The 243,793-nt window shown below is 40.5% G+C and overlaps 10 protein-coding genes across 65 annotated transcripts in view; 7 read left to right on the top strand and 3 right to left on the bottom strand.

Annotated features, from left to right (window-relative positions):
* Positions 1 to 1,620: 1,620 nt before the first annotated feature.
* On the top strand, positions 1,621 to 21,236 carry LOC126386290 (SPRY domain-containing protein 3-like). Its single transcript, XM_050038532.1, has 11 exons — positions 1,621 to 1,733; positions 3,178 to 3,324; positions 3,509 to 3,584; positions 9,823 to 9,947; positions 10,345 to 10,477; positions 10,612 to 10,800; positions 16,039 to 16,188; positions 19,257 to 19,314; positions 19,899 to 20,018; positions 20,114 to 20,235; positions 20,794 to 21,236. Exons 2-11 carry the CDS (start codon positions 3,197 to 3,199, stop codon positions 20,926 to 20,928), a joined length of 1,236 nt encoding a protein of 411 aa, XP_049894489.1. The 5' UTR covers positions 1,621 to 1,733; positions 3,178 to 3,196; the 3' UTR covers positions 20,929 to 21,236.
* A 2,396-nt stretch (positions 21,237 to 23,632) lies between these two features.
* LOC126386008 (LIM domain and actin-binding protein 1-like) lies at positions 23,633 to 39,593 on the bottom strand. 3 transcript variants are annotated; one of them, XM_050038080.1, is made up of 10 exons: positions 39,472 to 39,593; positions 36,405 to 36,544; positions 35,033 to 35,078; positions 30,898 to 31,302; positions 27,520 to 27,574; positions 27,127 to 27,224; positions 26,526 to 26,604; positions 26,309 to 26,340; positions 26,062 to 26,195; positions 23,633 to 25,913 (listed from the first exon to the last, which is right to left on the bottom strand). In XM_050038080.1, exons 2-10 carry the CDS (start codon positions 36,521 to 36,523, stop codon positions 24,830 to 24,832), a joined length of 2,052 nt encoding a protein of 683 aa, XP_049894037.1. In that variant the 5' UTR covers positions 36,524 to 36,544; positions 39,472 to 39,593; the 3' UTR covers positions 23,633 to 24,829. The 3 variants fall into 3 exon arrangements, with proteins under 3 accessions (XP_049894037.1, XP_049894038.1, XP_049894039.1); XM_050038081.1 differs by having other exon boundaries at positions 26,062 to 26,192; XM_050038082.1 differs by lacking the exons at positions 35,033 to 35,078; positions 36,405 to 36,544; positions 39,472 to 39,593 and adding an exon at positions 34,491 to 34,626.
* Positions 39,594 to 41,218: 1,625 nt separating this feature from the next.
* znf740a (zinc finger protein 740a) lies at positions 41,219 to 66,821 on the top strand. Of its 50 annotated transcripts, none has more exons than XM_050036970.1 (21): positions 41,223 to 41,672; positions 44,550 to 44,712; positions 44,917 to 45,099; positions 45,593 to 45,739; positions 46,382 to 46,502; positions 46,761 to 46,844; positions 48,816 to 48,899; positions 51,236 to 51,319; positions 51,830 to 51,913; positions 52,380 to 52,463; positions 52,847 to 52,930; positions 53,660 to 53,743; positions 55,662 to 55,745; positions 56,114 to 56,197; positions 56,613 to 56,696; positions 57,120 to 57,203; positions 57,985 to 58,068; positions 58,534 to 58,617; positions 61,050 to 61,133; positions 61,556 to 61,674; positions 63,370 to 66,821. In XM_050036970.1, the coding sequence occupies exons 2-21, from the start codon at positions 44,668 to 44,670 to the stop codon at positions 63,541 to 63,543; spliced, it is 1,965 nt and encodes a 654-aa protein (XP_049892927.1). In that variant the 5' UTR covers positions 41,223 to 41,672; positions 44,550 to 44,667; the 3' UTR covers positions 63,544 to 66,821. The 50 variants fall into 50 exon arrangements, with proteins under 50 accessions (XP_049892938.1, XP_049892953.1, XP_049892967.1 ...); XM_050036973.1 differs by having other exon boundaries at positions 41,225 to 41,672; positions 45,593 to 45,709; XM_050036971.1 differs by lacking the exon at positions 41,223 to 41,672 and adding an exon at positions 41,801 to 42,016.
* Positions 66,822 to 70,629: 3,808 nt separating this feature from the next.
* On the top strand, positions 70,630 to 75,510 carry smug1 (single-strand-selective monofunctional uracil-DNA glycosylase 1). Its single transcript, XM_050038918.1, has 2 exons — positions 70,630 to 71,155; positions 73,573 to 75,510. Exons 1-2 carry the CDS (start codon positions 70,829 to 70,831, stop codon positions 74,101 to 74,103), a joined length of 858 nt encoding a protein of 285 aa, XP_049894875.1. The 5' UTR covers positions 70,630 to 70,828; the 3' UTR covers positions 74,104 to 75,510.
* A 1,674-nt stretch (positions 75,511 to 77,184) lies between these two features.
* Positions 77,185 to 87,500, top strand: LOC126385903 (calcium-binding and coiled-coil domain-containing protein 1-like). The gene is made up of 13 exons (XM_050037940.1): positions 77,185 to 77,333; positions 77,472 to 77,574; positions 78,441 to 78,643; positions 78,741 to 78,953; positions 79,082 to 79,230; positions 79,321 to 79,390; positions 79,761 to 80,015; positions 80,095 to 80,220; positions 80,524 to 80,619; positions 81,882 to 81,969; positions 82,061 to 82,230; positions 84,424 to 84,506; positions 84,865 to 87,500. The coding sequence occupies exons 1-13, from the start codon at positions 77,202 to 77,204 to the stop codon at positions 84,890 to 84,892; spliced, it is 1,716 nt and encodes a 571-aa protein (XP_049893897.1). The 5' UTR covers positions 77,185 to 77,201; the 3' UTR covers positions 84,893 to 87,500.
* rargb (retinoic acid receptor, gamma b) lies at positions 86,982 to 127,895 on the bottom strand. 2 transcript variants are annotated; one of them, XM_050037942.1, is made up of 9 exons: positions 127,628 to 127,895; positions 112,826 to 113,228; positions 92,053 to 92,201; positions 90,889 to 91,030; positions 90,614 to 90,777; positions 90,289 to 90,465; positions 89,862 to 90,066; positions 89,588 to 89,746; positions 86,982 to 88,982 (listed from the first exon to the last, which is right to left on the bottom strand). In XM_050037942.1, the coding sequence occupies exons 2-9, from the start codon at positions 112,995 to 112,997 to the stop codon at positions 88,663 to 88,665; spliced, it is 1,488 nt and encodes a 495-aa protein (XP_049893899.1). In that variant the 5' UTR covers positions 112,998 to 113,228; positions 127,628 to 127,895; the 3' UTR covers positions 86,982 to 88,662. The 2 variants fall into 2 exon arrangements, with proteins under 2 accessions (XP_049893899.1, XP_049893900.1); XM_050037943.1 differs by lacking the exons at positions 112,826 to 113,228; positions 127,628 to 127,895 and adding an exon at positions 102,303 to 102,844.
* An 18,851-nt stretch (positions 127,896 to 146,746) lies between these two features.
* nr1d4b (nuclear receptor subfamily 1, group D, member 4b) lies at positions 146,747 to 156,965 on the top strand. The gene is made up of 8 exons (XM_050038478.1): positions 146,747 to 147,415; positions 152,883 to 153,194; positions 153,299 to 153,387; positions 153,506 to 153,650; positions 155,155 to 155,717; positions 155,822 to 156,007; positions 156,100 to 156,310; positions 156,403 to 156,965. Exons 1-8 carry the CDS (start codon positions 147,397 to 147,399, stop codon positions 156,597 to 156,599), a joined length of 1,722 nt encoding a protein of 573 aa, XP_049894435.1. The 5' UTR covers positions 146,747 to 147,396; the 3' UTR covers positions 156,600 to 156,965.
* A 4,700-nt stretch (positions 156,966 to 161,665) lies between these two features.
* faim2b (Fas apoptotic inhibitory molecule 2b) lies at positions 161,666 to 170,139 on the top strand. 2 transcript variants are annotated; one of them, XM_050039219.1, is made up of 12 exons: positions 161,666 to 161,927; positions 162,532 to 162,577; positions 162,876 to 162,943; positions 163,385 to 163,449; positions 163,539 to 163,592; positions 163,687 to 163,737; positions 163,862 to 163,901; positions 164,003 to 164,040; positions 164,126 to 164,213; positions 164,308 to 164,403; positions 164,635 to 164,688; positions 168,540 to 170,139. In XM_050039219.1, the coding sequence occupies exons 1-12, from the start codon at positions 161,913 to 161,915 to the stop codon at positions 168,687 to 168,689; spliced, it is 765 nt and encodes a 254-aa protein (XP_049895176.1). In that variant the 5' UTR covers positions 161,666 to 161,912; the 3' UTR covers positions 168,690 to 170,139. The 2 variants fall into 2 exon arrangements, with proteins under 2 accessions (XP_049895176.1, XP_049895175.1); XM_050039218.1 differs by having other exon boundaries at positions 161,667 to 161,927; positions 162,529 to 162,577.
* Positions 170,140 to 172,176: 2,037 nt separating this feature from the next.
* On the bottom strand, positions 172,177 to 209,736 carry rbms2a (RNA binding motif, single stranded interacting protein 2a). 3 transcript variants are annotated; one of them, XM_050037880.1, is made up of 14 exons: positions 209,542 to 209,736; positions 193,886 to 194,046; positions 185,526 to 185,584; positions 183,443 to 183,534; positions 180,425 to 180,582; positions 180,201 to 180,280; positions 179,964 to 180,073; positions 179,733 to 179,776; positions 179,436 to 179,529; positions 179,119 to 179,169; positions 178,557 to 178,667; positions 178,313 to 178,393; positions 176,768 to 176,855; positions 172,177 to 176,080 (listed from the first exon to the last, which is right to left on the bottom strand). In XM_050037880.1, exons 1-13 carry the CDS (start codon positions 209,611 to 209,613, stop codon positions 176,775 to 176,777), a joined length of 1,194 nt encoding a protein of 397 aa, XP_049893837.1. In that variant the 5' UTR covers positions 209,614 to 209,736; the 3' UTR covers positions 172,177 to 176,080; positions 176,768 to 176,774. The 3 variants fall into 3 exon arrangements, with proteins under 3 accessions (XP_049893837.1, XP_049893836.1, XP_049893838.1); XM_050037879.1 differs by having other exon boundaries at positions 193,886 to 194,049; positions 209,542 to 209,734; XM_050037881.1 differs by lacking the exon at positions 178,313 to 178,393 and having other exon boundaries at positions 193,886 to 194,049; positions 209,542 to 209,734.
* A 19,510-nt stretch (positions 209,737 to 229,246) lies between these two features.
* Positions 229,247 to 243,793, top strand: part of LOC126385512 (low-density lipoprotein receptor-related protein 1-like) — a 79,461-nt gene continuing 64,914 nt past the window's right edge. Inside the window, exon 1 of the mRNA XM_050037264.1 lies at positions 229,247 to 229,853. Coding sequence (XP_049893221.1) covers positions 229,757 to 229,853 — 97 coding nt within the window. The 5' untranslated portion in view covers positions 229,247 to 229,756. The remainder of the gene's footprint in view (positions 229,854 to 243,793) is intronic.

Genomic DNA, 243,793 nt, shown 5'->3' with positions numbered 1-243,793 from the left:
AATGTTATTTAGACAGTAAATAGCTCCATGATCCATTGTTATTGCTCTGGGCAGTTTATGGTGATTACTGTGACCCTGAGACATAGAGGGCCCCTAACTCTGGGGATGATTTAAAATGCACATAAATTCAGTAAAAAAAAACTTGAAAAACAGTATAAATGAACTTATTGCTCTTTCAAAAGTCTCAAAACAATACAAGTAGGCTATAAATCCAATTATGACAAAATGTGTGTAATTACTTCCAACCTTTTCATCCTTGTTTTTGACATTGTTATGACTTCTTTAAATAGCAACCACTAAACAAACACTTTGCTCACAGAGCGTGTTTACAAAGTGTTTAACTGCAGGGCTAAAGATTCTGAGGAAATGGCCGACGCAGAGCGGCTGAAGGAGTGCCACTCAAGGTTGGATGACTAAGACATTAATAGCCACGAGCAAAAAAAGTCCCACCCTGCAAATTCCACTGTCTGTGAGTCACAAACACATTCAATTAGAAGACACGATCTCAAAACATGTTTTCTAACTTAATGCATTAATACCAGGATCACTTAATCTCAGATACAAATACACTGTAAATGAAGGCCAATATAGAGGGATAGAAAGATTATGAACATACCCTATTGAATCAGGTTTTAAAAATATTGTTTTTTCTTTATTTTTGTTATTGTGATAAGGTATCTGCCAATTCTGTTTTGAGTGCAGGGCAGTGAAGAGTCATACTAGTACTGAGGCTACTCTTTTGGCTGGTTGTTACTCTTGGTGTGATCATGTGATGAGTGATGGTGATGGTGTTGTTGATGATGACGATGTTGTTGATGTTGATATTGATGGTTGTTGACCACTGTTGTTTCAGATCACTGTATTTGGTTCCCCACATAGGCCTACTTGTTGAGTATTTATATTCTGATGTGTTCTCTCATGTTTTGCCCTCTAGTGACATTAAGTTGAAGTTGATTTTTGATTAAAAAACAGTCCAATATGTATTATGTATTTTATGTGACAGTCTCTTAACTTGATTTCCAAAAAATGTACCAGCTAATACAATGATGTACACCAATAATACAACATAAGACACAACCCTGTGATACGCCTATAAGAAAAATTAAATAGAAATGAAAGGGCCACATTGCTTTCATTGCTGACAGGAGGATTTTTGGTTAAGTACCAAAAAATCCCTGTCTTTCTTTGTGCGTCTTACAGATTTTTACTGCAAGGAAAAGATGTTCAAAGCAAACTTCAATAGAATATCCACCTTACTGTGACTAAAAAGCACAACTTCAGCTACTGTGTGATTCTTGCCTAAAAGTAAAACCATACTTCATTAAATATGACTGTAAATACTTAGAATATAACCAAGTTATGAGAAGGCTTCTCCCACATTGTTCAACTTTCAATGATTATTTTGTAAAACATTTTTACTTCCCATCTCACACAAAACATTGAGGTGACAATGCTTCTTTTGTTGTAAGGTCTTAGTTTCAGGTTTTATCTGTTCTCCTCACGTAAAACACATGTAACACCAACTGTAAAACCACAGACAGGCAATTTATTAAAAAGACTACATATACACACTGGCAGTGCACAGGTTAAGGACTACACTGAATGTATCCTGTGATTTGATTGGTTGAGGGGGCGGGACTTCCGGCAGCGCAGGTTGGACATAAAGTGACAGACTTCACCTCCTTAAAATTGGAAGAAAAACCGAAGGACGACGCAATACAAGTTTTAAAACAGTAAGGAACCAACATGAGACAGACGGGCTTTGAGTCGTTTGTGTGTAACCTGAGACATTGTGATGTTTACAGCTCATTATTAGCCATAATGTTGTAACGCTGAAAGCAGCTAGCCGGCCAACCGACTCCTGTCTGTAGTTTTCAGAAATACGACGCTGCGTTTAGGGTAGACTCGTAAAACGGCCAATCGGAGAAGTTTACACGCAACACATAATAATATGAAGCGATAGCTCGCATAATTGTTTACTTTATTAAAGTCAGATCCTCAGCTATTTTATTCAGTCGTATTTGGGCTGTTAACTTGGTTTTATCATCACTTTGGAAAAAATAGCCCATCACTTCCAGGAACAGAGTCATTTCAGGCAACGAAACTATTTTAGCCCTACGTCAGTCGGTGTAATTCTATGCTGGGGTTCCGTATTGTCGTGTAATGACTCACTACTGAGCCAGCAATTAAAATAACCCACTTACTAAAATACTTTTGTTTTAAAATACAACGTAATGAATTTAAAACGACCGTCAAAACCTAACCGGGAAAAGATGCGTTCACTTGATTCATCCTGGCTTTGATTTCACAATCTGACAGAGGAAAACAACAGTTTGAATGCATCAGTGTTGAGCTGATCGATTAATTGATTACTTGATGAAGAGGGGGAAAAAAGCAAACATTTATATATTTAATAACTTCATTTTCTTCAGGTTTTAATTGTGATAGGCATTTTCCTTGGATTTACTAAGAAAATATTAGGCAGATTGATGGATAATGAGTATTATCATTACTTATCATTACAGCCCTACACCAATGAGACAGTTAAGGTGTTGGCATTTAGGTTTGCAGTATTTCAGGTAGAGAAAGACCAGAAGCACATCACTGAGTCACAGTGTCTCATATACACAGGCATTAACAGAAGAGCCAGTCCATACTTGAGTCATCTGGAGTTCACATGGAGTGTAAGACACCCAGTGCAGACACCTGACCATCACAAGGCTAACATTAATAAGGGACTCACGTTCATGCCTGTTGGCAGTGTACAATCACTGTCCAGGCCTTTGCATGTCTCTGGAATGTGGGATTAAACGTAAATGGAAAAACACAAACGCACAAACTCCTCGCAGGGAGGGTTTGGCCTGAGGATCAAAGCCAGGTCCTTCTCGTTGTCAGGCAACAGTGGTAATCATGTTGTGGTCAAAGACGTTTGTGGTTTAGAGGAGGACCTGCGCTGTTCTTTTGAAAGTGTCCCTTTTCCCCAACAGCTTTTATGGCTATAATGATTGCCTTAACAGTGCTGGAACATTTGTTTGAATATTTCAGTCAAAACTATATTCACACAAATTTCATACATAAATTGATTTTAGATAAAGATTGAATCTTCCTTTGCCTGTTCTTTATGATAACGTGCTAAAGCAGTAATGAATCTTTTTGATTTGTTTCCCTGTGTTCCAGGTTGTAATGATTTTCAGACATGGACGACATAAACCTTCATTATCGCTTTCTGAACTGGAGGAGGCGAATTCGAGAAATTCGTGAAGTGCGAGCTGTGCGATACCGGGAGCGGCTGAAAAGGATGCTGAGAGATGGTGACATACTCAGGTAATAGTGATGAGCAAAGCCACCATGAGACTGGAGACACAGACATGTCATGTGGTTTAGTCCTTCATTTTAAGCTAGAGCTCTTCCTCTGCTTGCTGAATCAGCACCCCACTTTGCTTGCATTTGGTGAAAATGATCGTTATAGCAGTATTTATTTATTTTTTTCTTTTGCATCTCTTTGTAGGTATCATGGGAATTCAGATGAAGTTGGCTGTTTTGTGGCGGCACGGCCATTGTCGAGAAGAAACCGCTATTTTGAAGTAAGAGTTGAACATTTCCTTTTAACACATGACTATTAGTGTGACCCAGGAGTGAAAAATTATCATTTTATCAGGGGACTGTAACAGCCACACTCAACTGAGTAAAATGTATTTATTTAGAACATTTATCACAAGAGGTGTTGCTTCAAATAAAGAGCAAAAACAGAAGACCAAAGATAATACATGACAAAAACATACATGTTAAGAATATGTTCAGTAACAAGGTATTACATACATGAAACATGTAAGATAAGATGGTATTACAGTGAAACATAAATAAGATAAAGCATTATTTAAATAATAATAATAGCAATAATGATTATTAAAAAAGGCTATAGTGATTTGATTCTACATGTAAATCTTTATATTGATAACACTGATTCTTTACTTTGTGTCCTCCTTACTAATCTCAGTATGATGATGAGCTCAGTTTATTTTTTTGTAGTATTGATGAACACTTATTGTCACACAATGCAGTACACAACAGAAATGAAGGAGCTCCTCAGAGCAGAGAATAACTAAAAAAAAAAAAATGACCACAAGACATTGGCTTCTAGTACCAGAGGTGTACGCTCAGATACATTTCAGACAACAACAAACAAAGTATTAGTATTTGGTAAAAGCAACCTGCAGTATATTTCAAACGGTCAGCAGTGATCCACATCTTGTTTAATTTCCTGTGAGTAGAAAGTGATAAAGTACATGTATTTTTTGTACACCAGTGGTCAAAACACTGTAAAACAGTAGACATTTATAGTGTTAACTTTATAGCATTAGTATTTATTATGGATTTAGGACACAGCTCTTGTTCTGTGTTGGTGAGAGGAGCATTGGCAGGCTGTTGTGTCTGACTGCTTGCCTTCATCTTGCTGAGCCATACTGTAAAAGAAATCATGACACTTCCTGGGTACAGCACTTTTACGAGAAACAAAGCTCTTTCAGCTTGGAAATACATTTGTTGAATCTCTTGGCAGCTCTCTCTACATTGTGCGTTGGGACAGGGAGTGCAGTGATTACTGAGGCTAATGCTGATTCTTCAAGTCATAGATGCCAAAATCATTTACACAAAGACAGAAGCAGTGTCAGCAATTAAGTCTCGGCCCCCGCACAGAAAATAGCAACCGTCATTTTTCAGATTCAAACAGATTCACCTCTGCATGCTCTGCATCTCGTCTTGGACGACTTTGATATTGACACACTCCTCAAACAACTTACCAAGTTCAGCTAAGGTTAAGAAAATATGTCCTTGTCTCTTTTGATGGTGTTGTTAATCCTTTGTGATTAAGAAGAGATGATGTATTTTTGGATCAGAGGAGAAACCAGGTAGGAAGAGCTTTAGTCTTCCAGTAACTCAGTAAATGTCGTCACTAGGGTCGCACACTTTTCCTGCAAAAAACCTATGCTATTACCATTTATTCACTTCATACAGAAGGTGTTGTAAGCCTTAGCTGTAAAAGGAGAAAATATGCTCTGGCCCATGGGCAGTGTTTTGTTTGGGCTTGACCATTTCCAACATGGCAGTCAGGTCACAAACATTCTCATTTTACAGCTAGACAGTCACTAAAATATGTTTCTGAAAACACTGAGGTGAGAAATAGGCAATGCAGTAACAGAATCCTGATTCATATTTGATCAGTGCTGCTTAGTTTGACAGTTTGGTCCCAGTTTAGGAGCATTCTGCTGGCAGCAACATGGATTCTGCTAAGCACTTCCGTCACTCTTTATTTGATGCTGTGGCTGTGAGTTGTGTAAGAAGTGGCACGGAAGACACTTTGAAATCCAATTTTAACATCTAGAGCGTCAATACTGAAACACATCTCTAGAAATCTGATTGAAATCACATTTCAAACCATCTCCAAATGTGTATGTAGATCCGATTAGTAAAAATCACATTTAATTTGCTTATTTGTTGTCGAGACTTTCTGAAATCAGTCTGGATACAATCTGGTTATGCCAAAAAATGAATGTGGGCTTGCTGTCCGAACAAGGCGTTGGTTGCACGTCAGATTCTTTATTTGTGAAAAGCCACAGCTAGCAGCCAGGAAATAGGTTTGATGCTGTACTACACTGTAACCCTGCATCTACTGCTGCTGCATACACATACAGTGAAGTTTCAGTGGTGCTTTTGACTTGAATGGTGTTCTGTATCCAGGGGACTTTCTCATCTCAGCTCTGACACACTGCTTTCGCAAAGCCAAATAAGTCTCAGCTCACTACAGATCATGTGCTGGTTTGTTTATTTCATGCTTCTTGGTAGTCTAGACACTGAAGTGCACAAACATCCCAGGACAATGACTGTTCCTCAGAATAAACCATGTTGAAACTTGCCTCACACACACACACACACACACACACACATCCTGCCCCAGTCTGACGTGGAGTGAAACAGTAACTAACCTTCTCAACCTTCATACTCGCATGAGCTTCATCCCTGTGACTCACTTTGTGGAAGTCACGTAGGAGGAGGGAGGAAACCATTTGCGCAAATGGGAGTATGAGCTAATAACTGATAGTAAGTGGATGCTGGTTGTAGATCTGATGGTAGATTTTAGGGTTCATCTGCATGTTTTACAGTAACACAGAAAAGAGCGACATATTGCCTCTCACTCTCTGGAGGCCAGTGAGGTCATGGGAAAGAACTTAAAAGTTTCCTCTGCTCCTTGCCCTGGATTTGCCAGCAGTGCTCCGATTGCAGTGCGTCCATGTAGGCCTCCCTGGGGATGATGTCATAATGTCAGTATTCAGTTATGATAACAATGGTTAAGGCCAGCTCTTTACTTTAGGGGTTTTCGCTTTGAACCAACATGCACTTTTGTACAAAGAAATGCTATATAGTTTCAGGTTGGTTTGGAAATTTGATGAAGTGAAAAGAGAAACAGTGCCAACCCAAAAGCAAAATGTAGTGGCATGTAGAAAGCCTGCGGGAGCAGGAACAGAAAGCTTTTCTGGCAAATAAACCAGCGGCACCCAAGTGGGTATTTTGAAACTTTTATGTCACCTTGTGTGATTTTCCTACCATAAAATCTGTTAACCTAGGAAGTCTGACTATCCACCACTTTGACCGAAATGTTGAATCGATTGCCATGAAATTTTAAACAGACATTCATGGTCTGCAGAGAATTAATCCCTCTGACTTAAGTGATCCTCTGACAGCAGTAGCAGCACTACTAAAACTGTTTGTGATAAAATGGCTGCATACTCAATATGTGTACTATCGCTCAACACACTTTGTTGCCAATAAACAGCAGTATGTATCTTATCGGACGCACTAAGCTTAAATTACCACGTCTCTTCCTGAGAGCTTCCTGACTGGTTGGAGACGCTTAACCATGGTAACCCGTGCCAACCTCAGATCTACTGGTTATTAAAAATAAATTTAAAACTATATTACAAGTAGCAAAGTGAAATCTTACACATCCTACATACTTAAATGGAAGTGGAATTGATGTTACAGGGCTGTTTTGGTCTCCGTCCATTATGAACGTTGTCTTGTACTGCATTTGGGATATTTATGCTGTCGTAGTGTCCAGTGTTTGCATACTGTCATTCTCACCAGAAATAGTACGCAGTTCATTTACTATTGGTTTCATACCAACCATTTAGACTTCACCCAGTCTTGATAATTGGGAGAAACCCTTACATTTTGGGGTTTTGATTTTTACACCTCAGTTAGGCTGGAAATATGTATTTTGAAAGATCAAAGTCTTAACTGTTAAACCTTGTAAGGGCCAACCTCCCAGTGATTACATTTTTGTCTTGAATAGCGCAAGCTTTGACAGAGTTGATGTCTTATGGAGTTGACGGGAAGTTATATATTTATTAATTTCACAGCAGTTGTAGTGACTAGCCATTTTGTTTTTCAAAATTGGTAAGAGTTCTCATAATACTAATCAAAATACTAATTTTTAAACCATAATTGTTATTTAGCCTTGATTTAGAGGAGCTACAGAGTTGGCCTCTTATGGTTGAAACACACTGATTTTGCAATATTATTTAATGAATTTATCAAAAAGTTGAAAGCTTACCAGTACTTAAACAGCATTGCTGCCATTTTGGAAACCAGGAAGTGAGACAGGAGTCCCTGTGATATAGCTAACCCCTTTTATGCCTGATTTAATGTTGTTATTTTAGAAACTGACAAAAATCAGGGACACATCCGTAAAAGGGCAACCTTTTTACAAATAATATACTTGAAAAACAAAGATGATTATCACAATACATTTTTACACTGATGTTATCAGTACCTACTGTGTGTTTTAGATTTTGAGGACTCTTAACACATTTTTAAATGGTTTGAAGTTGTGAATTTTTGTCTGGGACAGAGGTGTTTTCTGGCACAGGGCAGGTTTTATAAATCATATTTATAAATCCTTTAAAAAATAATGTTTCACCTCAGCAACAAATTTAGTGTGTCGACAAGTTAATATTTGAAGTTTTTTTTTTTTTGGTAGGACATGAGTTGTACTGATTCTTAAGTGTGGATGACTCAGAAAAAAAAAATCTCCTACTGTTTTAGCCTTCTTCATAGCATGTCAGTATGGAATCGCCAATGTCTGCTAAACTAATGACATTCCCACCAGCCTCTGCCTTACTTTGGGTTTAGTGCTAATTTCAAAATATTAGCATGTTAACATGCTAATCTAAGATGGTGAACAAACTTTATACTTATCTTAGCAAATCATCAGCATGGTAACGTTGTCATTGTTAGCATGTTGGTAAGCCAGCCTTAGCATTTAGCTCAAAACTTTGTACAGCATTACAGAGTAGCTAGCATGGCTGTACACTAGTGTTGCACGGTATACCAGTACTAAAATAGTACCGCGGTACTAGAGTATTCCAAACGGTACTATACTGCATTTGGAAAATATAGGTACTTTTTAAATTGATTCAATTCATTAATTTATTTAATTCATTTATGCACACAAATGCCTTCCTTGTTCCTATTGGAGCACATATTGTGCAAGTGGTGTGTATGACAACACCTGTATCAACATTCGCAGCTGGCGCACGTGAAAAAAGACAAGACAAAGTCTGCCTCGCAAAGGGAGACAACACAAACTTGGTGAAACATTTGAGCAACCAAACCATGACTTCCGTATCGAGATACTTACCGAACCATAATTTTTTGGTACCGTTACACCTCTACTATTTATTGTTCTAAAGGTTTGTATCCAAAAGGACTTTTCCTTAGGAAAAGTACCGAAAAGTACCGAAAAGTATCGAAATTCATGGTACCGAAACAAAGATTTTGGTATCGTGACAACACTACTGTACACTCTTACTCTTGTTCATTGAAGTATAAAGTAGTGTCAGCTGTATAAACAGAATTACGTTGCTCGCTTAAGCCTGTTTAACTGTGTACATAACATACTAGTACTGTGCGTGCTATGTGATATATTTCAGTGGCACCCACTCATCATCCATGTGTGACAACATCCACCAAAACAAAAGAAAATCTGATTAAAAAAAGACATCTGTGTCCTCCACCCTCACCTCACCTCCCCTCCCCCTTCATCTCCTCCTCTCTTCCTCTGCCTCAACAAAATTTGTTCTGCGTATGCACAATACGAAAGCCTCCCACACATGATGTGTAATGAGTTGTTCATGACACGTTGCTCTGGATGTTGAAGCAGCTTCTTTTGAATTCAAGGTTGAAATCCTGAAATGTATCTGAGCAAGAATTAAATTACCTCTCACATCATTTAGAAGAAAGTAGGTGTTAACGCTCACATCTCTGAATGTCAGCTTGTTTGCAGAATGTCATGACACTCTCTTCATTAAAACAAGGTAGATATGGTGAGATTACTGTTTTAAGGTCTAGTGTGTAGGATGTGGTGGGCTACACATCACCTGAAAGTAAGAATAATTGTGTTTTTGTTACCTTAGAATGAGCTGTTTATATGTACAGAGTGGGTCCTCTTCCATGAAGTTGGTTATGCTTCTCTATAGTAGCTCAGAACAGACAAACCAAACACTGGCTCTAGATAGGGCCATTTATTTATGTTATTGCGTCAGCCACTAAGAGCAACTATTATTTAGTTGGTTGCAATTCGCAACCTCACCACTAGATGCTGCTTAATTCTGTACACTAGACGCTTAACACATCCCAAAGATGACCCATTTTTTGTATTTGGGGTTGCCAAAAAAGAATAAAATAATCAAAGGCAAGCAAATTTTTATCTGCAGTACTACTTCCTGTCTTGTTTCTCTGTGATGATTCAATCTGTGGTGTTCGCAGGTGACCATCATCGATACAGGAGTGAGAGGAATGATTGCTGTTGGTTTGGTACCTCAGCTCTACAAGCTGGACCATCAGCCGGGCTGGCTCCCGAACTCTGTGGCTTTTCATGCCGATGATGGCAAGTATGTGACAATGATGACTGCTTTTCCATATACTGCACACTGAACATGTTCTCAATGATATGATACGTGCAGATGTGGCATAAATAAGTACTTCTGACACAGTATAATGTTATACATACACAAGCCAAAAGAACACTTAACCAGCTACCCACATTCAAAGTGTTTTGCTTGCTGTAATAATTCCTGCTGTCCACACTGGCCATTAAGAGCTGTATTTATTTTTTTTATAAGCTAGAGAGAGATAACACAAATGAGTTGTTGATTATGTACCAATTTCCCTTTATTTTCTGTTACTGGAAGCATTTTCTGAGTGTTTTTTTTGTGAACCTCTGCAAAATCTAAAAATGATGAGCCTTAATGATTAGCCATTCAACCTCCCCTACTTGTCTTTCCCCAGGCTGTATAATGGCAACACTGTGGGACAGCAGTTTGGTCCAAAATGCTGCAGAGGTGACAGAATCGGCTGTGGAGTATCTCTGGACGCTGAGGAGGGACAGCTAACTGTGTTTTTTACCAAGAATGGCAAAGACGTAAGTGCTCCGTCACCTTCATGCTACGTCACCTTCGACAAACTTTATTCAACCGTTACAATTTAATACATGAATGTATTCAGAGTTCCCAGCTGCCTTTCTTTCAACAGTACTGCATGTGAATGTGTGCCTAGGTCGGCAGTGTGGAAATCCCAGCGTCTCCTGATGCTCTCTACCCCGCTGTGGGAATGCACTCCTTGGGGGAAGAAGTGCTGCTGGACCTGAACGCTGAATGGGGGATGGAGGAGGATGATGGACAGATGATTGTGGATAGTCATGAAGAGGACTGGAGCCGTCTCCATGACGTCAAGGTGACCGGCACGGTAAGTCCTGTTGCTGGGAGAAAGACGAATGAAAAAATCAATCTAAAAAATGGACATCGTTTTTACCAATTCTACTGTGTGAGCAGCTCTGCCAGCTAGAAAGATTAAATATAACACTTAAAAGTGACAGGTTGTCTCCTTTATAAAGGTTCATGCTGTGTAATGAATGGCTGGTATCAATTGGAGGATGAAGGACAATCTGCGTACACCAGATTATTGGTCTGGAATACATTAAAAAGATTTAATTAAGGTTGGCTGCTAACTGCTGTTTGAAACTTGACTCCTTAACCCCATATCAAAGGCCATACATCACTTGTTTGTCGCTCCATCACTCCTGTGCCTCAGTTTTTTACCCATTAGTTCTTAAAAGTTGTGATCATGCTGTTTAACATGAAATATGTATATCATTTAAAGTTCCCTTCCAGCCCATTTTACTCTGCTATGATTCATACTTTGTTTAATGTGGTTTTCCAACATACAAGGTAAAAAATAAAACTCTAAAAAAGGAGCTGGAAGCACATTTACTTTTTCTCCCTCATTGAGAAATTCTGGATCCGGCCTCCTCCTTGCCCACCAGAGCTACTAGCGCTTAGTTGACTGGTGAAAGAGAAGTGTGCGTTAAGATGACTAGCATTAGCGAAGAGGTTCAGCCATACATGTTGGAGCCTCAGTCAGACCCAGACTCAGATGGGGATTCTGCTGTGCGCCAAAATGGCTGACTAGCAGATGTATCAAAGTGATAAGTGTAGTTAGCAGCTTTAATATATGTTGTTTGTTAGCGTGTTAGCTTGTGGGTTAACTGGCAGTGGCTGGTTGTGAAATGATATTAAAGTGTGTTCACATTGTCATTACATAATTATATACCAGAGATCTAATCAAGGTTTGCAGAAAGATACATATATTCCACTTGGATAAGTCAGCTCTGCACTGAAGGTTTCACGTTTCTTTCTGCATATTAGAGAGCAAGTGGCTTTCGTATTAGTGATGTAGCTGATCTATCTTGCCTAGTGTACGTTTGAATCTCAGATTTCAGGAAAGTGGACAGACATTTCCCCTTTCAGTAGAAAAATATAAAAACACCTCCCTAGTGACAAACTTAACGCAGATACAGATCAATATGGTCAAGGTCAGACATTTTAGGGGACATAAACGAGGAGGACTTTAAGTATCCCAAACTCAACAGATTTTGCACATAAAAGTTTACAGCTACTGGGGAGTAAAAAGTTGTATAAGGCATTTTGAGGCTCTATAGGGAGCTGCATGAAGTCTGATAAATTACCTCAAGTGTCGGTTGGGGGTGAAAATTACTAATTTTAAAAATCTGGAGGTGTAGAGTTAGAAAGAATTGAGCTTGCCAGATCTCTATAGCCTGCTCCTCATCTCTGCTGGAGACTACGTTAGCTGCTGTTAGTATAACGCACCAGAATCTCCAGCCTAGCTGTCAGCAGCTAGAGTTGCATTATAATGTAGGTGACAAGTTTTGACAGTGAAGAAGAATGAATGGGGTAAAAATGACTATTGTGATTCTGCTGCATTGATTTTGATTTTTTTAGTTTGGCCATTTTGAGTCCAACAGTGTCAAATCTGTGGAGGACTCTGTTATCAAATAGTTTGTGAGGAGTGATTTCCCTAACCCCAGCAGTGTATACGCTGCCTACAAACATAGTATCAGTGACCTTAAATGGAAGTGGTGGAAGTGGTGGATCTGTGTCAACTCCAAAATCAGAACAATCCATATTGGAGATCAATAAGGCAAAGTGCAAATGTTTAGATTGCTTACCCTAACCCAAAACTCAGATAGTCAATACAGAAATTCAGACGTAAATATTAGCTTTTACTGAAAACCTGATAAGAAGAGACCAGCATTTTCTCTAAAGCACTCCTTGACCTCCTCTCTCCCTTTGTTTGGGACTCCACCCCTCCCTGTGACGGCAGGGCTGCAGTGTTTGTGTCTGACTCAGGCGTTGATACGCACAAAATGTGAACAGAAAGATGGGAGGGGATTGCAGCAAAACAGCCTTTAGGCAGTACCTTCATGCCACCCGCACATTTAATTATCCTTTATTTCTACAAATTTGGCCCTGTTCTCTATGAATGCAGGGCCCACAAACCGCTGTCTGAACTCCCTGCAGCTCATCAATTACACATGTGCACGTCTTAACACTACATGAAAGCTGTCAGGGCACAAAAAAAACAAAACATGTTATTAACAAAGCAAGAGTGGTGCTTTTCTATGGGATTTCAAGGTTCACGAGGGAGAACGTAGTGTGCTTTGACGTTTTTATTGTGATATTTAAGTTTTTTGGATTACAGGTTTGAGCTTTCCAATTATTAGGCATCCTGGTTTCTAGGCTTCTTCATCTACTTGCATAAACACCAGAGCGGTTGTTTACCTCTTGAGGTTGTGCTTACATACTGCCAGAAAGGGAAGAGAAGGAGGTGTATAAGAAAACACAAGTTCTCTGAAAATGAATCAGAGCTGAAGTGACAGAGGGGGTCGGGTTTTATGAGATCAAACATTTGATACACTGTTGGTTTATTTCTTGAAATCTCATGCAACCTTTTGTTTGTTATTGATAGAAAATTGAGTTTTGTTGCTGGCAACAATGTTAGTAATGAGATGTTGGGCTGAGACACTCATGTACGCATCATGTGTAATAGTCTTTTATCTGATTGGACCGTTTCATAGTCATCCTCTGTGTTCTTCAACTGCTCTGATGACATTTGGGGAGGTCAGTCTGGCAATGGATTCAGCGTTGGTGGTGTTGATGTCCTCTGCTGCGTGTAGTAAACATTTATGTTATCTCTGTTGCCGTAGCTTTGCTTTTAGTGCCCAGTTCGATGCAGAGATGACGAATCCGAATCCTGCCCCATTTTCCCAGGAAAGAAAGAACTGCATGACGATGCGACCTAGTTTCTCACCTCATCATCTAACATCTCTAATAGGATAATGTGTGAATAAATCATGCTCTCGTCTCATCTTATTCAACTCCTGTCTCTACCAACCTGAGAGGGAAGCAGGAGCCATGCCATTGCAAAATCAGACGTGCTATCATTAGCAGTGAAATGTAGCGTACGGTGCAGGCTGAACCCAGGAGTTTTTGAGTTATTATAATAATTTGAATAAACTTCTCCTCTGGGTTTGTTGACATGCCTAAATGTACAGTAGGTTTAACGACCCGACCGCCTAAAGCTTTGTTGTTTTTCCATTTACTTATGCAAATATTACTTTAAAAAAAACTTAAGAGGCGACAGAGCCTTTGGGGCGGCTGCCCCTAGGCTCTGGAATAGCCTGCCCCTGCACATTAGGTCTGCCCAGACCCTAGAGGTTTTTAAGTCTTTTCTTAAAACCCACTTCTTCTCTCAGGCTTTTAACTCAGGTTGAGCTGGACACCCAAACATTTTAGCTTATTTTGATCTTATTTTATAACTCTTGTATTTTATTTTATTGTATTGTATTTTATGTATCTTATGGTTATTATTGTGGTGTACTATTAGGTACCTAATTGTATTTGCTTGTTTATTTCTATTGACCTGTTCAGCACTTTGGTCAACCTTGGTTGTTTAAATGTGCTTTATAAATAAAGTTTGAGTTGAGTTGAGTTGAGTTGAGTTAAATGATTGTGAAGTTTAGATGTGAAAGCATGCTTATAAATTTGCATGGAGTAGAAAATACAGAAAGTAATTCTTGTCACGAGGTTTGAGCTGTTTCAAAAAAAACAAAAGTATTGCATAATAGACTATGGAGGCTAGTGGAACAGATGCTACCTTGGAACTAGGGCAGAACTTTGACTCTTTATATGGGGCAGATGTGCTGCTGACAGGAACCGTTCACCCCTTAGTTAGTCTTACCTGTAGTGCTTTTATCAATCTACACTGTTATGATGTGAGTTGCTGAGTGTTGGAGACATCGCCTGTAGAGATGTCTGCCTTCTCTTTAATGGAACTAGATGGCACTCAGCTTGTGGTGCTCAAAGCGCCAAAAAATATAATTTAAAAACTCAACAGCAATGTCTCTTTCCAGAAATCATGACCCGGTTACTCGATATAATCCATAGACCTTGTTGTGAGCAGTTTCATGTAGGAACTATTTGCTTTCTACTGAACTACACCTGACAACTGTATCATAGTGCAGAAGGAAGCGTGCATCTACTCATGGATGAGAGGCTCATTACAGTGCGAGATGTAAATATTAATGGCGTCCTCCTCCAAGCGGCAACCTCCAAGGCTGAAAAATGAAGCCAATGTGGAAGTACCAAAAATTTTAGTTCATTGAATGACTATGTGAGGCTGGCTCTAAAACCGAGTAAATCCCCATAGACACCCATGTTAAAATGCCCAGCTTAACATAAGAGTTAAACATGTTTACAGCCTGGTACGAAAAATGGTTTTGGTCTTTATAGTCAATTTCAACATTGATGGCAACTGTACTGTAGTGAATTTTTTTAATAACTCACCCGATTACATTTTAATAAGGCTTAAAGTTACACATATTTAAGGGCTAGCCACTTGAGTGACAGGCTGTCTGTCAAGCGTCACTACACCATAAAATCAAGATGGCCACAGCCGAAATGCCAGACTTGAGGCTTCAAAACGCCAGTCCACAAACCAATGGGTGACATCACACTAGCTACGTCCACTGTTATATACACAGTCTATTGCTGTAACATTAGTTAGCTCAGTGGTGCTAGGTGAGCTAGCAGTAAATGCATGCTTCCCTCTGCACGGTGTTATGTTTGGCAGGTGTAGTTCGGTTGAAAGAAAATGTTAGTTATATAAACCCTATCTAAAATACAACTGGTCATATCAGACTAGATGGGCTGTAAAACCAAAACAACTCAGTATAGAGAATTGAGCAAGGGTGTGTTTTATTGCTTATCAATTCAACTTTTATTTTCTGAGACTAAAAACACTGACATCGTCTTATAAAGTTAATGTGGCTAACATGGAGTGTATGCAGTCACAATAGCTTCAGGGAGAAAGCATCTAATTACACATTCAGCAGCACCTGAAGTGTTCGCATTTATGTGGAGTCGTGTTTTTGGCCACTACATACATCTGAATTCAATATTCACGCTCCTTTTAGCTTTCTTGGTCTAGATCAACTTATGAGAGAAATATCTGTCTCTACCTGCTAGATGCTCCACTGTGTTCACCAACTAACTTGTTGCTAACTTTCTCTTTCTGCTGTTTCTGATGCTGGGCAGGTAACGTAATGTCTCTGTGTTATTTCCACAGCTGCTGGAGTATGTGGGCAAAGGGAAGAGCATCGTGGACGTGGGCTTGGCTCAAGCCCGTCGGCCTCTCAACACACGCTTCCACTACTATGAACTGGAGATCACAGATGCTGGAGAAAAGTGCTACATCGCCCTGGGTCTGGCACGCAGGGTAAGAGGCTCCGTGTTTTTGTCATCACAATAATGATCACATTATCGACACACTGTGTTACTTACTGTACACACTCTGCGGTTATCTGACGGTAAAGAAAACTTCTCTTTCTCCACCCTCACTCACCCCTCGTCATCGCTCTCCCTCACATGCACCACTGCTCTCACTGTTTCCAGTCTGAGTGATGGATGACCGAAAGAGGAAAAGCTAACAACAGAATAAATATTGTCTCATTTTACCCCCACATCTGGTGTTCCATAGAAAGCAGGTTGTTCCATTTACATGCTAATCTACCATGTCAACTACAACACTGGAATTAAGTATGTGAAAGGTTAGTTGTGAGATAAGATGAGAGCATCTGATTGTTTTGTCTTGGATTCTTTCAGCTCCTGCTTAATTTTACTTCCTCTTTCCACACAGTCAGTCAGCGAACACAAGATGGGACAAATAGAAAAGAATTAAAAGCATGCAGGAGTTCCTCAGGCTAAGCAATTTATGGTTGATACTCTAATTAATTAGGCAGTATTAAATCACAAACGATGACAGCGAGCGATGATCCATATTTTGGAAATAAGTTGGGTCTGAGAGAAGACTTGTTGAGTGTTTACACATCAGAGATGCAATTAGCTACCTTTGGCCTCACGTGAAACTCTCATGAACTCATTCACATCCTTATGAATGTAAATAAAACAGCGTGATGACGGCTGAGGATGCAGTCATTGTGACACTTAAACGACAGTTATGAAACGAAGTGTGGCTCAGATATTGCTGCTCTCCGCTGGGACACTCAGTTATTGAATGCTAATTGATTGAGTATCACTCGTGCTAATCACACTGCTGTTTTGCCAGCTGTGATAGTGCTCACAGCCTGGGAGGTGGTGGATCACTGTTGCACTCACCCTCGACATTAAGCTCCCCCTGACTCCGCCGCCGTTAGTTACTGTGTGTGGGCACGTCGTGCCCTCGGGTCGGCCGGCGTGGAGAATAGAGCTCTGTCATTTCGCTGATTGTTTTCCAGGAATTGTTTTTCTGGATGTGTGTGCGGTTTGGTGAAGCATTATAAATCCATCAAACGGTCATTCCTGAGGTTTTGTTCCTTCCCCGACGTCATCTCCCGCAAGATGTACCAGTCTGCTGATGGGAAGTATTACCTCTACAGAAATCAAAACAAAGGTGTTTGAGAGTACCACATGCTTAACAGTTGCAAGTTGCTCAATGATTGCTTACGTTGGATAAAAAAGAAATTGCTGTGGTGCATTCCTTTTCTCTTTTGTTGCTTGGAGGCAAAAGTCTTATTGGCTCTGTTTTCTGCGCACCTTATCTGTTGATTCTGTTGTTTACTTCAGTCTTATCGTCACCTGCTTTATGTGCATATCTCACCTGATGCTGTGCCCATCTTGACATCAGCAATCTGCTTACAGGGGCTTATAAAGTTACTCAGACTGAACACTTCACTGTAAAATCGATCTGTTTTATTACAAGAAATCAAATTCAAGAATCCCTCCCTGTGCAGAAAGTCGCCTTAGTCAAGAGGTGATTTAGCTGATCAGTGTCATACTGCTTGGTGAAAGATCATGTCAGAGAAATAATGTCGTAGAAATGACGCTTTAAGATACCCAAAGCTGGATACAAAATTAGCCGCTTCATTTGAAGAAGCAAATACTTCTAAATCTAAAAGGTTAGGTTGTGGGTTTTACATATCACTTGGAAATTATTTTCTCCACTTACTGACATATTGGGAATAAACAAGTACCGTGAGATGACTTCTTAACTAAAGGTCCAGATCATCCAGAGACCGTGCTAACATTTTCTGTGGACTGAATGTACAACCCAAAATGTAATAAGGGGAAACTTCTCAAAGGGATACTTTGATGATTTTCAACCAGCTTTGTATCATAACAGTGCGGATAGTAGGTAAAAAATGACCGTTGTTAAAATTACCTCCGTCTTCCCAGTGCTCAGATCTCCCCACTCATGTCTCATCTTAGGGGCTGTTGCTTGAACTACAGATTGTACTCCCGCATTTTGATAAGCCTGCCACCACGGACAAAAAGAGTATAGAGGCGAATCAAGAAAGAGACCTGCCCTTATCTCTTTCTTTCTCTCTTAAACTCAGACCACACTCAGATTAAACAGTAAACCTAGGCAGTGCTGATCAAATATAAAACCAAGATTCTGTTACTGTATTGCCTATTTCTCAACTAAATTGTCCTCAAAAACATATTTTAGTGCACTGTTTGTCTGTAATGTGAGAATTTGTGAACTGAAAGTGGGCACCATACGGTTTCCTGTACTGTAAAAACGGAGGCGAAATGAACTGAGAATAAATGGTAAAACTAAGCAGTGCTGATATAAAATAAGAACCAGGTTTCTGTTATTGCCTAAAGTGTTTACAGAAAATTTTTGTTTAGCTTACTGTTTAACTGTAATTCGAGATCGTTACAAGCTGGTTGTCATATTGTTTCCTGTGAAAAAACGCCAAGCTCGCATTATGTCGTTATGTCACCCACCAGTGGGAGCATTAATGGGTCCAGTGTGGCACAGTGCAGTCTGGTTGCATTTTTCCTTCTACTTGAGTAGTTTTTTGAAAAGTCTTTCCAGCAGGGAAATACTTCTTGAAGATAAGGCACAGAAATGCTTCTACTTGTCTTTGTTGAGATATCCCAGTAGAAACATATACTGATCATATATATTGTGTTATCTCCCTTTTGTGTGAAATAACACCTGGTTTGGCGGTATCTCTGGGTAGAGTTTTCATGTCTTTTCAGCACCTGTCTGAAATCATCCATCAGCTTGGATTCCTAGCTTTCTAACCTGTCAGTCTAAAAACTGACATTTCTGGATGCCAAAACCTTCAAGCAGTGTTTGTATTGCTAAGCATGAGGCAAAAATCTTTGCTTTTGTTTTTTGAAATCTGAGTCAGCTTACTTCATTCAAGGCAGAAAGGAAAGGAAATTCCCCAAACTTCCATCAATAAAGGAGAAAAAAAAAGAAAAGGAAGAGGACATTGCTCAGACTAGTGATGTGATAATGAATCATAAGATGTCTTTTTCTCTTGTGTCTCACAGGACTACCCCAAAAACAGACATCCAGGCTGGAGCAGAGGGTCTATAGCCTATCATGCAGGTGAGCATTCGCTGATTCACCAGTGCATGATGATCTGTTGATGTGTTTCTCTTCAGTCATTGGAAATGGCACCAAATTGTGTTTCTGGCACAGGTAGAAAGAACAGATTTGTTATTATTTTATTATTATTAATCATTATGTCAATAATAATGAAATATTTATAAGGTTATGTAATGATTTCTTAGATTTCTCAGATGCTTTCTTTGGCTGCCACCAGCTGGAAACAGCCACAACTGCTGAAAATAGTTCACAATACACTCATTAGTATCACTGCATATGTTCTTCTCTGTGTCTGCGTGGGTTCACTCTGGTTGCTCTGGTTTCCTCCCACAGTCCAAATCATGCAGGTCAGGCGAACTGGAAACTCTAAATTGCTCGTAGGAGTGAGTGGGAATGAGTTTGTCTGTCTATACAGTGGTCCAAAAAATAAATGGATGGATGTTCCTTCACATTGCTCAGCCAAACAAAAAGATGTGTGTAAATGTTAGTGATGGTAGATGATGTCTTGTGTCTTCTTGATTGTATCACACTCTCTCATGCATGTGACTCAAAGCACTAATCAGCATCCTGGTCATTCTTTGTAGATGATGGCAAGTTGTTCCAAGGCAGCGGGGTCGGGGACGCGTTTGGACCACGCTGCTTTGAAGGGGACATTATGGGCTGTGGGATCATGTTTCCACGCGACTACAGCCTTGATGGTGGAGGTGAACATCTTGATTGTGTTTTTTTCAAAGCACTTTGCTTCATGATGTGCAACCTCTAATCATCTCTTTCTGTTTATGTGTCTGGGCTCTTTCAGATGACGTAGACGACTGGGACTTCGAAGTGATTCCCAAACCCAGCGAGGTTCAGAATGACTTGTATGCGAACAATGAAGATGAGGAGGATGAGGGAGAAGACATGGAGGGGAGGAAGGTCACGGTGAGATGCTGTCAAAATCTGGAAATATAAAATCAGGCACTCTTAAAGGAGCTTATTATGATATTCAGAGTGTATCTGTGATTCAGAGGTTGTCTGCACACAATTCTCAGCGTGGGGGTGGCTGAGCTGGGGAGTAGCATCAGCTAAAGGTGCTAACAGTGTTAACAGTGCTTACAACTGCAACAATGCTGACAGAGCTAACGGTGTTAACCAGGGGGAAGCAGAGGGTGGGTGCTACACCTCAACGACAACACTGTCCCAATATCAGCAATTACTGCTGCATAAGTGCAGTGCAAAGCGGAGGTGATGAGCTAGCCAGCGGGATTCACACACAGGGACTCGCATGCACTAACATGCACAGGTGGGCAGCTTGGATTACAACACACAGAGGGAGCAAGACTTCATTCTTTGCTCAGGATGCCATTACTCCACTATATCTTTACAAAACAAATAGTGGTTTGCTGCTTCATTAATGTTCTGAATATCATTTAGAGCTCCTTCAAACAGTCGGTTCAAACATTCATATTATCTCCTTGCTGTCCTCTTGGGTTTGAACAGGTGTTCTTCACCAGAAATGGAAAGGTGGTGGGCCGGAGGGAAGTGGCCTTACCCATAGGAGGGTTGTACCCCACGATTGGCATGATGAGCACCGGGGAGAAGGTCAGAGTGGACCTGCACCCTCTCAGCGGCTGAGCAGAGTGAAGGAAAACTGAGCGGAGAAATCAGAGCAGTGACAAATGATTGAGCACTCGATCAGATAATAAATAATACCGCCACAGCAACAGGCTCCAAAGGTGTTACTTGAAAAGTCACTCCAGTGTGGAAGGTGACTGTGGCTCCCTCATGCTGTCAGAATGATCAGAACAATGCATGTTAATATCACATGCGTGCTTTAAAGAAGTGCTTTATAATTAAATGGTTTCATAGGAAAAAATTAAACCAGAGGTTTGTTTAGGTGACACGCATCATCGCAGAGTAAAGTTCATAAAATAACATAAAAAGCCAAAAAAAATAAGGCCCTCGCCAGGACAATGAATGTAAAAAAAATCCAATCAAAGTCGACTCCAGCAAACAAGTGGACCCTCTTATCAGCAACAGAATGCAGTATGTCAGCAGTAATGTAGCTCCACTCTCACCGCCCGCAGCCACACTGTGCTCATTACCAGAGGTCTGCTGTGCTTCCTCCTATCGATGGTGTGTTACTGACACTCAGTGGTGAGAGTGATAGCTTGAAAAATAATGCTCAGAAAGTCTTCCAAAAAAAAGAAAAGAAAAAAAAAAAGCAGTATGCACAGACTGAACGGTGAGTTTACTCTGTGATGCAAAGTCAGCTGCTTTATGAGTGGTTCTGTACAAGTGTGAGTGCTTGTTGTATCGTAGAGTCATTACTGCATGTTTTGTGGCAGCTGTGCGGGCCACATGCATCAGGAATTATGGGATAATTGAATGTAAGTTGAAACCAGATTATTTTGGTTTTAATGCCAAGGTAATGCAAAATTCCAAATTTTATGATATCATGAGTAGCTGTCGTTTAATCAGGTATGATTTTGACCTAATTGAGAACATACAATAGAAGAGATGTACTATCATAACGTGCAGGTATAATCACTCCAAAGTCTTTGTGAGAAACATTTGTCATGTCAGCAGATGTTCATGAAGCCATACTGTAAAACTTGATGCTGTCAGGTATCCTTGAGAATCAAAATTACATACCTTGTCTTTTCTATGATTGTTTTTGTGATTTTGCTGTATGTTCAAGTCAACCAGCGATGGCCACAAACCTGTAATGCATTTTTTTGGGGGGTGGTTATTGTTATTTTCTTATTGAATCAATATCTTTGACATTGAAGCCTGTTAAAGTAGAAGACTTTTGACTGTTTCCCAGCTGACTCTTATATGTCAGTGGTAAAGGACTGTTTTTTGTGACACCAAATTTCCAAACACACCTACTTTTTTTTTTTACAAACAGAGGTAAAGGCTCTGCTGCTGGTATCAGTTCACACGTGTGCTACAACTTGTGAATCATTTAAAAAAAATATATAACAAGAAGCTGTTAATTGCAATATTTTTTAAAGTCTGACATTAACAGATACAATAATTTATGTTTTACAACCAGGCTGTTGTTGAACATTTGACCTGATGAGCAAAGTGCCTGTGTGAGTAGCTCCAGTCTGGACCCTTATCAGGTGATCCATGTATGTGTGTAGCATGTGTCAGTTCACACGTTTGTGGAGCTACATTCACACTGAAAAACTTCTTATACACCTCATAGTAAAAGTGCCAAAAACACATAAGGATTCATTGCGTCCATGAAGTGTCCTCCTGGTCAGCCAAAAATGTAAAAGTCAGGTGTTCATGTGATGCTCAACTGCTGCTAACTGTGTGCCGAGGAAACGTGCACATCATCATATCAGCCTGTACTGTAGACAGGGTGTACTCATGTTCCACTTTTCGCTGTCATTGTCCAATTTTGTGTTTATGATCATCTTAGTTCACAGGAGCTAAATTTGATGTTCTGCTGCTGTTGGCTGTCTGCCACACGCTTTTAATATTTAGCCCATTTATCGTCTGTGTATTTAATCGTGAATGAAGTTTAACATCAGTCTCTCCCAGTCCAGCCCTTATTGTGTACATCCTGTCTTATATGTTTGTATTTCATTTTGCCTTTTCTCTCCTTCGTCGTCTCTTTTCACTTAAATCAATCAGGTAAACATGCCAAAAATAGTTTTCATGAATAAATATTTACACCCTGCTTTTTGTGGTGTCGTGTTTAATATGAATAACATATGGGGCTGTCTGCTGACTTTAATGCTAATGAGATCATCTTGAAACGCAGACCAAACTTTCAGTGCCTAAATTATGTATGTGTGATGAATATTCTTCTCACATTTGTCTTCCTGTGGTTGTATTGTTGTACTGGACTGAAAATAAAATAAGTTTTTGCCTTTTCTAAAAGGGCTAACCCTTAATAATTCATATAGCTTGTTAACTGGATTTCAAAAGATGTAATGATCTCAAGAAGCTGTTTGGGCTTATTGATGTTACAGAGATTTTGTGTCAGTGTCTTTGATGTCTATAAACCATCAAAATTTAAGCACTTACAACAGTGGAACTTACAGCTCAACAGTAAGCACTGATAATATTAACAGGGCTTACAATCGTGATGCCTTCAGAGGAGAGTATGAATATTGGAAAACCTAAATAAAACAAAAAACATTAATTTCTCTAGAGGAGATCATATCAATCATTCAGTTAAATGTGAGCCTTTTCTTTGGCTCACTGTAGTTGTCTCCTCTCAAATTGATGGCACTCATAACAAGACATAAAAAGGGCACTCATCAGGAAGCTGTTCATTTGTTAAGTCAAGTAAAAATCCAGATGAACGGCAAACTCTGTGTTTCTTAATTGATACATTTTAATTGTTTTTTAACAACAGTTCAGACTGTAATGCCCAATGTGTCATTATACAAATTATTAAAATATATTCTGCAGTGCAAACATATATTCCACGGCACATATTAAAATACAAAGTGTTTACATACCATATAAAAAGGATCACATTTGTTAAACACAAATCCAGAAGGCCTGATGAGATTACACATATTGAGATGTTATACTGAAAGAATAGCTATCAGCAGAAACCTTGATTAGTTGTATTTGATTGATCATATTTTCTCCTTTTATTTTGGAGATTAGAGCAGTTCAGGAGCAGGCAAATTCTTTATCAAACCAGAGAGCCCCCTGCAGGATAGTGTTGTTACCGGCTCGTCTGTTTGTGTATTCAGATGCTGGGAGAAGATAAAGGCTCAATTAAGCAGCACACTGCATATTGTCTGGTCTATAGTAGTTCAACATTTCCAGTCATTTTAATTCCTCTGATAGTCCTGTGAGACGAGACACAACACAAAGGCAGCACTGACACAGAGAAAAGACAAAACCAATGTTGGTTTACCTAAACCTTCTGCAGAGCATTGTCATTTGGTTTGTTTTTCTTCAATTTACAATTTAAATTGAGGCAATATGTAAAAATATAAACAACAAAAGGCCGAGACATTTACTCTGCAAAAACATCTTAAAAATGCAGTACTTGTGTGTGCTTTCTAAGTGGAAGATACGTCGCTGTTTCCTGCATTCAAAAATACACATAATGACTGCTTTGCTTGAAGCACAAGGGCACTGCCTGTCATTAAAAAGCACTTAAAGTGCCACATATAGTATAATGGTTTTCGGACACACCACCTGCAAATAAAACGCCACTGATGGTGCATATAATTATCAAGAGATGATTCAATTTAATAGAGGCCCACCTTCCAGTATAATCAGGAGACATAAAAGCTGCATTAATTTTTTTTTACAGTATATAATTAAAATGTAAAAAAAAAAAAAATCAAATATTTGTACTTTGACAATTAAAGGCAGTTATTGCAACATGAATGCACATACACATACCTATTCCACTATTGTTGCATCTCTCCTATAACACTATAAAATATGGCAAAACTACATTTATAATCTACCTATGAACTGACCAAACAAAACTGTACACCAAGTGTTACATGGTGGACGGACGTGACAATGAGACTGAAAGATGTTTCTATGAGTCAGAGTCCTCTTCGTCATAGTAGCGGTTCCTCTTGATTATATCCTCTGCGCTCAGCTCCTCAGCATCACTTCCTTCTTTGTCCTCTTCCCAGAAGCCCACATCCTGGGAGGCGCGGTTCTGTTTTGGCTGTAAAGGTGGAGAGGGTGATGGTGAGATATCTGGAGAGATGCTTCTATGAGAGCCTCCATCTACCGCCGTCTTGTCTGCTGCTGCCTCTCCTCTCTGTTCTTGTTTGACTCTTTCTTCCTGTTGCTCAGTCTCCACCTCCTCCTCTGAGATGGCCTCAGCTGCATTTGCTGCATCTTCGCTGGGTGTTTGAGGCATCGTCTTCTCCTTCTTTTCCTCTTGTTTTACTTGCTGAGGCTCTGGCTTATTTTCCTTGGGTGGCTCTTCAGATGGGTATTTTTCCTCAAATGACGCTCTCCATTCCAGCAAGGATTTGAGGGGGCGACGAGGTTCCCTGGGTCCCAGGCTGGTTGCGGGGTTGGGTCTAGCTGCGATTGTGAAAGGCCGACTGCGCTCCTTTAGAGAAGAGCTCCTCCTCAGGCTCTTCAGCTCAGCCCGCTCTGTGCTCTGGAAGGATGATGGCACCTCGTCCTCTGGGGGCCACTTGGCTCTCCAGGGTCGGCCCGAAGAAACTCCCTCCGTGACCGGACTGAGTGCTTCTGTCACAGAGTGGCGCTCACCAGCCGGGGGAGGCCAGGCGATCCTCAGCCTACGTTTCTCAGCTGGCTTCTCTGTAGACTCAAGCTTCTCCTCAGACCTGGCATGTGTCTGAGCACGTGTCTCCAGTAAGGCAGTCAGGTCTGTAACCTTAACCGGTGAGGATTCTTCCACAGCTGGAGTTGCCTCATTGTCTGAGATACTCTCAGCTGGACGTGTCACCAATGCTGGTACCTCTTTTTCCTTCGGCGTCACCACTTCCTCACCTTCTTCTCCATCAGCTCGAGGCTCCCAGCGCTCCTTGTGAGGCCGATGGCCAAAGCCCTCATCGTAGTTGCCTTTAGCTTTGAACAGCTGGTTGAAATGGGGCTTGCAGTAGACATTACCATGCAGAGAGGCATAGTTCAAAAGACTAGAAATAAAGAGTAGCAAAAGATATTATTTAGCAAATGTCCCTCTTTGTGGTTCTTCAGTCAGCCACTGAGGAGGCATTTCAAAATAGAAATCAGATCAAAAGACATGATGAAACTCCAGGAAATGTGCGACAGTGTAAGACTAACCTGAGCTTGGTGCTGCAGTGAACACAGCGGAAGCAACTTTTGTGGTAGACGTGCTGAAGGGCCACCAGCCTCTCCAGTGGGTACACCGTCTTTAGACAAGCGATGCATGTCTCCCTCACCGGTGGGCTGAACTTCTAAACACACAGCAGTCACATACATCCATAAATAACAATTAACAAAAGCTGAAATTAGACTTTTCTTTCTATGAGTCATGCATGTCTCCTGCTTGTTGTGATGACTGACTCACCCTGGATGCTTTGGGCTGCTCGCTGCTCTCCCCTGAAACAGATCAAACACACAAAACATCAGTCACTGCGCTGAAAAGGTCAATCCAACCAAACTGTATCTCATTCTGGGTGCCAGAGTAATCTGAATATATTAATATTGTGGTTAATGTTCTGTTTCACATTTTATATTACAGGCGATTCTTTATCAAGAACATGAACATATCCATGAAGACTCACCATTGCACTCAGGTGCAGGAGTGTGTTTCTGATTTACTGGTGCAGATGTTTTTGGAGCAGACACCTCTGGAGTCAAACCCTGGAGGAAACAAAGTAAAAGAAAAGAGGGAAACAAACACTCGTCAACTCGCAGTTACATAATGAACCGCTGTGTGTTTTTCCTTTTTCTGGTGTAGGAAGGAAGGAAGGCATTAAAGAAAAAGGAAGAAAACAAACAATGTACATGCAGTAATGTAAGTAGCTAGATCTGTGGAAAAAGACACGTACATTACCAGTAAACAATGTTGCCTCACTCACTACCGCTTTTAAACCTGGTGCATGAGAAGTGACTTATTTCAGATCATGTTGTCTTAAAAATGTCAAATGTATTATTTTTGTAATGTCGGGGCAAACTCCATTAATCTGGGAATACTATTATCAACCTATACATGATTTTTTTTTTTTCACAGCAATTATCCTTATGAATTATTGGGAAATTTCTTAATTTTCATTCATTTAGAAAAGACACACTTCTAAATATATATCACAAAGGTTTAGTATATTTTAGAGAGATTATATCTCTGTATATGTTCTGAATTCAGCTTCTATTGCATGAACTCACAGAGCGAGTGGTGCCTTGTTTGGAAACAGCAGCCTGGTACTTGGCCATCTTCTCCTTCATGGATGTGGACTCCAACACTCTGTCGGGCACAGGCAGACCTACAGCAGAGCAGATGATCACACTTAATGCTTTGACTGTGGCTGCATTTCACTTTAACAGCAAATGATTGTTCTTCAGATTAAGAATTACTATTCATGATCCAGTTGTGACACATACTACTGTGTTCCCGGAAAACAAAACTGCTGCGTAAATCAGTAGTTTTGTGATTGTAGGTTAGGGGTTAGGAGATGACAGTTAATTTAATTCTGTGTACTGCATCACACCCACTGATAAGTACAGAACCCCAGTTAATTATTCAAAGGGCTGAGTGTGTTTGCGCGTGTTTGTCTTTACCGCCATGTTGGTCCATGTCCTCTGATGAAGTGCTGCGACGTGTTGTCCTGCCGCCCTGTAAGAGTAAAATGATTGGTGGAATTAGAGGTCCTGTTTACAAAACTGGAGCTATAAATTGATTAGTTAATGGCATGTATCAATCATTATATTTGTCATTACATGTGCAACATTGTCAGATCTACAGAGCCTTACTCTCTTTCTTTCTTTCTTTCAGCCAAACAAACTTTACTTAAACTTTTTTATTTTCTTAAAAGGCTAACTCTTTGAATTTATGTTCCTATATCTGATAAGAGTTTTTTAGACCACCATACTGCTGCAACGAGAATTTTGATGCAATAAAGTGGACCTACATAGAAAATATCACTTTATTTGTCAGTATTGTTTACTTCTATCATTTGTAATTTTTCAGCAATGTACAGAACAGATTTTTTTAGAAACAGCATATTGTAAAGGTGGTTCAGTTTGTGTCTGATTACCTTTTTTCTGAGACAAAAACATTCAGGTATTCATGGTTAAGTACAGGTTTCACAGCCTGTATGTGAGGCCTGTCCTGTTTCGCACATGGACACGTTTCCCAAGTCATCAGGACTGGTATAAAAGCATCCCACACAGGTTCATACTGTGTTGAGTAACATGGGAAGAACCTGAGTCCTCGGTGTAAAACAGATACAAGATATGAGTTGGTTGTGTTCTCATAAAAGTATAAAAATATAGCCAAACCCACAGATTTCCAAATTAACTTGAAATATCTTATGTGTTCCTGGTATTGTCTAGATTTATTCTTGACAGATGTGCTGCCTCAGGGACACTATACCTCAAACTGACTCCCTATTTTATCTTAACTGATCACACGAAGGCCTCTGACATAGTGTCATAACAAAGTGTTTGGGAACATATGTCCCAAATACCAAACTGCAGGCTCCATCTCAGCTACACCTCACTGAAGACAAACCAGGTCTAGTATGAGAGTAACCAGTTATTACCACTGACCAGTCTGACCTCTGTTTTTCACAGAAAAATTACAGGTATCTGTGAGGACAGCCACCAACATGCCTCTGAACTGCAGTCCAAATAACCAAAACTATTCCATTGCACTTCACTAAAAGAATGAGCTTTGTGTGCGTGCGTGCGTGCGTGCGTGCGTGCGTGCATGCGTGAGTGTGTGCATGCGTGCGTGCACGCTCACATGTCACCAACAATAATGAGTAAACCAGACAGTTTCTCTCAGCAGTTATCCTGCACACATGAGTGGAAAAGAGTTTTGGCCAATTAAAATAGCCCATTCCTTCAGGCTGCCTCACTGGGACTGTGGAGTCCTGTTGTGCCACATATCTTCCTCAGCTACTTAAATCCACACACCAACTGCATTATAAAGCACTCAAAGCTTCAGCTGGACAGGGGCATGGGTTCCTACTTATTGAATAAATTCAGCCTTTTCAGCCAGTGTTACAACACTCCTTGTTTGTCCTGTAAATGTTCACCAGGGACTTTTACACTTCTTCTTTCCTCGTGGTGACACATCGGCGTTAGTCATACTGTTAAGCATTTTTTAAAGACAACAACTTCCATGGCTGGAGACACCAGCAAAAGTGACAGAGTGCAAGTTAAGTAAAATCTCAAGACACACAAGGGTTGTGGTCCTTTTCATTTGATTATAAATATTAACTCATGCAGTGGTGTGGTGACGGCTGCATGCAGACCAGACTGCACAATATGACATATACACCAAAACCTACAACTAAAGCCCAGGATACACACTGTGGCTAATGAAAATTGAAATAAAGCTCCACAGAGGTGATCCTCTGAAGAAAGAAGCAGCCCTGGGTCAGGAATGTTCCTGCATTCCTCTGTTATGGAAGGTGAGGAGTGGAGTGCTTGTTGTTTTGGGCCCAGAGCGAAAAAGACACTGTGACAGAGTGAAAGGGAGAGACAGAAACTGGTGGGGGAGAGTCGGGACCTGAATCAAGGTAAAACAAGACTACTTTAAAGAATATAGAGAACAGAGGACTTTAGAAAGAATACATGTGACAAGAAACTGAGTATAAAGGACATGACAATTTAAATCCAAAGCTATGCTTAGCACTGAGTATCACCAGTCAAAGACAGCTTGACTTAAACTGTTATTGCTAAATGGAAAAAAATATCATTATGGTCAGTCTCTTTTACACGAGTAAACTAATTACATAGTCCCAGATTCACAATAGAAATAAACTAATTACTGTGTTCTGTTCAGATTAGTATCAGTTACTTTTGATGTGCTGTAAGGCGGGATAATTAGGGCATAACAAACCCTGTAAATTAGGATCTAAGTGGTTGAGAGTTCCTTCAAAGGTGCTAATTAAATCAGCTTCAGGTTATGCAACATAAAAGTAACCACATGCAAAAGGCATTCCGACCTTTTTTCAGAGGAGTTCAGAAAATATGTTTTACAGGGCTGACCAACATCAGTACAGTAAATCTCAACCATCCACACTGTGGTTACAGTTAATGCCTGAGAAACAAGGCCAATAGATGCACAGCTGTCGAAGCTGGCGAAAAGAATAGGCCGAGAACCTCATTCACAAACTATTTGTGCAAATTAATATGGCCTCAGTTAATGCTGAACATATGCACAAACTGACAACGTCTGTGCCAGTTTTGTAGGGACCTAAACAGTATACTTACTATGTATTTAGGGGAAGTCCTAGTGCTTGTTAAAGTGTTTATGACACAGTGACTACATTTACATGCACAATAATATTCCACTGTTATTCCAAATCTGAATTTGATACAGGTCATGTAGGCAGCATATTCAATTTGTATATTATGAATAAGGCCTTTTTCTGAATGAAGCATTTCCTGATTAAGACATGTGGGATATGCCATTGTTATTCTGGTTTTAGGAGCATCCTTTGGACATGTATACAATATATTCAAAATATGCATCTCATTTGGGGGTTTTACCGCAGTTTGTGACACATAGCCTCTCGCCAGTTCACTGTCAGTTCTGTACAAACCAAATAGCCAAGAGATTCCAAGACTGTGGGGTAGAGATGCATGCCCAAAAGAAAGCCCACATTTCTATTCAGGAGCGACACATCTACTTTTAAACATTATGAAAGACTTGGATATTTGAGGTTTTTGGATAGGCACAAATATCACAATGCTGAACTTTTGGTCGGATGGTTGAAGGAATGTGACGGAGGCTAGCCACGGGTGGAAAACTTTGAAAAAATCCTGTTTTGAGGCAAAGAACAAAATGGCACAAGCGCCTCCAGCCACTTTTCCATGTGGACCAAAATAAAAAAGGGAATATTTTGTGCATGTAAATGTAGTGATTGTCTCAAATGTATCAGAAGAACGAGCTGCCAAAGCAGAAAATGATCTGTGTGTAAGTACCTTGCCCATAGTGTCCTCTCCCTTCTCAAACTTCATCTTCAGGTTGTTCAGTGGCACTCTGGCTTTTTCATACGAGGCACAGGGGCTGGTGGGGACTTGCTGCTCGAGCTTTTCAGGTCTTTCACGGTGCGTCAGCTCATCCCTGTCCATCCCTCTCTGCTCTTCACCTTTGGGTGCTTCTGGAGCTGCTGCGGGCTGCTGGACGCGACTGGCTGGGCCGGGGCTCTTTAATGGAGGACTCTGCTCAGTGATGGAAGTAGACCTGGACAGAGCAGGAGGCCTGTGGCGAGAGCTGGACTGGCTAGGTGGTGGGATGGAAGAGGACTTGTCCTGTTGCTGCTCCCAGCGCTTCTTCAGAGCACTCAGGTTGCCAGACCGCAAGGACACTGACACACTCTCAGAAGACTGTGAGGAAGACAAGAGAGATTAAAAGTTGAAAGTAAAAATGACTTCTCAAACACTGCCAATCAAAAGCAACAGCAGATTCTGGTCTTCTTCTTGTTCTATCTGTAGGCTAAAAGTATTTCTATCTGGCAACAAACATACAGTGCTACACATACAGCTTAAAGCCCAATCCAGCATGATGGAATAAAGGAAATGCCAGACTCTGAACTTGGCTTCACTGACAGATTAGGTGAACAGCTGTTCAAAGTTGGTCCAGGAAGGAGATGTTTTGCTGCGGCTGCTGAAGGCAACAATGAAGATAACAGGGCCGTGCAAGCAGGCTGCATTCCTTTTCACACGACAACTTTACCTTTCCCAAAAAACCACTGAGGAGTGCTCTGTTCACCACTCAGCCATTCATGACAATAAAACATGCTGAGCAGCGTGACCTCCAGGAACTTCCTTAATTATAAAAGAGGAATGATCCGTTGAAGAAAGAGGATGTGGACACGTGAATAAATCACTGTCATATAAGTAAACTAATCAACTAATAAATCTTCAAAAACATTGTGAGCTTTTGTAGGCAAGCCTCCAGCTGAGGTCAGCTCAGTGGGAAACATTGAAACAATATTATATTATGAAAATCACATTTTCCCCTACAAAATTATGTTCAACCTAATTTAAAGATGATGATTAGAGATGACAAACAAAAACACAAAATTAGTGAAAAGACTGAACAACTTTTGTGAATTAGAACATCAAACTAAATCTGGTACATCAACAAGGAAGTTAAATGACCATGCAGAAACACAGACAGACAAATAGTAATAAAGGAAAGAAGAAAGAAATCAGACCATAAGAATAAAGAACTGAACAAATGGGACAAAACCCCCAAAGTGCTGAAAAAACTGACACACAATTACTCTCTTTGTGAGGCAAGTCCAGGGTGAGCGGAGAGAACTGGACAGTGACAAGATTGTTCCCGTTTTTTAAGCAAAAAGACAAAAGGAGAAACCTCTTCAACTTCGTTGGAGTACCCAAATGTGCTGTAACCACAATTTAACAGCAGGGAAAAGTGAGTCCTTTGGTTGGTCCTTCTCTACAGGTCAGTGTGTTGAGAGACAGAGCTCTCCCAGATGTTAGCAGCTAGACAAAATCTGCTCGTGAGAGTCAGTCCAGCCCCTTTAACACCCGGAAAGTGAATGAGAGAGAGCTAGAGGGAGAGAGAGAGTCAGAATACCCAGGAAACCAGAGCAGGAAATGGTACATTCAGGGAAAAGTTAACTCTTTATTTGCTGTGACAGCGTGACAGCATTGACATTTTTCCACCCACAAATGATTTCGGATGATAACAGCACTAAAAAATGTGTCTACATAGCACAGAATTTCAAAACACTACTTGGAGGTCAGATTCTATGGGAAGTTGTTCCACAAAAAATGAGCTCCAATGACTGAAGTTAGTTTTTAAACTTGAGTCCAGGTCAGGGCAGCAAATGAAAAGACACACCACAATAGATTTCTCAGTTTTAAAAGTATTTCCTAACAATGTTACCTTAACTACAACTGACTAAAATTGGGAGTCTCTTTGTTTAACATAATTTAAAATTCATACAACTGCATCCTGTATATGCTGGAGATGAAACTGACTTGATTGCTGGAAGTCTTAAAGCGGGCATATTAGCATAAAGGAGACAATACATGCTGTTAACATCTGAATGCTCCTCTGCAAATTACTCGTTGATAAATATGCCTTGATTTTTCCAACATATATCTTACTGAACTAACCAGATCCTGAAAAGATGGGCCGCTGTGCCAAACCCATCTTGTTTTTTGATCACTGGTGCTGGGGTGTCAAACTCATTTTAGGTCAAGGGCCACATACAGTTCAATTTGATCTCAAGTGGGCCAAACCAGTAAAACAATTGCTTAATAAGTTAACCTCTTAATAACAACACCTCCATAGGTTTCTTTTTTGTTTAGTGTAAAGAGGTACAAGTACATTCTGAAAACATTCATCCATTTACAAAACAGCCGATGAAGAGCCTGAGATGTCTTAAGAAAAATGTGTTTAATTTCAACAGTATGTCTTAATTTTCCCACATTCAGTGAGTCTACTACTCACTGTCATTACATGTCCATTTTTCCAAACACCAATTAACCAGTTAAGTATATGAAATAAAAATAGGAGTGAATGGTGTAGATGAAACTAATTTCTCTGATTCTTTTCACAATTATTTTTTTATTTATCCCTAAATCTGATGATGAGTGTGAGTGCGGAGTCAGCATGTTCTCCCTGTGTCAGCATGGGTTTTCAGTCTAAAGACATGCAGGTCAGGTTAATGACTGACTTTAAATTGTGAGCATGAATGGTTGTGTGTCTAAATGTGCCAGCACTGTGATAGTCTGGCAACCTGTACAGGGCGTAGCCTGCCTCTTGCCCAATGTCAGCTGGGATAGGCTCCAGCAACCCCCCACTTCACGACCCTGTACCAGGATAAGCAGTTATGGATAATAAATGAACGAATTATATAATCACAGATGCAGCTCACAGGATACCAGAGTCTGAAGAGTTTCAAAGCCCCCATTATAATCAAGAGAAAAGCAACAAATCTTTTTGAGAAGCAATTTTGTTTTACTTTTCTTTTAATGTTGTATCTATGTAATCTATCTAATGAACTAATCATTCATTGATGTGTTTAAAAAGACCCCCTTCCCCCAACTCCCCCTCACACACACACACACACACCCTCACACACAGACAGACAGATGGTCTTTTGCGCTGTTCATTCAAACTTGTGTTACCCTAAAATATTTGAACTACACTTCCAAATTCCTTTTATAGTGGCATCAGCTCATATCCTCATATACTACTGGTTCCTGAAATGATAACAAACTATGATGACTCACACTGAAATGTTCATCAGTGATGACCTGTCAACAGAACATGGACAGAACTTTGCCTTCAGACCATCTTTCAAGTTTTGTTCTTTAAACACAGCATGAAAGTAAATAACGCAGGAAAGTTTCTTTCACAAACACTACATTCAAATCACGTTTCTGCTGAATAAAAAAAACCTTCTTGTCTTTTACATCACTAGCCAGATCATTAAACAAAGACTATAGAAGCAAACAAGCCTTTAAAGCAGCTGGCTCACACACACTGGTAAACAACGGCCACATTTCATACAGCACATCCACAGAAACATTACCTTATATTTCTTCATGGTGTTGGCTGATCAGTTACTCATCTAATCTCAGTCCTGTTTTGTTTATGAGTCTTTCACACTGACAAAGCAGCTAACCTACAGTTGGATCCACAAAGAGCATTGCAAGGGGATTACACTGAAGTGGGATTATGGGTTTGATAGCCGGCCCATCGCAACAAGTGGCCAATGAGAGGTCGGGCAAGACAAGACATTTGGCTCAGACAGTGTGTTGGCATGGTGAGTGTGTGTGTGTGCTCAATAATTAGTTTAGCACCACCAGCAGCTACTGAGCAAATGAAGCCAAACATGCAGCATACACACATTTCACGCACACACTTCATTTAACCATGTGGGTTGCCAGGAGAGGCCCATTAAAATGCTGCAAACAAAATGCATCACAGATTCAGATTTCATATGTGAAACATCAACTTACATTTGTTTTGTATCAAATTCAGGAGCAGCTGTACACACTACTATTCATACATCCCATGAAATGTCTTTAAACTGAATTAAATGTCTCAAGCATCCCCCAGAGAGATACTTACTCCTTTTTTTTTCTCTGCACTTGACTCCTCAGCTGCTCTCTGGTACCTGAGAGACACAGAAACAACACTGACCTCTGGTGACGCAAAACAAAAACATAGACTTTCTAAGGATCGTGGCATTTCCTCAGTCAAGAGCCTTGCAAGTCATTTAACAACTGTACACAGTGAAACAAAGATTTTTTTTTTTTTTTAATAATTTTCAGATTTTACTTTGTTAAAAGTTTATTTTAGATATAGTTTCACTTTCATTTTTGTTATAATTCTTACACTATTAGGGGGTAGTATTTTTTTAGATTAAATGACAAATTGAGAACAAGTATTCTTTATGTATTTTGAATAAGCACATTATTATTCACAACAATAAATCATAAAAATATTGAGAAGTCACTTTTAATATATCATCAGCTTTGTAAAAAAAGGGCAATCATTTGTTTTCTGGCTGCAGAAATGAAATGCACATGCAGACTCAGCAACAGTCTGAACTAACTCAGCCCTAAGTAGAATTCACACATTTTGTCCAAAGTCTTTTCAACATAATATCTAAACACTGATGGAGACTGGCAATGTCCTTAAAGGTCACATAATATGCTCATTTACAGGTTCATACTTGTGTTTTCGGTTTCTACTAGAACACATTTACATGATTTAATGGTCAAAAAACACTTTACTTTTCTCATACTGTCTGCCTGAGAACACCTGTATTTACTCTCTGTCTGAAACACTCTGTTTTAGCGACTGTCTCTTTAAGCTTCCTTCAAAAAAGCCCAGTCTGCACTGATTGGTGAATGTTTTTCTTTTTTCCTTCCACAACTGCGCTTTCGGCGTCTCTGCACCATCTGTGCAGCCAGTGGAATGACTATAACACACTGTAGCGGCACTTTCTATCTTTATAGACTGTTTCACTGGAATTGCATTACTAGGCAACAGCTTGGGTTCATGTTTACGTCCTGACAGCTGATGTCACTCACATACAATGCAAAACATTCCAACAAGAAATACAAAGGGCCCCATTCATAATGTTTATGTTTCAAGTTTGAAACGGTCTATGTAGTGTACTTGTGACATCACAACTTCACAGTAGTCCTGACAGCTTGTTTAAAGTCACAATTTCTGAATACAGACTGTGTGCATTTCTCTGTGGCTTCAGCGTTTTAATACTTTCACAGTATTTATATACATTGCCTGCTTCATATTAAAAAAGACATGGAAATGTGACTTTTTACAGTATGGGACCTCTCAGATCAAGAGGTAGTCATGTGGGCCAAACATGATCGCTCTATCTAGAAATGTATCTAGCATTAATTTCTTGCGTTACAGATAGTTTACAGGTGTAAATCAAGAACAAACTGAGTGAAAACCAGGTGTTACTCACTTGGAGAAGCGTTCAGCGAGGGCATTGTTTCTCCCTCGGCCACTGAGTGACATCTCCTTTGCAGTGACACGCAAGGACTGTGCTGCCCAGGCCCGCCGATTAAATGGACCACTTTCCATCTCTGGCAGCTAGCTGAATATCTGAAAGACAAACACAACCACCAATTAGCAATGTTCATTATTACTACACATACAGTGACTCTTCCCCTCTAATTTATATCCCAAACCTTTACCGGAGCAAACTGAACTTCAGTCATACCTTTAACCATCAGCTCAGCTCTTACCAGGTGAGTGAGACCACCATACTAACAGCATGGCATGACAAAACTATTTCAATGTGTACAGACTCTTCAGAGGGTCGGTGCCAGAGTCCAGGTTTATGCTTTTACGGGAACTATCTGCTGTCTGAGATCACTGATCTGCATGTTTGCACCATGCTCTCCATCAGTTTACCTCTTCACACCTCCCCTTCCTGACACACATACCAAAGAGTGGTAACCTATATATGCGATCATACAGTTATGCATGCAAACAAACACACCGACAGGTTCAAACTTGCACTCCGGCTCATGCTGCATGACTGCAAGATGGAGGCACAAGAGTGTGAGCACATTATCATTACGAGAGGACAACTCGCCATGGGCAACGCTCACAAAAGACCAGACAAAAGCAGTGTCCCACAACCACACTGCATAGCACACAGAGTCTTTCTCTAACTTCACTCGGACAAACCAACACTTAAATACGTGCTGCAGATGGATGATGAACGTCTGTTGCAGTTTCTGTTTGTGGAGAGACATCCTAATGTCAGACCATGAATCCCCCTGTTAGTGCTGAGACAGTATATCATAACCATGTGGTTAAATCACCACTGTGCACAGCTAATACACTCAATAATAATTTCTCTTACTATGTGGGCCTTTTCACTCAGGTGCACCTATTACATCACCACTTCATACGATATGGGTGACAAGCAGTGTGAGGACTTTGGACTGACTGAATTGCAACACAGCCCTGACACTCCTGACTGCATTACCTACAGTGTTACCCACTGAAATAAATACAATACGTAATTTTATATAATGATGTGTAATTATATATAATTAATTGCAATTACTTTCATTTACTGTCAGGCTAGTGTGTCTAGATGAGCAGAGGCAAAGTTCGGTTGGACACAACATACACAACACAACACTGCTGAAGCACTCCTCTTAGGTTTCCTACATCTGAAAAGCTTGGGGCTGTTTGCTGCTGCTACAGGTTTTGAAGCCTGATGGGCGAGTTAGTTTACCTTGCCTATAGATCAGTTGTATATTGTGCTGTGTATAGTCTCTGCTGAATCGGTATCTGGGTTTAAGCACACAAATGTTATGCTGAAATCATTCGTTAACTTCTCCTTTCTGCCCTGTGAGTCATTTTGCAGGATACCAAGCCAACACTGCCAAGTCTGCCACCAGTCTGTAACAAGGATAACACAGGTGCACTGCCTTTAGAGTCACAAATCTGCCTCTTTTGCATATCCTTAAACTGTTGAAAGAAGCCAGAGCAACAGAAGAAAACATATGAGAGAAGTCCATTCAAAAATGACATGGGTTGAGAGCCAAACTCAAGTTCTTCTCGCTGTACACAAGTGCACAAAGAGAACAGCCAAGCTAAACAGAGCTGTCATCTGAAAATCGATGCCGGTACTCAGCAGGAAATGTTTGTGATTTAAATAAATAATAGGGTGGGGTTATAGTGTGTTTTTCCTGTATGTGAAAACAATCTAATGATTTACATTCTGACTTTCTGTTGAATTATCTGGTTTAGAAGCCTGAGATTAAAGACACAAAATTGTCACTACAGCACTGAATAAGAAGCTAATGTTAACATTTTATCTGTGCAAACCATCCCTACTGATTATGAAATGTAGGTCACTGTTCAAATCCAAATAAAAAGTGCACAAACCATTATTTGTAAGTTAAACACACTTTAGTCCCTACATACCACGTGCAAAAACCTTTATAAGTCCAACAGGTAATAGTTTTTGTTTAGACTTTTTTTATTGGAACTTCTACCAGGTCAGACAAAGGATTTAGAGGTAAAGTTCGCAGTATTATTAATGACCATTTTAACATTCTTGTATGACAACAGGTGAATTTAATTTCTTTTTAATTGCTGTGCCAGCTTCACATTGCCCCAAGGATTCTTTGCTTTACCTCCGCACCTCCTTGCATGATGAATTAAACCTTTAGGAGCCAGGTCAGTAACTAAATCGTTATTAATTAGAGGTAACAAAGGTAACAAAAGTAAACAAAGGTGGCCAGGGGTGAGATACACTGCAAGCAGAGCCTTAGAACCATTACAGCTATCTGATATATGAGCTGTTGAAATCTGATCATCTAAACACCAGCGTTTACCTTTATCTCCATCACCTGTTATCAGTGAAAGGTGGACACTGACCTTTAACCCTTGCTTGAGGAAAGTTCTTCTTAACAACAAGTAACCACAACACTGTCAGATACAGTGGGGCCAATGACTCATGAGCAAGGAGGAGTCCGCATTGCTTGACGCATGATTGACCTAAGACGCAATTCTTATTAAAAAAAACACAATAAGCACTGAGGCGATACAATAGTCACACATCACTGATGTTGAAGATTGGCACTGTTCAGAGGCTAACATGGTATTTGAAGAACTTTAATTTCAGGTGTGTGACACTGGGCGCTTGGAGACTGTTGGTGGCACAAAAGGCCAAACTGTCGATACACTAAATATATTCTGTCATATTAGTTTGTTACATGTAAATTGTATTTAGACAAATGAAAATAAAGTGACAACCTAGGACGACAGTACAGACTCAGCAGCTGGACAAGATTAGCATCGACATCTCGACGGACAGAGAGTCCTTTGAGAGCCGGACAGACTACTATAAACGCACGTGCGTTAATATAAAAATCACCGCCTCAATCTAAACACAAACAGACTCGCTCGACTTGTCAAAATACAAACATTTGGTATTTCTAAAACACGCCTAGCTCGAGTTATTTACATCTATTTCCACGTCCTTGCTGTGAGTTTGGTCTTACCTGTCCGAACTTCCGTTGAGTCACTCTTTTTGTGAAACCTTGAGACACCTGACACTCGCTGCCGCCTCTGCGTCACCGCCCGGTGTGGACAGACAGAGGTGGAGTGTATAGAAAGGTGTCATGGGAGTGGAAGAGCTGGGTCACGTGATGTTTATGCACCAATGACCTTAGGTATTGCATTACCCCTACCTGGTGCGTTTGTGTGTGTGTGTGAGCGCGCGAGAGGGCGCGTGGTGCTCCTGCATACCACCCACCCAAATTCCTGAGAACAAGCAAACCTACTCTTTCATTTCTCATGCGAAGAGAAAACACGAGAAGGGAGACAAGAGAGAGCGAGAAGGCATACTGAACAACTCAGAGTTCTTCAACAGAGCAGAACTGGATCTGCAGGGACTATGCTAAATTTCATAATATAATAATACCAATAATAATAATAGTAAAGGCAACAATACTACTAATAACATTAAACATTATATAGCACCTTTTATTAACAAAATGGAGCTCAATGTGCTTTACACAAACATGAGAAGAAAGAAATGAGCAGACATACAATTAATACATTTAAAAGAGAGAGAGAGATCTGATTCAGACATGTTTATGCTCTTAAAGCAAAGGTGACAATGTAGGAACAAGTGTCATACAAGTCTCATGAAAGATTTATTCGAGGATGTATTGTCATACAATACAGGATGGCACACTGAAATGTAGTTGTAGTCCACTCCACTCTGCAAACAGAAAATGGTTGAACATATATTCAAAATGTTTAAATATAATAAATTATGATATGTAATCAATAATAAATTAGGCATTAAAATAGAACAAACTATATAAAGAAGTCAAAAGTATCATTGTGTCTCTTACAAAGACCCTGTTGAATGTATATTCTGCAGGAACTAGGACAGGAGGTGTTTGTGGACATGCCCACATTTTAATGTTACCTAACCCATACAAATATACAGTCCATAAGGAACCTATTACAACGTTAGAGCTCCAGTTGTTTCCATATAGAGACCCGACCAAGGACATTGTTTAAACCTTTGAACCCTGAGTAAATTGGTGTGATTTCTTTCAAAAACATAGGCAAAAAGGCAATGAGCAACTTGGTAGAAAATGCCCCACAAATAACAAAAAAAGTACAGATTTAGAAAATTATTTTAACAAAAAAGTAAAAAATGAAAAAAGCTAGGGGAAAATATATGTATAATTATTATTACCATATATTTAAAAAAAAATATGGTACAGAATTATTATAATTTAAACCACTTTTTCCCAGGTCATTGGTTTTTTTGTTTTTGTTTTTAGTTTTCTCTTTTCTCTACCTTCATGCAAATTTTGGGGGTCATTTCTTCTATCGTTGCTCATTGCCTTCCTCCCATTTTTTTGACAGAAATCCAGCCAATTTGCTCAGGTTTCAAAGGGTTAAGCAAACAGCAGTCCATTCACACAAATAAAGATTTCCCAAAATATTTTAAATATGTCCAGGGCCAACAATGGAAAAAAACAAAAACCCAACGCTTAATAGGCTACTTGATTAATGAACCAATTAAGGAAGATGCTGTGTATTTTTGGCTTTAGGTGAGTGTAAAACCAAAGCAAAACACACAAGATCAGAAAATTGCATAGGTAGAATAAACTAAACTAAATCACATAAATACTGACACAATTGATGGTGACGTCACCGCCCGTTAAACGGGAGCCTGGGAGGAGCTATCTCATAATAATAATTAGCCTTTAAGATTAAAAGATTGCGCGATAATGTCAGTCATATTTTAATAGTACTTATTATTAAATGGTCACTTCAGACAAACGGGGCGAAGGTGCAGAGGACTGAGCGTCTCAAACTATCACAATGTGTGTGGACGTCCCTGTTTTGTGCCGTTTTAGTGTCCACTCCTTCCTTTTCATCTGCGTCTTTTCAGTCGTCGTCTGAATCTGCTACAAACGGACACAGGCCAGCTACACCACCACAACACACATACGCGTACATTTCTTCACAGCAGTGTAAAAATGGACTAACAGACATATTTAGTCCGCACTTTGAACGCTCTCTGCTAACGGGGAGCTGGTAGAAGAAGATGACCCTTTTCTCTTCGCTTGAGGAGGCTTTGCTGCTGTGTGGGGGAGTGGGTTACATCCTGTGGCGTTTCCTGTGTTTGTAAACTAGACGGTCTTGGAAACGTCGGGCGAGTGAAGCTCAAAAGGTAGATAAATATCTCTTCGTTTTTCTTCGATGCTCGGTGAATTTTGACTGTGCATTCAACTGTCTGCTTTTTCATGTGTAAGCATTCACGCTCGGAGATGGCAGCAAAGGGATTTAGCTATATTTACAGCGTCAATGATGGCCATGGCTAGCTCGCTAACAAACGTTAGCTTAATCATCGGGAGGGGGAGGCACTCGCAACGACGGCCATCACGAATGTCTTTATCTCTCTATCTCGAGCCAGTTGAGCTTGTGTATTACAGTATTATCACGGTGAAGAGATTTATTGGTCCAATCTGCAAGATAGATACTCTCGTAAAGCTACCGTATTAACCCGGTGATCAGGTGGGCTGAGAAAATGTTCGATTACTGATATTTCAGTGGGCGAGGGCGCCAGCGAGCAGCTAGCTGCTGGCTAGCTGATGTTAGCCAGCTTGTTCAACATCAGCAAAACTAACGCTAGGTTTGGGTGGTGGTGCGAAGGCCAGCTCAGTCAGTGCTGTTTATTTCAAAAGCATAATTATGTTAAGACACTTCTTCTACTGGCCACCAACACAACAATACTCAATGAAATGCAGCTATACGAAGTGGCCTTGTAAGTCTTTTAATTAGCGTTAGCCACCGTTAGCGCTAAGCTAGCTGTCCATAGCGAAAGCACTGTAGCGTTAAACTGTGTGTTTGCCTCCGTCTGGCTATCATTAAACCACATAATGGTACATTAAGCCTAACAGTTAACTTGTGTCACAGTTGGAGAAAAGAACAAACGGAGCTAAAACGCAAGCTAATGTTACAGCATGAAAAGCCAACACAAGATACAGCAGTGTTTCTTTGAGAAAATAATGGCCTCCTCTTCACATACTTGCTAAGACCTAATGGCAAAATGTATGTTATACTGTATCAGGTTAGCACGGGTGCAGACCCACAGCTTTGCTTTATGTATAAATATATCTCATAAGTTATATTTTACATTAAGAATTACAGAATTACAACCACTGTCACTCATAGATAGATATTTTATGTAACGTTAGGCTTACACTCCCAAAATGTGTCCCCATTTAGCTAATCAGAATTAACTTAAAGAGATTGAACGTTTTCTTAAAGATTGTTGTACTGAACAAAGTTAAAGCTGAAATATATTCTTTTAATCAGGCATCAGGGCTCTTCTTTGACTTTAATGAAAATAACAGAAACAGTCTCAGAGCAGTTTGTAAATTACAACTGCCCCCTCCCATTATTTACTTTTTTACAATTAGTTCACTATTTTTTGCCATGTTATGTATACTTCCAAAGGTGGTTTTTGGACTTATAACTTAAATGTTACAACCATAACCCCATACACCTTCAATACAGAACACTAAAAATGGATAGACACGTTTAAATCACATAATTTTAAAAATCACTGGTGTGATTGGTTGTGTGTTATAGTGAGCAGAGATTGGGAGCTCTTTTTAAACACTAACATGTCTAGTAGTAAAAGCATTACAATATCAGTCTTTGACCATTTGAGTTTTTGTTGTGATTGGCACTGGTCAAACAGTTCTTTTTTTGTGCGTTTGAATTTTGTTATGTATTTTAGGAAGGTTTCGATTACAAATAGTTAGCCTAATACATATGTTTTAGAACTTTTCAGTGCATAGGTTTAATATCTTGACATGCTAGAAGATGTTAGATGTAAGAGTATTAGTCGTCTCATTTGTCAGTTAAAGAAAATGACGTTATTCTGTAGTTTGCCTGGCTGTAGATGTTATTTTCCCAGATTCTTCCCTTTCCCTAAATTTCGCTGCAGACCCCTCTTCATGTTTCAACTTGTTTCCCTCATGTCATACAAACAAGTGCAATTAACCTGCTACACTGCTTCATTTAGACCCAGAACATCCAGCTGTGCTTTGTGGTCGGATTGTAAGCAAGCAGTTTAGTGTTGTGGGGAGGCAGGGGAGATTATTGCCTTTTAATGATTATTCTTTGGCATCTATAATTGGTTCTGAATCTGAACTGGTTCCAGAGTTAAAACTAGAAATGTGCTTTTTGGTGTCACTTATTGATTTACAGAAAGCAAATTTTGATTGTGCTTCCATCTGCTATAGTGGTCATGTATTCAGCATGTTAAGTGTGTATTCTTTACAGTAGACCCACAGTAGGGATACAGCAAAATATTTTCATTGTGCAAAAGTAATTACATACAGCTCTGAGGTTTGTCTTAGATCAGGAAGTGTTCAGTGTAGCATAGTGTTGTTCCCAGTAGAAGTCATATTTTAAGAACATTAGGTGAAAATCACAGTTCAGGTTGACGTTGAACTACCCTAAATTTCAATGTGTCAGCTAGACAGGTGATTTTTCATACATGACAAGATAATTTTATTAGTGTTTATTGGAACAAAGTCCTTTGGGTTTTGTGTTTTTTATTAATACTACTAATAATAATAATGAATTCTTGTTTTCCCCCAGTAGAAAAATAGATAGGATGTTCAGCTGTTGTCCCAGCCACAACTTGGTTATGGTCAAATTATTTTACCATTCAGAAGCAAATAATTGTGGAAGTCCCTCTGGTGCTTGCTTACCATGGTCAACTAGGGTAGTTACGAGGTAAATATGCAGTACGTTTAATCACGTATTGGCCACAGCCAGTAAACGTTTATGGTTAGTTTTTTGTAATGGCGAGTATGATGACTTATTACTCTGAACAAAAACCAAGCTAAATCTACTAATATGGTTGTACAAATGACATATATTTATGTGTGTTATATTTGTAATGTTTAAATACCATTGGGGAAAATGGCCATCCTAACTGGAGTTAATGGATTATGTAACGATAAGACAGCGAGTGATGCTGTTGTCATTTAATGCTTGTCTGTTTCATCCACATCCTCCTCTTCCTCAGTTTTAATGCTAGATGAGTGAGGTGGGTGTGGCTTCCCACCAGCCCGACCATCCTGACTGACGGATCTCTGGATGACCTTGTCCCCACCCCTGTCCCTGCGCTCACATACACCACAGCAATGTCACATCTGCCCAGCAGCTCAGTCCGCGACCATATGAAATGGGTTTGTTTTGAGAACACCAAAGTGGTTACAAATAACTTTCCTTGCAGTCTTGTGTCACTCAGGATGTTGTCGTTGATGACTAGCTTGGCAAATGCCATGTGACTGGCTATATTGTCTTAGATGCAGATACTTTCAAATTGCAGACCGTTTTCAGATGTTTGATAGAATTGGTAAACTGTTACTCTTCCTTTTTTCTCTACGCAGGCGGGGCTGCTTGGCTGCGAGGCTGTCCTCTCCAGCATGGCCCTGATGCAGGCCAGCTCCATGGCTGCTCCGCCCAAAAAAATGATGGCTCCACTTGGCCATGGACCACCGCAGAGAGAGGGACCTGACCGTGCTCCCCAGAGCCATATGATCCTCCCGTCTGGAATGAGCTGTCCACCCCTGGTTAGCACCCACCTGAGAAATGTAGATTGGGAATAGGGCTGTTGAATGCAGTGCTTTTAATACTGTGAAGGGTGTAAACCTATTGCCCTCATGAAATTAAAAATTCGAGCGTGGGAGGACTTATCCCTAGAATGCAGTCATGATGATTTGTTCTACTTATTAGTGTGTTAACTTCAAACATCACTACCAGGTTACATAGGGGTAAATGTTGCAGTATTAGAGGCTCCACATATCCCATTGGCCTTTTTCCTCGCCAAAAAGGATAGTTCCTCCATCAGAAATTATTCAAATTGTTTTAAAATTGTGTGGTTTTACTAGAATCACAATGTACAAACCCACACTATTTAACACTGGCTTCTTCAGCTGGCGGTGGCAAAAATGTACATAATAGAGAGTCTATCATTTCATGTCATCATGTTCAGATATTCTGTTTTTAGTTTTAAAGGTTACAGATCTGATATCAGGAAATAATTGACCTTTTCTGGCTCTGTAGCTTATCCGGAAGGAAGGTGATTTCCAAGCTCCCCGCCTGCTGGATGAGAAGGACATGAGGGCCAACGAGGACATGCAGCAGAAAAAAAAGAACAGGAAATCAGTAACGCCCTGCAAAGTGAGAGAACAAGAAGGAAGGGGAGGGAAGGTCAGTGGCTGTGGTGGCTAAATAGGGAAGGGTCTCTGCAGTGAATTTTTATTTTTCCTCACTTAATGAGATGCGTAGTTAGCCTCTTGCACACATTTTTGTAAAAAGCAATCAACTTTATTCAAGTGCGCCTCACTTGGAGCTTTCATGTGTGCACATTTTGTTTGTGTGGGGGTGGGGGGAGGAGTTCAGGGAAGATGTGGAGGGGGTGGAGGATCTCGAGAGAGAGAGAGAGAGAGAGGAAAGAGGGGGAGGGGAGCAGAGTGAAGCGGAGCACAATAACTGCAGTTGTGTGCATAACAGGGGGAGCAGTAACATGAGGGCATTAGGCCACTGGAAGGGATTGTGGGGTATTTGTTAATTCAGATGTTAATTATATGTAGTTGGGGGAAAAAAACAACTTCTGTGTCTTGCTCGTTCATGCAAGAGATAATTTGGGTTTTAGAAAAAAATAAGCGTTCATGAAAAATTTGGATTTTGTAGGCCTCAGATTTACTTAAATCTCACAGCAGTTTTAGATATTCAGCAGGTTCTGACCAGTCGTGGGTGGGAATGTTTGACAAATTGTACCATTGTGTTTGTGCTACAGTGCACTGTATCTCAGTTTGTATGTTGACCCTTTGTTCTTGCTGTCCTCATTAGGGCACAGGTGGAGATGAGAATGGTCCCTCATCCAAAGTGCAGAAAAACTTTATTTGTGATCACTGTTATGGAGCATTTAGGAGCGGATACCACCTGAAGAGACATATCCTCATTCATACAGGTATGGGTCACGCTCGGAACAACTCCAGTTCACAGTTAAGCCAAAACAGCTTTTAATGCCTGATAACATGAATCATTTGTTGAAAGAGGCCCTGAAAGCTTGAGTTGGAATGAATCTAGGAGTGTGCAGCAACTGTAAGGTTTTGCAATGGCCTGCTTTAAAAAAACACAACAACCTTGTTTGGTAATAGTTTTTGCCTCACAGCTAATTGGTGGTATCTGTGGGGACTTTGACTAAAACTGGTGCTCTTCGGTTTAGGGGAGAAGCCGTATGCTTGTGCCGTATGTGACATGAGGTTTATTCAGCGTTACCACCTGGAGAGACACAGCCTCATTCACACGGGTATGCGTCCTTTAACCGTACCCATATTACATAAATCAGACTACATCTGTTGTCTGTCACTTGAATCAATGGACAGATGCTCAGGGTTCATTTTGTCTGTGGACAGTAACTTCCAACAAAGCCGCCCCTCAAAATCTGTTCTCCTTCAAGATATAAAGCACAGTATTTGTCTTACAAATATTGGTCCCCCAACACCTGGAAAAAATTACAGAAGGCAGTGTAATACAGTGCGGTCCAACAGTCCTGAGTCCACTATTAAAAAATGTTGTTTATGATAAAAAATTATGTTGTTTTTTTTTTGTCCTTTTGGGATGGCCATTATTCACTGTAATCATAGCTTATATGTTGACTGCCATCAGTTGTATAAATGTTTGCAGGATTTGTGAACCCATTGTTTGAAAGCTATTTCAGAGGATTCCAGAGATGTCGGAGGCACGTTCCTCCTTTTTCACCTGAATGCTAAGTGGGGTCGGGCTCTGGTGTCTGTGGAAACTGTCATTGCAAATTTTAAACTTTGATTTGTATGTAAAAACAACTTCCCTCCTGTTTTCACCTGTGATACTTTGACATTGTTTGGCTCGACTTGTTTTGTTGTTAAATTGTCCTAACGAGTCAAATGGGAGGTTCTTTGTTCATTTGAATTTGTGTTGTTCATGCAAATGCTGTTGGGTCCTTCAGAGACGTCAGCTTGATACACTGGTCTTTCACGTGGTGTGGTCACTTTAACAAGGAGCCACACCTAGGATAATATGTGTGTTCTGCCATCTAGCAGTTGCTGCATGCTCTGTAAACACCCTGTGCAGTACAACACTTCAGTGCACTATTGGGCAACGCTTGATTACAACCGGTTGTGGTCACAAGTACAGCAGACCACCTCTGACCACCCACGCTGTTCCACCATCCGACAAGCACTTCTGTTGAGGCATACGGCCTGCTTTATTCGTAAAGTCTGCCATGTCTTGGTTTGGATGATTTGTCTTAAGAAAATCTTTGCAGTGTTTAGTCCCATTCCGTTTAGAGGCAGACTGGTGCTGGGAAACTTTCCTTCTACCCAAGAGAACCACTTGGCTCCACAATATTGGTTTCAAAATAACATTCAAACCACGTTCACAGACAAGTTTAAAGTGTGTTGGATTTGAAACTCAATGTTAAAGCTACTAATTTTGTCATTGTGTGGTCTTCTCCATTGAAAGACCAAAATAATTTCATTTAGTAATAACTGTGCTGTTGTTTGAATGTTCAGATATTTGTGACTTTTCTTTGTGCATTTCTTAGATTAAAAATATTGATGTGCATCAGTGCTAAGATTTTCTTGAAACAACTGAGAAAAACAAGTTATGTATTTTAAAACAATGCAACAAACAGTTCTGTAAACAAGACTTTTTGATAGTGGACTTGAAAGTGGACTCAAACTTGTGGACCCCAGTGTATGTTTGTGAAAGCCTCAAAGCACAGGCCGAAAAAAACATGCAAGATTTATTTATATATTTTATTTATTTGTATGTAATTATTACTTTGTCAGTGAAAATAACTGCATGGACATCAAAGGACTATGTTCTTGATTGTTTATTTAAGTGAAAATTGAGGACTTTAGTTAAAAACATGTCAATATTTGCGTTGCACCCTTTCACACAAAATTCTTTGTTTTTCATTGTTTAAGAAGTATGCACTGTGGGTAAGTCAACTTCCAACCTAATTGTTTTTCCAAGTGAGTGACTACTGCCCCAGTATTCACTAGAAGAAATGCATCAGCAGTAAACTAAGTAGTAGTAAACTTGACATATACATATTTGTAGATAAATATAATTTTATTTAAATATCCCAGAAGCTTGAATACACAAGTGCTCTTTGTGGCAACACTGCATCTGTTCTTTCTGTTTTCCACATAATCAATTTTGTGATTTTTCTTTTCCACATTTTCCCTCATTCAATAGACTGAATAGCTAATAATGTTATGCTCTGTGTGTGTAGGGGTGAAGCCGTACGCTTGTTCCATGTGTGACATGCGGTTTTTCCAGCGTTACCACCTGGAGAGACACAGACTCACTCATACGGGTATGCGTCCATTTACCGTACCCAGTTCAAGTTAAGACACTTTACTTAATCAGATTTAGATCAGTATTTCTCATTCAAGAGAATTGTGACAACAAAAACAGTCACAGTCTAAACAACCATACAAACAACATATAAACAAACCAGACCCAAACCACATCTTTAAGAGTTAATCAGAAAAATAGTGACAGTATGTTTTTATATATTGGACTAAATGTTGACAAAATGTTTAAACAGGTCTGTAGTATTACATCTTGCATATTATAAGCAAAATAGTGACCGCAACAGTGAAATAGTAACACAGGACATTTACAGTATAATGCGATCTAATAGAAAGCCCTGCAATAAATCCATCTGTTAAGAAACAGAAATCTTTTGTTGTATTTGGTGGAAAAAATATAGACATGATTATTTTTCCAGTCCAATACAACAACAGAATCAACACCCTCCTTACACAGAACGGCTTGTTATTGATTATATCCAGTTATGGGTCAATATTGTAATGCACTGTATGAATAGATGTTAAGTGCTTTCAACAGCTGACATGAACTGAAATAGCTCCTGTGGACCCCTCAAAGTGTATTATCCCTCTTGTACCATTGCTGCTCAACAAAATTTACAAAATTATATTTTTTAGTTAATTTGTATTCTCTGAGGTTGTTGTTACTGATTCATCGCTTTATCGAGCTGAAGAGACAAAGCTAGCTTTCTGCTAGCCTACATTGTACTATATTAATTTTTAATGGCTGAATCCATCATGGTTAGGATTTTTGAAGGATCTGACATGGTGTTACAGCCACAGTATAAGAGAGGGGCGTGATTTGTCACAAAGTGTTAATGACAAAAGTGTAATTTTGAGATCGTGCTGTAGGGCCGCTACCAGTTCTCTTCTTCAAGCCACCTTTACATTTTTATTACAGAACCAAGTGATGGCGGCATCATTCTGCTCCGGTGTGTGATTTTAGACGGCATGCTAACATTGCGGAATTAAAAGAGGCGGCATGAGCGTGACGTGTAACACAACAGCGTCGGTCTCTAGTGTGACATATTCGCGTTGGCAGCACTTTATAAACAATTACATAACAATTTACACAATAACAATAATTTGCCATCTCTGATATATGGCGGCTGATCTCATCTTCGGCTTGGAGGCTAAGGAGCTCCCAGTCCTCATTGTTTTCCCAAATTGCAGACAGCAACTTTTTGGTGGGTTGCATGCATAACAACTAGTCAAAATGTCACACATGTGCCGCCCATGATCCCGTCCTGCTGACTGTATCGTTCATACAGATGTCGTTTTAGGCGCCGCTCCCATCTCCAATCCCACCTTAAAGGCGAGACCACTCCGTCCCCACATTTTGTAATCGTATCTTTTATATAGAACAGCAAGGCAGCATAATGGCGTGAAATCCCACCTTGAAGAGGCCGTGTAAAAGCAGTGACAGACACACAATTTTTCAGGGAACTGTCTCACTCAGGTGTTTGGATAATCTGTTTATGCATGGCTTTTATTACTTATTATTTTAAGTTAAAATTTTACAGTGTGTAGCAGTTTGTGTTAATGTCCTCCTACCTGATCCAGCCATGTTAAAGTAGCTGATTACCCTAGGCCATGGTATATTATGGGAATAGTCCTTTGATGTCCACACCTATTTTACGCACAGACTAATGGCTGCACAACTCATGTGTCTTAGCTGTAATTGTCTGGCTTTTTAAATTAATGTTGGTATTGTGTAGTTGCACAGCTGCCTATACAAATGCTTCTGCTGTAAGTTTATGGCGGGGATCAGATTGGAAGCTTTTCAAAGTTGAGGCAGATCATCACTTTGGAGTGGCAGAAAACGAGCACACTTGTAACACTTCAAAGCAACACACACTGTTACGCCACCACAAATTGAATTAATGTGCGCCATATAGATGCTAAACCAATTTCAGCTTGGATTAAGTTACAACAAATACCCTCACCACCATGTCAAAACATGTTGTCGACACTCGTAATACTGAACAGTGGAGAAGTGTGCTAACGTGTCTGCTTCAGCTGACCAGTGTGATCACCGTCGTAGACGTTGCTTTACTATCTTGCTGCTTGTTTTAAACTTGCTTGGCTTTTATCCTGTTGCTGCTTTTGTTTCATGATGTACTGCCGATTATTTGTAAATGCTGCCCACAACAGAAGACACTTTTACCAATTAGAAGTAAAACAAATCAGCCCTTGGCATGAAGCTTGATTGGAATGTCTAATGTCTGCCAGGTTCTGGTGATTTAATGCCTGTGAATGATGCTTCCCTTTGATGCTTAAGGAACGTCTTAGCTAATATGTTGATACTCTGTGTATGTAGGGGTGAAGCCGTACGCTTGCTCCATGTGTGACATGAGGTTCTTCCAACGTTACCATCTGGCAAGACACAGCCTCACTCATACTGGTATGCGTCCGCTTACCATAGCTCTTTAGGTTGTGGTGTTTCAGAAGTGCCTTAACTTTTCCACTTAAAGCAGTGTAAACAGAGATTAAGGGTGTAAAAATGACCACCAAACATTCACACATTCAGAAACATGAAGATGTATCCAGACATGTATTAGGATTGTAAAATATAAAACCTACTAATTTTAGCCCATGATATAAATACATGCAAACACAGTGGAGCGCCTGAATGTACACAACTTCAGCTTTTCCCCTACTGAATGCTCTACTTTGTTCTGCACAATAATTTCTTCATCACTTTTAATTTTGTAAGGTTTTTCGTTTAACTGAAATGACCCATGGTCACAATACACATAACCATGTACAGCAAAACAAGCACTTGTTTCCCTGACAGATGGTTTAACATTTAGAAACAAAAGAAGAGTCATTCTAAGGGAAAAGTTGATGGTTATGTGTTGAAACTTTTTTGTTCTGTTTCTAGCATATATTTACATACTTTTTATGTGTGTAGGGGTGAAGCCATACGCTTGCTCCATGTGTGACATGAGATTTTTCCAGAGATACCACTTGGCGAGACACAGCCTCACTCACACGGGTATGGGTTTGCCCTTCTTTGCTACATTAGAGCCCAAATACCCAGTTTACTGAAGTTTATCTGTCCTTTGTTTATAGAATGACTTTACCCTGGTTTTGATATTCACAATTATAAAGCTGTTTCACCTGTTGGGCCATGCTGGAGGAGTGCATTTTAGTTTTTGCCTTACCCCTTTTGGGCTCTATTTTGGATAGCATTTCTCAAGTTAACTCTAGTGGTACTTCATTGCAGTGCCTGTAAATTACATCTTGACTAGCATGTCGGCATTGAAAAGCTGCAATGAGTTAAGAAAGAAGAGAGTTTCATTGAGGTCCCTCTTTCATGACAGATTAGAAAATGTTTTTATTTACTGTTGCATCATGCTGGTGCCACTGCTTTTGGCATGTCTGGATACATAAAAGAAGCGAGTGTGTCCTGTTCAGTTTATTATGTTGTTTTTACAAAATATTTTGCTCTGTGTGTGCAGGGGTGAAGCCATATGCTTGCTCCATGTGTGACATGAGATTTTTCCAGAGATACCACCTGGCAAGACACACTCTCACCCATACGGGTATAAGTTTCATTTATCCCTCTCACTTGACAGTATCAGGGGTTGTACATATTTGCCCTTGTGAGTTGGCACCAGTGAGAGTACTTTGACTCAAAGAAAAATTGTAATTTGTACTACTCTGTCCATATTCTTGATTATGAAAGGTTTATGTTTAAGCACAAGTAGATTGTTTTTCTCATGTTTTCTGTTGTACTCATTGTGTTTGCTATCTGCTTTTAGTGTTGACATTTTTTGTATCTTTGTATGTAAAGAGACTAGTTGGCCATGAAAATACATGAGACTTTGTAATGACATAACACTGATAAGTGTGTGTAAAATGACATTTTTTTGTGTACATAGTTCATGAGAACACTTTTCTAAAGTTTGGTACTGTATGCGTTTAGGGGTGAAGCCATACGCTTGCTCCATGTGTGACATGAGGTTCTTCCAGCGTTACCATTTGGCAAGACACAGCCTCACTCATACTGGTATGCTTGAATTATTTGTTCCCCTTTCATTATGAAACCTTTCATAGAAACAACCTACACATGATTTTTTTAATTGATTAGTCCCTCTGTGTACAATACAATACTTATGCCATTGTTGGTAAATTAATTTCCCCTTCTAAAAAATGTTTCATAGAATTTTTAGGCTTTGTTGGAAAACTGTCCACTGAGAAAGTGACTCTCTCTGTCAGTTACCTTGTTTTGTTTTGTGCATGTGTATTGTTGAGTATTGTATGACATATCCATATGAAAGGCACATTACACTAAAAAGCAGTTAAAATGCAGGCATCAATAGTCTAAAATGAAAAAAAAAAAAAAGGCTGTTTCTCAAGATTTTATTAGGGAAATAAAAAAATGTTCAGCCTGACTAAATAGTGAAATGGTGCATCTTGAACATGGGTTAACTTAAAAGCTTCAAATGGGTTTCTTAGCACCATCAAGAGGTTGTTTGCAGGATGACTGAATATTACTCAAGCTGGTCCAAACTGCAGTGTGTACGCCCTGTTTCTCTGTAATTAACGATGCACCTTAACTCTTGATGTCTGCAGGATCTTATTCTCTTTTTTGTGTAATGTCTCTGACAGAATTTTGCAAATAAAGCATGCAATAGTGAACAACTTGAAAATATTTCCTTATTTTAATGTCTTTTAAATCTTGGTGTTCATGAACTTCATCACTGAAATGCATCTAACACTCTTGTGCTCTGTCTAGGGGTGAAGCCATATGCTTGTACCATGTGTGACATGCGGTTTATACAACGTTACCAACTGGAGAGACACAGTCTCACTCATACGGGTATGTCCTCATTTTTTTGAACCTTGACCCTCTCTTTCCTTGACTTTGGTCATGCATGCGCCCACATTAATGTTTACATGGCTGCTTCAAACTCGAGTTTGTATTGCTTTCTGTCACTGTACTGACAAGTGCTAATGTTTAACGTAGCATCTACAAGGAGCTTTATAAGTACCTGCATAACAATACCTCTTCCCATACTTTGTATATAAAATGACATGATGACCATGAAGCAAAAATGCCAACACTGTAGTTTTATTCAGTTATTTTGCTTGAAACTGTTAATTGTTTAGCTTTAAATGTCGGCAAGCCAAAAATAATGTTTGCACGGAGAGGTTTCCTTTTCAAACATTTTTCAATATGAACCAGCTCAGCTGTCACTAGTCTACTTTGACATGATACAGACTACACAGTGAGCCCAATAACTGAATCTGTCTTGTGGAAAAAAAAGAGTTTGATATTGATTGACTTTTTAAAATGTGTTTTATACCACCAATGTGAATCTTTATTTCAGAAACCAGATACTCATAAATACATTAAATGGATAACGGCTTAGAAGAGCATATAAAAATAATTAATCTTTACTTGCATTCCAAGAATGCTAATGTCCATGGCTTGTAGACTTAATGACATCACTGCACTTTAATATCCCTTTTACTAAAATTGTGATTGAGGTCAATTAAAATATGAATGTTTTCAGTCCATTCCCTGGTCTGAAAATGTCATATTCACATTATTAATACACATCAAAGCTGCAGGAGGAAAGTTCAAAGTGTGTCCAAAAACTGCGTCACCTAGAATTAAAAAAGAATGCCAGACCTTTTTCTGCATTTTTGCAATTAAAGATAATGAGGAACCAGATTGTCTGATTTTACAGAGTCCTGTTCATTTTGGAACAATTGTGGAAATGATTACCAAATTCTGAATTAAGCAGTATGTGTCGGTAATATGGCCTGGTGGGGGGCTAGACCTGTAGGGGGAACAACACAGTGTGGGGTCTCAGTTGATGTGAGTGGGACTCAAAATGGGGATTTATATTTAGGTCATATGTAGGCTAAAATTCACACCGTGATTTTTTTGATCCTGTAAAAAATGAAAACATGCAAATAAAGAGATGACTGCTCACACAGCTTAGTCATTATGTCATTTCACATTCAAAGTAATGGTGAGGAAATAACATAAATCTCTGTCACAAATAGTTTCATTGTCTGTCATATTTGAAAACAGGTCTTATGCTGTTTTTTAGTCTGCATTTGTAGTACAGTTTTAAAATTTTGAGATAGAGCAGAGTTAATAGCTTTGTTTTGCTTAAAATTAAAAGCAAGGTTTTGTATAATGGTTTTCAGAGCAGTTGTCATTAATATTTAACACAGTTTTTCAAGTTACATTACAAGTGTTGCTCTGCAAACAAATGTCTAATTTTAATGTGCTGTGCATAGTTGTTTTCCAACTGCCTAAAATTGTCTAACCTCAGCGATCAGCGTTACAAAAATTCAAGCATTTACATTTGAGTTCAGAAATCTGTATTTGGTATGTTGAAATTATATGATAAAAGCACCTATTGGCATCCTGTGAAAAACCTGCTATTGTCTTAGTATGAATGTGCCCTCTAGGGACTTTGGTTTTGTCTCAATTAATTGTCTGGTCATGTCGTAGTTTTTTTAGGTTTGAAAATAAGTTAATTTTGTTTTCCACAGAGAATAATCCATTCCCCCCAAACCTGTAGCAGTTACAGTTGAACTTGAATTAGATGTCAAAGTCCAATTGGAATAGCCGAGTTTTGAAGCATACTGGAATTTTCCAGTGTAAACAAAGCGCTGATGAGTGCAACCAAACTTTACTAAGCAATTAGTAAAGTTTAACGTCGATCATTTTTGGCAGTTGACTGTTTTATGCTAAAGTTGGTACTTTGTGTGTATAGGGGTGAAGCCGTACGCTTGCACCATGTGTGACAAGAGGTTTTTTCAGCGCTACCACCTGGCGAGACACAGCCTCACTCATATGGGTATGCGTCAGCCAATCTTAACCCTGTCACAAGATTAGGATGCTGCAACACCTGTATGTTTGGTCTAGTCTCATATGGTATATCTGTATTTATACACAAATTATTCAAGTGTAATATCTCATAGATGACATCATCTCATGTATTGTGTAAGTGGATTTTTAGACCCCCTTTGGGAATTTTTGTTATTTCAAACAAGCATCATATTGTACCTTTTTTGTAAGTACTTTTAGGGAATGACATTGGTTATTAACCACCGACATCAATTTAGCCCAGATTGATACTCTTATGTTATATAAGGAGTACAGATTTATTTTACTCAGCCTGGTGGCAGAGACGCAAAAATAATTCTCTTGATGCTCTGCGTTTAGGTGTGAAACCTTATGCTTGCACCATGTGTGACATGAAGTTTTTTCAGCGTTACCACCTGGCGAGACACAGCCTCACTCATACGGGTATGGGTCCGTGCACCGTGCCCATGACACTCACTGTGAGAAATCTGTGTGACATTTAATATTGTTAGCTCACTTCAGACATACGCCTGTTAAATTTAAGGGAAATGTCAATATGAAGTATGAAGATTTAAGGGTTTCCTAGTCTGTTGATGTTTGCCATTATCAGTTAAACAGAATAACCAGAAATCATTACTTTGTTGAATTTTTTTTTTATGTTCGTTGGTAACTACAACACAATGAAATGGATAAAAGCATTATGAAGAAATATTTGAGGGGAAAAAAAGTTGTGTTTTTGCATGAATTGGCGATTGTGTGGTTAATAACCAATAGTGTATATATATATATATATTAACCCCTGAATAAAAAGAAATGGAAAGTGAGGCAAAGTATTATAATATTGCTACTTTGCATTTAGGTGTGAAACCTTATGCTTGCACCATGTGTGACAAGAGGTTTTTTCAGCGCTACCACCTGGCGAGACACAGCCTCACTCATATGGGTATGCGTCCGCCCACCTTACCCATGTCACTGAGATCTGATTGTAAATACATTATTTTAGATACAGAGTTATCTGAGGTAGTCATCAGTACTTTAAACAATTTCCTGATGGAGCCTACCCTACATTATGTGTGTAAATGCAACATTAAAGCAAATCTTAATGTGTAAAGAAGTAAAGGACTGCAACATCATCAGCTCATGTGATGTGTTAAGTTGTGGATTTGAGAATTGGTTAACACAGTTGGATGCATTTCTTATTGGATTTAAAGGAAGACATAATTTCTTAAAAAGGTCATTCAAAACGATTGAAAGAAGTGGTTAACAACCCATCAATTCTGAACAGATAACTGAAGTATAATGCTTATTGATGGATTGTGAACACAAAATACAGTCTGAAAATAATACCCTAATGCTCTGCGTTTAGGTGTGAAACCTTTTGCTTGTACCATGTGTGACATGAGGTTTGTTCAGCGTTACCACCTGGCGAGACACAGCCTCACTCATACGGGTATGCGTCAGTGCACCTGCCCTTCTCACATTTTGTAGCCCATTAGCGCAAACGGTTGCAACACAGATGTCTTAATGTAGACGTAGCCAGATCATTAGCTGTGTGTAAAACTTAAAAGCAAAGTATTTGCATTAAAGTTCTGTGACCTTTAAGTACATTAAGGTAGTTTACTTACAGTGATAGTAATCAATGCCCTCTAGGACATTTAGCACCTTCTTAATGAGAATTAACTAAAAGGCTATAAAAGTCAGCAGTACTGACACATTTGGCCCCATACATAAGCTTTTAAAACAATTTTGGTCACCACATTATTAGAAATCTCTCATCAGAAAATGATCTTACTTCATCAGCTCTTCTTTAACTGGCATGATTACTAGTGGTGAAATGCTTAGTTGTTTAAAGTGTCCGTTAGCATGATGTTTTCACCCCGAACTGTTCTCCTAAAGGCACTGGTAAAGCAAAAATACCTTGTTAATTTTAGTACGATTTAAATTTACATTAGTCAAAGGCTAATAACATGATACATATAAAAGTAAAGGCAGTGATTGCAGTGCTCCCTGACTGTAATTGTAATTCTTAACAATAACATTGGCAGCATAGAAATCATTGTGATTTGTGATACAGCAAATGCAGTCAGTTGTGTAGTTGTCTTTGTTGGTAACTGTAAGAAAACATCAGACATATATTTTTGTTATTGCATGAATTGGCAAATGTGTGGTTAATAACCAATAGCTTAGGTATTTTTTCATAAAGAATGATAATATTGCTACTTTGCATTTAGGTGTGAAACCTTATGCTTGCACCATGTGTGACAAGAGGTTTTTTCAGCGCTACCACCTGGCAAGACACAGCCTCACTCATATGGGTATGCGTCCGCCCACCTTACCCATGTCACTGAGATCTGACTGTACCTAACATTGTATTAGAGGGTCAGCTGTCTCAGATAATTATCATCATTAGTATGATTATTCTGTAAAAATAACTAGTTGTACATTTTTTCTTGATCAAGGCTATGCTGCATTATGTGTGTAAATGCAACATCACAGCAAGTCTTTACATGTAGATAATTACAGGGCTGTAACATCATCAGCTCATGTGATGTGTTTAGTTGTGGATTTGAAATTTGATTGACACAGTTTGATGTATTATTAATTTGATTTGGAGAAAAAAACTCAACATGCATTATTTTTAGAAACATTTTATATAGTAAGAAAGAAGTGGTTAACAGCCCATCAATTGTAAATAGATGTTTAAAGTACAGCACTGATTGATGGATTGTGAAACAGAAATTAAAAGACCTGAAAATAATGTATTGATGCTCTGCATTTAGGTGTGAAACCTTTTGCTTGTACCATGTGTGACATGAGGTTTGTTCAGCGTTACCACCTGGCGAGACACAGCCTCACTCATACGGGTATGGGTCCGTGCACCTGCCCTTCTCACTTTATATAGATCACTTTTTACTCTGTACAGAGCTCATATGATGGGTACTTTTGTGTGGTTACAATAATAGAAGACTTATTTGTAGGTGCTCAGGTTAGTTGGTGTTAGTAAGACATTTTAAATTACTATTATTTATTCATTATCTTAAATTTCCTTTGCTTTAAACTAGGTTATTTAGCAAAAAATGAATGTTGCCCTCCAGGATTGTTGGCAGATAATGTACATCTCTTGTGTCATGTACACCTGATTAAGCTTAATCTGTTATCCTTGTAAGAAAATAGCATATCAGTGTGTTACTGTACATTCAAACCAGAAGTTTCCAAAGAGGCAAAGTCTCTCGGGGACACCAAAGAAGCACAACTGTCAAAAATATTTGTGGCAGCTTTGGTCGCTCTGGTCGCTAACCACGTGAATCATTGAACGTTCAATCATGCTTGTCAATTTAAAGGAGCTGCAAAGCGGACTACTGGCTTGAAAGCAGCGTAGTTGCTGCTTGCTGTTTTCCAGTCAAAAAGCTCATAGTTGGAACACAGAAAGTTATGTATGGTCAATGAAAACAGAAAGCATATGTCATCCCATTCAAACCAGGAAACCTGTAGGAACCAAAGTTACATGGCTTGTTCTCTGGGACCCGCTTCATCGAAGCACGTCAGCATTCCGATTGGTTGTCTCCGAACCGTGTCAGAGCTCATTACCATAAAGTTAAACGAGTTTTAACTCCCCTCCGGACCACTCCGGTCGCTTTGGACGCCCAAGACGCGCAGCTGATGACCAGGTAGCCCAAGTCTCCAGGCTCTCATTGAAAATGAATGACTTCTTCCGTTTTGGAAGCTCTGGTCGCTGTTGGTTTGAACGTACAGTTAGGCGCAGGCATAAATGCAATCTGTCTGTACACCATGACCACAATCGTGAGAAAAAAATCCACCTAGCAAGTTGAAAGGTCACCTTAATATGCATCTTCCTGCTAGCATAAGCAAGCCAAGCAAAAACTGTAAAAGGTAGCAATAGCTAGCAAGTCTTCTGTCACCTCGCCATGGGATTGCCTCCCATGTCTACTGACAAACCAGCCTAATTCATTCAGATCAAAACTAGGGGCTAATCGAGACAACAAGATAACATGTCCAGGTGCCGAGGAGATATCGTGTCTGTTTTCCTCTTTGCCCTCTAATTTTTAAATCTATTTTCATTCAGATATTCAGGTTTTGATTTATGCTCAATCTGTTAGGTTAGATTCAGATCCTACCAGCTGTGTGAGTTCATTTTCACCACACGTACCAGTGATACTGGAGGGCAATTCAAGAACTATAATATGGATGTAGAGGATTGAGTATGCTGCCTTTTTGCTAAGGTTTAATGTTAACATTTCTGTCTCCAATTCCACTTGTGAATTCTGGTTCTTTTTCCTAGTTGCAGTTTTTGGCATAATTTTTTAGAGAGACACGAAGTGATGAATTAAGTTGGGGGGAAAAAACTCCCTTCCAGCACATTTGGGCTCTGATATCGACATTTGTCAAAAATAATTTTGTGCTTACTTTTGGTTTAAAGATAAAGAAAAATAAATATCATGTCTTCTGTTACGCACACAGAAGTGCAATGGCTCTAAACTTTGCTCCCAGAAGTCAATAAGCATAACTGAGAATCATGAAATGAAATAAATCCACAATTCTCCTAAATTTTAAATCAGAATGGGTTCTTGAAACCCAGCCTTACTAAAAACAGTCTGCATACCACTTTGTCACTTAGGAATCTATGTGAAAGAGTGATTAGGTTTTTTGACAGATCAACACAGACTTCATAACAACACCTAATTCTACCGTGACAACCCTTATTTTGCATTTATGATGGCATTTGATTGCATCGTAATAACATTCTTACAGTATCTTTATCTTTCTGCAGCATTTTGAGAATAAAATATCTGTGTTTAACCTTAAAAGTTAAATGAAGGCTTTAGGAAACTTCGCATCTAGTAATAATTCAAATTTAAACTCAAAATGTTACAGAATTACAGAAAATTATTCATGAATGCCTTTGTAGTATAAAATTAGTCATAACAGACGGATGGTGAGAGGATGCTGTCAGAGTTGTTGCAGTGTCAAGTGAGGATGTTACTGATGTTTATTTAGACAGTGATAAAATGCTATGACACACACATGTAACATATCTTGGTGTTTTTGCTTTAAAACCAGACATGTTTAGCTCCATTACATTGAAATCTTGTGGTCTTAGTTGCATGTCTGAACATTTCAACACATTTTCTAAAACAGAAAAAATGCACATTACATACAAAGAAATGATGAGCTATTACTTCTGTCAGTATTTTAGTCCTAGTGCTAGCTTGAGCTTGAAAGTTGTATTTCTTGCACTTGTGGGTGGTAGGGCTAATATGTTGCTCTGTGTGTGTAGGGGTGAAGCCGTATGCTTGTTCCATGTGTGACATGAGGTTTATTCAGCGTAACCACCTGGAGAGACACAGCCTCACTCATACGGGTATGCGTTCCTTTACCGTACCCTTATTACTGAGAAAGGCTCTGGCGCTTCCAACAGAACGGGGTCACAACAAACTCGAGTTTGGATTGTCAAGTCATTTGATGGGATGTTGAACCAGCCTCAAAATACTTCGCCCCACTTTTTGGGGCCACTATGTTGCGTAGATCTGGGCCATGAAAACAAGAAATTCCACTCTGATCTACACATAATGAGTTGATGACGAGGCCTTTTTAGAACATCAGTTTTCAGATGCTGAAACTAAACTGTTGAAATTTACTGATAGGGCAATTTTTTTCCCAACTTTTTGTAAGTGTTGGGAATATAGTTTGCAAATAAAGACTAGTGAGTGAAAATTGCACGCACTTTGTTGGTACAAGACGCTAAAATTGATTCATTGACTGTGTATTTGTGTGCTCTTTCAGGAGAGAAGCCATTTGCTTGTGACATGTGTGATATGAGGTTTATCCAGCGCTACCACCTTGAGAGACACAAGCGTGTCCATAGTGGGGAGAAGCCTTACCAGTGTGAACGGTGCCAGCAGGTATGCACAAATGTTAACATGACAAAGTGACCCTAATGTTATACCTATGATATTCGTGTATTGTTTAAGGTGGAAATAGACTTTTTTTTTTTTTTTTTTGCTTTGACGGTTTAATGTGTAGGACTTAGTTGCATCTAGTGGTGAGGTTGCATAACTGAAACTTCAAACACAGTGGCCGACGTAGAAACGTGAAAACATAGGCCATGTTTACAGGAAAACAATCCACTGAAAACAGAATTGTTTCTCATTTTTGTTTTGAAAAAAGTTCCACGTTCAGACGACGTTTTGATAACAATTGCTTTGCACACGGATCCGCAAAAATGACAAAAATGCTGCAGTATACATGCCAGGCCAGTAGTTGGCAGTATGACTTTGCAATGAAACAACATACACCTGCCACATACGCTTCCTTCTACAGAGTAGTGATGTGTAAACAAACAAAATGGCAACGACACGAACGTTTTTCTGGACGGACAACGAGGTGGAGTTGCTACAGTAAATCTACACTTTGCTGGAGAAGCATTGATAAATTCAATAGGATGAGCAGCACAAGCAGAGCTCGGGAGTCCGCCATTGTTGTTGTGATGGTTGACTTTCTCGCGCGTGCCTAGTGACTGGAACCGTAATGCGCATGTGCGAAAAGTCTCCATTTTCAGAGGAACCGCATATTGCAAGTTTACATGACAACAGAGATGGTGCTGTTTCCAAAAAATTGCACGCTGGAACCCATTTTCAAAACGTTGTGTTTTCAGGCACCCAAATGCCGCTGTTTTGTAAACAGTCAGCCGAAACACAACTAAAGTTTACCGTTTTCAGTTGAAATCGTTGTCGTATAAATGGGACAATAGTTGTGAATATTATATACCATTGCTGCCAATACATGCCCCTAAACCCTACACATTGGACCTTTGACTTGTAATTTAGTAAATGTTGATTGTACAATGTGATGATGATAGAATAGTGACACCATCAGCGTTTAGATTGGTTACTTTTAAGCCTGGCATTCACTATGGTATTCTGTCTGTCACCGGGTTGGATGTCCTGGGAAAATAAAGGCTTGCTTTATAAAGGAGATGCGTCAATCATTTCAAAATCAAAACAGGAATAGGATAGCGTTGTTGTTTCCCTGGTAGCTATCAGTGGCTTCCCCCAGTATTTGTGTATGTTAGAAACCCCACGTCATTGTGCAACAGGTCTGCCTGTCAATTACAAGTTTGTTCGCTTCCTCCTGATAGTCCGGATAGATTTGTTTTGTCACACCTATGTGACGTCATCACAGCTGCCCTGTTAACGAGTCAGCAATGTGAGATTTAGTTTCAGTTTCCTCTGCCGTTTTTTCAACATTCACCTGCACAACCTTTGTTTATTGCTGTGTGTTAATGCCTAAAGGTGAGTGTGTTTATTTAGAAATGAAACCCAGACATTAGTGTGACTGCTCTCTAGGCTCTGAGGAAAACTGAAAGCAATCCAGTTGTCTTGCGAGAGTGACGCCAACAATTATACCACTCAGAAACACTGGGGGGTGGGAATGTCTGTTTCAACTTATAATTCATTCTATGTGTCACATTTGATGTCTAAAATGTGCAATATGAAGACTGACTTATTGTGTTTTGGTTGTTATATCTATTGAAAAGACTTATCCTCCACATTACTGACTGGTACGAGTACTAACTGTCCAATTTGTGTGTTTTGAAGAACTTTTCACGGACAGACCGGCTGTTGCGGCATCGACGGTTGTGCCAGGGTCGCGGCGTAGCCAAAGTAGAGAACCAGCCATGCTGCGAACCACGCCCATACCCCCAAGAACCCCCACCCGCACCCCCAACCTGGAGTCCCCTGCACCCCCCTCCAGGCCGACTGGCGGTCTGACATTCCATCTTTCCTACATCCACAACACCGCCAGAGACGGGACAAGCCACAGGGTTTCTTCTCCTTCTCAACTTTGTGCTGAGTGACGCCACACTCTAGCACAGACTGACCTTGCAGCTCCAGTCTTGGGATTACTAATGACAGAGGGACATTTGTGTTTTCGTTTCGTTGACTTTTTACTGTGTTTCCTTTTCTCCCCCCATTTTTTTAAAAGACGAGACTTTTCTGTGATGAACAGTGGTCCTGTTTTGTACTTAATCTATTTGATTTTTGCAAAAGAAAAAAAAAAGTTTTTATTGTTGTTCAAATATATCTGCATTTCGTGGTACTCGGGAAGGGCTGTGGGTATTGTTTATCCTGACGTGTTAGCAACAAAATGGGATGAAGTGGTGAGGAAACGTATTTGAGCTTCTGTGTAATTTTTCCTCATGTGGCCCATTTTGACTCAGAAAGGTTGTCACTTAGGTCCTCGTTAATAAAACTGAACTTTCTGTCCAGATAAAGCAGGGAAACCATCCTATCATGCACACCACATCTTGTTTGCCATTGTTGCTAACATAGTGCTAAGCATTAAGACATTTCACTGAGAGCAGTATCTGCTCTAACTATGATTTGAACATTAGGGTTTCCCTGACTTATCCACATAGGAGGTTCAGTTTTAATGATTACTTTGTGTAAATAATTGAAAATGTTTATTATTTCACTATGGGACATAAATGGGGATTTTTTGGTGCACAAAATGGGCCAGAAACAGATCATTAGAAATGGGTTCAAATACAGTCCTCTGCTACTGTTGCGTGAAATCCTGAAGAAACCGGAGTAAATTTGTGTGTTTATTGGGAAAAAAAAAAGTGATAGTGCTGCATAACTGTAAACCAGGACTTCCAAGAAGTGGACGATGAGAGGGGCAGCCTGCAGTTGAGAGGCTCTGTGTCAGACATGAAGGGTTGGGTCACAGGAGTATCACCTGTGTATCTCATGTTCTGTGTCATGTATGGCATGCTGATGACTCAGGAAATGGCCCAGGATGGCAGCCGTGGCAAGTCTCCGCCCACACTTAGCAAGAGTCATGCTATTGTAAGTTCAGCTGTGTATATATATATACAGTATATATGCAGAGATTTCCAGTACGTAACAGAAACGTTTCTCTCCTTGATCTGTCCGTAGATTCTGGTCTAAAATAGCACAGGGTGGCCACGTGAAGTCCCATTATGTTGTTTGTACAGATAACTCTCATTGTGAGATTAACGGGGGTATACAAAATCTTGTGGCCTTAGTGTGTTTCTGTTTTTCATTTGCCTTTTTTTCTCAGCTGTTTATTATTGTGGATCAGATGTATTTACTATGACGAGACAGCCTTTCATCATCATGCTATGTTTTTTTGTTTTTTTTTAATTTTAGTTTATTTTTTATCCTAAAGCTGTCATGGTTACAGAATGTTGATGGTTTCAGTGGCGCTAAAAGAAACTAACGTGTTCTCCTGTCGAGAGAGGTTGTCTTTTGATGATGATAATGAATATTTTGGGTCATTGTTACCAATTACAGTTTAACACAGTACGTAATCCTTAAGGAGCTCCTGGGAGTTTGACGGTCCTTGTGAGAAGTCAGTAGTGCTAAATTGTTTCCCACTGCAGTGCTGTGGCTGCTCGCACGCCACAGCAGAATCAACACTTGTTTGACTCTACTACACACTAACAATTGCCTTTTTTATCCAAATATGTGGTTGGTGTGTAATAATGGATGTCTGTCATGTCATTGGGTTTAGCCTTAAGTAAGTGTGGATACAAAATAATCATTGTAGTACTAAAAAAATACTGTAACAGGCGATTTCTTTTACCCATGATGAACTTTGATCGTATTGTGTAACAGCAGGGAGCCAGCTGACCAGGGCCACTTTGCTGCGAATTGAAACAGTTTCTCAAACTTGATCCTTTCTGTGACTGGTGAGCAAGTGATTGCATTGTCCCAACTATTCTGTGTAAGCCAGTAATATGAGTGCTGGGTGGGAGGATTAGCCTGCTAGGCTGAACATACATGTACATATGAAGACATCACAACTGTTCTTTGATGCCAGAGCAAGCAACAGAAACATCACGGTTGATTTCACACTGAAAGGAGAACTTTGTTTTTGTTTTTTAATTTAAAAGGAGATAAGCTTCAGTGAATGTGGAGGTGGAATCCTAGAGTGCATCTTCTCGTCTCTTATTTCTAGGATGTACAGATGTTTGTGTTTGATACATTAGCAGATTATTGAGTTAAGTGATATTTTACCAACAGTATGGTTACAATGTATTACAATGGTCCATTGATTGCAAGGCAAAGTTGTACTACTAAGTGTGTACAGAGACGGGATTCAGTTTTAAGTGCTTTGATAAGATAATGAAACCCAGTGGCAGCAAAGGGGCCAAGTTTGAGAAATTGATTTGATTTGCTGTGGAAACACTATTCCAAATCTGTGGAAGGGACACCGCTGGTGCGAGCACATACTGAAATGGCTAAAAGGCAATACAGTATAAAGTTGACATCACTTGTTAATACCTTTTTGTCTTTTATTGTTTTTAGTATTATCAGTATCATTGTTAAAATGCAATAGAATCCTTGAGTCTCAGATAATTTGTTTATAAGATTGAGGTTTAATTTTTACAGACAGATCTGAGGATTTATTTGTCTGGGAATTTCTCATCACATTTTGATGATTGTTTCAAGGACCTTTTTTTATTCTGATGAAATTGTAAACACTGGAGTGACGGGGGAAAAAAGACAAAAAGACAGATGGATATTTTTTTTTCCTTCAGACTGTACTAGACTTTAGGTTTTAGACAAAGCCTATTTCTCCTCAACGTGACACAGAAGGCGGACAGAACAATTTGGATCAGTACAGTTGAGAGCCCAGTATGTTTGGTAATTTTGACATTAGAGGCAGTAGTACCACAAGAAAATGTTTTCTTTCTTATACAAAGTCCCTGGTATTTGTAGTAAATTATATTGATAATGGTATTAGATGAACAACAGCATAACAGTAGCTATCACAGATTAGTTGTTTTCTTTATTAGTCTTGCATGCAGAGTTATGGTCCTCAGTTAAGATAGGATCTTGATATTGATTATTTTGTGTAGGAAAATGAGTGCATAAGAATAACTTCCTAAAAAAATGTTACAATGATTATTGTAAAATGGGCTAACTAATATGTACCCTTGTGATCCAATTAGTTTCAACTATATGAAAATCAGAGGAGAGGCTTCTTACTATTATGCTGAAATAAAAGAATTTGTAAAGGACTTTTTGTATGCTTACTGGCTGTGTTGACTTCATTTTGTGTGGTTATGTTGTGTGTAGGCCTTATGTTTTGCTGTTCACTCATCAATAACACGCCATTCATTAAATCAGACCTACTGAGGGAATCATTGGAGTTGTTTGATTAGAAGGCTTTTGAGTCATCTAATCAAATCTTAGAAATTGTGATGTAACTTTCAAAGCACAGCGCTTTCTGACGTCAAAGAACACGAACTGCACCACTGGATATATAACCCAGACAGATGAGAGTAAGATGTTATTCTAACTCGACCAAGTGGAAGGGTCAGGGTTAGCTAAACTTGAGAAAAATTTGTGGTAGCAGGAGTTAGTCTAACCGGAAGAGCATACAGGTGATCGGAATTTTGTCAGGACAGTTTGTGAGCTGCTTTTAGGCTGATAAAATGTCTCGGGCATGAGGGACTTAACATTATGAGCTGCCCAGGGGCCGTGAGTGGCTTGAGGAAACAGACAACTGGATGTCCGACACCATTCAAATGGAAATATTTGATTTTTTGGCACAGGAAGTGTTTCACCAGAAAGTGTTTCAGACTGGGGTGCACAAGGATGCCCTGGGGGACCAGGGGGATAGTGCTCCTTTACGGTTGGCCTTGGTGCCTCCCACCCTTGGTGTGACTGGAAAGGCAACATTTGTCTGTGTTGGTCCTGTTCATTCCTGAGGGGGACACCCCTACTGCAATCTTGATCCAGTAAACATGGGAAACTCTCCCAAAGTCTGATTCCTTTATCCACAACTTTGGGGATGCAAACTGCCAAATTGCGGGATTTCCAAACATGCCGATGCTTGGTAGGCAGTGTTTTTTCCGCCTGGGCCATTGCTGTTGTCGTGAAGGCCTGCAAACTGCATCTGGCTCAGGGACCCCTTTTCTGGGGGCGGTAGTAGCTCGTTCCTTGGGGACTTGGTCAGGGGACTGGATGGCAGGCCGTCCTAGTCCCATTGTGGACCAGGTGTGTGGTGTGAAATGGCAGCTAGGAAAGCGCAAGGTTGCCTCCTGGGAACTGCTGTGGTGCCCTTGAGACAGACACCGAACCTACAGGGGTTGTACCTATACAGGGGGACCAAAGAGCATGGCCAAACGTCTGGCAAAGCAGTGTATGGAGGCAGTGCTCTGTCATGGCTTGCCTTGGGGCCTCCTGCCCTTTGTGTGACTGGAGAGGCACCACACCTGACACGTTGTTTGTTGGTCTCAAACACCTGCTCTCCAAAGTCTGGGGTTTATTGGATCAATCCACCTCCCCCTCTGGCCAACATTAGTGTTGGTGGAAAGCCTTTTGCATCTTACTCAGATGCTAAACAGTGCCCCAAGTGTTGATATTGAAAATTGAATTTCCCCTCGGGGATTAATAAAGTATATAAAATTAAAAATTAAAAATTAAATTAAAAATATAGTGATGTCATGGGCACTGAAGCTCTAGGAGTGAGACCCAGCTGCTACCAAAACCCATTATAGCAGATATTGTATGTTTCACAAGCATTAATGCTGTGTCAGCCACTGACAGCCTACAAGCTGAAACAAACATTAACATTAAAAAAAATCATCTGATTCTGGGTCTGACTGAGGCTACAACATGTATGGGTAAATCTATCTGATTTTTCCTCTAATGCTAATGCTAGCCATACTGATACACACTGCTCTTTCACTGGTCAACCTAGCGTAAGCAGTGCTGCAGAAAGAAGAAAGTGAAACCAGCAGCAGTGGTGGTGGGTGGGACAGAGGCCAGATCAAGCATTTGTAATAGAGTGGCCCAGGAATGACATTTTTCTGTAGGAGGGTACAGAAGTTAGCATCACACTGGTTCCCTTGTTAAAAAGCAGATGGGATTTTTCCATTGAATTTTGAATTATTGCAGAAAATAAGCTCTGTGGCAAACAAACGTTTATGATACTGAAACGTTTTGTTCAGCAAGATAATCTTCATAAATGAACACCACTTTCATGATTACTGAAGCCTAAATGCAATCACCAGAGGTAAAAGGCTAAGGTTCGACTTCAAATTAACTAACGTTACACGAGGTTCTCATGACTTATAATGTCACCTCCATAACAAGACTGTAAAGCTGGTTGGTCACAGATCAGCATGATGACGTTCTGTAGTCTCATTTAGCAACTTGTTGGCAACTGCCTTTTTTGAGACAGAAGTTCACAAGTGGGGTATATACTGACGTATCTTATGTTGCAGAACATAATGTGAAACTCAACTGCTAAGCTAGCTAACGGCTAGCGAGCTAAGTCTACACTAGTTAAAAGTTGCTGAAGTAGCTAGTAAGATGCTAGCAGGCTAAACCGTCCACATAGTTATTCCGGCACTGCGCTTTTTAAAAAAAAAAATGTTTGCAGTCTTTCACAGTACCTGAACAAAAGCCCCACACTCCGCATGCTCCTGTGCTTACAGTCAGATCTTGTTGACACACTGTTCAGTACTTTTTCTTCTTGCTCTCCTCCATGCTCCCGCCTCTCCAGGGTTGCCAGGTCTGGGTCTGACCCTTTTCTTCTTCTCGGCCTCATGATAGGTTCACAGCTTTATCGAGCAAATAAACAACCATTCAACTTGAACTCGAAGTACCTAAGTACTAAACTTAATTTTACAAATTTCTTAAACCCTCACAAAGTAAAACAATACCTTTGGAAAACAAAATGTATATCTTCCTTAGGGCTCTTCAAATTTTAAAAGAAACATTCTTCTAAATGCATATAAATCAGACAATAATATAATAGTACTGCACAATACAAACACAAATAGGCTACATGGTCTTAAATCAAGGTGTTACATAAGTAGGCCTACATAAATAAAAATACATACAAAATAAAGATAAACTGGGGTATAAGTATACAACGACGTATATTCAGTCAAAGGAATCGGGAAAGAAAGTTGCATAATCTTCCAGAATATATGGATATGTTGATTTTAGTATCAGTTATCGGCCAAATGAGTTTCTTATAGATCAGCATATCAGATATCAGCAAAAAATCCAATGTAGTGCATCTCTAATATTTACCTATAGACCGACTTGCAAAACCACTTAGTTGAATGTGGGCGTGTAGACGGCGGGATATGAGGCTGATCCACATGCAGACAATTCCAAGATGATTTGGAATTTATAAATTGTATACTGGCAGGCGCATGGTTTTATAAATCAGAATTTTTTTGGCGCACATACTTTTCCTCATTTGTATATATACGTAAACATTTAGTGTAGATTCTCCACAGTTTTATAAATTATATATTTGTGTCCCTGATGTTCCTAGATGCCACAAGGCTAAAAGAAAAAATATAATTCAGGTGAAAAATTGTGAGAGAAAAAAAAAAGTATGTCATTGGCTGTTTAAAGGGCTACAGTTACCTCAGTATTTGTCAGAAAGATTCACAATTAGGCTTAAGTGAAAGCCAACAAGGCCCCCTTTAAAATGACACCAAACTCAATATTATAAAACACTGAAAAATGTCCTGACCATGAGCCTAAACCAGGCTATGCACCAACGTCTAAAATCCAATTTACTTTAGGGGGTGGTTCACTTCGAGAGCTGGTTACTGTGACACAGCTGCCACTCAGGAATGTCTATCATACCAAAATATCATCTACAGACATGGACCTTTTCATAAATTATTACTAAGTTTTGCCCCCTTGAGTGGTACCCACAAATGAAACTTTGGGCTCTGGCCCATGGACTATGAGGCCACAGGTGTGAGTGGGCAGTAGTAGCTTTTTCTTCGCTGTAATGACAGCAGTTCTCCTGTAGGGGGCAGCAGCCGCTTTGATGCGACCAGACAAAACCTGGCAGGACGGCGCAGAGGAAGACAGTCCACTGTGTTGTTTCTACATCCACGGTCCACTCACAATAATACGAGTCAACGAAAGGTTTCAGCAAAGTAAGTTGACGTTAGTGTCCAAACCTTAGGGAAGCTGTCACAACGTAGCGTCATTGCTACGTTTATATCTGACAAACCGGCTCTGGTTAAATGCTCGTGTCAAAATGTTGAGTGACAATACATCTGCCAGTGATGAGCTCGCGTGTGGAGACCAGATGAAGGCACTGCCTTTGTGTGAGTCAGAGGAGCAGGCTTTGAAACCAGCACCGGAGGTCAACACGACCCCCTCCTCCAGGTTTCTGCAGGTTGAACTGGAGCTGAATGCCCACCTCCGTAGCCTCACATTCAGCGAGCCTGTCCGGTACATCTACAACCCGCTGGAGTACGCCTGGGACACCCATCGGTGCTTCGTGGAGAAGTACTGTCAGGGCGGACAGAAGATCCTGTTTTTAGGGATGAACCCAGGACCCTTCGGCATGGCACAGACGGGGGTGAGCACAGCATGTCTAGGCTACATTTAATCTCAGCATGTTGCACAGGAGCATGGAGAATTTAGCAGTAATGCTCGATGGCATGAATGCGGAAGCTGCTAACATCAACTGTAACAGCCTTGCTCCTGTTGTTGTTGGTGTGCATTGTCTTTGTATTTTATTATAACATTTGTAATATGATTTAATACTACCTTGTAAGGAAATACACCACTAAGGATCAACTACAGTTAAGGGCTTCAAAGGTCCAGTGTGTAGTATATAGTGGGATATATTGGCAGAAATGGAATATATTATCATAAGTATGTTTTCGTTAGTGTATAATCACCTAAACATTAAGAATTGTAGTGTTTCCATATCTTATAATGAGCCGGTTATATCTAGGCTACACAGGGAGCGGTCCTCCCCGGCCCCTGTGCCTACAGTAGCCCAGAACGGACAAACCAAACACTGGCTCCAGATAAGGCCATTTGTGTTTTGGCATTTGGCCACCATAGTTAGTTTCTCTTCTGCAACAAGCGGCGTCCAAACAACACCGCTTTATTAATGTTTTTAATGGGTAAATCACAAGAGTCCATTTGTTTTAGAGAGAAAGAGACCTCTTAACTTATCAGAGAAAAAAAGGTGCTGCTTTATGCAGTGTTTTTATCCATTTTAATCACCTGGTCCATTCATTTTGGTTAGGAAGAGACATCTGCGGATAATTTGCTCCCAGTAAAAACCTCCTAAACAGTAAACACTAAAGGAATCTTAACCAGGGGCCTGTTGTTCGAAACCTAGATAAGGGATTAAGCCGGGATATGTTGGTTATCCTGGCTTAATTTAGCGTTGATTCGGTTGTTCGAAAGCAGAGGCACATATGTTGCCATGGATATTTATTCTGTGCACTTAGCCTGGTCCCGACCAGGCTAACAACCAGGCTTAGTTTAGCCTGGTGCCTTATCTGTCCAGTCAGCTGTCACTGCGATCGGAAATCAATGTGTTTTACCGTCATTTCATGTTCTTATGTACGTATTTGCCTCATTTTTGAACAAAATACATTAAGCCTACAAAAAAAAAAAAAAAAACATTTAACATTTAAAACATTATTTTTGTCATAGCCCAAACATACTTTGACATGCACATATCCTTACCAATAAAAGGATTAATTGTTGGAATAAACATACAAGTAGGTGTATTTGGCATTAACACAATTAGTGGTTATTAGGTATCATAACTGTATGACCTTCCCAAATTATATTCCCAGTTAACTGGACCAATAACTCCAGTGTACTTTACATCAATGAATGAAAACATGAAGATGAAACCACAATATTCTTTGACCTCATTTTATTTAAATGAAAAATACTGTAATCAGTCACTGTCTGCTTTGAGCTGTGGAGAGAAAGAGAGAAATAATATTGATTAATACATTGCATCACAGTCATGCTTACAATGTGCATTAAAATTACTTACTTCTTTCTGTAGTTTCTTAATTTCCAAGTCCATTTTCCTTAAGGTCTTTCTTTTGTCTGGCAAGCTCCATGTCCTGCAGCTTCCTCTTTTCCCACTGGAGCTTGACATCTGCCAGTGCTCTCTGCTCCCTCAGATGACTTGCTTTTATCTTAAGCGATTTATACTTTTTACAAAAATAAAACATGAATACAATCCTGATATAAGCAGCTATTTAATGAAACTGCAAAAAGCAGCTATTTTCAACAACCCTGCTATGAGCAGCTATTTAATAAGAACTGCAAAAAGGCAGCTATTTTAATTAAAAACGTGCTAAAAACAAGTGACAAATAATGTGATGAGTCACTGTCTGATTGGAAAAAAATCACTTCTTTCTCTAGTTTCTTAATTTCTAAGTCCAATTTCCTTAAGGTTTTTCTTTTATTTTGTCAATTTGTCTTACACTGCATGACAATCCAAAGTCAGACAGTCCACATAACAACAATGGTTGATTAATGAATGAATAAAATGATTGATTCCATGTACAGTATACTGGAATAATGTACTGGAATAATGTACATATGTACATTACAATACCTGGACCTGCCCTACATGGAATGCAGCTATAGTTAATGTAATACACCTGTGCTTTTTCCCCTATGACAAGTCAAAATGTCTGCTCTGTAAAAGGTTTATCCAACACACTGTTCCTGTAGGGTGGTTGGGTCCTGCATTATTATCTGTTTCCACTTGTCCTGTGGAGGAGTTGCGCATTAAATATATGTCATGTTCCCACAGGAATTTGCATGCTTTATCACTTGGTGACCTTATTTGAGCTATATTTTCCCAGTTTTCTTTATGCTAGTGTGCTGGTTACCTATAACACAAAATTCCGACTTGTTTAAATCAATGTAATTTATAGCAGTAACTCTATGTTGTGTCAATGATGTGGTCAAAAAAGCAGAAATAATATAGTTTTCTTGGCACAGGTCCCCTTTGGTGAAATCAAGTCAGTTGTTGACTGGCTGAAGATCACAGGGGACGTTGGCCATCCTGAAGTTGAGCATCCAAAGCGACGGATCACAGGACTTGCCTGCACACAGAGTGAAGTGAGTGGCGCACGTTTCTGGGGCTTCTTCAGGAAGCTGTGTGGTGAACCAGTTCTGTTTTTCCAGCACTGCTTTGTGCACAATCTGTGCCCGCTCATGTTCATGGCTGCCAGTGGGAAGAATTTAACGCCCCCTGAGCTGCCGGCAGGTGAGCGGGAGGCCCTCCTGGCCCTGTGTGACATTGCGCTGTGCCAGGCTGTGGAGGCACTGGGAGTCTCCATGGTGATCGGGGTTGGGAAGGTGGCAGAGCAGCGAGCGCGGCGAGCTCTGTCAGCAGCAGATGTCAAGGTACGAGTGGAGGGCATCATGCATCCGTCGCCCAGGAACCCACTAGCCAATAAGGGCTGGGAGGACGTAGCCAGAGCCAAGCTGGCAGAACTTGGTGTCTTGACACTGCTGAACAAAGTGTGAGCTATTCAACCTTCTCTGACATGTGCCTTATCAATAGCAGCATGGAATTGGCTTACTCGGACAATTGATCAGTGGTTCAATGTACTACTGATGTACAGGCTCATATTTCTCCGCATAGCTCAGCCTGTATATCTGAGCAGCTCCAAGGAGAGCTTGTAATACACTAATACTGCTACTGTACACGCATCTATCCAACAGCTGCATGTTTTCTTCTTCTGTAAAAATCTGTCTGTTCATTTTGAAATGGCTTTTCTTTACTGATCAGTGTTCATACTGAACACATCTCTATGAGAACTATTCATTGTAAAAAAAATAATAATAACAACAACACTAACGTTATATAAGGTGCTCTGGGTATATTTTTAATTTTCTTGTCAAAGAGTAAGTTGGGGTGTTGGTGACAATTTACTTGTAGGGTTATTGCATTAATTAAACTTCTGAAGACTTTAGTTTTAGCTGATGAAAATGTTAGCTAATGTGTTAGCTCATGATGATGCATATTGGGACACACAGTGACTGCTAAACATGAAAAACTGATTTCACCTCTTAGACATTTTAATTTACCTTAAAGGGTATTCCTTCGTACATTATATTAAGAATGTTTTTAAACCATGGAGGTACAGTCCTCAGTAAGAAAAAAGTACACACTTTACTGTTCCATGTGACATTACAGAGTTCTGTAATATCCTGATATGACAAAACCGTTTCGCAAATATACAGTTGTAAGTATTGTTCATATTGCACCACTGTACAAGACAATTATGTAGTATTCTTTTTTTTTTTTAGTTTTGTCATTATTTTGATAATGTATTTTATTTGTTTATAAACTGATTTTATCTGTGATTTGACCTTATCTAGGATCAGCACTCGCTGTTCAAATAAATGAAGAATAATGAAATATGAAATAATTTTCTCCTTCTAGTGCGTCAAAGATGAATGCTTTCTGACACCTAAGGCTGATTTTTAGCATGTTCACATAAGATTGAAGGTGGTGGGACGTAATGTTGGACAAGTGGAAATTTGTTGTTCCTGTCGGCAGAGCTAGAAACAGGTGAAGCAAACATTTTGATGTGTCAGTGTAAAAAAGCAATACAGTAACTAATGTCTAAATTCAGTTTAGCTGCTTTAGTTTCAGGGTCCTGGTATTGTACATGCTGGCTCACTGTCACTGTTATCAGTAACATGTTTTTCCCACTATGGCAAGCCAAAATGGTTGCTGTGTAGAAGCTAAGACTAATTAAGTGGAGACCTTTGAAAGTTGCATCCAACAGCAGCTATTGTTTGCCCACAACTGCAAGCAAGAACTTAACTCACATTTTCCACCAGTGCCACATGGAGAGCAGAGTTTTCCCTTGCTTTTAGAGAGCCAGAGGGGCTGAAGTGTCATGCAATAAAGTTAGCGAACAGAACATGTGAGAGCAAGTGATTTATTCTTAAAAATCATTTAAAGGAAAACTTCACCAGTCAAAACACTGTGAGCTTGATCTGTGTAAGGGAGTGTATCGTGTCCGCCACTTGACATCAGACCAACTTATTGCAGTATTAAGCACCCAACAGACCTGCATTCATCTACCTTACAGTTTTAATACAATAATGTAAATATCTACACTAATTTCCAAACTGTCTGCCATAACAATCTTCAGTGTTCTGGGCTTAATTTGGGATTCACTTTTAATTTTGTGAGTAGAACAAATGCACTGAAAACACCACTCAGTGCTGAAACTACGCTGCCATCAAGTGGCCACAAGTGGAACCACAATGCTTTTGCAGTCATACTGATTGAGAGTAAGGGTTAAATTAGCAGGACATTAAATGTGTAATCCAAATCACTAGAACATGGAAATGACTGATGAGTTTTACACTGTGGTGTAAGTGTATCTTTGCTTTGATATTTTCAGAGTTTGCAGGAAAATGCAGGAAATAACCCAAAACCTAACCCCATAAATAAATGACACATTCAAAAGCTGGTATCGTATCTTGGAAGTCTTTGTCAGACTGGGAACTCTGCTGTTTTTATGTCTTTCACTGATTCCAGGACAGTTGGATTAGTGACATCGCCTTTAGCACAGTGCCCCCCTTTCCTCACCCCTCCTCCACTGCCACTACTGAGAATTGCAATGAGCAATAACTACCAGCAGCAGATCCTGTATCCTACAACTATAGCCTATAATGGGAGTTGAAGTCCACAGCACAGCTTTGCCTTGTCACGAGCTGTGTACTCATGAACTGCATCTCCCAAGAGTCACCCAGCATCACTAAATTTACTTGTGGGCTCCACATGGTGCAGGAGATGTTGTGAAACTCTTGCACCTGACAGGGTTGCTCATCATTATCTACAGATTGATCCACAGCTCTAACCTTCATGAGGTAGCAGAAAAGGCATCACATTGATTCTCAGCAGAATAAGGTAAGAGAACTCCATAAAGTTCTTTAAATTTAAAATCCAAGCATACAATTATTTAATGTTCTTAGAATAAATAATTAAAGCAGACAGACCTGCATTTAATAAGACTAATAACTAAAGGCAAAAGACATCTGTTTACTAGAAAATAAGAAGAACAAAGAAGGGAAGAACGTGTTTTTTATTTTATTTTATACACATTTCAGAGCACTTTTTACTTGATTGACTACTTGTCCACTTAATTACAAATCGAGCTTAGGTTGGTGGTTTTTAAGAATGAGATATAAAACATGAAAAGCAATAGTTTGTATGATCAAAAACAAATTCTATAAAGTGTTTCAACAAGATTTTGGTATAATTTACAATGTAAGTTAAAAGGTGTTAATTTTTATGGTTTTAATAATTTTTTAAAAATTGCATACTCATGAAAACAACGCAACAGTGCTCAGAACTACAAACAGTCCTCCCAATATCTCTATTTTTTTTATAGATTATATGGTATAACGTCTCGGTATATGAGCTTGTTGTTTATAAACATATTGCAGAGCCATAGGCGGCCGGTGTTATGACCATGCTGCATTCCTGAACTGACTCTGCTATCACCTTTCATCAGCTGTTCTCCTCCAGACTGAAACTGGAGCACATTTCACCGGATCCATGTATGTTTTCTTCCTAAACAGCCCAGCTTCCTATTACCATGGATAAACAGTCCACGGTGGAGTTTCGAAATGTGGGGCAACTGTACTTCCCCCAAACCAGAGTGGAGTGCCACTACAGTCTGACCTCTGACCATCAGTGGAGCAGCAGTGACTGGATAGGGATTTTTGAGGTAGATACATTTATTTTAGCACCATTCGTCCACACTGACACAGAACGTTTTTATCAAAATAAGTTGTGTGTCGTGGGGTAGTGATGGTGATGCACATTTTTATGTTTTGTGGTTTTAACTGTGTTTATCATGCCACAGATGGGCTGTTCTTCAGTGACACAGTATTACACATATACATGGGCTCTTGTTCCTGAAGGGTACACTGAGGGTACCAATGTCAACTGCTGTGTACTTTTCCAGGGTAAGAAGTCATCCAAATGTATGAAATAAATATGGCGCCATTGATATTATAATTGATTTTTACAGTGTTCTTACTTTTAGAGCTAACTAAATCATTTGCCCGACAGAGCACTCCTGGTTTTACTGCTCTGTTGGGTTGAAAGTCCGTTGCACCTCTGATTACACCAGGTATCGCTAATGGTTGGGTGTGATCACTTGTATAGGGCCCTTCTAGTCTTCTGACCACTCAAAGCACTTTTACATTAGACACATTTTCCTATTCACACACCTTGATACTATACAAGGGGCCACCTGCTACCCACTTAAACATTTATACACAATCACAGTTTGGGAATCAGTTTCTTGCCCAAGGATACATCGACATGTAGATTGGACTAGTGCTAACCAGTTAAAAAAGAAGACTTTTCAGCTTCGATTAAAGGTATAATATGCAGGAATTCTCTTCCTGTTGGTAAACACACTCCCCTGTAAAAGTGAAAGCCAGTTCCAGATTCACTCTCGTTGGGCATTTGCCCTCACCAGATTTGTTATTTCGATGCTGTGTCCATGATTTTCATAGCTTGCTCTTGGATGCTTGCTGCTGACTCTCTGGCACCTGCTCATTACTTTTTTATAAAGACAAACATAGCAAAATAAGAAGAAAATACAGGCGGAGGGCAGCGTCTCTGCAAATAAACGCACCACCATAAGTGATGGTTGAGAGGAATTACTTTTTTATAAGTCCTTGTTTTTAAGGAAAATCCTGCATATTGTAACTCTTGTGTCTTGAAACAAAAATGTTGAATATATCAAGCACACCACTGTCAATGCTACTGCTAATTTACTGTACATCTAATTTATTTTACATAACATATCTGCTTGATACAGCATTCTACCTGCCCCGCCCCAGTGCTGTGGAGTATCAGTTCATATATGTGGATAAGATGGGAAAGGTGTGTGCCCGTAGTCGCCCTTTCACTTTCCGTGCTCCCAAGCCGTTGGAGGAGCTGGAGACTCTGAAAGAGGATCAAGATGAGGAGGATGGAGAGGAGGAGCTGCTCCTGGTCATCCCCAGGGCTCAACTGCTTCAGGTGGGAATTAAAATCAGTTTAGTTGAACTACTAACATGGCAATTTATCCATTCAGTTGTTTAAATATCTCTGTCCTCTCTCCCCATGCTGTGAGCAGAGTCGGCTGGAGGAATGCTTAAAAAAACAGGTGGATATACAGCAGGCTCTGGATGTGGCAAAAAAGGAGGTAGTGAATGAGAAAGAGAACAGCAGAAAAGCGAGGATGGAGTGGGAGCGTGAAAGAAAAGCAATGAAGGAGGAGATCTCAGAGCTTAGAGACAACTTAAGAAACAGCTGTGAGATGTTGACGAGGATGGAGGGAAAACACAAGGTACAGACAATTCATGCCAACACACTTCTTGGTGTTGCCATCTCATTTTTACCTCCAAAAAGCTCTGAATTTCATAAATAACTAATGAAAGGTATAACCATGTTTTATTTTCTCCACAACATTGAAAGAATGTAAAATACAGTCAGGAAAATCTGACATCCGAACTGAGTAAACACATGGCTGAAAAGGCTGAATGTCAGCAGAGAAACAAAGAGCTGGAGAAGGATCTCAAGGCCCTTAAAGAAAGGGAGAAAGAGGAAAACGGGGACCTGGAAAGGCAAGTGTTCGGGACATAATTATGTTAGCTTAAACATGTGTCTTAATAAATGTATTTCCTTGGGCCTGAAACTAACTTTTTGTCCCACAGGCTGAAGGAGAGAGTGAAGAAAATGTCCACTCAAATGAAACACGATGAGGAAAAGAGAAAATGTCTGCAGGTAATCTTCTTCTCTTGTAAAACACAGACGGCTTGATGAGAGGGGGGCGGGGGGCGAGGACAGGCAGCCCTGTAATATAAGAAAGACTCCAACCCAACAATTTACTGGAACCAGGCCAGATTTAAGTGGTTCAGTGTCATCTTGCCAGCAGTGGGATGAAAAACACCATTAGTGTATTAACTCAGGAGTGGAACTTGAGATTTTGCTTTCCTTTACCTTCTTGGATATGTGTTTTTATATACATACATATATATATATATATATGTGTGTGTGTGTGTGTGTGTGTGTTTGTAGCATATATTGTGATAAATCATTTCTCTCCCTTACTTCAGTTGTTTGCCATTTCTGCCCATCTTACATCTCTGTACAGGAGGAGAACGAGGCTGCTCTGGCGCAGGCACAAGGGCTGCAGGAGCGTCTGGAGGCTTGTGAGCATGAAGCTGAAGGCCTGCGTAGGGAACTGAGAGAGCTGGGCACCCGTCAGGGCCATACCAACACTGAGCTGCATCAAGCCCGGCTGCAAGTAGCCCAGCTCACCCTGCAACTGTCTGAGGAGAACCTGGTCCTCAGGGAGGAGCGTGCCAACTGGGCTCTGGAAAGAGAGGCTTGCAAACACGCAGCAGAAGTGAGGATACAGCAAAACCCATACACACCTGTATGTCAACATGAATCTGTTGTCAAACTTGCTTTCTTTTAAAATGCAGACTGATAAAAAGAAAATGCAAGAACTGAGCTGCGAGGTGGAGCGGAGGCAGGAGTGGCTCCAGGAGGAGAGGATGGAGAGGGAGAAACTGGAATTAGAGCTTGGACGAGAGAGAGATTGCAGTCGAGTAAGTAAATCAAAGAACATCCCAGTCACCATTATTCAACACACAAACACATTCAGCTCTAAATATAGCCACTCATGTGCCACAAATCTGCATCATCAGTTGCTCAGATTACATTTTTGGAAACTGGAGAGCGATGCCAGAGTTCGGCGCAGTTCTTTTATTACTCACATACAGGCACAAATAGAAAAGCTTCCATAATCAGCGAGTAAACATTTCTTCTCACTGTCATGTGAAGAGAGGACAAGCCAGGTCAGAGCTGTGGGTGTTCAGACGGTCTGAGTATCACACTGCTGCCCCCTGTAGGTGCTGCTGAGTGACACTAAGCGAGAGCTACAGGAGCTGAAGGCCAGTTTGAGGAAAGCCCAGACAGAGAGAGAGGAGCAGCAGGTGGAGAAACAGGCAAGGACTCCACACCAGACCACATATCCAGCTTATATTACTTTATCAGATAGATCTAAATAAGATGGGCCTTTTAATGGCCTGGGGGGTTTTTTTGAAGAGAGGATGGCAGAAAAAATATCCGCACATCAATCCAACTGAGCTGGACAGCCACAAAAAAAGATTCACAGGCTGAGATCAATGCCAAAAAATGTCAATTTATTCAAAACAACTGTGCCACAAAGAAGAGAGCTCAAAGTGCAAAAAATAATGAGAAAAAGTGAGAAAAACATCAGCAAATGTTTCAGTCCTTGACTATCATCAGTGCTAGATGAGATGGAAGATGTTTTTTTTTAAAAAAAATACAAACAACAGTTTTGTTCATTTTGTTCTGTTGAAGCACCCAGTGCAATTTGGAACCAAAGGTGCAATGACTCAGGGAGGCCTTGTCAAAAAAAAAAAAAAAAGTCATAAGTTTCCATTTTCCAAGCTCATATCAGTGGTGAGAAATTAACTGAGTACATTTACTCAAGTGCTGTACTTGAGGACAATGTTAAGGTATTTGTGCTTAAAGGTCTAGAGTGTAGGATTTAGTGGCCTCTAGTGGTGATATTGCCAAACTGAAACTTCGCTCATGTGCCAAGAGTGTAGGAGAACTACAGTGGCTGTCACAAAAATGCAAATGGCCCTGTATAAAGCCAGGGTTTGGTTTGTCCATCCTGGGCTACTATAGAACAGCATGGCAAACTCTGTAGGAGAGGAAAATAAAATTAACAAATTAATTATAATGTATTATTGTAGGTTGAGATCAGGTTTTAAACCTGCAACATAAAGTGATCTACACATTAATGTGTCAATAATTATAATCCAATAATATAATGTACATTATTCTGAAATGGACCATTCTACATGATGAATACTTTTGCTTGTTAAAATATATTTTGGTGTAAATACTTTTGATTTTTATGTTTAACGGAGCATTTCTACGTTTTGTATCATTATTTTACTATTTTCTTTTTTAAGATTATAGTATGTCTGTCACTGATGTTTACAGTTAACATGTAGCACTGTTAAAACAATAGTGTCAATAATGATATTTTAAATAAAAGTAGGAAACTGTTCCATAAACTCACCAAAAAATGAGAGGATACCACTTTTATAGCTGTTTACGTTGAAAACGTCTATAAACTGGCTTAATCCATTCACGTTCTTATTCCTCATCTTCTTCTTCTTCCCCTTCAACTCTTCCACAAATCTGTGGGTTTGAAATTGGACACTCACAGGACCTGCTGAACTTCATCCGTCAGTTAGAGCAGAGGTTGGGGATTGTGCCAGAAAGTACATCAAATGGGGAAATTCCAACATGCGTCTGTGAGTAATGAAGTCTGTTTATACACAGCTCTACTATTTCACTGCTCTGTAATAAGTACCAAAGTGAAGACTCGTTTCTAATTTTAAACAGCTTCTGGCACTTCCTCTGAGGATGACAAGGAAGCTTCTCCACCTTCACCCAGATCGATCCGTTCACCTCTTTTCTTGTCCGCTCACCTGGAACGGCCCAACAGAGCTGAGACCATTGCTGCTGAGACACACAGCATAAGCAAAGAAGACACACCAGCCTCTGACACACAGGTGTGCCATCCTATTCACACATAAACTAAACAAAGTTTAACACCACCTGCATCAGAGCTAACAGACCTGAGTGGGTCAATATTTGACTAGTTTCCCTCATCCTGGGAGTATTTGCTCCAGGACAATTGTTGAACACTAAGGTTTAATGTTGACTGGTACAAGTCATGACAATGTATTTATTCTTACTGGGTCAGGATTAAAAGAGGAAACATGGAACAAAGACTTGCAATCTGGAACACCAAAGCTGACAGACAGTTTAAAGGTGGTCAAACAAAAAAAAATTTCAGCATACGGATAACTTCTTAAAGGAATATTTCATCCTCCAAATGACGATCTGTGTATTAATTGTTCACCCGGTGTTACATTATATTCAAAAACCTTTGTTCTTCTCACATGCCTCCGCTAAACGAAAAATCCAAAAACTGTTGATGAATTGAAATCATAAGGTATTTTCAAACTTTTTCATGGCTCTAACAGCCTCGTTATAAGAACCCCCTTTCTTTGTTGTTTCCACAACACAAAAACTAGGAATGATCATGGTTCATAGAATGCCGTTTTAAGGTAAATTTTAGCTCCTATTTCAGAGTAGGTACTCTCCATAAATTGTAAAAATAATGGAAATAGCTACTATAACATCACCCATTGTTTTGTGGACTCCTGTTTTGAAGCCTAGAGTTCTGCATTTTGGCCATCGCCATCTTGGATCTTTGGAGCCAGAAGTGACCATGCTTCGGCGAGAGGGTGGAGCTGTGGAGGAGTGAGGGGTGGATCTGACTGAGAAGCCGAGGACACTATCCGCAGACAGCCACAGTCACTTAAAGTGGCCCGTCCTTAATTATGCTTTACTTTAAGCCTTAATAAAATGTAAACGCGTGATTTTTATAAAAAAAAAAATTGCCCCCGTAAAGTTGTCATGAATGTTGAAATTAGCAATAGCGTCCAAAACCATTATTTGTACCAGGTAGTAAACATGTGTATTTCTGCTGTAAAGTTGTGCATTTCAACAGGGGTCTGTGGGGATTTACTGGCTTTTGGAGCCAGCCCCAAGTGGGCATTCAAAGAACTGCAGGTTTTAGCATTTTAGTGTTGGCTTCATTTTTGAGCAACCTCTGAGGTACCCTCAGAAAAATGGGAGAGAACATAGACAAATGGACTGATAGCGAGTTTAAGCATTACTAAAGATATATGTGACAGTGGAAATCAAACATGATTTTGACTTGATCCAAGTCTCATTTATCCATTCACATACTTAGTACTTCCCAAACAGACAGCCCTTTCTGACGAGGTACTGAACGGGGAGTGAAATCTATCTATGCTCTCTTTGAAGCCAAACTCCATTGATAAAAACAGTAATTGCTGGCCTGCCTGAATCAGTTAGTTTATTTGTCATATTGTGTAATTTTGGTGTTTTAAAAGGTAAGTTGGGATTCATCAAAGTCACTTGAGCTGTCTGTTCAGGAAGTACTGAGCATACATCTAGATAAATGAGACTTTGGTCATGCTGCGCAAGCTGTGTGAGTTTATAACGCAATGATGTGATATAGTTTTTCTGTTGTTAAATGCAGTTATAACTTCAAGTCATCAAAATTTTTCTTTATTTTTGGATTCTCCATCCACCAAGGATATGTGTTGAAAAACAAAGTTGTCTTCTCAAATTCAACATAACATGGGTTAAGTGATTGATTTACAAATGGTCATTGGAAGATGAAGTATTCCTTTAAGTGGATAAAGAACATCTGATGACAGTCATATTTGTACCTTCATATTTGTAATGTGTAACAATATGTTATCTCTAAAGTTGTATATTATTGACAAGAATATTTTGACTGTTGTTTGTTTTACAATATCCAGGACCAGCGTACTGAAGGTCAAAGATTAGGGTTATATATTATAGATTAGGGTTACAGACTAGTTAATGTTGCTGCCTTGGAACCAACAGTCTTGTTGCATAATGGAAAAAAAAGTACATGTTAATGCTTTCACTCAAATGACATCAGTTATATTTGAAGATATACATCTAAGAAATATATTAAGATATTTAAATGCTAATGAAAATAAATGAGACATTACATTTAAAAAACAAACACTGATCCACGTTACTGGTTCTCACTCAAATGTTTTGGGTGTGTATATTATTGAACGACAGATGAATCTGCAGTTGACATCCATCTGTGCTTCTGTGTGTTCACTCAGGATGTGTGGAGGCAGCACTGTGAGCCCCGAGCCTGTGAAGGGAAGCAACTGATCCTACCAGAACTCACCGACCCTATCCTGAGGTGACATTTTTGGCTTTCGACCAGCCACACAATACACACCCTTTTTCCCTCCTCCATGACCGGAATCACCTTGCCGAAAATATTATGTGGTGACTTCATTCGCACTCTCCTCCCTGGCAGACTGGTTGCTGTTTTAGAAATGCTGTCGTTCCACCTATCATGCACTTTCTTTTCTTGTAGGAAGAGTCACAGGGCGCATCAGAGAGTAAAAATAAAGATGTAAATAATATGATAATAACAGCACTAAAAATAGCAGCAGTGATTAAATAAGTTCTTGTTACGCAAGCAGTAGATCAGCAGCAGTAGAGACATGGGATTTCATTTTTTTTTTACTGACTGTTCTTTTTCCTCTCTGCAGTGACTGGGCTGACTGCCCCATGTGGTAACACAAAGAAACGTGGACGGCAAGTTGCTTGTTTACCACTGTGGTGCAACTTCATGCGGATCATTAGAAAACCTTTGGGATTATTCTGTTGTTGTTTTCTAGTTGATCACGTAGGAAATGGTCTTTACAAAGGTCATATTTATGGTGCAGAGCTTTTAGTGTGCGAGTGTCCATATTTAAGGAAAACACTGCACAATTTGTGAGTCTTAAGTGTCCAGACTTTGGTTTATTAGTGTGGCTAATGGTTTTATTACTGCTAAAGGATAAACAAAACTCTTCTTTAGACTTTCATGAGCAGGTATTAATTGTCTTAAAAATATTTCAGTTTAATTTAGGCTCCATTTACAATCCATAGATTTTCTAACTTTTGATTAAAAGGGAAAGTGTTGTTGGTGCCATGATGAATGCAATACATCTTGTTTCAGTAGAATATCAGCCCATAACCTCTGCATGTGAGTGTGAATCCTGAAACCGTGTCAAAAGTGTGGGTGTGTGTTACAGACAAGTGTGAAATGTTCTGTTGCAGCTTGTCGAGCACAGCGTCATGTTGGACGAACATGAAAGTTAATTTATGACATTTCTGTTTGTTGATCCGAGCTTCTGTCAGAGAGACACTGCTCTTTAATAAACTATGATGATAAATACATGTTGATGGCAGTTTGTGTTTTGTAAGTTTCCATCCCGAGACTTTCTGTGTGTAAAGTGACGGCAAAGAAAAGGACAACTGGACGCTGAAACGTCTGAGAACGAAAAGCGTCTTTATCAAAATACAAGAAAGACAACAACAAGTAACAAATGAGCAAACAACAAGCAACAAATAAGCAAATATCAAAATGTAAAAACAAGAGTCAGTCCAGTCTTTGTTTTTCCGTGTGTGTGTGTGTGTATGTGTGTGTGTGTGTGTGTATCAGAGCTATTTCTGTAAAAGTCCAATTGAAATAAAAAGCATGAGGTGTCTGAATCCCTGAACATGAAGACAAGTTATTTGCACACTATAAAGATTGTGTTTATAAAAAGTAAGACATCAGTTAAAAAAACAACAACAAAATGTAACAGAGATGGTTCCAGCGTCAAAGTCATTAAAATCATGAAATTTCATCTACCACACATTACTAAGGGAATATATTTCATGTCAATGACCTCAATAGAACTTTTATTAATGAACGTTCTTTTTCTTTTGCTTTTGTCCACATTATGTAATACTGTATCTTTGGTCTTTTTGGATTTTTCAAACTCACATGCATACATACAGAGCTGAGGCCTTTGTGACCTCGTCCACGGCTTACTTATTGCACCAGCTCAAATTCAAGAAAAGAAACAAGTCTACGAGATAAAGAAGAAAAAAAAACAGGAAAACATTTTATTATGAAATATCGTGGTTATGTGATGCAGAAACATATTTAAGTACTAAACTACATAGTATGCAGAGTTGGCTGACGATGTGCAAAATATTGACTGTGTGCGTCTCTGTGTGAGTGTGTGTGTGTGTGTGTGTGTGTGTATGTGTGTGTGTGTGTGTGTGTGTGTGTGTGCGTGTGTGTTTGTGTGTGTGACAGATGAAAAACACTGAAGATAACTTTTGATTGTGATGTCACCGCCCTATATCACAATTGGCATTCTAAAAAGAAAATATTGTGGCGTCTGTGTTGATTATTTAACACTTAAATCAACCCCTGTGTAGTTCATGGCTTTACATATGGTACTAAGGACATGTCTAACTTATATATATATATATATATGGTCACTGCTTCAAAGCTGCTGGTGTAGTTGCCACTATCATCATGTGGGATCAGTTTTCCTCTTATATTCTCTACATCTTCTCTTTCTCTGCTTCATTCAGGGAGTGAATGTCTCCATATATTATCAGAAACATGCAGTCCTTTTTTCGGATATTACACACTACCTCCAACTTTTTATCCCTCATTTAAAAAAAGAAAACTAAATTTAAAAAAAGTTGCAGCTTTACTGCAATGTCTCATGCCATGAAGGACAACATGCTGATGGAGAATCTTTTCCCTTAAGGAATTCAGTGAGCCTCACACTGTCTTTCATTAAACAGATACTGACAAAAAAAGCTGTACAGTCTCAAGTAAAAACAAGTTATAAGTATTTATTTTACAAAATCCATGTATTGCATCACTCATTAGATACAGCACACATGAACACACATCATCTGACACTATCGCCCTGTACTGCAGCAGACAGGTCACCCAATGTAAAGCTTTTGTTTTGTTGTTAATTATGTTGGACGGTTGCAACACTCATGTGATTCTTGGTCAGCTTGCATCGGCAATGTCGCACTGTCCAACAGGGGTCTTTGGGTGAGTGAATTATTTTAAAAACATTTAGTTCTTTGCTACAAAATCTATTTTATGTGCATTTTTATGATACTAATAATTGGACTTCTGGATAAATGTTCACTGTGGATTGTGGCAGTGATGACAGCAACATCACGTCTCTACAACATCACTGTGTACTGGTAAATGCTCTCGGTTACACATTCAAGCACACACGCACACACACACACCTGAGGTTTTCTGTGAAGTAAACTGCTTTTATATGGTAACGTCTGTTGGGATGATTCTTCCTCACTCTTGGAAAAATTAAAATATTATGGCTTATATGTACCTGGCCGCTGTAATAAAAGCGTGGTCAACAACTTCAATTCTTAATAATCCCTACTGCCTGGTGTGAGAGGATTCTCTTGTTGAAGAAGGGGGCATTATGTCGGAGCATGCACACCAGCAGATTCTTAAAATACTGTTTTGACAGGTGAGACGTGGCCCTGATAGAATCAACCTGAGATTGTGTGATGATGACATTAAATCTACCCTGCAGATTCTTTAGTCTAAGTATTTTTAAAAAATGATTGTGTGTATTTTTGTCGTGAGGTGGAGATATGCTTCTGTTTGTTTTGCATTATTTGTTAGTGTCTTATTTGCATCACAAGCACCAGACCTGAAATCACAGTCTTCCTCTTATCCTTTTTCAGATGTTTCACCCATCAGAGATTTTCATACCACGTGCTTGTCGCATTGTGAGTTTGAGTCCCGCTCATGACCTGCTCTCTCTTTGCTATTGCTCTCTTTACTGTCTTTGCTATTGCTTTTTACTGTGTCCATGAAGCAGAAATGCATAAAATTAAAGAGTAGCTTAAAAAAATCACATGTCCAGTCAAATGTGAGCAGGACTGAGTGAAAAAATATACAAAAAAAGCAACACAGAGTCCCACAAACAGGCATAAAGACAGAACAGAAATGTGTACATGCTTAGAAAAACCATACAATAAAAAAATAAGTCGCATATCTCTGAATAGTAATAAAAGGAATTCTGAGAAGACATTTGCGGCAAATGGACACCACATAGAGTTCTGTTGTTGCAATGTATTTTTACCATCAATTTTATACAAAGCATAGCCCTTATAGATAGCGGAAGAGTGCATTTTGTTCTGTCCACCACCTCTCGTTCCTCTTACGGTGGACAAAAACGCTTTTGAAATATCTTTTAGACAGTCTCATTTTGGCACAGTGATTTTTCATGGCGCTCTCCACGACCCACTGACATTTAGTGCTTTTGCTTCTCCCACTCTTTACTTCCTATGCTGTATTGAACACATTTTCCTTTCAGTCAACATGTACAGTATATGTAAATATGTGCTGTATTCAACACTTGTGTTGTATAAGAGCCTAATTCTGTGAGGTTCCTGCGAGGAGATATTGCTGGGCGAGGGCTCAGTGATCTGGAAGAGGAAGTAGCAGCATCATGTCTCTTTCACTGCGCTTTCCCAGTCACACCTTTCTTTTGCACGCCCGCTGCCGCCTCCCCCCATGGCTCCCCATCACTGTCCGCCCCTCGCTCTTTCTCCTCATCCCAGTAGTCGTCCTCTTCCTCCTCCTCTTCCTCCTCAACGGCTGACTCATCCGCGGGCTTCTCCTCTTGTTTGATGGCTTGAATGGCAGGGGGAGCAGCTGTGGCACTGTCTCCTGAGTCACTGCTGTCTTCGAAGGCCTCGGGGTTCTCCAGCATCTCCCTGATCAGTGGAGGCATGGGGCCTGGGATCTCCGTCTTCAGTGTGATGGCTCTCTCCGCACCTACGGGGCACATACACATTTGTTAAATGGATAGTGTATAAGAGGGACCAGAGGAGGCCTTTCACACGTTTCACTTTTGAAAGGAATCACTAATTGAGAGGTTTCTCCACATTTGAGAAAAACAATGCCTCCTAGTGCTCTTATACGCAGATGATGGTATATTCTCTCTGACAGAACTTTTTCGCATGATACAATTATATCAAATAATCTTAAATTCTCACCAGTCTACTTTTTAAAAAATATTTTATGTTTTATTTTGTAATGACACTCTCGATGTGCTTTATTATTTTCTACAACAAATCTCCTGTGACACTTTTGCCAATTCGGTACCTGAATACTTAGAGGATACCGACACTAAAACAATGTTTAACATTGTCTTGACACAAGTAGACAACCAGATCTTTGTCTTTTTTTTTTTTTTTTTATCTGATCCATGAAAATGTTAACAAAAATACAAATATGAACATTCGTTGTCAACTTTAGTACTTCACAGTTGTTGATCTTCAGTACTGCGGACACAATTTGGTTGGTAACAGAAACGAATAGGGTTTGTTACCTGGCTTTATTCCTAATCTGTAGTAATGGTATGTAAAACCTCAGCTGACCTTTGGTGCTGATTCCTCGGAGGTCCGTGACTTTCATCAGCATGCGGGGAAACATGTGAGGCTTGTTTGGGCGTCTGCGGCGGGTGTAGATCTTCAGAGCCTCTAGCAGCGGCTCCTGCAACTTGTCTACCTTCTGTGGCTCCTCCAGATCCATGCGATCTGAAACAATGACAGAAAGAGACACGTTTGAAGAGGAGAAAAAGAAAACAATAGCGAGGTAATGGCAAAACAATGGAACCAAGTAATGGTAGCACACTGTCAGGGACACCCTTACCTCCGCAGATTAGGCAGATGGCACTGAGTAGGCCCGTCTCTGTGTCATCCATCTCCAAAGGCAGCAGTTGACCAGCAAAGGCAAACACCAGGTCTGTGAGAGGGCCAAAGCCAGCGTTATGCATCTGGGTCCTGTTCAGAGTCAAGCCATCTGAAAAGGTCATTGTGTCTTGTTCTGGGGTGTAGCGAGTGCATATCCTCAGCATCTAAGAAGGACAGGAAGGTCACAAAGTGAAAGAAAAAAGTGGGCAGTTAGTAAAATGAGGATGAAATTCAGTCCCAAAAAAAATCATGACAGCTGTTCAGAATCATCATCTTTTATATCGACAAGTTAAGCAGCGTGACAAATGAGAAAGCGTTAGGGAGGTGGAAGAGGTGGAGGGAGAGTTGGTTAAAAAGGAGGAGAAATAGGAGCATGTGGTTGGTACCAGGATGTCCAGACATGCAGATTTGAGGAGGGTGATCTGGTCAGCGATGGTGAGCGTAGTGAAGCCTGGTAGCCGCTTGGCAAACTCCACAATCTTTATAATGCACTTAGTGGACAGCTCACTGAACTTATCCCACAGGCCCAAGTCCAGCTGTACTCTGTGGTCAGCACTTGAATTCTGGGAGAGAGAAAGAGGGACACTTTTGTCTGTGCGGCTGTGCAGAGTCCATACAGTGTTTATCCTTCTGGCAAAGCGGTGAGCCAATGCTTGGGTGAGGTGTGAGTGTTTAGGGGTGGATGTAATTATGCGTTTTTTAAAAACTCACTGTGGTGTATTTTCCTAGTTGGCACAGAGATGGAAAGGTCTCTTGGTGAGCTTTGCTGACTTTGTTAACCAGCTCCTCCAGTTCTCCACTCAGCTCATAGTTCTCTGGCAGCACCACCTCCTCCTTTACATCCTTCTTCTTTTTGTTTCTGTCGTTACGCACCGCTACAGCAAAACACAGACACAAGATGGCACACTTAAAGAGCCTGTTGTCTTGATATTAATAGTTACAAATCTTTTATAACAAAATGATTAAGGCCAGTGTTTTCTTCTCACCTTCTTTGGACATGCCAACCTCAAAGCACTTCTGCAGCCGACAGTACTGGCAGCGGTTGCGGGTCACTTTGTTGATCTGACAGTTCTTGTCTCGGTGGCAGGTGTACACCATGTTCTTTTGGATACTGCGCCGAAAGAAACCCTGAAACCGATAAAAGAAAATATAATGTCTACTACTTTATGACAGGGAAAATTGCTCTCAATATATATCAATATCAACACAATCTCAGAAAGTCGTTCTTAAACTATGCTGGCTTGAAGGATCTCAATGTCAGTCTGTCAGTCAGTTGGTCCACTCAAGACTGAAATATCTCATTAAATATTTGATGGATTGCAATGAGGTTTTTTTTTATAAACACATATTTGTGGTTCCCAGACAGCATATCCTAATCCCTGGTGATCCTCTGACCTTTCATCTTGTGCCATCATCAGGTCAAAATGTCAAAAACTAATAATATTATCATCATCCTCATATATATTATGTGTTTTGAGCTATTTACCAAATATCAGCATGCTAATATGTTAATTAAGATTGCGAACTTGGTTGTTACATATTAGTATGCTGGTAGCATGTAGCTCAAAGCACTGCTGTGCTATACTACAGCCTAAAAAACACTGGCATGGTTACAGACTTTTAGTTATGATTATTTTGAAATTTCATAATGCTTATAAAATAAAGCAAAATATGCTCACGGGTGATGTATTGCATTAATAGTGGCCTCCTGACAACAACAGGCTAGCTGGCTAGTTGCTGCCCCACATAGAACTGAGTCTTGTTTCACTGCTTCTTTCATAACTGTGCACATCTACCAATGGTCTCCGTCTATACACTACAAGTGCACAAAACCTCTATTCAAAGTCCTCCACGTGATGTTTGTTCATTTCATTTTAAGCTCTAAATCTCCACAATAACAACAGCTTTATTTAATTTAGATGCAGTAACTACTTGCAGGCCCAACTCAGTGTCTGTAGCATTGTTCATGTGCAGTATTAGTAAGAATACACTAGAGGGCAGCTAAAGAAAAGCAAACACCACAGCTATGCAGTGTTGACATCTGTCAGGCTCCAGCTGAACATCAGGTTTTCACTCTCTGGCCTTCTTTCCAGTGAAGTCCACTTCATACATGTCCTGTAAACTCTTCATGTGTCTCTGGCTTCATTTACCTTGCAGCCCTCACAGGAGCTCACTCCATAGTGATAACCAGATGACTTGTCCTGGCACACAAAGCACGGCTTGTAGACACGAGGAGGAGGAGGTGGAGAAGGAGAGCTGGGCACCATCTCCTCTGAGCTGGTGCTCTGGGTCTCCACCGCTGCAGAAAGAGAAAAAAAATAACCTCTTATTATATCAGAACATCTTGTTTACATAAGTTCTTAAAGTCTTTGAAACTATGATGAAAGCTAATACAACTGATTAGGAGAGAGTGGTCAACAAACAACCCCCAACCCCATGCAGGCCACCCCTTGGAGCCAGAAGGCAAGCTCAAAGGCAGACATTTTTAAGAGAAAAGGGAGGAGGGTGGGGGGCATTGCTGATTGACAGAGACTTAAAAGAGACACAATTAGCTGATGGCCAGATGGCCCTGCTGATAAAATGCTGATTGGCAGCTGAGATTTGATTGGCTTCTCCATTTACTGGTGAGTGGGGGAGCAGCATACCTCTGTTGACTTTTTGACTGACATCTGAGATTTTGCATCTGTGTGTGTGTTTGTGTGCACGCACGCACATGCGGAAGCTCACATTTTTATTTGAAAGGCTGTCCAACCAGACCTGCCTTTATACCTCCAGCCCCATGTGAACAAACAGAGGTGGTATGTTTATGAGACTCGGCTGTCTCCCCTCTGTTTCTTCTCGCTGTCTCGCTAAAGAAAATGGCACACTGTATAACACCATTTGCTGGCCACAGGCACAAGTCATTCAACTGCTGCTAATGAAAACCTTCAAAACAAACAATGTAAAGCAGACGCAGAGACAAGAACGTCCAGCTGATTAAAACTCTGGCTCCTTACATCTGAAGCATAAAAAGAGTGAAACACGCCTGGTACACATTTGAAGATGATGACTAAAGAACAACCAGATTCCTTCGAACATGCCTTTCAACTTTCACCTTCAGTCACCCCAACTTCACCTCCCTCTGCCCATTCCCACCCCCACTCCCTTGTTTCCTGGCCCTAAATTCCTCAGTGCAGGCTGGACAGGGTTTAATAGTTGCCCAGGCTCATAAGCGGCCCTATAAAGGTTGTGTCTGGGATGGGAAGGAGGCCCCCGGCCAGGCTGACGGCCTCTTTATTGGGATCCAGTCACCTTGGGCAGCTATTCACATCAACAGCTCCATCCTTGGATCCCTTCCTAGTAAAAATAAAGAATCTGGGGTCAAAAACCCCAAAGTCACAGCCCCTCCTGTCACCTTCAATGGATAGCACAGGACTGAACCAAATGTGGCCCCCACCCCACCGCAGAAACCCCAACCTGAACCCACAGCCTGTCATTAACAAGAGTGGTAAGGTTTCAAAAAACAGAGAGGCAAAGGCACAAAGGAATAATCTAATAAAAACAGAGAGGGGAAAATGAAATGAGAAAGAAAGGCAAAGGAGGAGGTGAGTCCAAGGACAGAAACTTCCCAGTGGCCAAGAGGTTAAATAAAATCCTGACCATTTAACTTTGACCTTGACTGAAGAAGGCCATTGCTAAATACATGACCAGCAGCTTGCTTTAAAGTTCAAAACTGTTTTCAAATCCAGCATTCAACAAATCATGACTGACTTCATCCTAATGTGTTTCTGAGCAGCACTTACAGCTGTTATCTGCAGCTATTCATCAAACACTGAATTACTATTACCCAATATTAACACGTTTTAAGAAAGTGAGAAATAAAACCTTGTTTTTTAATGAAAAAATATATATATTTTACATCACTCTCAACTGGTTTTGACATAGTGGTAAGTTTGCAAATCTTTAATAGAAGTATGTATATTTATCACCGAGGAGGTTGTTTCTCTCAGTGAGAAAAATCTGAAATGTTTTCACCATTAACACCATTAACTCCTGATGACACATTCGCATACATTCTGCTGTTTTTAAGTCTTGAAGTGGGCCTTAACAACATTAACATCATTTAACTTAACTAAAATATTCACTGTAGTAAAAACACACTGACATGCTGCAGCAACATGACACTAAATAGTTCCTTTTATTTCCCACATTCAAATGAAAGCAAACAACTGGCAGTCTGGTGTGCAGCCTGTGTTCAGCTGGCTGTGATGGTGCTAAAACTGAACCTCTCTGTGATGCCTTGGTCATTATTTTTGCTTTATAATACATGTGTTTTTCTCAGTTGGTGCATTTCACAATATTGTTATTTAACAATTAGATGTGTGCAATGCATGACTGAAAAGTTTAATACTTGAATTATGAGATGAATGGGGTTTGAAATATCATGGTAATCAGATATAAAAAAAAAATGTTTTTTTAGTCGTTTTTTTTCTAGCAAATGTGTCAAATGTTGCCTAGTTCCAGCTTTTTGTGACCAATTATTTATCACATTTTCAGGACATACATAGCAAAAGATCATGAACAAACAGAGAATTATTTTCCAAGGAAAAAAGCACCCTAAAATAAGCAATAACAACAGCACATACAATCAGTAGTGATGTATTGTGATAAAAAGACCACTCTAACAATGATTTGAGCTGATATGTGATCCAAGACTGCCCCTCACTTACAGTTTCTCACTTGTGATCATTTGCTGCTTTTCTTTACTCTAATAGATAATCAAATATATTTGAGTTTTGAACATTAAGTCGAACTACATAAACAATTTAAAGACAGCACCTTGGCTTATAGATAAGGCATTTATTACTATATTTTGACATTTTACGGACCAAATGATTACTTACTTAGAAAGTAACTGGCAGCTTTATCTATATAGAAAATAACTTAAGTTGCAGCCCTGATGGTGGAAATGATGATTTATCTTATCAGAGAGCCAAATTATCAGATTGTCATTTCTTTCCAGAAAATGCTGTAAATAATAAGTGGTGTTCTCCAACAATGAGCAGGCCAGAATTATTCAGAGTATGCAGGAGAGCGTATCATGTTTCGCACAAGTTTATGAGTAAACAAAGAGCTGCTTGTTAAGCAGGAGGTAAATACTATTATGTATTCAGTTTGAGGGGCATTAGAGCCCAGGTGTGGGAGGTGGCGTTGAATGAGTGGCACTGTAACTTGATCACTGTTTTCTGTTTATATAGTAACACTGACAATGTAAAAGTGGCCCTGAGAGAACAAGTGGAAAAATAGCTCCCATTGAAACGGAGAAGCTGCATCTGGCGCCAGGAGAGAGGTAGTGACTGACACCGTCTGAGGGTGGTGAGAGCGGGTGAGGAGGGACGTGACTCCCAGGAACATGACGGAGGGAGACAGGGTGAGAGACGCTGGGCTGAAGGCGGCGAGAGAGAGAGAGGGAGGGAGGGGGGGGGGGGGGGGACTCTACCTGGCGTGGAGAAAGAAGGAGAGGAGCCAAAAACTGTCAAGCAGCTGTCATCACCCTGAACTGAGCTCAGCCTCAGAGCCTTGGCTGGAAAAAAATACCTCTCTCTTCTTAACCTACAACTCACCCCTTAGCGTGTCACAACATCAATCAGCACAGGGCTATTGGACGCAGAACAGACAAGGTGACTCGTGTGAATCAGCCTCATCAGCTACCTGGATGAATCCCCACAGCAAAGCTTTACATGCAACTCAAACTATAAATAAAACCTGTCACTGGACAAGGATAGCAAAAAACAGAGTGGTTTTCACCCTATTAAAGTATTTCTCAACATTAATTCACTTGATCTACTCGTGTGTCTGGGCCTTTCCCACCTTCCTCCTCTCCCATTTACTCAGTGTTTGTTGTCAGATCAACACATCCCTGTTTAGACAACAGAAGCCCCTCTGAAAGCAGACACCTTCCTTATCAGCTCAGATGCCTGAGAGTCTTGAAGCACAGGAATGAAAATTTCAGTCCTGAGGAGTTTACTGAACCTGCATCAAGAAAATACAGGAATCAATCTGAAATTAGGCAACAAGGACTCAAGAACAGCTGCAGCTCTAAACACATGCTGTGTCCCAAATCCATGCAACATACTTATTTTATACAGTATGAGCTGTTTCTACCATAGAAACTTGTAAACTGTAGTTAGTGTACAAAAAATACCCATAGTTAACCATTTTATACTAACAGGAAATGATATAATACATGTGCCATCAGACAGAACTGTTCTGTCATTCTGTATTAACAAGTGCGTGAGAAGGAAAACGCCGTGATTGACACCTCGTGTCATCAAGCTTGCAGTTGTTCAAATTCAGCAGTACACAAACACATGAACAGAGTGAGCTGGTGGTTTGTTTTACACCGATATTGAAGGTGTTTTTGTTCTTCCCTCATGGAGTGGCTGTGTGGTTGACACGGTATGACATATGGCCTGTAGGGCCTGCAGCCTGGCTCAGCCTGCCAACATCGTACATCTCATTGAACTAGACTTTGGCCTGGGGGCTCCAAAGAGAAGTGGTGGATAATGCTATATGGACTGTGGCATTATTACAAAGCTATACTATTTTTTTTACTTGTTTTATTTCTGAGCCAAACCAGAAATCAGAGAAATACTTTCTTGACTCAGATAACTGCAAAAACACAGTTCAGAATTCAGCAAAATAGCGATTTTGACTCTTATTTCTTTCTCCCTTACTCCTCAGAAGATTAATCTGGATGGCAAATTCAGTTTTTACATAACCTCTCGCCTCACAAAATGTTCAGCAGCATACTGTGGAATGTGCGTGCACATGTGAATTTGCGTGTATGTATGTGTGTGGGCTGCTGCACGAGGCCACAGGTCAGTTGGACTGTGTGAGGGGTTTTCAGTGTGACTTTGAGTGCGACAACACTCACAGAAACAGTGTGAGGAGAGAGGAGGAGGAAAACATTCGACTAAACATCATTCATTATTACATAGCACTAACAAATAAGAAGCCTTTGTTGAGTCGGTTTTAAAGGGCAAAGTTAATGCAACTTATAAATCGAATTTTGATTACATGACATGCCCTATACTTCTCACGATAAAATGCATGTGTCATGCTTAGAATGACTGTACTCTGTTGTAATGCATGAGCAGATAAACAGTGGGGGAGAGCCTAGACCTCAAATATGCTGAGCGAGTAATTACCACGACAGCAGGGAGGAGATGGGGGAGATCTGAGTGACAATCCCTTTCATCAGCTGTTCTAAGTTCAATACCAGCATCTCCTCCCCTCCCCTGCCCTCCCCCCGCTCAGCTCAACCCTCACTAATAACCCTCTTCCCCCCTCTGTCCTCTCCTGCCTTCCTGCCCTGGCAGGAGGAGGAGTCCTTCCTGTCATTGGCAGCGCCTGTTAAAGAAAAGGCTGTGAAAACCAGGCTACTGTCCAGGAGATGGCTCCATAAAAACAGCAGCACCAACCACATAAAAAAAGAGAGGCACACAAACAACACTTGCAAAGAGGCACACACACACATTTGCACAAGCGCACTAACAAAAACAGAAATTCTGGACATACCCTCAAACCTTAAACTGTTTCAGATGTAATGTAGAAATTTATGCCAAAAGAGTATAAAACAAATCCTCAGGAAATCACAGTTGTCACTCACTTGAGCTTGACAATGTGTAGTTCAAAGCAAGTTTGGGGGGGAAAAAAACCCTGGAAAACAACACTCATGTAATTTTTTGTTGTTGTTGTTTTTTCATGGTCACAGAGTTACGCTTTGTCTGCAGTGTGTGGGATGGGAGGGGGGGGGNGGTTCCTCTTTGGGGGGGGGGGGGGGGGGGGGGGGGGGGGGGGGGTGCATTTACGGGACAGGTTGTTAAATCTGGGTTTGTCCCTCCCATTCATCATCATACATACAATACACCCTTTCTTTTTTACAACACCCAATAAACCCAGCTCTCTATTTTTGCCCTTTTTTCATATTGCAGAGTCTCCCAACTCAATACTGGGCACCCTGAATGCAACACTGGGAACCAACATGGCTTCTTAAACACATCTTCTGCTACAAAACGCCTTTTGACAGGTTATACCCATCTTTCTCTCCCCTTACTCTGAGTTTTCCTCTGAAAAAATGTTTAAACTTGTATCTTAATATTTAGCCTATCAGTGCAGTTACCTGGATTCAATGCTGAAAGTGTCAGCTAAACCACATTTTTGCAGCTTGTGTAGGCATTTAGCACACTGTAGGATATCTGAGAAATAGTTTTGCAGACTTATAAGATGGACTAATAATTCAGAGTCATCACAGGCCAAAATTAATGTACTGTGGTGTAGACATGGCAGGGAGCTGCGACACCACAATCAGAGACGAGTTGGAGCTCAACTCAGTGAACCTCCCAAGATGTCGGTTTCAAGCAGTTCCAGCGATCAGCAGCCTGAGATTGTCTCTACTCCTGTAGCTTTTATAAAAGTACTGTAACTGCAAAAATATGCTCGTCTGAACATTGCTTTAATTAGGCATGGGTTTACTCATAGCCCTCGGTATTTGTCATGTATACACTCCCAACAGATGAGTCTGTCGGAGTTCAGGCTCAAAGGTAAATGTCATATGTTGAAACATGCAACTGTAAATAACCAGATCAGAGTGATAATTAGATTACAGTGTTTGCAGAATTCAAAGTAACTAAATAATCTGACATGATTTGTTTAATAATCTTGTTTCTTTTTACCAGAAAGCGGGATGTGTGGATGCTGACAGGAAACAATTGATGCCACTAAGAAAGAAAGAAAAACAGATTGTGTTTGTGTTTGTTCTGTGTTGATGAATTCACAAAGCACTTCTTCAAATTCTCTAACTTGCAGGGTCGGTTGTAACCTGAAACCGTCTTTTTCTCCTGACCACCTCGCCACTCCACTCTTAGTGTACTGAAAATCTCTTTTGCTTTGGCCTTCGCTCTGAGACTTCTCTGGCACACTCTCAGTGTCAGAAACACCAAATTAAATCACACTCATGTGTAAACACACATTTGTGGTTCCGCATGCTGTAATTTCAAATCTAATTTCAAACTGATCTAAATATGTTGCTCTAAATGTAGTTATCTCGAGTGAAAGAACCTGGACAGGGCTCCAATCAGTGTTGCTACAGCGGCACACTTTTCTGTTTCTCAAAATTTACCAGTATTGATTTAAAATCTGTGTAAAAGCAAAATACATTTTCAGACACATTTACATTTACTGTGAAAAATTAAAGTCACAGGTTTAAGATCCATTGTTACTATTTTGTCTTACAGCTACAAGAATCTCTTCTTTCCCTCCAACATATCACACACACTGACTGAACTTGACTTTCTAGGTTCACACTGGTTGCTTGGGCTTCACTGTGTAGTTTCTTTCTCACCAGTGTTGTGAAAGTGACAGTGTTTGGGAAAAACAGCCCACAGGCATCGAGAGTATAGGCCAGAATTCCATGACCCAGTGACAAAGATTACCTCATTTTACTAAAGACTAGTGGTGTGCAGGTACAGCCAAGATAATCATCTGAGACCCTTCCAGTCCAAGAAATACAACATGCAGACACCCCCTAAAACTGCTACTGCGTTTGATCTCATAACTCAGGTACAGATCTTTATCAGCTCCAAGCAGTGTCCCCATCACAGTTTGCAGCTCTCCTCCTGTGTGATGATGTGATGGTCGAGGAGCATTGTATAACTAGCTTTGAAGCACCCATTTAAAGAGAAGAGGGTGCCAGAGAAAAAGGAGATTATCACTGAATGAAGAGGAGAGCGTTTCCCCTCAAGGCCTGAAACACCAAGACACAAAGAGTTACGGGGGGGTAGTTTAATCCCAAATCCAACTTCATCCCTCCACTCTTCATTCAGCCCTCATCTCTTTTAGCTGCCCATGCCGCCACACACCATCTAATCTCTTAATTGACCCTATTGTAATTGTAATTGAATCATTAAAAAGCTCTTGGTTACACAACACAAGGCGTGTAAGCTGAGCCAAATGTGAGCAAAGAACACATACACATTATTGCTGGGAGGAACACACACTGATACACACTATTGGAAGAGGAAGATCAAGTGTAGAAAGGGGGGAGATCTTCAAAAGAGGAGATAAACAAATGTCACACAGAGGAGAACNNNNCACACACACACACACACACACACACACACACAGAAGAGAAAGCTCATGTCAAAAAGACACAGAGGCCATGCTCTCAGAGAACAAACTTTTCAATCAGGGCTGGTGACGTAGAATGTAGACCTTTAATCATGAAAAAAAGTTTTAATATTGACATTTAGCAAATCTTAAAGAGAATGAGAATTCAAGAGTGGCGGTTAAGAAGGTTTAATTTGCTCAAGAAGTTGACTATGATATTGCCCATTTTTACAGGATCTTTGTCTGACTGAAATTATTTACAGTGTGACATTTTAGAATAAATACGATCTCCATTAAAATATAGACTACCTGCATTTGTAGAACACTGTGCAGCTATGCCTACTGTTTGATAAGGCACAATCAGATTACAAAAATTAAACACTCAGTGTTAAAAATTGGGCAGATTGATTAAACTGCTGACTGACAATTATTTGATTAATTAATTAATTAATTGATTGTTTGTCTGTAAAATTAAAAAAATATATATAGAAAAATGCCTGTTGCAGATTTTCTGTGATGTCTTCAAACATCTTGTTTGACCAACAGCCCCCCAAAAAAAGTTAATTTTTTATGATTCATTATCAATGATGTAAAAGAGAAGAGCAACAACTCTTCACTTTGGAGAGGCTGCAGCAATATAATTGAGTTTTTGTTTGAAAAGTGATAGAAATTAATTCTCAAAAATAGTTGCCATTTATTTTTTCTGTTGACTGACTAATCAATCAGTTGATTAATTGGGATGTCCTGTCCACCAGCCCAGCTTCATGTTTGAGAAAGACTGGTTGATTTTACTCTATGCTGACTTGTTTGATAAAGAAATAAAGGTATGGTTGTCGAAGTGAGTAACTTCACTTTGCATGTTATTATCCCTCAATGTAACTAAGACATAAAATGGGGCTGAATCCCCCACAAACCCCTGTGGTCAGTCAGGGAACATCTTTTTAGTTTCTAACCTGGACCTCCAACCTTCAGCTAAAAAGAAAACAAAAAAAAGGAAAAGAAACTGTACTGATTTTTGTATAAAGGAAAAAATGATATATGAAGATTTGTGGACATTTGTCTGTCAGGCTGGCATCTGGCGAAGCTCCTTAGCGAGCTGAAACAGGCCCTGCTGTGGTGTTTGTCATCCTGACTGCTCATCCATCATCATTAGCAGCACTGAGGACCTGACAGTGCTTGATGCACTGGTATCTAAATAATTACAGAAGATAAATAGACTCAAGGTGCTCAGTGGGGACATCCCACAGTGGAGAGGATATTTCCAACAAAATAATTGTTTGGCTGAGCTGGGTGACACATGTGAATAGACTTCAGCGAGTCAGTTTCTGTAGATAAATAGAGTCAATGTTTGGCTTTCCAAAACCACAAAGCCAAGTGAAATCAAAGAGTCTGAAAGTGGACTCCATGACAGCAACAAAAGGTCTGCTTATTATTTTGTCAGGTCGAGTGTATTTTTCTCAATTATCTTTGCAGAGTTTGTCAGTGTGACTGCTCCTGTGTGGGGGTTTTGAACAATGTATCTTAATCCTACGTGATGCAATCTATGCCTTGTCTGCTCAGGTCTTTAGCGGAGTTGTCTAGCCTCATGTTGGGAAATAGCTTATACGTCAAGTGATTCATACTTTATCTTCGAACAACTCATTCTGAATGTCATCTTTTCCTCTTAGGAATGCTGCTAGGATTAATTCTAGCTTTGAGTAACTTCTTCCACTTGCATAAACGGCAACACAAATCAAGAGTAAAATGAAATTTTTCTGATATGAGGTGAAATTAAACAGTCCATTTTCATTTGTCTTTCGCAATCTGAATCTCACTGACTGTGGTTCTGGATTGACTGGCCAAATCACAACCATGTGATTTCAAGGCCCATTTGCCTTGAATCTGTCAGAGCTGTTTCTGTTTGGAAGTTGTTGTTTTCTGGACACGTCGCCGGGTCAGGTCCCGAATTGTTTAAAAGAGCTGTCAATCATGTGAAGTCATTCATAAAGAAAACAAACACGATGATGTATAAATATGCACTCCCCAGCTCACTCACTCACTCTCACAAAGCACACTAAGCACATAAACAAACAAAAAGCAGGGTGAGAATGGGTACATAGAATCGAAAGGAATCTGACTCTTCCTGTGGAGAGAGCTCTATGATAACAAAACCAGGACTCTGATAAGAACACACACACACACACACACACACACACACACACACACACACAGCTGCTCTGTTCCAGTCTGATGGACAGGATGGAGTACTCACACTGAATGCTGCCGGTCCCGGCCCAGGCGAAGGGGTCCAGGCCGGAGAAGTAAGGGGTAGCCTTGCCGAGCATGCAGGAGCCCTGTCCGGACACATCAAAGAGGGGCCGCGGGGCCAGCCCCAGAGCCTCCATGCAGTCAAACATGCTCCTCTCAAATCACAGCAAACACAACTACAGCCTTTTGTTCTGCGGCCAAGCTGAGAGAAAGTGGCTGTAAAACCTGAGAAAAAGCTTCCTGTGACTGAGAGTAACTCAATGCCCTGCTTGGTCCAGGTGTTCCCTGTCTCTCTGTGTGTCTGTCTCTTGTTGCTCCCCAACTGCCTGTCCTGTCTCTTCCAAACTACGTCCTCTGACTGGACAAAAGCTCTTCCTTCTCACCTTGTTTCTGCTCTACAGCCCAGACTTCTCTGACCCTCTCTGTTCCCAGATCACTTGTTTGCCTGCCTGCTTTGCATTGACTGCTGTAACTGATCTCAGTTCCCCTCTCGCCGGCTCTCTGGGCCTCTCACACTCCACCACAGACTCAGCCAACTATCTGCATGCTCTCTCAACACACAAAAAGGAGGTGGGGTCGGGGAAGAAGGGGAGGGAGTGACGGAGTGCCTGGGGGGGTGTGTACGTACTTTCTGATTGGCCACGCATCAAAGTTTCTCTCCTTCCCCCTTTTCTCCTTCAAGTTTTCCAACTCGCCTCTTCATATTTCATATTCTGCAAATGAAAACAAACACTCCTCACCTCCCCTCCTTCCCTCCCCCCTCGACTCTTTCTTCTTTCTGTCTTTTTCTGCATTAATTCCCTTTTCGTTTCACCACAGCAGGGAACATTGCCTCGCTTACAAACAGTACAGCTCTGCAACCTTTAGCAAAAAACTCCCACCTCACAGAGTCTGATTGGAGCAGTTGCTGAAAGAGAGACACTTCATGTTGTATATGTTGAATTGCATGCTTGTATGTGGACACATTTCTGGCAATTTCTGACACCTATTTGAAATTAAAGGTCCAGTACGTAGGATTTAGGTGGATTTATCAGCAGAAATCTAATATAATATTCACAGCTATTAGGGCTGTCTGTGTTGAAGTGTTAATCGTGATGGGATTAAGGTCCCACAATAACGCTTTTTTTTTTATTGTGTTAATCGCATGCTGCTATTTTGTCCCCTCAAGGCACCTATAGTCAAACTACTCCAGCGGTTTCCTGCAGCCACTGTGCCTTTGAATGGCTTATTTCACCTTAAAAAAATCCCCACATGGTTCAGTTAGCAAGTCAAAAGTAACAGGCATCTTGTGTCAAACTATCAAACTATTTCAGAGTGTGCAAATCACCACAGACCTGTGGATGAAACTTAATGGAAGAAGTTAACTACAGCACTTGCTTAATTGATGGCAACTGGCTGCAGACCAGTCAACAACATGGAGGACTCTGGTCTGAGGGATGTTTTCAGGTTGGCATGTTGTGATCAGTTGTATGCCTTACTGTCATGGGAAACAATAGTGCAAATGTTGTTGCATTAACCAGGGATCATTGGACGCACCACACTGTACTGGCAGTGGAGCACTGATTTTAAAAGAAATGAATCTAAAAGTAAAGATCATAAAGTTAATTTCTTTTGAAATTCTTGATTCTCAATCAAGACACCCTTTTTAATATGGACTGAACTGTTCTGAAATGCAAAATAATGGAATTTTAAACATGAAATTCAGCGACTAATCGCAATTAAAAAATGCATTTGACAGCCCTAATAAGTATTTTTCTATTACTGTGTAATCATCTGAAACTAAGAATCATTTTGTTTTTGTTAGCTTAGAATGAGCCGTTTATATCTACACATGGAGCGAGTCTCCTGCCAGGCTATGTTATGTCTACAGTAGCCCAGAACAGGCAAATCACTGTAGTTCTCCTAAGCCCCATTTCCACCAAACACTTTTGGTATAGCACATTTGGAAACAAAGGTAAACCCTCAGACATGGTATCTGGATCCTAGCTTCACTGGGTTGTTGTCACTCACTGCTCCGTCCAGCACTCGCTGTATTTCCTCATTATTGGTAACACAGAGAGAAGTCTGCACCTCAATTATTGTCCACAGAACGAGGCTGCACGCCAATATTTTCAGATTAAATTGAACAGGCAAGAGTGAGAGTCTCTCTCCATGGGATGTTCATGCATGTAGTCCTTCTCAGGCAAGCGCAAGGGTTGCCGGAGCCCATAAGAACAACATTCCTCCACGTGAGGATTAGAATATATGCAGTTCACATGATTCAGTTGAAAGTTATATATATTTTTAAATGCTTTAAAATCCATTCATTACTAAACGTGTATGTCATCAAAGAGAAATAATAAAAACTAAAGCCATGGTCAAAGTTGTCGTATTTAAATTTAATGTGTGCTGATGGATTCATGCTGTCACCTCATGCACTGTGTAACATTACAAGAAAACGTTCCACCTTAAAAGTCGCCGGCAGTCAGCCCTATGAATTAAGTTATTTATTCCTCAGTCTACAGCTGCTGCAACATGCAGCAAAACATCCTTTATATTTAAAGTTATAATTTACTAGTATATGTAAGACTTACCACAGTATGAACAGTGGTTACAAAAGCCTCAAAACCAGCCACAACTCAGCCCTGAGCAGAGTGACCTCCAGCCATTGACTGATTAATGGACTGCAGTGTTCACAGCTCCACTTTTAAGCACCAGATCTGTGTGCTAGGTACCTCAGCAGAAAGGGTGACCTAAAATGGGGATGGTAAGGAACGTTCTATTGGTACATTCATCATTTTTCACAGTGGAACGGGAATAAAAGCATACCGAACTGAACTGAACTGCACCGCACTGCTTGGAGGAAATGGGGCTCTATTCACTTGGCAAAGAAAAGAAATTTCAGATTGTTGCAACCTCACCACTAGATGCCACTAAATCCTACACACTGGACCTTTAATTAATTGTGTAAAGTGTACTATTTGAACACTGTCTGTACATTAGTGCCAAATGGCATAGTCCTCTCCAGGAAATGTCCTCAGAAATTAATAGGAATTCAAAGTGAATTTGCAGACATATAAAATGAACTGTTATGGAAGAGAGAAAGAAAGGGTGCTCAACATAAATTACAAGACAAGGAGTTTACTCAAAACATTTTAGAAGAGTCTGCAGTAAGTTGGTCTCCTAACAATCCCCCTATCTGAGCCCATTAACATTATTTTATATTTGCAATTTGGAATAAAACTTTTGACATATTCGACTTGAACTGAAGCTGAAAGTCTGATCTGTTTCAGTCCACACACCATTCCTTCTTTTTCTTTCTCAATAGTCATCCATCTCCATGCCTCTCTATTGCAGTTTTATTTATCTCTTAAAGCTCCTCTCTCTTTCCATTTGGTCCTGGCGTGCGCGGATATCTAATTCAATTCCTTCAATTCAGCTGAAAATGGATTCAGTTATCTTCCCTCCTGGAGCTTATTGGATAGTTCAGTCACACTGACGAGGGACTCCGCTGCAGGCGAACCACACTGGCCCGGAGTCTGGATAGTTTGTATACGAGACAGCCTCACCCTCCTCCCTTTCCTTCCCTCGTTCAAGAGGGATGAACTCTGGAAGAAACCCCCACTGGGGCTCTAACACCCCCCTTCACTCACACATACACACACACACACACACACACACACACACACACACACACACACACACACACACACACTGACTTCCCAAATTGTCCTGCCTGTGGCTTCGTGTGCTTCATACTACCCTTGTGTGTTACAATTCTCTATTTTCTTTGTTTTTTCTCCTGTTGTTTGTTTGTTTGTGTATATTTCTCCCAACCCCCTGAATCCATTTCTTTATTTTTTATTTTTTTATTTATTATTTGGAGGATAACAGCATGCAGCTTCTCTGCTGTTTTTTTCCCTTAACTTTTTTTATTCATCATGCAAGTACTTTTTTACTTATCCCCCACCCCTCCCACCCTCTTCTTGGTCTCAGTGTGGGGAGTTTTTACCTGTCTTTCACCACCATGGCCGGGCAGCACACAAAAACACACACACACACACACACACACTACAATGACACACTGCAGGGAGCAGAGTAGCACAGTATCAGCCTGCTGAGCTCTCTCCACACCTTGAGACAATTACCCTCCCCGCCTCACAGCACCCAGCCCCCTGTTGCTGCTTTGAGGAAAGAGACACACAAATGCAGGGCCAATGTGAAGAAGAAAGAAAAAGTTGCCTCACTTTCTTTCACTTTTAACAAAACATAAACTCCTGCTATCTGAGTTGCAGCTCTCAGGCTTCCTCACACACACACATACACACAATTTGTAAGAGGAGCGAGTCACATTACAACTATTCACAATCAAGTTCTCCGGCTATTCATCCTGTCGTCATGTCTGACACAAACACACAGAGTTGAACAATGGCCTCTCTCTCCCTCTCTCTGTCTCTTTCCCCAGCAGCAGCTCCTCCGGCTCGGCCGCAGATATTTGCACAAAGTCTCACTGCGGTCATCAGCAAGCGCACAAATATAGTCACAAATGTGAGGCAAGGAGCGCGAGACTGCTGGTTTGTGATATTCATGGGTGTTGGAATGTGCAGCCTACAGAGTGGCAGTGGAAATGTGTGTGTGTGTGTGTGTGTGTGTGTGCGTGCGTGTGCGTGTGCGTGTGCGTGTGCGTGTGCATGTGTGTGTGTGTGTGTGTTTGTGTGTTTGGACGCATGGACAATTATGTGTGTATGTGCTTAAACAGAGTGCCTGTGATGAAAGACACAAAGAAAAACACACAAGCCTCACTCTGTGCCTTTAGGTTCAAGTTACTAATATCACACACACACACACACACACACACACACACACACACACACGCACAAACATTGCAAAGAACAAGATGTGACTAGTACAGAAATTACGAAAGGACATTGTGTTCATTGTGGAAAAATACACTTCTGTTCCTCATGATCACTACAGTGAGATTTCTTCCTTATCATAACTAAACATGGATTTAAAAGTAGACAGAATTTTCATCCTAATGTCATTAAAAAAAGGCAAAAATACATCGTTCCAAAAACATTTCCAGAAATATTTACTTCAAATCCAGAGATGGTATCATGTATTTACACCAGTTCCAGGAAGCTCTGGGCAGAAAAGCTTGAACCGAAAAGAGTTTCTTGTGTGCTCTGATACTAATTCCCAGCTCCCACTGCTATTAGGGGAAGAGGAGAGAACTCACTGTATGATTGAATACACAGCAGGGAGCTTTTGATGTGAGTATCCACTAATTTCAAGTCCAGGGATGTTTTGAGTTTCATCTCATTAGTGAACAAAGTCCAGTCTTTTACTCACACTGATTAGGGCCTGGTTTGAATTAATTGGCAAATCCCACTTAAGCTAGTGTAATACTGTATAATTTTGTTTACTGTGCACTAATGAGAAATAAGTTATTTATTGTAGTGTCAGTGATGGTAAAGAATGGGCTCATTATTTGCACGGTTAGTCATCCTTATTCAAATAATCAGCAGTGAAAACCCTTGCTGGCCAACCGCCACAGCAAACTATCACTTTACACAAGGGAAGTCTACAGAGTTAATAAAATAATTTCTTAAAACCTAGCTGATGGATAAATGTGTCAACTCCTTTCCCACATAATGATCAAGATTCAAGAATGCGAGCCATTTCCATGCCAGTGGTTACAGTCCAGTTCCTGAATTTCAGGGTCGTCCTGCTGAGCTTTCCAGATGATCTCATCTAATGTGCGAAGGTCTTTGGACATTTCTCTCTTGGCAGGTCGGACTGATGCACAAGTGAGAAGCTGATGGTTGGTGGTGTCAACAGGAGCTCTAGACAGAGCATCTGTGACTTTATTTAATTTTCCTTTTCATTACTCAAGCGGTAAGATGAACTCATGCAACCAGAGTACTCATCAGATGAGATGATTGCTACAGGTTACTGAGTTTTAAAAACCAAACCAGAGATGAATAATGTGTCACAACTGCCCTCCAGGAAGTAACGCCACTTTTCTGAACAATCACAATTTGTATATATCTTACATAATCATGAGCCGGTAATTTGTGTACAGCCCATGTAAGTGGGAAGGCTGCGATCACGCGACCACTGTGCTGTTCCTGTTCTGCAGTTGAATAATTCCTCTCTGTTGGATCTAAGGTGAAAGCAATGACCTGCTCACTTCCCAATTCCAAACCGACGCACGAGCCAACATCACAGGCGTCAGTGTACACGATGAAGGATAAAGTGAAATTCAGGTGCAAGTATTGGTAGGGAAGCAAGATGCTGCTTTTCAAGGTTTCAAAAGCAGCGTTGCAGGCTGACATGCAAATGATTTTGGATCATTTCCTTTTCAAAGCATTGAGACACTCTGCTATTCATGAGATGTTGCAATGGTATCAACCAGCCGCTCCCAGAAACCTCTGTAGCTCACTGATATTCCTTGGCATAGGAAACTCTTGCTTTGACAGGACGAGTTAAACATCTGTTAACTGTCAGTTAGCAAGCTACCTATAGAGAGCTTTTTTTCCTCTCTATGATAACTCTTTTTTAAAATGAAATAATGGAACAAAGTCAAAATGTTGTGAAAAAATCATATTTGATGCAAAATTCTGCAATAATAACACTCTTACTTGTATTTACATTTGTGGGGATCGAGGATGGACATGCTAAAGCGAGGAAACTCATTATCTGGAAAAGTAATGGCTGGTGTTGATGCACAACCTATATACATTATTATAAACGTGCATTATGGGTTAATTAACTTGGCTTCAAATCTCAGTGACTGCACCTTTAATCTTTTTTGACAACGCCAAAATTCTACAAGAGTTTTACATGTTAATTTATATGAGCCTGGTTAATTTCCACATCTCGCACACATTTTCAGCTTTGTACCTCCCTTTCACAGAGTATCACACACAAGTATCGCATACTGGTGTCAAGAATATAATTTTATTGATACATATCAATCAAAACATAAATATTTGAAATGGTTTAAATACTTATTTTCCACAGTATTGATACACCCGTACAAGCTGTACTTTCTCAGTCTCTCTTATCGTTAATGTTTGCTCCAGTCATCCTGCTGTTCTCTGCTACTAACCAAGAAAAGAGAAGTCGTCGTTGTCATGTTGAAGCCTTCTTACATTCATCTTTTAATAAAAATTTGGAATTTTATGTCCTAAATGTCAATTTTATGTATATGAAGGCAAAGAAAAACAAAGAAGACAAAGTGAGTGATTATAGAAATAAACTTTAAACTGGTTATTTACCTAATGATACTCTATGGTCTCTGCACTACAAGCTTACAGGGGAGCACCATCTAAATGAATAACTCAAATGTGTTATTTCTGTAGCCTATGAAAGTTCAATCAATATTTGTGAGCATCAGCTACTCTCTCAAAGCCAGAAACCAGAGAAGTAAGTCTCAGACCCTTTTCCACCGCACAAAAAAACTGCTAACACCTGCTAACATTTAGCTTTTTAATGTGATGGGAATCTGCATTCACACTTAGGTCATTTGACTCTGTCAGTGGTCATGGGTATTTATTGGCTGCGGCTCTGATCGGCATTGACGAAAACACAATACCAAGGTGAATGCGCTAATTTTAGCTCCTTAATTTGCAAGAAGCAATAATGAGCCACCACGAAATACCGTCTGTCTCCGCCCAAGCAGCCCTCAAATATTGTTCCATACTAGTCTGCACTGAGTTTTAAAGATAGACTGAATACGTAAGAGATATATAAAAAAAAAAGTAACCACTTTGACGTTTTTTTGTTAATACAGGTCTCCATGCTGCTTTCTGTTGTTTACTAACATATTTTCTGGCCTGCCTGTGGTGTTAAACATGACAAACCAAAAAAAAAAAAAAAAAAAAGCCTACACACAGAAAGGCATGTTCATCTGCTGCATATCGTCTACTGGCAAAGGGAAAGGAGTCTCTAGCCTTTTTTAGCAGGTTTACCCATGTTTAAAAAACCCTTGTATAAATAAATATAAAGTCTGGAGCTGCACAATAGAGCCAGATTTTGTGAACTCACAGAATGTTTGTTTTCTTTTTTATACCCAAATGAGTTTTATTCCATTGTAGTGTTCTCAGTTGTGAAACAGAAAATGTACCCATATACTGAGAACATTCCCCTGGGTGCTCTCAGATCTTTCCTAATTCACTGACTATGGAGCAGCTCCAGACTTTATACTAGTGATGTCAATTACCAGAGGCTCCGCGACATGATGTATGATATGATATTATCATGATACTTTAGTCACAATACAATATTATTTCGATATTGTTGCGATATGCTGACTATTGTGAAAAAATATATAACGATTCATTACCTGTTTTCAACAGCAAATAATGTCCCCAAACGAAAACTTTGTCAACATCTGTTTTATCTAATAGAGAGGGAGTGACATGCAGCAAAGGGCCACAGGCTGGAGTCGAACCCGGGCCGCTGCGGCAACAGCCTTGTATATGGGGCACCTGCTCTACCACTAAGTCACCGAAGCCCCCCAGCACTCTAGTTTTTGGATTTGGGAGAGAGTTAATTATGTTTACTAATATTTTTGGACTGTCTTAGACCAGAGGAGTAACATGTATGAATTTAGAAAAAAGGTGTAGTTCCCCTTTAACGAATCTAATTTGGTTGGCCTCTACTGGCAACTGTCAAAGTGTAAAAAACATAAAAAAAACTGAGACTTAAATATTCTGTATGTACCTGTACACATTCCCTGGGCCTCTTGTTTTGTCACGTGTGGCCACCCGTATTGTCATCAATCCTGACTGACATAATGCGGCCCCTCATATCTTTCTGTCTCTGTCTGTCTCTGTGTGTATTAAAGTCCCAGAGGCAACATGTCAAAGATGTAATGACACTGTGAGTGCTACAAATGTAGTGGTAGGACCTGAGTCTCTAGATAAACAGATATCAGCCGCTCACTGAGCACATTATCTGCGTATATACAGTGAGACACACACACACACACGCTGACTGACAGGAGCGTTCAGCAGGTATTTCTACACCAGATTTCAGTTTTATAGGACAAAAGATACTGTGTTTAGAATACTAATCTAGAATACTAGTCACAGGTATCAATATGGATGCAAGCTAATCCACCTAATTTGCGACATGACTTCATCATACATACAGCAGTCAAATGTTGACAACTACATAAACTTGAGATTATCAGCATTCATATGAACACATTAATGGGTATAAGTTGCAGGAACCTTCATCTATTAATGCTGAAATTGCAAAAGTTGCACTGTAAGGAAGTCAAGAAAATCCTGATCCTGAGCTAAAGAAGGAATTGAGGACAGAAGCTTATTTTAAAGGAGGAACATATTTTATAATCAAAAGAAATTTCAATAACTTCACCACAAATTGCTGCCTTTGTTTCACTTTCACATCCTGTTGTTTACCCTACACAATTTTTTTCCTGATCACTGTGACTCAGTGAATTTCAGTCAATATTTCTCCTTCTATATGAATCCATAGCAACTCCAACTGTATGATACATAACTTTAATTTGCTACAACACTAGCATTACAGGGAATTTACGGTATGTAGTGTCAGTTACATGAATATAGATTCATATTAAAGGGTGCTGTGATCCTGTAATGTCTCAGTAATACTACTGAACAGAGGAGAAGAGAATGAAAAGATCAAATCAACTTCATTTTCAAAATACACACTTTTGTCAGTCTTTGCATGAGTCTCTCTGCAGTCTTTGTCCCTGTGAAGTGCAACAGCGCCCCCTGTGACTTAAAATTGTCTCTCTCAAAACACACTGCTTTGGCAAGTTGGCAGGAGAAACTCTTTCATCTGCCATCCTTCTTCTAAGGAAATGTGTGTTCCTCTATACTGATGAGGATTTGAAAGATTTAGATTGTGTGGAGGGCAGCAAGCTACACCAGAGACCATTATGTTTGCTGGTTTTTTCCAGCCCTACCCTCTCTGCCATCCGTTTGGTTTACCACATGGAAAACTTTCTTCTCTTCTCTTCTCTTCTCTTCTCTTCTCTTCTCTTCTCTTCGCATGATTTAAAGCCTGATTATAATCTCAATTCGCCCTGAAGACACAAATTGTGAAGAGTCCTCACTGTTTTACACAAAACAGGACTGTCTGGACATGGATATTTGGCACACTGTCTTGTCATATGCAAGTGTGTGGGATCAGAATTTCTTGATTGAACCTTGGCCCAGTCTTGATTATATTAAACATTTTCAACATATTTTCTTCAACAGTCTGAATTAAGATAAATGTGTCTCTCTAGTTTTGAGCGGTAGGTCTGAATATAATGAGATTTTTTTTGGTTAGGAGCATCTTTGTGCATCTGTGCATTGATATGAGTTTACGTAAGTGAGGTATCCCAACAATTTTCTCAAAATTTCTCTCTTTGTCTTTTTTAATAAAATGCACCAAATGGAAAACCTACACCTTTCAAAGCGACACACTATAAAAGTGATGAATAACAAGTCTTCATGGTTGATTTTGTAAGTTGCGTAAATGAATAATAAATTATTTATTACTCACATAATGCAGCCATCTCTTTGGGAAGATCTGCCCCAAACCGGCCGAAAAGGTGGCTACTGGCCAGCAGGTCAAAGGGGGAGTGGCTCCGCATGGAGTTAAAGGTAAACGGGTACATGGCACGAGGAAAGCCGGTCATGTGACGCACTTGGTGCTCCCTGTTGGTTGCCATCATGAAAAGTGCTGCTGCTGGTTTGGGTGAGTTTTCTCTGACTGTCTTAATGTTTCCTCTTCCTTCGTCTTCTTTGTCAGGGGCCTGCAGTGAGTTTGAAGTGGGCTGCTGCCATTCAGCCCCTCTCAGCTGCTAGCTGCTCTGCCGTCAGGCTGCAGAGAGGTGAGAGGGATGCTGACAAGCAAGGAAGAGAGATCAGGAGCCACGTGACCAAGACCTGACGAGGTCCAGACTCTGTAGAAAAGAAGGAAGGAGAAGAGCTTATGTCAGTCCTGGAGACCATAGTGAGTTAAAAACTTTCCTTAAGTCAAATCGATAACAACAATTCATACAAAAATAGCGATAACAAAAACAATACCTGAAATATCTCAAAGACAAAGTCCAGATGAGGAAAAAAAACACAAAGAAGGCAAAGAGCAAAAAGAGAGCACTGAAGAAACAGAAACACTTCTCTCATGTTTTTTGTCTGTCTTCAAAGTAGTGCAATGATTTCAGGCAATGCCATATGATTTCAATCAGCAGTACTGTATTATAAAGGGTCTCTCTGTTCCCTCTGCCAGCCTGACTGTAGCCAGCCTTCTCGAGAACAGCCAGCCACAACATGGGCACAATTAACCCTTTGCAACAACAGACACATGACTTACTCCTTCTCACTGTACCCCACACCACAAACCCTCTGTGAAGCAAACAAACCTCTGAGGGTCTATGGTGATCACAATATCTCACCTTCTCTGGCCCTCAGGACTCACGCAGTGGCTCTGTGACCCTGTCAATAAGTGAAATGAGGGCAGCCCTCTCCTCTTGTTTCTCTATGACTCTCTCATCCCCTTTAGTGATTTCATGAGTGGGTGGAGCTTAACTCTCTGTGGTGGAGCTGTGGTAAATACAGCTCGGCCAAAGAATGTCTTGTTGTTTTGGGCCTGCTTCAGCATGGGAATCAAACACCCAGGGTGGGTGAGATGCAGAGGGAGAGAATTATGAATTTACAAATGGCCCTTATTGCACTACTAAGTAGAATACACAGATTCAATAGAAATACAGAGTGAAGAAAACATAGGGGAACTATCTGTCCGTCTATCCGTACCTGATTGAAAGTAAATTATTCCACATGTGGAGGTAAAAATACTGGCTACAGCAGAGCCCCTTTACAGGACAGAGACATGCCAACAAATACACACCCAAGCTTTACCTCTTAATTTAGCAAGTCCCACAGTTTCCATCTTAAAGGGACAATTCACTCAAATTGCCTCTTGTGTTCTTGTTGTACTTCGCCATGCAGATTATGTTTTTATTTGTTCAGGCTTTGAGATATCTATTTATGAGACATCTGCATCCAACCAAACGAAACAGAGATGAATAAAAGTTTGTTAATGGAACTCACAGAATTTAAAAATCAGTTAAAAAAAACAGCAATATATCTTTCCGGGAACAGAGTCCCAGTTCTTAATAATCCATGGACCTCTCTGTGAGCAGTTTTCTTCAATAGAAAGCACTGCTGTAGTGCTCAAGATCAGTCTTGGTCTCAAGACCACTTTTTAAAGCTCTTGGTCTTGTCTCGCACTTGACTACATTTTTACTTGGCCTTGCCTCCATCTCAGACTAAAAGGACTTTGGATTTTATGTTCAAAACCAGTCAAGACCACAACAGCAGGGATCAGTGTTGAATGAAGATGGTTTAGTTGATTTCACCCCTTAGTGTTTGTATATGTTTGCTCATAGAAAATAAATTCCCAAATTCATGGTGCATTCCCCAATATACACAATAAAAGACATGAATAAAGAGGAATATTGATTTGGGTGATTTTTGTGGGTCAGTCAGATCAATTTTAGAAGTGCGGTCTGGTCTTGGTCTTGACTTGGTTTCAACCCCTCAAAGTCTTGGTCTTCTCTTGGTCTCAGTACATTCTAGTCTTGGTCATGACTTGGACTTGGTGTAAGCGGTCTTGACTACAACACTATTAGAAAGTAGAAGTGTTTACAACCATTTACCTCTGTTATATCGGATGAACCTGGACATATCCCAAACTGTTTCATAAGGCTTAATATTACCTGGGCTGAATGAAAAAGTGTTTGCTCTGATAAAATTGCTTCATTTTGAAATCTTAGGTGCTGCACCTTATTAAAGAGCTTTAATCATAACAGCTTATTCCAGGCTTCATCACTCAAGATCCTAAGAAGATGTGTTTTGGTCAGCCAACCCGTTTAAGTACTTAGCAGTTGCAGCCATAGACTGTAGGTTGTAGCCCGTTGTCATTTTCAGGACGTCAAATACCAACGCATTGTCACATCCCTCGGCATGTTAAATCAACACCAAAGACACCCTTTAGCATCTTTAGGAGATGCACATAGCTTTTTACTAACCCCAATCTAAATCCATCTCCGGCAATACACTAAGAGCAACTGACGTGGTATAAAGAGAGGGGAATCCACGTAGGGAGGGATGGAGTCAAAGTGGATGGGTTAAACAAAATAGCCCCATTCCCACCAAGCAGTACAGTACGGTAAAGTTCGGTACACTTTTTGTCCGTTTCACTGTGAAAATTTGTGGCTGGTACCAATGGAACCATTCCATACCATTCCCATTTTTGGTACTGGTACTAAAAGGTGGAGCTGTGAACACTGCAGTCTGTTGATTGGTCACTCTACACAGGGATGAGTTGTGGCTAGTTTTGAGGGAGTTTTACATATAATAGTAAACTGTAACCATAAAATAAAGGATGTTTTGCTGCCTCTCGCAGCAGCTGGAGTCTTGAGAAAAAAAAATTCTATTCACTGGGCCGACTGCCGGCAACTTTTAAGGCGGAATGTTTACTTGTAATGTTAGTGAATGCATCAGCACACCTTGTGTCACACCTTAAATTTCAATATGACAACTATGAGCATTACTTCAGTATTTACTGTCTCTCTTGGATGACATACACTTTTAGTAATGAGCGCATCTTCAAGTGTTTAAAAATATATATTAATTTCGACTGCGTTATGTGAACTGCATATATTCTAATCTGCACTTGGAGAAAAAAAAAAAAGCATTGCAGAGCATCGTTCCTGTGAGCAATAATAAACCCCTGAGTTTGCCTGAGAAGGACTAAATGCGCAAAGCTGCTATTTTTAAATGCAGTGCAGCCTGTTATAATTTGTTCTGAAAATGTTGGTGTGCAACCCTGTTCTGTGGACGATAAACGAGGTGCAGTCTTCCAGTCGTGTAACCAGTGATGAGGAAATACAGCGAGTGTTGGACGAAGCAGTGAGTGACAACAACCCCACCCACATTTAGGGGCACTGTTTGCACACCCAACAGACCCATGGTAAAGGTACCATGTCTGAAGGGTTATTCTTGGTTCCAAAGGTACCATACCAAAAGTGTTTGGTGGACTAATCAGACTTTCACCCAGGAGACTGCAGTTTGTGTCCTGTTTCAAACCAAAAGTCAGTGCTGTTTTAAGGTACTTTTAAGGTAGTATTTGTTCACATACTAACATCACTCAAGAGGCACATTTACATCATGTTACGCAAGAAACACAATCATTTTAACCAGAATCATGATCTTTTTTATAAACCTAACCAGGTAGTTTTGTTGCCTGAAGCTAACTGCGACTGTTTCACAACATTAGCCACATGTTACAATGTATTTCAGCTATGCATCACATAGAGATGCTAAAAGGGTGCCCTATGTGTCTCTGTGAGGCACAGAGGGATACAGGACAAAGTGTTGGTAATTGATGACCTGGGAATAAGAATGGGATGCCAGTTCATACGTATGTTTTATGTCTGTTGTTGAGGTTTTTTTCTGGTATTCTTAACCTGCAAATTAGTAATACACACATGATATGACTTTTTTAAATTAGATATCAGGATATTTTAGACTGTAAATAAAATATAAGTATCAAAAATGATGCACTCAGTTGCCAGTTTTTTGGGTACCCATGTGCTGAAAAGTAATGCAGTCTAACACAACAGAAATACAATAAATCCCTCATGAAGATAAGATTGTTCACCTTTTGTAGAAACTGTTTAAAAGAGGTGTTGCTTTAAATTGGAGGCTTACGTTTGTAGTGCTGTACAGTTGTATTGCATCACACTGAGGGGTGTTTCTAATATTTAGTCTACACTCAATGATATAAATCGGGTGGATTAAACATTAGACTAACCATCAGGCATCTGTGCTACCATTATTAGGCCTATAGTAAAATACTTCAACATCCTTCTGTTGTTACGCCAGCTTTTTCTTCCAAAACACACACATACAGCACATGTTACACATTCACATACACAGCCACAAAATCAGCGCAGTGAGTGTTGTTTTTAAAGTCATATTTCCCATATTGACATATTTTCTGTAACTGCTTGGCTCTGCTGCGGTTTTTCTTCACTGCAAGGGCCAGTTAGGGAGAGTCCCTGCGAACTATTTTCACAAAGAGCTTTTGTGTTTGACGATCAGAAAATGTCAAACACAGGTTGGACAAAGTGTGTAGTGATTAAAAAAAAGTGATTACATACATGGTGTGGAATGGTCACATTTTGCAAAACATATGCATGCACATGCCTCTCCAAAAGCAGCACACAGAAACATACAAGCACGGACATGCAGGCTGGAGAAGTGAACGTACACAGATGTTCTGTGACTTTAATCATGTTCATGGGCGAGTAATCAGTGGAAAACACACTGTGTTCACACATGCTGAAGCACCATTGAAAGCTGCAATTGACCTTGAAGAATGAAGGAGTAAATATAGGATGGAGGATCCCTCCACACATGCAGCTTTGGAGTCGTTCGACTTCAAGTTGACTCTTTAACCAATCAAATTCAAAGACCGAAATCACCAGTATGAAAGCCAGATGTATAAAAGGATTGGGATGAAGAAAAAAATAAAGTGTCGAAAGCTGAAAAAAAAAAGATGGAAAAAGATAGACGGAAACAGAGGAAAAGAAAGGGAGGGGAAGAACATAAGAGGGAGTTTCAAGCATCTGGCAGGCCATGTGTAAGAAGTGAACAGAGTCCTATTAATTAGAGCCATACTAGAAACTGGATTAATAAGAGAAAGAACGGACTGTGGTAAAGCAGCATGGGAGGAGGGAGGAGAAAAAAAAAAACGGGCAGAGCGGTTGCAGAAAACATACATAAAAATAAAGCAACGGTTTTATTTCCACTAATAAACTATGAAATAATGTGCACCCAAGCCAAGGAACGGTTTCTTTCTCTCTAATGAGTAACACCCCCCCGCCCCCTCACCCTCCCTCCAGGGGGAATACACCTTGGGTAAGGCAACAAAAGCAGTGCTGTGTCTCCGGGCCTCCAGGCCTCAATGCAGCTTTTATGAGACCTGGCTGGGTCAGGTCAGACTGGGTCACCTGGTCCTGGTCCTGCTGACACACAAATACACCAACACACACAACCGATGCTCCCTTTTCCCAGACTATGGGGATTAAAAACAGCTTTAGTGTAAAAACGTTGGGGCTTTCCACCTCTCTGTCTTTTCCAACAAGCCACTGCAAACCATCAACTGTGTTTGTTTTCACACAACTTCCATCAAACTCTGCTTTCTGGAGCGACCCCATTATGTGCAGAACATTGCTGCAAGAGCTGTAAACATCTCTCAGCTGTAAACAGTTGAAATGACAAAAACATTTTTTAAATAACGTGTTTTAAGTGCTTATTAGGAGCATCATCTGGACCTAGTTACCCTGGGTGTAAATGTGACTAAACTTTATGGTGTTCCCAGCCCAAATCAGCTTGAGGTTATAGTTATGAAACTACACGCACACTGACACACAGAAGGTCATTACTGAGCATCTGTCCACACTGAGTCATTAACATGTGAAAACGACCTGTGACCAGACTAGCATATCAGGAGGCCACCTCACCAAATCTGCAACATGGAAGCTGAACGATATCATTTCTTTTTGCTCACTTTAACAGCAAACTAGGGAGAGCACTATAGGGCTCACAACTTGCAGGCGACAATCATTTGTGAAAGGTGATGCCGCCATTGTTGTAAGCAGCACTTAAAAAATTGCCCCAGGTTGTTTTTATAAAAATCTCTTTCGTAATTTGGTAGGCAAACAACTAATCTGTCAGAGTCAACACCTGGCCAGGTCATAGGGCTGTACCAAATAGTCTGAAGCTTCATTCATAATGCTGAAATTAAAAAAAAAAAAGTTAGACTTGTAGCATTAAATACAGAAGGTCTGACTGGGGATGAGACTCGCCAGCACAGGCCCTAGGCGATGGCTCACTCTCCGGTACGCAGGTTAGGTAGCCATGGTTGTCTCCAAGCTAGTGTGGTGATAATGCAAGATGGCAGTGATATTATCTGCATTTTGGTCGATGTGAATTAAATATCATCATCCGCCCATGTCCACAACGGTCCGCATAGACTCCACATACAGCTCATTTATTGTGGTTGCGTGGACTGTATGCATAGCAAGCGTGCTGACTGCACATGGTCCAGTCTCTTGTTCCACACTCTGGTCCAGCCCAAAACCCTGCGGCCAAGCCATCTGCAGCCGCTGCAGCATGGTGAAGTTAGTTTTAAGGTGGATATTTGACAGACATTCACCTCAGACCAGGAAGCGGCTTCTTATTTTCAGTTTTACCCAATGCTGGCAGTAGGAGGAAGGTAAGCTCAGCTCCCAGCCCTCCTGTTTACTACCAGGGGGCTGACATGGACTGCCAATGGCACTATGAATACAACCGCATGTGCGTCCGCATAACGTTCAATGCAGAAAGTATATCCAAGCCTTTGGTAGCATCTAGCAGTGAGGTTGCAGCACTAAAACATCTCTTATGTGCCAAGGGTGTGGGAGAAATACAGTCGCTGACACAAAAAGGCAAATGGCCCTATCTAGACTGAGTATTCGGTTTGTGTGTTCTGGGCTACTGTAGAACACAATGGCGGACTCTTCATGGACCCACTCTGCATGTAGATAAAAACAGCTCAATCTAAGGTAACAAAAACACTATGACTCTTATTTTCAGATGATCCTAAAGTAATGAAAACATAGTTATGAATATTATGTACCATTTCTGCCAATACCTGCCCCTAAATCCTACATTTCTATTCGATCCCCTCCTCTTCTCTGGGATTGTCAACAATGTGGTCTAAATCAGCCAACTCATGATTTTGTAGCTGTCATTTACATATACACCTGTTTCTATTGTCAGACAACTGACAAGCACAATTCCTAAATGCAACCTGTGGATCAGGCTCTATTTTACAACTGCAAAGTCATCTGACAGCATCAATATAAATACATTTGAATGACAATGACTTGTATGTCCTGATTGGCTATATTAAGGTTTTAACTTTCTGTTAAAAGCAGCAGAAAGTTGACTTCTTATTTACACTGCTATACATGATAAAAAAGTTTAACATTATAGCAGTTATATGCTTTGTTCTTAGATCCATCACTCTTTGGTGAATTGAGAATTTTGATCAGATTTTTGGTTGTTTTTTATCTGCACATTAGAGAAAAATGTGGTGTGGAGATAATGTGGTGAAGCATTTTTTTAGGGAAACTGATTACTGGAGAGTTACAATTAATCTTCAGTTTTATAGTATAATGAGTCCACTTTTGGGGCTGGGAAATGTGTGGTAACAGGAAGTCTAGTATGTGTCCTCCAGTGTCAGTTAGTGAATGAGCAACAGCCTCAGTTAAAGCATTCAGAAAATGGAGCTTGATCAGGGTGTTTATAGGTTAATAAAGGATTAATCCATCTTTAAATCATGAAAAGATTGCACAAGGATAAAGACTGCACTATTTCATAGACCAGGTAACAGTATACACTAGAGAGGACTAGTAGCTCCTAGTTTCCTGCCCTGTTTTCACTGTTTGGACAGGTTCCTAATGTCACCAACAAAAACAGTTGTATTGCTTATGTACTCTTGCAGGCTGTTCTCAAGCAGTGTTTGTATGCATACCTACTAAAATTAATTTATTTGTATATAACCTACATAATCATGAGCCAGTAATTCATGTATGACCCACGTAATCAGGAAGGCTGTGGTCATAAGACAAATGCGCTGATGGGGAGATGGACGTGTCACAAAACACAGGACTTTCCTGCAGCAGACTGGTGTTTGTGTCCCATGTGAAACCAAGTGAACTTTTAATCATTTTAAGGTGCTTCATCAGCATTTTTATTTTCCTAAACCTAACCAAATTAACTTAACTTGCCCAAACCTAGCCTTTGTAACTTTGCTTGCCTAAACGTCACCCAAGTAATTTTACATTAAGTACATAACGTCATTCATGGAGTGATAATTTGTTGGATATCATACGAACCGTTGTATGAGGATACACTGATTCTTGCATGGTGGCATGTCAGCTTGCATCAGCCTGTTTTGACTTTTCTTTCACTCTGAAAACACTCTTGAGTCTTTGCATTGCTCAGTCAGTATGTTTACATGCACACCTAAGTCGAGCTATGGTTAGCTCAACTTGGCTATCTAATTGGACTACTGTCCTTGTCCCAGTATACAAGCACGGGAGGGGAATTGATTTATTATCTGAAGTGTGATAGGTGGCAATATGTTCCCTTTCATCCTGTCAGTATTGGACCTTTTTCCAGTTCACCTGTTACGTCACAGACCAAACAGTCAACAAACAAGTTAGCTATGGTTAGCTAGCGGCAAACTGGTACCATGGTGGACAACCTTACAGCTCTGTAAATTTCTTCAGTCAGTAAATGCACGGCTCTGGATACAGATTTCATCATGTGGTTACCAGCTTCTTCTTCTGTTCTGGAAACCATGGAACATGCGCCGAGCGCCTAGGCCAGTTAGGGCCCAATTGACTGTATACATGCAGGGGTAATTCAGCTCCCAGCTGCATTATCTGGGTGTGTTAGTATGACTTTGAGAAATACGATTTAGTACGATTTCAGTTGGATAACATGTTAACATGTATTTTAAAAGTCCACTTGTCGGATTAACACAATAAATCATTTTTCTGTAATGTGCCACACAGAGTTATTATTACTGATATTTTGGAGTGAACTTTCCTTGTCATGGAGGGACTAATGTTGTATAGATGGAACAAATTTGACTATGTATTGTGGGGGAAAGGGTTGACTGCAAGTTGACTGCATGAGTAGTATTACTCGTCAGTGATTAGTCAGTGCTAAATAGCTACCTGTGTAGTTTTAGGTACCCTTTCCTTCTTTCTTCAAGTCCAGCTGTGTTCTAAACTGAATCTGAGAATCAGTAAACATTGATAGTGCATGGATAGATAATCAGTAAAACAAACAGTTCTTGATATGCTAACAGGAATAAAGGCAACATGACCAAAAAAATCTCTTTATTATTTATAATTCATTAATGAAACCTACACTTTTGACTTATGCACCATCAGCATTGTTTTTTTAAGGCAAAGCATCATGTACGCAATGTCTCAACTACAACAGAATACAAGCACACTGCCAGATTTTAGGATTTCATTGGAGGGTGTTGAGGTTCAGAGAAACACATGAGAAAGGTAAATGTTGTGTTGGTACTGTTAATGTTTCCACTAAATAGAAACAGTGTCAGTTATGTAACTCTGAACTATTATCAGAGGGTTTAAATGCTCAGCTCCACATCACATAATGATGTCCTTTATTTTGTATAATCATGTGGTCGATTAGTCCTCACTGTTAGCGTAGCCAGTGGATTACATGATGATGTTTCTTATTTTTTTTCTATACCCTTAAAGTGGTTGTTTCACCCCAATGAGAGTGTGAACGCTTGTCTAAGACAAAATAAAAACTGTTTGTTGGATAATAAACACACTTTGATGTTTTGGACTGAGAACAGGCCACATGAACTGAAAAGTATCCTGTCAGTAAATAGAAAATAAAAAAATGTTGTGTTTTTTTTTCTCCTCCCAACTATTTAGTCATCTTTCTGTTTCCACACTTTCAGTGTGTGGGTTCAATCCAGAGCGATGTGAGTCAGCTGGAAAATAGGCGGGTATTCAGTGATTAAGTGCTATGGATTTTCTTTTTTTTGTTGTTGCTCTTTTATTTGGTTGGTTTATTATCTTGTGTTGTTCTTTTGTGGATATGAGCTTTGCTTATCTTTTGTTCTTTCCCTTTTATTCTGAAATCTATTTGCTTATTGTCAGTTTAACGTGGAGCAAATCTTCAGCCACTTTTGACTTGCACAACAGTTGAAAGTTTATGGTTTTGTCCAGCTTGTATCTATGGAGACATTAGAGTGTGATAGTAGGAAGGAAATCAAGAGGAAAAACTTAAATACAATCCCTGCGTTTGAAACCACAGAGTTTCTCTGTATGACACCGAGCCACAAAGTAAAGTAAAAGGCAGAGTCTGAGTGGATATAAAAACTCCCCCCAAAACAGCCAAATGCAGGGAAAAACATGACTTCAGCAGGGACAATTAGCTGTAAACCATAAAACCACAATCAAATCTGGCCTTTTCTGCGAGAATGCAGCCAGGGATGATCTGTCCTGAACACTCCAAGCAGAAAATGCACATACTGACACACAGAAACCATTACAGAGGGGAAAAAACATAGGCACCATCACCCACAAACAACATAATGAGATTTTCCAACAAATGACCGTACTATATTTTATGTCAAACTGACATGTAAAAATGTCTTTTGAGCAACACAAATATTGCAGGGCCGTAAACCATCGGTGTCTGACAGCCATCTTATACCCGCAAAATGTTTCTGGCTGTGGCAAACACATATTTTCATTTCATGCAAGTCATTATGTTGTTAGCTTAGTCAAGAATGTATACACAGATGTATATATTAAGCCTCAAAATAACATTTGATGTCTGTTTCCCCGCTGTTACTCAGAAACATCTTTCATAGGGATTTCCAGATATTCGTTTTATGAAAATGATTTCCAGTAAACAAGATTTGATCTCCCTCGCCGAGTTTATAGAGGCTATAAAAAATACATGTTTGAAGTTTGAGGGTGACAAAGTCGATAATAACCTAAAGGCAATAGTTCCACATTCTGGGGAATCCACAAAGTTTCCTTTTTCTTTTTGAGAGTTAGAAAATTCAATGCATTGTAGCTATACGTCTGAGAGTGGTATCGATCTGCTTGTCTAACTTTTGGCAAGAAAGCCAATAAATGCATTTCCAAAACATTTTGAATTAACCCTTTAACTTCACACCACCTGTTGAACTTTCATCTCAGATTCAAATCCGCAACACATTATTAAAATGTTTTTATGTAAATGACAGTGTATCTACTAAAGCGATGTCTCCAACAAATGTTTATGGATACAACCACTGTTCCAAGTTTAGTTATGCTGGGTATGCTTGAAATTAGGACTGTTACATTGAAATTGCAATTTTCAAGTTGGTGATTGATGGAATTATTAACAAAAAAACTTTTGCAGAAGTGACTATTATAAAAATATATGTATATATATATATATATATATATATATATATGTATATATATATATATATCAGAGGATCGAATAGGAAGGGTCATTTTCAGCCTGATAAATAAATTCAAGTTTTCAATTAATTACAGTCAGTACATGCTTATTATTTTTATTAGTTTTGTGGGGTTTTTAGATCTAGATTAATGCTCTATAAGTAAAATGTATTTAAAGAAGAAAAGATTAATTGTCATTGACAAAAAACAAAAAAAAATCTGATTTCTGATTAATCATGACCCCATTTTTTTTTTTACACAAAACTGCCAAACACTCACTGGTTCCCATGTCCTCAGTGTGTATGCTTGCAATGTCTTTAACCTTCTATGATAGTAAACTGGTTTTTGGACTGTTGGTTGGGCAAAGAAGGCAATTGAGATGTCGGAGATGTCGGTTTGATCTCTGGGAGATATATACCAAACATTGGATTAGAAATTATTATTACTGTTAACCTGGATTAGTTGGGGTCTTTGGGATATTCACATTACACCAAAATACATGATCGAGTTACAGTATTATCATCAGATCATCTCCACCCAGTAGAAAACGATCTGAAAGTCACAATAGGCACCCTCCACTTTGTTCATTCATCACCACAAAGCATCACCTGACTCTAGACTAACTTATTTTTACTCTTGTAATTTTGTAATTTAAACTGTCCAACATACTCAGAATGACACAGTATGAATTCTGTGTTAGCAGTGCTAATGGGGATGATGTTGACGATAGTAATGCTTCATAACACACACAATGTTGTCATTATGTGGAGCCAACCCTGTGGGCTCCCGGGGGTCTCCAGGTCGGAGCCGGGGTCAGCCCCTGTCGCTCCAGGCGCAGCAGCCCGGGCCATGGGTCAGGCCTAATTGAAGCATTTGGTGGGCAGCTTTTCATTTAGTATTAAAGTAAAATGTGTGTCTAGAGACTGTCTGAACCCCCCACCACCTATATGTCTAACACACACTCAAAATCTGTGCCTTGCTGTTGCTCCACAGAGAGGATTAGAAATGTGTTTAAAGGGACTTGTAGCCTGTACTGAAGAGCAGCCCCGGGGCCACGATTAAACACACTGAGAAGCTCTTTAGACACACTGAGACACATTCAGCCTCAATTTTTTTTTTTTTTTTTAAAAAGTGCAGCGAAAGCATTAATGAATGTTACAAGTGACTTTCAAATCTCTGAAGCCAATTGGGCACGTCAAGCCCGAACCACAACCACTGCATGGCTCTCAAAATAACTCAGTGTACAATATTCTGCAGAACAAGAAAACATTTGTGTCTTCTGCTCTCAAAAACAAGTAGCACACGCTCACTTCTTTGTCCTGGAAGATCCAAGTTTCCATTTCTGTGTAGCGGGTATGAGAACAGCCCTGTTCAAAATCAAACTCAGCTGACACGCCGGCAAAGACGAATTGTTTCATATATAAATATATATATGTATGTATATGAGGAAATAAAGAAGAAAGAAGTCAGTGAGACTGTGAGGAAGAGAAAGAACGAGGGAGAGGAGCCAGACAGCCTCCTCAGCCTGAGGGGCTGTCATTCTTGAAAAGTGTAGAGAACAAAGATGAGATCGCAATGCAGTTAAAGGAGTTATATCCAAACACACCCAAACCCATACACACACACACACACACGCATTCCTTCTTGAAATTTTTTCTCCAAATGATGAAACCAAATGAAAAAAATTAGGAGTTAACCAAGAGCAGATGCATGCACCATAAATGTTAGATTTCAAAAAGCTGAAAATAATCTGACCTGGGATCAGAGAGACAAGTTCACTCAGTAGCCGACACTGTGGACGTCCACTGACGGAGAAAATGACCAAGTGACGAAAAGCAGAGTAAAATCAAACCCATTCAATCAGACGAGAAGAGGAAGCAAAGAAGACGACAAAGAGGAGTTATATTTAGCGAGTCTGTCACTGCTCTCCAGAATGTGATCTCTAATATGCTATGTAGTGTTTGCACCCAGCTGTTTATGCCTCCTTATAGACTCGTCCACCTATTCCTGTGGACGTGCTGATGAACATTCCTCCAGACATTAAGGAAAATTAATCTGGAATAGATTTGTCAAGAGTTTGCTACAGCAGCTCGCAGCGGGGGCCTTGCATTGGAGTGCATGGCGTAGAGTGGCATGCTCAGCAGTATGGTGTTAGCGGACAGACGCGGGCAGCTCGGATCAGCTGGGAAGAAGCACTTAGCAGATGAATAGCATCTTAATCACAATCATCAATCAAGCAATGCATCTGTATTTATACAGCGCATGTCGCACAAAGGATGCTATTTGAAATGATTCATGGGCTTTATAAAAAAGGGGGTCAGCAAGTGTATTCTCACACACATACACACATAATGCAAAGCAGCAGTGATCAGACACACAGCAGACTGTCTTGTGATATCCGGAGTGGCCTATTTCAGTGTTTCCATCCCGCTTATGTAATTGTGTGGATGGAAACCTGTTTACATAACCTTCAGGGAGGGGGGATGAGTGACCGAGTGTGTTCATACTCAGGTAGACCAGACCCACTCAGCCATTTGTGATGTTGATGGAGTGATCCATCAAGTCTGACAGCCGGTCTGTTGGCTGAGAGCCTGCGGGCTAAGGCAGCCACTTTGTCTGGTGCTGGAGAATGGCCCGAGATGGTTACCAAGCTCACCTGTAGCACGCCACCAAGCCTGATGTATGCAACAGTAGAACGCAGTGACCTCTGCTCGCGAATTCTAACATCCATTATTTAACATGGACCTTAGCAGTGATCATAACCTTTCAGCAGCTGTGAATCAGAGTTTATAAAGTCAGGAATAAACACAGAGATGTGCATCCATCAGTGGGGGAAAAACAAATGACACACACATACATCTCCACAAGCATTTGTCTTCTCTCATGGAGCGGCCCCTGAGCACATGCAAGTGCTGATCAGCTTTCATTCCCCTCCTTAGCTGTTTCTGTTGTTCTTTCTCCCTTCGCTCGAAATCTCTGTTCTCAATTAAAGCTGTCCTCAGGAAACTCAATCTCTCCACTCGTGCTGTCCCAGAAACACACACACACGCACACACTCACAGAAAGAGAGAGGAGGAGAGAGACAAGAGAAACACACACACATCTCACTCATGCTCTGACATGTCCTCTGTCTGTCTTCTTTTCACACACACACACACACACACACACCGCCAACAGAAGTTATAAGTAAAGGAAGATCTTGAAAAATTGGATTGAAAAACCAAACTTACCAGATGTGGCTGAACACGGCACACAGTGAGGCGGCTAGTGAGGGTGAGTCAGTGGAGAAACGAGCTGGGAAGGAGCGTAGTAGTTGTGTTTGTCAGTCAGAAGTCCCTCTCACGGCGACGATAGAGCTCAGCCTGTTGCATTCCGCCTCCCTCTCCTTTTCCCCTCTCTCTCTCTCTCTCTCCCTCTCACACACACTAACACACACCCTCTCTCCTTCTCTCTCTCTCTCCTCCTGAAATCATTGTGTACTTTGATTCACAAACCCTGCCTTTGTCACGTGATCCAACACTTCAAATATACAGCACATTTTTTACCAGCCACAGAATGCCCGAAGGAAGAGAAAACAGGGTCCAGAAAGCTTAGGTTTCAACTTGCTGCCCACCCCCTCTCTTCCCTTGTCTCTCTCCCTCTCTCTCTCTGTCTCTCTTTCTTTGTCTCACAGCCCCTTTCTCTCTCTTTACCTCCACTCCGTCTACACTGTACTGTCAGTCAACGCTCTTTTGTTGGATTTCAACTCTACGAGTGTTTGTTTTACATTTCTAAATTTGTTCCTCCTCTACTCACCATCCAAAGATAGGCCTACACTAAGACACACACACACACACACGCACACACACACACTCACAGAGAGAGCAGAGAGGCGCATGCTTGCATGCACACACACTAATGAAACAGTCATTAACTCACAGACATACACAAACACGCATGCTGCAGAGGGCTGCACACCTTTGGGGATATCAGTATCAGCCCTTGGCTTTCGCTCCGTGTTTACAATGCCTTGACTTTGGGATGGTGGCCAGCCAATGTGGGAGTCCAGGGGCCTGGGGCCAATCAAGGGCCACTCAGTGCTTTATTGTGACTACATATCCCTGATGGGAAAGAAATACTCTCAGCATCAGTGTCTGTATGACTCAGGGCGGTGGAAACAACAACTTAAAAACTGGAAAGGCTGCATTCAGCCTGAAAATGTTACAGTGTAAGAAAAAAGTAATGCAAACGGTGAGTCAATCTGAAAATACTGATCACATATAAACAACTGTACAAGCTTGTTTACAGAAACATAAATTGCAACTGCTATTCAATGCACAGCACATTTGAAGTGCTACAGATAAGAAAAGTGTGCAAAATATTACATACACAACAAATTCATAGTATAGATACCTTCTCTGGAAACCACACAGAGCCTGGTATATATGTTAGATGACTTCATTAAATCTCCAAAATGCAAACTACCATGAGCTGTTTTCCATCTTTCCTATAGCCTGAGAAGTACAAAGGGCCATTCTCTCTGCAGTTTCCGCACCTTTAAATCAGTTTAAGTGGACTCTTTTCCTCCTACAGGATTTTCCTAAGCAAATCAACCCGGCATTTTTTTCTGGTAAGGAAGCATTTAATGGTGATACATTTGATCCGTGATAAGATCAAACCTGGCCAGTCAGGCCCCGAGGGGCAGAGCTACCTGCCTCTTCATGTCAGAGATAAAACTGTCTGCTACTGTCTGACTGACTGGCCTCAGTGACGAGTCAGCCCACTACAGTCAGTACAGGTCACCTTCCAAAACAAAAGCTGTTTTTTTATTCTCAGCTTGACTACTTAATGAGGTTTTAAAAGCACAAGTTTTATATTTATTTAGAAAAAGTCCAATTTTCTATTTTTATCCACCCGGTCTCCTAACAGTCACATTTATGTACACTTAAAGGTCCACTGTGGATTTAGGGGAATACTTGAAATGTAATATAATAAGTATGTTTTCTTTAGAGTACAGTCACCTGAAAATAAGAATCATTGTGTTTGTTACCGTGGAATGAGCCATTTATATCTACATAGGGAGCAGGTCCTCGTCTTCAGATGTTGCACCGCCATGTTTCTACAGTAGCCCTGAATGGAAAAAACCAAACACTGCCTCTAGATAGGGTGTGTTTTCACATCAGCCACATAGTCAGCAGCCAAGCACTGGGAAAACACTTTTTTTAACTCCTTTATTCAGTGTTTTTACTGGTTTACATCACCAGGTAAGTTTGTTGTCGAGAGAAAGAGACCTCTGCGGATAATTCAGCTCCCGCTAAAAACCTCCTGAACATCTGGATCTTAATTTATCAGAGAGAAAAATAGGTGAGCACACTGTTCCTTCAAGTAAATTATTCATAGTTTGTCCTAAAAGTACCATGAAAATTGCAACAAGCGTGTCATTATTGTTGAGTGAGTTGATTCCATGCAAATTTGAAAAAAATATGTGTAATTAAGTTTCGAAATGAACTAATGCTTGGGAACAAAAATGAAAAATTGAAGTAGCAAGAACCTTTTATAAAAGTACCTACAAATGTTAGATTTCCATATTTATACGATCAATTTGAACCTTTTTATTTAAACGCATCACATGGAAATCATGGAAAACAACATGAAATGCTTTAAAACTTCCCCAAGATGTTAAATTTCTGCGCTTATAAAAGACCACATATGTGTATATACGTATATATGGCAACAATGGCAAGCTGTGTCTTTTTGCTACAGTATGGTGGGTTTTACGTAAGAAATGCAAGGAAGCAATGTACCATCAAACTCTGCCATGTCGCCATAATTAATCCCACTTGTTAAATTAGGTGTTAAATGCATCTTCTCATGGTTTTGTGATAAAATACACAAAACATGTTGGCAATATTCTCCTGTGAAATCGACCTCTTCAAGGGTTCCTGTCATACGTGACATGGAAACAACAGATCTGAGCCACATGGCGAGGGAGGAATGGAGAAATGAATAAGTCAATAGCTCTCTGCAGCGATACAGTGTGTGTTTTCAATAGCAGAACAAAAGAGATATCTGGAATAGATTTTGTTAGTACGGGGGCTTAGTGTACAAATATGAGACAGAGTGTTTTTTTCCCCATTGTTTCCTACCTCAGCAACTTACCATACATACACTACACTACTTAATGAAAAGTACAAAATCATTCAGTATATTAACATAAACACAGAATGTCTACATTGAGCTTTTTTCAGCTATCTGTCTTGGATCACATTTTTTTCATCACTTCGGTCACAAATATGGAGCTGTGGACGGTCCAATCAGAGGTCCACTGCTTCAACCATCTGGGTAACTGCCACACTCCTCAGCCCCAGTGTCAGCGAGGGAGGTGAAAGGTTAGTCCCGTTTGTGTTTCTGTGTCAGTGAAATGCGCAAAGAGGAGGGGAGGGTGTAACATCTGGCTGAGCGTTAAAGAAGCATTTGTATATTTCTGACTGTAAATCTATGGGGCAGTAATAAGCACAACATGTGGATGCATGTTGATGCAGCACACAGATGTTTTCATTCTCTCCCACTTTTGTTCTTGTTTAGTGTCAATGAGTGTCAGAGCAGCTCGACTCAGAGAGAAGATTAGGAACATGAGAAGGGTTTCGATGAGGCCTCCAGGTAGGATATTAGAGGCCTCTGATAAAGACGGCCTTAAAGATGTCGAGCAAAGAAGAAAGAACAAAGAAGCGGAGGAGCAAAACAGAGGAGGAAAAAAGAGGGGAGCTTATAACTTTCTGCAGAGCTCGAAATGGGGCCCTTTTTGGCAGCGAGCAGTGGAGAAAACCGCAGAATGGTGCGACTCTGGAGTTGAGGGGTGGAGGAGGCGGGGGGGGGCAGCAGAGGACGAGGAAGCAGGAGAGAGCGAAGAGGAGGGAGAAGAAAAGAAAGGGTGAAGGAGGAGGGTGCAGACGGCAGGTTTTAATCAGCAACAGGCTGTTGGTAATGAGATCACTATCCCACTGCTCTCAGATTGATGTCATGTGAAGCTCTGTGGTGCACTGAGAGGCATGCAGAGGATGACAGGCATGCATGACAAGCTCGCTCGCGTGCTCGGGCACACACAAACATACGAACATACATGGAGAAAGGCAGAGACAGAGTAACTCTCACATTGAGGCTGGCAAATGCCCACAAACCAAAAAACACTGGCACTGCAAAAAATAAATAAAAAATCACATGCACAAGACAAAGAACCTTTAATACACCACAGCTCCCTGCTGTTAATTTTCTTCAAGCAAGAAAAAGAGCTGACACAAATATAATCACACCCACACATACACCATAAACACGTTTCGGGTCCCCAAGCTCCTTTATGTCTTTTCTGTCTCTCAAACAGCTAAACATGCACACAAAGAACATACTGTACCAGTGGTGAGGGTTGGCTAGACGTGCAGGCAAAAAAAGTGGGAGCAAAGGAGGAAAGAAAACGAGGACCGGGGGGAAGGAAAGAAGGGAGAGAAGAGGAAAAGAGTGACACTCTGGGTAGTAGTTGTCAGTTTGGGGTTATAAAGTTTAACACACGACCAGGGGAATGAGGGGGGGTTGTTCATTAAAACACAGAATCTGGGTAAAGCATATGCATAAACAAAAAAAAAATGCAGTGAAGAAATTTAAAGTGCCGAAGCACATTTGCATATTTGGTGTTGTTTGCATCGATTAATGTTTCTGGCTAAGTGGAGAAAGAAAGGGAAAGGGAAAGGAGGTTGGGGGGTGTACATGTGCATCCAATGAGCAGCGAATAGTTTTTCCTATATAAATGTTCCCCAAAATTCAACCATGATGTCACTATGAACCTGTTGTGAACCCAACTCTGTCAACTACCATTACCGTCTCATGCTGTTCCCCACTGCTCCCTCCCGCTTTAGCTCGCTGCCTCTCCATCTCCTTCCATGCTGTCCCCCATCTTGTTCATGGGCTTCCACTCTTTATCTTTCGCCATATAATGTTGTCTGGCTGCATTTTTCTTTTCAGCGCAAACTGCATGTGTGCCCCCTCCCAACCACCACCACCACCACCTCTCCGAACCCAATCGCCCCCCCTACACACACACAAACTGCTCACAGCCATTTGGAAAGTCTCTGGTATAACAAGGACAGTTTTAATCAGAACAAGCTGGCATATTTTGGCCAAGACCTGCACTTATGGTAATTCAATCAGAAAGAGAGGGGAAAGAGGGGGAGAGAAAAAGTGAAAAGGGGCACACGGAGGGTAGTAGAGTGTGAGACGGGGAAATAAGAAAAACAGAGGGAGGAAAAAGGAGACAGTGGGCGGATGGGAGGGTGAGGTAGGGGTTGAGTGGTTGAAGGAGTTTGATCCACATGTGGAAATGATTGTCTAATTACAGCAGATATGTATAAGTGTTACTGCCTGGAGGACAGATGGTGATTGGAGGGCGCAGAGCTTCGAAAATGAAATGATTGGACAGGGGAAGAAATCAAGACGTGTAATTGGAGGAGCAGGAAGAGGAGAAGATCGAGAGAAGTGTCATGGTGGCTCCCGCATCATCTCCGTCTCCTTCCTCTTCAGCCTCAGACACAAGGCCTTCCCAAGACTCAAGGGCTGTCCATCACGACGCCTCTTCCAGTGATTCAGCCTGCACCTCATCTTCAAAATGAGACAGTCCACAAAGACATGCTCCTCATCAACTCACGCAGTTGGAAAATTTATAGATTATCAGACGTTGCCTTCAAATAGCTGACAGAGAAGAACTAGGAAAAGTTTGACATTATGGGAAATACACTGATTCCCATTTTTGCCAAGAGTTAGTTATTAAGATTGATACCTCTCTCTTGTCTGTACTTTAAATATGAAGCTACAGCCAGCAGCCTGTTAGCTTAGCCTAGAATAGATTTCATCTGTACAAAAACTTAAGTGTAAAAATGACAATATCCCATTTTACGGGGGTAATGTGCCGAATTATTTCTTGGCCTGGACCAGTGACCTTATGGAGTTACCTGGCAACTGGGTAAGTCAAGGCCTAGAAATAGTCTGGCACGTAACCCCCATAAAACAGCTGCTTTTTTACACTTTAAACAAACTAAATATAACTTGTCAATTAGTGAGATTTAGAGGTGCTGGTAGGTGGATTTTGTTACGTTTGGACGGAGTCAGGCTTGTGGTTTCCTCCTGTTTCCACTCTTATTGCTAAGCTAAGCTAACCAGCTGCTGGCTCCAGCCACGTATTTAATGTACAGACACCAGAGTGGTATAAATCTAATCTAACTCTCAGCAAAAAATCAAATAAATGTACTTGACAACATTTTTATCCATTCTTTTAAATTGAAGCAAGTTCCGTGATGCTAAAGTTTCCTTCCCTGATATCAGACAGAACTCATTACACTCTGTGTCCACCTTCAGTCTGACATTAAGTCCACTGTAACGATTTCCCTGGTGGGGGAGGAATCGATTTCCCCTAACCAGTCACTAGAGACCCACATATCCGCCTAAATCTATTGTTTAAAGTCCACATTGATGAATAGCCATGCCAACATTTTGCCGAGGTTTGAAGGGTGGAGCAGAGCAACAATGAGAAGACATGTCGTCTAGGTGCAGATTTAGAACAGCCTAAATAGCAGCATCTATCTTGTCTATTGCGCCCGCCATAGTACTCCACATTGGTTCCAGTGTGCAGCTTGACAGCACATGACAAAAACTTGACAACCGTCTTAGTCCCGTCAGTGATGCTAATTGGCTAATTGAGTCCCACCGCAGAGCTCACTGGTCTTTTTTTTTGTTTTGTTTGTTTTTAAACCAAGAAACCACTGTTTCATGTCACAATGTCAGACAAATCAGTCAATTCAAACTCGGTAGAGTGTGCGGAATCAAAGGTCTGGACCAAGACAACAAGTTTTCACAGAGGCACTGACATTTCACTTCAACACATGCTGAATAGTGAACCAGTATAAGAGTAACACATTTTTAAATCTTAAATTTTCCTTTGAAACCCCTGTGATGAACTACACATCCAGTCTGTCCACACATCCAAGAACAAACTGGGGTTTATGCCTGATTTCCTTCACTGTTGGTTTCATTGATCATAAGTATGAGTTTTTCCAAACCGAAACCAAACTAGTTTCATCTGCCTAAACTTATGTCAAATACAGAGTTGATGTGTTTGCTACCAAACGAGATGCAATTGAAGTGGCACCCACAGAAACAAGACAATGCAATGATGTCCTGTGACTGCCATCACATCTGTAAATTGCAAAAACATACAGCCATGAGTATCCAATTGCAATTGTTTTTTTTTTTCAGTACAAATTACACAAAGGTGTAAGTAACTTACCACCACTATGGATTTACTAAAACTAAACTAAAGATAACATGAATACATATGGTTTCTTAATTTGCCCTAAGCTACAGGAGCCCTGAATAGCCATGCATTCAAACGTTTCATTTACTCTGTTTGCCCATCATAACAAGTTCCTGCATCCTTACAGACCGCAGATCCCCTCCTTGCTTACTCCTGTCAGTGCATTGGCCACGTGATCACAGCCTTTTAAAATATGTGGGTTATGTACAAATTATTGGCTCATCATTACATGAGATATGTACAAATTTTGGTGCATTACTTTTCATAGGAAAATGTACAAACAGTGCATAACAACAGCCTGAATTCTGTGTAGCAAAGAGCATATTCATCATTGCATCACATCACATATCTCTTCAATGGAGGCCTGACGCAGGCTGAACTTGCTTTATGCCGTGCTGTTACAGATAATATACACATTAATGTGGGTCGTCTAACAAGATGTTTAACAAGGCTTCAGCTTTATTGGAGGAACAATCAAAGCATCAGCATGACATGACAAGATGACAAGACACAATACCTATTACATTCAATTTACAAAACTTTTTGTGATCTTAAATTAATTATCTCAAGAAAACAAGGGTTTGTTATCTCGAGATCTCAAGAAAAATATTGCATTATCTCAGGAAAACATTTGCTATAGTGATATAATGACATAAATAACTTCTCATCTTAAGAAAACAAATCAAATTAACTTATTATTACAGGAAAATAGAGGAAATAAATGTCTGAATGATGGCCATATAGGGCTTCTTTTTAAGGGCTTTTTGCCATGCTGTCTCCACTTTCCTCACTGTACTAAAACAAAAGTAAATACATTAAGCTACCAGGATACAGTAGGGGTAGGACGTTTGTCCCCGTCAGGATAAACTGGCACATCTTCACAAGAGGCCGCCTGTCAACAGACCTCAGCATATCTGGGCTGCCTGCTGCGACATCTGTCTACCTGTCAGAAAATGTAAATACCCTCTGGAGGTTAAATGGGGCAAGTATCAGACATAGGTTGTTCCCACTATCATGGGATTAAACTGACTTTATTTGTGTTTATCAAGATACTAATATGGTTTCTGAATGTTGCTCAGTGAATGCAATTTTAATGAAATCTTAATGTATCATATTTAATGTATTTCTACGTCCCTGTAAAGCACTTTAAGTTGTCTTGTGTCTGAATGGTGCGATATTAATAACCTTGCCTTGCTGGTGCCCCAGTGACCTACGGGTCTTAATGCAGCCAGCAGTGCAATATTTCATAGCTGGATGTTGATGTTTTTGTTTTATCCATTTCATTGTGACCAGTTGTTCCTTATATTTCCATCAAACTTCCTCTCAGGCACCACTGAAGTAAAATACTGTGGTGAACTTGTGGAGGGAAATTGTGCTACTCTCTGTAAGCACTGCATCAGAAGTAGATGATCAAGCTGTAGTTCACTTAAATTGTTGTCATATTGATTTGCATCAATCATTGTCTGATTTATAAGTGTTGATAAATTGAATGACAATACAAATTATTGTAATAATTCTTTCGATGTGGCATTTTGTGTTTATATGCAACCACAGATGAATTAGATAAAGCCATTTTCACATTCTGCTCTGTGTCATCTAACATGTTTAGAACATTTTAATCCTCATTTTATATTCAACAAATTGTACGTAATTATGTTGATCATGTTGCTAATATCAGCAGTCCAATGTATGCATGCAACTCCAGTGACCTCCATCTCTGCTGAAATATGGAAGCTACTCCTCCATGCTGGACATGCCTACAGAAGCCCTAAACAGCTATGACTAAAAAATATTATTTCCTATTTCCATTACATTTGGCGCAAATGTAATGTGATGATCAATATGCTCTTGATCATGTGACATTGCTACACAGAATGTAATGGTTCCTGCAATGGTTTAGGTCTTAAAGGCTACTGTATCTCATTATCTCCAGAAAAACAAAGTTTCGTTATGTTGAGATATTAAGAAAATTATCCCGTGTTCTCGGGAAACACTTGTTATTTAAGAATATTGACATTAATAACTCCTGATCTTGTGGTAACGAGATACAGTAGCCTTTAAGACCTAAACTATTGCAGGAACCATTACATTCTGTGTAGCAATGTCACATGATCAAGAGCATATTGATCATCACATTACATTTGCGCCAATCAAGGCCAGACTCTGGCTGACCTGCTGTATGCCTGGCTGTTACAGATAATAGTGCTTCATCTAAGAAGCTTTTTAGCAAGGCTTCAGGTTTATCTGCGGTGCAATCAAAGCATGTCAGCATGACATGTCAAGTGTGGTGGATATGTTGATACACAGTGGCCTAGTCCTATTACATTTACACATTGTTTTCTCAAATTAATCATGTCATTATCTTGAGAAAACAGAGTTTTGTTATCTTGAGATCTCAAGAAAGTGATTCTGTTACCTTGTTAAACAACATTTGTTATGTTAAGATGATGACTTAAACAGCTTAACTTGTAATCTCCAGAAAACAGAATTGGTTATCGTGGAAAAACACACAGAGGAAATAAAATCTTTATATCAAGACTGCGTAGGCCTTCCATATAATTCTACTGTAAAGCTCACATGATGAATTTACTGTGTAGATCAGAAACCTTTCTGAGTATGTCACATGCTGACCATTTCCATTTGTTTCTTAACATGATGGTTGCTGCTTAACTGGTGAGGAGGAAGAGAGATGAAGAGAAAGAACAAAAGGCAACACCTAAGCCTCAGGGTTCCTTAATACCAGTAGATATCATCCTACCTGTACCCCTCGGAAGCCCACACGGGCTCTGCCTCCACTTGGACAATACACCTGGCGTATCATTCCTATAACCCGTAGCCTCAGGGGCAAGGCTCTGCTACACAGCCCTGCGCTCATAAAATGTGTTTATTAATTTGCCTTTGCCAACCTCACCCACGGTGTCAGTTTTTCCTACGCTTCACACCAAGTCTGCTGCCACTGGACTCACTACCGACCACTGTTTTTAAATTGCGTCATTTTTCATATTACCAGCTGTGTGTCTGCCTAGAGGCTGACGTCAGTCCCTCTGACGGGGGAAACACCTGGGACTGGGAAGACTTGGTTTTGGAATATTACATGTGATCAGTTATTATTTCTAAATTGTTGTACTTGGAATGTTTGTCTGTCCATCACACTGTATTTTGTCTTCTGATCCAGTGAAGCTGCTTCTGAGTTTCAGCTGGCAAGGAAAAGTAAAAGAAGGCTGAAGATTCAAAGTAAATGAATTTATTATATCGCACCATGTTTATTGTGCTGTTCCTGTCCTATTTCAGTCTGCTATATGGGGCATTATTTTATAGTCTGTCTGGTTATGCCTGTATTCTGAGAGGCAGGGTTGGAGGATGAACCTCTGCCATATAGAAACCTAGCTTGTCTTTCAACCAAAATAAGACACTTTCAGACACTGTCAATACACTGTTAATGTAGCTATCAATAGTGCATCATGGAGGAGTCGTAACGTGATGGATGACAGCCCCGGGGGCATTCTCCCAGGTGTCACTTGGAGCAGTAACAACATCGCAATAAGACTAAAAAACATCTTGTAAATTCCGCAAGTCAGTGTATGTTTTGACAACCCTCAAACACAGCGCCTCAGCACAGTGTGTGCATACACTCAAAACAGAGTCGCTGAGGCCTTGATAAGTCCATGGCCTTATAACTCTAATTAGAGCACCAGTGCCAATGTATTTAATGTCTATGTCTTATGTCTATATTTAGAGCCTTCTACATCCCTGCTGGTGTAGACACGTATATGCACACCTAAGCTAATGTGTTGTGAGTTTTTAAAACCCTAATACAGATTAATTTCAACCTTGTGAGGACTTGGAAAACAACCCACTAGAAGAAGCCCATTTCCTCACATGCCTTTACCTATACAAGTGCTGCCACCTTGTGGAAAATATATAGTGGTGCATTTTGGAACCATAGCTCTGACGGGAATGGGGAGGGGTGGATGTCTTTTTTCCAGGAATTACTGCTGCTTACCAAGAGAGGTACAGTGACATGATCCCTCCATCTCCACAGCTGAATTATGTTTCTGCCAAACAAGCAATTTTTTTAACAAAAAAAAAAAAAGTGTTTCCATTCTTCAAACAGCTGTATCTCCTCTGATACATTTAATGATACACTACAAATAATGCAATGCTCGAAGTCACCAGTACTAACTAAATGCCCCAAATAACTCTTCATGTCCACATGACCTGATTCTTAGTTAAGCGCAATGACGAGCATCAGTAACATCTGTCTAGTTCAAGGGAAGCTGCACAGCTTACTTAAACCACAGAGGGGCGCTGTTCAATTACTTATTATATTGTGTGGGCGTCTGTTTCAGGTTCATTCAAGTACAATTTGTGCTGAGGATCTTCTTACAGTGAGACTCACAGTGGGGTCCATGGCACCCTGTACGCCTTAAAGGGGGGTCTGCAGCAAAATTAGATTTATCCATTCATTTTTATTCATTCCACTTAAAAAGATGTTGGATGAATTCAGGTATAGGACATGAAGTTTTATAGAACATTTTAAGAATACGAGAAACTGTTTTCATTCAGGCCTTCAATACAGTCTCTGATCAATATCTTAATGTTTTGTTAATGTGAGTCATGGGAAAGGGTGGAGTAAACATTCAACACTTGAGCTAAAACAAACAAAAAAAAACATAGCACTGATGGCATTTACTTTTGATAACAGGTTAATAGAACTTCTTTTAGACTTTTATTTTGCATAAATGTGATGTAAATTTGTGAATATAATTTAATTCAAACAAACTGAGTACATGTTTATCAATAATATAGCTTTTCATAGAACCAACAGTGTTGATAAATCCTAACATGGTCTCATTAAGTTAAAGGTCCAGTGTGTAGGATGTGGGGGATATATTGGCAGACATGGAGCATAGTATAAAAAGTATGTCTTCTTTAGTTTATAATTCAAAGACTTGTTGTGTTTTCTTTACCTTAGAATGAGCCGTATATATCTACATAGGGAGCGGCTGTTGCCTACAGAGTCGGCCATGTTTCTACAGTAGCCCAGAACAGACAAACCAAACACTGGTGTTTTCATGTCAGCCTCCGTAGTTAGCAGCCTCTCTGTGACGATTTGCATCAGAAAAACACAGATTTTAAAACATGACACTTTTTACTCAGTGTTATTACTGTGTTATTACTAATTATTTTAATCACCTGGTCAGTTGTTTTGGAGAGGAAGAAACCTCTGAGGATGATTCAGCGTCCAGTAAAAACCTCCTGAATAATGAACACTGACATAATTCTAACCAGGAGAAGTTTCAGCAGGTTGTAATCCCCCTAAATCTTACACACTGGACCTTTAAAAAAGGAGGAATATGATACAGGAATCTCCCTTAAACTAATCATAACCAGTTAACTACTGGTGCTGTATCCTTCAACTACAGAGACAATCTTTTCTGAAGGACAGGTGGATGTTATGTCTGAGATAAGCTTTATTTTACTACCTTGTTTTCAAAAGTTATATATTTTTGCTGCACAGACAAGTTTTCAAGTTTATCAAAGAGTATTTAAAGCCGTGGCTTACATTAAAACGTGTACGTGTTCTGAGGTGCTTTGAAGAATAATCATAGTGAATGAGTTAGAAAGTAGGACATAATGATTCCTGTGAGTTTAGATTACAACTGTGGCCTTTGGTCAAGAAACCTGCCAGACCTGTTGTGTCACTGTTTGATATGAGATGCCAAAATAATGTAGGTCACAGGAAGGGATGATGTGCTCATATAAAAGTTTTTATATAGCTAGATATATGTGGTGTAAGCATCTCCAGTGGTGGAAGAATCACCCAAAATGACCTTTAACACACAACAGACACTCAATTACAAGACAATATCCTGAATTAAACATTTTTGTTTGGTAGAGGTAGGATTATTATTATCATTATTATTACTATAATATGATGTAAAATCTTAAACTGAAATTAACTGGTGGGTTAACCATAGCCTAGCTCTTCAATACATTTTGGGGATTAAAAATTGCATTGTATAAAGTAGCATCAAATGGAAATGCTCAGCTAAAGTATAAGTATCTCAGAATTGTAGGCTGACTTTATTACAGTAGCCTACTTGAATAAATGTCAACCCACTATACTATATTTAGCTTGACAGCTCAGTGCTTGCAAAAATTGTGTGATTTTTCCTTTTCACTGGAAGGAAATATGTTTGGGATAAGGTCAATAACAATGTGTAGCAGGCAGAATCAAACTCTGTAAAAATAAATTTAACAAAAAAAATAGTAGGTCCATTAGAGGAAAATGTTCTATCATTAGCTCCCCCTAATTGAAAGTGATAGCTACTTGCAGATGACATTGAAACTTGAGCAGGTGCTGACTTTAATATCAAACACACGGTGACCCCATAGCCTAATTCCCCACAAGTTGAAGCTGAGTTTCTCATTGGGCTCACCTATGGAGAATAACAAGGAGGCTGGGAATAGAAGGCTGAGGTACGTGACCTAAATGTAATTGTCTATGTGCCTGCCAGCAACAGGCGCTGTGTCTTCTGAGTGCTTTCTGTGAGGACAGCGCGCTTTTTGGGCACATGCAGGCTATTTTACGGTGCTCATGTTTGCCCAAACAGCTCCTGACCTACATTCGCTCTGCCCCAGCCAATCTCCGGCGATAGTTTGGCTTTTAGCAAACACAATCTGTGGAGAGAAAAGGAAACGTGATGGAGAGGAGGAGGGGCGGCGGGAGTCACGGTGAGCACCGCCCATTACGCACGTGCCAGCTCTCTCAGGCAGAGATCGTCTATGTGTGGGAAGATGGCCGCTAGGCTCGGTAAGCAAAGACTGCACCAGTTTCCGGGTTGAAAACGTGGGCGTTGGCCTGGCGCATGCGTCCTGCCCATACGGTTTTGCCCTAAGCAGGAGAGGCACGTGGACAGGCATTGACACATTGACCTCACATTGCAGTTTTGTTTTCTTACTCTCTGTCTAGTCATGCTTTGTTTGTAAGCGTTTTTATCTGTTGCAACTTGCACTTGGGTCCAGCACTGTGACGTGAAGAGTGCTACTGCAATAGTCAGACTATTTTAGTTATTTTAATTACTAGTATTATTATCATATGTTATAATACATAATATCCATTAAATCTAAAGCCTATGTTTACATTTAGGCTCTTAAAATAAAAGGCATGAGAAGAACACATTTCCACACACTGTCCTACATTCAAGGCAACCTGTATTTCAGAAGTGCAACATTGTCGGTCCCTAGACCTTCATCAGGTGAAGCAAGAAAAACATTTCAGACAGACAGACTGTAGTCAACATCTCTTAAGGCTGATTAGGGACCATGAGTCAGGCAGTTAGTCCCACAGGCTGTGTGCAATCAGCTTATTAGAGACACCTCCCACTTTCACTATCTATAGCAGACAGCAACTACATTGACTTATATACACACATTGAATAGTACAATTTAAAATCACAGTATCCAATATCATCTTCTCTATAATGACAATTATAATATTAGACTTAAATATCAGCCTGTGGGACTGATAGCCTGACAGCTCATGATCCCAACTGGTCTCACCTGAGGAGGTGTAAAGTAAAGATAAATTTGCCAATCAATACTTTTATTTATGTATTTTTATGTAAAATGACATTATTTGTGTTATAAGATTTACATCATATATTATGATATATATTATATATACATATATTGTAATTGTTATGTCTTTATTACATTTTATTTGCCAGATAGCCAATGTGAAGTCTGAGTACACAAAAAAAATCGCTCACCAGTTAAATGTGCCAAATTTCCACAGAAAATATTTAGATTAATAACACTGTAGCCTATCATGTTTTTTGGATGCAATTAAAGCATTTATAACAATCACACTGAAACAATGTGATTTTCCTGAAAGTCAAACTTAGCTATATTACATTGGCCTATAATCTATACCTTTTCAAAGTAAAATTTAATTATGTTGCATTATGTTGCATTGATAGTTTAACATATATATATATATATATATATATTACACTGACCAAATGTAATTTTCCATAGAATCAAAGTTAGTTGTATTACAGTTAGTATTGCAGTACAGTTAAATCAAAATGTACCTATGCTGATAGAATGTGATTTCCTAAAAGTTTAACATATTGACATTACACTGACCAAATGTAATTTTGTACTACTTTAATTACAGTAGTAATAGTTTCATGTATTTTTCATCATGTAAAATGTATATTTTACTTTTGTGTGTATTACATTGATACGATATTGTGCTTGTCTCATACTTGTTTGCATCTTACATGTGTTATTTACGTAGACAGAAGTAGCCTTCTTTTATTGCATTTAGTGTACTGTATATATGTAACTGGTAGACTCTAGTGTTGTCTGTGTTGTGTTGATATGAAGAGGCCCAAACTGTGGATATCTTTGGAGGCAATCTCTGTTTATTCCTGACAACAAGAGGTAAAAACAAAATCATCCATCAAATACAACCATATATACATGAGCCCCTCTCCCACGGTACACAACAGCAAAAGGGGAGAGGCACCCCTTTATCGGTGGGGTACCCCCAAAGGTGAACATAGAAATACAGAAACTCAAGTATCAAATATTCCACATATTGACTATGGAGGCTGAAGTGTGTCAGGTAATAACAACCGAAACCCAATTTGGGAGATCCTTCGTCCCCAAAGCATTACGACTGTTTAACACCTCCTGAATCCAGTCACACACTTACACACATCAAATTAGCCATAACTGGCTGGACTGTGGAATGGACAATTTTATTTTAATTTAACTTCTATTTATGCATTTATTTTTAACTTTTTTTTTATTTTATGTCTATTTTAATACCACTGTGTTGTTGTTGATGAGGGGAAGTGTGATTGTTTTTTGTTTTTTATGTGCTGCTGGACAGATGAATTTCCCTTCGGGGATAAATAAAGTTCTTTCTATTCTATTCTACTTAATATTACATATGTTCATTTGACTTTGTTACACATATCACTGCTGTATAATTGACCCTGTTAAATATAGCTGTAATTTCTTATGATACATTATTTAATATAGAAGGAGATGGGTTTTCGGGGTTTTAATTTTTTTTACCCCATGGCTACGGCCTTGGTATGCATGAAAGGCATATCCCTTTCATGCATAGTGGTCACTTTAGCGGACAGCTATTTAAAAGCCATTTTCTTGTATAGGCATGGGTTCTGATGTTATAGTTACATTTAAGTCACTAGAGTGGACCCTTATGCGTCATGCCATACACTGCCACCCACTGGACAGGTGTTGTCAGTGCAACACAAATCTTTCAAAACCAAGATGGCCGACAGAATGCAGGAAATGTCGTGCATCTCAGGAATATCTTGCCAATCCTTCTATAATAGGAGACCCTGGTAGGTAAATAAAATCTGGCAATGTCAAGTAACATCTAAGGAGTAAATACTGTTGCTAAATTTTTCAAGTATTAATTTAATGTTATGAGGAAACTGCAATTAATCATCTGGCCACTGAACTGGACGTCATGCATTGCTGGCTATATTTCAGCTACAACTGATACTATTATTGCAGTTTTGTTTTTCCTGAAAATATTTAATTTGCAGTGATTTTCTGAACTGTATATCAAGAATTAGAATGTAATTTACAGTTTTTGCAACAGAAACAATATTTTGACAATATTTTTGTTATTTTTGTGGAAAATGTTCATAGAAAAAATGATAATTTACTAGGAGGAGGTGGGTGGATGGTGAGGAGTGAAGAGGATGGAGCTGAAGGGGGGGGGGTAGGTTACAGGAGGCAGAAGTAATAAGAGAGAGGGGAGATGCTTAGGAGTCAGGAGTAGAGTTCAACGCTTTTGCATGGCATTGAACAGTATATGAACATGTTAAAATATGTGAACACACTAGTTTAACAGCATTGAAAATATATTTTTGTAGAGTTTCACATGATATATATCAGTTTTTAAACTGGTTTATATTTCTTCAGGTGAAAACCTAAACGCATGCTGTCCAACTGAGTGGACATGAGAAAAAATTAACTTCAGAATTTACTTTTTCATGCCTAAAGAGGAATAGAAAATATATCTTGACTGACATCCTTGTAGTTCATGCATGAAAGGGGTTATCTGTGCATATTTTGTTACCTGCCACCTCATGATCTTATCTGATCTTTTAGATTTTTTGTATGTTATATTGACTTACCCTGCCTGTTATGTTCCATTGAATGTTGGTTTAGCTCAAAAACATCTACTAAAGGTAAAATCTAAAGATAGGCTATGCCCTTAACATCTTGGAAAAAGAGATAGATTTATCATTTTTGCAGTGCTTCCAAAACTCACTTTGCAAAGATAAACTGTCGGTTTTCACTGGGTGCTGTCATTTAAAATAATAGTTTCTATCATGGTATTAAAGCCCATAATCCTCTAATACAGGGCTGTCACACCAAAGGGTCCAGTCCAGCCTACTGGATGACCTTGCACACCTAATAATGATGCACTTGTGAAGGCTAAAGCCTGATTTATGGTCCTGCGTTAAATCAACAACGTACCGACATCGTAGGGTACGTGGCTACAGCCTGCTTTATGGTCCTGTGGCGTACCTACGACGTACCTACGTCGTTGCCGTGACGCCGTCACTCCATTTCGTCGCGGTGCAATTCACCGCCAGAGAGGTAGGGGGCTGCGTTCCTTTCCTGAATGGTTATCGTCGTCTCTAGTTGATTCTTTGTTTAGCTTCCGGCTTTTCCAGTCACAGAGAAATGAACGCGGAGCACGGACAGAAGGCTCCGTCCGTATCTGTATCCGTATTTAACGCTGAGCATAAATGGGCCTTAATACTGCAACATCTACATCACAACAGAAGATGTTTAAAGATGGCGGCGAATCTGGAAATACGGAACTGGAAATGCGTTGCTACCAAACAAACCAATCACAGCCCTCCCAAGCCTCCTGCGTAGCCACGTACCCTACAACGTCGGTACGTTGTTGATTTAACACAGGACCATAAATCAGGCTTACGCAGGAGGCTCACCGTAGCCCCCGGCGTAGCCTGACGTGCACCTCCCAAAAAATGTAACTACACGTCGAGGCGACGCAGACCCAGCGCAGACCGAGAGGGCTGTGATTGATTTGTTTGGTAGCAACGCATTTCCGGTTCGATGTAGTTGCGATGTAGATGTTGCAGTATTAAGGCCCATTTATGCTCAACGTAAAATACGGATACGGATACGGACGGAGTCTTCTGTCCGTGCTCCGCGTTCATTTCTCTGTGACCGGAAAAGCCGGAAGATAAACAAAGAATCAACTAGAGATGACGATAAGTTAAGATAAGATAAGATAATAAGATAAGAAGTTCGAGGGGTTCACGATGACGTCATGGCAACGACGTAGGTACGACGTAGGTACGCCGCAGGACCATAAAGCAGGCTTAAGAGGTGCCAGGTTTCAGGAGCAAGTTAAATTATCACACAGGATTGGAAATGTATAGAAAAATGCACATGTAATGACAGCGAGTAGGCGACTGAATGTGGAAATATTCTTAAAATTGCATATATTCTTCTGGAGACATCACAAGCTGTTTGTCATCTGTTTTGTCAATGGATGAGTGATTTTGAAATACAACAAAAGGGAAAAAAATGGAGGTGTTTGTTATTTATAGGATATTGTGCACTGGTTTCACTGGTCTGGCCCACCTGGGATGGAATCAGACTGCATGTGGCCCATGAACTAAAATGAGATTGAGTGCAGTCAGGAAAGAGATAGGAGTGAGAGCTCCTCCCTCCCCTGCCTGTCTCTGCCTCGTTTCCTCGTCGTCTTATCGCCGGGCCCAGGCAGCCATTAGCATAAAATGTGTGTCAGTAGGGCAGCGTGAGCTCACATGCCATGCGCACATGCTGGAGAGCTTTAACCAGCATTCCAATGTCGAACCAGTCCAATGTGCCGTCTCCACGCGGGGCTCTCGGCCAATGAAAAAGTGAGAAAGAGTAGAAAGAGTGGGGGCACGAGGACAGGAAGGGAGGGGGGGTAAAATGTTTTCAGAGAGCGTGACAGAGAGGGAGAGAGAGAGATCCCTGATACTCATCGACAAACAAAAGAGAGAGAGAGAGGAAGAAAAAAAACTGGTCACATTTCTCAGGCACCTGAAAACGTGCTGGTTATTTTAAGACTCGTGTTGCTTATTGATGAGTGGGGAGTGTTTAAACTACTTCCACTCCGGTCATGTTTTGATGGTGACTGTACATGGCAAGCAGCTGAACGCGTCGGGACCTCACTAATTTAGAGAAGCCCTTTTACAGTGATCTCTCACACAGTATCCCGGCATCATAAGGTGTGCAGACGGAGAGCCGAGCCGCCGTGCGCTGCAGTCTCTTCACCTCGGAAATCATTTGGATCAGCTAGAGATAACTCGTCTTATTTCATTTCCTCCTCTTTAATAATATTTGCTCTTTACTTTTTCTTCGCTTGGTCGTGTTTTTTAAAACACCCCCCAATGCCCTGCGCACATCGCTGCTGGTCTGAGCTTTTGGATACACTCTTTATGCCTTGGCAGTTCTTGACTCTTTCACCTATATCAACCAAACTCCTCGGTAGCAAGCAAAGGCACTCAGTCCTGTACTAGACGGCCAGAAGTGAACCGCAGGGAACAACTCAACAGCATTGATCATCCACTAGAAAACATGGAAAACAGTCCTGGTGGTAAGTAAGCTTCATTCATGTAGTAATGTGTGTGTTTGCCTGAATCCACTGGAAACAGTATCCCAGTGCCAAACAGCAGTAATGTAATAGAAGCAGGCACTGGTGCGTAATGGGAGCAGATGCCATTAGAACATTATTCTTAGATAATAAGATTTCTGGTTAATTCTAAATATGATTTAATAATTGCATCAGTCAAAACTACTGCTAATTATAGTACAAGTAGAGCAGAGACATTAGTTTATGTCTTTGTTTTGTATGCTTTCCCTCTGCATGTCACTTTAACACACTGTGTCTAATGCACCTAATAGTTTAAAGCACCCCGGGGTGTAATTTTTCATGTATGTAGAGCTGGATCTGCTGTGTTATACATGATGTGCAGCTTTTGGGAATCTCACACACTCAGGTGTGACATACAGGCTGATGCAGGGTGAATGTGCAGGCTTTTAACTTTAATTCAGATGTGTAGCATGTGGCGCGGTGCCAGGTGACTCTGGGCTGCAGGCTATAGAGTTTTGAGTGAGGTGAGTGAACTGAGCGCGCGCACACACACAGAGGGAGAGAGGGAAGTCCTTCCTCGTCAATCTCTGCGGCGGACTTCCGATTCCCTGCATGTAAACAAACTCACGTGAAGCGCGACCTAAAACGCCCCCTGACCGAGCACGTTTTCAGCCCACGACAGCCCCATCTCACTCATCTCAACATCGTGGGCTGTGTTCTCGTGTCATCGATTGCCAGAGAAGGTGGATCACACACTCACTGACTCACTGAGTTTCTCTAGTTTGGTATTCATTGGAAGTTTTACAGAGTTGTTACTCACTTACAGTGTGTGCTTCATTTATTTAACTGGGCTGTTTGTAACATCTTTGGCTCATGCGCAACTTTTTTTCCAAAATAAATGTGAGTGGACTGTGTCAAGGAGCAGGCACGCCCCATTGAGTCAAAACAAGTAGCCGGTGCCAAATGTTCCATCCGTGTACTGGACACCACTTGAAAAACACTTCTCGGAGTGAACATCCTGTTCAGCCAGGACCTGAATCATGATCTAAATGTGGCGGGGTGACGAAAACAAGCGCTCCAGTTAACATAACTTTTAAACTGGGCTATTTCCCGTTAACTCTGCGGCTCCATTATACATCTAATATTACATTGGGCATGACAGGGGGTATTAAACTCGGTGTGTATTTCTGCTTCCAGCAAAACAATTTTAATTGCAACATTTTACCGTTACCGTCAGAGCACGCCATTAAGTGCCACACAGACACAATGCGCTTTGACGTCATCACTCCTAAGCATCACACACTTCTCATCTTCCCATATCATATTAATAATAACCCAACAGTAGTCAGACATAACGTCCTTGAACAGTGGGTGACCATTATAACCGTCATGTCTTTTCATCCCCTCTCCGCCCGGTGCACCCTGGGTAGGCACAGTCGTGATAATGCTGGGAATCATGCGCCTGATTTTTTTAATACGCAGTTACCCCGCCTCGAGCTGACAGCACGTGTATACAGCCTCAGAGTCCACGTGCGGCGCTTGATTCCCAAGCACCCCGCCCCTCGCGGTCGCTCCTCTCAACCGCGCGCGCCCTGCTCGCGCTCAGCCTGCACGGGGATTCCTCTGTATGCGCTGATAGCTTGGTCAGTGGGTCAGAGAGGTTTAGCAGCCTGTTCTCTCCTCCTGGTTACTGTAACGGGTTTGAAATGGTCGTTGGTTATTATTATGGGCTGTATTAGATGTAAAGTTGCAGTTTGGTGCCTGTGAGACATATTAACCTACATTTGTCTGCAGTCAAACTGTGGTTTTGGGTGGCATGACGAACCAGTTCCGGTGGTGGTGTAGTTGCAACAGCGACCGTTATATTTAATTGAGCAATTATATTTTAATGTTTTTCCTGCAGGACTGAATGAAGAAGTGTCTTTAGATTAATGTGACATCATTTACATGTTTCTTTTGAACATGGGCGCAGATTTCAGGGGGGTGATATGTCCCCCTCAATATTTAGAACATGTGTATATGTCCCTCCTGAAAGAAGCAGAGGATAGTTATTTATTTTGACAAAATTAAAGACATTTATGCCATAAATAGGTGCAGAAAAGGGATAAATAGGTGCATAAAAGTTAACCATAATGCAGGAAGTTTAATGTTTGACACTCAAAATTTTCTGAGGCAGGACCCCCCCAAACCCTCTATCCCTCCACCCAATAAGGATTTTGTAGACTGCTAGACTGTCAGTGAGTGCTTTGGTCAATTTGAATCCAGTTAAGTGTATTATGTAACATTCTGAAAAGAAGTCAACCATAGTCATTCCCTTCATCCTCACTGGTTGACTTTTAAACTGTAGAACTTCTATGGAAACTGTGGGCGTACTAGTAGCTGAGCATTCTAAGTATACTTTGTCTCCACAAAATGAACGATGAGCATTATCTCAAGGTATGACTACACCTAGAGAGCTGGCCTTGTGACCTAAAAGCATGACTGGCCTGACCATTATTGTCTTATCCCAAGAGAGTGTTTTTTTTTCATTATCCCAGACACTGAATGGCCGGTACCTTTTTTATATAAATGTAAAAGATCCCACTGTATCTACGCAGATGAATGCGTCACAGGTGTCCTTCATGCTAATGGGAACAATAAGCTTAATGCTGAGCTCTGATGCCAGTCCTGAAACTAGATTCCTCCTGGTTGTCAGCATGACAGATGGTCACACATCTAGCTAATTCGCATTAAAAGCCAAGCTAGATTCAGGTGTCAGATAGTATTTCTATCCGAGGACTGAGCATGACCTGCTTCTTCTAGTTTTATATTATATATGTAGCCTAAGGGAGAACCTTCTATAAATACATATAGGACTCTGTGAACGTTTGCACCACAGAACTCCTTCAGGTTCAAATTGGAGCAACATACAAAGGAGTCATTTATGTTTCTGTATAAAGCAATAAAAGATAATTCGGGATTCATGTGATATAAAGCACTCTGGAGCCATCTTTCTTGAATGTGCTTCATAAGTAGACACATGACATGAGGCCAGCTGTTTCACGTGGAGTGGGGCTTACAGCCCATGCACAGTTGCAACTGTTCACATGAAAGAGGACAGACTAGTTGGAAGTTAAGAGGGGGCGTCTCCCCTCCAGACATGATATGTGCACGCTGCCTATACAGTTTGCCTGCCATGCGTGCATGCCCAGGGGGTGGGAACACATGAGAGTGGAAGTTCATAGAGGTCTGGTTAAAGGGAGGGGCGCTGGACCGGTTTGTTTATTCTGTACTTCTTATGGCTCCGTGCATCCACAGGTCACATGTTGTAACCTGTGCCTGAGTACAGCAGGGATGATATTCCCAGAGCTCATTCTGGCACCCAGTCAAGCCAGATTCCAGGAAATGGTTACGAGGCGACAGAATATGGAATGTTTTCACAGTAGAGGGGTGGGGATGCATTTGTGAATGTAGGCAGTGGGTGTGGAGCTCATGTGACAGTGCAGTGTGCACCCTGTCCTCTGCAGGTGATGCACATGTCCTTATCTCACACAAACACACAGGAAATGGCATGGGCACGTTACATTTGTGTGTGAGGCGATGTCCCAGTCTGCGTGATATTGGAGCTGCCACCACCACACAAGACGTCAGGCCCAGAGTACCTTGCATTCAGCGTTGACACGTGTGAGCGGTGGAATTAAGGAGGCACTTAGAGCTAAACAGAAATGCAGCACGTGTTTTCTCAAGGAGAGAAAGCACAAGAGACGAGGGAGGCTTTTTCCTCCAATGATTCAAGGTCCTTGAGAGAGAATGTGCACAGAATGACAGTGTAGACAAACTGAGGGTCTTGAGATAACACTGCCACTACAGTTAGTCTAGAAATCTCTTGACATGGCTGCAGTAACCTGTTTGGCAGGAAAGGGCAGTCATCTGACAAAAGCCGGGGTATAAAGCCGTTTTGTTGAGTAAAGATCTCTATCAGTCCAGTATTGACCCACAAAGTGCAATCATGATCATCTTGATACGAATGGCTGTGGAGCATGGCACTGCCTTTATTTATGCTAAGGTATTTAGACCCTTGACACAGTGATCTAATTGCAATTAAAAAGGAGGGCAAACTGAACTGAGGAGGAAAATGATGAGGGGAGTGTAGAAATGAGCAGAAATATATATCTTGAAATTATAATAGTTTGCAGTATTAGAGATAATCTCCACTGTATTGAATTTTACCATTATACTTTAAATTAAAATGATTAATTTCAATCAAATGCTCCTTAAACTGATAAAAAAAAAACCTCAAGCACAGCATTTTGCCATGTCAAAAATAGTGGGCAGCAACAATGTGACTGTTTCTGTGGAATGCAGTGACTTAAGGTTGCTGTGCCCTGCTTGCTCTCCTCTACGTCTATAGTCACAGCATTAAAGCCTTCTCTATTCCAAACGTGATCTGCCCTAGTGCTTGTTATTGTGCTGCTGCTGTTGTCTACACGGGACTGCGCAAAGAGCCTTGTGAGCCGGGCGGGAACTGTGTCAAGAGTCCATGTGAGCTCCCGGTCAGGTGGCTGGCGGATAGATGGGTCTGCATGCCCGCAGCCAGAGCGGGGAGGGAGGGAGGAGGAGGAGGAGGAGGAGGAGGAGGAGGTAGAAGGGGAGGAGGATAGAGAAGAAGGGAGGGGGAGGAGGGAAAGACTCAGTGCTGAAAAGCAAGCAGGCAGGGAGCTGGCTGGCTCAGGCTGCACGTGAGGGGCAGGCTTTCATCTTGCAGGGAAGAACACTGTCTGCAAAACAAGGGGGGCGGATGGGTGTTGTGTTGAGGGGTAATAGGGCATTTCCGACTTGATGTGACAACCCTAAACAAAGGCCTGTCTATGGCACTCATTGTGAACGTGCGGTGACTCACTGTCATATTATCATAAGCATATGGTGCTTCTTACTCAACATAGATGTGCTATGCATAGCTGTAATACATTTTTCTTGGGCTACGATACATTACAGGCTATTATATCACACACGTGTAGAAAACAAATCTTCTCAGGCTATAACATGTGGCCATAATGTGTGCGTGTTGGTTCAACCAACAGAAAAGGGTGTGTATCTGACCTGGTCATTGTTAGTTTAGCATTATTTATTCACATAATACCATCCAAAGATGCCAAAGTATCACTAATCAGTAAAAGCAACACCACCTTGGCATTAAAAAGCCTTTTTGATTAACCACCAGATTAGGATCCAAAAGACTCGACACAGATATCCAGGTCAGAGTTGTTGTCGCTCTAGCTCTGGCATTTTTTCTAAATAATTCATCAGATCAAATTTCTGTTGTCCCAACACGATCAGGGTTTTGTGTGTGTTTGTGAAAGTCTGCCAAGTAAGCTCTCTGGATCAAAGTAGAGCATTGCTCAACACTTGCACTCCCACTCACATTGTGCATGTGAACACGACCCAGATGAAGATCAGCACACTGAGTTTCTGCCCCTCTCTGTTCCTCCAGGTGGTGTTATCCTGTACGCCGGCTCGTCTGGCAGTGCCAGCCCGAGTCCTGGCAGCCCCTCAAGTGGATACCAGACCCAGTCGCCCTCATCCCACTCGCAGCCCTCATCCCCTGAGGGTGTCTCCTTTCAGGAGATTGGGCCCCTGAAGCAGAGAGGAGAGCGGAGAGGAGGGACGCCTTCCCCGAAATTGGTCTTCCAGTTTCCCGAAGTAAACAATGCTCCCGTCGCCCAAATAACGACGCTATCATCTGCGACCTACAGCCATCCCACAGTGGCCAAGAGACCTTGTGGTTTCACTGGCACATTTACCAGTAAGTACCCACTCACTTCCCCCCTTCCTGTTTTCCTCTGTATCACCTGCTAGCACTATGTCACTGTATCACTTTCTGATGATGGATGTGTGGTTCTTTCACAGAAACCGGAGGTATGGTGCTTCTGTGTAAGGTGTGTGGGGACATCGCGTCTGGGTTCCATTATGGCGTGCATGCCTGCGAAGGCTGCAAGGTGAGATGGCTCACAGATAATGTTATGTCATGTCTTTCTATTCAGCAGGTACACACACACAAACATTTTGCCACAAAAGACACTCTCTAAAGCCTTTCTTCTTTTGTGCCTCCTCCAGGGTTTCTTCAGACGCAGCATTCAGCAGAACATCCACTACAAGATGTGCGTAAAGAATGAAAACTGTCTCATCATGCGCATGAACAGAAACCGGTGCCAGCACTGCCGCTTCAAGAAGTGTCTCTCCGTGGGCATGTCCAGAGATGGTGAGAGACACGACAAAATTTTTAGACTTAGGGCAACTAAAAGTGAAATCATTTTTTCTTTGTTAGTGTAGAGGACAGGATTTAATATGCAGGTTACAGAATAGCTTTTAACAAAAAGACCATTCTACTGTCGAAATTGTTCGCAAGGAGGTCTCAGTCCTCGTCACAGAATTTCATTTTCCCTCATCTCTTTCCTCTCTCCACTCCCCTCCTTTTGTCTTCTGCTCTCCTCTGTCATCCTCTCCTCGTGCCCTGCTGTCTGATTTATGGCAGACGGAGCGGAGAGTCCCAGTAGTCATCCGTCATGGAGAAAACTGTGACAAATACAGTATTATTTTGGGAAATTGGGGCACAAAGTTGTTGATGACTCTGTGCGCTCACCAAGATGTACACATTTACCTATTTCTTTTTGTCAACATTGACATTAACAAACAGTCATTTGAGATGTAATGTTATTCCGTCCTGTTAATCAGGAAAACCTACAGCGCTCCACTTGAAATTAGAATAATAGCACTGCAGTTAATCTGCTCCACTGCATCATTTCACCGCAGGACTCCGGTCTCTAGGGATACGGCTAAAGTAGGTGATAATAAATCATGGTTTTTCTGGAGCAAACATTTTTAGCTGACCCAAAAAAGCCAAAATGCGGGAGTGAAAAATCACCTGCACCAGATCACAACAGGGAGACTTTATTATTCATAACCACATTTTACACATTTTTATTTTCTGAAGATGCACTCAAATTAAAAACCAAATTACATACTGTTATTGGTTCTTGCCCAAAATGATATTATAGATCCTCAAAGCGATTTTTATTCCATGTCTTGACTTGACAACATAATATCTGCTCGCAAATTATCTTTTGATCATCCATTTTTTTCCCACCTTCAACCCTTTGTCTCTTCCCTTCTCCTACCTGCCCCTCTTTTCTTTTTGACCTTTCCACTTCTCACTCACTATCATTTTACTAATGACATCGTGTTTAGTGTTGTTGACCCAGTGACCTACTTTCACAGAAAAGAGAGAGCGATTGCTCAACTGGAAGACAGAGAGAGAGAGAGAGACCGAGGGAGGTGGTGTAGCATACAGCGTACTATAAATAGGGATGTCAGTGGAGGTGCAGATTTGAAGGAGGGGGGGGAGGGGAGGATTGTAAAGGCTGAAGAGGAGGATGAGGCAGTTGGATGAGATGAAGGCTTAAGTGTCCGTATGGTGGTGAAACAGATGTGATGGCTACAATATAGTGGGAGACTGTAGAGAGATTGTGGGATTAGTTATCCGCGTAGAGATGACAGCTTGAGTGTCAGATGTAGAATGGAACAAAGAGTGGTTCTTTATCCATTCATCCATCCATCTAGATAGACATCTCTATATAATCTATATAAATCCTACATTGTGACTGCCTGAGTGTTTGTGCCGTTCAGTGTAACAATTAAAGTGCTGCCAGTAAGGAGCTGGCAGAGAAATGCTAACAGACGCTTCTCTTCTCTTCTGTTCTCCTCAGCTGTGCGTTTTGGGCGTATTCCTAAACGGGAGAAGCAGAGACTGTTGGATGAGATGCAGAGCTACATGAACAGTCTCAATGAATCAGCATCCATGGAAATGGAAGTGTCCCCTCCTCCCGATGCCCCCTGCAGTCCGCAGAACCAGACGAACGACGGAGCGGGCTCCATATCCCAGTGTTACCGCAGCAACGTAACGAACAGAGACGAGAAACCAATCAAGATGGCTGCCGGCAACAGCAACATCGGGGCTTCCTCCTTCCAGAACAACTCGGCGCAGGAACCCTCCCTGTCACACTCGGCGACCCAGACTCACCACACGGTTCACGGGGAGCAGGGGAACTACCACGTCCCCACAAACTGCCCTGTGTCCTCCACCAGCAATGAAAACTCCACCCATGTCGACAACGCCAAGTACACCTACCCTTCCAATCAGAATCAGTGCCCCGTCACTGGCCGCCTATCATCTCAGTCCTACTCGGCCAATCAGAACAGTTACCCAAGCAGTGATTCCCAGAACCAAGGCCCCTGCCCCTGGAAGCTAAACGGAGGAGCCAAAGTGCTGGTGAGTCTTTATTTTCCCCATTATTGAGTATGAGTCTGTCAATTCAGTGTCAATAAAAGGTCCATAACACTTCCTGTCCTCTCTTCTCTCCGTCTCTTCTTCAGGCATGTCCACTCAATTCATGTCCCGTGGCTCCATCCAGTCGCTCCAGTCAGGAGGTGTGGGAGTCTTTCTCCCAGTGCTTCACCCCCGCTGTTAAAGAAGTAGTGGAGTTTGCAAAGAGTATTCCTGGCTTCCAGTCTCTCAGCCAGCATGATCAGGTCATGCTGCTCAAATCCGGCACTTTCCAGGTACATTCAGATAAATATAAAGTGTTGGTGGGACTGTGGGAGATTTTCTTTTCCCATCTTCAGACCCTGACCTTGCCTGCTTCTGTCCACAGGTTCTGATGGTGAGATTCTGCTCACTGTTTGACCCCAAGGAGAGGACAGTAACCTTCCTCAATGGGCAGACATACTCACTGGCATCACTAAGGGCTCTTGGCATGGGCTCCTTACTGGACGCCATGTTTGAATTCAGCGAGAAGCTGGGATCTTTGGGTCTGGAGCCAGACGAGATGGCTCTTTTCATGGCTGTCGTGCTGGTTTCTGCTGGTAAGCAGGCACACTAATACATGCACACAAAGCACATACTGTTTGCACACATTGTTTTGTGTCTAACCCCAGTTTCCCCTCCTTTTCTCCAGATCGCTCTGGTATAGTGGAGGTGGGAGCAGTGGAGCAGCTGCAGGAGAATCTAATAAAAGCCCTGCGCTCCCTCATCACCAGTCGCCGCCCAGATGATAGCACCCTCTTTCCAAAGCTGCTGCTGCGTCTGCCGGACCTGCGCACCCTGAACAACCACCACTCCGACAAGCTTTTAGCCTTCCGCATAGATCCATGAATTTAAAGCGCAAAAGCTTCCTGAGGTGTCTGCTTTGGGGAGCCTCCGTGCTCCCCATGCGAGCCTGGCCTGCGACGTACAGTTCACTGGCCTCTGCATGATGGACAGTTGTTGTGGGAGTTGTGCCAAGTCTGATATCATGAAAGAGCAAACTTGGAAAAAAAAATATCAGTGAAGGATGTCGGCACAGCAGGAGGCGGAGGCTCCTGAACTCAAACTGATTCCTCCTCCAGTTCCAGGATTGTTTAAAAAAACATTAAAACATAGATTGTGTTCTTCCTTTGGGTTCTTCGAGTTAACATCAAACCACCAAGTCATCACCACTCCCTCTGGGAGTTTGTGCTGGAGACCAAAAAGAAGAAAGAACCTGTTGTTCCTCACTAGACTTTGTCCTCCCATCCCAGCTCGCAAAGCTAACAAGAGGGAAGCACATACTCTCACCCAGTGAAAAAGGAACATGTACAAACATTCACCAACCATGATTTCTTTACTGTACATTCATGCTTCATTGTGTAAAGGGCACCTTCCATACATCGAGAGGACCTCTTGAATCAATATATAACATAGCAATAGAAATGTCTAATACACAGTCGGGAGGACGGTTTGTGTGTGCCCTGTTGAAATGATATAAGCTATTTTCACAACATGTTACCATGTGGGAAATCTTTATGAAAAATCACCCATTTGTGATTGAGAAATGTATAACATTTTTAAGAAATGAGAGTAAATTGCATTGTATTTGTATGCGGTAATCAGGGAGAAATTATTGGTCATTTTAGACCGTGTCTGATGGGATATATGTTAATGGTGTTTACTTGTACATTTTGTATATAACCTTTATTCTTGGTCTTCATTAGTTTGCAGATTCTCGGCTATGTAAATGAAGTTAGTATTGAATTATTGTATGACGTCACACATTATAGATTGCTCTACAGACTGCAAAGAGAAAGCAGCATTTGAACCTGAGTATAAACTTTTTATTTGAAGATATATATATATATATATATATATATAAATATATATATAATTGAAATAAATGTATTGTCAACTGACTGCATCACCTTGTGAATATTTTGTAAATGTTTTATGGTGACACCATAGTGTACCATTATTAAATAATGTTATATAGCATATTTCCTTGTCCTCATCTTTTTTCATTTTCCTCCTTAATGTAATCTTACCATCAGTATTACCGAGGCACACCGTGGAGCCGTAGCCTAGCAACAGAGGCAATCAGCCAATCATGCTCTAGGTCTGAGAGCCATTAGGGGCTTCATTACTAACAAGAAACACCACTTGATTTTTGAGTGTGTATGTGTGATAACAAGTAAATATAATTTCAAAGAACGTCACACTTCAATACGGGGCGATGTTCTTTGTCAACAGACAACAATCAGGAGGGAGATTATCAACTGAGATGGATTCTGTTGGGTGATGTGTGGAAATATGGCACTGAAGCGACGGTTTTGCTGTAGGTTAGTTTGACACGTGAGTATGCAAATGCTCAGGGTGCCAGACAGTACAAGGAGAAGACGTCACCGCTGCTATCACTAACAGCCCACTTGAAGGCCTGGGAAAAATGCATTAGTATAAATGTTTGGGAACATTCTCTATAAACAACTCTGGCCTCCAAAAGTCTCCATAATAAGCCTCGTCATTGTTTGTTATAAACCAGACTGACGTGGACAGATACAGCCTGTCCATGTTCTTATTTTACACTTTAAATTACTGCTAATACAAAATAAATGCATGTGGTTTTTGTGCACAGCAAATGTAGATTCATGCTAAGATTAATATTCCCTCTGAGGTAACTTTATCAGGAGAGCATGTGACTCCTCATATGAATATCAGGAGACACATATCCAGCAGTATATGCTGAATAAAAGCAATGAATCGCCTCCATGTCAGGTGATTCTCTGGCAGTCAAACTGTCTCGAAGCAATAGCACATACACTATCTCTCGCTCGGTGCCAAGAGATGAAAAATGAGCATCAGCCAAAAGCTGCCCTCTGCACTCCCTATATTTGAACACTGCCAAACTTTTATTCTCAGTGTGGTATCAGAAGAAAAAAAAAAACACTGAAAGTCTTCTACAGTGAAAGTCTCAGCTGGAGCTGTGACAACCAGTGTTCTAGTCATTTCTATGAACTGTGTGAGGTCTTCACGTGCCACCTACTGGACAGGATGATAACAACAGGAGCACATATTGGATGTGACTTTATTTTATGATTAGACACAGGGACCGGGGCTAATACTGGAACCAAACGTCCATTCTGTCAAAATCAATACCTCCTATAATCAAGCACTCAAAAACACAGACAAACAAAGACTTAGACCTAACCCTTACTCTAATCCTGTGACGTGTGTGTGTGTGTGTGTGTGTGTGTGTGTGTGTGTGTGTGTGTGTGTGTGTGTGTGTGTGCCACTAAACAACAAGCAGTCAGCATCTCTGTAGTGTATCAAAGTGTAATCTCAAAATACCAGGACAGCATATCTGAGGTCCAAAGTTCATTCTCACTTGTGAAAGAAATCTCACCACATGGCTCATTTAGTCGCTGATCTGGAGCTTTTGATCATATCACATGATCGCCATCAGCAGATAGAGTTTGCCAAGTCATATTGAAACTGTAGTTCTTTAAATTTCCATTGTTTATTTACATTACCCTTTCGTGAGATTGATTATCAAGGACCACTTTAATTCCTTCATAAGTGAGTATGGCTTATGTGTTGTCACTAAACATGCTCTTGCCCCACTATTAGAGGTAATAGAGACAGCATTTTTTTTATTTACGAGTCTTATACCTCTGGTCCAATGATCTGCTTACTCTCCTGAGCAGGGGCGCACCATCAGGGGAGGCAAACCAGGCAAATATTTGGAGCCCCACAAAAAAATCTAGGAAAAGAGTCCCCGCTGGCCACTCACATTGGCATATTTTGCAGCTATAACCCCTTCAAACCTCCCATAAAGACACCAAACAGTGCACCAACACTGCCCCATAAACACTTAAGTGGAGCCCCATCTAGCAACTGTGGGACACCTGGATAACATTCATTGGGACAAGGCCTCTTTGGGCTTCTTTGAGTGGGGCTTCCTAGAGTCTACGATCACCTCTGTCCCAGTGTAAAGAAGCCAAGGACACATGTATTTGAGTAACAATACTACAACCTGCAATCTGTCTGGCACATGTTCTTTCTTGCAACATACACTGACCAATTTAATCTTGTCTGCTGGTGCCATCTAGTGGTGATTAGAGGGAAGTGTATACAGAGGCATTTTGTATTAAACATGTTTTATGGGCTGAGGATTGGAGGAAATTTACTAAACTATCTGCATCCCATTTATTGCATCCCAAATGTCACTTAAACTTGTCTTTTTTAAAATGTTGATACCACGTAGTGTCAGAATTTGTTTATCCTTATCGTCCACGTTGTTTTGTATGGCTCCGCATTTTGTATGGCTGTCTGACTGAATGTCTAAGTGGCTCAATCAATCAATCAATTGATCGATCAATCAATCAATCAATCAATCAATCAATCAATCAATCAATCAATCAATCAATGCCTCTGTGTTTTTACCTATTTTCTGTATCCATATGTGCATCTGTGTCTGTGTATGTGTTGTGTAAAAAGCTGCTGGGTGCCTTAATTTCCCTCTTGATTGATAAAGTATCTATCTATCAATGAATGAACTGAAACACAGGCTTTGTGGTTTCAGACAATGTTTCACCACAATAAAGATCACACTTCCTGCTGAACATTAAAGTAAAGTAACATTATCAGACATCATTGTATCATCATGGATACGTAGCAGCACTACATCAGAATCACCTTTATTGGTCAATGTTTACACACATAACAACATTTTCTTTTTTTTGCTCTTAATGTACATAAATAGGCATACAACTACAAATAAAGCTGAGCAAATTAAACACAAACACTTTACTATGAACATTGGCTACGTACACACACACACACACACACACACACATATACACAGAATAACATACAGTACAATCAATGTTGGAAACAGTTGGACAGCAGCGCAGATAGATGTGCTGGAATGAATTTAGAATGATAACGTGGTGCATACTTATACATAATATACATATGTTTGACATTTACATGTTTGCAGTGTGTATTTACACCAAAAAAAAATTCTGGTGAGGTGGCTGCTTAATGTTAACTATATCACTATATAGCAGGCTTTTTGCACCCATTTTCACTGGTTGTCAATGGAAGGGGAACCATGAAACCTTATCAGTGGCTTTCTCATGTGTGTCCTTACTTTATGATCTATACTGAGACAAATCTCAATATGAAATACAGTAACACATTCCTTCAGAGCAGTTTATCATGCTTGTGAAGTTCGTAATGGTCTTTTTGGCAAGGCAGATGGTAGTCAAAACAATATTAGTAAAAATAGTGCCTGCTGGTAAACCTCAAAGGTTATGTGTTTACTCCATAATGTTCTTAACTTCAATCTCATTAGCCTGATGTGCCTGTTACAAAACCAGTCTCTTACACAAAAACATGATGTCATACAGTCCGTTCATGAGATCACTGGTGTGCTGCTAAAAATAAAGCAGACACAAAAGTCATCTCATAAGTCATATCTCATAAGCTCACTTGATAATGATGTACATTAATGTTGTCACTCAACATGTTAGTGTATATAAACAAATCCACGTGCACAGAGGTTGTTGGTTTTGTTTTGTATAATATATTACTACACAATATGAATATAAATATGTAGATTATCAAACATATTTTGTGTCTGTGCTCCTCATTTCCCCCCAAAGTGGAGCAAAGCAGTTATGTAATGCATATGTAATTCAGATATGTAAGTCCTTTGAGTCTTTTCTGGTGAGCACTAGGATGATTAACCGTCCTGGAACACTGTAGAGAAGGTTTGTGCCAGCAATGGGAGACATAAACGACGCCCCTGTTTTGCAACAGCAGTGGTACGGTCTGGCTTCATCTTAATGTTTTTGCGCTACCTGGACAATTCTAGAGCGACCTCATTAGGCTGAGGATAGGGGTGGCGTGGGATCAGGGTTAGAGAGAGATTAACCACATGGAGGCATATAAAGCTTCAGTGTAATCCGCACGCTGGAGACAAATTCAGAGCAACAACTATTCCACCAACAACATTTTTTTGCTTGCAACTCACAGTGTTTTGGACCACACAAATTACACAAGAGAAGAGGAGCTGAGTGTTTTTTTTTATTTAAAAGACAAGAAAAACATTAATCTGTGATTTCAGAATAGTTTTCCTCATCATCAGCAACTCAAAGGTGCAAAAAGGGGAAAATCATGAAGAAGGGAAAGGTATGTTTTTTACTTTCCTGCCTTACAGCCACACCACAGCTTTGTAATACATTGTATAGTGGTTGACTTGAATGCAGTTTTTAAGTTTGTATTCTGAGCTGCAATAGATACTTATTCTCCAAAAGTGAGAGACTCAGAGAGGCACAAATGATGAAGTCATGCAGTCATGCTCCGAGTCAGGATTGTAGGCTCTCCTGTTTCTGATTATTTTAATGACCACATCACAGCCAGGCTAAAATTATAACAATATATCGTCATTCAATGAATGTAGGTTTCAGTGTACTTCAATTATAGTGTTATACACGCTGGCTGCAAAAAGATGGAGGCCCAGCACATCCATCCTAATCCTTTGACCTAATCAAACATGGAGGCTGTTTTGTAGACAAATCTGTTATGAAGGATTGTCTGCGGGCAGCTTTAATAGTAAAATGGAAGGTATCATAGACTGAAGATGAAAGCAAAATTCAAATTCTCCATACATGTTTTATTCCCCTGTGCCAGCACAGGGGAATAAAACATGTATGGGAAATGCAACGACAGTTATGCTTTTTGTGTGTCTGATTAAAATTTTAAGAACGTTCAAACTTTAATTGTATCCCAGCAGGTCGGTGATGAAAAGGAGCCCCCTACTTATCAGGAGGCGACTGCAGGTATGATAAATTCCATTAGTTAAAAAAGTATTATCTTCTTAAGTTCTGTCTAGACTCACTACATAGAGTACACACTTGTTTGTGTGAAAATATATGTGTAAAAGTCAGACTTACAACATACAGTGAGTGAATGGTTCTTTTATTATGATTGGATTGTTTGTTTCATTGCAATTTTTAACTGTAAGGATGTGGTAAAAGTTGTGTCTTGACATCACATAAATATTTAAATAATGCTGCAGTATCATTTTTAGTGTGTCACCATGTGTGACCAGACGTCTCCTCCCTGCCTCTCTCACAGGATATGGGGAGATGGAGGCCCAGTTCGCCTGGGACGACAAGGTCATCAGGCAGACTTTCATCAGAAAGGTACAAATGTGTAATATAAAGTTAGGGCTGGACAATATGGAGAGGATCGAATATCACGATATGTTTGAACAAACACCTACGGTTTTGTTGAGTTGATTATTGGTGCTTTCACAAAAGATCTACACATTAACAATTTTGATAAATAATCATCAGTAATGTGGATATAATGACTGAGTGTGTAAAGGCAAATAACAGAGCAGCTAGAACAGTCTCCAGAATTCATAAAATTACATCACTTTACTCTATGCAGCCTTTACAACCAGGAAAACACAACCATTATGATATGACCATATCCAAAATCTACAACAATATTTAGCCTCATATCATGAAATCAATTGATACATTGCCCAGCAACAATATGAAACAAGTGTCATCAGTACAAACCAATATCACAGTGAGTCTTCCATTGCTCTGACATTGTCTATGTATGCCTCCCTGCAGGTCTACGCCATTCTCTTGGTCCAGCTGTTAGTGACAGTGGGAATTGTTTGTCTCTTCTCATTTTGGTAACTACTCTTTTGAAATCTCTCAAGTTTTTGTTTTTAGTACTTCGATTCAAACATGAATTTAATCCATTTAATTTTTGTCTCTACAGTGCACCTGTGAGGTATTTTATCCAGACACATCCAGGCTTGTACATGGCGTCTTAGTAAGTGAAAACATCATGATTGTAGTTATTGTGTCACCTTTATATTGTTAGACGTTGTTTACTAAATTTCGTATTTATTTATGTTTTTTGACAGTCTCATGTTCTTTGCCACCTACATCGCGTTGTCCTGCTGTGGAGACCTGAGGTAACGCTTCTTTGCAATACAACTAACAACACAAATACTCATTATGGTGAACACATAATACTGTGTAGATTTATATTTGTGAATTTAAGCTGTGGATTTTCTTTCTTTTTTTTAACCTAAACAGGAGGCAGTTTCCTTGGAATGTCATTTTGTTAGTTCTCTTTGTGAGTATTCCTCATCATGAAAACATACCGCAATATGCTCTTCACTCACACACTCAACACACACCCTAACTGCAGCGATATTTCTTCACTCTTCCCCCCAGACTGTGAGCATGGCCTTCATGATGGGATTTGTGTCGAGGTAAATACATGTGTTCATGTGGGTGTTTTCGACGTTGGTTTCAACCCATTCCAGAGTAAAAGACTCCTTCCTCTTTTCCCTCCAGTTTTTACAACACCAAATCAGTGGCTCTGTGCCTGGGGATCACAGCTCTGGTGTGTCTTTGTGTCACCATCTTCAGCTTCCAGAGCAAGGTCAGAGGAAACTTCTTACTTCAAACTGCTTTTAAACAACCAAACAAGTGAAAAAAAATCCATCATCTGTTTCTCTCTTTGTCATCTGTTGCAGATTGACGTCACATCCTATCAGGGTGTCTTGTTTTCTTTATGCATGGTCATGCTTCTCTGCGCCATTACCCTCTCCATTGTCGTCCCTTTTGGATATGTAAGTTCACCCACACCTTTCTGGAAGAAGTCTGAAATAACCTTTTACTGGTGATGAGTCCAGCCCCAGTTGCAGGATAATGCCTGCGGTGCCGCTAGCTGTATTTGGGTGTGCATTAACAAGAAGGGATTATCACAGATAATCTTGCAAAGCACTGCTGAGTTTTTCTTAAATTAGCATCCCGCTGCCCTTCTTAACAGTGTTTTGTAATGCATGTGTCTCGCACCACAGGTTCCCTGGTTACACGCCCTGTATGCTGTGGGAGGAGCCATCCTCTTTACTTTGGTGAGAATCACATCATGAAAATATGGAGGCCCTTTTCCACCATTTTGATCAAAAAACAAAACAAAAAAAAAGATCCTACGAGTCATTATAAAGAGAAACTTTTTTTTACAAATAATGACTTAGTATCTCAAAATAATGAAAAACGTTGTCAAAATGATGACCTAGCATCTTAAAATAATGACATTAATGACTTAATTTGTCAAAATGAGAAACTTTGTAAAAAAAAATAATGAGAAATTTCCTCAACCTGGTTTGGTTTCTCAAAATAAAATCTCAAAATAATAAATTAGTTATCTCAAAATAAGTAGTATCGTTCTCATTACTTTTGAGGAAATTTCTCATTATTTTGAAATACTAACTCATTATTGTACAATACTAACTCATTATTTTTGAGATACTAACTCATTATTTTTGAAATATTGACTCATTATTTTGAAGATACTAACTCATTATTTTTGAAATACTAACTCATTATTTTGAAGATACTAACTCATTATTGTACAATACTAACTCATTATTTTTGAGATACTAACTCGTTATTTTGAGATACTAACTCATTATTTTTAAATATTAACTAACTCATCATTTTGACATACTAACTCAATATTTTGAAACACTAACTCATTTTTAAAATACTAACTCATTATTTTGAGATACTAACTCATTTTTTTGAGAAATTAACTCGTTATTTTAAAATTCATTATTTTAAAATTCAAATTCATTATTTTGAAATACCAACTTATTATTTTGAGATACTGGGCTCTAGTTTCACGGTGCAGCGCAGGGTGGCGAACCCCGTGCAGAGCTAGTTTCGAGCAGCGCAACCCGAGGCGCGCTCAATTTGGTAGTTTGGCAGACCGAGGTGCACTGAGATGGGTGTGGCGGCGCAGCAGGGGGAGGTGTCGACAGATCCAGCTTGGCGCAGTGACAGTTTCGTGCCAAAACGTTTCGCCGAAGGTGCGCTAAAAGCTCGCCAGCTGGAACCAAGTCAGCTGCTGGTGTAGTGGAAGTTTGGCTGACTGGCGGACAGTACGCACACGTCACCAAAACCTCACAGTCAGGTTTCCAGAATATCAGGCACATTAACAATGCCATAAATAGCCACAAAACCACTATTCAATGCAACTATCTGCAATCAGCACATAAATGTATCTCTATATCAACTGTCCCGTCACATCTGATGTCAGATCAAAGGGGATTGGCACCGCTTGGCATGTTTGGCACGCGTAATGGAAACCCAACCTGATTTGATTAACACAGCTGCAAACTAATGAGTTCACCTCCCTCTCAGCCAACCACAAACAGCCACAGCATCAGATAGGGAGTATATATTCAACATCTGTCATCTTAGAAAAGTCAAAAGAAAAGAAACAGAGTGAGACTGCGAGAGAGAAAGAGAGAGCGCGCACGCACGAGAGAAACACAACATTGATTTACGATTGTGGTGACCTCCTCCCAGGCTACCTTTGCATCATCAGCCCGTGGAGGTCTGCTCACAGTTCCGTATATTTGGACACTGCGAGCTTGGACCTCCCGGACCAAAACATCAGTTTCCTCCTGGGAGAAGTTTGGCCGTCTGACGCTGCTGCTCTCTTCTGCCATGGCGAATTAAGTAAACTCTCATTGCGCCTACGCGCGGCGCATTTAAGGGCGAGGAGAAGGGCTCATTTGATTGATGTGTGTAAAACCCACTCCACACCTTCTCTCCTCCCTCTTTCCGACTTGCGCAGGTAGGAGGGACGGAGGTGGGAAAGAGGAGTAGCTGCGCCAGCGCGCACAGTGTGCCAAACTTGCTAAATCTGCCTGGCCACACCCAGTTGGCGAAGCGCAGGTGCGCTGTGCCTCCGCCTCGCCCGGTCTGCGAAACTAGAGGCCACTAACTCATTATTTTGAAATACTACCTCATTATTTTTCAGATACTTACTCATTATCTTAAAATTCCAAGTCATTATTTTGAAAAACTAACTCATTATTTTTAAATACTAAATCATTTTTTAAGATACTAACTCATTATTTTTGAAATACTAACTCATCATTTTGAAATACTAACTCATTATTTTTGAACTACTAACTCATTATTTTTCGATACTTAATCATTATTTTCGAAATAACTCATTATTTCAAAATACTAACTCATTATTTTGAAATACCAACTCATTATTTTGAGATACTGACTCATTATTTTTAAGATAATAACTTATTATTTTGAAATACTGCCTCATTATTTTTAAGATACTTACTCATTATCTTTAAATTCCAACTCATTATTCTGAAATACTAACTCATTATTTTGAGATACCAACTTATTATTTTGAAAAACTAAGTCATTATTTGTGAAATACTAACTCATTATTTCTGAGATACTAACTCATTATTTTGATATACTGTCTCATAATTTTTGAAATACTAACTCATCATTTTGAAATACTAACTCATTATTTTTCGATACTAACTCGTTATTTTTGAAATACCAACTCATCATTTTGAAATACTAACTCATTATTTTTCAATACTTAATAATTATTTTTGAAATAACTCATTATTTCAAAATACTGTCATTATTTTAAAATACTTACTCATTATTTTGAAATACTAACTCATTATTTTGAAATACCAACTCATCATTTTGAAATACTAACTCATTATTTTTCGATACTAACTCGTTATTTTTGAAATACCAACTCATCATTTTGTAATACTAACTCATTATTTTTCGATACTTAATAATTATTTTTGAAATAACTCATTATTTCAAAATACTGTCATTATTTTAAAATACTTACTCATTATTTTGAAATACTAACTCATTATTTTGAAATACCAACTCATCATTTTGAAATACTAACTCATTATTTTTCGATACTTAATCATTATTTTTGAAATAACTCATTATTTCAAAATACTAAGTCATTATTTTAAAATACTAACTCATCATTTTAAAAATACTCACTCATTATTTTGAAATACTGAGTCATTATTTTTGAAATACTAACTCATTATTTTTGAACTACTAACTCATTATTTTTCGATACTTAATCATTATTTTCGAAATAACTCATTATTTCAAAATACTAACTCATTATTTTGAAATACCAACTCATTATTTTGAGATACTGACTCATTATTTTTAAGATAATAACTTATTATTTTGAAATACTACCTCATTATTTTTAAGATACTTACTCATTATCTTAAAATTCCAACTCATTATTCTGAAATACTAACTCATTATTTTGAGATACTAACTTATTATTTTGAAAAACTAAGTCATTATTTGTGAAATACTAACTCATTATTTCTGAGATACTAACTCATTATTTTGATATACTGTCTCATAATTTTTGAAATACTAACTCATCATTTTGAAATACTAACTCATTATTTTTCGATACTAACTCGTTATTTTTGAAATACCAACTCATCATTTTGGAATACTAACTCATTATTTTTCGATACTTAATAATTATTTTTGAAATAACTCATTATTTCAAAATACTAAGTCATTATTTTAAAATACTTACTCATTATTTTAAAATACTAACTCATCATTTTAAAATACTTACTCATTATTTTGAAATACTAACTCATCATTTTAAAATACTTACGCATTATTTTGAAATACTAACTCATCATTTTAAAATACAAACTCATTATTTTGAAATACTGACTCATTATTTTTGAAATACTAACTCATTATTTCAAGAAAGTTTCTCTTATAATGACTTCTTTTTTAATCAAACTGGCAGAAATGGGTTTCCATATACAGATCTCAATATCGTCCAGCTGAAGTTTGTTTGTAAACTAATTTACTCTCCCTGGTTCTTCTCACTCTGTCCCTCTTTCTGCCACAGTTCCTGGCGTTTGACACCCAGATGCTGTTAGGGAACAAGCGCTACACTATAAGTCCAGAAGAATATATTTTTGCCACCCTCAGCATCTACCTGGACATCATTTACCTGTTCAGCTTCCTGCTACAGATCATGGGAGGAGGCCGCGAATAAAGCATTCCACCTCCTCTTCTCCCCCTACATAGTATTAATTTGTCCTTTAACTGATCTGTTTGAACTGCTAACAAACTCAACAATCAACCTGGATATACTACCCTCGTGAACAAGACGACATCAGGGGTAGGCCCATATGGTTTTTCATGAATGAGTTTTTTTCTGTATGTATCCATGTCCATACAATCCTGCTGCTGTTTTTGTCACTTTGACACAGCCCACACCTGCCTGATACCTCACTGCAGGGGCAGAGCCTGATGTTTGTGACTCAACCCAGACCTAGGGGGGTCCAGAGGGTATGCTCTCTTTGCCGTTTATAGCAGCTACATGCACCATTTCTTTGATAGTTGCCAGGGGGAAAAAAATAATACTCTTGAGCAAGTATCTATTTTGTATCAAATATCGTCTCCTGAAAAGAGGCAAAAATTGGAAGTTGACATAAACAGCATCACAGATGAGAGTACAGAGTACAGAGTACACAGACTGGATGTTTAGCTAACGAATCTGCTACATGTGAATCCATGCTGTAATAATATGAGCTGCTCTAATTTCGAATCAAGGATCCCCAACAAGGCCAAGTAGATGTAGTCTTTAATAATCAAAATTTAATATTAGGCCAACAGAAGAACATTTATTCAGACATAGTAGTATAAACAACATGGGTACGTATTATTATCTGTATGACACAACATTGGAGGTATTTTAAAGACCTAAAAGATTCAGGGCTCACTGTAGTCATTCACTTTACTCTGACCATTCCTTTGTATGTGATTTTGTATTTCTCGGGGGTCCACTGTGACCCCACCATCCTACAGTGTGTAGTCAAACAGTCATTAGGCTCATAAGTGGACAACAGACCCAAAACAGAGTTAATTATTATCTGTTTCCATCACTGAGCCAAAAAGGGAGATTCATAAAATCTGCACTTTCAGGTTTGCTTTAATAAATGACTGTTTCACCAGCTATGTACAGTAGATACAGTTTGTTTTATACTTGTTTTAATGCACATTATCACTGATGACAAGTTTAGTGTTTAACTGTATGTGTCTGAGATATTTTCAGCTCAGTTTGAGCGTGGATGTTTTTGCCGGGAAATACTGTTTGAGTGAAACTGAACCACTGGATTTCAACTAACATCTAGACTTTCGAAGCTATGATACAATACCAACCACAAAGGGAAACTGTGCGTTTGTAGCATCATTCTTCATACTTTAACAACATACCTAAGTTATTAGACATCAGTTGCAATTTCTATTGTAACATTAATGTGGCCTTTGGGACATGATAGAAAATGATTTCATGTGAACAAGTTGATGATTAGAATATGAGCTTTAGAAATGTTCAAACTGTATAGTGAATAAAACACATGGCATGTTCATATTTGTTTTTTCTAACAGTGAGCTGTGTCCATTTGATTCTGACGTTTCAATAAAAGTGACTCATGAAAAGTTGTTTAATGGTGATTAATCATTTCTTTACAGCTGATACATTCCATATGTCCTAACAACACAGCTATTAAACTTTGTGCACAAGTAAGACGCCAAAGACAGTCAGTGGAAATGCCAGAAAACGTTTCATGAGTGGCCAGATGGGGCCACTGAAAATCTTGGGGAGGCGCACCAAAACCAAAAGCCATTGAATTTCAGGAATTCAATTTTGCTGTTGTAGTATAGTTGAAAACTACATCAATATGAGAGTACAGGAGTCACATACTTATATATCTTGGTTTGTTATTTTACAGTTAATATTACTAATTATCTGATGAGTGTAGACTAATATCAGTACAGTTAGGTATGGGTACCCATAGAACCTGTATTCATTCATATATGTTGAGGTGAGAGTTGAAAATCACCATGTCAGTTTTTCCCCTGGCCAACATTTAGTCTAACTTTGGAGTGTTATTTAGCCCCCTTCCCGACAAGCTAGTATCTTGTTATTAATGGATACCTTAGGTTGTCTAGTTTCACAAGAAACCAATTTTGCATTAGCTTAAAAAATGAAGGTGCGACAGCCCCCTAAAGACAGCAGTGTTAAGGCTCCAATTATGTTTATCAGGGTAAGCTATTGGTGCCACTGCACTCAGGTATCTGTGCAGTTAGCTGAGCTAAATTAATCATAGCTGTAGAAGCGAGTATGGATGGTTTCCTGTCTGTGTATTAGGCCTGTGATGGACTGGTGGCCTGCACAGGAGGTACCCCTCTGCTCCCCTATTGCATGCTGGAACAGACTCCAGCAAGGCAAGGCTGTAGGTTTGGTTTCAGAAAAAAAACATAAATATATATGTGAATGGTATTTCGTGCACTCTTTATATTTGTATCAATCTGGCAAATAACACATTGTTATTAATTAAACTGGGCTTTCCAAATTAATTTTAGTGACTTTTTTTTATTTTTAACAAATGTTTTAATAGTTGTAATATTAATTATCAATTATGTCACCTCACATTTACTTTTTGTTGATACAGCCCTCATACATTATTACTGCTAAATATACGACTTACATCTTTGCTTGTGTTTTTTACTTATGTATTATGCTTCTGTCGGTCCATCGGTCCATCTCATTCTTGTGAACGCGATATCTCAAAAACACCTTGAGGGAATTTCTTAGAATTTGGCACAAACGTCCACCTGAACTCAAGGTGAACTTTTTAGATTTTGGTGGTCAAAGGTCAGGATCACTGTGACCTTGCATTCATCTCATTCTTGTGAATGTGATATCTCAAAAAGGTCTAGGAGGAATTTCCTGAATTCAGCACAAACGTCCACATAGACTCAAGAATGAACTGATTAGATTTTGGTGGTCGAAGTTCACTAAATCAAGAATTAAGAGAGTTATTGTGAAACTATTTCACACAAATGTCTAAAATGATTAAATGATGACATTTTTATCCAAAAAGTCAAAGGTCAACTTCACTTTGACATCATAATGTGAAATGCAAAAACACTTTTCCGGCCATACCTTAGGAACCAAGGGGTGACATCTGGTCAGATACTGAATTGGTGACACTAATCTTGCATGTTAAAATATGTAGCTTCTCTGCAGAAACATCCATATTTGAGGCATTATGGTCTGTCTATGTATGAGTCTGGAAAGATATGGATGTAAACTGTAACTGCAACTTGACTGGTTCACAAAGGCATTTGACCACAAGGCAGTAATTCTAGTTTTATATGTAGAGGTGTTTGCAGTATTTTTTTCAGGATTTTGAGCGGAAATTCCCCAACTGAATTACATCCTCGGACTTCAGTCCCCTGTAACTCATAACAAAACAAGTAGGTTTAGAAAATGGACAGTCAGCTTTGACCTATTGAGCTACACTTACACATGCAAATACCTTCAGAGTTATGATGACAGATACCAGCGCAGTAATTATCAATGCAGCTGAAACAGCAGCAGCAGGAGGAGGTAATGATCCATCTGCTGTCAATAATGCAGCCCCTCCACTCAGTTACCATGAGGCAGAAAATCAAAAGCACAGTTCACCCGATCATTGAAACAAGGCTTTTATTAAAAAAAGAAAAAAACTGACATATTCAAATTCAAAAGAAAACCAAGAAAGAAGGAAAATCTTATCTCAATCAATAAAAAAAACACAAGTTACAGACAATTTAGCAACTCTGGCACAGGAAGACAAAAGTAGCCAAGTGGCTTTGCAAAATAACCAAATATCAAAACCTCTTTCCTCTTAACAAAACTGTACAAAATGAGTTCTTGTATAAATAAGAAAACTGTTCACAAGCAGGGAGTGGGATGAGCCTATCGGATTTTCAAAATGCCTGGGATGCACACAAACCTGGTTCACACAGTGTGGAATTTAATTATTTCTAGGTCAAAAATGTCACCTTATAACAACATTTCTAAGTTTTAATAATATAAAATACAACTATTTAAACTGCCCATCAGCCTAGTGAAACAACAGTAAACTACTTTCTGTACATTAGTATCATGAGGTTATGTCTGAAAATAAAACAAATGATGGACTCTCTATGTTAACCAAATGCAAATAAAAGGGGACATTTTGAAAATCCAGATTGGCCAACATCTAACCACCTGTTTGGAAATCCTGTTTTAGCAGCAAAACATTTTGAAGCTATGAAATAAGCCATCAAATCTCCATTAGGGTGGACGAAAAAAGAGCGTTTTCAAATTGGTGTGGACTAAAAAAATAAGTGCGAGGAGATTTGTCTTTTTTCTGATATTGTGTACACAACTGATCTCACTATTCCTACAATTAAATGTAACTTAAGGTTCTACTTTTCATGATGCAAATTTTGGAGCATCGTGACTTTCTGTAATATTATCTCTGCTGACAAGTTTTTAAAATATAAAAAGAAAATAAATAAACACTGCATTGTAACAAGTGGTCATTTCATAGTTTCAAAATCCTGTTTTTGTATTAAAAGTGATGGCTAATACATGGAATATCATTTCTCTGAACATATAAACAATATCCATGACATTTTCCTTCATGGTGCACTGAATCTGAAAAACTTGCTAGTCACTGTGTTATCTGGACAGGTTATAAATCATTAAAAAAAAACACACACACACAAGAAGAAACAAACAACATGGTGTACAGAGAAAAGTGGAAGGGAGGGGAAAAAAAGACTATTTACAAAATTAGCTCTCGTGTCTGAAACTCTCGCTGTCGTAAAAGCTCTGGATTCCTCCTGGGTGTCTGCAGAGGCCAATAAAGTTCATAATGAGTCTACATGTGCACCAACTCTCCACCGCATTACGTATACTGAGGGAAACTCAGCTTCATTAACACATGTAAACAAAACCAGATCGTTCACGTGTAGTTTACTTTATGACAGATAGAGTAGTGGAAAAAAAAGTTCTCACAAAACCTTAAACTGTGGTCATAATGTGGAATATTGTGTGCACGTCACCACCTTTATTGCGATCTTTCTCTTTCTGGGTCTATCTGAAGCAGAATTTTATCCAGCTACACACACACAACACATGATCGTCTACGAACCAGAGCAGTTTATCTGCGACAGAGAGCTAAAAGACGGGGCGGCTACAACATCTTTGGTTGTGAACAGAAACACACAGCAAAAAGTTGACATGAAAAAAAAGAAAATGTAAAGAGAAACAGAATCATCAAACTGCGAGCCTCAACAAAGATGTTTTCACACTGCGTTTATCACTGGACTCAAACGTAGATGGCTGAAGAGCGGGAAGAAGAGCTCCTCGTAACCCTACAGCTAGACGACCAACTCGATGGCATTCAAACAAGCCTGTTGCTATTTCTGTAGTATATACAACTTAGTGTCAACCCTATGAGAGATCAGGCAGTTCATCCAGAGGAAAACATTAAGGCTTAGCTAAAAATAGTTTTTGCAGAATTTCGGATCACTCCTAAATTCATTCAGACTTGCTGTCTCACTAAAGGCTTCAAGAATCGTCTTTAATGGCACTTCCATGGTCTAGTGAGCAGTCCTTTGTAAAACCATTTATTTCTATTATCTACATATCTACAGTTTTTTGATGTCTGCATAAATTAAAGTTCAACATATTTGGATGTTGGTGACATGAGCTCCACTCGAAAAGACCGAGGCACACCCAGGGCTCGTGCGCACGAAGCCTCTTTGAGCCGCAACACTGATGCAGCGCCAGTGTGAATCATTTGGATCAGCACTAAAATGAAGTCATTGTTTGGTTCAACTCTCAACTCCAAAAGGCTTTCTCCAAACAGGCCCGACACAACATGAGGACAGAAGACACAAGGTTTGGAACGGAAAAATTGAACAAGAGAAAAACTCGATGTGCACAACAAAACAGCATCAATCCCTACACAGAGAAAAAACTAACATCTACTCTTAAAAAAGCTAAAATCTACAGCTAAAATCTAATCTACTTCAAAGGTAAATTCATCCAAAAAATAAGGCAAAGTAGCTCAAAAAGGGTTTCAAGTGACAGACGAAAGCAAAACAGAAACTTTCTACAAACTAAAAAAAAAAATCACTGACAGAGAATCAAACTCAGGTGACAACAGCAGCATTGAAAAAAAAAGACTTACAGCTCCCTTTCCTTTCAAACTAATAATTCTCAGGGATGGTGTTAGTCTTCTATTTGATTTCCCTCATCGCTTTTGCTAAACTATATCTTAATTTAGTAACTGCAATGTTCTTTGTACACATAATCTTTCAGTAATCTAACTGCTCAGATCTAAAGCACGTTCACTTCATCCCTTCGACAGAGGATGAATTTAATGATACCTGAAAGTTTGCCACAGCGAAACCGCTTAAAACCACTTCTCATGGACATGGATGTAACGTGGAGTTACACTCTAACAAAACAGGACGACTATTAGTATGAACAGGTGTCATTTTTGTCTTCTTTCATGGCGCACACAGGACTCAAACTACTAAAGAATCATTTTCATGAGCCAAAATATTAGAGCTCATCATTAATGCATGGGGTTAAGTCCATTTCATCATCATAGACTACAGTATTAAATAACGTCTTTTCTATAAATGTATGTTTCAATGATCTAAATACTCTAAAAAATAGAACTATAATTCAAATATAAATAGAAATAATTGATTGTCTTTTGTTCACTTATGGAAGAATGTTTAAAAAAAAGAATTTGATGAAACTATAAATAGTCAATGTTATTATTATATAACATCTGTGCGTGAATAGAAATCTCTGCAGCAGTTACAGGAAGAAGTAGCTTTAAACGGTTTGCCTCCCCGCAGTAATAATGACCCGACACATCAGACCAGCAAAAGTGTTTTGTAAGTTTTTTAAATCTGTACAAATTGTTACCCCCGCTGCTGCAAATAGAACATCAAACAACAGACATCAGGAAATAAAAATAAAAGTTTGCATATTTTACAAAAAAATAAAAGACACATTGTGTTTCAACTCTTCCTTGAATCACCCTGAAACGTCCAGAATGCTTTTTTTTAAAAAATAAGAATTTGTTATATTACGTGCACAAAAATAATGCTCTGTGTCTTTTCCTCCGCTCTTAAGTTTTTTTTTCCATTTTTTTTTTTTTTAACTTCTTGTGTTCCTTTTTTTTCAGTTATCAAAATAGATCAAAGCTTCTGTGAAGAAGATTCCCACCTTTGGTTGATCAACGCTTGAGGATGTGAGCAGGAAAGTCCAATGATGTAAGTGTTGTCCGTTTTCTTAAAAAAAAAAAAAAAAAGAAAAAAATACAGACATTTACACACACGCACACACACATACACACACACACACACGCACGCACGCACACACACAAACAAACGCACACACAAACACAAGCACACATGTTCCTTTTGTTATCCATGTTCAAGTCCGGGTGCTTGGTGATGTCACAGAGCACAGTTCTCTTCCAGCTGAATCCAGTTTGGTTGGATTCATCTCGTGCCCTCGGCCCCACCCTGCTGGAGCTGAGAGACGCACACAAGTCAGTAATGACACACTGAACCTGCTCAATCATTCCTATACCTTGAACACGTACAATATATCCTTTTGAATTAATTCATAACCTACTATCGGGCATGCACATCCATGTTAGCAGGTTTTAATGCAGCAGTGACCTAAAAAGAATATTTCACTCACAAGATGATCATTTGCATGTCAATCACTCACCCTGTGTTACACTGAATTTTTAAGAAAACTTTTTCGCATGCCTCAGTGGTGAACAAAGAATCCAAAATGGAGAAAGCTCTTGATGGATTTAGGTAAAAGAGGTCTGTGTTTAGCCACAGCCAAACTATATGAAAACATCTGTTTACAAACTCTCTCACAACTCATGCAGTATAATCAGGCCCCCAGGAACGCTGCTCAACCTGGAAAATATCCCCTGCGGCCCAAAAAACATTTTCCCCAAAATTATATACGCCACCATTATAAAAGAGACGTGGATTGGATTCGTCCTTAACCATGGAGGCATGCCAGAAAAACAAAGTTTTCTTCATGAATTCAGCGTAACACGGGGCGATCGACTGATATACAAATGATAATTTTGTTGGTGAAGTATTCCTCTCATGACTTTGCAGTTTAAGTGCTTTAAAAACATCGGCCTACGTTTGTCTAATTTGCAGGACACAGCAGAGAAACTTTCACTGTCCTACCTTAGCTTCACTTGGTGTGTTGGTATGAGTAGTTTGTGTGTTCTGCAGGAGTCTCCATGGCAACCTGTTGCTGTTGACCACCATTTTCCTAAAAAAAGATGGACAGAGGACAAATTATTCAAAAATACTATACTTGATAATTAATGGTAATGTGTTATTTTAACAGATTAAAAGATACAAAGAAAAAGAAAGCCTGTATTTTCCCCCTGCCCTCCCCACCACGCTAAGGACATGACACTTTTTTGAGTGGATGACCCAAAGTAAAACACGTGAAATCTGTTAACTTAAAGCCAGTGCGTACTCTAGGACGTATTTACTAAAAGGTATGCTTAATATTTTACCTTGTGCTATAATTAAAGGAGTGGCTGAAGTTCATCAATGAGACTGACTCAATTCTACCCTCACACCCGTCACTCTACTCCACCCTCTCCATCCAATCACACCCTCAGCTCACCCTGGCCTACTACTGTGCCTCTTCCCATTCATAAACCTGCTCTTTTTTCCATTCACTGTCTGTGGCTCCCACCACAATCACTGAGCTCCACCTTCCTACAAATGACTCAAGATTCCCCGCAGGCTCAGCCGCCCTCCTGCAGAGCGCTCAGCCAGGAACCTGCTACAGCACCAGAGCACACACACTGTGCAGTCTGCGCCAAACGTCTCCATAAAATGAGTTTGTCTCTCATTCACGAGTGGCAAAGGCTCTCTGGGTTGAATAATGGAGGAGCTAATATAGACAAATTGTTTGGACAGTACACTGGAGGAAAATTATGTGGGGAAAATACAACATATATATTAATACATTCATTAAATAATTAAGAGTTTCCATGAATTATTCAAAGATAAAGAAAGAAGACAGAAAGACATTCTTTACACAGTTTAATTCTGCATATCAGCATGTGCTAATGTACAATGTAAATATGTTTGCTGTGAAAAGCTTTCTATAATACAAATATTTGAAAGAGAAACTCTAAAAAAACAAAAAACAAAATTAAAGTCTTCTAGACTGCTAATAAAGATGTAAAATCTGTCCTATCAAATTTCTGTGAAGACCACCTCAGAAATGGCATGACTCCTGTCTCGGTTTTATCTTTCAAAACAGGACATGATCACCTATACTGTTTTCACACCACATCACTTTCTGGCATCCAAAAATCATCATCACATCATCAAAACCTCTGATATACATTGTACATTATACATTTGTATTTATAGAATACTACAGAAGTCCTCACAGCCACTACGTCAGCTCCTACCTGTCATTAAATACCAGACACACCTTCAGGGCACATGGACACTGTCCAGCTCAATAAAACAGTCAGTAGGAAGTATTAATAGCCAACTCCACCTACTGTTGTGCCTTAACTCTGCCACTCCTTAAAATACACACAAATAAGATCTGACGTGCTAAAAGCAGCAGCTTTTTTTAAGCACACAGATGTGTCAAGTTTTAGTAAATATGTCCTTATAAGAGTTTTAATTATTAGTCATCCCCATCACGGAAATATAAAATATAAGCAGCTGAGGTTGAGACTAGCTTCATACCTCTACTGGGACACTGGAGGGAGGCACTGGGGTGTACTGGGGGATGTAGGTCCCCTGCATAGTTGTGTTGGCCGGAATATACTGTAGGGAAGGCAGAGAGGAAAACACAAATTGTGTGTAGTATTTGACATCAATAATTGATCTCGTGAATGTCAGGACAGTTAGCTATGGGGGCAATTTACTGCCTTGTCCATTGTGTGTGTCCGTGTGTGTGTGTGTGTGTGTGTGTGTGATTGGTACTGACTGTGCCCGTGCTGCCCAGGGACAGGTGGCTTAGCTGCTGGGCAAGAGGTCCCATCATGGACGTGGGCTGGATGGACATGGCGTGATCCATTGTCGGGGTAAGAACTGTACCCTATGAATGCACAGAGACACACACAAACATAAATTCCAGAGTCTGAATCACGTGTGTTTAAAATCCATCACATGAGAGCAAAACATACACAAATATGTCAGAGACTACAGTTAAAACTGGAGTGCAGGACTTTTACGTATAAACGAACTTCTGTTACATTCAAGCCATTGCCAAACGAGTTCACACGATGCTGATTAAGACAATAGCCAACAGGAAAAGCTCTCACTACTTTGCAGTATACCAGGGTGGTGCTGTCAGGTGTCTGTGGAGACTCCCCTGCACTAGTACACTTTACGTCAAACAGCCAGGGCTTAAGGGGTCAGGACCAGGGTCAGTATGGCGGAAATTCTATAAAGCATCCAAAATAGTTTCGAGAGCTCCACCAAAAAGTGTAAACGCAAAGTGTAAATAGGCTATATGAGCGATACTGATACTGAGGAGGGGTACTCACAGCTGGCTGCATGAGGTATGACTGATGGTGCATCCAGGACGGGCTGTGTACCTACAGATCAGGAAACATGTCAGACTTATTTGTGATGCACTGCTGTTGCTTACACAGTCCCCTCAGAGCCCTTAGTATGTAAGTCTGAGCGGCCATGAAAACCTGAGGAACATTTTCAGTAGTGTGGGCTGTGGTCTTCCCTGAGTGTCTGCTTAACTAACATAATGTGGACATAGTAAGGACTGTCTGCACAGAAAGTCTTGGCATTAACATACATTTACTCCAAAAGTCAGTATTTGAATTATAAACACAGTGAGATGTCCCACCTGGTAGGATGAGACAGGAGAATGCATGTAAGGTGAGAGAGAAGTCTGGGCGATCATTCGGTTTGGAGCCAGACTGTAGGGTGAGGAGTAGAAGCTGCCAAAGAGAAAACACGAAAACATGTAAACAGCCACATTGTGTCACCAATTTGCAGTACAGTAAGTCTCCACCTACATTAATAGCATTTCTGTTTTCCTGTAGTGCCCAGCAGAGGGCAGCACTTTACTACAGTTTGAGTACAACTCCTATTTTCCTGGAGGGTTGGGACTGTTTTCAGTCAGTCTGTGCATACCACTCACCCATTTTGTAAGGCTGTGGGGTCATACGCAAGCGTCATTCCTCCCTGGAAAAACAATACACAGGATTCAGAAACAGTGAGGTCATGCACACACCGGTGCGGTCTGTGCTAAAACCGTCCAGCCAGCACAGAGTGAAAAATAATGCACTTGCTTGAATTTCCAACAGGAAATGTAACATCTGAACACAGGAAGTTGCCTTTAGGAATCACGAGTTAAAAGTGGCCATCTTACCGTATCTCCATCTCTAGCCCAGGGCCTTCCATTATGGAGGTACTTCCCCTGGTTCTGCCTCTTCTTCTGGCCTCCGTCTGCAAACTTACATAATAAGGGTTCTGTGGGCACTGTGAAAGCAACAGATCAAACAGGAGAGTGGATTCAATGGTCACGGTGGGGAACAAAAACACTGAGCTCTGGCACCAACAACAACAATATCAGGTTCACGTAATACAAAACAAACATTCCACGCACCAGGCACTCCCGGTGGAGTCTTGATGAATTTGCCATTGAAATGCTGAATTATGGCCTCGCACTTCTCCGTGGATTCCATTCTGAAAAACAGGCTCAAAGTCAAATTTAATCCTGCTTGTGGAGTGCTGTTTACGTTAGGATTGGGCAAAGACTAGCTTTTATTTACAGCACAAACTGCACTCAAATCACCAAACACCACCATGGAGTAGTATATTATGTCTGACCTGGCAAACCCCACGCCGCGGCTGGTCCCGTTAGCATCTCGGAGGATGCGTGTGGAAATGACCTGGCCAAAGGACTTGAGCATGCTCTCCAGCTCTTGCTCATCCATAGACACTGGCAGGTTGGAGATGTAGAGGTTGGTGGGGTCCTGCTCTTGTTGCTGTGCAGGAAATGAACATGCAAATCAGTTCACGTACTGATTTGTTTTTTTTGGATCCACACGATGAGATAGGATTCTTTATGTTTCATTACAGTACAAATGTATGTTGGTGCAGACACTTGAAAACCTAATGCATTTGCATTTGCAGATGGAAATTTCTTATCACAGTCAAAAATCTTTTTCACACTGCAGAAATTCCTGTGTAGGCAGCAGTGTGACCTGTCTTTCCATCAACACCTGCCGTTGCTCTTGGCACATTAAATACTTCATCATAAGCGTGCACCATGTCAAGCATAATTTTTTAATAGGACCCGATACGGATAAAATGTTTTTAAGCAATTAGTACCAATAAACTGAAAGCCTGAATAATTTGACCCATGTGGTGCATGTGTCATTTGCTCAACAGAGGCTGTCTGGTTTTTAAAAGTTGACACGTCGCACACATAAATATACTGACACATGCAAATATGAATTTGTCTGCAAAGATTAAGTCATGTATTTGGGAGGAATGTTGTCTAATTAAGAGATGTGGAGTGCTGCAAGCAAAGAGATTATTCAGGGACTCATTTTGCGGCACTAGCTTGAAAGTGAAACCTTGTGTGACTGCGAAGAAGCAGACGGGAAGCCAGGCATGAAGTTAAGGAGTTCAGAGAGCAACAGGAGCCTGGCAACCGGGAGAAAAGAGGCTGGGCTAAAATAAGGGGAAGGGAAAACAGAGAGTGAAGGAAGAGGATAGAGGAGAGGGAGGGTGGGAGAAATGCAAAGCTTAAAAGGCTGATATTTAGTGCAGCACGAGGGAACTGACACGATAGGAAGTAGTGGGAGTCTTGAGTAATTTGGGTAATGAAAGAGGAGGATGACAGAAAAGAGCAGAGAAAAAAGGAAAAGAGGATAAATGAGTGCCTGCTGATTAACAGGCTCTTCTCTTCCATCAAAATATCTTTTAGCGCTATCATTTTCCATTTTGTCCCCTCTTCCAGACGCTCACTGCTATCACATAGCTCTGCAAACTGCAGGTTTTCAAAGTGTCAGATGTAAGTCAAACAGCTATCTCAAATGAAGATTTACTGCCTTTATGAGTGGCCTCTACTCTCAGCCGTGAGCCACCTGGCGAAGAGATAACCTATTTTCTGTGATTGGCGTCATTTATGGGTGCGGCAATACGGCCGTTATGTAACACGGTGGCACACTGCAGGAGGTCATGGGCCAGATGAGATTACTGGAGTTCAAGCCCGCATCACAAAGGAAAAACTCCCTCCCTTTTCATCCTTTCATCTACCTCAGCTAGTACACACGCTATCCTATTTCACATCCAAGCAAATATTCATCCTGTTGTAGATATGAAAATGCTGCTGGACCCATCCCAGGCACATGTGAGTGGGGTTTGCTGAGTGCAATCTTTATTTTTTTTGTGCACCAGGCCCGAGGCGAGCCATGCCTGTTGAGGTGTGTCTCTGTGTATTTGCCTGTTTGTGTGTCGAGCAGCGTGCGCGAGCTGACGTCTGAGGTTGAATAGGGAGGTGCTGGGAAGTAAGAAGGGATCTATTTTTAACTCTGCCATGGTTCCCCTGCCCCTTGTGCACGCTGCTCCTCTGGGCCCACAGCCTTGGATCTAGGGTGGCCCGCTTGGGGACAGAGCATACTCTGAGGACGTGAGTGCAAGGTGTGGCTCCTTCTGTTTGTGAACAACACTCTGCAGCAGCCATGGTGAAGGTGCAAACAGGTGAAGATGCACTTGAGAGTTTGATATTAAAAATTTCAGACTACTGCTTGTTTTTCCTGACCTGAGGTAACCCAGTGACTCTGAAACAGCTGTGTATATTTAGGTTTTTATAGTGGTTATCAACACCTCTGACTAAGCACATGTTGTCTGGGTGAGGCGAGTCTTGGTGTCCGGTTGCAGTTGTCGGGTATTGAGATACACAGGATTGTGTGGCACTCTTACAGAGGAGGTGGAGAGAACTTAGACTCCGGGGTTTAGTTGCACTGGACTGGTTCAGGTCAGCTGGCAGCGTGGATCTGTTACAGTTTTCCGGGGCTGGGCTGAGGGAGACCCTGGTGTTACATTGCAGTGGGTCTGTTTGGGTGCAGGACACGGGAAGGGGGGCAGGGACGCTGAGGTGGAGTGTATTAAGTGCTGGTGTCAGCCCCAGGCCTGGGCCCAGACGATGGACAATGCCAGCCCATTGTGCCTGTCCCATTGACAGTGGGTGTAGTGGCACCCTCCCCTGGGTTCCCTCAATGGGGAGCCTGAGAGCCAGAGGGATCAGCTTAATGGACCGACAAGAGTTGCTTTGACTGCAGACACTTGGACAAAGAGCTCGGAACAAGTGCTACAACAGTAGCAGGTTAGCAACATACACAAGCACAGAGACGAGGGTGTGAAGGGAGAGGAGAGAGAAGGTGGCGAGGAGAGCGATGAAGAAAGAGGGGACAAAACAATGTTGAAAGGGAAGGATTAACAAAGCAAAGAGAGTGGTGAATTAACAAAAAGTGATGTCATTTTGCTTGTAACAAATCTGCATTAAGCCAGACTTAAAACTGTTGATTATTAGCACAGTTTCAGCCAACTAAGTAAAACAGAACACACGCCTCCCTATAAACCAGAGTTTATCTTGCACCCTTGCCAACAGGACACTCGCTGCCAATCAGGCCACTGCATGTTACCTTTCACATGATAGAGAGGATGAGTGTGTGCTTGTGGAGAAAAGGACTATGACTCTTAGTGGTCAAAGTTTTTCTTTGGAGATCAATACATGATAGAGAAGGGCCAGAGAGATTAACCCAGTGGTTACTGGTAAATCTGAGGGTAAAAGAAGTGCAGGCTGTATAACAGAGCTGATCAAGTATTAATTCTTACTTTGGCCATCTGAGCCTGGACCCCACTGGACTTCAGAGCTGTAACAGCTTTCTGTGCTGCTGCTGGACTGTCAAAGTCCACAAAGCCATATCCTGTAAAATAAACAAACACATATTAAATTTGCTGCAGTGTTATTTTGTTTGGAGTTGTGTATTTTCTTGTTGAGAGTTAGATAAGAAGAGCAATACCGCTCTCATATCTGTCTGTTAAATATGAAGCTAAATCCTGGAAACAGTTAGCTTAGCAAGGGGAAACAGCTGGCCTGACTGAGTCCAAATAAGGTGACAGTTAGCTTAGCTTATAAACACTAGAAGCAGTGGGAAACAACTAGCCTGACTGAGTCCAAAGGAGCGACTGTTAGCTTAGCCTAGAAAAAACACTGGAAACAGGGGACAACAGCTAGCCTGACTCTGTCAAAAGAAGGTGACAGTTACCCTAGCTTAGAAAAAGACAGCTGGTCAGCTCTGTCAAAATAAGGTGACAGCTTACCTCAGCACAAAGATTGAAAGCAGAGGGAAATGGCTAATGTTAGCCTGACTCTGTCTAAAGAAGACAACAGTTACCTTAGCTTAGCATAGCAACTGGAAGCATGGGGGAACAGCTAGTCTGACTCTGTCCAAAGAGGATGAAAGTTAGCTTATCTTAGCATAAAGATTGGAAGCAAGGGGAAATGGCTAGCCTAAATGAGTTGAAAGAAGGCAAAGCTTAGCGAAGTTAGCCTAACTTAGCATAAAGACTCAAGCAGGGGTAAACAGCTATGCTGTGTCTCAAATCGCGCACTTCTGTACATACACTTAATATTATGAGTGCATAAGTGCATTCACACTGAGAAGTATGGAAAAATGCAGTGCACTATGAGTACCCAGAATGTGCACTGTGGAACTATGGACACTTCTCTCCTCAATGGTCGCCATCTTGGCTATGTAGCAGAAGGGGAAGGACCACTTTTCAAACTGGAAATGGGGGCCAAGGACTGTGCGACCGTGAACGTCGCTGCATTGTACAAATACGTGTGTTTTTGCACTAAGCACCACTATACTGTTGTCGGGTATAATCCAGCAGTATGTTTATTGGGTTAATTAAGCAGTCTGTAATGATTTGGTACTGCGAACGCTAACGCGAATGCATAATGCTAGTCTGCTAACTAGCTAATTTGCGGTCGTCATTTCGGGGTCGTATGTTTCCAGGGTTCTATGTTTCCCGGGTTCTATGTTCCCCACTTAACCCTGCAAAAAAGCTTCTATGTTCCCCGCTTACATAAAAACAGTTCTATGTTTCCCGCATGGTTGAGCGGGCAACATAGAACCCGGGAAACATAAAACCTTTTTTGTGTAAGCGGGGAACATAGAACCTTTTTTGCAGGGTTAAGTGGGGAACATAGAACCCGGGAAACACAGAACCCTGGAAACATAGATACGCTCCCGTCATTTCCTGTGAGTGCGCAACAGCCGTGCTTGGTTTGAGACAACATACCCTGTCGAAATTTACGCACTACGCCAATTAGTACATAGTGCACATAGTATACTACATAAAAGTATACTAACGGAAACTTTGTGATTTGAGACATACCACTGGTCTGACTCTGTCCGAAGAGGATGACAGTTAGTTTAGCATAGCATAAAGACTTGAAGCAGGGGGAAACAGCTAGCTGGACTCTGTCCAAAGAAAGTGGCTGTTAGCTTAGCTTAGCATTAAAGCAGGAGGAAACAGCCAGCTTCCCGAAGAAGGCAACTGTTAGCTTAGCTTATCAAAAAGACTGGAAACAGCTAACCTGACTTCATTCACTGATTTTTTACAAATTTAACAAACACAATATCAGATGTTAATTTAGTAGCTTTAGAGGTGCTGGTAGGTGGATTCTCTTAAACTTTAGCTAATTCTTTCCCCCTATCCCCAGTTTTTAGGCAAAGTTAAGTTAACCAACTCCTGGATGTAGCTTCAAAGTTTGTATAAAAAACACCAATCTTCTCATCTAACTCTCAGCAATTAAGTGAGTATGTTGACATACTCCCTTTAAAAAACAAAAAACAAAAAAAAAACAGCCAAAACCAGTGGGATAAATTAAGACAACAGTTTAACTCACCTTTACATTTGTTGGTGGTTTTGTCCAAGATGGCCTTGGTCGACACAATCTTGCCATACCTGCAGGGACAAATAAGAATACAGAGAACAGGGTCAATAGCATATGAGGTTACTATAGGGCAACAAAAGGAATTTACTCCTACCTCTGCATACCAATCCTGACACACTTCCTGAGGCTGCGTGACTGACTACAGGTGTAAACATGAACACATACTCCTTCACGCAATCGTGTCTTTTCAATGTGCTCTTAAGTGTCACAGAAAACTCTGTCCGCCTCCACCGTTCTGACTTTGTCTGCCGGTGAAGGCTGTTGTACAGTAACTCTGTTCCCTTGGCGTTGCTTTCAACAGACAGGACAGGAGACAGCAACCCAGGGCCAAAAACAATTTGTTCCAGGCCTGTCTTTACCACACGCACATACACAAAGACTAACAAATACACAAACACACACCTCTCTACTAAATACAGCTCTGCTCTCGGGTATTTTTGGCTCAAACAAAGCCTAAGGTGTTGTCACTAGTGATGTCTGACTTGCAAATAGAAGTTTTGACTTCTAAGGGAACTTAATGTGTGCTTGATCCATTTATATACAAAAGACGTCAAATGGTGTATGAAACATAAGCTAGTGTCTTAACCTGTTATTTCAGTCCAGGTTGTCAATAGAAAAATATAACAAAAGCCAATCAGTAAAAGAGGAAGAATCAATTAATGCATTGATGCAGTATCATAAAATATTCATGCTACGAAAATCACCTTTAAAAGCCGTAAATGAGAAGTGTTATGTAAGAGACTAATGGAATGCAGTGTTATAAGACGGTGCATCAGCACTACAGTATAATAGACCTGCCCTTGTCTGGTGAATTTAGCCAGTGAGTTCCTCTGTTTGGGCGACATGGCGTCTGGGCGGAATGTACACTGTAACCCGATGCTTCACCCCTCCGTTTCGCCTTCCTTCCCACCACATCCCTCTCCCTCTCTCTGTTTTTCCACCCTCGCATCGCAGTGCACCGCTGGGTCCTACACTCCCGCCTAGTTTCAGTGGACATTTGCCCAGATGACTCAGATCTGACTGGACGGTCACGGCAGAGACTTGTGTCACGGCTGACACCAGAGTCCAAAGTATTTCTATGCTAAAATGTTACGGCCTTCTCTCCTCCAACATATATGTGGACAATTTTGATATCATCTACCACAACAGGCTGCAACTGGATGTGTGCATTCATCGCATTACCTTCAGGATAGATGCATTACAAAGGACACTTCTTCACTGCAGAGATTAATTATTCATCATCCACTGCTACATACCCAGATGACCTTTGCATAGGCTATGTTTATAGTTTCCCACTGCCATCTAACAGCTGCAAAGTGGTCATTAGGTACGAATATATACACAAGCTTGATATAATTTAACCCCTTCAAATCCAGCTGAAATTTTAGGTTTATTTTTTTTAAATCTCTGGACTTTTCTCAGCACAAATGTAGAGATTAAATTTACTGTTTACCACTGTTCAAAAACTGTAGATAACATAAATAGATCTGTGGTAACAAAGCAATGTAGTATTTACATGTGTGGGGCTTAAATGGACAAACCATTTAAGAATTTAAGAATTAAGAAGTTCTAGTTCTAGAAGAACTAGTATTAGGCATGAAAAAAGTTAAACTGACTTGCACAACTCCTCTAGTTTCATTTGCTAGTGGTGCATCTTTTTTTTACTGATATTAAGCCTTGGACCGCACTATTTTGGAAGACCTTGTACTGTACACACAGGCAGCCCTTTGATGAATTCTAAGTCATTTTCTCCCTTTTTGGATACACTATTCCTTTAAGACGTATTAGTTAATGCACTCTCATAAAAAAGGCTAAATATTAAAGAAATGCTATCACTGCCGATCTGAATATTTTTGGCTCATTATTATTAACATGTTTTCCTTATATCTTCAGCAGCCCAATAATCAAATTATCAATAGATGGTTTGAAATAAATTATCATGTCAAACCAAAGATAAAGGGAACATTTGACACCTTTTATGTGGATGTCCAATTAGCATTGTTGGTTAATGTAGTCAATTGAAGTGATACATTCTTCTCTGTGTGCTATATTGACTGTGAAAGTGAAGTTCACAGCTGCAAAACCTGTTGTTCCTCATGCATCCAGTGACGTCATTCGATGTGACACTGACGTACAAGCAATTTTAGCTTGAACTGAGGGCGTGCTCTACATGCTGCTCGAAAACAGAACTTGTCTTGTTCTCTTCACTTGTTTTGCAAACTAGCTATTTTTCCAACAGTGAAAATCCATCCATCCATCCATATACTGTAACCATACATACATACATAAATACATTTTCATCTGCTTATCCAGGGCCAGGTATGGGAACAGTTAAAATGGCATTCCAAAATATCAGTGCAGGAAATATTATGGAAGAGGAACTGACGTTGCAACTGCATTGGCCATGCAAGAGGATATGGCCAGCAGGGACCCTCCAGAACCTGAGCTGCAGAGAGCAAACACCGACTACTGGTGCCTTTGCTCAAATTGCCCTCTGATGGCAACGCAAACTGAACCATTCTGCTACGATGAATTTCAGCGTGTGCAGTTCTTCATAATATTCACTCGGTGTCTCGCTATGGGATGCAGCCTCCTGCAGCCCTGATAGAAGCATTTATCTCAATCTGCCAATCTTGATTGGCTGGTGAAAGGTGTTCATCCGCGCCGCACCCAGTAGTCCCACCTACTATATATAGTGTGCGCGGATAACGCTCCCTCAATTCAAAACCTCTTCTCACCTGAGAGCTTATCTCACGTCAGAGCTTTCACTGGCTTAACTGTTCACCAGGCGGATCTTTGCTAGCTTCCGTCGCCGGACGCTAGTGTCGTGCTCTGGCTTCTGCCTTGTCCGTTCACACCAGACCGGACCGGTAAGTATTTTTTCTTCCAGCCCCTCTGCGGCGGAATTCCTCTCAGTTCCCCACCACAGACGCTCGAGTCGGTCAAGCTAAGCTAGCATACCAGCTACTCCTCTCGACCCCACACTAGCACACCAGCTAGCCACGGCCCTTTTCTCCGTTAGCACTCCAGCTTGTCGGCGAGATGGCGACCGCTAAAGATCCTCACACCAGAGGAGATTTTCGGCTCTGTTGCTGCGGGAATAAAATCTCAGGGAAGGACGCCCACCCAGTGTACAGTACCTGCCTTGGGGTTGACCACGCCAGGTTAGCCCTCGAGATTCCCGGGTCCTGTGGACACTGCAAAGTGTTTACAGTCAAGAGCCTCAGACGCAGGCTAGCCTGCCAAGTTAGCCTCGTGGGCTTCTCCCCACCGCTGACCAAGGCGAGCAGCTCCAAGCTCCCCCGTTTCCCGAGGAAGACGTGCTGGAGATTAGCATCACGGCGGATGAAGATGACACCTCGTTCCTCATATCAGACGAGGAGGAGGAAGACGACATCTTCGTGACTCCATTCCTGGCTGAAAAGCCGAAGCTGCCCACTACCAACAGGGAGGAAAGCGGGGTGAGCTCTCCAGCTCCCTCCCTCCATGTGGACCTGCTCGACATGTGTAAACGTGCGGCAGAGAAGCTGGACAGCTTCTCCCTATCTTCCCCGAGTTGCTGGCCGAGCTGTCCAAAACTTGGAGTAACTGCCCGTACAGCAACAGGAGCCCCATCCTGGGCGCAGCATCCCTCGACTGCGGGGCGATGGAAGCCCAGGGCCTCCTCTCGATACCTCCGGTGGAAGCCCCCGTAGCTGCACATCTCCGCCCGGGCAGCACGAGCCAGCTATCTGCAGCCTCCTCCAGGCATCCAATGCTGCCAACCAAGCCCGAGCGGTTCCAGTCTGCACTGACCGAGAGGGCGTTCAAGGCAGCCGCGCTCTCGGCCAGAGCTCTCAGCGCTCTCTTCATCCTCACTGCCTACGAGGCAGAGCTGTTTGGGGCGTCCGCTGACGAGCAGGACCCTGACACTGACCACCCCCGACTGCCACGGCCTCGGTCCCCCAGGCGAGGAAGAAAAAGAGAGCGGCCTGACAGCCGTCCTCTCTCCGGGTGGAGCATCCTGCTGTTCCCCGTTATGCAGGCCCACCGTTTTGGCTTGTTCGTGTGCGTCCCACGCCGCCGCTGCCCACTCCAGAGCTGGTCCGCAAGAGGAGAGACATCGCCTCGGAGGTGTGCGCTGTTGCGCCCCCAAGCCACATGTCCACAAGCACACACATACACACATGTTCCCAAAACTGTGAAAATAAAATGAAATCTGTCACAGCCAGGCCACGAGCCGAGGGTGCAGATAACAAAAAAAAAAGCTATAGGCTATAGCTTCGGCATATACGAGCAGGGGTCTGCAGCTGCCGGCGGGTTTGCATGCGCACTCTACCCGCGGGATGGCCACATCCTGGGCTTTATTTAGGGGAGTGTCTGTTCAGGACATTTATTCAGCAGCGAGTTGGTCCTCGCCTCTGACTTTTGTTCGGTTCTATATGCTGGACGTGTCAGGGCCATGCGTGGCTAGCGCGGTCCTGGAGTCCTAACTGGAACCCAGGGACCCTCTCCACTGGCTGGTACTTGTTCGATAAGCTGTCTGGCAATACGGGAGCTACCACATCCCATAGTGAGACACCTAGTGAATATTATGAAGAAGAACGTTTGGTTATCTAACATAACGTGAATATTATGAAGAAGAACGTTTGGTTATCTAACATAACCGCAGTTCTTAGAATAATATGAGCAGACCCTTCTTGCTGGGCGATGAGAAGAGGTTTGCTTATTGAATTAAGGGAGTGTTATCCGCGCACACTATATATAGTAGGTGGGACTACTGGGTGCGGCGCGGATGAACACCTTTCACCGGCCAATCAAGATTGGCGGATTGAGATAAATACTTCTATCAGGGCTGCAGGAGGCTACATCCCATAGTGAGACACCTCGCTCATATTATTCTAAGAACTGCAGTTATGTTAGATAAACAAACGTTTTTATTGAAGGCCAACCCCAAGAGAGGCCATTTGTGCGCTACTATGCATGAACATTTTACGCCTCACTTGGGCAGAGGTGTGCTGGAGACCTTCTTTAAGATCCCAAAGATAAACTGAAAGAGACAACCAAGGCCAGCAGGGCACATGACTACTGAGTGACTATTTTTGTCACCTAACGCTATGATTTGGACAGCAAAGTAATAGCTACAAGCCAGGCGAGGGTGGTGATACCAGCTTGTGTGCAATGCATTCTGGTACATGTAGGCACTGTTGGCACTCAGTTTTCTGTCAGTAAAGCACGCATTGAGTAATTTATTACTTCTGACTACATTAACCATCAAAACTGACTGGAAATCCGCATATAACATGACATATGTTCCCTTTAATGACATAAATGTATATCAAACAAATGTTTGGCCCACAGTCATACACGCTGGCTCAGACTTTCCCGACTACCGTACCTTCAGACAGAAAAACATTTAAGTCCTGTTGATCTCTTTGAGTTTAATTAGAAGTGTGACAAAGACAAACAAAAGCTGCGTTTCATGTTTTCCCCAACACACATGCCAGGAGAGTTCAAAGGTCTACAGGCAGTGACTGTGTGACCCTCCACAGCAGAACGGCAGCCCACCACACTGTGCAGGCCACAGGGACTTAAAAGATAGCTCTGACCCATATACGGCTGTCTGACATTCTTTCCCAGCAGGCCATGCTACTCTTTTCCCACTCATTTAAGTTTCCCCTTCAGAGGTAGACCTCCCACCCACCCCTAAAGCCTCTGTCCTCTCTCATCTTCTCTGACAACCTCACAATGACTTCTCTGTCAGTCCCGTGCTTTTACTCTCTGCTCTCTGTGTTTCACATACCAACCGCAGATTTCTGATTTTATTTGCCTGCTCCAACTTTGACAACGTGTGTGTGTGTGTGTGTATGTGTGTGTGTGTGTGTGTGTGTGTGTGTGTGCACTCAAATATTAACATGATTATGGGATACAAGCCGTGCAAATTTGCACTAAGGCTTCCTGATGTAGGGTCGGAGTGGTTAAACTGGAGAATGGCATGCAAATATTACTGAGGGAGGGGCTGTGGTGTTAGTATTATCAACTCAGGTTTTATTAGCTATAGCCAGTGCTTGTTTATGGAGGTGTGTTGTGACTGCGAAGGACCTGAGGAGATGACGGACGCATTAAGGTTTACACATTGCTTCTGTGACATACAGCATAGCTCTGACCTGCAGCAGTCAAAACCAGTTTGGTTGCTTTATTGTGTGTGTCTGTGTGTGTCTGAGTTTGTATGGCTGACATACTGTAGAGGCTAGACTAGTTGCCTAGGGGTCTGCTCTAAGGCCAATTCAGCCTCACAAAAAGTAAAAGGTTAGATCAGGACATGAGGAGGCAACAAGCTGTACCCTTCACTGGCCCCCTCTCCCTTTCCTCACCCCTGCCCTGACTCCTTTTCCCAACTCTTTGCATTCGTTCCCTATTTCCTGTGTCCCTCTAAGGCTCTACCGTTTTGCTGAAGTTTTCCTGTGATTGTCAAGATTTAATGAAACTGACTTTAGTTGTGGTAATTCAGCATCCTTATTCACAAAACCACTTTTTCTTCCTTCCTGTCAAAACAGCTCCTTTTTTGAACATCAAATTATGGCTTTAAACAATTTAATTTCATGTGTCCAACAGATTAAGAGCATAGCTCCAGACAGCACAGATGTTATCTGCTCACGATAGGTTAAGTTTCTACATGATTCCCTCTCCAAAGCAGCATCAGAGATAACTATCTAAAGAAAACTTGTTCCAGTTGTGGTAGACTGGAATGTGCTACCAGCTATAACCAGACTATAGTCTGATTCAATATGAAGGGATGATAAGTTACAGCGAGACCAATACCTTTGCCCTTTTGATCTGTCAGCATTGAAAAAACAAATTGTGACAATTCTGACTTGATTTCTTTTTTTTTTTTTGCTTAACATGCTACATCTTCACAACACGCTCTAATGCAGACCATGGACATGTCTTTTTTTTTCTAAGTCATATTTTCCATTTGGTCTACATACTTGCATATTATTACTTACATAAAATATTTCTAGCATTTTGTTACATGATCAATCGGAATCAATTAACAAACAGAGTAGAGAACGGGGCAATCTCTTATGAGATATCATGATTGAAAGAATAGTTTGACATTTTGGAAATATGCTCATTTCACTCTCATGGAGCTGAAGTTAAGAAGCAATTAGCTTAGCTTTGCAAAAAGCCTGGAAGCAGAGGAAACAGTCACCTGAATCTCACTGCAGTGCAAAAAAAAAAAAAAATCTGCCTCTAAAGTCATTCATCAATGTGCTGTATTTACATTCGTGATATCACCTGGTGTAATGAAACTTTGTGAGACGTAATGTTGTGCAATGTAGCATTGTATGGCGTCAGGTTGTTAATTTCTTGGCAGATAACAGCACAATGACTTCCCAGACTATTGTTGTCACCGTGAGGTTGTGTCAAAAAATACTTACAGCATGTATTACCTGTAAAATCATAAATGAATGATTTTACATGTCTGTATATAAATGGATTAAAAAAACAAAAATTTTTGTTTGAAAAAAGTTTTTCTGGCGTGTCTTGAGCCTGTTCACCAGGGTATTCACATGCGCCTTGAGTGATCCGATCACACATGTTCAGAATGCGTGTCCACTGACCGCTTGCGATCAGATCTCATTTCCCTTCTCATTGTGCAAATAATCACGTAGCCTACATCAATTCATTCCTCATCATAGCAGAATACTGCTGTGGGAGTGTGAGCTCCGCGTAGGGGAGAGTTGACGAGAGTCTGGCTGCATAAACACAGTGACAGGGCTAACTATTAGCATCACATCACTCACGTTCCCTAATGGTAATTAACAGTTTTAGCAACAGAGTCGAGCCGATTCAGTGTCAGTGTGAGTTTGTAGGAACAATTTAACAGCTGCTAATGTGTTACCTTGTGCTAACTGAGCAGACGTTGAACTGACTTTTCACTGGGAGGAGAGTGACTCTATAAACGACTATTAAGTGCTGTGACTAACCTGAGTAACTGCAGCAACAGAAAGTTTGCTTATCTTTCAGGGAGTCAGATAAGCAAGGATGTAAGATGAGAGGCAGTCCTTCAATGTGGCCCAGACCACCTCTGAATGAGGTCTGAAAGATCAGATCTAAGATGCAATGAGTTGGGTACATTCACACCTGGACTTAAAACTGTTTGTGATCCAATCACCAAAGACGCACGTGACATGACAGTGATATTGATCTTTTTATGTAACAACGGCAAGAATGCAAATAAGCGTGTTTCCCAAAATGTCACACTGCCTTTACAAAAGAGACTCATGATGTGAGATTAATTAAAAAAGAAGAGTTTGAAAATCACTCACGGTTGGCAGAGCTTGACCAGGTCTTGGTCTGTGGTCCCCGGATGGAGGCCGCGGATGTACAGGTTAGTTTTACTCAGCTGTTCCCCTCCCCCACTGCTGTTGCTGCTACTGTTAGTGTTGGGACTGGGGGGCGCCATCTGATGGCCGGAGGACACATAGGCCTGCTGCAATAAGAAAGAAACAGAATTAGTTGACTGTGCATGATCACACAGAAGAAGTCACCATGAATACTTGATATTCCCAAACACAAGGAAACATCGGACAAGCACAGCCATGTCAGTTATTATTCAATGTGAATAAAACTCAAAAGGTGTTTAGAGATGTTGATAGATAGAAAGTAATCCTGTATGAGACGGATGATTTTGTGGGAGCTGTGAAAAATGATATCATACGGCCCTCATGTCAACACTCACCAATAGTGCTTTCTGAGGGGAATGTGGGGCCTCTTGGCTGCCTACTCCATATAGGGAAAAGGGGCCTCTTATGCTTCTCTGTGTTGAGTAACTTCTTTTTTACTTTAGGAACCAAAAAAATCTTGCACATCAAGACCAAAGCTTTAAAGGTCCAAAGTGAACACTGAGTCAGTCTGATAATGCAGAATGATGGATGTGAACTATTTTTATACTTTAGCTCCGTCTCTCATTTTATTTATTCTTCTGAAAGCAGGTATTTCTAAATGAATAGCTGCCATCTGTTCAAGTTTGCATTTCAATCATCCCCCTGACATTTCCCTCTCAAACAGTATCTGAGGTTAACAGTTAAGATCCTGACCAGCAAGATGCAGAAACAGGGTTTAGTTCAGTCGGAATTACATATATAGTCCATTGATCAAAACATGGTAGAAACAAGAGAATTCAAAGAGATTAGTGTCATCAGCACACCTGGAGTTTGATACTGCATGACAGTATATAGTAACATGCTCATGTTGCGACCACCTGTCATGATCTGATATCGACCTCAACCACTACTGAACCTCCTTCTCATTTCCCATGTTGGCTTATTTTGTTTCATCATTCTTCGAGGACTAAGTGCCGGTGAATACTAGTCATAAACTATGGCAGTCAACTGGTGGATGACTCACCACTATGAACATGAAAAGCTGTTGCACAACAACCTCCTCTCACTATGGGATTGTGGCTCTCCTTGGAGAAATCAAACAAAAGATTATGTAACCATGAGAGGAATATTTTTTTATTGGGATAAATGCAGTTTCATTATCACTTTGAAAAAAAGACAGCTCTTTCCAGGAATAGATCTACTGGCTGTTTTCCAAATAAAAAACTGAGGCAATAAATAGCAATACTTGAGTGCAGACCAGGCTCGCCAGAACTGGCAAATATTGTGTCTGTTTGCTGCAAGAAAATGACTTTAATCACATTAAACTAACAGCCAAATGTTTTCATTCAGTGTTGGTCGAAGACATAAGAGCAAACATGCTTTCTGCCTGAACCCAGCGCAGTGAGAGGCAGAGCGTCTCATTTGAGAGAGCGATTGGACAGAGGCGACAAGGGGACAATGGGTTAATTTCAGGAGAGCGGAGAGGGTCACTGATCAGACTGGTGGTGTTTAGGAAAAGCCCAGCAGGAAGTCACGGTCACACCAGGACCACCAGCAATGTCCACCAATCCCGCTAATTAGATGCCATCCATAAGGCATGGAGCCCCTCTCAGACAGCCCCTCTGACCTCTACTTTGCCAGCAGCACAACAGCCGTTTCAACAACAGGCTCGTTTCTCTGAGAATAATCCTCTCTTCCTGTACTGCTGAATAAACCTGAAAAGTTTGCGTGTGTTTGCTCGTGTTGGATGAGATGGAGACACGACCTGCTCAAAGTAAAACAAAGAAAAGAGGCGTGTGCGTTCTTTCCTTTCATCAATTTCACTCCAGGGATATTTACACATGTCCGTCAATGAACAGCAGGATGTCTTATGACTACATTTTAAATATTGCACACAATTAAAAACAACTGCATACAGTATATATAATTTTTTAAGATTATGTATCTATTTATATAAACTTGTTGATAAATGTTACATATAGATATATGTATATGTAGATGTACTTGTTATATAGTTTGCATCTTATTCCACTTTTCCACCAAAGTTTGTGTGTATGCAGGTTTTTTAATCATAGGAAAACCCGCTTAAAAAAGGCAATAGACTCTTTTCCCATTGCCAGTAGACCAGAACTACGTAAATGGCTCTGCAGCAGATGAGTATACCTCTCTGTGTTTTTTTCTTACTAAAGTGTGACTTTCAACGTCATGAACACGCCACAAAACAGGTTAGTAAACAGTAGAAAGCCACATGGTGGCCAGTAAAAATGTTTACAGCGGTTTCTTTTTATATCTCTTAGTTATTCAGTCTCTCTCTCAAACTCAGTGCCAACTTCATTTTCAGCAACACTTGAGTGCTGCTTGAACATTGACTGATGGTATTTTGTGGCAGCCCGTTATTCCATCTTGCTGGCAAATGGCCTAAAATTAGCGCGTCCACTAGGGTGTCCTATTTCCATCACTGCCGATCGGACCAGATCAGAGCTGGAGCCGAAGAATACCTGTCACTGCTGCAGAGTCATTAAGTCCGGGAGTGAATGCCAACTGTAACCTTTCCAATTAAAAAAGCCAGATGTTAGCGGATGTTAGTGGGTTTTTTGTGCAGTGGGAGACGGGCTATAAAGGGATACTTTGAACCAGCTTTTTTATCATAACAATGTGGGTAGTGTGTGTATGTTAACTGAACTATGTTAAACTTCCCTTCATCTTGTTAGCACCATAATGTCCCTGCTCATTTGCCAGCCTGGCTCTTGAGCTGCTGTCCAAACTACAGACTGTACTTCCTCATTTCTGTATGGCCACCATCACCACGGGCACAGAGGGTATAGAGACAGATTGAGATAGAGACACCCCACCACCACCAATACCACCCCTCTCAAACTCAGACCCAACTCCAAAAAAACTGTAAAACTAGGCAGTGCTGACGAAATATAAACCAAGATTCTGTTACTGCATTGCCTACTTCTCACTAAGAAATGTTTTCAAAAACATTTTTAGTGTACTGTTTGGCTGTTATATGAAAACCTGTGAACAGGAAGTGGGCACCATACTGTTTCCTGCATTGTAAAAACAGAGGCTGAAAATAATTAGATGAAAGGGTAAAATTAAGCAGCACTGATCAACTATAAACCAAGGTTATGTTACTGTATTGCTTAATACTCGCTTCGAATCTTAGTAGAAACATATTTTAGCCTACTGTCTAACTGTAATACAAGATCGTTTGCTACCATCCAGCCGCCATATTGTTTTCGGACAAGCAACTCGCATAACAACACCCACCAGTGGGAGACTCAATTGGTCCTATCATGTAGCGCAGTAAATTCTGCTCGTTGGAGGTTTTCTCCCTCTTGAACAAAAGCAAATGCCACGGCCCTTTTTCTCTCATTTCTCTGGTTATGTAGCACCAACTTCAAAAGTATTTGTGTCTTTCTACTGCATTGACAGCCCTGTTTTATTAAAAGACCATCTTTCAACTAGTGAAAAACTTCTTCAACTATTGCTACCAGGACCACCCACACTTTGTGTTTTCGTTCTTGCTTAAAATGAGAAAGATCCAGATAGAAATTTTGCACAACACAATAAACTATGGCCTGAAAAAAATCAATGTCTTTCTTACAATGAACTGAGCTGCATTATCTTGTACACTTGTTTCTTTTATTCAGTCAATTGTCCAACCCTGTTAATTTGAATGATAAATAAAGCACCCTCCATTGTTAATTCCTGTCAGACCACAACATTTGCAGGACCGGCAGAAAACATACAAACACAGCACGAGCCTGCCTGAAAGAGTTTATCTATCTTGTCACAGTGTAGTTCATGATGAATACATTTTTGGAGGCAGCTAATTTGTGAATGAAAGGACGGGACAGCAGAGACCTGTAATCTCGTTCACACACTCTTAACCAGAGTGCCAAGTCCCAATCAAGCTCCGGACTGTACAAAGAGCACACCACTGCAACAAAACCCCTTAAATTGCCAGTCTGCAACCACACCATATGCATACACACCCACTCATACACACTTAAACTGCTGTAGCATGCTTGATTGTAAAATCTTTATAAGTTGAATATGATCTCAAGTCAAAATATATAATTTATGACCTTTGACTGCTTACAAAATATCATAATAAACATCCCAAACTGAACTAATCAGATTTGAGGTACAAAAGCTGCTGCCTTGCTGATTGGTGATTGCATTTCAGGCTATGCATTTGATTTGCATGTGTTCTGTTGAAACCCTATGCTGAAACACCACTTTCCTCCATTGTTTTTTGATTAGTTGATCAGTAGTTGCTGAGAGGGTAACATGAGCTTAGAAACAAATAAATCATGTTTCCAATCTAAGACTGCAGCTTTCACCTCTGGGAAATTATGATGGGCCAAGGTAATGTCTTCAAATTGATTGTTTGGTCCAACCAACAGTCCAAAATCCCCAGAGATATTCAGTACACAATGGCAGAAAACATAGAGCAGCAAGACTTGAGGAAATAGAAACAGTAAAAGGTTTTATCTTTGCTTAATAAATGACTGATTGACTGATCTATTAAGCCACTAATCATTTAAGCACTAATACTTTTCTCCTATTTAACAGATGAATAGATCTTTTATCAAACATTCAGTCCCCTCAGAAATCAGTTTTCGTCAACTTCAAACTTCATTAGACTAAAACTAAGATATCTGATTAGTTTCAGTAACTCTATGTTTTAATGACAGTTCTTTTCAATCTTAATACATAGTCCAAGCATTACAGTTGGGTATTTCCTGCTACTGACATGACCCTTAAACCATCTGAAACCTAAACCTCAGGACACCACATATGGGGTTTGACGTGTTTGCATTTCACCTCCCCTGCTGAACCACTCCAAATTCATAACAAAAGGCTCAAAAAATATCACTGGATATTTTTAGGACCAAACTTAAGATAAAAATCGAGAACACTGCTATAAATAAAACCATTTCCTCTACCTTGATGTAAACTCACATCAATACTCTGAAGCCGCCAGGAAGTTGTCTTTCTCAAATACTGCAGGCTGTGGGTGCTGACTGACTTTAATCTATCAATATATCAAAAAACGTACAGTTTCATTTTTAGTGTTGACATCAAAATAAGCTATCAAGAGTGAGTCATTCATATAGACACTGTGAACGGCCACTGCTGTACTCTGTTTAGATTTTCCAGTCTCACTCCACCTCTGTTTTTATCTCCGTCCCCCCCTGTGGGGGCTTCTCCAGCCGACCTCAGTTTGACCCACAGAATTCCATGGATTTCCTGGTTGCTGGGGGGTCCGCCCGCCTTTCCATGTCCTGGCTGCCTGTCTTCTCCTGAGGCAGGAAAGAGCCATGGCTGTCTGACCAGCTGACCGACTTACATGCTTATGCACAGATTTATAGCCTGGCTGAATGAGGACGCAGCTTCCGGCTTGTATAGAGTTACACCACTGAGCTGCCGCTTTGCACCGGCTCCACTTTAGGACCGACAAGGAAAATGAGTCAAGGGAAAATAAGTCAGTGCTTAAAATTTTCACCTCTGAAGCATCGGCTTCTGAAGCCTTGCCATGTTGATAAAAATTATACTAACAAAAATGTATTTTACTACTCATTTGTCATACTCTTAGATATCTATGGAAAAATGTATTTTTACATTAGCTGAGGGTTAGGTGAGGACTGTGAGTATAGTAAAGCTGCAGTATAGCGGCAGGCAGGAAATCCTCTGTATCTGCTACTGATCTTATCACACAGCCATTTGAATTAGGAGCTCTGCATTCCAACCAGGTGACAGGGACACCGAACTCACGTCCAGACTCGTTCCTGAAACCTCCTTCCTTTCCGTCTCTTACCCTCCCCTTCCTTTTGTCTTTTAATAGGCAGCTATTAATCTTCAAACTGTCTCTGTCTACTCTGTCTCTTAATGTTGTTGATCTCACCTTGATGCATACGCTTTGTGCAAATGCACATGCATGTATGGTTTCCAAGTCAGGTCAGGTGGCCAAAGCCTGGGAGCTTGGAAACAGATACCGACAAACACTGGCCCTCAGCTCAGCTAGAGATCTAACAAAATGTGAGGCACACCGAGTGTCTGGCATCACTGCGGTACTTGGCATCAGATTTCTGACAGCTGTGCTTTCTCCAAGGACTCTGCCTCCCTCTCTACCTGTTCACCTTGGCCAGATCATGCGGCTGGCAGCTGAAGTTGGGGACCAATCCAAACCATCAGACACATTAAACAAAGCGATAGATAAACATATAACTGGCGGAGGGCCAGAAGGACAAAGGCGAAGGTACAGAAGAGTACAGTGAGGAGAGTCACTGCAGCGGAACAGCTGGTTTAATATACAAATGAGAAAAGTATCCCTGTAGACAACGATTATTTATGGATGTAATGCATTTCCTGTTGTTGAGTTGTTACAACATGAATTTCCAAGCATATCTAATATGTTTTCAGTGTGTTTAAGACAAAGGAATTATCTTTGCCATATACAGAAAATATAACTAAAGCAAGATTATCATGTCGTTATTGCACCCTGAATTCTGAGGCAGACACCAATCAATAACTGAAAACGTAAGCGTTTAAAAAATGATACTTTGGCAGATTAATACTTCAGCAGGTAGAGTTTTTTAACATAAAACAGAGTCTTGATACAGATCCCTTACATGTTTTTTTTTTAACTGTGATCAAGATACATACTGAGCGGGACATATTACAGTGTAAAAATTACCTTGTTCACTTAAGGACAAAACATTTAATGGAGAAACTGTTCCTTAATTACCTATGACATGTCATCGACAAAATCCAACTTTCTTTTCAATACACATGAATTGTCTTGAATTCATAATGGCCATTAAATTTGGTTTTAAAAGACAAACTTGTGATTAAGATCTTAAGTGTTGGGTTACCAGCAGGCAGTCACCACAGACTCTATAAAATAATGCACAAAGCTACTGTGACGTCACCCATTTGCTTGTGGACTCCCATTTTGAAAGTTCAAGTTTGCATTTTGGAATCAAAAGTGACCCAAGGTGTTAATATTTGAATGTGAGTGTGGAGCTGACGAGGAGCGAGGGATGAATCTGTATGAGAGCTTGAGGGATGCCTGGCAGCCTGTCACTAAAAGCAACCACGCCCTGAATTATGCATAACTTTAAGCCTTAATAAAATGGTATAAACAGGTAAGTTATATAAAAATTCATCTGCCATAGTTCACATGAGTGGGAAAACTAGCTTTAGAGACCAGACTGTAAACATGTTTATTTCTTAGGGCTGCCCCCGAATATTCGACCAAATATTAGTCGACCAGAAAGGTCATTAGGTGGCAAGATTTTATTATTAGCTTAGTCGCAAAAAAATGAAACAAAAAAAACGTGAAACTCTATTAGAAGCTGCACCTTGTCAAAATAAATCAAAGCCTATATGACTGGACCATGTGGGAATTTAATTTGAAAGGAAGGACACAGGAAGTCTCCACGCTCAGCAGTCAGACAGGAGTCAGGTTAATTTCAAAGGCTGGTACCTGCAGTTATCACACAGGCTGGTTAATAACATGTCGGGCAGGAAATCCAAAGTGTGGGATCATTTTGAGAAGGTGAAGGACGAAACCAAGGTTATATGTAAACTCTGCAGGCAAACATTTGCCTGTCATTCGTCGACTACAAACATGACGTATCATCTGAAGCATGTTAGTAGCTACATGCCAATTAGCCATTTGCACAATCATTACTGCTTTGCCAACAGCGTCATTAACAGGCGGCTCGCTCAGTGTGTGACGTGCACTTGTAGATAAAATATAGGCCTATATTAATGAAGGTTCATTAGTACGGTTTTGTCTTTCTCTGTAATGTAGCACAGTGTTAACAATGTTACTGATACTATTCTTTCTCAGACCTTGAACTCAAACCATTGTGTTGCCCCGCTCAAAATATATCATTTAATAATCAAATTAATATCATAAACATACAGGCGACTAGTCTATTAATGGCCCTAAATGACGACTATTGATCGACTAGAAAAATTCTTATTTAGGGGCAGCCCTATTATTTATGCTGTAGTTGGGCATTTTAACATGGTTGTCTATGGGGTTTGACTCGCCTTTGGAGTCAGCCTCAAGTGGTCATTCTAGGAACTGCAGTTTTTGGCATTTCAATGTTTGCTCTATTTGGAAGTTGCTCTGCTCCTAGCTTCAAGCTACACTGAATGAATTTTTGACCACCAGGGAGAACACAAACTCTAAAAACTATCGCCATTGCATTAAAGTTTGTATGGCTCATGTGTTGGCAGTTACCTACTAACACATCTGACAATAACGGAGCAACATCATTATCCCAATGGGGCCATGCCTCTGGCAACCTGATGAGTTCAAGTCCAATATTTTGGTGATGCACTGATCAGATATGCCCCAGTGGCACCAATGTAATTGATGTCATTACTCTGTGTGTTAGTTACATTCATTCATTATCAACAGGCTGCAAACACAATTTTAAGCGCCACAGCATCTCTGTGTTTCCTTACAGACATTCGATTTTATGCAGCTGTATCGCTAACATTCACATTATTCACTCGAGTCAGTATGTTTGCCTTTAACTGCCGTTTGGTGCTGGGAAGGTCGTGTACAGTGGTTTTATCAGAGCTTGTTTGATGGAAAGAGCTGCCTGCTGCTGCTGGAAACAGGATTAATGAGAGCTGTGAGACTCAACCCTGCTGTAAATGTGTGGGCTGTAAAAACTAGCTAAAAGGCATTGTACAGCTTCAGCCTTGTCAAAGGAAAAGTTCACCTACGTGCACAGTCATTTGGTTCTTCAAAGATTCAAGGTGAAACTTGTAACTGATAGAATAACTGTCTTTCTAAAGGTAACCTTTCACTTTCAGAGCAGCTGGTCTAAATACTGATGTGTGGATGTGAACAAATCTTGTTCAAGATTTAATTGTTTGGTTCTGTATATTTCTTGTGGAATAATCTACCCATAAATCTGAAACTGTGTCACAAAGCACATTTAAAGTGGCCACAAAGAACTGCCAACAATATGTAGCATATTCAATTTTAATTTCTAACTTTTTATGACCACTAAAACAACAAGAGCATGTTGTCATAGCTACCCAGCTGCCTGCTATTTATATGTTGATTGTCCTGTTTGCACTTAATGTCTTGTTGATGTTTTATCTTGTGCTGTCTTAAGTGTTTATGAGAGCACCACTATGGAATAAAGCCTTCAGGCTTTATTGTGTTTACATCCTCTGTGATTGTTAATGTATGTGAAGAGTGAGGTGCAGCGCTCTAGTCATGTCTCCATTGAAATTTCAAGTTTAAGTCAAACCATGGTTTCAGATTTTTTATGCAAAACCCTCATCAATAGTAAAGAACACATATCTATTTAAATCTTTAGTAAACGCATGTTTTAGGTGGACTGTCAATGGGGTGTGAAGAATGTGTGAGGTCAAATGTTTTAATTGGATGCTTAGTTTTTATTTCAGTGTAATGTTTTCAGGTGCTTGGGGTTTCTCATGTTTTTGCCCATTTACTACGCACCCACAAACAAAGTAACACATGCTTTTAGATTGATGTTGTACCTCCCAGACATCAGTTGGTTTCACTTCATGTCATCATGATAGGAAAATATACTTGCACAAACTTGAATCTTGTTTGACACAGTGCGGGTATGGTAATCAATCACACTGTACATTTCATCTGCTTTACTTTTTTTGGTCAACGATACACTGTTGCCACGGGGTAAGACAGACTTATTCAGAAACTGTTTGGAAAAATCCCCTTGAACACTTGACATCTGACATTTTAGTGGCACTATCCTGTAAAAGAACATCTAATTCAGAACTATAAGCATTCAGGGTCATCATAAGCCAGGTTTCCATTAAAGTGTCAACTGAATTTTAAGCAAACTTTTGAAATGTTGCAAAAAGGAAATGCAAAATAGATGCGCTTCTATCAGCTGGTTTGGAGAAAATAAATTAGGCTCTGCAAAGTGTAGTTTTATCAGAGGGTGGCTTTATGCATGGCTGTAATCAGCCGGTAAACAGAGCAGAAGAAGTAGAGGTTGCATACCAAAAACAAAACAAGTTGACATGGCCATCTAACCCATCTACAAGAGAAAAATTGAGAGACATCTTCAGTCATTTGTTTTAATTGTTCTTTTATGTTAGCTTGTGTTGGTCATGATTCATTCTGTATGGATAGACAAAAGCTCAGTTTCCACCAAGCAGTACAGTATGGTTCAGTTCAGTTCAGTTCAGTATGCTTTTCTTTCATTTCCACTGTGAAAAGTTGTGGATGGTACCAATAGAACCAATTTGTACCGTCCCCATTTTTTTGTCCCCCCTCTGTTGGGGTACCTTGCACACAGATCCAGTACTAAAAGGTGGAGCTGTGAACACTGCAGACTGTTGATTGGTCAATGGCAGACGGTCACTCTTGCTCAGGGCTGAGTTGTGGCTGGTTTAAGGCTTGTGTAACCACCGTTCATACCATGGCAAGTTTTACATACTTCAGTGAACTATAACTGTAAAATGAAATGATGTTTTGCTGCTTCTCACAGCAGCTGTAGTAAACAGACTTCTGGTCCCTGTAGGTACCATGTCAGAAGGGTTATTTTTGGTTCCAAAGGTACAATGCCAAAAGTGTTTGGTGGAAACAGGGCTAAAGACGAAAACATCTGATCAGTGATGTGGGTAAAATGTTCGCTAGATCAGAACTTATTCGGCAAAGGCATTTCCATATTCCATTTAGCGCCTCAACTCTTTTTTGACAAAGGCAAAAAACACTTCAAGCAAGCATAACTTTTTTCCACAATTGAAAATTTATCAAATTTTTCAGTTTCCATACAGTTTTTCTAATGTGGTACTCTAAGATGTGAACTTGATCAATTCTTTCACCAAAAAGGTTCCTGTTTTGCTGCCAGCTATCAACTCCCTGACCCCCAATAAAGCCAACATACTGCTCTGCTACAATGTTTACAACTGGTGTTCACAAATATTCATCACGATAACCAGTGATCCATCTGTGGAAGCGAGACAGTGTTAATTATTAACCATTTAAATGGAATGAAATTTCCTTCAAGGCCACATCACTGTATATGACAATGAAATATGCTTTAAAAGTCCATATAATTGCATTAACAGTCTTTTTCAAGCTAAAGTTATCTAAAGTAAAAGGATTTATTAATAGCTGCGATTTCCTTGCAGGTTGCTGGTGTAGTTAAAATGCTCTCGCTTCCAGTGTCCAGAGCAGAGTGATTAATCACTGCCTGCTTAAAATAAACCCTTGTGATTGGACAGTTTACCTGTGAATTGTTGAAGGGCATGATTTGAGTCACCAACGCAGGCAGGCTAAACACAAACTGGCAATGCTGAACCTGATCAAGTTTTTAAACAGTAATTGTTACTTATTATAGTGTATATAGTATATAGATAATCAATGAGCCATTACTAAGAGACTTCATTAATTTCAAGGGACCTTTTCACAGCAACATATGTCAACATATTTGCATGATTCATAATATAAATTATATATGATTATTGCAGCAATTTCTTGGTAAATTTTACTCTGGATTGATTTTTTTGCCTGCTAATGAACGGTATTCTCTTTGCGGCTAACACAAAAACAGACTCCATGTTGATAAGCCACAAGCACAGGATCGGACTCACATGACGAACCTGCTTTACCGAACAAACTTATTCTGATCAAGGTATTTATGTGAGGTATTCATGTCACAAAGTAAAAATCAATCCTGTCCTCTATGTGTTGTGTGCCTGTATGTCAATGTGTGAGCTTTTTAACAAGCCTCTTTTTGTTTGAAAGCAATGTTTTAAATTTAAGATATTCCACTTCTGCCACACACTGCAGTCAAACTCTGACTGTTGTCAAAGAGTAATGTCACACAAGTAAAGAAGACTCCCTGGCAAGAATTAGGAAACACTGGTGACGCCTGTAAGCTTGTGCACGTGAAAGTGAAAGGGTGAAAGAAGCATGGGAGACTTCACTTCTGCTATTCTGCCATGTCTGAACTTTTAGTGAAACCCTTTGAATCTGTGTGACAATTTAATGCTCCAATTCATGTGTTTCTTTCACTTCTACCTGATGGATTATGTGTTGAAGCATCCAGATCTTTAAATCTCAGAGATAACTTGACATTAAAAAAGACTCCCACAAACATGAGAACAAAAATCTGATTGACGAGTACAAAAACAAGCCATTCAATGAGCCCCCGAGTGAGACGTGTGATACCTTGAGAAGCGACAAGCCGCCTCCTGCTATTTTTCCATCCAGGAAGCTTTACGCGGAAACCGACCAAATTTGATTTGAGAACATTAATTCTATTTATTTGAGGGAGGAAATGAGGTGCTGAGTCAGGGGAGGAGCAGCTGGGTTAAAGCACAACAGCAACCAAACGTCTCTGAGTCGTCGGGCTCGGTAATCACCTCACACGCACAAAGAGCGCTTTTCTTACCCCTTGGCGTGTTCAGTTTGTGATCAGGCTTTTATTTTGTGTACTTGGGCGGCTCAGGTATGGCGGAATGTGAGCAAGAGATAAAAAAGAATGAGGAGGTGGATGTGGGAGGTGGAAACGTTAGGAATCACAGCACAGGAACTTGACCTCTCTGTGAACTTTAGCTCCACAAAATAGAGAAGCTTGGGACCACTAAAGCAGCTGGAGGAGAAAACTTGACTTCCCTTTACATTCTTTATTTAATGCCTGTCTTCATGCTTAATTTGTATGTAGCAGATCAGCAGGTCTTTACCTTCTTCATTGCAAGTACTCCTAAATTAATACACATTAGGTCACGGACGCCTATTTGATAAGATTTCACTTTAGGATCGCCATCTGAAAAGATGTTGGTTGTTATACATGATTAAGGCCACAGTGCTATAGTTGCCAGCTACAGTTTGGAGGAAGTGAAACCTATGATCAGCATAGTCGCTCTTATGACTCTTACTCACATTAGGCTCACTTCTTTTGTAAATTAATTTAATATTAAAAAGAATTACGATTCCCTGTTTTTCCACGGAGCCCCTAGAAGATACTTCGGTTAAGAACAACTTCAGTAGATGTTTATAATGTATTATTTTGTACCATATTGTTTATTTAGCTAATGTTTTACAGCATGTAACATCAAGTTATTTGGTCAAAAATAATGTGACATTTGATTTTCTCCATATCGCACAGGGTAAAAATTGACAGTGAGGGCATGCAGTTCAGTATTTTTTAATAATCTATAAAAATAACACGGCTATAACATGACAGCGACAACTTTTCTTTTCTTGGTTAACAGTAGAGAACAGCCGAATGTCTGTAAATTAACACTGACAATAGGAGGGAGCGAGAAAGGCCCACTGATACTGGTTAACTCTAAAACTGTCAGTAAGAAACTGTTATTACATTTTATGTGCATATAATGATCATATAAATATAATACCTATACCTCACTTAATTATGATTTTTTTTGCTTAAGGAAGAAGTTCGACATTTTGGGGGAAGCTCTGGTGGGTGTTATTACCTTTGGACAGAGCCAGGCTAACTTTTTCCTTCTTTGGTCTGAGCTAAGTTAGACAGCTGATGGCTGCAGCTTAACAATTAGCATACAGACGAGACAGCAGCATTAATCTTCTCATCTAACTCTCAGCAAGAAAGGGAATAAGCGAATTTCCCAAAATGTCTTATTTTTCCTTTTACTCACTGAGCTTCTGAAATATAAAACAACACTGAGTGACCCAAGGCGTATTGCAACTAGCAATTATTTTCATAATCGATTCATTTTTGTCTATATGAAATATTTTTTTAAAATACCATTTTCAAATCACCTGTCTGACCATCAGTCCAAAACACAAAGATGGGCTGTATTTACTACAATATATATGAAAAAGTAAATGCTAATGTTTGGCATTTTTGCTTAAAAACTTACTAAAACAATAAAATGATTGTTATTTTTTTTTTTAGTTTATAGACGTCAGTTGATACTGGAAGAGACAGGTGAGCTCAGCCCATATAGAATCGTTCATAAACATGGATTAGATCTTTAAAAATAAATAACTAAATAATAAAAGTGTCTATACTGAATGTCTACCTTGACAATGGCCAATCTATCCATAATCATATAATACATTTATTACACATTTGGTCAGAAACAACAGGGACCAAACTGAGAATGAAACTGCAACTGCTAACATTTACAAGACAGTCCTGATTGCTCATGCAGTGACTTTCCTTTTTAAAAGTGACATTTAACAATTTTTATTGGACCCCGGTGAGCTAAAAATGGCGTGCTCTGATTAGGGAAGGAATTATTTGTCAGATAGTCTCCTCAAAGCAGCGACATGATGTCCAATCGAGTACTAACTCAAATAAATGTCTGCAGATAAATGTATGTTCAGTAAAAACGCAATGTGAGTTCATTAAATTAAATTGCAAACCATGCGTGTGAGTGTGTGTAGAGCAAACAATTCAAACACAATGCTGTTTTCCTCAGACAGGCGCTCGTGTTGACATCAGATCTGGGAGGGATGAGCAGCCAGGCGGTGCCCAAGATCACAGAAAGACAATATGCCAATATACATTTTCCAAATGCCATTTAGAGTTCAGGAGCACACAAAAGAAGCCGGAGCAGAAGGACAGGAGGAGCTACTGTGGATCCTGTGGACGTGAAATCACAATGTCGCCATGGATAATGAAAGAGCTTTTTACCATCACTTCTAAGCCATTACAGTCCATAGATAGAAGACACATGATATGTGCAACCTACTTCTCAGAAATATAGATTTAAAGAAGCAAAAGTTGTTTTAATGCAAAAAATAGTCTCTCCTATCAGTGACCATAATAATGTAGCATTTAAAAAACAAATTTGTAATTTATGTATTTAATAAATTAAATCGTATCTTGTTAGATCAAACCTTGTTTAGAGTATCCTCCCCTCACATATTGATTGCAAAGTGACAATGTCAACATTGAATGTAACCACGAGAGCGCGATTCATAATTCTGGGAATGTAGTCATCATGGTCTGGTGGGATTTTTCAAGGGGTGGGGCATATTCCGCTTTCAGATGGGAAACGAGGAAAAAAAAAAAACTTTGCAAACTTACGCGGCGGCGGAGACAATGAAGACCTGATTTAACACTAGATATGAGTGTCCGGAGCCCGCGGAGGAAGAGGCAGAATTCATTTTGTAACATGTTCCCCTCAGCCTGCCTCTCACCCTACCCCCACTTCCACAAACACATCCAGCCACAGACGCGCTATCCCAACACGGTACAGTTACCCATAAAAGTTGCTCTCCACCATTGACTTTTTTCAAATGAGTGAGCAGAGCCCTATCGACATCCCTTACTGTACTACACACGCACAAATACTAGGAAATAAAACACCAGGCGTCCAACATGACAGGACCGAGCGGTAGCTAATTCTCCCACCTCCACAGCCCGCGGAGCACGGCGGCTCTGTACGTTGCATTTTCACTCCACGAAGTCTGAAGTTAAATTCAGTACGTTTCGCTTTTCAAGGACACTGCAGCTCACTGTCACAAGCCTTTTTCTGTCGCGACACACACGGGCGTGTTGCCCTGCAGGGCGAACAAGCCGAGAATAAGGGAAAATCCCGAAAGCGTTTACCTTTTTGCTGTTTCTGCTGTTATAGCCGTTGTATGGGTTGATTCCTGCCCTTGGCGGTACGGAGAGCAGCATTTTTCTCGGCGCTATGTCCGGAGCGGCGAGCACAGCCCAGGCTGCCAGCTGACGTCAGCAGCTGGGGAAGTGAGTGCCTGGAGTCCCGCTGCTTGACTGCAAGTGGTGCTGCTGCTGCTGCAGCAGGACAGGGGCCCCCACTGCTGGCCCCTGGGCTACTTGGGGGTCCTTCACAGGGCTACAGGAGGTCTACAGAGCAGAGGGGATTAGCTCGCCTGGACTCCATTCACCGCCCACTGTTATTTCTCTCACCAGGGAAGATTGTGGAAGAATAACTAGAAAAAGAAGCTTCTGCAAACTGTGGCTCTAAAGACAAAACGCCTGTAAATTCAGACTGTGGTGGTTTTGTCTTGGGGGGTCCTTAATTCTCTTCTTGACCTCACCTCACTTCATTAGAGATGCTCATTTATTCTTGGCTTTGTCTCCTGTAACAACAATCTTATCGAACCTAATCAGTTTTATTTCCCAACAAAAACCTTGAAATATACAATATCCTGTGTGACATAACAGCCTTTAACATTGGGCTTTATATTGTCTGTACTATTGGCCACGAGTCACATGACTTGGACTCAACTTGACGAAATCATAAAAGACTTGCAACTTGACTTGGACTAAACACCAACATTTCATGACTTCACTTGGAGCCTTTTGACTTGAAAACACTTGATACCTTCCTCCAAACCCAAAGATTAAAAGTCTGTTATTTAAAAACTCTGAAATCAATTCCTTCCCCTTCATTTTCTGAATCAGTTAACATTAACACTATTAAAACCCAGCAACTCAGCACTTAATTCCCCAGTTCTACTTTGTTTGAACTAATGGGACAGCATCCAATCAAGTTGCAGGAGAGAGCTATGAATATGTAACATTATGTTACGGAGCGCCAGTTGGAAAAAAATGATACCAAAAATTATTTTGTTCACTACAAAACTATGCAGTGGTCAACATAAAATGAACGGCAGTAAGACACAGGGTTTGTAAATTTAAAACGAAGATGCAACAACTTTCAGCTTCATTTGACATTTCAATTTGCACAAAGAATAGTAACCAAAGACGAATATTAACATAGTTAGCAAGCTAATACTTAGCTAAAGTACATTAGCTAAGGAAAGTTCAACAAACTTGTTCAAACAAATAAATGCAAATTCTAAAAAGCGTTCGTAATGTATTGTAACTCTGTTCTTCGTTATGACTTGTTATGACTTGTTTAGGACTTGAAACCCAAACTTGCCTGTCTTGACTTGGGACTTGACTTTGGAATTTAAGTGGAGAGCACTGGGACTTGACTTGTGACTTGTAAAACAATGACTTGGTCCCACCTCTGATAAATTACTGTATGGGCCTCCTGGGCACAGGCCCAGGGACCCAAAGTATCATTGCCCCTCCCCCACTCACCTCCCTTGGCTTACACCTGCAAAATGTCCCTCAAATTAACATGTACCAACCAGGAAAAGACTCAAAATGACCATAAAGAGATGCGAAGGAACTGCAGAGGAACATAAACTAACGGCAAGAGGGCCAAACAACCAAAAGGACACAAAATTACCACGCAGACACAAAAACCCCAAAACGATGATAATGACTACAAAGGGATGCATGACAACAGCACAAAGAGGCTAAACATCTCTAAAGTCTGTGTGTCTTGCTCCTGTGTGGGAGAGGTTGTGGGGCCTTTTGCATATCTGTGCCCAGGGGCCCATTGACTCATACTCCGCCCATGCTTTTAGGAACAGCCTATGCAAACATTACAGTTTTATAAAACCAGCTTTACATAAATGCAGGAGTAAGTGGACATGTTTTTACGCTGATCAGAAACAGCCGAGTTTAAGGAGGATCTTATAAAAAGCAATTCACAGCCAAATGGTAAAATTCTCCCGAAACTTTAAGCCAACATATAAAACTACAATCTTCCAAGAGAGTGTAAAACCATTAATAACGGATCAGGCCAGAAATTTCAGCTCGACATGTTTTTGCTGGTCATATATATTTTATTTCTCATGGTCAGTAGTATTGAATCAGTGCAGGTCTATGGCTAAAACATGCTGCGTTTATACTCTTTGTCTGTGATAAGGTCGTACTGTAAGTGTGTAGCAACTCCACCACCTTTTAACCCAACCAGAGAGTGTGTGTACCCTCTTTGATTTTGCCCCTGTCCTCTCCTTTGCTTGTGTAACCTTCTCTCATGTTTGTTTGTATTGATTGCCATGCACTCTTTAAACTTTGTTGTAGAAATTTGCTTCGCAAACAAAATCATCAATCATCAATCCATATTACGTTATAACAAGTCCTGTTTAGGAATACTGCATGATTTAAATTCTCTTGATAAACATATTTGAATGCAAAAGTTCGGAGAGTTCATAAAAGTAAAGCCAGTCTTTATATGGAGCAAATACAGACTTCAGAGATGACGTCACGTATTACAGTTACGATCCTCTGCTTTTGATTTTAACACGTTCATATCATGATCTGTTTTATCTGTGCCATAAAATAAGATTTATGAACATACCCAGACCTGTTCAACCTTTTAAATGTGTTCACATTGGCACACAGGCCAAAAAAGAGAACTTAATAGAAATAAGGTCATTATTAAGGTTTTCCTTCACCACGGACACTTCTGTTCCTGTCATCACCTCATCAGAATGACAATAAAGCAAGCAGCAAAAAACACATCTGGCAGAGTATTGTGTACACAGGTCGAGCTCTGTAGGCTTCATACTGAGCAATTCGGTCATGTGTGGAGAAAGCATGTGTAGGGCTATGATCCACTCCTTGTTTTTGCTGTGAACAACCATGTCATGGCCACCTTGCCTGCAATGGATGATACAACTTGTTACATCCATGATGTGCGTAATAAGACGACTACAACAGCTTGTGCTCATTTAATCTATTAAAATAGTCAAAAAGCTGCAGTTTTATCCAAAACTCTTAAATTACTTACTTGATACATATAATATTTACAGGTATGTAAATGCACTTGTAAAATACAATTTTGGGCTTTCAAAGGAGCTGTGTATGACATTCAGAGCAAGATTCAGATTATGAGCTGGGATTGTCTCTACATGGCTCTCAACATGGAAGTGGGTGAGCTCAGTGAAAAAAAAAGAAAAAAGGTGAGCACACATTAGCAGGTGCCAGGCTATCGATGACAAGCTGAACAGTGTCTGAGAAACACTGATTTGTAAAGGGAAACTGTTTTATTCCAGTATTTTTACCAGTTTAAATCACCTCGTCTGTTTGTTTTTTGGAGAGAAGGAGACCTTTGCGGACAATTCGGCTCCTGGTAATAACTTCCTGAACAAAGATCACTGAAAGAATCCTACCCAGGTGTTGGCTGGGACTTGGCTCATGGGAGATGTTTCAGCTGGCTGCAATCTGCAGTCCTCACCTAGTTTATAAGTTAGTTTATAAGTTTATTTACTTTATTAATCCCCCTGAGGGGAAATTCAATGTTTTCACTCTTGCTTGTCAATTACACACAGGTCCGAAAGACACACACATGCACAAACAGGACCTATACATGCACAAAGTGGAGAGAGATGTCAAGTTGCCACTAAATCCAACACACTGTTCCTTTAATGCACAGGAGCAGCTGATGATCAAAGGTCCATCATATGATATGGGTGGTGCTGCCCTTTCTGACTTAAACTGCTGGTAATCCTGCAGCCTTCCTCCCATGCAACCCATTATTCCTTCCATTAACATGATGTGATTAATTATGCAGCACCACACCGATGCAACGAGGCTTCACGCAAGACATATCGAATCAGACCAAGTGAGAACTCTTGAGGGTGTAGTCAGAGGCAACCATCAGCTGAGCACATGCAGCCCATTACTAAGATAATTTCTTGTAAATGGCCTAAAATAGAAACATCTGCAGTGATCCAATGATGTGGACGGGTCATGGTGTAATGCAGTTGGTCCAGTGCATCTGGTGCCCACACAAACAGTATCCTGCAGTTTTCTCTGAAGGTCACAGACGAAGGCTGTTAAACAGCAGACACACACACACACACACACACACACACACACACACACACAGGGTACTAAACCTAAACATTTGCCATCAGCGTGTGAATGAGCAGTGTCCTAGAGTTACCTTTCACATCTTATCCATGGCTGCCTCGTCAGTGACTCTCTGGCTTCTTATCTACTTCTGCTATATTTAAATGCCTTTTCACTTTCTCCTGTTGCCAGCGATTGGCACAGGAGATGTTTCCTAACACAGATGGCAGCTGAAACCTGATGCCTAAAATGCAGAGGTATTCAAAATAATCAGTACTGGTTACACTACAAAGCATATCTGCTACACTTAATATATCAGGGTCTGAATTATGCAACTGAGAAGTCACATGCTCCATTAATAATGCGCCGTGGACAGCTCACTATGAATAGCATGAAATGTAATTTTATGATGTATGCAAAAAAAAAAAAAAAAAAACTGCAAGAAAAAGTGTGAATCATATTTTTTGTTGAGTAGTCTTGACCTCCCCTCAGAATCTACAGTATGTGCCTGTTATTCAAATGAGGGAGCTGAGCTGAACGACCTTGCCAAGCCTCAAAACTAAAGTTTGCCTGTACAGTTTTGCCTGCAGCTCAAAACAGATGTAAACGAGCCAGCAGTTTAAAATGTGGAAGATTAATTCATCCTGTAAAAAGCCATAAAAAGGTAAAGTGATACCAAACATCATTCGTCCACTCTTTTTGCAGATAAATGCAAACTATAATTTAGGTGAAAAAGAAATCCTTTGTACATTTATTACCTGTCATAAAAGACCAAGCCAGTTACAGCATTAGTCAAATGTTCATATCCCTGCCCAGTCTGTGCACATCTTTCTCCTTTCTTCACAGACGCCTCACTTCTCTAGCTGTGAGCACTGCATGCCCTCTACATGGACCGTAAAATGACAAATACAGCGGTGTGAACAGCATTTCTATGAATTAGCGCTGTAAGCACTTTGCGTTGGTCTCTGTGTCATTCAGTCCGGCAGCCTGTCTGTGGGCTGTTCCTCCGTCTGCATTTAGGAACACACCAGTGACATTGTTGCACTCAGCAGAACCTCAGTCTGGCACAACCAGCCACTTTGACGACATGAACATTGTTTGGACGTCAACAGGCTCGTTGCTAAGTAACCCAGCCCCCTCCATCCCAAGTGTTCTGGCCTGTGAATCCATACTTATTACCTCTAGGGTAGCTAAGCAGTGTGTTTGTGTATGTGTGCATTCGTGCTTGTAAGTGTGTGTGTGTGTGTGTTGCTGAATTGAATTACCTAATGATCTGTATTGGGTAAAGAAGAGTTGGTGCATCGTATATTTTTTTTCTGTTTAATTTATTCTGACCCTGATGTGGGAGGGAACCCACACATTTAAGTGTTTTAAAACACAGGTCAAAGGTCATTCCATAAAACCGTGGCCTCATCTGGTCCAGTTTTGTAATGAAGCATGTGCTTTTTGTTGTTATCTAAAATAATTTAATAAGTTAGCTTCTTAGCTTCTATTTTAATGGGCAACTTTAGCATGAAACACAACAAAACAGTCATGACGACCCGTATACAGTCTATTTAAGGACAACAACACATGTTGAGGAAATACCACCCTTCCACCCTTTGCCTGCATTAACAACCATCACACCCACCCACACACACACACACCCACACACACACACACACACACACACACACACACACACACAAAACAGCATCAATGCTGTGGGGGTGACCCTCTGTCTTCAAAGTGGGCTGTTGTTTGGGAGGAAGGGGATCCAGTGTGTGTGTGTGTGTGTGTGTGTGTGTGTGTGGATATGAATGGCGTGGAAGGGTTCAGCAAGTTCATGTGTGAGTGAGGTGCTCGGTCATTGAGACCGTCAGTGTGGGGTTCAAGGTCAGAATGGCTAACAGAGGGGGAAGGACAGCAAACGCTGATTGAACATCAAGTAGCAGGCAGAAATAGGGGGAAAAAACAGGAAATGTTCAGTTTTAAGAGTTTACATTTGAGAGTTGTGTGTGCTGACTGGTTAAGGGCAAAAGTAAAGGAAAAAAAACACACGCTTAGAAAGTGGACCTGGACTTCATCAGAAACTGGTCAACTGTGAACTGCATCCAGAAGGAACTCTGCACACACGTGTAGCTCAAATTAAACAATCTGCAACATTTGTATTCATGTTTATCCATGGTAGTTATCAGGAGACATAAACCATTTATAATTCTCACGTAATTCATCCAGCAAGAGCAGTTTTGATTCGCATTTTCTCGACTGGTTAGTTTCAGAAATAATGACGTGACTTTCAAAATAAACTATTTTTCACGATGCAATAAAACGTACAACAGGCCTACCACATATTGAGCTCACAAAAAGTTGTTGAAGATTTACTCTAGTTGCAGCTTTAATGAGACACTTTTTTAAATGTAATGACCTACATATGTACACGTGTAATAACGCTTCTGCACAACAGGGAAATCAGGAGGATGTTTACATGCCCGTTGCTGTAAATAAGAAGCAGTAAAATGATGTGTTCGACAGCACAGACAAACAGACGGATGTATGTGCTTGCCTCACGTGAGAGGAGTTACTTTACACGTCTGCTGAGCAGACCACACACACACACCCTCACACACTCAGACAATCAGTCAAGCATTCCCTGTGGTTGGAATGTGTTTTTGAGGGAGAGTGAGAAAGAGGAAGTTTGGGTGAGGAAGGCTTGGGGCGAACAAAAAACAAATAAATGTCAGTGGCCTATTTGTACATAGAGGAATCCCTTTTGTTTTTCCATGGGTGAATGTAAATATATGTTTACATGAAACGAGATCAACGTCCATCCCATTTCTTTGTCTCCTTTTTATTGAAGCTCCACTGCAAACTGAACAAAAGCAGTTTGGTTGAGGTTTGGGGGCCCTTAGCAAAGGCAGGCATCGGACCGCTGACCGCCAAAACCCTCACTCTTTTTAAATCTATCCTCAGTAAAAGCTACTCTCAAATTAGGCCTGAACCTACAGAGCCTGATGAAGTTTATATTCAGTTTTATGTTCAACACCATCAACAAGCACAAGCATTAAGAGCTGATTTTATGTGTGCAAAGTTGTCAGTAAAGTTTTTGTTCTCCTCAAAGATTTATGTGCAAATGCTTTTAATGCATGGAAAACATTAAGACCACTGAAATAATTAAATTCATTTTTCCAACATAACTTAAAGTTCAAATTTATTTAGAACTGACCTATTTTCAAAACCATCTCAGATAATTTAAAATTGTTAATGCAAACTAATGGGCATAGGACATATAGTTTTACAAAGCACACTAAGGTAAGTAAACTGGTTTTGCTTTGCACTTGCTTTTTTTCTGTAATAATATATTGTTTTAATTGGCTAATTCAACATTTGGTGAGGGGAATTTATAATTTGGCCTACTCTTGTGCATTTACAGTGATGCTGATCAATGTGCACTACAGCAAAAAATTAAAAATCAGACTGTTCGTTTTGTTTTCTGTCTATGTATCAATTAAATACTGACAGGTGTTGAAATATATAAAAGACTCAGGGTAGATCAATGAAACCAAGATTTTTGTTTATGAGATCTATATACATTCCATCAGGGTTCTCCCTCAAAAACAAATAGTTTTGGAGTGTCCATCAAGTCTGTTTCTACAAGTCAGTCACTGTTGCTTGATTGGTACAGTTGAGTAATAACATCTCAAATCTAATCATCCCTGGATGTGATTAAACAGAAATTGTGCATTTGTTAATAAAAAAACAAATAAATTCTGGCCCTAACACCTTTTCATCGCAACAGTTCATACGAAGTGTTGCAGAACCTGACCGTGGGAAAAAAATCCTCTAAATTGCATACTAGTCTCTTTTTTTGTAAATTAGTTTATATGAATCTCTTGAGTGGGTTATTTACTCTATGTTCCAGCTGGAAGTAATCTGAGCAACAGATTTGAGTGTAAAGAGGCAGAAAGCGAGCCTGATGATGGAGTGGGAGGGAAGGGAAGAAGGGGACGAGGGCAGGGGGAAGGGGAGAGAGAGCTAAGCGGATGGGGGAAGGGCTGTTTGCACATGCCTTGAATTCCTTAGGTGTTATCAGCATTGCCCGCTCCATAATTGTTCCTTTCGAGGAGGAAAAAAAATACAGAGACTGTACAACATTGTAAAGCTTCCTCTGTGTTGGAAAACCTGAGGCCAGGGGGTCAAGATCTTTGAACTCTGCTACCGCCATTTTTTACTTACTGCTATTCTGCATTGTTGAAGATAAGAATCAAAAAATATATGTGCCTTTTTTTTTAAATCACTTAAAATTAATCATGCTTTATACAGATTATAGATTATTTCTAAGAGCGTGTCATGTCTAATTTCATTTAAATGAGATATGATGAAATGATATAGTTGCTCTGTTTTAAAAAAAACAACAACAACAAACAAAAAACGAATTCACGTTTCATGGTTCATGTTTTGTTGCCTTAGGTTAAATGGAAAGATTCTAGTGTAGCTCAAATAATTTGAAAAAATAGAAATTAACGATGATTTGATTTAAAGAATATATCCACACATTATGGATTATTGATTATTATTTCACATATGCAAGAGTGCGTGAAAATTAGTTAGCAAGCAAGCACAACATTTTAAACAGGTATTGCTAAAAGTATTCAATAAAAAAAAAATAGAAAATAGATGAAAGAGCTGAAATGATTAGCTAAAAGTAATAGAGGAATAGTTAAAATGGTTAGCTTAAAATATTGGATAAGCCACAGAAAAAAATAGCTAAAAGTACAGATTCAACAGTTTAAAAAGTTAGCTAAAAGCAGCTTTTCTGACCAAACATTTCAAATAATTAGCTTAAAGTAATTGAGAAATGGTTAATATAGTTAGCTTAAAATATTGGCTAAGCCGCAGAAAAAACTAGCTAAAAGTACTGACTTAACAGTTAAAATAGTTAGCGAAAAACAGCTTTACTGACCAAACAGTTCAAATAATTAGCTTAAAGTAATCGAAAAATGGTTACAGCTGTTAGCTAAATGTACTGGATAAGCGGCAGAAATGGTTAGCTGAAAGTATTGACTACCGTTCAAATAATTAGCTTAAAGTAATTGAGGAATGGTTAAAACAGTTAGCTTAAAATATTGGATAAGCCGTAGAAATAGTTAGCTAAAAGTACTGATTTAACAGTTGAAATAGTGAGCGAAAAGTAGCCTTTACTGATGAAACAGTTAAAATAATTACCTTAAAGTAATCAAGAAATTGAAAATTTTTAGCTTAACGGTCTGTCCAAACTGACTACCGTTTAAATAATTAGCTTTAAGTACTAAAAGGACGGTTAAAATAGTTAGCATAATGTATCTGCTAAGCCTCAGAAATAACTGTCCAAACCGTGCAAATAATTAGCTTAAAGTAAGAAAGGTCAATTAAAGTGGTTAGCTTAAAATATGAGATAAGCCTCAGAAATAGCTAGCTAAAAGTACTGACGTAACAGTTAAAATAGTTATCTTAAAGTAATGGATAAAAGGTAAAACATTCAGCTTCAGTCCAGGTAGTGGTAGTTGCAGACCAGACCAACTTAAATATTGACAGTTCAATTGTATGAAAAAATCACATTATTATGTAATTAATGGTGTTGCACATTATGAACGCTGGGAATTGATAAAGGTGTGACTTCATCTGATATAGCTGCAGGGGTTCCTCAGACAAAAAGGTTGGTAACCTGCCCTTTAGAACAACTGTAAAGGGTTACTGACATCCGTAACGTGTCAAGGCCATCCCAAACCCCCCAGACATTTTGATAATGCAATTGTCTCAAACAGCGTTAAAGAGGCTTTCGTGCATGGGCGAGATTAGCTGTTTCCTGTGTGACTCTCTCAGAATGAGCAGATGATGAGGAATGATAAAGTAATTACTTGAAATATCTTTTCTTTTTCTGTCATTACAAAATGGCTGCGCGGAGTATCCTAGTGAACAGAGACACTGCATTAGTTGGACACACACACACACACACACACACACACACACACACACAGGACGTGATTCTGGGAACTTTGATTGATGAGGTAATCCATCTGGCTTTGAAGCAAGGGAGGGGAGGACGAGCACCGGTGAAGGGAGGGAAAAAGGGAGTGTAGAAGATGAGTGATGATGTAGGTCCAAATCATGATGCACTTTAGAGATTTATGAATGTGTGTAAGCAGATATTTGTGTGTGTATATATAAGGGTGAGTTTTATCTGAAAATATCTGATGCTGATATAAATTCTTTAAACTGCCCATTTTTGTATTATAGAAATGTCATGTATGTTAACAGTAATGCAGTGTGAGAACCGGCACTGACCTGTTTCTTCTCTCTGGGCTTCAACCTGGCTTCCATCACAGCTGCAGTGAACTGGGCGGAGGTGCATCATGGGCCTTAGCTGTGGATGAAAGAATGACGCATGAAATACTTGCTCCAGTCATGACACAAACCAGATGAATGGTGTTTTCACTTACTCCGACAATAAAATCGCCCTGGAAAGAAACTCACCAGCAGCTCAGGAGTGGTCTTTTTTTGCTGGAGAGACTAATAACCCGCAGCTCTCTGATATTTAAGAATCCTGTGACGTGAAAATCACTTTCACAAGGAGAGGAATAAATCAAGTCAGTGTCTGTCTTTTGGGATAGATTAATAAAGAGGAAGTGACAGATGCTTTGCTGTTGCATATTGTTGGCACTTGCTCATTGATACCTTACTTTAAAGGGACAGTTCATCGCAAAATCAAAAGTGCATATTTCTCCTCCTACCTGTAGTGCTATTTATCAGTATAAATTGTTTTGATGTAAGTCATAGAGTGTTGGAGATATGTGCTGTAGAGATGTCTGCTTTCCCTCTAATCGAATGGAACTAGATGGCACTCGGCTTGTGGTGCTCAAAGTGCCAAAAAAAATATGCATTTGAAAAACTCAACAGCAATGTCTCTTAAAATCATGACCCGGTTACTCAAGATAATCTTCAGACCTTGTTGTGACCAGTTTCATGTGGGAGCTGGGGGTTTTGTTTCTGCCAAACTACACCCGCTAACCGAATCACCTCGCAGAAAGAAATGTGCATCCACTGCTAGCTCACCTAGCACTGCTGAGCTAGCTAAATTTACAGCTATGCAGAGGAGTACACCATTAATGTTTACATATAGCACTGTCACGAGCATGAACCTCTCATTCATGAGTAGATGTACGCTTCTTTCTGCATGGTGAGACAGTTGGCGGGTGTGGTTCGGTAGAAAGAAAATAAGAAACTGCTCACAACAAGGTCTGTGGATTATCTTCAGTAACCAGGTCATGATTCCCAGAAAGAGACATTGCTGCTGGGTTTTTCAAATATATATTTTTGGAGCTTTGAGCACCACAAGCCGAGTGCCATCTAGTTCCATTATATTTGAGAGAAGGCAGAGACCTCTACAAATCACACCAAAACAATCTAGACTGATATATAGCACTAAAGGTAAGAGAGAAATACGTATTTTTTTATTGTGAATTGAGCTGTCCCTTTAATAAATCTTCATTTTGCAAGATGTTGGGAACTGCTAATCCATGCAAAAGATGTTTATTTTCAAAGGAGAAGTGTTCTCTGTGCTATTTACCCTCATTTTATAATATGATGGTCCTCAAATATCAAACAAGGCAAGGTAATCGGGGTTTAATGACTTGACTGGCAACTGAGACGGTAATCCTGACAAAGAGAATTAATTTTGTCCAAAGAAGCGTGTCTAAATCCTCCAAAACTACAGTGTAACACATGAGTCATTCAACAGTATGATGTTACAACATGATGCTGCAGAGGCACAGATCAATACACCAGAGCTACAGATGGAAGAGAAAATTGCTCAGAGATGGATGAGGGGAGGCATTAATGCTGTGCAAAATGTCAGAATAATGAAAGATGTGTATATACAGTATCAGTGAGTCACTTTTTAATGACTGCAGGGTCAGATATCAGCATAAGCCATTATAGCTGATCTCTTTCCCTGTGTCTCTCTTTCACACACATGATACACACACACACACACACACACACACACACACACTTGACTGGTTTGTTAAGGCATAAGGAGAAAGATGACGTAAAAACAAGTCATCATGATTCCGGGAGGTGATCCAACACTAATAGACCAAAAAGTGATAGGACATCAACAATCTTTAACATCCTCAGCTTTCATCGTGAAAAGACTTCAGTAATATAATGAGAAATGAATGGAAATATTGTCCACTATAGAAGATATTGCATATAATGAGCAACATTGCTTTATTTTATTTCCATTGTTAATCTACTTCAAACATTTTGTGAAGCAAATAGACTGTTCTCGAAAATATGTAAAACACAAATGCTAGTTTGGTTCACATACTGTTTTGAATATGCACAGGACTGAGGTCTGACCTTTGGAAATGAGATTTAAATGAAAATAATGCAAGGGGCCTGGATGGCTTGCCACCGGGATGTCTGTCATCAGTGTTGTGCTTCCATCTGCTGGTGAGTTGTGTTAAACACTACTCCATGCCCGACTGACACAGATCAACATCTTCCCTTCACTGACGCAAAAAAGTTTGGAAAAGCAGCAGTACTGTTGAGTAATCCTGCACTTCACTAATAGGTCAGTATGTGCTTTATGTTTTCACATAATCAAACAATACTATAAGTCAGTGGTTGCCAACTTGTTTTTGCTTCTAACCTCTTATTATGAAGTCAAGTCTACATGTGACTCCTCAACACAAGTTGCATGTCCATGACTCTTAGGCAAAAGAGAATCATATTCATGTAAGCAAGTCAACATTCAATTCCCCAGATCCACTTTGTGTGAACCATTCCAACAGCATCTAGTCAAGTTGCAGGAAAGAACCACGAAGAACTAACGTTACATTACTGAGCACTGGTTGATACCAAAGATAATTTCATTCAAACTATGCAGCAGTCGTCAAAAAAGAAATTGCTGTGTGCAGAAAACACATCAAGGACAGACTGAAATGTGGCAACTTCCAATAAACTTGTTTTAACAAGTGCAAATTTTAAAAAGCATTCATGATATTTGTAAATGTAATGTATTGTTACTTTGTTCTTAAAATGGCATTACATGTGGTGAAGAGTGCATTCTGACTTGTTTAGGACACCAAACTCAAAGTTTAGGACTTGGGACGTGACTCAGGACTTACCTATCTCGACTTGGGACTTGACTTCGGGCCTAAATGTAAAGACTTGAGACTTACTTGTGACATGCAGAACAATGACTTGATCCCACCTCTGCCCGATAGTCATCCTGTGACCCCTTAGATTCACCTGGCAATACCTGGTGGAGGGTTTTCAACTCTCATGGTTGAAACCACTGCCTTAGCCATATGACAAGTCATACAACACACACATAAACATCAGTGTTGTGGACCTATATAGAAACTGAACAAGGATTGCAGACAATGACATTTATAATGGGGTAAGTGAAAGATTATTATGGGACAAACAAACAAAAACAATAATAATTGCAACTGAGTTCACTCAGATGCATTGCTTTATTGCACGTCATTCCCCTCTCCCGCTGTATGTTACATATCTCTCCTTTATGATCTGTCCAAACTACGCAGACAAATGCTCAAAATGCAAAATGAAATAAATAAATAAGCATGTAGCCTGCCTGGTTGCTGTTACAAAGTTCCACAGAAACTGCTGGGAGAACAGCACCACCCTTCAGCAGACTGATCACAGAATAATGTAAAATGCCTCAGCAAATGTGCATGTTTGTTTGTGTGTGTGTGTGTGTGTGTGTGTGTGTGTGTGTGTGTGTGTGTGTGTGTTTCTTTTGTGCAAAGTCTTTGTCGTAGTGTCTTTCCCTTTTCTTCCACTGCATGTCTGGTCTGTTTTTAGTTAGGTCAGGATTGCGCAAAAACATTTGCTATGAGGACATTTTTGGACTGGAACTCAACATTTGATAGGTTAAAGATTACTGTTGTGTGACTATTGATGTGTAAGCTATGCTAAAAGCACTAAAATAAGCACCTCAATATTTGCCAATCACCTCAGTGTGAATAAAAACACGAGGGTGGATGAAGAGCGAATTGGGGAAATACCTCAGAATCCTCAGAATTGAATTAACCCAGAACAAAGCTTGCTTAAAGTGACGTCTTGTCTGCCTCTTTAAATGCTGCAGCCTTGTTTCAGAAAATGAAAAGCAGTTTCTCTTCACGGTGCCTGCAAAGTAGAAGCTCAAAAGATATAATGGTGGCGAGGCCCTAAAATTAAGAGGAGATTGCTCAGTTTATACTGACAAGACGCAATAAGACTCTCTTTCTCAACACAGCTCTGTTAAGTGGTTAGCTGGATAATGTCAGTGATCACAGCTCGATTTTCTCTTTTATCATTCTGAAAACAATCTCTGAAAGAGGCACACTTTGGCTTGTGAGTCAGAAAATAATACCTAAAACCACAAGTCACTTTGGTGTTATGTTAAAAAAAAAGGCTTTTTGACACAAAGAACCTATTGTTCTCTGAAATGTAATACTGGCAGTGTAGACCCACTAGATGTCAGTGTTGTGCAGCATTTCTCAGACAGGTCCAGGTGGCTTTGGAAATTAGAGTACACCATTTGGTATAATCACTCCAAACTGATGTATTAATATTTTTAACGGTGTAAATAATAAAAATGCATATCAAATCTGTATGATAAGGATGATTATGTGTGTTTATATGTTCCTGTCTATGCAGGATCACCTGGTATAGATTTACATTTTAAAAAATGGATATTAAAAATGTAAAAAGGTTGTGCCAAACGTTTCCAGAGTGTGCTTTATACTGAAATAGAAAGTGCAAAACAACAAATGTATGTGAAAACTAACCAAGAAAAGGAGGGGATGTGAAGACCTAAAGATAAAGGTCACATAGCAAAGTAGTGGACTCATACGTTCATATGACTTGGATTCAAGACAAACTGAAATCCCAAATTACATGATTCCAAAAAGGATTGTAAGTAAATCTAAAAAGTCCCCAAACTCAACTTTGACACCTTTAACTTGTGACTTCACTTGGAGCCTTGAGTGACTGATACTTCTCCAAAAACCAGACTAAAATAACCTTGGCCAGACCAACAAAATACTTGGCAAGTTTAAACTCGTACTGACTCCATTTGTTCCCATTTCCTTAGTATTTATCTTTTGAGAGTACATTTCATGTGTTGAAATCACATCATGACATCTTTAAGACTCAAGGCTAGGAATCAAGATATGGCTTGAATCTTGGTTGTCAAGACATATATAATGACAGAAGACAATATGATACATGGACCTATTACAAATACACGTCCTTCAAATGGCTTGGATTATGGCACAGTGTTGTCAAATGTCAAAAAGTACAACATGAGGATAAGTGTCTGATGTTTGTGATAAGTACTCAAAAAAAATAGCAGACCTTGGTGTTTTTGCCATGGCTTTGATTATTATGTGTCTAATCTTACATTCATTCATTCATTCATTCATTCATCTTCTAACCGCTTCATCCTCTTGAGGGTCGCGGGGGGGCTGGAGCCTATCCCAGCTGACATCGGGCGAGAGGCAGGGTACACCCTGGACAGGTCGCCAGACTATCGCAGGGCTGACACATAGAGACAAAAAACCATTCACGCTCACATTCACGTTCCTATGGACAATTTAGAGTTATCAATTAACCTAGTCCCCAATCTGCATGTCTTTGGACTGTGGGAGGAAGCCGGAGTGCCCGGAGAGAACCCACGCTGACACGGGGAGAACATGCAAACTCCGCACAGAACCGGCAACCCTCTTGCTGTGAGGCGACAGTGCTAACCACCACACCACCGTGCCGCCCTTCTTATCTTACATATTCTTGATAAATATGATTGCTCCATGTATAAGCAAGCAATCTATGTCTAAGGATATAAATTGGTCTCATCTGCTCTGAAGCAGCACTGTTTTACTCTGAGATTCATGGTTTGGCTTTAACTCACATCCCCACTTGTAATTTAAGAAATTAGTGTAATCAAAGTGTCCTCTAAGATTCCACTTTTATAGCTCTAACTCCATATGCTCTGCTGCACATAATGTTGTGTCTCTCAAATCCATCTTTTTGGCAGAGACACTTGAGTACATTCGAAGATCTTGGACCATTTCTGCTGCAAGAGGATAGACATTTTTCTTTGGCTGAATAGTTTTTGCAATTGTGTGGTCCTCTGATCATCCAAGAATTGCCCTCAGTTAAACTTGTTCCCTACCATGTTCTACTACAATCATCTCTCCCTGGACTGCACTTTCTTTTGTACCTGTACCCTACAGCAGCAAGCAGTTCATAAAGGATAAATATAAAGTGATGTTGAATCTATGATAATATCATTAGGACCCTGAAGTATCTGCAGCCAGACAATTGACAGTGCACTGCAGCACTGTTAGTAATAGCCTTGAAAGATAGAGTAGAGAAGATTCTATGTTTGTGCAAGGATTCAAGCATTTCTGGCAATGTCTTTTGAGAGGCTTTTCCAATATGGTTCTAACAGACTATGAGCCAAACCTCACACCAGGATTTCTGACCAATTTGGAGAGCTGTTATGGAACACATTGTTGGACCTGCTTTGTTATACAACTCAGACCCTCAGCTTGTAAGCTGTTGTAGTTTATATGCACAATCGGATGTCATCAGCATAGCAGTAGAGAGATAATCTATGAAAGTTTGTTTGTCTGGGAGCCAGAAACTGTCAGTTTGTTGTTAGAGAAGCTGAAGGGGTGGGGTAATCTTTAAAGGGAGAATTCTGATTTTTCAAAGGGAGATTGTATAAGGAATTTATCCCAGTCAATGCAGTAGCAGTCGATGTATTGCATGTTTTTATCAAAAGAGTCTGGTGGCTTTGAAGAGAGCATAGATTAATAGAATGGCTTCAGTTTCCAATGGGAAAAGGTTGCCTGACAGCAAGGTAAAGCAGTGAAAATACTCTAATTATAGCATATACTTAAACTGATGTTGATTTTTTTTTTAGGTGGGACTTTTTTTGTTGGCTAAAATAGTTTGGATGCTGCCCCCATCCACAGCAGTACATTGCTTGACTCCCGTGTCTGTACTCCTGTCTGCCTCTCCAAACTGGGGATGTCCTAACGGCTGTCTTCTGTAGGTAATACACACTGACTAAGGATAAGTACCTCACACAACCCTGCATCAAAAAATCCAAATATTAAATGCAGCACTTGGCCCAGAAGAATCATGAGAGCACATTCCAAAAAACACAGTCTGCAGTGTTTGTGGGTGAAGCCAGCGTGGGATCCTTGCTATTGTTTGTTGCTGCACTGGTGGCCTGGTCGCTCACAACACCATCACAGATTAGGGTGGGATATGGGAAGGGTGGCATGAACTTCTTTCTCATTACGGCTTTCATTAAGCTCTGGCAGGAGAAAAGACGCTGGTGACACTATTTGTCATGGTGACAGCACATTTCTGTGGACTCCCTCCTCATGTCAGTCTTGTCTTGTCTTTCTTTTATATCTTGTCTTGATGCCTTTATGTCTTATGTAAAGCACTTTGAATTGCCTTGTTGTTGAAAGGTGCTATACAAATAAACTTGCCTTGTTTGATTTATTTTCCATTAAACCATTTGCATTTGGCACCGTTTGACAGTGTGGTAGTTAACAATTGATGTCGGCTATCAATAACAACATAAATCAAAACAAATGTGAAAAAAATAAGATGTATATTAATTGATACAGGGAAATATCAAGATCAATCATGAAGACTTTATTGCTCCACGAGAGAGAAATTCAAAAATCAATTTGAGCACACAGCTTAAAAGTAGGGAAATCATTTCCTGTATTCCAAAGTCATTTACCAACATCATTTTCAAATGAGAAGTGAGAGGCGCATGCTTAATTCAATATGCATTTACCACCTGGATCCCCATTTACGTTTCCATTTGGCAGTAATATTGTAGGTAGTGGTGAATCCATTAAACTTAAATGACTTATGAATTCTTGATAGCACACTATGATGTGAAGCAGCGATCTGGATTCATTAGGCTCTCCATTTCAGGACTGTCTCCTCCCAAGGATGCAGCCTTCATGTAGGCTTCAGAGGACAGAATTCTGAAAGAACATATGCCTCCGCCCTAAATGAGATGAAATGTCCACAGAGGATTCAACATTGCATCATCACAAAATCCTGCCCTCAGTTTAAGGAGGACCAGAACTAGTGACCAGCATACAAATTAATTCTGGGATATTGACGGCCATAACTAGTTATGACTTTCAAATTCTGGCAAAATGTGACTACAGTGTAGCCTTAGGAAGAGCTTTGTTAACCCACCATGTTGCATAAGATCTTGAAATAAAGACTATTGTTTTGTCCATATCACCCACTCCTAATGGAAAGTCAAAAATGTTTTTAAATCATGGATGGACTACTGAACAGGTGTACCGTGCACAGGCCCAGGGGCCCAAAGTGTAAGCACCCCCCCCCCCCCCCCCCCCAACTGCAAAATGCCACTCAAATTAACACTTACCAACCAGGAAGAAACACAAAAATAGCACAACAAGATGCAAAGGAACTGCAAAAAGACACAAAACAACTACTAGGAGACAGAGAACCACAAAAGGATGCATAAGGACTAGGCCTACAGAGATGCAAAATGACCTCACAGAGACACGGAACAACTACTTAGAGACAGAGAACCACAAAAAGATGCATGAGGACTACAAAGAGACACAAAATGACCTCAAAGAGACACAAAATGACTACTAAGAGACAGAGAACCACAAAAAAATGCATAAGAACTACAAAGAGATGCAAAATGACCTCACAGAGAAACCAAACAACTACTAAGAGACAGAGAACTACAAAAAGATGTATAAGGACTACAAAGATACACAATATTACCTCACAGAGACACAAAATGACTACCAAGAGACAGAGAACCAAAAAAAGATGCATAAGGACTGCAAAGAGATACAAAATGACCTCACAGAGACACATAATGACTAATAAGAGACAGAGTACCACAACAATATGCATAAGGACTACAAAAACACACAAAAGAAAGAAAAAAAAGGCAGCAGTATGTAGGAGAAGTGGTGGGGCCTTTTGCGTATCTGTGCCCAGGGACCCGCTGTTTCATAATCCACCCATGTGTTGAAAGTATTTTAAGAGACTGTTTTTTATTTTAAATCAACCCTTCTATCGCCCAATCTGATAAATAGCTTTATGATTTGATGACATGTTGTTGCTGTTGTTTTCATTTTGAAGTGCTCTAAACATTCTGCTTTTCTAGTATCTAATTAAATACTGATTGGGATGCTTAGCTGCTCTATAACCTTTTGCAAAGCTCTAGAGGAGAGATGATGATGATGATGATGATTGTTGTTGTTTTCAGTAATAGCCATACATTTAACCATCAACATTAGCACAACAAACTTGCAAAGTACTTGCAAGTTAACAGACAATGGAAGAAGTATGAATACATGATGGCACACGCACTTAATAAATAAAGCAGGGAGTGAGACACTGTTGCAGTGAGTTTACAGGACAGTGTGTGATGTGATGGAGGTGGATGGTGGGGTGTCGGGTGCTGTAGGGAGAGAGACAGCGAGGCAAAGAGGGAGAGAAAGGGGAGGGCCAGCAGAGCTGCTGCTGCTGCGACGTCACTCAGACCACTGACTGACTGAGCTCCAGGCTTCAGGCTCAATCTGCGGCCAGCAGCAGCAGAGGTGGTGGGGAGGAGAGAGGAACATTTGATCTACTACTTTATATCCTCCTGCGGCTTCTTCCACTGGGGCAGGGAGAACAAAAGACGAACAACTGCATGATTAGAGGCGCCAGCTCCTCTGTCTTCATCTCTCGACTGTAAGCCAGGCTAGCTTGATGCTCAGTTCAGCCTGCTAGCCTTTGTGGCAGGGCTGTCCATGCATCCAAGGAGCCCCTAAACAACCCCGGGCTGGGAGAAGCCTCGGCTTTCTTTTATTTTTTTTCCTGCTTTGACAGTCTGCAAAAAAAATATTCTCTGAGTGGGCAGACGGCAGCATCCCTGTCAGCTTCATTGCGCACTCACAAAGCGGATTTCCAGTGTGGAGCATCACCGCCTGGGCACGGTTTACACGTCGTCGCCTGTCTGCAACCTCCAGCTTTTGACAGCACCAAGAGACGATTGATGACTAATATTCTTTCAAGATAGGCTACAATGTTGCGCACCGTGGCCAACATGTTGGCAACAGGATTGCTTTTCTTGGGATTGTTGCACAGTTTGGAAGTATTCGCTCCGGCAAGGGCTATAGATGGTAAGCAGAGCTGGTTTCAGCAGTCTTGTATTAAATGCTCAGGAGGAGAAAAAAAAACCTCAATCTAAGTGTGTGCATGCTGGTTATGACAGGGTCTGTGGTGTTTTGTGTCTGCTTGTGTGAGGAGAGTAGACTGTGCCCTGGAGGAATGACTGCTCGGCTGAGTGGAGCAACGTGGAGGGGATGAAACCGAGGCGAGACAATTAAAGCGGTCTTTTGTTTCTGTCTCCCAGTGCCACATGTGAATATTGCAATGTCACAGCGGCGATCGCACATTTCCTCCTGCCCTCCGCTGGATACAGGCACTCTCACACATTCACACGGACAGTCACTGATGGAAATTGTAGCAAAGGCCCCAAATACCCGCTTCAACCACTTGTTTACAGATCGATGCCTCTTCTTTCTTCTTGCAGCAATCAGACACAAACCCATGATCATGGTGTCATGTCTGTAAATATGTCAGCTTTGGAGCATTCTGCGGAGAGCTGGAGTGTATCTAATGTGTCTGGGCTTCAGTCAGTTCACGTTCAACAGATCTTACTGAGTGCTGGTGTGATGACAGCAGTCATACTATTCTTTAAGTCAAACAACACTGTCATTTTCTATACATAGGTGTGGATTAAAGGGGGGGGGGGCACAGGGGTCACAGCCCCCTAAATATGTAGAGCATGTGCATTTGTGTCCCTCAGACATGGCAGCAGCAAAATTAAAGACATTGATATCATAAATTGGTGCAGAAAAGGCACAAAATGGTGCACGAAAATCACCAGAATGCAGGAAATTAAGTGTTTGATGCTCAAAATTTTGTGGCAGAGGACCCCCTGTTTCTTTATTTATTTTTATTTATTTATTTTTTTTATTTATTTTATATACTTTATTAATCCCCGAGGGAAATTCAATTTTCATATGTGTGTGTTCTCGATGTTGAAACCTACAACCTTGTTTCTGTTGCCCTAAGAGGAATCAGATTTGTGTGTGGTTTTGATCTGATATCAGAAAGAGTATGTGGCTGATTCTATGAGTAGATTATATGCAATCATCCCAGTTAGTTTTTCCTCTATAAGCTCAGATGTTTCGTGCTGCTGTTGACAGGCATGAGTAGCACTGCGTCACTGTTGTGTATCAGTATGATTGTTCAGCTTATCACACAGGCTGGGAACCCCTGAATGCCGACAGTCACATTGTGATCTGCAGGCAAATAGCGAAGAGTTCAAAACAGCTCCCCCCTACGACCCTGCGAACACACACCTTCTCGGGCTGGAACAACTTCTGGAAACTATTAAGCCTCACAGTCAGTCCCACTCACGCGCTCCTCTGTTTGGTAAGGAAAGGAAAAGGGCGTCATCAAAGGGGAGTTAGTGCAGACAGATTTGTTAAATTCTTTGCAGGTGAAAAGGGAATGTGAGTTTGTTTTTTTTTGTTCGCAGAGATCTGCTGCTTCTCATTCATCTTGGGGATGTCTGAATATTTTTAGATAACTTTTCACTGCAGTAAAGCTGCCTCCAAGAAGGAGCACCAGTTGCTGTAAAGATAATCAGTGTTCTAAATTTAACATTTCATTAAATCCTGTAGGACTTTAACACGCATGACTGAGTCAAACCACAGGCCGCATCTTGTGAGATTCATCGTCGAGCCATAAAAGCATCCCTCTGCCTTTGAAGTCATCTCATTGCACTTGGCAATCCAGCGCTGTGAGCTTCTTAGGGAGCAAAATCCACATAAATTACCACCTTGAAGATTGACTTGGATAGCCTGCAATCACCTGCAGTTTTCTCGCTCCTCCTTCGGCCGACAGCAACAGCTGAGAAACGCTGCCTTTAAACAAACAGTTTCTGCCTCGACGCACTGTTATTGTTTCAGTGAAATTTTCCTCCCTCTCAGTCTTAATGCCTTGATTTGATGAGTCAGCCTTGTGCAGTACACCAGAGGAGATCGCCAAACCTTAGCTTTACTTGAAAACTCAGTGGGATGCAGAGGCTGCTGTGCTTGACAGAGCCTTTCAAGGAAACACATTGAAATGTGTATTAATCAGCCAGACTGAATGTGAGATTTATCCTATTACTCTGATTTTTCCTGGTTGCCTGTAATTGCAACACCCCGAATTTGAAGCCAACCTCAGCAGACCATAGCTGACATGTCACTGTAGGAAGCCAGACTGCATGCTACTCCCTTTCAAGCAAAGCTAAATTGCTTTTTTGACCTCTTTGATTGCCTCTTTAATTTTTAAGGCCCTTTGAACCACATATGTTAGTAGTAAAGTTTTTTTTTCCAGACTTGCCTGGAACTTGTCTTTTTCCATTTTCTAGACCTCTAAAGATTTTCTCTCACTGTCTATGTACTGTAGCCAGAGCAAAGACCCCGGGCCACCAACAAACCCTGTGTTTAATTGGGTCTAAACTGCTCTTTGTCTCCCAGAGGAGACCTCCACGAACAGTCTCAAATTGTTCAGAAGGCGCTGCTAATTGGGGGCCCTGTAGAAAAGGCCCTAATGAAAGAATTTGCATCGTTTCACCTCACGAAAGTACTGTAATGTTGCCTCAAAAAGGGATCAGTGGTCCTCAGAAATGGACAGTGCTGTCCCCTGAGGCTTTATGTGATGTTTCCTATGAAAATAAAAATGGAGAAATGTGTCACATCTTGTCACAGAGGACAGCTGGAATTTTGACTTGAGTCATTTCTGTTTTTTTCAGTTAGACTTCCATTTAAATGTTTTTGAAGTGAGCCTTCCATATCTGAAATGCGTCATTCCTCATTTCACATCTCCTTATTTTTCTTCCCTTAGATGTTAATTCATTTAGTAGCACAGGCTCCTCTCTTCTTAATTAACTCACCATCCAGTGCTTCTCCTGGCACTTTCCCCCTGTGGACTCTTCTGCTCTAACATTTGTTAGAGGCCTTAGACCTGGGCCAGCATTTGGCTCTTATTGGGGTGATACTGCCATCACAATGACATCCACATGGCCAAAAGGTTACCACTTTATTGTTTACTGACAACTCAGGGCAATATGGAAAAACAGAGTGCATTTGTGAGGTCCTCATCACTATTGACCTTATGTCACACAAGCATTTGAAAGTGCATGTAGAAAAGCAGATAATGCAAATAACAGAGGAAGAGTATATTTAACACTGCTATAAATATGTGGTTCAGATCATGCGTAACTAAAAGAGTGTTGGTTACTGCCTAAATGCGTTATATGACACAGCGAAAACCAGCCACGACTGCATAACTGAGCAGATATAAAATCCAGTACTCTGGTCAGCAGCTTTTCCTGGGGAAAACAACTCAGAGGCTAAGTAAAGTTCACTCTCATTATTACACCGATGGTTTATGTGGCTGAACAGTCATAATGAAATTCTGTGCTGCTGTAGCCATAGACTTCCAACTGGCACATAACTGACAATACAACTGCGTCACACCTGATGTGAGATCTTTGTGCCCTGGAGGTATTAATTTATAATGGTCACAGTAAATTTATCCATTTATGAAGGTACTTGCAGCATTGTTAACTGCTCCCCTCATTTCTTCTTTTTATATTTAATGCAATAGAACACTGCATTTTGAGCCTTAAAGGGATAGTTTTGGAGATATGTTGATTCACTTTCTTGCCAGCCTGTTAGCAGCCAGTTAGCTTATCTTGGCATAAAGACTAGAAAGGCCCAGACACACCAAACAGACACCAAAGAACTAGCGGTTAAGAAAGCGGACTGTTGCGTCACCTCACGTCACCTGTGTGAGAGGAAGTAACTGTCCATGCCAGCAAATGGCGGTAGTTTATAATCATTATTCAAATAGGGAAACTGGAAGACTGCCATGATGCTAGTTAGCCAGTTAGCATATTAAGGCCTCGTTCAGATGTAGCGTCTAAAAGCGCGTGGAAAATGCCAGCTGTGCCGTTTCCTTTTATCCAAGGCGCTTCAGAGGTTGCGCTACTGTCGTGCCTGCTGTTACTAAGCAACCAAAACCGCCTGTCTCTCACAGGGGGAGTAAAAAAGTTACCGTTAGCCATAAAAATAGCGTATCATCATGCTCACCAGTTATCCCAAGCTCCGAGCTGATAATTCTCCAGGCATTGTTCCTTCTGTTGGAGTCAAAGTAGTACGACGAAGACAGGTCATATAACTCTGGGAATCCCTGGACAAGAATGATCAGTTGCTCCTCCATTGCTTGCTGCCTTTCACACCACCGAATGTTGTGAAGTCCGTTGGACAGAAAGGAAGAAGCAGGTCCGTGGAGCTGATTGGTTAAATCTTATCACATGACATGCAGTGCGCTTGCTGCATTCGAAAAAGTTGAGATTTTACCATCTCTGTGTGCTGCGCACGCGCACGAAGAAACAGGCGCGTCGCACCGAATGCGCGCCGCTACGGCGTCACTTTGGATTGTGAGCACGCTTGACGCGCGTCTACATTGAAACGGCCCCTAACAACACAATCCAGTGTTGACAGAACACAGGATATTTACCATGCACCAGTGAACAATAATACTAACCATCATGAAACGTCTCTGCTAAAGAGCTCAGTGACTTAAGAAAAATAATTTTACCTTATATAATAAGTTTGATTTGATCTTGCTTCCTCTTGACTTAAGCTGTTTGTTTACTTTCCTCACTTCCGCCTCTCATCTTCTGCACTGAGCTGAACTTCAAATCAGAGGGATTTTATTCATGGGGGGGGGGGGTGTTCGCTGTCTCTGAAGCTGATTCAACATGCTGAATCATCTGAGAATAGACTGACAAAGGCCAACAAGGGCGAACGGTGTGGAACACACCGCAAAGACCGGGGCGACAGACGCTCACTGATTACCCAATAATGTATGACGGCCTACCATTGGCTTGGTGTCAAATTCCCCTATAAGCACCTCTAAGGCAACCAGAGGACAATCTTGTAGCCCTTTTCCGTACACACATGCCGGCTTGGTTTGACTCGGTTTGACTCTGCGTGGTGGCCCAGTGTGGCAGGGCTTTTTCATCTCCAACAGGGTTACCCACTTGGATGTGTGTCCTAAGCTGATGATTCCCTTATCGAGTCAATGACGCTCTAAAGCAGCGCCCTCTTTAGCGTTGTTTACTATCACACTGTGCAATGGCTGTTGGTAGCCAGCTACTTATCATCATGGATTTTCAAGCTGTTCTTCTGATTGTGCTCGGCAAAAATCTTTTGTTTGAAACTGATGAAGTATCTGCTATCGCAGTAGCATAGCAACAGCAGCAGAGGCTACTTAAATCTTTTGTGAATCGACACTGAAATTTGACACTGAATCACCCCTGAATGATGATAATGTCCATCTGATGTCACTGCAACCTGCTTGATGGCCAGGTGCGTGTTACTTTTTACGAATTGTTTTAATTCTTTTTTTTTTTTTGTGCAGATAAAACAAATAAATACAACATGTTATTCAGTGAGCCTTAGAGATGCTTGCAGGTGGATTTGTTACCTTCGAACAGAGCTAGCCATTTCCCTAAGCTAAGCTAAATGTCTCTTGGCTCCAGACTCACACTGAATAGACAGATATGAGACTGGTTTTGATCCTCTGACATATTTCTAAAAATGTTGGATTATTGTTTTTTTTTTTAACTGGCAGTGTAAGATGTTCCCAATCAGGGAGGGAAATTAGCACCAGTTATGAGAAAGTGGCTGGTAGATTTTAGACACTAAATAATGACTTACTATAGAGTGGCATTTATCTCTTAGTGGCTGGATGCTCACAATTTAAAAGAAGAATTTCCCACCCTGCTCCCAACTCCCAAATTAGAAAGGATCAACAAAAGAGACTTTTTTTTTTTTATATAATTGCCTGAAAACACTGCGGAAGGCTTTTAAGAGCTGACATCTAGTACCGCCAAAGTGCTCTGGGTACATGTGGCCAGGCTTGTCAGAACCGCCCTATGACCCACTTTAGAGTTGTGACCCAGTGATTGAGAAACACTATCTAGAAGGAGCTATTTAAGGATGGGAGATAGAACACGGTCTCAGGAGGCCCACTGAAAGAATATGGGCAGAAACTTGCTGGAGGATATCATGAACACGCACATGTATATTCACAATACATTAGCCAGCAACTTTTGACACCACAGCTATCAATACATAAAGGTAAGGATAAGGCAAAAAACCACTGGTGAATGCAGGCTTAGAAAAGTGCAAAGCGCTACCTGCCAGAATTCTTTGATTTATAGCCAAGACCAAATGCTGAGGTGGAGGCTGTATTGGCTGGAAAATCTGTCTGATTCAGTGGTTACTATCTCTCTTGGGACAAAATGACAGAAATCCCTCCTGGATGATGACTAAAGGTTAAACATTGCTCAGTTAATACCAAGGAAGAGATGCCATTTTGCCATATTCCTTTCTGTGTTATATGGGGATAAGAAACAAGTGCACTGAATATCGAATAATACAAAGTGCTTCTAATGAGAGAGAACAGACAACCCAGGTTTTAATTCAGAGTCATTATTACGTTTGTCTCGGTGGTCCAGTGCGGTGAAACCTCGATAAGAGCTTTCCATACTCAGCTGTTTAAAAATGTTGATGAAATTTGTTGGGGCATGTCTCTTTAGTTGGCAGTGTAACAGTTGTCCAACTTTATTAATAAGTAAAAAATATAGCTACCTCAATTAGGGTTATGGTATCTGGTCAGCTGATGACATTGTCATTGTGTACCAAACAACAGTTGACTCACGCACACAAAAAACAATACTAAAGGCAGAAATGTGCTGGGGGTTTTTTGGCCACTTGGGGGCAGCTGAACCTGCTGGGTATACTACATCAACATATTATCACCTTTTTAGTTAATATGGCAAACACAGCGATGTCTCAACAACCGCTTTCGTGCCACTATCCCAGCTAGAAAACCAGCAAGGCGTGGCTACAAAACTCTCCAAAAACTGCCTGAAAGGCTGCTGGAGAAACAGGGCTGGGACGCTAAATCACAGCAGTTTTTGTTGTTTGTCTCCAACAGTGGTCTGCAGCTTGGCAGGTGTCTTGCCTAAGTGACACAACATCCACCATCCCCTCCAACACCAAATGACGGAGTCAGCTCATATAATACATCACTTTAGAAATGTTGATATGATACGTATGAAACGTAGAAATGTAAAATATTCGTTATTTGCAGAAACGTATAATGCCAACATTTTTCTCTGGCGACTGGGCTGTGCTTTTTGCAGCTTTAAATCTGAAGTCCAGAACACTAATGTGTTGTCCTGTAGCTTCTTTGTTTAACTTGTTGTAAATCCAAGTGCGGAGAAAACCATCACTTTGCTTTATAGCCGTAGCTCACTTTAGTTTTATGTGAAAAGCGCTTTAATATTAAATCCATACACTTTTCCCTGATATATTGCCCGCAGTGGAAGCAACAGACATTGTACTTTATGGTGTGAGAGCAGCAGCTGCTATTATCAGTCTGGGAATGATCTACTGAAGAGATGATACTCCCCTGATAATTCAGCAGATACATTTGTATCAGCGTGAGTTAGAGTGTGTGTGAATGAGCGAAAGTTCTATGTGTCATAAGAAACTTCATTTGAGATGAAGCCATTATAAATGAGCAGCAGTCCTTCACATGGCTATGTAATATACGTAGGTATGAATGTGATCATGGGCAGATTATGAGACAGTGGGCCCCTGGGTACAGATATGCAAAAGGCCCCACCACCTCTCCTACACAGGAGCAAGACACAGCAACTTTGTGCTGGTTTTGCATCTCTTTGTAGTCGAGCATCTTTATGTAGTTTAATGTCTGTTTGTGGTCATTTTTTCCCACATGACTTGAATAGCAACTACAGTTTTGTACACATCACTGCTGAGTCTTTGATATAGTGTAATTCCATCAGCTTTAAGGGGCTTGTCACATTTGCAGTGTTGTTTTTATACTTGACATAAAAAATGTGCATCTTTATTGTATTTCTTTCTTTTCCTTTCTCTTTTCTATATGTAAGTAACAGGAACCCATGATCACCCTTTAGCGCAGAGGCCAGGCAGAGTCAGGGTCAGGTCGGATGACTTGCGTTGACCCGTTCACACCAACAGCATACATAGGCTTAACTTGCTGCTCTGTGTCAGTCTGAATGGACTGTGTGTGTTGTTCAGTGCACAATGGAGGCTATATCGCATGTTGTTGCTGCCAAAGTTTGAACCTATCTATTTAAATCATTTATGCACAATATAAATCCCAAGCATCATATTACTCCGCCTGTCACAAACATTGTTTAGTTTCAACTCCAGCTCCAGATAAAAATTGTCATATTTTTTTTTGTTCATAAAATGTTACCAATCTTGGTTCCTCTGCCAGATAGAATACAGTCTATTTTCAGCATCAGCCCACACAACAAATACATTCATTCACATCCATTTAAGCCTCTGCTACAGTTTTTTTTTTTTTTCTAAAGACATCCATTTTTTTTCTGGGACAAAAGTGTGACAGAGCAGAATCACACCCATTGTAGGCGACTTGTGAATCCATTCCCTGTCGGAAGAAAATTGAAGCCAACAAACAGACCTCATTCTTTTGCAGCACACCCCTGACAGGAGTCGCCATAACTGACATTTTCAGATATGTTACTCAGGCAAACAGAACATCTTCAGCGACGCACACGCTCAGCACCAAGGTCGCTATTCATGCAAATGTGATTTAGATTTACTCCCAAACTTCTAATCCTAAACACAAAGTACCCAACCATAACTTTAACATAAGCCTAATTGTAACACTAATCCCTCAAGCAGGCATTCACCCTTCACTTAGTGGCAGAAATCCCCTCACATGGACCCACAATCATTATTTCTGCCTCCCGCCTGAGCAAAAACACAACATGGGCGAGAGATGATTGTGGAAAACACCTGACAAACATTAAGGTGATATTGCATCCAATAAATCTCTATGAATATAATTCAGAGTATTGTGCATCAAGCCATCCTCACATTTACTGTGGAGGATTTCCCACACTCAACTGCATGTGTGTAGGCAGTATGGCCTCTCTGATTGTGTGCATTGTGTGCTTCTGGGAAGAGAATGGGCAACTGTTTGCTCGACAATTATTACCCTACACACACTAACACCGATGCTACACTGAACATATTTAACAAATAACCCTCAACGTCACATCTTTTTTTATTGTTTGGAGATGATGAGGCACTTTGAACACAGGGAATGGTGGATCTCTACCCGTGTGTTTGCATGCTAAGTTGACTGAACTGGCTATAAAGATCACTAAAATGCCTTAAAGAAATAGTTTGACATTTTGGGGAATAAAATTATTTGCTTTCTGGAGGAATGTTAGATGCGGAAATTGATACCCCTCTCACAACTGTCTATTAAATGGCATGCTACAGCCAGCTGCTGGTTAGCTTAGCTTAGCACAAAATCTGGAAACAGAGGAAACAGTTAGCCTGGCTGGTTGATGGTAGAGCGCAGCTTGGGCTGCATTTTCCTGGCCAAACCCGACCCGAGTCCTGGCGAAATGCCTCCATACTGATTTCCCTGCATGGTTTTCGGAGGTATTAAACATCCCTGATAGCAAGTTTTATCTAGCGTCCTTCATTTTCATTAGCTCAGTCTGAATATTTACTGCCTCCTGCCTGAAATGTAACTATTGGCCTGTGTTGCGTTTAGGCGTTGTCTCCTAAATAACAAATTCCAGCACTTGAATAGGCCATAGCACAACAGAGCAGCATGACAAATGGGCCAAACCCGAACCGAACCTGAGCAAAAATTTCCGTCAGGTTCCGACGGGTCGGGTGATGGTAACAAAATCTGCCTATCGGCTCCTCTAAAGGCAATCTCGGAAACCATCGGCTATCATATCGTATGATGATATAGCCTCTGGGGACAATGGACAGTATGTCAGGGGGTTCTGGTGTATCCAGTGGATATCCTGATATGGTATATGCAGGCCAAGGTTTCATCTTCAGTGTTCCTGTCATTGTTAACAACCTGATCAGCAACTTGAGACATGAGAATGAAGTCGATCCAGGTCTAGACAACATTTTGTCTTATCTCTATTAGCAGATAACTGTGTATGAATGAGGATAAATTTGGAAAAGCTAATTAAAAGCTAAATCGTTGAGAGATGATAGCTGTTGGGTTCCGAGATTGCGTTTCATGCAATGCATTCTGCCTCTTCACATGGACGGTTTATCCACATGCAATCAAAACCCCCTCAAACATGATTAGCCAATACTATTCGAACTACAAATGGACTACAAACGGAAACCAGGATGCTTCTGTTACCAAAATCCTATTTTGTTGCCCACAGGTTCTGTAATTATTTGCAGATATGTTTATAGAGAGTACTCTAAAGATCCCTAATCATGTTATATGTTGTTTAATCTGTACAAAAAAAAGAGGACACTGTTTTAATAGAGATTGATGGGCCAGACTATTTTTGACCTGGAGCAGTAACTTCCTTCCTGGTTTCTTGGCAACTGCAAGCAGCCAAAAAAATGTCCAGTATATTACCCATCAGGAACGCTTTGGTTTCTGTACAGACTAAACAAACAAGAAATTGTTTTGTAATTCATGATCATGACTTTTTTTTTTTATGTATCAATGAATTTGTAAAGCGTATTTGAGTGTCATGAAAAGCGCTATATAAGTATAATGTATTGTTATTATTATTACTATTATTATTATCTTTAATGGTGCTGGTAGGCAGATTGTGATACCTTTGGCCAGAGATAGGCTGTCCCCCCCGTTTCCAGTCTTTATGCTAAGCTAACCGCTGCAGATGAGGGTGGTATTGATCATCTTGTTTCTTAGTGTTTATTGTGTTCCTCAACAAATGTCTTGTTCAAGGTTTCATCATCACAGAGTCATGGTCAGGCCCCCTTCTCGTCAGGTGTCATTAGCAGTGCTCAGGTTACTTCATCACATGGATAGTTAATGTGAGAGAACATTCTAGAGAATCTCGTCTCGTTCCATGAAGCTCGTGCACACTGAGGCTTGAAGCTTGTACTGGTCTTATGAAAAGGCACTAAAGAATTTCATATAATCTTCTTTAATATGTTTCCCTCGGCAGCATACTAAGTAGGCTTAATTGTCATTTTTCTCCCCGTGCAGCTACGTACAGCGTGTGCTGTGGCGGTGGTGTGGTAAAGGGATTTGTCTAAACTGACTGGTTTGATAATGGCGGATCACACCTTGTGGTTTTCTGCTTCGTCCCCAACTTCGCTGCTAAATTCGATTTAATCCTTATGTGGAAGTGGTGGAGGTCGCAGATCTCCTCCCTCTGAGCTCCAACGCTGCCTCTAGTACAAATAGCAGTCGTGGTTGATTACCACTCAGGGGTTGAGACATGGTGAAATCTCAGCCAGACATCCAAATAGCTTTTAATTAAGTTCACATTTGATTACTCTGCTTGGCTCAATAGGCTCTACCTCTCACTACCACAGAGGCGTGTGTAGATTGACTGTGTTTGTGCTCAGATCTGACCTGTAAAATAAAAAAACAGTTTCAGGCAGGGCTGCGTCGTCCTGCATGACGGAGCCCCATTTTACTTGGCAGCTATCACCAGACATGAGCACATTCCTGATGTTAATTCTCCTCAGCTCTAAGTGCATGCATAACACACACTTACGTAGACTTGCGAGCACACAGACGGTTCTAGAAACACACAAAACATCTCATGAAAACGTGATTAAATTAAACATTCATTAATCATCCAGAGGATGACAGACACATCCCCAAACCTTTACTTGCTATCTTTCAAAATATTGATACAATAATGGTGACTGCTTTGTAAGCATGAATACGCTTTGTCGTCCATTCTCTGATGTAATCACATCCAAATTCTGCCTGAACTTTTGTTCAGTTTGTTCGCTACTGACTCGACTTCCAGCTCCTCCAAACCCTGCCGGAAAGGTTTATTTAAGAGGCGCAGCTGGGGCCTCTTTTTCTCTGTTTTGTAACATGACAAATTGGAAAACTTTTTTTCCCCCTCCCTCTTCCTTCTTCTCACTCTCTTCCAATACAAACTCCTGAAGCGTTTGTGCCTGAGCTGTGGAGGAGGATGAGGAGGTGGCAGGCCGCAGCCAAACAGTCTAATATAGACTCTTCCCTCGTTTCATGGCCCTCAGTAGAACCCTCTCAGGTCAGCTCAGAGGTCAACAAAATAGACCCCTGCCTCTGTCTTTCTGCTCTGTATCAGTCTCTCCCTTTACATCTTTTATTTTTGCTTTGTTGTGGCTGTTTGCTGTCTCATTACTTGCCAAGTTATTAAATCTAAAAAGAGAGTTAATCAGGCCTGAACACAAAATATTAAAAACATTTCTCACTTGATATTCTTTGTGGACTTTTCTGAGTTGTTTATCATTAATATCCTGCGGCATTTCTGATGTTTCACTCTGTCCCATTTAAGATATTTAGCTATGAGTCAATGTTGAGCTGGTCACGCTGCTGTGTTATTCTAGTCTGTGGCCCTCTGAAAAGATAAAGTGCGTATATAGATTTGGCCAAGTGGGCGTCAGTGTCGAGATTGATTACACACAATTCAGGTTGTTTATCTTGCCCTCATATAAAGCTCCCTTTCCTAAATATTTGAAAAGATAACGAAGCTTTATCATGTCTAATAGTGAAGAGTATTTGGGATAGCAGGAACATCTTTTCCCCTTGAGAAACAGTGTGTTATTTGCGTGAGTACACACTATCTTCAGTAGACTAAACTACATGAGTCTTTTCCCAGCAGACATTGCAACGGTCTCTAAGCATTTTGATTAACTTCACCATGCACTTACTTCAGCCGACACACCCACCTGACCTGGTGCTTTTGTGCGGCCTGCGTCCTTTATTATCCTCAATTGTTTTTTGTGAGTCATTCCCCGTTACAAAGGATCACCTCCTAAAATCTGAGATGATTTATTCTGATGCATTTATTGTCTTTGTGCTGTGTAGTAAAGGATTGCAGCTGCTGTCATGGAAAAGCTTTAAATTTATGTATGCCCAAATAACTTTCCATGCTTATGTTGTATTTCTCTTCACCGTTGTCCCTCTCAGTTTGTAACAGTCATACTGACCTATACAAGGGGTGTGTGTGTGTGTGTGTGTGTGTGTGTGCGTGTGAGTGACGATGTTTTAAACAGTACAGGGGAAACCCAAGTCTGTTATCTCACACAGCCAGGTAGATTCCAGGGTTATGAAACAAGATTTGTTTAACAGATCTAAACTGAAGATAACCATCCATAGTGCGCAGTATTCTGCAAAAGAATTACAATGAGCTTTTTTTCCTCAATGCTAGCAGCATTGCAGTGTCTATCTGTGTGTCCATAACTGTGGCCCAGACTGAAATATTTTAATAACTATTGGTTGGATTGCTATTAAATTTGAACATTCATGGTCCCCAGAGGATGAATCATACAGATTTTGATGATCCTCTGACTCATTATCTAATCTCACCAGCAGGTTGACATGTTTGGCCTTCAGTAAAATATCTCAGCAAGTTTTGGATGGACTGCTATGAAATTTGGTGCACATGTATGGTACCCCTTGGATGAGTTCTAATGACTGGTGATCCCCAGACATTTCCTCTAGCACCATCAGTAGGTCAAAGTTTTCACGTATCTGATTATGACATTCATGGTTTCCAGTGGATGAATTGTAGAAGTCAGATGATTCTTAGACCTTTCCTCTTCTACTGCCACAAGGCTGACATTAGTTAAAACTTTAATGTGACACAAATAAGACATAAAGGCTAACGAACAATATGTTACTCCAGTGTTTACTGCTGTTGATGTGTAGAGTAGCCATAATGGATTTTGAGGTCAGGGTTGATGAGGTTCTTCCGACTTTCTGAGTGGAAATCCGATTTCATTTGGTTTCAGTTTAACTTTTTGATTGGGAACTTCTGACTGGAAGATACTATTATACTTGGCTGAAAGATTACCAAGGCTTGCAAGTTTGCATATATTAACTGGTCTCTAAAATTCTAATTGTGACTGTGTCTGCCTCTGCTGTCAGA

This window comes from Epinephelus moara, chromosome 24, assembly GCF_006386435.1.
Source record: "Epinephelus moara isolate mb chromosome 24, YSFRI_EMoa_1.0, whole genome shotgun sequence".
In the NCBI taxonomy this organism is placed as follows: domain Eukaryota; kingdom Metazoa; phylum Chordata; class Actinopteri; order Perciformes; family Serranidae; genus Epinephelus; species Epinephelus moara.
The sequence above is the reverse complement of the archived record's forward strand: the minus strand, read 5'-3'. Positions and strand labels throughout refer to the sequence as shown.

Coding starts and splice junctions, on each gene's coding strand:
- smug1 (XM_050038918.1), top strand. CDS start 70,829: ATGTTGAGTGACAATACATCTGCCAGTGATGAGCTCGCGTGTGGAGAC. Junction 71,156..73,572: donor TCGGCATGGCACAGACGGGG/GTGAGCACAGCA, acceptor TTCTTGGCACAG/GTCCCCTTTGGTGAAATCAA.
- faim2b (XM_050039218.1), top strand. Junction 162,578..162,875: donor TTATCAGGAGGCGACTGCAG/GTATGATAAATT, acceptor CCTCTCTCACAG/GATATGGGGAGATGGAGGCC. Junction 162,944..163,384: donor GGCAGACTTTCATCAGAAAG/GTACAAATGTGT, acceptor GCCTCCCTGCAG/GTCTACGCCATTCTCTTGGT.
- LOC126386290 (XM_050038532.1), top strand. CDS start 3,197: ATGGACGACATAAACCTTCATTATCGCTTTCTGAACTGGAGGAGGCGA. Junction 16,189..19,256: donor CCCTGGGTCTGGCACGCAGG/GTAAGAGGCTCC, acceptor TGTGTCTCACAG/GACTACCCCAAAAACAGACA. Junction 20,236..20,793: donor TGGAGGGGAGGAAGGTCACG/GTGAGATGCTGT, acceptor GGGTTTGAACAG/GTGTTCTTCACCAGAAATGG.
- LOC126385903 (XM_050037940.1), top strand. CDS start 77,202: ATGGATAAACAGTCCACGGTGGAGTTTCGAAATGTGGGGCAACTGTAC. Junction 80,221..80,523: donor GAGAGAGAGATTGCAGTCGA/GTAAGTAAATCA, acceptor TGCCCCCTGTAG/GTGCTGCTGAGTGACACTAA. Junction 80,620..81,881: donor AGCAGCAGGTGGAGAAACAG/GCAAGGACTCCA, acceptor GGACACTCACAG/GACCTGCTGAACTTCATCCG.
- rargb (XM_050037942.1), bottom strand. CDS start 112,997: ATGATGGCAACCAACAGGGAGCACCAAGTGCGTCACATGACCGGCTTT. Junction 90,778..90,888: donor GGTTGGCATGTCCAAAGAAG/GTGAGAAGAAAA, acceptor GTTTTGCTGTAG/CGGTGCGTAACGACAGAAAC. Junction 90,466..90,613: donor AACTAGGAAAATACACCACA/GTGAGTTTTTAA, acceptor TCTCTCTCCCAG/AATTCAAGTGCTGACCACAG.
- nr1d4b (XM_050038478.1), top strand. Junction 153,388..153,505: donor ATGCCTGCGAAGGCTGCAAG/GTGAGATGGCTC, acceptor TGCCTCCTCCAG/GGTTTCTTCAGACGCAGCAT. Junction 156,311..156,402: donor TGTCGTGCTGGTTTCTGCTG/GTAAGCAGGCAC, acceptor CCTTTTCTCCAG/ATCGCTCTGGTATAGTGGAG.
- rbms2a (XM_050037879.1), bottom strand. CDS start 209,613: ATGCTGCTCTCCGTACCGCCAAGGGCAGGAATCAACCCATACAACGGC. Junction 178,668..179,118: donor CATACCTCATGCAGCCAGCT/GTGAGTACCCCT, acceptor GTGCATTCATAG/GGTACAGTTCTTACCCCGAC. Junction 178,394..178,556: donor CCCTGGGCAGCACGGGCACA/GTCAGTACCAAT, acceptor CCTTCCCTACAG/TATATTCCGGCCAACACAAC.
- LOC126386008 (XM_050038080.1), bottom strand. CDS start 36,523: ATGGAAAGTGGTCCATTTAATCGGCGGGCCTGGGCAGCACAGTCCTTG. Junction 26,605..27,126: donor AACAAGGCACCACTCGCTCT/GTGAGTTCATGC, acceptor TGTTTCCTCCAG/GGTTTGACTCCAGAGGTGTC. Junction 26,196..26,308: donor AGCAGCCCAAAGCATCCAGG/GTGAGTCAGTCA, acceptor CTGTGTGTTTAG/AAGTTCAGCCCACCGGTGAG.
- znf740a (XM_050036970.1), top strand. CDS start 44,668: ATGTCACATCTGCCCAGCAGCTCAGTCCGCGACCATATGAAATGG. Junction 53,744..55,661: donor ACACAGTCTCACTCATACGG/GTATGTCCTCAT, acceptor TTGTGTGTATAG/GGGTGAAGCCGTACGCTTGC. Junction 56,697..57,119: donor ACACAGCCTCACTCATATGG/GTATGCGTCCGC, acceptor CTCTGCGTTTAG/GTGTGAAACCTTTTGCTTGT.